Source organism: Sander vitreus, chromosome 13 (assembly GCF_031162955.1).
Source record: "Sander vitreus isolate 19-12246 chromosome 13, sanVit1, whole genome shotgun sequence".
Lineage (NCBI taxonomy): Eukaryota > Metazoa > Chordata > Actinopteri > Perciformes > Percidae > Sander > Sander vitreus.
In genome coordinates this window covers 26,485,642-26,729,942 of record NC_135867.1, presented here as the reverse complement: position 1 = coordinate 26,729,942, position 244,301 = coordinate 26,485,642, and the positions used below count along the sequence as shown (strand labels likewise).

The window sequence follows — 244,301 nt, the reverse complement described above, 5'->3', positions numbered from 1 at the left end:
CCAACCTACCAACTGACATAACCATCCTTAGAGCCACACCGCTAATATCTCATATTTGCACTCTGCACTGCAAGGTAATATTACTTTCTACCTATGTTTTATCACATGATTAAAATTATATTATTTTGCATTTCAGAACAGTTTTTAAGTCCATATTAACAACGGAAAGCTAATTATTACCAGTGTATCTTGATTGGGAATCAAATTAATGCAAAGAAAGTGACTTTATGAACTTGATTTTAAGATTTGTAATTGTTTATTATATATTTAATCTAGTCACACATTTGAATTTAACAACAACTTTTAATGCACCACAAGGCTGTAAATTACCAGTTTCATTGAATGCACCGTCTGTGTTTTTCAGCAACAGCAGCTGCAGATTGTTACATCCTGGTGTTGAATCTTCTACAGTAAAACACAGTCACACTTTACACCATTTAGCGTTAGCTGTCAGCATTTTAACCGTGTTTAATCCAGCTACTAGCTAGCGGTAGGCTAACGTTAGCTGCTGTTGAGTATAGTGTTAACTAGCTAGCGGTAAGCTAACGTTAGCTGCTGTTGAGTATAGTGTTAACTAGCTAGCGGTAAGCTAACGTTAGCTGCTGTTGAGTATAGTGTTAACTAGCTAGCGGTAAGCTAACGTTAGCTGCTGTTGAGTATAGTGTTAACTATCTAGCGGTAGGCTAACGTTAGCTGCTGTTGAGTATAGTGTTAACTAGCGTCACGTTGCCTGTAACGTCTGTTTCAGAGCATCAGAGAGAAGTGCAGGAATATCAGTGGCACCAGAATGAGGCACCGAAATCCACGTTGCTATTCCTACAGCAGCAGGATGTGTTACGAGGAAGTACGGCAAAATAGTAGCCTGTTATGCACGACGCAAAGCCGAGTGAAGTGAAAATAAATTAATAAATGGCGGCATGCGATTAATACGATTAAAAAAATTTACGCATTATGCTCGACCCTTAATCGCATTGCGATTAACGAGTTAATGCTGACAGCCCTAGAAAAACGTTTACTTCCGTTATGTGAACATGCGCAGTAGTGTTTCCCCTGCTGGCCCAGAGGCTTTACGTTGTAGTAACGTCACAGGTTTTTAAATCGCTTTTCTCAGCTACCTACCCAGTAAAGTCTACTCCAAGGTGCTGGAAAGGAGGGTTCGGTCGATAGTCGAACTTCAGGTTGAAGAGGAACAATGCGGATTCCGTCCTGGTCGTGGAACAACGGACCAGAACTTTAAATCTGAGGCCATGGTTCTCAGCAGGAAACCGATGGAGTGCCTTCTCCAGGTAGGGAATGAGTCCTTACCCCAAGTGAAGGAGTTCAAGTACCTTGGGGTCTTGTTTGCAATTGAGGGGACAATGGAGCGGGAGATTGGTCGGAGAATCGACGCAGCGGTGCGGTATTACATTCAATTTATTACACCATTGTGATGAAAAGAGAGCTGAGCCAGAAGGCAAAGCTCTCAATCTACCGGTCAGTTTTTGTTCCTACCCTCACCTATGGTCATGAAGGCTGGGTCATGACTGAAAGAACAAGATCCAGGGTACAAGCAGCCAAAATGGGTTTCCTCAGGAGGGTGGCTGGCGTCTCCCTTAGAGATAGGGTGAGAAGCTCAGTCATCCGTGAGGAGCTCGGAGTAGAGACGCTGCTCCTTCGCGTCGAAAGGAGCCAGTTGAGGTGGTTCAGACATCTGGTAAGGATGCCCCCTGGGCGCCTCCCTAGGGAGGTGTTCCAGGCACGTCCAGCTGGGAGGAGGCCTCAGGGAAGACCCAGGACTAGGTGGAGGGATTATATCTCCAACCTGGACTGGGAACGCCTCGGGATCCCCCAGTCGGAGCTGGTTAATGTGGCTCGGGAAAGGGAAGTTTGGGGTCCCCTGCTGGAGTTGCTGCCCCCGCGAACCGATACCAGATAAGCGGACGAAGATGGATTTTCTCAGCTAGAGGGATGGCTAGATGATTTTTTTCAAATATAAAAACTCCAGAGATTTATATTCCAGGTAATAACCAACCTTGTTTGCCGTTTAAGGTGTCCTGACAGCATCTCGTCTCCCGTCTCTTTTACAGTGGTGGCCTATGCTATGGGAAAAATCCTTTCTGAACCGCAGGAGGATTTTTCGTTGCAATACCGCGAGTGGCCACTGAACAAAATCAGTGGAAAGGCTGTGCACTTTCGTTGGGGGGCTGTACCAGCCCCTGTAACACAACGTATTTTTACCGTATGTTTGTTGAAGAGATCCAAGAGGGGATCCTCAAATATCCTCATTGTTGTTTTATTAAATCCGGGGTTAATGCATTGCTCGACATCTCTTGCTTCCCCTGTTCGTCCGATTCTCAAAGAGTGCGGTAAAAGACTAAACTCGGATAAGCAAGCGAGAAACAAGATTGGCATATACAATGTGGGCTTAGTGCCAGCAGCAAGAGTTTTGAGTGAATGGAGAAAGGTGGAGTGTTGTTCTAAGTGCTGGAAGTAAATCAGAGAATTCAATAAGTCTCCAGCCACTTCTATTATTCAAAAGACACAAGGAACGCAATGAAAACAAAAGGTGTGTGTGCGTGTGTGTGTGTGTGTGTGTGTGTGTGTGTGTGTGTGTGTATGTGTGTTCGTTCTTCTTCTTCCCATCAACTTCACACTGGAAAGCTTTATGCATCTGGTACATAATTTAGCTGTGTTGTATCCGTCTACACTCTGTGGGGCATGACATCATTGTTCTATGGAGATAACTGAACTGTAAGAAGTACATGTGCCGTTATGTTACTCGTTCATGGTCTACCTGTTCCCACAACTACAAAGAAAGTATAGTTCTCCCTCAGCTTTGTCTAGCTATAAAATGAGCTCAATGCTTGTTTGGAAATTATTTAGTAGACTGTGTTATGTTAAGGTAAATAACCGATTATTTAAATAATGACTTTAATGTTGTTTTGACCTATAACATGTTCATAAAAGTTTTTACTTTGAGTTTTTAGTCACCCAAAGCAGCTATATTATTTATTGGTATTTCAGTCTGGAGATATGTTCCGACTAGAGCTGGGTGTCAATCGATACAAATATTTAATCCAGATTAAACGCATAATTGTCCATAGTTAACTTGCACTTAATCGCACATTTTTTTTATCTGTTAAATGTCTAAATGTTCTTTTAAAGGAGATATTGTTCAAGTTTGGTATTTGAGCCGGTCTCAATACATAGGCCTATTCCGGTGGTAACTCCGTTGACATTGACAGTACATGTAAATAACTTTAGTCTTGTGGAGAGAACCATCTGGAAGGGCTTTGAAACTCAACTTGCCATTCAAAAGACTTCTTTGTCCATTTCTCCTCAAGGAGGGGGAGTATTGAGCTTATTTTTAAATATCATTGATTTAGCCTGTTACTCAGAACGGGAAGTCTCTCTTTCAGATGAAGAGTGTGGCTCTTAAAAGAGCCTTTTATTGGTGATTAGGTTTTATCCTCCGAAGCCGTACAGGGTGGGGCCCTGCCTCTCCAGAGCGTGCGCCATATCCAGGACACTCACTGTCTTCCTCTTGGCGTGCTCAGTGTTAGGTGACGGCATCACAGATCAGGTTCTCCAGGAACACCTTCAGCACACCGCGGGTCTCCTCGTAGATCAGACCGGAGATGTGCAGCGAGCCAGACAGCTGATGGTGGGTTTGGTGAACCCCTGGTTATTATCAAGAAGCACTTTAAAAAAAAAAATGAGTGGCATTAAAAGGAATTTGCGTCAAGTCGTTATCACGTTAATTTTGACAGCCCTAGTCCAGACTGAAAGATGAAATTTGAAGAGCCTTCTGTATGTGCCCTCTTGACTTTAGTCATTTGCTTGCTTAACTCACTCCTGTTCTTCCTCTCGTTTACTAATTTGCTTAATCTGAACAGCCAATCAGTGATTCCTCTCACCGACAGCTCCAACGCCGATACATGTCGAATCAGCCGGAAATGGTGCAGGACACACCACAAAAACTAGGGTGACGGACCAGCGCCTTATGATGTATTAAAGAGGGTTTTGGGAAGCAGAACAGTGTTAAAAAGACAACCTAGGAGAGAATGATGTATACTGATATGTGAAGAATTACTGTTTTATTTCACAGGAATCGGGAAAATGTTAAGCACTGGATAGTGAAGCCTATTTGTGTAATGTTTTGAATCTCTTAAATATTTGAATGGGCAAGCTGTTTATGAGCATAACCTACTGTATATTATCATCACCTTATTGTCACCTTATTTTATGAAGCGTATGTTTTAATTACTATCTAACTCCTGATGCATGTATAAAACAATATATCTTTACTAAAACTGTTTGGGTCGTTATTCATTGAAAGAGAAATATTGTACGAGGGCATGTTCAGCCCTGTAACTGCCTGACCTGATGGATGTGTGCATCTGGCAGCGGTGATAGCAGCCATTCTGAATAGCAGCAAATCTCTTGACTTTTAGCCATCTTTCATTTGAACAACAATAACCTGGGGATTTCATGCTCGAGCTGTTCTTTTTATTTTTATATGCAGGAGAAAAAAACATTTACATTTATTTGATTTGGCCTGCACATTGCAACTGTGTAAAGACAAACTGTGCATTTATTGTACACTGAATTGTAATTTGGTCAAACTAAAGGTACTGCCATTTCTTGTTCGTGGTGCAGGATTAACTTGGTATGACGGCAATAAAAGACCAGGGCTAGAATATCAGGTCCAATGGGATGCCATTAGATATTACCATGGATAACGGTCTTTTTACAGAGAAATACACCAACCATGTGGGAGATTGGGCGGGAGATGAATGGATGGATAGATAGATAGATAGATAGATAGATAGATAGATAGATAGATAGATAGATAGATAGATAGATAGATAGACAGACAGACAGACAGACAGACAGACAGACAGATAGATAGCACGTTATTGTCTGTACACACGGAAATTTGTCTTGCAATACAAGCTCCAACAATTACAACACAACAACCTAAAGGCAACAAGCTAAAAGCATATAGGCATCATAAAGGCCCGTCTTACAGCCTATCCACAAAGCACCCAAGGCAGGACATTTGATGACATATATTCAATTTAGATGTTAGTTTTTGTGTCATTGAAATACAAATGGATTTTTCTGTTTTATTTAACCAAGTAGTAAATATCCATGAGCAAAAACATAATTCAAGAGACATACAGGTCAATTCTGAGTCAAAAGTCATTATGCGAGCAGTAGTGCAGCACATCAGCAGGAACAGGAAACAAAAAATAAAATAGACTGAAGCTAAAGAAAGAATAATCAGTTTCTTATTGAATCTGGCTTGAAATCCTTCATAATCATTTTAAACTCACACAGTGAGACCAGCGCTTTCAGTTTTACATCATTTCCCCATGGGCTGTGGAAGCAGAGTACATGAAAGCCCGTTGGTCTAATTCTGTTAGACCAAGAGAAAAAACACTTCCATGGTCACAGTTCTATACCACCAGGTTTTTCAGACAAGAGCAGCTAAAGTAAACAGGCAGACCTAGCCTTGCAGAGAAAAGGCTTCCAATGAACACAGTTATGAGGTACAATGACAGTTAAGATATCCAGTGTCAGTAATAAACCTCAGTGTTCCATGATACACAGCACCAATGCCACGCACACTGGAAGGAAGCATGTGTATGTTAAACAATGTTTTACTTAGGGCTGCTAACGATTACATTTTCTTAATCGCGATTAATTGTTGAATTTCTATAGTTAATCGCGATTAATTGCATGTTTTATCACATGATTCAAATTCTATTATTTTGCATTTCAGAACTGTTTTTAAGTACATATCAACAATGGAAAGCAATTCGTACCAGTGTATCTTGATTGGGAATCAAATGAATGCAAAGAAAGTGACTTTATGAAGTTGACTTTAATATTTGTATTTGTTTATTATATATTTAATCTAGTCACACATTTGAATCTAGAGTCAATATTAGCGTTGGGTATTGTTTGGTTTGGATAACGGTGCTAAAGCGGTACTTTTAAAACATACTGGTACCTTAACGGTGCCTGAACCGATACTTTTTAAGAAAGTAAAATAAAAGAAGGGTACTAAACAGTTGGCGACATTAAAGAATGGCTTGTTTATTGCTAAGGCCATATCGTCAAAATTAAATGTTTAATAATAATGTAATCACTATAACAATAATTTATTTCACTAGTAAATAGCTGTTGAATGACAAAAACAACCACCAGATGGGAAAAGGGCATTTAACAATAACTTTGAATGCACCACGAGGTTGTAAATTAACAGTTTCATTGAACGCACCGTCTGTGTTTTTCCGACAGGCAGCTGCAGATTGTTACATCTCTTAATACATCCATGGTTACAGCCCGGTGTCGGAATCCTCTACAGTGAAATCACAGTCACACTTTACACCATTTAGCGTTAGCTGTCAGCATTTTAACCGTGTTTAATCCAGCTACTAGCTAGCGGTAGGCTAACGTTAGCTGCTGTCGAGTATAGTGTTAACTAAGTAGCGGTAGGCTAACGTTAGCTGCTGTCGAGTATAGTGTTACCAAAGTAGCGGTAGTCTAATGTTAGCTGCTGTCGAGTATTGACCCTTTGCACGTGACGTTACACTCCACTCGCGCGAATTATAAACGCCGTGACGGACGGCGGAAGAGCTATGTTGTAGATGGACGGCAAGCTAAACTCGAACGTGTTTGTGTTCTCACATTCACAATCTGCAGAGTAATCTAAGAAAGCTGTTCCCTTGATCATTTAACTTAACACACATACAAAAAATATCGGTTAAATTAAAGATGACATGGCACGGAAACTAGCTTCAAAAACGAGTTAAATGCGGGTCTAACCCTAGCACAGCTAGCGAGCAGTCCAAAGCTAGCTGCAGCTAGCTTTGGACTGCTCGCTAGCTGCTGCCCATCGCGTCATAATATCCACCGGTCAAATCTAAACATAGGCTACACAGCGAATATAATCACAGATAAGAAGATGGCTAGATGTTACAATTATGTGTGGTTACTACTGATCATAGACACTCTGTGATTTACTGCATGGATTAACGTGTGATAGATAATTAATGACTGCACTTCCCAGAGCTGGGATGTGTTCAGGCATCCATTAGCTAGGAAGTTGCATTGGCACACCCAGTGAACAACGGTATGTGGGTAGCCACAACCGACCATGTCCTCTAAAACCATGGGCTACGTGTTATATAAATCTGTATTTAAGTAAAGAATAGATGTTAATACAAAATAAACCCTAGATTGATATCTTATCTTTGCCATTATGAAGTACCTCCCCCGCCATTAGCGTAGCATCGCGTACCTGTAACCCAGCCAGCTACAAAGAACTGGTAAGCATCCAGACTTTTAAAAGCTTTGAGCTCAGCACCAGTATATGGGGATACCCCGTTTACCACATAGTGGTACAGATCGTGTGGACTGAAGTCGGGCAGAGTCGGTGATTTAATGAGGTCCGTGAAAACGGAGGGAGAATGAATTAAGGGTCGGTATGCATCTCCAACTTCTCCAAATATTGCTCTTTGTGAGCACCTACCAGATGCCCTACCTCGACCGATAACGGCACGATAACTTGTTGTTCAATAGAATAAGCCATCTAAAGCCATAAATACAGTTTATTTAGTGTTATGTATTTCAAACTGATTGAAACTATGAAACTTTCCGCTCATCTACTACCGTTTAGCCTGTGCTTCCGCCGTCTGCTTTTTGTTTGCAAAGGGTCAATAGTGTTAACTATCTAGCGGTAGGCTAACGTTAGCTGCTGTTGAGTATAGTGTTAACTATCTAGCGGTAGGCTAACGTTAGCTGCTGTTGAGTATAGTGTTAACTAGCGTCACGTGCAGCAATGTTTCTGTTGCCTGTAACGTCTGTTTCAGAGCATCAGAGAGAAGTGCAGGAATATCAGTGGCACCAGAATGAGGCACCGAAATCCACGTTGCTATTCCTACAGCAGCAGGATGTGTTACGAGGAAGTACGGCAAAATAGTAGCCTGTTATGCACGACGCAAAGCCGAGTGAAGTGAAAATAAATTAATAAATGGCGGCATGCGATTAATACGATTCAAAAATCATTAACACGTTATGCTCGGCCCTTAATCGCATCGCGATTAACGCGATAAAACTGACAGCCCTAGTTTTAATAAAGAACAGACAAAAAGGTCTCTTTTTTTTTTTCAGTGTTTGTGTTTTGTTTTAATAAATTTAGTTTTAACCACATTGCTTTTGATATTAATACACCTTTTTCACAATAGATATTTAACCATGTCATAGCAGGAAAAGCATAGGTGTAATGTGTAATTAAAAACATTAATCACCTTGTATTCTGCCTCTACTTGGCCACCACACTGCACAGAATAATCATTAATGTTAAGTGTAGTCACTTGTGCTTTTCCTGCCATGACAAGTCAGAGTGTGTGCCATAATAAAGGACCATGCACCTTATAGACATGGATAGATTACTGGACAGGCCTACCGGGCACAGGTCATGTCATGGGTCACAGATGCAAATGACCACAAACAGACACCAAACAACTACAAAGAGACACAAAACAACTACAAAGACACACAAAATGACAAAATAAAGAGAGACAAAACGACAACAAAGACACAGAACGACCATAAAGACACCAGACAACTACAAAGAGACATAAAAATGACCTTTTGCATGTCTGTGTCCAAGGGACTATTGTCTCATAATCCATCCATGCTTATAGAAAACATAGTTATTATAGTAAGAAATTCATCATACTAGAACACCATATTACCATAGGTGGATTTTGAATTCAACTTTTGTTAACATTAAAGCAACAGCGTGTGGAGCCATGTTGCATTATGTTAAGAGTAGTTAACATAACAACTGTATAATAACTGTATGACCAAAAGTAATATTGAGGTAACATCCATCCATCCATCCATCCATCTTCATCCGCTTATCCGGGGTCGGGTCGCGGGGGTAGCAGCTCCAGCAGGGGACCCCAAACTTCCCTTTCCCGGGCCACATTAACCAGCTCCGACTGGGGGATCCTCGAGGCGCTCCCAGGCCAGGTTAGAGATATAATCCCTCCACCTAGTCCTGGGTCTCCCCGAGGCCTCCTCCCAGCTGGACGTGCCTGGAACACCTCCCTAGGGAGGCGCCCAGGGGGCATCCTTACCAGATGCCCGAACCACCTCAACTGGCTCCTTTCGACGCAAAGGAGCAGCGGCTCTACTCCGAGCTCCTCACGGATAACTGAGCTTCTCACCCCTATCTCTAAGGGAGACGCCAGCTACCCTCCTGAGGAAACCCATTTCGGCCGCTTGTACCCTGGATCTTGTTCTTTCGGTCATGACCCAGCCTTCATGACCATAGGTGAGGGTAGGAACAAAACTGACCGGTAGATTGAGAGCTTTGCCTTCTGGCTCAGCTCTCTTTTCGTCACAACGGTGCGATAAATTGAATGTAATACCGCACCTGCTGTGCCGATTCTCCGACCAATCTCCCGCTCCATTGTCCCCTCACTCGCGAACAAGACCCCAAGGTACTTGAACTCCTTCACTTGGGGTAAGGACTCATTCCCTACCTGGAGAAGGCACTCCATCGGTTTCCTGCTGAGAACCATGGCCTCCGATTTAGAGGTGCTGATCCTCATCCCAGCCGCTTCACACTCGGCTGCGAACCGATCCAGTGAGTGCTGAAGGTCACAGGCCGATGATGCCATCAGGACCACATCATCTGCAAAAAGCAGCGATGAGATCCCCAGCCCACCGAACTGCAACCCCTCTCCACCCCCGACTACGCCGATATCCTGTCCATAAATACTACAAACAGGATTGGTGACAAAGCGCAGCCCTGGCGGAGGCCAACTCTCACCTGAAACGAGTCCGACTTACTGCCGAGAACCCGGACACAGCTCTCGCTTGGTCGTACAGAGATTGGATGGCCCTGAGAAGGGACCCCTCACCCCGTACTCCCGCAGCACCTCCCACAGTATCTCCCGGGGCACCCGGTCATACGCCTTCTCCAGATCCACAAAACACATGTAGACTGGTTGGGCATACTCCCAGGCTCCCTCCAGGATCCTTGCGAGAGTAAAGATCTGGTCCGTTGTTCCACGACCAGGACGGAATCCGCATTGTTCCTCTTCAACCTGAGATTCGACTCATCGACCGAACCCCTCCTTTCCAGCACCTTGGAGTAGACTTTACCGGGAGGCTGAGAAGTGTGATACCCCTGTAATTGGCACACACCCTCTGGTCCCCCTTTTTTAAAAAAGGGGAACCACCACCCCGGTCTGCCACTCCTTAGGCACCGTCCCCAGACTTCCACGCAATGTTGAAGAGGCGTGTCAACCAAGACAACCCCTCCACACCCAGAGCTTTAAGCATTTCTGGACGGATCTCATCAATTCCTGGGGCTTTGCCACTGTGGAGTTGTTTAACTACCTCAGCAACCTCCACCAGGGAAATTGATGCCAATCCCCCTCATCCTCCAGCTCTGCCTCTACCATAGAGGGCGATAGTCGGATTTAGGAGTTCCTCAAAGTGCTCCTTCCACCGCCTCTATTACCTCCTCAGTTGAGGTCAACAGCGTCCCCATCCTTACTGTACACAGCTTGGATGGTTCCCCGCTTCCCCCTCCTGAGGTGGCGAACGGTTTTCCAGAAGTACCTTGGTGCCGACCGAAAGTCCTTCTCCATGTCTTCTCCGAACTTCTCCCACACACGCTGCTTTGCCTCTTTCACGGCAGAGGCTGCAGCCCTTCGGCCCTTCGGTACCTTGCAACTGCCTCCGGAGTCGCCTGGGATAACATATCCCGGAAAGACTCTTCTTCAGTCGGACGGCTTCCCTGACCACCGGTGTCCACCACGGTGTTCGTGGGTTACCGCCCCTTTGAGGCACCTAAGACCCTAAGACCACAGCTCCTCACCGCAGCTTCAGCAATGGAAACTTTGAACATTGTCCACTCGGGTTCAATGCCCCCAGCCTCCACAGGGATGCACGAAAAGCTCTGCCGGAGGTGTGCGTTGAAAGTCTGTCGGACAGGGGCCTCCTCCAGACGTTCCCAATTTACCCGCACTACCCGTTTGGGCTTACCAGGTCTGTCCAGAGTCTTCCCCCACCCCCTGACCCAACTCACCACCAGATGGTGATCGGTTGACAGCTCCGCCCCTCTCTTCACCCGAGTGTCCAAAACATATGGCCTCAGATCAGATGAAATGATTATAAAATCGATCATTGACCTTTGGCCTAGGGTGCTCTGGTACCAAGTACACTTATGAGCATCCCTATGTTCGAACATGGTGTTCATTATAGACAATCCATGACTAGCACAGAAGTCCGACAACAAACAACCACTCTGGTTTAGATCAGGGAGGCCGTTCCTCCCAATCAGGCCGAATACTCTGAACTCTTGTTTGGTGCATATGCACAAACAACAGTCAGAGTTTTCCCCCCCACAACCCGCAGGCGTAGGGAGGCGACCCTCTCGTCCACCGGGTTAAACTCCAACGTAGCGGCGCTCAGCCGGGGGCTTGTGAGTATCCCCACACCTGCCCGGCGCCTCACACCCTGGGCAACTCCGGAGAAGAAAAGAGTCCAACCCCTATCCAGGAGTATGGTTCCAGAACCAAGACTGTGCGTAGAGGTAAGCCCCACCAGATCTAACCGGTAGCGCTCCACCTCCCGCACAAGTTCCGGCTCCTTCCCCCACAGAGAGGTGACATTCCAAGTCCCCAGAGCCAGCCTCTGCTGCCCGGGTCTGGTCCGTCGTGGCCCCTGACCTTCACTGCCACCCATGTGGCAGCACACCCGACCCCAGCGGTTCCTCCCACAGGTGGTGGGCCCATGGGATGGAAGGATATTGAGGTAACAACAGATATTAATTCTTTGTTAAGGTATCTTATGGTTATTTCAAATGTTGTTGCAAGTGAGAGTATTACACTTTCAAATAAATAAAGATATAAGTGGAATAGCCCAGGCTAAACCCTCCTGGAAAATGGAGATGGCCTGAATATCAATTATAAAAAAAAACTAAAAAAACCTGGTTGTAATTTAATTACGGCACCTAACGTTGCTTAAATAATATCCCCAAAAAGACACTTTCAACATTGTAACATATGAGACTGCCACATACTGACTTACTGTATAATACAAACCTAGAGAGCAGAGCCTCAAGGCAACAGTGTGGTTAAAATAACTACACCTGATTCATAATAGAATCTCGCTTGAATTTACATGCGTTATGTAATACAATTCATACGCATGCTAGCATAATTAGACATAGTTCTATATTTAGACATAATTACCACATTAATGAAGTATGCAGTGAGTAGCAATCATCTCAGATTTTACTTTTATAAATACAGTGATGATCCAGTATCTACTGATCATGTGCAGGTATTATCTCTGCACAGATGCTGGTAGATAACCTTATTTAGCCTGTTATGGAACTGTTTGAAGAGGTTGAATAGTGTGTCATAGGCATGGTTTGAGTAGCATTTATATTCTAGGCTGTCATCAGCTTTCATCACAGAGTTATAAGCGGGCTCATGGGAGAAAACATCTTGTCTTGATGTAAGCATTGCATGTCACTGGAACTGGAGGCCTGCAGAGCAGACCGTACCCACTATGACAAAAACAGGACTTTACAGGATTCATGCGAATAGGGTAAGAGAGCTCTGGGCTGACATGGCTCTAGTGCCTGTCACTGGGTTCCGACATATGAGCAGGCCTACAGTCCCTGACAGGGCTATGATTTACAGTCAGGGAAAAATGGTAAGTGAATATTTTATTGAAATCCTGCCTTATGCAATTGGTCACAGCAGTGACAGGCTGCCAGACTCAACTCGTACGGAAGTTCAACACGCATGACAAGAGTTATAATTACACTTTAGTGCTTCTTACTTTCTGTGCAAGAACCCAAAACAATTCCTGCAATTAACTTAAGGAACTTACAATGTGTCAGTCATACTCAACAGTGGATTTATAATGGAACAAATACCTATAGCTTTTTTGTATCTATGCCTATGGTTTTCACTACAATACAGCTTATTATAACTGTGATATTGTTTGTTGACACTTTTAATTTTTAATTTTAATAAGGAAGTGTGAATGTGGTCATTCAAATACTTTTGCTATTCTCATCTCTTATCCCTCTAACAACACATAAAAGACTGGAAGCTGGTAGTTTCCTATCTAAAGCTCCCAGCTGCCGCCTACCTACAGTATAAGGCCACAGTAGTAAAAGCCTCCCACATTGTGTCAACTATAAATTCTTGTCTGCGTGAGTGATGCTTTCGGTAGCTATGGAAACCTAATATAATACATAGGCCTACCTCCTCCCTCCCTCCCTCTCTCTCCCTCCTCCTCTCCCACTCTCCCTCTATGTCTCTCTCCCCTCTCTCCATCCACACCAAAGCTCTTTAGGCTACTTTGCGCATGTACGGCCAGTCAAAGCGAGCATTGCATCGACTCCAAGATGGCGAAGACACGTCTGGCTTGCCTCCTGACTCTCCTCTCAACTCACTGTAAGTACAAAAATCTCGCTAACTGCCTGTTATTTTCCCATGTTGTCTTCGAGGAAAGTGGCCGTCATATGCCATTTATTTCTGCATGTGTTTGGTCGCGATTTCACACCAGCGTCCGAAACTACAGTAGCTTCTGCCTCAGAAGTAACCCTATCTGGACTCAACTAACGTTAAACTCAAGCCAGACTGACAGAAGAGCAGTCTCTCCGACGTGAAGTAGCCTAAATATAGTTAATAATTCTGTTAACGAAATAAAAAATATAGTCGCCATTTTTGATACAATTTACTGTCAAACTGACTGGCAAATGTAACGGCTCGAGCGATGGTTTTAAAGCAGATATTGTTTCACAAATCCATATTTTTTACTCGGGGGTGGTGTGGCTGTGTGTGAAATAATATGTCTGAATGTAGCCACATAATAAAGCATAGCGGGACTAACTGAGCGAAATGTTCAGCTCTCGCATCGGTTCAATTAGCGGCGTGTTCGGAGTCTGGTTAAGGCACCACGTTTGTCCTCACTCTGAAAAAGTTTCAACCTATCAAGTTTCGAGAAAGACTTTGTTTTTGTCTATTAAATATGAATTAAGCCAGTTTCGTAGCCCGTGCCGTTAACTATTTAACGTGGGTTTGGAGTCGCGGTGATGGCAGGGATGTCGAAAGTAGTGATGCGAGATAACGGTTTTTCCTGCGGCGGAATAAAGCAGGCTGTCCGCGGGAGGAGCCAGCCAGCCAGGCCAGTGAGTGTCCTCTACCCCCTCCTCCTCCTCCCGCTGCTGCTGGACCCTTTCAAACCGCACCAGAGCTGAGCTGGTAAACACAAACAGCCGTCGGAAAATCAATTCGTTTCAGTAGCCCACTATCAAAGACCCGATAACCTCTGTCTATCAGATAGTTGGTATGGGATACGATGGATCGGAGCAGTTCATTTTCATTTTAACACACGAGCCAAAAACAAATTCCGGATTTTAACATTAAGTTGCGTAACGTTACGTATTTGGACGATATTTGGTGGAGTAACACACTGAAATCATTAGCATACTTAGGCCTACCTATGCAATATAATATGTAAGAATCAAATATTTTTACTGCGCAGGTTTTATTCACACTCGTCATATTGGTTATAGAAAAGCAATGAGCCACTTGTTGCTGTGCTATGTAGCCTACTGTAGCGATTTGTTTTGTTTTTTTTAAATCAAGATGGTTTTACTTCTCTCTGCTCTTTCCTCCGAGCCTTTCAAAGACTCTCAGCTGTAGTTTATTTAAAAAATGGGGAGCATGTAAAGCTCTAGATTAAATACCCTACTGTTAATTTATTTAGATAGATTTGCTTCAGGTTGAAAATAATGAAATGGTTCATGAAATAGAGCCAATCACCCTTCATTACATCCCTGATAATGACAACCCTACATGCCTGGCCATATATTTAATGGTCTGAAGCCCTGCTTTAATTTAGGGAAACGTTTTTAAAAACTACCATAATTAGGGCAGGGGATATTGTTGGTCTTGGATATTTTGTTTTATTTTAAGTGTAACAAATGTTTTTTGAAAAAAAACATTTGATGTAAATAAAACTAAATGTTACAAATGCATATACAAAACGTGTACTCTTTTCCTGTTTGTGCATGTAATAGCTGTGCTTTGGTAATCATTTTTGCCACAACCTTTTAGCCTGAAATGTGTTGATTTTCTCTTGTTTCCACTTGGTAGATTAAGCAAGGTGTGAGAGCACAGACATACTGATCAAAGAGAATTACGAGCGTAGGAACCTCCTGTGATCTCTCACGTGTGTCAATTGGCTTATTCTCTGCTTTAATCAGGAAAAGCAGCGGAGCTTGTTTGAAATCTGTTGCTGTAGGCCTACTCTCTGGCTCTCTTGACACACCTCGAGGCTGTGTGCTTATTATTTTTATCAAGCGATACATTTCAAAGTCAGTACTCTTAATGATGTCCCCCTGAGTAAATTTGTGACATGGCATGGTTGCAGCACAATTTACATTTTTTTGGGGGGGGGTTGGAGGGCAGTGAGCTGGTGAAGATTTAAGAATTTCTTTTGTCTTGCTGGACAGGGCTTATCCATGTGGCCAACTGGCTCCCAGCCAGCATCGCCACTGTCTCTAGAAACGGGACAAATCAGGCTAACTAAAGCTGGTCACAAGCTGTGTTATGAATTACTACTTAGTGCTGAAACTAATAGGCACTGACTGTAATTAGAATTTGTCTTGTATTTAGGTAAAGCTACGCTCCAAATTCAGTTATTTGATGTTCCACAAAGACAGTAAGAAATTCAGAGGAGGCAGTGTTTCATTTGCTTTGCTTCTTGTTCTGTGGGTCACACTCTGTGTTGTTTTCTGTGAGATGTGCTTGTTATTTTTAATTCACGGCATTTTTTTTTTTGTTGGTAGCTATCATTTTAATGGCCACGCAATCCCAGCCATTCCAAGTAAAGGCTGAACCCAGCACGGCTGAACACAGAGTGCAAATATCAGCCCAGTCTTCTGTCAGCAGAGCCAAAGACGAGGGCCATTGTTATTTTAAGTACACATGCTTACAGCAGACTTTCCAATCTGATCTAATGGAATGCATTGACATTTTCCATTGTTGGCTTCACCTGAGCCATTACACTAAAAATATTCCAAAGAAAGTGGTACGCACTTAAAAAGGACATCTGCTAGAACCCTCCTGCCAAGCGTGTGGCCAAGATATGTGGGAGCTTGGACGATGCTCCGAGTGGATTAGTTCCGAGCAAATATAAACTTTGAGATCACTGCTCTCTCAAAAGAAACACCTGTACACATATATACATTTCAGACCCCATTGCTGCATTTGTGTAAGTATGTGGCTCAACAACAGAAAACTTTATCATTAACTTAACAAAAGTGTTATTGTGAAAACCTGGTAATTCACAATTGATACCTGAAAAAAATATCAGCTTTCACACTTGCTCAAGTGTTGAAATTGATTTCTCTGCCTGGACAATTGGTATTTGTATGACTTGACCTTATCTTGGTGTTCACTCATGGCTGTCAGCCTAATCCAATTATGTATCTGAATGGATAAGATAAGGCAGAAAGCTGTCAGCTGGATTGTTGTTGAGCCTCCCCCCTGTGTTCTCTGCTGATAAGTTATGCATCACTCAGAGAGCTTTGAACATCCGCTAACCCCAACATAACTGGGGTGCTCACCGTGTGATGTTACCCTGCACACTCTTCAAACATTTGTGTATATTAGAGCCAAGTGTCTGCACTTCTCTCATTGTTTTGCATGTGTGGCGTAGCCGTTTGGCATGGCGGGCCCCAAGATAACTGTGGATAGTGCCTCCCCTAGGAGGTGCATGTTGTCAGATGTTTCCCTACCCACCCAAAGCTTGTGAGCAAATGTTTGGAGCACTTTCTGAATGGCATGTACGGCCCCTGTGGGCAAGCCACATACAGTCTGACATTTTACTGCAGAGACCGAAAATGGCAGAGTAAAACAGGGACAGACAAACCGAAAGGAGTCCCTTGCTGCTGAGCATTTGTTTGTTACAAGTCAGAGTTGTTCTCTCCAGACGCCCCCTAAAGTGAGAGGTGTCTGTGGCGCAACACATTTATCATAGTTGTCATGTTGCTCTCAGCCCAGCAGGAAGGAATTCTACAGTTACCGTGGCCTTGTTTGTGCTTATTGCCTAACTGAGAGTTGTCTTATTATTTTCTACAAAATCACACCCTTTTGTAATCTTTTATGTGCATATCTTTTATGTGGATATCTGTGTAACAACCAGTCCCTCCATGGGATAAAGTCATAGAGGCACATGGCCCTTACTGTGGAATGACCTGAAACAGCTGAGCAGGAGTGGGTGGTGGTGTTTTGAACAGCGTTGCAGGCGTAACCCTGAAATATCTGCTGCCAAACCTGCAAATGCAGCATTCCAAATAGAAAACACATGGAAGCAGAAACCTCCTCATCGTATGTGCACTGACTAACAATCATAACCACCTGTTTTCCTAAGAGATAAAAGGGAGCCCTGTTGATGACTTGGCTGAGGTCAGAGCAGAAAGGGGGAGTTGTGAAGAAAGCTCAGCACTGTTGCTAGTTGAAGGCGTTCAGAAAACAAGCTGGGTGTGACGATAGATACATCTCCTGAGACAGAAATCCATTTTAACAAGACACAGAGAAGCATTCGGCACCTTCTCGTGCTTTTATGATTTCTTTTTTTTTTTCTCCCTCGCAGTAAGCTACAGCAGATGCCGAGGTTGAAAGGCAAACACTGACATGCTCACGTTCCAGAAATGGCATTGGCATGTGCGTGCTTCAAATGTCAATAAGACTACCATGTGAAAGAACCATTGGTCATAGCCTCCGGGCGGTACACACTGTCCAAAAACTCTGTGTGAAAATATTACACAGGTCTCGGTGTGGAACAGGAATGTTTCTTATAAGGGTTTGTCGATAAACTGATTCACAATCTAGGTTTCGGACAAGAGAGGGATCCATGAGAAAAATAAGCGAGCCATCGTCCTATCTAGGATAATGAGCTTTTGGAAATGATTCTCCTCCTAAAGGACTAAAGTGGTTGTTTGTTTTGACAAGACATTACGTTCGATGTTTAGGCTACTTTAGATCAGCACGATAATCTCCCAAGATGCCTCTGTACTGGCTGCCCGAGCTTCGGGCAGCACAACAGAGCTTTCCTGTTTAATGATCTCTATCTGTGGTCACATAGTGCCCTGCAGTGAGGAAGCGCCATAGCAGTTCTCTGGATACTGACCGACCACATCAATAGGTCAAAAGCAACCGCCATCGATCAAACATTGGGATGCTGTCAGCTTAGTGAAATAATTAGGGGTTTCATTAATTGACATGGTGGAGGCAATGAACTACATGCGGCTGAGCCGCTGTCGCTCTGAGAGGAACAAGCTGGAGGCTGTGCTCCTGCTGAGAGTCATAACCAGATAATCGCTCCGGATTCATCTTTTGTTTACCAGGCTGTAACAAAAGGGCAATTACTGATCTAAAAATAGCCACAAGGCAGAGTCATCTCACAACCTCAGGTATTTGATCACAGTTGATTCCAAAGCATTGGACCCAGCATTAAAATGCAGATACAGTAGCTGTACAATATCTCAATCAACGCCCTCAGTAGGGCTGGGCAATATGGAGAAAATCAAATATCACAATATTTTTGACCAAATACCTCGATATCGATACCGCAACAATATTGTAGTGTTGACTATTGGTGCTTTTACAAAATATTTACACAATGAGATTTTTGATAAATAATCATCAATAATGTGGATATAATGACTAAGTGGGTAAAGGCAAATATCAGAACAGCTAGAACAGTCTGGTAATGACATCACTTTACTGTAATGCAGCCTTTAAAATCAGGAAAAGACAACACTTATGCCATATTGCGATATTACGATATCCAAAATCTAAGACAATATCTAGTCTCATATCACAATATCGATATAATATCGATATATTGCCCAGCTCTAGCCCTCAGTTTGTTCCATTTCTTTTCAGTTCCAGGACTTTTTATTTAAATGTGAACGATAACAACAACTACAATGGAAATCAAATAGCATTACAGCTCATCCTCATGATGTCAAGCCACATAGGGATTTTAAAGGACTAATGATGGCAGGAACCAGACCCAGGTGAGCCCTAATGTCAAACTAAAATATTAAAATCAACTCTAAAGGTAGCCGATGCCTGGCTAAAAGCTTTGCTGCTGCATTTTGAAACAGGAGGCAGGCATTTAACTTTCCTTGGAGTTGACAGAACTTCAGTAATGAAAAGAAATAAAACAGGGAGACTTCGGAATGTGAGGATTTAAAACGACTTTAAAGGCATTTCTCGGTAAGAGGAAATATGACTGCACAATCTTTTTGACCCGTTTGTCAGAAATTAGATCTGGCGTCTTTTTCTTTTTTTTTCTTTTTTTTAAATCCGCTTTTTGTAAATCTCATTGTCTGGATTATATTGAAGAACCAGTGAAATGGAATTGGTCTGATGACCCTTGGCCCTGATAATAAGAAGATATTGGGCGGGGGAGCTTTGGGGTGATCACAAACACAACTGTGTGTTACCTTGGAGACCCCAGCCATCCACCTCCACCTACATAAGGTCCGGCCTCTCAGTATAGACGCAGAATCAAAACAATATTTACTGCTAGGTAAGTAGCACTTGGAATTTGCCTTGCTTGATAGTGCATACATAAAACATATTTAAACATGAATATGAAATAAACAAAAAATAAATACAAATATATATATATATATATATATATATATATATATATATATATATATATATATATATATATAGGTTGAGGAAGCTGAAGAATGACTTTTGGCTGTTGTGAGTGCAGAGTTTTCTGCCCTGTGTCATCACCTTGGAACATGATAGTTTGGTTTTTGGTTTCCAATTTCAGAAATGTCCACTTCATCTTTTTGTAGGGCGATAACAGAAAAGCTGCAGCGTGTGGACATCTCATCTGAGGAGCTGTACCTGTGATCGATAGCAGTGTTGCAAAAATCAATGGTATACCACTAGTTATTATTACCACAAATCCTCCCTCGGTTACAGTAATTAGCAGTTGAGCTTGAAGCTCTTTTCCTTTTCTTAAATACGACAGCCTGTAATTAGGAGGTTACCACACCTCCATCCACCTCCAGGTTCATGTCAGGCCTGCAACATGCTGATGTGGAGGTGGTGGGGGGGGGGGGGGGGGTGGGTTGCTGCACCTGTCTGACATAGCTATAAAAATAATAAGCATGTAACATCTACTTTCTTAAATAATTTTAGGCACATGCAAGTGGTGTCCGTGTTTGAACGCAGGCTGTTTGACAGGAGGTCATGCAAATGGTTTGTAGTAAATCCAGCCGGAGACACTAAATGTCAGATAGAGGACTTGTGTGAGTTACTGGCATCCTCTGGGAGGCAGAGCAAAATGGGTTCAAAACAGCACAGCAATGATAGATGAGGCTTGGTCAGTGAGCGAGACCTAGACCTTGATGCTCTCAACTTAAAAATAAATAAAATGAGGAAATTATTTATTTTGAGCGTGGCATTTTCAGACTCGGCAAGCAGCGAATGTAGCTCAGGGAGGACCATCAAGTCTAATCTATCGCTTCTAATTGAAAAGGACAAAGTAAACATTGTCTTAGTCAAAGATTGATCTCAGTCTCCAGCTCTTAAAAGAGGGGCTCAGTAGCTCCATACTTGGCAGGACAGTCTGCAGAGAGTGCTTAGGCTCAGACATGACACAGAACTCTTGGTGCTCATCCAAATTAGTTATTAGTGATGATTAGGGTGTGTGTGTGTGTGTGTGTGTGTGTGTGTGTGTGTGTGTGTGTGTGTGTGTGTGTGTGTGTTTTAGGGCTGCACAATGTATCTTTTCTTATCGTCATCGCGATATCAACTGCTGATAAACAGCCAGAGATCTTTTGTGTTAGTTAAAAGAAAATATCAGTACAAAAACGGCACTTAAAAATGTCACTGTCATTCTTTTTTTAGTGGTGCCTTTTATATACAATTCAATGTTCAAGTTAAATAAAAGAACGTTGGAAATCATTTCCTTTTTATTTGTTTTTAATTCAGCAAGCAATGTGTTGTACGTTAGCAGAATACTGAAAGCAGCAGAACTGCAGAAATAACTACACTTTAAGATCTGTTAATTAATCGCAAGTAATATCGTTATCGTGATATTGAACATTATCACATATCGCATATTTTCCTCATATGTGTGTGTGTGTGTGTGTGTGTGTGTGTGTTAGTGCTTGTGCGTGCGTGTGCGTGCATGCGTGTGTGTGCGTGTGTGTGTGTGATAATGGTGATGAAGTGGAATTCTCTGTCAAATGTTGTTTCCTATGTTGGCTTTTTGCTTCATCAGTTCAGTGAGGCATTCTCTATTGACGTACAATGACGTAGAAGCTCAGCATCATCTGCATAAATGAATGTCTAGGTAAAGACGGACTGGGAGGATCTCTTTAGTTTTACTACTATTAAATGATTTACTTCTTTTTTTTTTGTACCTTGTTGACCTGACCTTGCTGTGTTGTTTGTTCAGTAACATCATGTCTGTATATGTATGTTTGTTTGTAATGGTAATGGCAGCAGCATGGGGGTCGGCCCAAGCAATATTTTTTAACATTGTGGAACAATAGCATTTATCTTATCTTATTCTTAACACCATCTCAGGTTCAGCTTAAAATAATATAGGACACCGCTGACTTTGAAAAGAAATCACAGGTTAGATTTTGGTTTGAATGAGTTTGCTGCAACGGCCTCAGCCTGCTCTGGAGTCTGATACTTGAGTATTTCCAACCCTAATGGAATTCAAATGTCACTTTGACTAGCTGTGACAAGTCACAATACATTACTCTCAAGAGCTCAGGAAGCTTTTTCTATTTGACCAAAAGATATACTGTCTAGTTTAACATTTTAGGGAAATAAAGAGTAGGGCTGGGCATTATGGCAAAAAATGTGATCATGATATATTTTTCCATTTTGATCCATATCGATATTTCGATTTTTATTTATCGAAGTGCATACTGACTGAAGCCGGAAGAAACCATGTCTTCAGCTTGAGAGGATAACGCGGTTCATGTCCATGTCGACCATCACTTTTGTTGCCCTCGGTGCCGCTTTCGCCGTCGAACACTTTCCCCCCGTCGATATGTGTTTCCCCCTACCTAAACCTGAACCAACCTTATCTCTAACCATAACTATGGATGGGTGCGCTACGCATTTTAACAGGAGGGAAACACTATTCGACAGGGGAACACACTTCCACACAACACCGGCAACTCAAACGCTCACAATAGGAAGTGGGTGTGCCCAGCATCCAAGCCGAAAAGCCAGACTCTGGCAGTTGTGTTATCGGGTAAATATGTCCAAAGCTTATCATCATTATCGACCTGAATTTTCTCCAATCCCGTTTCAAAGTTGTTTTATCGCCCAGTCCAGTTATAAATGAAGCCAGCAACTGGTTAGCTTAGCTTAGCACAACGACTGGAAACCGAAGGACACAGCTACAACAACTGGCTCAGTTGAAGGCAACAAAATAGCACTTCTAAACTCACTTAATTAACATGTTATGTCTTGTTTGTTTAATCCGTGCAAAAATTCTCCATTTTACTTTTTCATGGACTATTTCTCGACTGGGAGCTTTAATGTTCTGAAGCCTCCCAAAATATCAAACTATTCCTTTAAACTAGTAACTGAGAGTAGACAGACATACAAGTAATATTTTTTTGTGCTAATTCCAAAAGCTGTATTGTAGCTATGATCAAAAGCTGAGCTGTAGAAAGCCCACCAGCACCACAGAAGTACATTGTGCATTCAGCTGACTGGACAGAAAGAGTTGGCAGATTGTAACCAGACCATCTGGCCATATGGTGTCAGGGCTACCCCTTCCGGGCTACTTAGTGGTAAATATGTTGAGATTGAACTGGAATTGATAGCACTGTTATACAGTTTTAGAGCTTGCCAAAATATCTTTTGGTAGAGGGTAATCCATTGATCTGAATGGTATTGACCTCCAGCTGAGTGCTCTTCCTCTGCGTCTACTAAAACACTCCCCCGTGAGCTGTGTGAAGAACTGTGCTCGTTCAAAGGGTTGTCGGATGGCACAGGAATAAATACTTAAAGAGAGTTGAAATGGTTGATATCTAGGGGCATTAATGGAATTTCTTGATTCTGTCAGAAAAGATCGCAAGTGCCCTGATCATATATGCTTTTTAGGCTTTGCTGTGAGTCATGCTAGAGGAGAAGCTCAGCGTGCTCAGCACTGTTGCCACATGTGTGTGAGGGCATACTTGGGGTAAGTAAGTGCCTCAGATATTTGTCAGGATGCCAGACATAGGTGACGAGTTTGTAACGTGGTTGCTGGCCCCTGTCTGAGCTCCAATAGAGGGGGCTTTGCATGACATGTGGCTCTGCTTGGTTTCTGTGTCATGGAACGCAACAGAGGCGAAAGAGGAGAAAGCGATTTGGGTGGATTTTATCATGACTCAGTGGTTTGTCAGGCATTTGTCATGATTGTGACAGGTCACTCAAAATGGCCAAGCCGAAGCCTTAAAGCTGATCAGAGACTTAAGTATTAAGTTGTGACTGTCCTATAATTTTTAGCTACAAAACCTTCATGGAGTGAACCAATGACATCAACAAGACTGTCTACCAAACAGCAGCGCTTAGAGGAGCATAGTATTTTAAATGTACTTTCAAATACTGTACTCTGTGTTGACCTGAATAATGGAAATCAAGAAAGGCGAAGAAATGACATAGAAACAGAGGATGAGCCAGTGAATATTCCACAGCCCATCTGTGTTCAGGGATTTCCTGAATCGTTTGCCATTAAGATTGTAATTAAACTAAATTGTCAGTTTCTCATCATATCCTGTCAGAGAGCACAGTCATTCCCAAAATGACCATGTTATTTACTCTGCCATTTCCTTTCACAAGACTGCTCCACTTCCAAAGTCAGATTAATGTACTGTATTTATACAATGGTAATTATCAGAGCTTGAAAGGTAACGTGGAGATTCTTCACAGAGCCATAATAATCACAGAGCATTATTACTGTATATGGGATTTTCCAAGACGTAAAACTATCCTTGCTGTGTTGAAAGTTGCGAAGAGAAATGGGAAAAACTTAAGCCACTAATGGCAGTTAAAGATATTTCAACGGATTTTAGATCAATTCTAGCTCAAACAACAACAAATACATGCTGTAAATTGACAGTAAAATGGCCACATTCTTTAGCATTGTTGTTCCCTGTAAATATTCATATGGAAGCTATGTAAAAATAAAAACAAAGCAGGACTATTTACACAATTGAACTCCCTCTCATGTACCCTAATGTAAAGCTCCATTCTGTGTCTGATTATTGAAGTGCTCCACTGATTTAGCATTGCACTCCCACAATAACACTGTTGGACTCATTGTAGACAGTTTTATAAAAAGATCGAAATGAATGCAGCATAACCAGAGATATCACCTAGATTTTTTCCCTTTTCAAAACCTGGCACTTACATTGCCCACAATGCAACTTGATTACTGACTGACATTGCTGGAAGCAATTTATCAGATTCCCTCTGGAGCCACAAAAGGCTTTTTTCACATATGCAGTATCAGTGACCAACACCTGCTATAAACATACTTTAATGTTTAAATATGTTTTAAATATACTGATATATCAAATAAAATATCAGCGGATAAGCCGGTTGCACCTACGTGCTTGACAGAAAATCAGAACTGTATGGAATCTTGATTGAAACTTAAAAACAACTTGGAATGATCGCGGTGGAGCCGTCTTGCCAGGGAGCACCAACATGACAGAAGGGGAACTATGCAGTTTTTTTTAGCTTAATTTACCTTAACTGAACAGCTTGGGAGTCATTGGAATGGTTATATGACTTCTTTGGAGTTGAATGGTGGTCGTCTCGCTCCCCCCTAGCGCCTGTGAGCTGAAAAACCACCCTCGCAACTTTGGGTCGGCGAGCCAGCGGACTCAGCGTCAGGATGTATGCCGTGATATCAGGTCTGGCCATGTAACGAATTGCTTCACGGCACTGCACACATACGCCCATTCAGGAACCAGCTAACAAGGTAGCGATGGAGGTTTTCACACTATCGTCATGACTGAGCCGGTTAAAAAGAAGCAGAAAGCTAGGAAAGCATTGTCGGAGGAACAGAGAAAGAGGAAACGGCAGACTGACCGAGAGAGGAGTCAGACACGAGTAAACATAGGAGCTGCCAAATATCTATTCTGAAGCTGTAGGGGGGGCTCTATAGAGAAACCTGCCAGCAAAAAGCCAGAAAACAGCGAAGAAATGGCCAAAACTGCATAGCAGCCCCTTTAAGACACAATTGTACCTTGTTCTTCAGGGGCTTGACTAGGTTCTTGATTAGTTGCAGTCTACGCCTTGTCTTGCTCACATATAGAAAACAAGGCCACATCTCAAAGTTATACTCTTGAGCCAAAGAATACAAAGAGCACAGATGTGCGGTTCCTAAAATATTCAGCATACAAAAGCATAGAGCCAACAAATAATTTATTGAGAAAATAAAAAAACAACAGCAGAAAACACTCAAACAAAAGCCATTTAGTCGGCAGGGGTAAAGTTTACGGTGCGCACAGGGGGCCTCAGAATATGTGTGTGCCTTTCGTGGGTGGAGAGCATGAGGGGAAACATACAAACAGACTTGCAAGCCCTGCACTCACCGCACTCCATCCCAAAGTTGAACTCGGAGCTCCCTCACAGCCATTTATTAAATATTCTGGCCCGATCTGGTTTGAGCGAGAACAATGATCTTATGGTTTCATGAGCTTTCCAACACACATTCTGAGGGAATTTGTATGTATACGTGCTGACGAGTGTTTCTGAACGGCCTCCGTCCAGCCAGAGCTCGGTGTAATGAATCCCCCACTTCCACCCCCACCCCTCTGCCTTCCCCTCCCCTCGTCTAGGATCGCTCATGCAGAACTGAGCGACTGTACAGTTTTATCTCAGATCATCAACACTCAACATCATCAGTGTTCACATCTGTGGGCGGCTTTCCTTTGGGGCGATTGTTAGCGTGGTAGCGTTGTTCAGAGAGAAGCTCAGCTCTGCAGTGAGCGATGAGCTCTGAAGGACTGCAGCGATGTGCTGGTACCAAGCTAAAGGTTCCAGTCAGAGCTGAGTACAACAATCCTTAGGACTGAACCACTTATGCCTGCTCTTTTCATACGGTTTTCCTCTCATTGTTTAGAAGGATGCATTTAAGCAGATTGAGCCTGGCGTTTTGCCAATCAGTGGTAGTCATGGCTTATCAGGGCTGGGCCCGCTGAGCACACTTCCACAGAATCCAGTGCAGGCTGGAGATTCCTTACTGGGGGCAACAGGCTGACTTTCTAATTGATGGAATATTCTGCTCACTGTGACCCACTTGTAATTAGTTAACAGGCACACAGCTAAATCATTCTACATCCATGCTGCATGTAAAGCAGAAGTCTGTATGAGAGATACTTACTGGACCAAGCGCCAGATGTGTGCAGGTTTTTGTGCGTGTAAACACCAGAAAGTGCTTTATGGTGTGCTTTGTAAATGATCCCCGCATTTGTAGTGTGTGTGTGTGTGTGTGTGTGTGTGTGTGTGTGTGTGTGTGTGTGTGTGTGTGTGTGTGTGTGTGTGTGTGTGTGTGTGTGTGTGTGTGTTCTTGTTTAACTATATTCGTAGGGTCCAAAAACCGTGAAAATAGTATACTTGTGGGGTCTGGACAGCTTTGTAGTTATGGTGAGGGTAAGAGTTAAGGTTAGGCATTTAGTTGCGATGGTTAAGGTTGGGGTAAGGGGCTAGGGAATGCATTATGTCAATGACGGGTCCCCACAAAGATAGTGAAACACACTGTGTGTGTGTGTGTGTGTGTGTGTGTGTGTGTGGCATTAAACTTTCTTTTGATTGTCACATGCGATACACTTTTCTGTGTAATCAACAAAATATTGAACAGGGCAGCGCATGTACTGTGTGCCTACTCAGCCACAGAGCAGTCATGTTCTACGCAAGCAGAGACAGCAGGTGACGAGGTCGCCAGCTGTCCTCTATTCTTACCATGAAAGCACTTTGGTACTTAGCCATTGTTTCCCGGACCAGTAGGACACACTGTCACTGTGTACAGCACACCTTTACTTCCTGTGTGACTGTACACATAGTGGTATAGTTCACATCCGAGCCTGGTAACAGAATGGGAGGTATGAAATGTTCGGTCGTTTGGCTGTCTGATGCCTGTCTGGTATTTCCCACGGAAACCCATCACGGATTCCTCCCTGAGCAGGTGATGGAAGTGGGGGGGGTCAGCAGCATGAGCCTCAGATGGTTTCTCTCCCCAGCTGTTGTTTAAGCAACATTCCCTGTCCCACAGCTCAGCCAGCCTGTGCAAACTATTTGAGTCTAGAGTATGCCTTTATGCCCATTTGTTGTTGGAGGGGGGCTGCTTGTTGGCAAATTCTTCCTTGGAAATTGCACACTTTGATGTCTCAATATTTATTTTAGTTTTTGGATGTCATGGAAGGCACATAACGTTAAAAAGCAACTGCCTCTTTAAATGAGTAACAGTCATGATTTATTTCCAGTCATGTGTCTTGCGAAATGGAATTTGAAAGTCTGTTTTCAGTATGCAGCCTATGAGCTGGCGTCTCCACCCTTTTTAATTGGGACTTATTTCAGAGATTGGAATAAACACATACAAAATGCAAACTTTTATGTTGATATTGTTTGAATTCTGTGTACAGCCATGTCATTTCAGCAAATGTTAAATCTCTCTCAAATTTAAACTTCCTCATGGTTGAAATACCTGACAATAAATAATTGCTTGTTGTGTAAAGCAGTGTTTCCCGAAGTGGGGTCCAGGGAACCCCAAGGGTCTTTTAGGGGGTTCCAAGGGGTCCCCAGCAAAAAGGGGAATCATTTGTTCCACTACAATTCCATCCATAAGTAACAGAATGACAGAATGTATGACTATTCTGGCTCTGGGTTTCATACAATTTCTGTAATAAAACATCTAAAAGCAAAAGTCCTATTGAATGGGGGACCCTGGGAAGAAATCTTATCAAATGTCTAATTTGTGTCAGTTTAGGTGTCCTTCACATGAAAAGGTTTGGGAACCACTGTTCGCACATCAACCAGAAAGAGCTTTCCAAAGGAGCTCCAAAACAGAGAGAAAGTTGTGTGTCTTTTTTCAAAAAGATCACACAGTCCTTGTGCCATTACTTTCTCTATTGAAAGTCTTGTGGGCACACTGAGTGACCCCAGTCCCATCAACCACGCCTGCCTGTCAAAGCTGATTTCACCTGTGACCAGTCATCCCCACACAATCACACACTTTTGGCGACCTCACATTCTGCACTCCTCTTCGTGTACTCCACATTAGTGCCTACTAAGGAACAATGAAAACAGTCAGAATTGCTTCCCACAGCATTAGACAACATGCAGGCCAGTTGCCGTAGTTTGCGAGGGGCTGCTTTAAAGGAAATCTTTGTTAAAGACAGAGTAGCCTAAATCTTTGCCGCAGTGACGTGTTTGGCCCTTGACTCTTTGCTTGACCATGCTGATTACCTTGAGCTTAGTTTTGTTCCCACAAAGTCAGCAGGCACTCCCTTCCGTCAGGTACTGAACATATTAAAATGCAAGCAATAATCAGATGGTACACTTCTCTAAAACTCTTGTTTACATTGTATTCCCTTAAACAGCTTCTGGAGTTTGACTGATGATGTTCTGCAGTTATACAGTACATCATCTTTTGATGCTGGAGACCATGACTGGCCTTGTGCAGCCTATGGTTTGTGGAAAACTGCTAATACAAATGGCATGTGTGTGGTTCATAGGTGGAAGAGTTATGAGTCACCACTTGCGAAGATCATGCGTTGCGAAACAAACAAGAACCCTAAGAACACATTTTTTGTGATTGTAAACCTGAGAGAGAGGCTTTTTTCTGAACTGATCAGACATGCATCATGTGAGTCTAACTGCCATGCTTTTCCAGTGTTCAGACTTCCACTACACAACATGGCTTTTGTTCCAGAGTGAAAACAAAAGCCAGTTAATAGGCTGGGCTGTGGGACGCCTCTGTTGTAAGAGTAGACTTTAGAAATACTGTGATTTGTCCTGGGCCTGCTGTTTCAGAGCTGATAGCATCTTGATGATTGAGCTGAATGCTGCTGGGAGGCCCTATTATAAAGACTTTATAAGCTTCCTGCTGCCATCTCACACATTATGCTCCTGAGTGCCACAAATATGCAACTACACAGCTCCAGACATGAGTGCATTTGGCTACACTCTTGTTGTTTAATGCACTGTTATACTTGTCTGTTGGCATTCATCCTTAGTTGGTTAGTGTCATTTAGTTAAAATGAGCCTGGATGAGATGACTCCCAGCGCAGAGGCAACACTCAACTCCTGCCCATGCTGTAGAGATGTGTTGGGGAGATATATAACTCATGAAAACAGTTCAAAATAAAAGTCAGCACCGTTGTATAAAAAGTTGGTGTATCCCCAAAGGCTGCATCGCAAAAAGCACCCTTTGAGTTCAGCTCTTTTCAGCCTACAGCGGGCATCCTTGGAGCATGCAGGAAGTGAGGCAGATTAAACCTTTTGGACCTGCTAAGTCAACACGTCTCTGCTGTGTGCTGGTGTATTATTGTTCAGATGTCAGTTGAGCCTTAGCTCATCATGGTCAGCTACGCTCACTGTCCACACACACAACAATGAGCGCTTATCTCGGCAGGCTGTGGCAGAGTGGCTTCGCTGCCCCCCATCTCTCTGTCAGTGTGCCGGCCAAATGAGCATTAATAGGTAAAGGAACTGCTGGATGGTAAAAAAAAAAAGACCCATGTTAATATCCCAGTATCCAGATTAGCCTGATATCTGCAGATGTGAGTGTTTCCAGACTTTCATTTTTTGTTGAGGAATTATTGGTTAATCCTTTGTGCCGTACTGATGGAACGCTTTAGAAAAGGGTGACTATTTCTATTGAGGATTGTGTGTGTGTGTGTGTGTGTGTGTGTGTGTGTGTGTGTGTGTGTGTGTGTGTGTGTGTGTGTGTGTGTGTGTGTGTGTGTGTGTGGTGTGTGTTTAAGTATAGCGGGTGGGGGAGGTTTTGGTGTCTGGCTGAAAGGACAGGCAGCAGAATGTTATCCAGGGATTTACCACCATGTATTATTATCTGACCAGTTCATTGTTGACTGGCAGGGAGGATATAGGTTAGTGCACAGTAGCAATAGTCACTTATAAAACCCTGCTCTAGTGATCGGTTTAAAATGGCGTCACAATGAGTGGACTCGTGTATCATTAAAATAACACTACCCATAAGCCACTGCAGTAGCCATACAAACATTTCTTTCCATCATGCTTGAAAAAGGCCTGTGTGGAAATTGCATTCCTAATTAGGATTAAGGAAGGGGTCAGGCAGCCTGGACTAGAATGTGAAGCATTTGCAATGAGTGCCGCTGATGCCATCTGTGCAGAGTGTGGTGAGGAGCTAATTCTGGCACTGAGTGTGGCGCGATTTCACACAGAATTTTTGTGGTAGCAGCTCCAAATCAAGCATGGGATTGGACTCTGACTGCAGCCCAAAAAACGGTTGTAGTCCTGTTAAGGACTCCTCTAAGCTGACGCCATGGAGCTCCCCACTTCATTTGGACATCCAACATGTGTGGCATGTCAGATTGCTCACATAACAGAGATGCTGCACCAGGGGAGGCCCTGCTCACCCTCTTGGCCTTATGCTTCGATCTGTTTTGACATGGCATTCTCACTGTCTCCCTCAAGAGGCTGACCTGGGCTAGAGAAATGAGCGCCAATTATTTGATCACGAAGTATGGTCAAGACTTCCTGGTTGCCTGTGAAATGCAGGGAGAGCTACCGCTGCTTACACTTCTTACCTGGGAGGGATCCCAATTAGCAAACTGCGGGGACTCTGACTGGTGCTGACAGTCACTATTAATAGTGCCTGGGCATTTGAATGCCGACCTGTTCTCACTATAGTGAGGAGCAGCTCGTGATGGTAGGATATCACCTGCAATCGTGCACGTCATCATTGAACTACACTAACATCAATTTAAGTTTCAGGAGTGATAGAAATCTGTTACCAATTATAGGCTTGTTATCTCCCTTCTAGTTCTTCTTGTAGCTTTTTTATTGACATTATCACTGATACAGTGAGCACATGGTATTTAGTCTTTTACAAGTGAATATTGAAAACACCACATAATTACACAGCAGACGCGTAAACAAAAGGGTTGTGAAGGTGTTACATTTTCTAATTGTGTATAAATTCTTACATTTTGGCTTTCATGAAACATAATTCATATCATTGCAGAGGTAGTCTGGATCAACAACACTTCACCTTAGGCTCTATTTGTGTTGCCCTTACTTAAACTGCCTTCGCTTCGGGAAACAACAACCAGAACCCCCGAGCTAGCGAGCTACACGCTGAAAATGGGAAGTTTTGAAGAAAATTTGGATCGATCGAGTAACAAGGCAGGTCTGCTTGGTTCTTTCAGGGAATGATTGTAAAGATTTACAAAGAATATGTTTAGGGCATTTCCTCTCTAACTGGGACCTTTTGGGGCCGAGTGGTGGGGATTTGTTATGGACAAAGTACACACAGCGATACACTGGTAAGAGCTAATGAGGTTTAACCATGTATCAGCTGATTTAAATAGCTCACGTTACTGTATTGTGTCAACAGTTAACTTCATTTAATATTGTATATGGCGTTTTCTTTTGCGGGGTGCAACTTGTTCCACCAAAACAAGTTCCTTCCCGAGACTATTTAGCAGATCCACCGTCATTGTGTCCAGAGCTTAGCACTGCTCAAGACGATTGTGATTGGTTTAAAGAAATGCAAACAACCCAGAACATTTTTTTCCTCCTATCCCAGAATGTATGTGTGGTGTAGCCAGACCTTACTCCACAGCGCTGTGGAGATAGGTCTGGCAATGTGAGACTATTGCAAACAGACACAGTCATGTTGCTAATAATTCATGCTCAGACAGCTAGAGGAGGGGTCACAGTGTTTCAGCAGAGAGTGCAATACTGCAATTACTCAAATATAACTCTGTGGAGTATCATGTTTTCCATGAGGTACACACGTCAATAGATTAAGGTCTGCATTTCCACAATGTATGTTGTCGATGGTTATTGTGTACTCAGTCACAATACCCATCGACCATTGTTCTGTTTAATTAAGCATTCATTCACTCCTACTGCCTGAAACTGTGTCACAAAACAAAGGTCTCCATTGGCATGCATGGCTGCCGGGACCACGTGAAGAGGCAGTGTGACACCAAACAACAGTACTATTTTTATACAGCAACGAGGGTCTGATTATCTCAGGGCCAAGATGTTTCACATGACCTAATGAATAAGCAATATTATCAATGAAGATCATTCAGTGAATATCAGTTCCTTCTAAATGCTAAAACAGCTTTGGCAGCATGAGAGAATACATGGCTAAAGAACAGGAGCCTCGTGTTTTAAAGGGTGCTTGCACAGCAATTGTCTACGTGACACTTTTTGAGGATATTTCTTCCTAATGTGCATCAGCAGTCAGATTGTGTGCTCACTTTGTGAGTCATGTTGCAGCATGCGATGTAATAATAAAGGGATTCAAATAATTCTAATTACATAATTAATCAATATAAATAGTGAGATAACGCACACTTGTCAGACAATGATCACAGTGTCTATTATATAGCCCCACAACTCTGATCCATCTGTTTTATGACTGATGTGAATTAGTGTGCTTGCAGGGTTTATATAGAAAGTGACCAACGCACATTAATGCTGTCAATTCATGGATTTTATGATATATTTTCTGGTAATAAATATGCCCAATATTCAATGAAAAATAATGAATCATGTGTGACAGTGGTGTGTGTCAGGCTCTCAGGAGATGGCGGCAACCCACACTGTCACAGCCACACACACACACACACACACACACAACATGCACGTTGCAGCCCACACATTAGCTAGTGGGCGGTGGAGAGAGAAAGAAAAAAAATGTGTATGTCGGTGAGCATGAAGTTAGCAGTAACGTTATAGCTGTGATCGTAGCAGCGCAGTCTGTGTACAGTTTATCTGTCGGTGAAGACCCAGGCCGAGTTCCCGTGTCTTGCTTGCCAGCTTTAGTGATCGCTCCCTTGCTGCAACCGACAACCGCTAAGTTTTATGCAAATAATTGCGCAATGATGTCACCAATATGCAAATGAGCATATGCCGTGATTTGCACCTGAGCGCTCGAAAAACCCCAAAGGAAAACCCTGAAATAATAATCGATTCTTGGAGTCCACCTTTCTGCTCTGAACAAATCACTAACATTTTGATAATAGTGTTTATGCCAGTAGTTACCAAACATTCTCTGCAGGGCCCCCCTTTTTGTAGATAAAATATTTCAAGCCCCTCGCCTTGTATTGAAGAGAGAGAGAGAGAGAGAGAGAGACACACACAATCAGCTGTTTTTTGGAAAGTCAACGAGATGACACTGCCACGATCCGACTGGGTGATTGCCTGTCCACTCAGGCTCCTTAGATCTCATTGTGGTCACCACTTTATTTTTAGTTGTCTTTGTTTTGGTAGTTGTGGCGTTGGTGTGGCTTCATCGTCTGCTTTACGTTCACCTGGCAGTCCTTTCACTAACTTGTCCATGCTTTGCTAGCAGTGCAGCAGAACCTTGCATCATTAATTTATATTTAGCCTCGCCGCGCCCCCGCTGTTATAACTCGGGCCCCCAAGTTTGGAAACCACTGGTTTATGCCAACTGCAATTTCCTGTAATTGTATGAGAATTAAAAGGCCTTACGGGAAATAGATAAACATATTTATTCAGGAGATAAAGAAGTGAGACGAGAGTCTTGTGAGAACAGTTTAAAGTGGATAAATATATAAGCTTTTCGGTAACACTTTACTTGAAGGTATCTACATAAGAGTGACATGACACTGTCATGAACACATGACACTGTCATGACACATGAACCCTAACCATAACTTGTCATGACAAAACCGAATGACACAAAGAAGCGTTATGTCATAAACGTTTATGACTTGTTTGTAATGCTATTATAAAGTGTAACCAGCATTTCCAGACATGCATATTTCCCAAACAGCCATTTAGCGAGTGTATAATCTGTGAGTCCCCTGATGTGAAGTAATGGCTCAACGCAGTGACTAGCATTGTGGCAAGCGAAAGGCACTGCGTGTGAGGTGGAAGAGCAAAAGTTGCTTTTCCTACTCGGTGGTCCAGTCCTGTGAGCTAGTCATATTTAGCTTGAGGTCAAAGTGAGAGCAGGCCAGATTTAATCGTTAACACTGACACAAAGTGACAGGTTCCCAGGCATTCAGTGACACCATCAGCTTCTCCCTTACCCCCCCTCCATCCTGTCATTGGCTCAGGCCGAGTCTTTGACCCTGCCTAGATCAGAGGGCTCACCAGCAGTAAGGCACATGGGTAGCCCCGGCCTTAGCGGACTCACAGATCAGGGCCTGCAGCGGCCTCATATGTAAATCATGAATAAATGAATACACAAGGATACCTTGTGGGGAAAGCTGAACCGTGTTTGAGTACACCTGGAAAAGATAGGATGCATCTGAATGAACTCCTGATACCAGGATACAACTTTTAGTTAGACAGAATGAGTTTACCTGCCAGGGGTTGAGTGGTTGGTGGGGGAATCAAAACCTGTCTGGGACATCACATGAGTCTTCCTAGCTTCATTTAATTCCAATGCAACCTTGATACAAATTAGCTTTTTTGTATTCAGATGACTTTTCATCCATACTAGGTAGTGCCATTATGTCCATAGACATGTCTACGTCTCTCCTTTACCTCCACCTGCTCTTCTTCAGGGCTTTACTTGGCTCCTGTGCCTATTAATAAAGCTGATTGTATGCAGACCACTTAGCATTCTGAACACAATGTTAGTCTGACCACTTTCATCTCTGAACATTATAATTCTGCAGGCTGTTGCCACAGGATGAGGCACTTTGACTCTAATGTCTGTACTGTAAATATGAAGCTACCGTGAGCAGCTTAGCATAAAGACTGGAAACACCGCTAGCCTGGTGCGTTCCAAAAGGTAACAAAATCCGCCTACCAGCACCTCTAAAGCTCACTAATTAGCACTTTTATCTGGTTTGTTCAATCTGTGTAAAAACCGAGGTGTGAAAGCAACCATTTGTCACAAAGAATACGGTAACTGTCGGCCTTAACAGGAAACCTATATAACCTATGACCCAAATACAGACATGCTACCATGAATTTAGTGGACCACTTCACCCCTGTTCAGCATGTGATACATTCATATGTGGGTTTTATATAGCTGCATATTTAACATGCACTTGACAAGCTGCTCCGGGTCCATCCATTTATGCCCTCAAACGCTGTGACATTTGCTCAGCAGCTGAAGGAGCATCTGATGCATTTATATGGTAGTACGGTGTTTGTTGTAACCGCTCTACATGTGCATTTCCCTAGACTTTCCTTTTGACACAATTTTGGACGTTTTCACGCTGATTGACAGTTCTCCCAGAGGCTCTTTAAGTCATGTAACAAAAAAAGTGAATGCATGTCTTAGATCATTTTGCAGTTCCACTCAAGCTCAGAGGAACCAAAGTCTGTAGTTAAGGTAGGTATGTAATGAAAAACAAAATAACCAAATTGTTTTTCTTTCACAAATAGAAGGGGATTTCCCCAGGCGTTCAAACAAAGAGATTACTCCGCCTGAAATCATACTGTGTTTTATTTTATCTCATGAATAGCTCGTCTGTGGTAATCTGAAATATGTGTGAGTTTCGACAGCACTGTCACAGCATACCGACACCAGAGAGGTAAAAGTAGGTGCGAGTGGGGAGAAGAAAGTTGAGCATACATTTGGGGATGGGAAGAGTGCGACACTGGTCGATGACCACAGCTGTGACAATACAGCCCGGGGTCATTCTCCCTGCCAGCTCAGCCCTAAAAGCTCTCCCTCACTGCCATCATGTCACAAGCCTACTGTTTTCATGGAAGAAGACCTCTGAGGTCTGTTTAGTCACTTTCTCCCACAGCTACCGAAACAGGTGGGATCCTGTCTAGCGCTGGTCACCATTGGGGGGACGTGAAACGTCAAGTATGACAGAAAAAGCATCCAGTTACTATGGTAATATCACCAATATTGCTATGGGAACTGGAGCACCAGGGCACGCTTTGTCTAGGATCTAGCTGTAATCGTCTCTCAGAAAGAAGCTTATGGTAATATGTGATGCTCTTATGAATTAATTTGTCAGGCTTTGTGTCCCAGCTGACATCATAGACTTTTATCAAATGGAAATTAGCATCTCCTCAGGGTAAAGCATGCAAGACATGAGAGGGCTTCGGCAATGTGCTGTTTAACTTTTTGCTTGCCTCCAGTCCTCGCCCCCAGTGTCACAGTGCGTGGTTTAAATGCCTATAATTAAAGGGCCTTTTCAATCACAATCATATCATTTTGTTTATAACTTGGCATAACATCATATTACACCTAAATATTCCACTATGTGATTGGAATACATTTGTTTTACAGTGAATAGCCATTTTAAAACAATTACCAGTGACTCTGGGCTGTAGTTATTTTGAACTTTTAATTCAGCTGGCACATCATTGTGACATAAATCTTACAGCACAATTGGCACAATTTTATTTTTTCTTCCTTTCAACACTTCCCCTTAGAACACACACTAGAAATGAGCCTGTTCATGTCTTGGCTACACTGTGCTTGGGGCTCACATTGAACTTTCGAAAAACTGTGACCAGAAATGTAGTGCTCATGTGTGCGGTGCCAAAATCTGTAACCTACTTTGTAAAAGAACGTTTAACATCTACACCCCTTAAAATATGTTCTGTGTGCTTTCAGCAGAGAAATTCCAACAGAGACTTCTTGAAGGGATGCACAAGTGAAAGCCCACAGGAGGCCTGGCAACCTCTTAACACATCATGAATTATAAAGGGCAGTCCTTTATCCATCTATCTGGGGTGCCTAGAGGACCGAGTCATTGAGCAGTCCCTCCAGGATTTCGCGGCCTTTTTTTTTAGATTGTTGTGGCCCAAAATGCCTGATTTCCTGGGAGCTTTTGTAAAAAAAATTGCGCTAAAAGTTGCGATGTCTTTTGTATGTTTATTGCAATGAAGTTGCGATTTTTTTATATTTTTTTTTGTATAGTTCTTTGAAAATAAAAGGAAACTTGTTTCGGGGAGAATAAAACTACTCTGGGCTGAGATTTCCTAGTAACCTTTCCAAAAAGGCTCAGGATGCTGCAAATGTTGGTATAATATGAAAATGGCTGGTGGATTTAAGACAAAAAATAATTTATTGAATGAATCAAATGTGAACATATGTGTCAGTGGCTTGTTGATCTTTCCATTGTTAGTTATTTTACTATCCATTCATACGGTTTGATAAAGTACTTTTTGGACTTTAACTCATCATTGCACTTACAATAACGAGAGTAGCTGTCCTCAATTTAGGTCATCGTGTCGTCTCATCTGCGGTTTTTCCTGCATCCACCGTGTGTGTTTGTGTGTGCGTGTCAGTAGCGGGGGGAACTGTATGAGCAGCAGCCCCGCCCCCGCCCGCTGCAGAGAGCCGACAGGATTGAAACAGCAGCCGCTGACTTTAGAGTGAAAAAACGTCACAGCGTACATTAATGTTAAACTATATACAGGTTGGCAGGACGGTCTGAAATGTTTTGCACGGTCTTTAGCTGTACGTCTTGTTGGTAAATGTGAGATGTTCGAGTCTCGTCTTCATATCGGAAACAAGCTCTCTCTCACTCCCGCTTGGTCAGTGGCTCTCAGAGTCACATTATACTGACGTAAAGTCTGGCACGTGGGAATGCTGGGATTGGTTGAAGTCGCAGGAAACTCGCGGTGATTAGTCCTAATTGTGAGTCGCACCAAAGTCACGGTGATTGGTTGAATTTGTGTGAATTGGCGCGATTGTGACATCATGAAACCCTGGAGGGACTGACTGAGGCCTTCCTAGGGAATTCAATCACAGCAGTGATCTAATAATCTAAGCTCATTGAATAGGATCGATAGATCATTTATTGTCCTCCATTAGAGGAAATGTGTTTCCACCGCCTGTACACACACACAGGTGTGTCAATTCCAATTTTAGGATTGAAACATTTTGCTGAATTATTCAGATCAATTAATTGTAGTTAATTGCCTCCCTAACTAGTGCACAATGCATTCAAAGTCATGTAGACATTACCGTTGACATTTACAGTAATGTTTTTACAATAGATAAATACAAAATTCAAAGGAGTCTATGAGTAGACCGTTTTTATGATAACCTGTATTTGAAAACATTTACAGGTTCACAATTTGACATTGATGTGGACCTTGTTACGGACTTGCCGTTGTGTGAATTCTTTTGATAAGTTTGGTAACTTACTATACAGATTTGCATTGCTAATGGCCTGTTTGTTTGCATGCATGTGTTTTCTGGTTGACTTTGGTTAGCTTTTGATGTGGTGATGAACATGTTTCTTGCCCTTTTTCTTTTCTTTTTTTTTGTGCCGTTGTAGTCCGGTTCCTTTATTCAGAGGTTGTGGAGAAGACCAGCAGCATGGGTGATGTGTTATTGAATGATGAACCAGTGTGCTCAGTTGAGTCTCCCTCTGCATTTCCATTCTTTATTTCTCCACCACACTCCTCACCAGCCATATCGAAGTTTGCTTCCTTGGTTTGTTTGTTCACCTGCGTGTGTTCTGTATTGGAAACATGGTGCTGAATATGTATCAGGCTTATCCAGGCCATGTTATTCATGTACAATTAGCTACACACAGTGAATATATAGCATGGATGTTCTCATATCCATGCACCTGGCGCTACATGTGTGTGTTTGGATGCACATGCTCATTCTGCTAAAGGTGTGATGTCCTTAATGCAGCACAGAAAATGTGTGACACGTACAGTATCTCTCTCGTGTTATCATTTTTATAAACTGGTAAAAAAAAAAAAGAAATCCATCATTTGAAGGACACAGCCTTGGAGATGTCAGTGGTTGATGTGACTGGCTGGCTGGTCAGGGAGCAGCAGAGCGTTTTATTGAGATGACCAGTGATTTGTGTTGGAGGAGGGAAATGAATTGCTCAATCTGCTCTTATTGAACAGGCAGTACTCCTCCTTGGCGAATCAATTGAATCCAGCAATTCCAAATGAATTGAAACATGAATAAAAATTGGCAAATTGGCAAAAATTGGAAATCATGTAATGTAATCAGGAAGCTGCAGCAGTAACGTGGACAGTCTTGCCAACGTGGCGACTTTCTCGCTAGATTTAGTGACTTTCCAGACCCTCTTAGCGACTTATAAATATGTTCAAATATATTTCTATTGTAATTCACACATCCATGAGCTAGCAGAAACAACGCTCCTTGAACAGAAATGGATTAAGTAAAGGGTCTTTTGAATGGCAAGTTGAGTTTCAAAGCCCTTCCAGATGGTTCTCTCCACAAGACTAAAGTTATCTGCATGTACTGTGGATGTGAACGGAGTTACCACCGGAATAGGCCTATGTCCAGTCTCAATTACCACTTGAGCATTAAAAACTTACAAAAAGTACATTTAGAAATGTTCAATAATGTTACTCAATTGACAGCCCTAATAAAAATTGAATAAAAGAATATTAACAGCTCGATGGTTGGTCATATTAACAACACATTTATAAACAGAAAGCCAGTTTTGGTTGAGAGGCTCCGTGCAACTCAAGTAGCACTGAAATACATGAAGAGTTTCCAAACAGCAACTGGTTGATAGTCAGTGAAACTGTGTGTGTGTGTACTTTGATGTCTGAGCTTTCAAAGGGGCGTGGGAATATCCTCCACAGGCACGAGGCTGAGATGTTCCACAGGGAACATCACTAGGTTGCTTAATTGAACCTTTTCTATTTATGGTAGCGGCCTCACCTCTCTGGATTCAGCGAGCAGCGGTACAGGAAACAAGTGTGGTTTCCCAGGGGGAATAACAGAAAAAAGGAGGGATTCATTACGCCGTGCAGGCATCAGGAAATACCAAGCTCCTCTGTGCTTATTGTATTATTCACTGATGTAAAACCTGCGGGGTTTATGAGGGAATTACAACTAAGATTACAAGAGAAAACCCTGCGCCCTTCGTGAGGACGAAAGGAAGATTAAAAAAAAGACTAATATAGATTTGCAGATTGCCAGATCGCACGCAGCTGTGCCCAACCAAGAAGGAAAACATAGAGAAGGGAAACTTTATATGAAAATTCATATGTCATGATAAATGTATGGCATATGTAGGTCACCGAGCACCTGCATGGTTTAAAAGCTAATAATCTACACCACACACTCACAGTGCATTTACATGCAGTTTAAAAAGCCGATTAGATTCGGGTTAAGGCGATACCCCGGTTTCTCAAACACCATGTAAACACCTTACCCTGGTTAAAATTGGAGTTCTCATACCCTGGTTTAACAGAGCTGACACCTGGACACCGGGAGAAGGCTACACAGATTGTCCATCTCCGGGGCTGTCAACGCTGTGTCTCAGCAAAGAAGTGGAGGGACCGAGCAGCTCTCCCGCTGCGGCCGCTGGCTAACACTAACCTAAGTTAGCTAACGTTAGCTTCTTAATTCCACCTAACATGCCTTCATGCAACACTAGGGCTGTGTATTAGCAAGAATCTGGCGATACGATACGTATCACGATATATGGGTCACGATTCAATATATTGCAATATATTTCGATACTGTGCGTAAGGCGATATATTGGGATTTTATATTGGGAGTATAATTTTAGAAAAACTAATATTTAAAAAGAGACATGATTCATAAAAGTCAAAGAAGTTTACTTTAGGTAAACAATTCAGTACACAGAAACTCAAACTGCCAGTTTGGGATTGTGGTTCCCAGGTTCTTAGTGAGCTAATGTTTATATGCTAAAGTAGGCCAAAGTTCAGCCATAGCTACATTGTTAGCTTCTAGCAAAAAGTCAGGCACTGCTAGGCACTGTTAGGCACGGACCCTAGTGGTGTGTCTCAGCATAGCCATCTAGCTGTAGGGGGTTTAAACACAACATTAACGTCAACCACTGTCTTACATGAATATTTTTGAAAGTTATAAAAAAGAAAATTGATATTGCCTTTTTGAAAATCGATACAGTATTGCAAAATAAAATATCGCGATACTCAAGTGTAACGATTTTTTTTACAAGTTGTCACTCATCTGGCGAGAGTACTGTGTTTTCCTACGCTGTGATGAGCGTGTGGATGAAAATGTTATATTTTACTAATTTAGTGGCCAGTCAGCCAGCCGGTTTAGACAATAGTTAACCGGAAGAAAAAATGTATTCTGACCAGTTGGAAGAGAGCCACCTACTGTACCAGAGGTAGAGTTACTCCGTCATTCTCCCCATTCTTCCCCGCTCATGTATACAGGGAAAACTGGCATAACCCGGTTATTCACACATTATTGCTGTGCATGTAAACGCACTGACTGAGCCGGTCAAGTACTGCTTGGCTCTAGTGTGTCAGCGAGTAAGAGCTGTCCCATTTTTTATAATGACCCCTTACTTATATGTAGTTATCATTGGTTCCATTGACAGAAGAGATGAGGGCATTACCTTAGAGGCTATTCAAGGAGACACATACAGGATGAGTAAGACATGATCAGGATTGGATATGTGTCAGACAGACTGGAGGAGAGATGGGAATCACCGCTCTCATAACACTCAGTCAGCCCTTCCTGAGCTTCCATCCAGCTCAGATACTACTCTGGACAGTCCAGCTGTTTATTGCGGTTGCCCAGTTAGGAAAAAGATGCAGCCTTTGCTGAAAGGATACCCAGAAGGAAGCAATTGTTTAATTGATTGCTGAAATATTTAGGAGGGGAGTCAAAATATCCCTATCACTGCTATCAGTATCATGAGCAACCACTTAGTTTGCAGGACTTACACATTCCAAAATTTCTTTTGATACACCGTCAATTCATTTGTTCATTCGTGCTTTACTTTCTGCCAGTAAATGATCAGACATTCAGTTTTCGTGCCTGAGAGACTTTGCAAAATACTCGGGTTGCAATAAACTATTATTTTCATCCATTTTCTTGGATAATCGATTGAACGTTGTGTTTATAAAATGATAGAAGATTGTGAAAAACGCCTAGCACAATTTCAAAAAGTCTTCGGTTTTGTCCGACCAACAGTCCAAATCCCAAAGAGAATAATTTTTATTATCAGAGAATACTGTCACAAATAGCAAATATTCACATGTGAGAGGCTGGGACAAGCACATGTTGGCATATTTGCTTGAAAAAGTACTCAAACAATGCATTGAATGCTTCTTCCCTAACGATTGGGTCTCTTGGTTTTATCAATAATTGTCATGCTTTTTTTTTATCTCAGTCAGTTCAATCAGAAGAGGCTTTATTTAGAGTGAAATATCAATTTTTATTCAAGTGCACGATAAAAAGAATTTGAGAAGAGTCGATTAGACATCGTGGTAATTTAGGGGAGTAGTGATGCTGTGATTAGTTCAGGATATTTACCCCCGGGAGTCTAGCAGCTAACCAATATTTTCGTAGTCGATTGATCTGTCGATTATTTTCTCAATTAGTTGTTTGGTCTATAAAATGTCAGAAAATGGTGAAAAATGTGGATCAGTGTTTCCCAAAGCCCAAGATGACGTCCTCACATGTCTTGTTTTGTCCACTAACTCAAAGATATTCAGTTTACTGTCACAGAGGAGAGAAGAATCTAGAACATATTCACATTCAACAAGCTGACAGGGTTTTTCCTGCATAGAGAATTAGCCCATTCTGAGCCAGGAAAAACCCTGGCTGCGATCAGAGCATTTTTACATTTTTCAAACCGATAAATCGATTATCAAAATAGTTGGCAATTAATTTAATAGTTGACAACTCATCACTTCATTGATTGATATTTGCAGCTCTATAGAAGCTGGAGAGAGATGAGAATGAATGAGTGAGTAAAGGGAGTCTGCCTGATTGAACTTTCGTCATAACTGGTTATTTTCTCGTTAACAAGGCCCCGGACTCCCACTGACACTGACCCCCCCCCCATCCCTCGGTCACTACACTTTGCACTAACCTTCATCCTGGACTTTACATCTGCCCATTGCACACAGTGCTTAAACTACTTAAACAGCTATTTTGTATATATCTGTTTCTGTATTTATTGTGTATTTCTATTAATTATGTTTGTGAATGTATGCACCAATCACCAACGCAAATTCCACATAGGGAAACTTCTGTGGCAATAAATTCCTTTCTGATTCAGATTTCTTCCTGTTTACTAGCTTGGTTTATAATGTAGATGAACCTCAGTGGCAGTCTTTTTAAATGTGTTTTCCTGCACAGCTGTTTCCACGGCAGACCTCTCAAGCTTTTCATGTCTACGTCAAGCTCACTTAGGCACCTAATCTGCACTAATACTTTCCGAATTAAGGAGGAGCACAGGGGCAGGGGGTAAACTCCATTAGCTCTGTCGGAGCAGAAAAACTGAGCGCTGCCTTTAAAGGAAAGTCATAATACTAAATTAATCACCTGGAATAATTTATCGTCAGCTTCGGCTTCTATTTCAATTTCTATTCTGATATTTTGGACTCATGGCATATTTGGCCTAGTTAGATTTGCTATTAGGTTACAAAGTGCATGCTGTATATTTAAAACTCAAACCCAGATGTAAGCACTGACATGCCTCACAAACCACAAGCTTTTGTCAGAAACAGTAAACAGCACATTTCTACAAGTACATGGATGATTTAAGTTAACCGAAGAGCAGATTTCTGCACCATTGTGTGGCTTCAGTCATATTTCTAGGAATTACCCTATCAGCCCCTTTTTATCAGAAGATGGTTTGCATGTGTACAATGTAGCTACAGTACAAGGAGCTCTCAGAAACACTGGGAGTCTCCTCTGCTAACAGCTTTGAACTGTGTGTGCTGCTCTGCATGTAGCAATGTGGAGAGAAAGTTCAATAATGGCGCTTACCCACTGCTAGTACCAGCTCTGCTCGGCTCGGCCGCGGTGCCCCGTCCTCCATTTTCCATTGCAGATTTAGTACCAAAAGAAGCTGGAGGCAGCAAAAAGTTGGCTAAACTACTTAAAAATGGCGGGTTTGTTCAGGACACTCGTCTGTCACTAGCAATGATGACGCAGTGATTAGTGACGATTCTCTCCGACCAATCAGGAGTCTGCAGGTTTTCACGTCACCTTTTGGTATCGGCTCAGCTCGCTTGGAACCACCACGGAGGTGATACTAAAAAAAGTACCTGTTAGCAGGTACCAGGGACCGTTTATCAGAATGGAAAACCAGTAGAGTCGAGGCGAGTCAAGCAGGTACCATGTAATGGAAAAACGCCATAAGAGACAGGCTTCAACTGGATCAGTGTTTTGACTGTCACACTTCTAAAAATGGAGTGCAGATTCTCGTCTGTGCTCCTTTACACTTCTTTGTTAAAGTTCTTAGTTAGAAAAGACTACTTTTTCAGGTTGTCAAGAACTTTTTCATTTAGTGCTGCCGTGGAGCTTATTCCCCCTGGGACCAAACTGTGTTGTCTTTGCTGCTGTAGCACAGTACAGAATAAATGACGTCTTGAGATGCAAAGCCAACTGTCAAATATTTCTTGAAATTAGTGCTAGCAATCAAAATCGAACAAATGAAAGCTCACTGTTGTCCTCAACTGTCGTACTGTTGAGCTTTATTTCACTACAAGTTTCGTAGGGCTGCCCTCTGAGTCGATTAGTCGACTAATCCGTTGTTTTGGCCTTCTAAGATTTCTTTAGTCAATTAGTCATGTTTTATGCTTTTTGTCTGCTGAATGGCTTTTTTCCAAGAAACTCATGAGCACATCTCTGGTAAACACAAGATTGAAAGTGGTGCTTTTGCATGATTCTTTGTGGAGCAACTCAGTTTTACAGATCTAATTAAATCCACTAATCGATTAGTCGACAAAATCATATGAGTGTTAGTCGACTAAGAGTTCCTTTGATAGAGGACAGCCCTAAAGTTTCAAATGAAACTAAATAAAGATGGAATGGAATAGTATAGAAGGTCAGGGTGGGTCAGAGCTGTATCTGCTCACCATACAGTTTGACCCTGGATGTCTGTGGAGGGCTGCTTGAAACGTAGTCTTCTGGTTGAAGACTTATCTTCATAGTGATTTTTTGTCACATCCACATACTTGATGTTGTCAGGAAGAATTGCATTTCTGCATTCATGTAGAATTGATCACAATGGGCACATTAATGATTTTACAAATACATTGTATCTGGTACAGGAATATTAATAAAGTCCGAGCATGAGCTTCACACTTTAACTTTCTCAAGCAGCTTCCTGAGGGTAGATCTTTTATTGTCCGGCTGGGTGTGACCTACATGTGCCCTCCATGCATTGTTGTTACTGTCAGCAGCGGCTAAAAACAAGCTGTCGTCTTGTCATGATCTCCAGGAAGACCGTGGGCTAATCAGCTTACCCCGTCTGCTACAGCAGGTGACCCCACACACTGCTGTGTGTCCACAGGACAGTTGGTGGAGGTCAGGTTATCCTGCTTTGAATGAGAGGCCCATGACCATTTCCAGCACTAATTAGTAGCAGACTACACGTACACTGTATGCACCATTTAGGGTCCCTTTGTGGTTGTTTGGCTTTTTTTTTTCTAGTCGCTTTGTGTCTCTGTGGTCAATTTTGTCTCTTTGTGGTCATTTTGCGTCTCTTTAAAGTAATGTTGCATCTTTCTATGGTCATTTTACGTCTCTCTGACATTACCATAAGTAATGTTAAAAGTCACTTCATGCAGAGGTTGTGGTCCAGGGGGCCTAGGCCTGTACCCAGTTGGCCCACACAGTAATCCATCCATAATACAGAATCAACCAATATGTGTTACACCTATCATAACCCAGGTCACCTTGATGTTATAATCCATTTCTATATTTCCATGATGCACTATTACTTCATTTTAAGCTTCAGCAGGAGAGGTTGCACAAATGTAGATTTGGCAGCACAAATGTAGATCAGGCATCCCATAGATTTTCAGTGACAGCACAGTCTGTGCAAGTGGCCCTGCCTGCATCCACGAGCCAGACCATCATTTAAGGTCTCTTAAAGTGTTCATGAGCATACTCGGTTAACATTCATGTGGAAGTGACTTTGTGTGGATCTGTTTGTGGACCACAGGCTGCCAGGATGACTCAGCAGTGCCCCCTCCCAAGGCCTCAGCACTCCACCACATACCAACACAGATCTTTCCGGGGTGCTTTTGCACCATTAGTCCCACATGGGCAACAGCATCAGACTCAGAGAGAGACAGACAGAGGGGCGGGGGAGGTGGTGGAGGGGGGTGGAGGCAGGCGGTTGAACTACTGGCATGGTCAGCTTGCCCTGAAAAGGCCACATGCCTCCCTGCACAATTATCCACTGTGCATAGAAACAGCTCCCCCACCCTCAACACACATACACACACACAATGGTTTGACCAACACAACTAAAAATGGAAGATGGTCAGTAACAAAACATGGCCGAAGAGCACCAGGATGTTAAGATGATCACACTGATGTGGGATTGAGATGTATCTTCATTTTAATTTGTGAAATTTAAGATGAGGGAACGTGTATCGAACATCCTCAAGGAGAGTGTTAAAATAAGCCCGGCACATCCGTGGATGTCAGCTGGTATTGTGCATATCGCATGAGATCATCAGCGTATCATGAAAATTCATGCTCTGGAGAGTCTCATGTTGCATTGCCTCTCCTCTTTTGTGTTGCAGGCTACTTCAGCGTGTTAGCAGTGGTCCTGAAAACCAACAACGAATCACCGTGGACCGATGAGTTTGACAGTAAGACCAAATGAACAAATATCCCCACAAAAAAACTGAAAAAAACTACTTTCACTTGAATTTATGACTCCCCTTTTCTCTACGCTGCAGAAATTGAGTTATCGTGTTTGATCGAGTCCATCTCTACAACCAACCCCAGGATTGAATGGAAGAAGATAACGAATGAGGGGCCAAGTTATGTGTACTTTGACAGGAAGATCTCAGGTAATGTATAGAATGCACCAACAGGCCTCTTCTGTTTTCTGCAGTTTTCTACACACTCGTCGCTGAACATGTTTTTTCCTCGGACAGGCGACCTGGAGAACCGAGCGATGATCAGAGAACCAGCCACATTGCTGATAACCAACGCCACAAGATTGGACACAGCCAAATATCGCTGTGAGGTCACCGCCGCTGACGACCAGAAGTCCTTTGATGAGATCGTGATTGACCTTGTTGTAAGAGGTACTCCCACTTACCCACATCGTCCGCCTATACTGCGTGTAAAGTCAAAGATATGAGACAGATATATATATATATATATATATATATATATATATATATTTATGATGATATGATGAAGATTTCGCTAAATGCGGTAAAACGAGCCATTATAGTGCCCTTAAAGAGTGCCCTTGCTAAGTGATTCACACTTGGATGATGTAAGATGAAACCGTGTTATAGGTCGCACCGACCCTCTGACCAGACCTGCCCAGCTGCAAAGGCGTGTTCTGGGCTATAAGAGGAAACCTCTGAAACTGCATCTGTCTGAATTGCAGTGCTAAAGAAAGCAAGCGCTGCGTGTTTTGGTGGCGTTTTTTGGCACGGACCAAAAATCATGTACCCGTCCGGTGAACCGTAAAGGGTCAGGGTGACATTGTTTTTTTGTTTTTGTTTTTGAAGCCGCAAAGTCAATCAGACCTGGCAGCATCACGAAAGAATGTGTGGGTTTGTTTTATCGCTGTGATGCATGCAGAGTCTAACTCCTCTGAAGTGTAAAGCTCCCCATGAAGACTAAGTGATTGTGTTTTTATGTCACCGCAGTAAAGCCGGTGGTGCCAAAATGCAGTGTCCCAAAATCAGTGCCTTTTGGGAAGTCAGCCGAGCTGAGCTGCGTGGAGGACGAGGGCTTCCCCAAGTCTCAGTACCAGTGGTTCAAGAACAGGGAGGAGATTCCCGACGACCCAAAGACCAGCCTCAAGTTCTTCAACTCCACATACACGCTCAACGCAGAAGCCGGAACTCTGGTTAGTACGTGTGGGCATGTGTTTGGACAGGGACAGGCATGACAGAGAGGCGAGGGCGGGGCAGCCAGGGGACGCAGTGGCCTGACGCCCAGGGGTGGGGCCAGATATTTTGGGGAGACAGTTGATGGTGCGAGAGGGCTTGAGCCACGAGGGGAATCCACTGTCCTCGTTTGCACATTCCTCAGTTCTCGCCCTGCTTCCCAGTGCAGCTCGATCTGCTCAGTGTTGGCCTCCAACACTCTCCTGTCAACCTTCATCAGCGGTGGAAGAAGTATTCAGATCCTCTACTTCAGTAAAATTACTAATACCACACTGTAACAAATACTCTGTTACAAGTAAAAGTCCTGCATTGAAAATCTTACTTAGGTAAAAGTATGTAAGTAAGTATTAAAAGTAAAAGTAGTCAATGCAGAACTCTCCTCCCATTGTAGAAAGTGTAAAGGATCCAAACAGTTGTGTTTAATGGTCTAATCATCTCAGCTGGACTTGTAGGCCATTATATTGTTGGATAGTTTCCTTTATTTTATTTTATTTTATAAACTACGTGTTTTGTGTGCAAAAATCTTAATGTGTAAAGTAACTAGTAACTAAAGCTGTAACAGATGAATGTAGTGGAGTAAAAAGTACAATATTTCTCTCTGAAATGTAGCGGAGTAGAAGGAGAAAGTGGCATGAAAAGAAAAGACTCAAGTAAAGTACAGGTACCTCAACATTTGTAAATGTACTTAGTTCCATTCCACCCCTGACCTTCATGCCGGCCTCTAAGGTGTGACGCACCAAAGCATACTACAGTGTTTGTCTCTATGTGGAACTCTAGTGTTGCAAACAAACTGCCGTAGCTGTAAACTAAGGAGGTTTGGAGGAGGTTTTTCTTCTGCTGTACTTATCTCCTTTTGACTTTATTTTTAGAGCGTTCACAGAACCAGAGTTATCACTCCTCTGCTACTCCCATATGAGGAAGTCATGCCCACCAACCAATTTAGAAATCTATTATTGTTTTGTATTAGATTAGATTACATTATTTGTCCGGGAAAGCTTCATTATTTATGGAAGCCCACAAGTAACCCAGAGAATTACTTGTTAATTGTGAAGTTTTTTTCTTCTTTTTCTTGTAATTATTTAATGGAAATTGTTTTATTGCCAGACACCACACATTTCTGATTTGCGTTATTCTACATTGAATTATTTCTGCTATAATAACAATACTTGTACAATATGTATCTAGAATTTTGCTTGAACGTTAAAACATAAAGCAAAACTTTAAAATCAGAACAAAATAGGAGGGAGAAAAGAAAACGTACTACACAACACATTTTCGAAACATTTCTGATTAAACCTAATAGTGAGTGCAGTGCATTTGAATGTCATGGCACAGAGTTTTATGTCGTTTTTAAAAGGCTAACACTTAGGAGCAATTCTCAAAGGTTTTCACCACCCCACTAGCCTGGTTGACACCAGACCCTTCTCAGCTGTAACTGAGAGTGGGTCTGGGCAAGCTTCATTCACAGCCCATTTCCAAAGGGGCGTCACCAACGGACGCCGCTCAAATGCCTCTGGGTGCAATTGCATAGTCCTTCAACCAATCAGACCAACGATCCGGGTGACATAGCAGCGACAGCGGCATCAACAGGTTGCTGTACTTTGGTGGCCGTCATGTTGAATGTAAACAAAAAGCTGCTCGCCGTCGCTGCGCTATCGTCATCGTGTAAAGCCCGCCTCAACGGTTGTGATTGGTGCCTCGATTTGGAAAAAGTGGAAAAGGGCTTGAACCAGACTGGGCCAGACTGACTTACAGAGCAAATCTCAAATTTGCCGGAAGATCGTCAGGGTTTTCCCAGGCTAGCACCCTACTCAACACGATTGAAAGTTCGGTACATCTATATAAGAGTGACATGACACTGTCATGAACGTGTCATAAACATTATAAACAAGTCATAAACGTTTATGACATAACTCTTGTTTTAGTAAGGGTCATTAGTTTTTTGTGATGACAAGTTAGGGTTGGGGTTAGGGTTAGGGTAGTACGGGTTAGGGTTAAAACGCAACTAGGGGCACGGGCACAAGGGGACCGCTGGTGTTAATAAAGCTCTTAAAAATCTCCTTAAAAAGCCGGGTTCAGTTATAAAAAAGCTGTTTAAAAGACGGCCAGATATTAAAAGAACCGCAGGACGGATCAGGACATCAGAAGATTAAAACTTTAAATAAAAGGTCACCTCCACACCTGCCCTGGTCTCTCTCCTAGAGACATTACAAAATAAATAATTCAAATAAATTATATATATATATATAGAGAGAGAGAGAGAGAGAGAGAGAGAGAGAGAGAGAGAGAGAGATATATATAGAGTTATGTAAATAAATAGCCTGGCGTCACAATACAAAATAAATTCTATCCCAATATTATAGACATATTAGTTAACCTCAAAAATTAAAATAAAAACATTTAAAGAGTCTAAAATACTGTCTGAATTACTTGCCTTTGAGGTTGAAAAATATATACACATACCATTAAAACTTAGTCATAAGTGCTGTGTTTAAAAGTGCTTTAAAAAGTAAAAAGTGCTACACAATAAATAACCATAAATAATTTAAAATACATCCTAGAATAAAACCACACTGTTAGTAAAATGCATACAACCAATGGCCTGAGTATCATCATGTTCAAATCTTGAGGCAAGTAATTCAATTTGTAATAATAATAATAAATATTAGCAATAAAGACAGAAGCACAATCAAATTATTAAAATATAGATAAGGCAGAATAAAAGTTATAAAGGACAACCAAGGCATCGTTAAAATATGTATTAAACAAAACATAAACACATTAACATATTAGGTAGGACCCCCCTCTGCAGGTAGAAATTAACCCCCAAAAAGAAAAGAATAGAATAGCATTAGGGAAATAGGGTTAGGGTTCCTATGTCATGACTGTGTCATGACAGTATCATGTGTTCATGACACTGTCATGTCACTCTTATGTAGATACCTTCAAGTAAAGTATTACCAAAAGTTCCTTCTGATCGGGCTGGATCAATTCTGTCTCTTCCAATCGAGGTGGTTACATGAGGCTGTTTTATTCTGATCGGGCTATTATTCTGATCACTGGTGGACTATTAGGGCCCATGTTAACACGGCTACAGTATGAGCATTAATCCAACTTACGTTAATGTTCCCCGATGCAGAACTTCATCGCAGTCAGAAAAGAAGACGCGGGCGAATACTTCTGCCGAGCGAAGAACGACGCAGGATACTCCGAGTGTCCGCCCCAGAAGATGGAAGTCTGTGAGTGTGTCACACACGCAGACATTGTTCACTGTCAGGTTGACCCATTGTCAGTGTCTAATTTCTACATTCTTACATGAATTCCACAGATGATATTGACGTTGTGGGGATCGTACTGGGAGTGCTGGTGGTGGCCGTAGTGCTCTTGTGTATAACAGCGGGGATCTGCTGTGCATACAAGCGAGGCTACTTCTCCAGCCAAAAACAGACGGGGAACAAGTAAGACATGAAGACATCCAACCATTCACAAGATCAACTAATGCATGTGTTCCTCTCTAGCCAGCACTTATCCAACCGTGTCATCCATGAAACCATAACGTGCTCTGTGTCTCTTTAGTTACAAAGTTCCAGCTAAAGGAGATGGAGTGGACTACGTCAGGACGGAGGATGAGGTTTGTAGATAGCAGTGAGATTCCGATGCCTGTCGAATTTGCAAAGTATGCTATTAAAGGGGAACAGAGTTTATTTGACCGACAGTCTAATCAGAGTTTAGAGTGAAGGGGGGGAATCAATCTACGTTTGTGGTCAGTAATGCAAAGTATTCAAATGATGGGCGCCTGGGTAGCTCACCTGGTAGAGCCCGGGTCCGGTCCAGACAGACAGACACACATACATACTTTATTCATCCCCGGAGGGAAATTTGACTATCCGGCAGCTCACACATAAACACACATTTCCATACATACCGTAACACAGTCCCCTATAATAAATACAATGCAAATACATACACAAGAGTTAAAAACAGGATATGAGCCACATAGTTACACCTGTTGAACACAGCCCAGTTCTGAATGAATAAAAGACCAGCTCACACACACACACACACACACACACACACACACACACACTTGCTGATATGATAAAGTGACAGATATAAAAAAAAAAAATACGTACAGTAAAGACAAAGAGTCTGTGGTTCCTTATAGTCTATGCATTTACCTGTTCTTTCTGATAATTTGATAAACCAGAATGTATACTATGCTTGAGTTAATGAAACCCCAATTAACTAAAGTGGTTAAAAAGATGATATTAATATTGAAATAAAGGAGAGTCCAGGAGAGTCTGGTACAGGCTGACTCTGGAGATAAAACTGAGATCAGCTCTCACGTTCAAGTTGATGTTCTGCTTGTTTGGTAAATTGCTCTTAAACACACTTAGAGAGGATTTGAATTGTTATTTCTAATTCTAAATTCCCATCATTTTGGTGCTGGTGATTTTCCTTCGGGGCTGGCTAAAACCTCCAAAAATTCCTCTATGCAGGGAAACCCCTGGTGCAGGGGGCAAATGAAAGGAAGAGTGTCTGCATTACTGTTGAACCCCTTCTGCAATACAATGAATACCTAAACATGGCTCCTGTTTGCCTGTGTCTTCTCTGCAGGGGGATTTCCGACACAAGTCGTCATTTGTGATCTGAAAAGAGAGGGGGGGGATGACGAGGGGGCCCTGTGCTGAGTGAAGGACATGACACGTGGGACTGCGCTCCACGCTGTCTGACCACGGAGCTGCCACGGCTCATGCTCGGAGCTCTCAGCATGGGCTGAAATCCAACTACTCAAGTTTGCCAAAGGTGACAAGATTTCACAGGACAGCTACGTCAAACTACTACACACGTAGGGACTGCGATCCTTTTCGTCAACTTTTATCACCACCAACTGATTTCTTTTGCTTAATTATGGAGTTCTTACTTTACAGTTAATTGCATGGTTTTTAAACACCACCCGAGGTGGAGGAGAGGAAACACTTCCTTAGTCTGCCAGGTAGAAAAGGAGGAGTCTCTTTCCTCCAAAGTCAGTCAATCATGACACCTTTCTACTTTTGCTTCGAACCTTTTTGCCATTTGTATAACATTTCTTTTCTACTGTTGAAATTTGTCAGACTATTTTTGATGGAATATATTTTAAAATGCCTATAGATAAAGGTTTACTTTTTTAAATATTTGTAAAATACTAACATGTGTTTTTTTTTGTTTTTTTTGTTTTTATTTGGTTGTGGATAACAATATGTAACACTTTAACCACTTTGCGTCAAGCTGCAAGTATTTACACCTGTGTAAATCAGAAGAAAGAAAAAGACAAATGAAAAATGACTTGTATCAGCATCTCAAGATGTGGTTTTTGATCGGCGGTCTTACATATTTAATTTCTCTGCTGGGAATGCCCCCCCCCACCCCTTTCTGTTGTGAGAGACTTCCATGTTCATGTTTGTAGATAGTCTTAGTAAGAGGCTTTGAAGAGTGCCAGTCAAATGCTGTGAAACACTGCGCACAATCAGTGCTGCATTTTCTTGATTTTAAGTGTCCTTCTATGCTTGCTGTTAATCTTGTATATATTGAATTTACTGTCCAGGATAGAGTTTTGCTGTCATATATACGTTCAGTATTACACTATAATTATAATTATGATAATAATAGTAATACAGGGTTTGTTAGTTAACCTTCCAGACCCAAAGAAAACTAAGTTTTAACACTAGACATGGTACTCTGACTCTGATTGGACTGTGTAAAAGCCTCGATTTCAATTCTCAATGAAACCAATTGGATGACCTGATACAGAGAGCAAAGAGCTTTCTGGAAATGTGAGCGACAGACTGTTATTTTAAAGGGTAATTTCGGGTTTTTTTCCAACCTGTAACCTTTCTTTTTTTCCATGCGTGTCTAAGTGACTAATGTGAACAACAATCTTTGAAATTGGTCCAGTATTGAGCGAGAACGCTGTAACTGTAACCCTATGGGGCAAATGTGCATTGTCAATTTCTGTCCACTAAAGTGCTGTTTTTGCTATTGACAGACTCAGATTATTATTCTAAGTGTCTGACAACATTATGGAAAGGATCCCTTCAGAGATAGACCTTTTTGTTAAAGAATAAGATTTTTGTTTCACATGAAACAGAATTGCCAATGCCAAACCCACCAGACTCCATGTAAATAATCAGTATTTTTAGCGTGTATAGCAATAGCATATTCCCACATGTAAATGGGTGAATTAAGGGTTTATTTCAACCAAACCACAGGTGATTGTTGGAACAGTGGAAAGATGAACCAAGATGGCTTTCAATAGTTTTGTTTTGTTTCTGTCAACTTTGAATGAAGTGTGTTTTACGATGATAGAAACACTGTTTATTTACATGGAGTCTGGTGGGTTTATATATAGTAGTAGCGATTTCGGGGCTGTTAAACAAAAAGGATCTGACTCTTCAACAAAAAGGTCTATCTCTGTAGGGATCCTTTCCATAATGTTGTCAGACACTTATAATAATAATCTGAGCCTGTCAGTGGCAAAAAACAGAACTTTTAGTGGACGTGCATTGAAGGTGCACAATTGCCCATTAACGTTACATTGCAGGCCAATGGACCATTTTCAAAGATTGTGATCCCATCACTCACTTAGACACAAAAACACAGGAAAATATGGGTTGAAAAAAAACTATTTTCAAGCTACAATTACTAAAGGTACCAAGAACACCAGTGACTCTACAGTACACACACAGACTATTACAGTCAGGTAAAGCACATTGAACACAATCTTTGGCATGAATCCTGGTTGATATTTGCTGATGTCCAATCTGTTTACAAACGATTTTTGCTTATATTTGTGCTAATTAGAGAGTAGACCTCATCTAACATTTCTAACCTTTAGCTGTGACTAGGTCGTTGTAATGAAAGCTCCTCTTAGGTTTGACTGAGACTCCTATTGTACTCATTCCTCTCAGCAAAGCTGAAGGCAAACAGCCCTGACCCGACATACAGTTACAGTGACATACAGCTGGGGTCTGGAGGGTTAACAGTTGTATTGATTGTATATAGATATTTGTAATTTCTCTCTCTCTCTCTCTCTCTCTCTCTCTCTCTCTCTCTCTCTCTCTGAAGATTATGTAAAGTGGTGAAAAATGTCCTATTTGAGGCGATATGAAACTCTTTCCATTTGTAAGACTTGAGAAAAGTTAACATTTTATCACATCATGATTCATAGTGAGCACGAGCTTCTTAGCGACAGCATGGCAGATGCAGTCGTGATCCGAGCCTTGGGTCAGTATTCATAACAAACAGCTCCCTGTTTCAAAGTTCTGCTGCGTTTGGCTCCCCCAGATGAAAACAATCACACACCTGATATGTATCAGTGTTCACGTAACTTCCACGAAAGCTCGTATGAATCTCTTGTTCGGCTTGTTTTAAAAATCTGCAAGTGTGGTAAAATGTTAACTGAATATCAGTAATGGTAGAGCCGATCTGCCCAACATTTGCACATAGGAAGAAGAAACACTGCTCGGTCTTTTTCCAAGTTGCATTAAGGAACCAAGAGGAAACGTTTCGTAGTGTACTATATCCCCAATAGAGACGATGAATCCTGTTACACAGGCACAAGTCACGCAGCACACAGATGCATACAGTTCCCCCTCCTCATTTCTACAAACGTCATTCCTCTTAAGTGCCTTCTGTCTTTACATTAGTCCGGTTTCTCTACAGCCATGCCCTGTTCCACGTACACTGCTATGATACTCGGAGGCGTCAGGTTTTCTGCATCCATTTAACCACAAGCCCGGCGTTTGAGAGGAATGATGTCACCGCAAATTTCCACGTCCCTTCTTTACATACGTATCTGCAAATTTGTAAATAGCTTTGTTTTTCATAGATTTGAAGGTGTAGCTATGTTGAAGTAGAACTAGAAATATATTAGTGCCTAAATATAGTGTGAATTATTTTTGGTAAAGACGCATAGCACTATTAGGCAAAAGAAAAAGGTGGAAGCCCAAAGCAGGGACGTTTATATCTGAGCTCTGGTTTAATAACACGTTTAAAAAAAAAAACGAAAAAGAAAAAAAAACACTTGGGCAACCGAGGTACGTTTTTCATTTATAACACCGACAGGCGGGGGGGAATTTGATTTAAAAACCCACCACTGCTCCGCTGCTTTCAGCGTGAACACAGTGTTCAAAACCCAGAGTTGACTCAGTATTCATAAAAGTGCCATGCAGCTGTAATGGTGCTCTAATTATTCAGGCATTGTGAGCGTTTTATAAAGCAGAGTTCGTGCAAAGGTTCAGCCACAACAAACAACAGGAATTGATGTGCAGCAACTACTGTGCATGTACCCCACAGAAAGGAAGTCCTCAACACGTCTGTGTGTAATCTGGTTGGATGTTGTAAGGCAGCAGTGATAGAGATTATATTTACATGACAGTGAGAGATGGTTTTCCAGTGTGTGTTCTGTTTTAGGGGGAAAGTTAAACCAGGCCAACTCACCATTGTCTTTCAACTCAAGGATGGCAGTGCTTCACTGCTCCAGCACTGTTAGACTGTGCTAGACTGAGGACTGGTACAACATGTAAGAAAACCAAACTCACATCCAATAGAATGTCCATTTGGGGCCTGCTCGGGTTGTTTTTGTTCATTTTAGAACCACCCTATTTGTGATTAATAAAACTCACTTCTAATATTACTGGAGACATTTGTGTTTGCTTTTCTTCTGGTGTGTGTGTGTGTGTGTGTGTGTGTGTGTGTGTGTGTGTGTGTGTGTGTGTGTGTGTGTGTACTATATACTGTGTATACTTGTGGGATCCGGACAGCTTTGTGGGGCCAAAATGCTGGACCCCACAACTTCAAAGGTCTGTTTGAGGGTTAAGACCTGGTTTTAGGATTAGGGATATAATTAGGTTATAGTTATGGTGAGGGTAAGGGTTAAGGTTAGGCATTTAGTTGTGATGGTTAAGGTTAGGGTAAGGGGCTAGGGAATGTATTATGTCAAGGACGGGTCCCCACAAAGATAGTGCCAAAAACCTCTGTGTGTGTGTGTGTGTGTGTGTGTGTGTGTGTGTGTGTGTGTGTGTGTGTGTGTGTGTAGGGGCTTCTGCATCTGTGCTGCCGGTCATTGCATCATAATTTCTCTGCTGCTTCAAATCCTCCTCAACCACTCCAGAGTCTCCCGCTGTTCACAGAAATCCTATTCAGTATGAAAGTCCATCACATATCCCACTGACAGCATCTTTGTTGATCTAAAGCTGTAATCTATTAGTGGGAGTTAAGCCATTTACACTTTTTACACTGCAAACAGCTTTCTTGTTCCTCTCTGGTAACTGTGCCAACTGGCAGCAAGTTCCCGGATAAAGAGCATTATAATCAATGAGCTCAGCACGGGTAATATATATATCGTAGTTTGCCGCAGAGCCAATGGACACTTTGATTTAATTCACAGAAAAATCCATTAAAGCTTGGGTCACCCATTTGGTTCACCGTGGGATGAAAAAAACATTTTCTGACTGTGAATCTGATAAAAGATAGTTACAGTTTTGTTGAACACAACATCCAATTCTAGAGGCTGACTCATTGTATCTGCACACTCCTCTGAAAGTTATGCCGTATTTGTGTCCTATGTTAGGAGGTCCTGTTTAGTTAATGAGATAAAACGAGGGAGTTTCTCACTATGCTGATCCACAGATCTGTGGTTAGTTGTGCTGGTATGTACTGCCCGCCACTTCCTATTCAGCCCTGCATCCTCTTACTGCCATACAATCCGGCTCATCTGTTCAGTAAATTCCAGATGAATTCCTTTCTATTTATATACCATATTCTCAGCATTAAAGTTTTGGAAGGGATTTCTATCACCAAAAGCCTTTATATGTTTTTAAGAGTGGGTTCACGTTGTGTTTGTATTGTGCACGAGGACATGCCTGCTGCTCGACAGTGGGTGGCAGGAACATGTAACAAAAAGCCTAGCCAGTGTGCTAAACACTGAATTTAAAGCTTTAGTGTGTAACTTTTTCATATTAATGAACGTCCGTTACATTCAAGCCACTGATGGACTAAATGTCTTGGGACCACTTAGGAAGAGTTAGGGTAGTTAGGGTTTCTTCTTTTGTAAATTATATTGTAGAACACACCTTTCCTTTTTTATCCAATCAGCATGATAGTATTTATAATGTGTAATATTTGCTAGTGTCTCCCTATACACAAGCTTCAGATAGCTTACCGGGGTGTCCCATTCCACATATCTGCAGTATGTCTTATGGTTGTACTTGTCTTTTGAACTTAGCTTTGTTTCATTTGATGTTTGGAGTTCTGTTACCCCGTTACCTGGCCGCCTGTCTTTGGACTCTCTTGCCTTCAGGCCTTTTTTTTCTAAATAAATGATTGCACTGTACCAGTCTTCCTGTCCTCGTCTGCGTTTGGGTCCTTCCCCCTGCTGCCTGCTCTCCAACCCTGACACTCTTTGAATTTCCACCAGATGAATTCAAGTTGATTTTAAGTGGTTTAAGGTGCCGACCATAAACCGGTATTTATAAAAGTATTACAACAACTATGTTGAAGTTGCTCAAACTGCGTTGGTTATTTTCAGATCTAAAAATTCCATTGAGGTTATAATATAATAATGTAATAATAATAATGTATACTTTATTAATCCCGCAAGGATTTTTACATCAAAATGTCAGCAACAGAATTCAAGCAGTTTTTTTTTCTTTTTTTTTAACAATGGACACTTTTTCTTTGTACATTATGCCTTATTGTCTTCCTGTCGACCATGCAACCCTTTTTTTTTGATGATTTTATCGTTTTGTTTTGGCACTTTTCCTGACATTTTGTGTCACTTTTTCCGATGTCTTTGTCAATTTTTTCTTAAGCTTTATCTGACATTTTTGTCACTTTTTTAAATTATTCTTCAAATGCTATAAAATGTAATAATACACCCCAATTCAATGAAAGTAACCACGATATTTTTTGGACTATTTGGTTGAGAGAAAACTCAAAATTCTGATATAGAAAAATGGGTCAAATGTGACCCGAGGACAACAGGAGGGTTAATTACTTTTTTTTTTCGAGGCGACAGGAAATGTCCAGGGAGAGAGATGAGAACCAAAGGTCCCCGGTTCAGTTTTGGTGTTGCCACTGGCACCTTCCCATGTGTTCAAAGTTGGTCTAATTAGTAAGGTTTCGTTTCTATTTAGCTCTTATTTTAAAGAGTTCTCTTTCAGTTAGGCCTGTTCGTTTCTTTGTTTTAAGCAGCACCCACGTGCCCTTTTATTCTTTTGTTGTTGTTTGTGTACCTGATTTTGTTTAAACTTTAAACTCTCAGACCAATAAGTAACTTTTACCAACACGTTGAAAAATATTTCAATATACATTCAGTGGTATTTATCCTTACATGAAATCGAATGAAAGCAAATGAATATGTTACAGATCACTGAGACTTTAGTCTTAGCTCTCACACCGTCACCATGTCCTATAGAAACTTGACTGATAAAAGGGTTGATCTATTCTGACACGGAGTTGCTGAGTTCTGATATTTCCTGGCAATTTGCAAGACACACTGGACTGTTTCCTACTCAGCAACTTGTGGGATAGAGTTGCGCTTACACTTATAATATTGTCACGTTTGAAAAGCCAGTAAAGCAGCAGTTAGATTGCGTCACATGTGACTTCCTTTAGGACTAGCTGGTGCCCTTTTGAGTGGTAGGAAACCTAAGTGTTGCTGCAACATCAGCTGATGTATCCCTCTAATTCTAATATCAATAGACAGCATAGATACATGCCAGTTTGTCTGTTGATGGCTGCAGTGAACAAAGAGACAGTGAGGAGGAAAAGAGACGGGAGAAAATCGTTCTAAGGATGTAGCCTATTTAGAAAATATCTCAGCATGATGTGATGAACTGACATATTGACAAGATATTTGTCTGTATCAGATGGGGCCACAGCTGTACCTATACTGCTCTCCATTGGTTCCAGCTAGAAGGGCTCTGCTTGTTAAAAGTTTGAAGTCATGTGCCCAAACATGAGAATGAGTTATGTGACACTCAGATGTTCCAGCAGGCTGTTGAGGGACAATTTTAGACTTCTTTTACTGTCTCAAACGTGAGTCATTGTTATGAAAGAACATTACAACTCGGTTCCTACAAAATAAAAGCTCCAGGGCAGCCATTCAACTGTTGTCAAGTTTGATTATAAAACTAGTCATCAAGGAAGGATCATTATCTATTTTTTTCACAAGTCACCAGAACTAATTACACAGTTACGAGAATCGGTTCCCAGAGGGGCCTAGTAATGAGCTAAAGTGACAAACACACAACACACACACACACACACACACACACACACACACACACACACACACTTTCTCTGTACACAATATTTCAAATTGTTGCAGATGTGTAAGTAGTATACTTGACACGTGTGTGTGTGTGTGTTTGTGTGTGTGTGTGTGTGTGTGTGTGTGTGTGTGTGTGTGTGTAACGTGGCTGAACGGTGTTGACTTGTTTGACTGATGTATGGGCTAACTGGCATATTTGGCTGATATTTGCTTTTTGTTAAACATGTGTTATTGACCAGTCACCACTGTTTCTCAGTGGAAACATTTTAAGCTTTTCCATATCAAGAATTTAAAAATACTGTTAAAAATAATATAATATGGGGAGGATTTATCATGGACATGTTAAATACTGAATAACGGCATGAAATATTAGGAATGAAAACCCCCCCAACTGAAGTGGAACTAAGGAGGGCCTTCAGGTTGCTCTGTCTCCTGATGTGTACCTCTGCCCTCTAGTGGTGCAGCACTGCCATCACAGGACTGTTTCTCTTCCACTTGTTGGGCAGACTGAGTGAATGCAAGGCAAACAATAATAACTTGAAAGTAAATGTTAATATTGGTACTCAGATGCATTTGTTGTTGCTGTGACAATTCCAGACACCCAAATGAGTTTAATGGAGCATGTTTGACTGCATTCAAACTCTTGACCTCCTAACCTCTTGTGATTAGAAGTAGTACAACATGCTTTTAATCAGCAGTAGGTATGTTGAGATGGAAATAGACCAACAAAAACAAAGAAATAGAAGATGTTGGAAATGTTGGAAGATGTTTCGACATGTCCTTAAGCCATACATAGTAACAACTAAACAGTTAGCCTACAACTGAATATTACAAAAAGAGCATCGTGATCCATTTCCCAGTGTGATCATTGCATTAGGAGGAGTTTGCTATCTGTGGCTGTCAGTAGCTGGCAGAGGCAAAGTTCCTTAAGTCAGTAAACACAATTTATCAAACGAAAGTATTATTTATATTGTATACTACTGACATTGTGTTATTTATTATTTATTGCATAATTATACATCACAATATAGGCTAATGTGCCTTGACAACATACACCCAATGTTACCCCAAAGCTTGTTGTCGAAATGTCTATATCAGAAATATGGGTTACTTTTTAATGACCTAATTTGGATTACCAAAAACAATAACACAGATGATTCCATGCAACGCGCTTCACAAGTACACCAAAAGATAGGATCTCTACTTTCATTGAATTTTGGGTGTTTGGTAAAATTTTGCTGATTTTGAAATGTTTTGAAACAGTATCCCGACTGAACGTTGACCCTTCTGTGATTAACCTCCCTTTAATATGAGTCGAAATAATTCATAATTTCTGCTTTTTTAACTCAAGAAGTAGGTATAATTTCCTATAAATGAGGTTTTTTTATTGACCATGAATTCCAAAAATAAGTAATAAGTGTAAAACGAGTTATGAGTTGGTGTTGGCTGTGTTTATACATGGTAGTGAAAAGAAGCGTTAAACGTCAAAAAAAGCGGCCAAAAAACATTGAATAAAGCGTCAAAGGTGTCGAAATAAAAGAGACAAAAACGTCAGAAAAAGTGTTGATTTTCAGTTTTGACCGGGAGGACGATGCATGGTCGAATGGAAGACAACACAAGGGTTACAACACACGAGAAACTGGTCATTTTCATTTCTAAAAAAGAAATAAAACAAAAAGAAAAGAAAAGAATGGTCTAAAATGGCAGCTTGGGGCCCCCTGGTGGCTCTAGGGTCCCTATGATTAATGCACTCACATGGTCTGTGTATAGAAACAGCTGTGCATACTTGATCCTCCACTAGAAGCCAGTGAAGTTCTAGAACTGACACTTTCCAACAGACAGATGACTCCCACCAGTTTTGTTCTGTGCTACTTGCAGTTTCCGCTTCAAATCTTTTGTAAGGGCCCAGTACCATCAACCAGCAGCATAGTCAACATTGGATCAGTCAGGAGGCAAATAGTTTTAGACTGCCTGAAAAACTGATGACAACTATTTGGATGGAGCTTTAAGATTGATGTTTTGGATGGAGTAGCCTATGCACTTGTTTGCACCTGTGTTAGGACTTGAGATGTGCATGTTTGACTAGCCAAACTTCAATTGTTTTTCTTTTGGACAAAGGCATTTCTTTATGTGGAACCATTTAAGCCCAACATTTTGAATTGCTCATAACTCACATGAATGCCATAACCTGTGATGAGGGGGTCACAGGTAGACATTGCTTCATTTAAGGGTTTGCAAGCCAAAAATGTTGGGAACCACTACGCGAGGTAATGAAGAGTACCTGAAAGTCTGTACTCAGGGTGGTAAAGAGTCATCAAAGGCCGAGTTTCTTCCGCCTGTTGATACTGCGCCAAAAAAGTGCAGACACATTCATTGTAATGAGAAAAGATAGCATTATTTTAAATAGCACCATTCAACCTTATATTGCTAGTATATCATTGCCCGTGTAGTTTTTATCACGAGTTAAAAAAATAAATTAAAAAAAAGCAAAGAAAAAGAAAATAAATCGGTTACATACAGCCTTCTTTCACGACTATCCGCGCATGCGCACTTAACCGGTTGTAACTCGAAATAGTCAATAATCTAGGAAGCATTGCGCTGGAGTCTGGACATTTTACAGCAAAACGAGAAAGAAAGTCCAGTGTATTTGTTTTATAGAAAAGGAGGATCCAGTGACCGCTTGACTGACCAGCAGCATGAGCTTCTTTGGTTTTGGTCAGAGTGCGGACATCGATATAGTTCTGAATGACGCCGAAACGAGAAAGAAAGCGGAGCATAAAAGCGAAGACGGCAGGAAGGACAAATATTTTCTCTTCTACGACGGTGAAACGGTGTCGGGGAAAGTCAACGTGACGCTCAAGTACCCGGGAAAGAGACTGGAGCACAACGGCATCAAGATTGAGTTTGTTGGCCAGATAGGTGAGCGGCTGGCAGGCCTGCGTTTCACACTGAGCCCGATGAGAGAAGTAGCCAAAGTATTAAAGGAGATGTTAGGGAGCTAGCTACAGGCGCTGACTTCACTATTAAACACTCACACGGTGTAGTTTATTAAATGTACCATCATGAGTAACGTGTGTAGCACTTGAAAGCTACACTGGCCCACTGTTGTAACCGTAGACGTACAGTCTATGGTTGTAACAAGTGTCAGGTTGAAGTGTCAGGTCTCGTGACAGATGTGAGTGCATGCTAACCTCAGCTGACACATCAGCCATTGGCTAGCTGTCGCATTGACCTTTGACCCTGTTTCTTTTGAAAACTGTTCTGTCGGGTTACAACTGTGACTTGTTAGCCATAGCTTGTTGCTAGTTTGCTAATATAAATCCACGGCTGACGTTACCCATAATGCAATTAGTAGTAGCTTGCAAATAAAGGTTGTTGTGCTATTAGCAAAACTGATCTTGAACACTCAACATGATGATGCAAACTTACTAGCCTACTGAACAAAAACAAACTGGAACTGAAGTTGAACTCCGCATTGAGAGAATGTAACTAAGGAAATGTATCTCATTGCTGTACTTACTACTCGATACTTCTATCACAATTACCTAAACAATTCAGATTGAAATATTTAACTTTTTACTAACTCCACTACATTAATCTGACAGTTAAATTACAGCGATTAGTAGGAGTTTAACAGAAAACGTACTATGAGTTTATAAAATGGAATTTGTTACAGATTACACTGCCCAGTAGTATATTGAGTAGTTGAGTAGGCATCTAGCATTCAGCTGCATAATGAGTACTATTACTTTTGATACTTAAAGTGCAATTTGTTGATATGTCTGTACCTTTTTACGTACTATTGCATTGCCTGTTCAAAACCGTTTGGAACGGTAGTATTGCAGCTTAGGGCTGGGCGATATGGAGAAAATCAAATATCCAGATATTTTTTGACCAAATACCTCAATATCGATACCTCAGTATCGATACCGCAACGATATTGTAGTGTTGACTATTGGTGCTTTCACAAAATATTTACACAATGAGAGTTTTGATAAATTATCATCAGTAATGTGGATATAATGACTAAGTGGGTAAAGGCAAATATCAGAACAGTTACAACAGTCTGGTAAGTTCAGACAATGACATCACTTTACTGTAATGCAGCCTGTAAAACCAGGACCAACACTTATGTCATATCATGATATCACGATATCCAAAATCTAAAACGATATCTAGTCTCATATCACGATATCGATATAATATCGATATATTGCCCAGCCCTATTGCAGCTTTTTCGAGAACTGTATACAAACAACTTCACACTTGTCATGGCGTATCCTTGGGACCTGAGCAACACATGTCAGGACATATTGTCCTGTAGCTATGCTAGAACCTAAAGGCCGTTTTATGGTTGTGCGTAGAATCGACGGCGTACCCCCACAGACCCCTCTGCGTCTACGCCGGACCCTACCCTGTAGCCTGACGTCACCTCTCGAAAAATGTAACTACACGTCGCAGCGACGCACGTCACTCGGCCGTGGCTTGGTAGCGTTGCATTCCCCCCCCGACTCATTTCCTGGTTCTCCTTCTCCATAAACAACATGAAATCAAGGAGAGGGTTAACTTCTCCTGTGTATGAATTTTACTTAAGTTTGAAATGACATGAGCCGACAGCCTGAGCCGAGAGGCACACTGCCTCTGGAGTGTGTGGAGTATTACCAAGACAGGAGATGGGTACCGTAATGCCCTGTATATGGGCGCAATGCTCCTGTTGCTCTGCTCTTAGGAATTGTCAGTCACACAAACTCACAGAGGTTCCTTGATATATAGCTAGATAGATGTAAGATTTTGAATGCAGGACCTTAACTGATAATTGAGTTTTTTTTTTTTTTTTTTTACATTGTTGTATTCCTGTCACGGATCTAAATACTCCACCATCAAAAATCACGCAACTTATCTTTTTTTAGTCAAGTTAGAGTGCATTTATTAATGCACACCCTGATGTTGTGTCAGAACTCTATAACAAAATCAGGATGTGTCCCAAAAGCATCAAGTCAGTTTTACATGGTGAACTTTTAGTTGTGGTGAAGTAAAACAGTAACGAATTAATTTGAAATCTGCAGCCTCAACAAAGGTCGCACTGTGTCAAGCCAGCCTCAGGACCCACTTGATTAAGAAAAGATAGTCCCTCATTCATTTTGCATCCTTTCAAAGGTACATTCGGTTGTATTTTCATTTCTTTTGTAATTGATTCAAATGCAGTCTGTCTAGTTTAGCTGAGTTTGCAGCAACAGTAGGGATTTCCTCTGACTTTGTCCTTTCCAGACCCTTAGAGCATGCATAAATGCATCTTGACATTTTTCACCACTGATGAGCCCCTTCCTTTTCCCCCTTTTCTGTTCCCCACCATTTGTCTCCAAATAAAGAACAAGTACTTTAGATCAGTGTAGAATGGCAAAATGGCAGCCTTTTAAGGTGGCCTTTTAAAAAAAGAAGAAAAAAAACAGAGGTTGTTTATATGGTGGACATAAAACCTGCCTCACACCCGATTGTTTAGAGCTGCAGTGAATGAACTGTGATGGCCCAGTCAATTAGTTTATTATTATTCATTAGCCTGGTGGTACTTCAGGTAAAACAGATTTGACTTAAACAATAATCAAGACAAACCTATTACAGTTTTCTACATCCATCAGATCAAATCTTGGCTGTTTCCAGCTGTCAGCGCTGAAGGAAAGGCTTGTACCAACTCTTTATTAGAATGTATAAAACTGCCCGCTGTAGCTGTCTGATGTTTGTCATGTGTCTTTTTCAGAGCTGTACTATGACAGAGGAAACCACCACGAGTTTGTGTCTCTTGTGAAAGACTTGGCTCGGCCCGGGGAGCTCACACAGTCACAGACGTTTGACTTTGAGTTCACACATGTGGAGAAGCCGTACGAGTCTTACACCGGTCAGAATGTCAAATTGCGGTAAGCTTTGTTGTGTGCACTGCGCGTGGTGTGCATGGATTATTTGCAATCTGTATTATGTAAGAATTTCTCACATGCACCATACACTTCTATTTAAATAGCACCGCTTATAATAGTTCAAAGCCACATTCATGTTGGCAGGCAAAGGGTTTTTCAGTTTCACTAGCTTGAATCTTAATGAAGTCTACATTAGATCCTGAATTATTAGTTTTGAAGTATTCATACAGTCAGCTGATGGCATGTACCATGTCACTGATACAATGCCTTAAGGGGAGGAAACCACAGCAGATGTATCCTTTTTGCTTGTTTCCGCATTTGTGTAAGTCCAGTATCACAAACATTAGCAGATATTTCTTTGTCTTCTACTTGTCCAACACTTCAGATCATGACATGATCATAACAGCATCAACACAGTGATACCTCAATACTTGTTATCAAGGTAACTCTAGCTAGCTTGGTATCAATCTAACTTTAAGCATGGAAGTGAATAAGCTTATTTGGCAAAAAGTTGAAGTATTTCTCTAATATGATTGGTAACTGCACAGCTGATTGTATGTATTCCTGACCAAGTCCAGCTCAGACTGACACGCTGGGTGTGACGTGTCCTAATGTGGCCACTGTAAAGGGAGTACACCTTTTTTAGAACAGCATGGCCTTTCTTCTGGCAAAACTTTAGGACTGCTTGATTGTGAAAAAAAATAAATCATCATCATGATTGTTTTGGTCAGTATTAAAAAACAATTATTTAACACGATTACTCTTTTGAAAAGATGTTGCATTTATTGAACTTAAAGAAACCATTAACCAAATCAACAGTGAAAACACGTTGAACTGTGAAATTTCCCTTCATTTTCTTGTTTGAATTTTTTTTTCTCATTCAGAACACAAGACAAAATAAGAGTTTACTTGCAAAATGTAATGTGGAAAATAATAGTTTTTCTCGATTACATTGTTTTTTTTGAGCAGCTTCTGCTAGTTGGTCATTGAGCAGCACAGCTTCTCACCGGTTATAGTGCTACAGTCTGGTAGTCTGCTTTCATAGCCATGGGATCTTTTTTGTTTTCTTCCAGCTACTTTCTGAGGGCGACAGTAGGCCGGAGACTGAATGACATCAGCAAAGAGCTGGACATTGTGGTGCACACACTCAGCACCTACCCTGAGCTCAACTCCTCCATCAAGATGGAAGTGGGGATCGAGGACTGTCTACACATAGAGTTTGAGTACAATAAATCCAAGTATGAGTTCTTTCTTTTGGATCAGAAGTATACCTGTTAATCGTACCTGTTTGTACCTGTACACGCTTAGTGTCAAAACTGGTCTCACAGTACGTATCTCCACATTACATCTCAATATTCTTGGACAATTATGTACAATAATTACTTGCTGCAATAATGGATCAGCTACATGTGTAAAATGTGTTATTTATTCACTGCTGCTACTTATTATTCACACTGTACTTATTTATGTTCGTATTGTATTTATGTTGACACTGCACTACAATAGAATTTTTTTCAATCCATTTGAAACAATCTTTTTAACCTAATCTTACTTCTACTTAAAGGGGAACTATGCAAGGCAGCTTTATTTGTATAGCACATTTCAGCAACAGGGCAATTCAAAGTGCTTTACATGAAAATTAAAAACAATAATTTTAAATATGAGAAAAAAAGTTACAGTGCAGTATAAGAAATTAAACATTGAAGAGCAGTTAAATATATAAAAGCAGATAAAAATAGGAATTTCTCTTTATATGGTTATATAGATTGTTATACAGTGTCAACAATGCAGCTTCAGTATAAGAAATGAACTGTTATTTAAAGAAAGGCAACATCAAAAAGAGAGGTCTTCAGCCTTGATTTAAAAGAACAGAGTTGCAGCAGACCTGCTTTTCTGGGAGTTTGTTCCAGATACGTGGAGCATAAAAACTAAACGCTGCTTCCCCCTGTTTAGTTCTGACTCTGGGGACAACAAGTAGAACGGTCCCAGACGACCTGAGAGGTCTGGGTGGTTCATAGTGTAGTAGCAGATCAGAAATGTATTTTGGCCCTAAACCGTTTTGTGATTTGAGTGATGAATTTTTTGAGGCAATGGAAGCCAGTGTAGAGACTTCAGAACTGGAGTGATGTGATCCACTCTCTTGGTCTTAGTGAGGACTCGAGCAGCAGCGTTCTGAATCAGCTGCAGCTGTCTGATTGATTTTTTTTTAGGGAGACCTGTAAAGACACCGTTACAGTAGTCAAGTCTACTAAAGATAAAAGCATGGACAAGTTTTTCCAAATCCTGCTGAGACATAAGTCCTTTAACCCTTGATATATATTTTAAGGTGGTAATAGGCTGACTTTGTAATTGTCTTAATGTGGCTGTTAAAATTCACGTCTGAGTCCATGACTACACCAAGATTTCTGGCTTTGTCTGTTGTTTTTAACATTGTTTGAAGCTGAGTGCTGACTTTTAATCATTCCTCCTTTGCTCCAAAAACAACCACCTCAGTTTTTTCATCATTTAATTTAAGAAAGTTTGTTCAATGCACTTAGCCAGTTGTTGTATTGGACTATAGTCCCCTGGCGATAAGGTTATATAAATTTGTGTGTCATCCGCATAACTATGGTAACTTATTTTATTGTTTTCCATAATTTGAGCCAGTGGAAACATGTAAATGTTAAACAGGAGAGGCCCCAGAACAGAGCCTTGGGGAACTCCGCACGTCATATTTGTATGCTCAGATGTATAATTCCCTATAGACACAAAGTAGTCCCTATTCTTTAAATGAGACTCAAACCACTTTAGTACTGAGCCAGAAATGCCAACCCAGTTTTCCAATCGGTCTAGTAAAATGTCATGGTCGACCGTATCAAATGCAGCACTGAGATCAAGTAATACCAAGACTGAAATTTTGCCACTATCTGTGTTTAAGTGGATGTCATTAAAGACTTTAACAAGAGCTGTCTCAGTGCTGTGGTGTGGTCGAAAACCCGACTGGAAGGCATCAAAACTGTTGTTTAGTGACAAGAAAAGGTTGAGTTGTTGAGAAACCGTTTTTTCAATGATTTCACTAAAAAATGGAAGGTTTGATATCGGCCTATAGTTGCTCATTAGTGACGTGTCTAGATTGTTCTTTTTTAAGAGTGGCTTAATGACTGCAGTTTTCAGGGCCTGTGGGAAGACACCTGAGAGAAGAGACGTGTTTACAATCTGTAGAAGATCTGTAGCCAAAAAATTCTAAACATTTTTGAAAAGGCCCATTGGTAGAATATCAAGGCAGCAGGAGGAGGTTTTCAGATGTTGTATAATGTCCTCCAGGTTTTTACGGTTAATTGTATGAAATTGGGTCAGATTGGAATTTGTTTTGCATGGACACTGTGACAACACATACCCTGTACTCGATATGGAAGCACTGATTGTTTGTCTAATTTTCTGAATTTTGTCTTTGAAGAAGGTGGCAAAGTCATTGCAGGCCTCGTGGATAAAAGTTCAGATGGTACTGGAGGGTTTGTTAACCTATCGACAGTAGCAAACAAAGCACGTGAGTTATTATTGTTTTTGGCAATAATGTCCGAGAAGAAGGACCGCCTTGCATTCCTCAGTTCCAAATTATAAATGTGAAGTCTCTCTTTATAGGTGTTGTAGTGGACCTGGAGATTAGTTTTTCGAAACCTGCGTTCTGTTTTTCGACACACTCTTTTTTTTTCTGTTCTTACCAGTATAACATTTCTCCATGGAGATCTTTTCTTATCAGAGACAGTTTTTACCTTTTAATGGGAGCAATGGCATCAATAACATTTGTAATTTTACAATTGAAATTGTCTACAAGCTCAGTGACTGAGACCCCTGAGAGGGTGGGTGTGGATGAAAAAAGCTGAATGAATGTTTCACTGGTGTTGTCAGTGATATACCGTTTTCTTATTAACTTTGTTTGGACACTTTTGTGCACAGAGATAGTGCCATTAAAGAAAACACAGGAATGATCAGAGAGAGCAGCATCAGTCACCACAACCTTGGAAATGTTCAAACCCTTCGAGATAATCAAGTCCAGAGTGTGCCCCTTGTTGTGTGTGGGCTCCGTCACATGCTGAGTCAGTCCATAGTTCTCAAAAATACAACACAGTTCTTTGGTCCCTCTATCCTGGGGGTTGTCAACATGAATGTTGAAATCACCAGCAATAACTACACAGTCAAAGTTAATACAGATTATAGACAGCGGTTCACTAAAGTCGTCAAAGAAGGATGCACAGTATTTAAGTGGCCTGTAGATAATTAGAAATATAGGTCGAGACGGGGGACCTTAGCTGAAGAGCCACATATTCAAAAGAAGCAAAGTTTCCATAAGATATTTGAGTACATTAGAACAAGTCATTAAACAAAATGGCGACTCCACCTCCTTTCTTATTCGCTCTATTCTCACTCATAAAATTGAAGTTAGGGGGAGCTGACTCTATAAGAACAGCATCACTGTTATTATGGTCTAACCAGGTTTCAGTTAAAAACATGAGGTCAAGATTGTGCTTAATAATAAAATCATTGATTAAAAATGATTTACCTGACAAAGACCTGACGTTTAGTAAGGCTAATGTTAGTGTGTTAAAATAATTATCTGTCTCGTTTTTTGGGACAGGATGTGGCTGACGAGGAATGGATGCTAAATTTGCTAAGTTGGCAGTTAAGTGCTTCTTTTTCTTCCTTAGCGGATTCACCATTCTTTTTCTATTACCTATCACAACATTGATTGACGAAGAATTGAATACACAAGGCCCAGGCTTGTCCTGGAAAGAGTCATGAGTGCCACTAGGCATGCAGCCTGGGCCCAGCACATATCAGTTAAAGCTTGTTTCATTTTGTACACAAGCATACTTATCAGTCTGGTGAGAAGGAGTTCGCTGCCGTCCTTGAGGGGGGCAGAGGTGCCCTGGCGTTTTACTTTCAGCGGTTCAGTCAAAACAGGGTCAGTTTGATGCTGGGGGGCGAATGATGGGAGAAGGTAGTGGGGCAAACTTGATTCCAGCATCTACCAGCTGCTCCATCCGGTCAGTGAACCCCAACATGTGGCAGGGGGAAACAGGGGAAAAGGCGGATGGGGAGAGCGATGGATCCTCAAAGGCGTCGGGGTTGGTAAGGGGGGTTTGAGGAGTGTTGGATGGGTGAAAAGGGGGGGGTTGAGATTTCTCGTCTCCGTTCTGTGGTCCTCCATGGTCAAATCTTTGCTCAGGTGGGGGGGGGGCTGTGGTGGATCACTGCCGCACTTTGTTGTGTCTTCCTCTTGTTTTGTTTGTTTATCTTGTCTCGTGTCCTTGGCCGAGGGAGTAGATGTGTGGTGCAGAAAGTAAAGTAGGCTAGAGGTGAACAGCTTTACTCCTGGCTTGTTAAGGAAAAAGTCCATCTGCTTTAAAAAAGATGTCTGCGGTCCCAGAAAATGTTAAAATTGTCAATGAACCGCAGAGAGTGGACGGTACATGCAGTTGAAAGCCATCTGTTCAGTGCCAACAGTCTGCTGAATCTCTCAGCTCCTCTTCTGACTGGCGGTATAGGGCCACTGATAAACACCTCCGCGTTTAGGGAGCTGACTGTGTTCAGCAGATTCATAAAGTCACGATTCAGCACTTCAGACTCTTGCTTTACAACATCATGTGACCCTATATGCAGTATAATGTTCTTCACAGTTGGGTGTGCTGCCACGATATCCGGGATTCTTTGGGCCAAGTCAGACACCATGTCTTTGGGAAAACAGAGTATTTTGGTGTTTTTTACTGCTTTTTATGTCTTTTACAGCAGAGTCACCCACAATCAGAGTTTGGTGCCCAGTCGTTAGCTTTCCCTGTAGCTTTTTACTTTTTGAATTGCTCTCAGTCCTTACCCTGCTGTGTGACGATGAGACGCAATCCAGGTCATGTCCAGGGTCCTGCAGCAGAGGAGCAAATCTGTTCTCCACCTGCACACTCAGGTGTTGGGGAGGCATTTTGTTGCTAATTCTCCCTTTTGCAGCTGTCCGAGGCTGTGTCCTACTGAGTACAGGGGTTGAAGAGGCGCTCTGCCTGGATGATAGTGCAGGCCAGCCGGTCGTATCACAAATCTCAGGGCGCTGTGCCCTGCCCGTTAGTCGTCCTCCCATTTCCATCCAGGAAAATGATTTACTCTTAGGCTTTGCACCAAAAGAGTTCCAGGGAGGACTACCACTTGTTGATTTATTACCCATTCCACAGCCCTGCTGTTTGTTTGTAGTCTTGCTGGTGCTAGTTAGCCGTGTGTTGGCATGTTTTTGTCCATTGTTTTGGGTCAATGGTAAAGTGGTTTTACCATTGACATGGTAAAACCACTCAGTCATTTCCACATGATCCGCTCACTTCCACGTTTACTTCTAACCGGTAAATTTTGGTTTCCAGAACTGCAATCTTCTGAAGGAGTTTGTAGTAGTCCTCCATGGAGAAGGGAGGCATCTTGCTGCTAATTAGCTTTAGCTACAGTCACTTTAGGACAGGCTTGAGCTATTGGTAGGCCACGCTCACGCAGAAAAATGTTGAAATATGGCAATAGCCTACTATGTCTACAAAAAATGTATACTCCATACTTTATAAGTATCCAAGAGCTGCTGCTCATAGTTTCTCTCAGAGGAAAAGCAAGATTATCAGTAGAAATATGCAAGCAGAGGCAGGAGCAAGCAGCAAAGCGTCTGCACTGTAAGAAGCAGGAAGTATTAGCTTAGGTTTTTTTTAGCTTAATTTACCTTAACTGAACAGTTTTGGAGTCATTGGAATGGTTATATGACTTTTTTTCAAGTTGAATGGTGATCGTCTCGCTCCCCCCCCCCAGCGCCTGTGAGCTGAAAAACCACCCTTGCAACTTTTGCAACTCAGCGTCAGGAATTATGGCGTGATATCAGGTCTCACGATGTAACAAATTGCTTCCCGGCACTGCACACATACACGCCGCTACACGCCCCCATTCAGGAACCGGCTGGTAGAGATGGAGTTTTTCACACTATCTTCATGACTGAGCCGGTTAAAAAGAAGCAGAAAGCTAGGAAAGCATTGTCGGAGGAACAGAGAAAGAGGAAACAGCAGACTGACCGAGAGAGGAGTCAGACACGAGTAAACATAGGAGCTGCCAAATATCTATTCTGAAGCTGTAGGGGGGGCTCTATAGAGAAACCTGCCAGCAAAAAGCCAGAAAACAGCGAAGAAATGGCCAAAATTGCATAGTGCCTCTTTTAATGTTTTTATTTATTTCTTACTGTAGCTATATTACTTCATACACTTATTGACTTGCTCTTTTCCAACTCTTATTTTACCTTGAATGTGACTGTGAGCAACTGCAACTAAATAATTTCCCTGAGGGGATCAATAAAGTATTCTGATTCTGATTTCTTCAGAACAGCGAGAGAGTGGGAAAACGAGTGTTGAGATCTTGCCGTTTGCTTTCAGGTATCACCTTAAAGACGTGATTGTTGGGAAGATTTACTTTCTGCTGGTGAGGATTAAGATCAAACACATGGAGATCGACATCATCAAGCGGGAGACGACCGGCACCGGGCCAAACGTCTACCACGAGAACGACACCATGGCGAAGTATGAAATCATGGACGGTGCACCGGTCCGAGGTAACAATGAGGCTTTTAACCGTCTCCGGTGGGTGATGAACTGTGTTTCTGTTGTGCGTTCATTTGTCACACTCTACTGATCTGCTTCTGACTTGTTGTGCTGCAGGGGAGTCCATCCCCATCAGGCTGTTTCTGGCAGGCTATGAGATGACGCCCACAATGAGGGACATTAACAAGAAGTTCTCGGTGCGGTACTACCTCAACCTGGTCCTCATAGACGAGGAGGAACGGCGCTATTTCAAGCAGCAGGTACTTCAACTGCAACTTTATTTGTGTCCCCGAAGGGCGATTGGGTGTGCAGCAGGTATAAACGCATAAAAGACACACAAATACATATGAGGTATACAGACAGTCACGAGTTGGGTGGGGTGGGGTGGGCCTAGAGTAAAGCGTGATTTATGGTCCTGTGGAGGCTCCATGCAGAGCTTTCGCCGTGGCCTACGTCAGTTGTGTGAAGTTTATACTTGTGCGTGGATCTCTTTAAGAGAATAGCAGGGCCGGCATGTGTGTGTGCGTGGGGAGTGTGTGGTAGAGCGAGTGAGAGAGTGATGGTGATCATCTTCAGAGTGAGTGGGGGGGAATGCAACGCTACCAAGCCACGGCCGAGCGATGTGTAGTTACATCTTTCGAGAGGTGACGTCAGCGTAGCGTCCGTATCACCACGTACCTACGTACGTATCTACGGCGTAGATTTAACGCAGAAGCTTAAATCACACTTATGCCTGAATAACGGTAAACACTGGAACATAACCGTTACAGTATGAGAATGAATAAATACAGGTACAAGGTGCATGGGTAGCAGCGTCAAAGTAGCCGTCACAGGGTAGGGAAAGTGCATATCAGCCTTACAAAGTTGACACAATATATTCAACAGCAACCATCGTCAACATCAGCAGCCATTACATTACATCACCAACCCCATTTTTGTCGACGTGGCTGACGTCCTCTACACATAGTAAACAGCCTTTTTAAAACCTCTTTAAGACTTTTCAAACAAGAAACAGCTCTGAGGTCGCTAGCGCTAAACCCACCAGACTTCATTTAAAGAAACAATACTTTTAGCGTGTATAGAGCCAACATGTTTTCACATGTAAATCGGTAAATTATGTGTTTATTTCAACCAAAAGTAGAGTTGTGATTGTTGGAAAAGTGGAAAGACGACCCGGATTTTCATAGTTTTATGTTTCTGTCGACTTTGAATGAAGTGTATTTTACGATGCTTAAATGACTCTTTATTTACATGGAAAGAGAATTTCGCGGCTGTTTTAATAAAAGGATCTTACTCTTTAACAGAAAGGTCGACCTCCTTAGAAATCCTTTCCATAATGTTGTCAGACACTTAGAATAATAATCTGAGCCTGTCAGCGGCAAAACGAGCACTTTTATGAACGTAAATACAAGCTGGACAATTGACGTCCTGTTAACTTACATTGTAGCTTGTTTCGCTGCTGCCGACTGCAGCGATCTCTCTTAATACTGGACCAATGTCAATTATTGTTGTTCCCATCAGTCACTTAGACACAGAAACGTAGGAAAATAGGGTCCAGGTTGGAAATAATTAAAGTTACTCTTTAAGGTTTCGTTGCTCTCTTCTCACTCAACTTTTAACTGCACAGGGTTTCAGTGGGGTCTCAAAAAGTCTAAAATTATAAAATCATAATTGTAGGCCTTAAAAAGTATTAAAGTAATTAAAAGTATTGTGTTCTACGCCTTATCATTTTAAATAGGTCATGTAATGCTCTTTGAAATGCTCCCGCAGCGCTTTAGAATGTTTTTGAATGAATTTCATGGTTTTTAATCTTTCTTTTGCTAGTCGAAATATAATTCGCTGTATTACGACTACAAATAAGACCAACATACAACTTATATTGCAGCCAATCAGCTTTCGTGTTATTGGTGCGAGTCTCTTTCGGATTGTACCACAGACGGATTTTGTTCTTTAGCTATGGAGAAGTGCAAATTTAGCGATACTTGGCTTGAAAAAACTCGGTAAAGCCAGTTGCTAACAACGTACTGCTTCTTATGCAAGAAATATTTGAATAAAATTATAATAGAGGCCTTCAGCTAGTTGAGCAAGCAGACGACTGAAAGGATAAACCTTATTATTAGCCGTGCATACTGTATGGCCAATAAGGTAAATCATTCATTCAAGCGAACATGATTGAAGTAGGAGCCTTCAAAGAGACACTAGACACTGGACATTCAGGCATTACAAAGTTTGATATGTGTTCATTTCTAGATCAACATTTTGACCCTTAGTCACAATACCCAGCAGGGTAGCTGTGAGAAATCACCACTGGCATAGTCCCCTGTAGCATCTTGTTCATCATTAGTTCTGTGTTGTATGGTTGCAGGAGATCACCCTGTGGAGGAAAGGGGACATAGTGAGGAAGAGTATGTCTCACCAAGCGATCATCGCTTCCCAGCGCTTCGAAGGCTCCTCCAACCCAGAGAAGAGCCAGACCCCGAGCAATGCAGAAGAGGACAGCTAAAGCCCAGCATGCACTTCACCCCCCCGTGTAGTGAGTGTCTGAGCCAAACACAGTGCAGACATTCTGAATGTGAATATCATGTTTTTGCATTGAGATTGTGTGTGTGTGTGTGTGTGTGTGTGTGTGTGTGTGTGTGTGTGTGTGTGTGTGTGTGTGTGTGTGTGTGTGTGTGTGTGTGTGTGTGTGTGTGACAAACAGTCCGACTCAGTCTGTAGTTGCAAGTTTGTTTCAACCACCTTAAAGCAGAGATCTTCAACAGGGGGTCCGGGACCCCTAGGGGGTCCTCCGAGTTACTGCGGGGGGGGGGGGGGGCTACCAAATTATTTTTAATATTTTGAAAGTTTCCAAGAAAATTAAAATATCCTAATATGAATCCAACATTTTATTTGCAACATTATTAGCAAAGATAAATGAACTTCACAATTTGTGAAAACCCCCCACTGATGATCGGCTTACTGGCCCATAGGTCACTAAGATCTACATATATAGTTCACCCTGCCACATGCATGTTTAACATTAAAACATGATTTATAAAATCATGCCAACAATTATTATTTTAATAGCTTAGTGTTTTATGCACTAAAAAGGTATGTTTAAAGGTTTTAGGCTGTCCTACACGTTATTATAAGCCCAGTTTAATATGCAACTTCATTTTATACAATATATGTAGTAGGGGGTCCCTGCTCCGTCTCTCTTTTAGTTGAGGGGTCCTTGGCTTAAAAAAAGGTTGAAGACCCCTGCCTTAAAGTACCAGCTGGGTGAAATTTAACCACATGAAAACATCATGATCAGACAGTGTCAGTGTCAGTTTGTGATCCAGTTCAGTGGGCAAACTTCACCCGTTAGATACACTTAGATGTAATTTGCAAATACTATTTGATCAATATCTTGAATTCAGGTGAGAGTATGAGAGCCACTGCGGGTGTATTTCTAACACAACCTTTCCTAAAAACTACTTCCTTGGCTGTGCAGAAACGGTAGTCATACAGTAGCTTTCTACAAAGTGGCTAAACAACAGATCATACAGTACATTTCTGTGCGTTTACTCAAAGGAATGTGAGATTCATTCATTCACCGAAGATTATTTCGCTGCCATGCCCTCTGCTGAGAAACCGCTCCTCTCATTTGGTTTGAATTCCAAAATGTGTTGAATTTTTTTTTTTTTTTTTCTTCTTCATTTAAAAAAACAAAACAAACGAGCAATGACTCCTCCACAGAAAGAAGGAAAAACAAGTATAAGACTTTAAAGATGCTCTAAAAGAAAGGAAATACATTTACATATTTGTATAAGACGATGTTTCATATTTTCATACATTCCAAGGCTCTCATCAGAAATAGGCATGGCTGTGGAGTATTTATTTTTTAACAAAGATTCCATTTGTATCCAGCATTTGACATGTTTGATGTATCAGTGGGTTGTGGCTCGGTGTCGGGTGTTAGCCACTGCTGCTAAAACAAACGCGTGAGCGCTGTGGGATTGTTCTTCCATCACGGTAACCGTCTCTGATGGTTTGAAGCCCTGCTTTCTTATTTGCACTATGATCTCATTCTGCTTTTTGTTTCTGCTCTCAGTGCTGTTTATAAACTGGACTCATGGCAGGGTTCAGGAGCGGAGTGAAAATCCGACCCCACTATCCCCGGGGATCACTTCAAATCTAATATGGACAGTGTTACACCCGTGTTTAGTGACAAAGTGAGTCCTGCCGGGACTGACTGCCCTGTGTGGTTAGTTAGCGTTGTGCCTAAGGGTTTATTGCCAAAATGTTTCAGTGCAATACTATAGGACTACTGCCACAGTGACATGCTCCGCCCTTTCTCCCCATTTAGACTGTGCTCCTCTCTTAATCCTCTACAGTCACCTATCATGAAATAAAAAAAAAAATAAAAAAAATGGGTTCCCTGCCAAGAAGGTTTTAAATGATGGTGTTGCAAAGAACATGAATGTATGAGAAATGCAACTCTGTCATATTGAGTGCTTAAATTCAAATTCAGAAACTTAAAAGTCCCAAACTCTGTGTATTTTCCAAATCAATAGGTTTTGATGCTGCTTCTGGTCAGGGAGAGTAGATCATTGAGTTGCTGTGCCATGACTCCTTTTTTTTTTTTTTCCCTTTTTCTAAAAAAAAAAAAAAAATCTATGTTCTCCATCCTGAACAAGAGCCCCCTAGTGAGTACAAAGTGTGAACTTAAGCACTGAAACTGAACCCAGCACCTACATCACCCTGGCCTGCAACTGTTTGTTTGACAAGCTTGTGCTGTGCAGCTTCACAAAAGCTATCCCTGTGTGTCATATTAAAGTGTTAGACTTTTTTTTTTTTCATACTCTTACTGGCAGTGAGGTATATTGTTTAGGATGCTGCTGTTGTGCTACAGCAACATGTCCACTGTCGCCAGACTGCTGTTCAGGTAACTGCTAAAATAAAGGATACCCCCCCGCCTAACGTGTTGATATGAGCCAACAATCTTGACTTAAGGGCTGACAGAGTTGTCCTTCTTTAAAGATTCTTCCTTTGGCATGCTTGATGGTGGCAGAAATCCCTGTCAGCCTCGCCACAGTCTCTTCTAAACTCCGATCGCATTAAGGGATCGGGCCAAAATGATCTCGGTGAGGACGTTTGACTATAAAAATATTAAAAATGAAAAATAAATTATGACATTATAAATAATTGTTTTGGACCCTCCCTTCCCCTTGCAAAAAAAGAGAAATACTCTAATAGTTTCTCTAATTTCTCAACTCACCCCTGATTTCAAGCTTAAACCCTCTGAGGACGAAAGGTGCACATATTGCTTCACATTTATGAACCAACAGCTGTTAAATGAACAGTTTTTACCACTGTCACTGAATTAGTGAATGGGAGGCAGCTCTGTGGCTGCTGAAGGGCCTGAGCATTGTCATTTTTTACGCTTGGGTTGTGCTGAACATGCATGATATTATAGGCTAACTATAGCCTCGGTCGGAGGCTGAGCTAAACAGCAGACACGCACGTGGTCGGTGCGTCTGTGTCTAACTAGCTTACAGCTAGCATGCAGATGGTACGCTGGCTGTTTGAGTATTAATAACTACAGACCCACATCTACTGTTTTAAAAAAAGAAATGTTTTAACCTGGCACCTTGACCACCGTATCACAGCTGCTCCGGCTTCTAAATAGCAACAGCAGACATTGCGACGAATGTCTGTAATAGTATTCTACATATTCATGAATTAGGGTACATTTTATGAAACCATAAATAAGGTAATTGTCTTGCAGCGGTCCCTGGACACCACTGTTCCACCGACATGGATGCCTTTTCCAGGCAACCATGGGGCACAGAGCTCCAGAGATACCGGGGATAAGAGCAGGCAGGAGGGGGTCAACAGAAACACACACTAGAGGATGGATACCCGAACCGAGCCCGTCGGGACCCGCTGGGCCGGGTTCAGACAGATATTTAGAAATGGCGTTCGGGTTCGGGTCGGACTCGGTCATATCAGCGCGATAAAAGAGCTTATGTAGGTGCGCGCCTGTGATAACGTGCGCGCCTGTGTTAACGTGCGCTTGTTGCCCCGTGTGCGCTGATGCCTCATCTGCTGACATTTCCGAATGCCTTCCTACAGTTGCTTAATAAAAGCTTTCCACACAAACAAACGTACATTGTCATTAGTATGAGAAAAAAACGAGATTTTAACTGTGTCGGGCTCGGACATAAATATCTTAATGCCTGTCGGGCTCAGTTACTGCTCTGTCGGACGCGGGCCGGGCTCGGACAGAAAAATGCGGCCTGATCCGCACTCTAACACACACATATCACCGAGAGCATGATACCAACATCCAAAACATAAGATTCACTCTCAGTGGTTTGTGGGACCTGAGAAATACTTTCCACACACTAATGTTTAAAAATATTAAAACTGCAAAAATACACAGAGCTACCTTTAGCTCAGACGTGGACAAAGCCAGTGAGTGAGTACGTACTTCTGCTCCCAGCAGGCGGTCCGTCAGTGTGGCCCAGGACACACACCCGTATCCTATAAGAATGTGGCTATATGTGGCCCAGACCACCTCCGAATGTGGTCTGAGTGATTGCGTCCCTGGGTGCATTCACATCTGTACTCAGAGCTGTCCACTTGTGATCAGATCACACGGGACGGATTTTAAAACCAGGTCTGAGCGGGGCCTTGGGCTCTCCATTGATTTTGTATTGCGTGAAGGTTTCCTCCTCACAATTCCATCTGCTAGTAAACAACAGAAAAATGCTTAAAAGCTGCTGTGTGGTGATATGAACTACCAACAATGTAAAGAATCCAGAACTTAAGTTTTTACGAGCTGCCGACCCGAAAAACTGAGCTGGTGTGAAGACAAAAGTGGATACAGACGTGAGGAATCGGCAGGACGAATGGGGAGACTGTGGGATCCTGACACTAAGCTAATGCAATTCCCAACGTTGCTTGTGTTAGCTTAGCAAAAAGTTAGCCTAAAACTGACATTTGGATATTTGACTTGGTAACAAAATGCTTGCTTCAAACGTGGCCAAACTCACCTCTATGATCCATGGCGCACACAAAAGGCAGCTCTTTAACCATAACTAACTGATGTAACTATTCAGTCTTTTTTTTTTTTCAGAGTAAACTTCACAAGAAAAAGATAAAGTAAAATATAGATCTTGGGCATGGAAACAGTCTAATACTTTTCTTCCAGTCTCTAAGCAGAGAATATATTCTGCATTATTTCCCTGCCCAACTCGGCGGCCTTTATTTTGGCTGATACCTTCAATGACACAATAACACTTCACTGGAATCTGTTGAAGGAAAGAAAAGTTCCATTCTGGGAACCCTAAAGCAGCTTTGGAGTATATACAGCGTGTTTTTTCTTTAGTTTTTTTTGTTCTTTTTATGTGTCATTTTAATTGTTGCCTGTACTGGTACAGACACAGTAGCTAAACTAACCCAGTTTGTAATAGAGAGTTAACGGAGAATTATGAGAATTATGAAATGTACAGTATAAATGCACAATGTAAAATGCAATCCTCCCCTTTTGATTATTTTCATGTCATATTTTATCTCCCTGTCTATGAATGTTGATTTAAATCGTTTTATATTCCTGTTTTATTCTAAATTAAAAGGGAGTAACTGGAAAAAAAACACATCATCTTTGTGTTGATTGACATTTTCTTCCTGTGTCTGTGACTGTTGAGACTTCTATACCTGATGAATACCATTATAGATATGGTTTCAGGCACCAGTTAAAGAAATTCACACCTACTGTAACTGAGACACAAGCTCATCTCTCTCACTAACATGACACAGATGCAGTCACATTGTGGTTATGTTTTTTGCATATTCTTCCTGAAAACCTCAAAATGACAAATATTAGACGACCTTACATTTTTTACTTGAATGAATCCGACTTGTACATGAGCTGAGGCTTCAAATGCATTCATAGAGAGTTTGATCCCTGCATGTTTAGTCCTTCTGCCAGTCACGGTCACTTTCTCCAATTCTGTTCATATTTTTGGAATTATTTATCTTTGATATGGGATTGGGGATTTTAATGCATCATGATTGTCCTCAGTAAATGCCACGTTGATGGCCATAATTCCTACCGTGTGGAACAAATGTTGTCACTAGAGGGCAGGTTTGGATCAAATGACTTTATGAACTAGATTTTCTGGGGAAAAGAAGGAAATGATTTGTGTAAGCATATGCCATTTTTAATCTGCATTAGTTATAGAGGGGCTGTTTAGACATTTGTACCAAGACATAATCTCCACTACATCTGTTAAATGTGTATGAGGAGAGCGTAAGCAAAGTCATTTTGCCTTCAAAATAAAGCAGAAACTTGTCCCTCCTGAGGAAGTCCTTTTTGCTTTTATGCAGTGTGCAGACAGCTTAAACGTTCCAATGAGTCATCCATCATGTGAAACAGGGAGTGAAACTAGCAGTCGAAGAGATTCCACAGGAATGATCTCGTGGCCTGATATTATGTGATGACAGTGTGCCTTCTTGATATCTAGTTAGAATGTCTTCTATGTCAAAGAAAGCCTCACTGCTAAGAAAGAATGTCCCTGGGTTTAAGTTTCTATTATCTGGTGCCACATCTGCCACATAAGCTTCTTTACGTTGGTGATTTACAGTTATTGCATAGTGGCACACAAAAAGGCAGACATCGAAGTGCTCACTAGACAGGGGCGCCTGGGTAGCTCACCTGGTAGAGCGTGCGCCCCATGTACACAGGCTCAGTCCTCGAGGCAGCGGCCACAGGTTTAATTCCGACCTGCAGCCCTTTGCTGCATGTCATTCTCTCTCTCTCTCTCTCTCTCTCTCTCTCTCTCTCTCTCTCCCCTTTCATGTCTATGCTGTCCTGTCAAATAAAGGCCTAAAATGCCACCAAAAAGAAGCAACAACTGCCAATTTGATGTCAGTTGAAATAGATTAGACTCCGTATGAAGAGCAGTTAAATGGAGCTCTTTTTCCAGTAAAAAAAAAAAAAAAAACTACTTTCAACTTTTCTTGCACCTGTCCAAATTTGCACACGCAGCCTGAGGGCAGCAGCTGTGGCCTCTTTGCTTGTCTGTTGAAAATGAGCACATGTAATGACAACATGCCTTTGAGCTAAGGTGCAGCATAGGATCCAGTCTGTGGGAGAAAGATGGAAATTTGGTGCAGGACTTTTTCTCTAACTCACTAATATACTGCATTCAGCATCAATATTCTGTAAAAAGTGTGACAGCAGGGGCAGGTCTAGAGAAATGTGATATGTATTCTGATAAAACCTCTGGGCCCCCCCCCCCCGACTGATTATTGTATAGATTATTGGTCTCCCCTTTATGCAAATTGATGTGTACTGTGTTTGTGGTGTAGTTAATGTAAGCCTTTAAATAGCCCCTATTATTCTCCTTTTCTGCATCATATTTGTACTCTCGGGGTCTACTAGAATAGGTTTACATGCTTTGATGTTCAAAAAACATTATGTTTCTCATACTGCCCATAGCTGCAGCTCCTCTGCCTGAAACACTCTGTCTGAGCTCTTGACCCATCTGCTCTGATTGGTCAGCTGCGGTTGTGATTGGTCAACCAAATTCCAACAAGCCACTGGGCCGGCTGTGCTTGTTCAGGCAGCATCAATGGGCAGCACCCATAGACAGTATATATAATGGACCAACAGATCCCGTGTCTCTGGACGGAGACCAGTGAAGGATATTAGAAGCACTTTTCCGGTGATGGCTGAGCGTTACTGAGCAGCCTCCAACTGAGAGAGACGACGTAAATGTGACGTGAGAAACCTGTCTGAAGGTTGTAAGTCTTCTGGTAGCTGTGCCAAGAGAAATCTCAATCATTCCCAATATTGCAGAGACGGAGAGCGTAGGTATATAAGGAGATAACATAGACACAGGCTAATTATTGCTCACTAAAATGCTAGTTAACATTAGTAATTAAACTTAAACAGCTAATGTAAGTCCAAACTGTCTGCGAGCTTCTCCTGTACTATACGGTAATTCCTCTACTATGCGACAGTAAGTCGCGTGGTTATGACCCAATCGTTAGCCTATTTTTATAAAAACGTCTGCTACGGAGCCATAACGTGAGCTACAAGGTAATGGAGCCTTTTATACATTGTCATGTTTCTTTAGAAATAAACAACGGACAAATAGAGTCTTTAAACGCTTCAGATGTAAAGTTATTCACTGTCAAAATGAATGGGAGTCAATGGGATGCTAACGGGGGGTGATGGCTTGTTAGCATCAAAATGGCGCCATAGCAGGATCTGGTTGTGAGGAGATGCTTACCCCCTTGGCGGCACCTATGAACAACTGGGCTGGCGTTCTCAATCAGTGACATCACTAATGGAAGAATTTCAAACAGGAATGTGGGCGAGGCGTTTTTAGGCAGTAGAGGAAAAGTGCAGTCTGTGGTAAGGAAAGCTGCATTTGGAGTGTCAGTCCTTCCAGAAAAGGTTTCTTTGTGATTGTTGTGGGTAAAAGTCCTTGATTATGCGTCACGTTTTCTTACAAAATGCGATGGAATATGCGGGATATTTATGAATTTTATGCGATGAAATTGCAGGAACTTGCAAAAACTGCGGTTCCATCGTGGCTTCATCACGGGGTTCGCAGCTTTTAGATGATGTTCATGTCGCGTAATTACGTCACTTCATAACGTTCCCATGGCAACAGGGGACAATGTCTGCTCTTGTGTGAAGTAAACGCAACATTTTTCAACTTTCTGCTAAGATATATATGTGACATATATGAAATCATGCAAACCCCACATATTTTGCGCGGAAATCGGCAATTTATGCGGTGAAAGTGCGGCGTATTTGAAAAAAAACGCGCCCCCCCGTATAAATATACGGACTTTGGCTGATTATGCATTGAGTTATGCGATCGCATAATCGCGTTTTTCTGGAGGGACTGATACATCTATTACATACACAAAAAAATTATATAACACTAAAGGATAGGAAAAATCCCCAAAAGCATAATAGGAGCATTTTACAAAGTAACTGAATGTATGTAATGATAGTGTGGAAGGATAACTTGAAGAGAGTACCATGTACATGTACACCATGTATGAGTCATACCTGCAGAGGTGTTTAGTGATTCAAGGTGCTTTCTAAATGTGCGAGAGACTGATGTCAAGCATACAGATGCATGAATCCTTTACCAGCCGCAGGTCATTTCACTGCCTGACAGAATTGACAGTACGCTTCTTCACTTTTATCACCAGGATCTGTCACTGAAGCCTGCATGGTGGAAAGAGAGCTAAAAGAGGCCTGCGGTCATCTGTCTGAGAATATGATCAGCAGGAGCGAGGAGATGAGATCAAGTGACCAGGTTTTAATTTCCTCCTCGCTTCCTTAGATATTCTCTTTTAGTTCCTCCCTGGAACTATGAGGGAGTTTTATGATCCTCCACCATCCACTTGAAATATTTCTCCAAATATATTACCTGGTCAACCTATCTGACTCATTTCACAAGTACATCACTGACAGCAATTGGTCCTAAAATGAGGCTGTAATCTTTAAAGGGCATACCTAAAAATGACAATTAACATGCAAGTACCTGATGACCAGACCTGCATAAAAGTTCAGGTGTGTTTTAGCCCATTCCTCTGTACAGCACTGTTCAGATCATTGATAACTGGAACGTCTTGCATGAATGGCTTGATTCAGGTCATTGGACATTCCAAAATATGAATTTTAATCATTTCAAGCCCCACTGTTGTAGATTTGCTTCTGTGCCTCAGGACACTGTCTGTGTGTGACACAGTCCCTGTGTATATATATATTTCTGCTTTTAAAAAAAAAAAAAAACAGTATGATCCAGGATCAGATTCTTTTTTTTTTTTTTAGTGCTGCTGGCTGAAAAAAAGTGACATCCTAGTGGACACAGGGGCTAAACTGTAATAACGACAATGGAGGTGAGGTTTGTAGCACTGACACGACAAGAACAGAGACATGTGTGAGGTGAATACAGGACCAAAAATGTACTTACCCCAACCTGTGTAACAACCTGGTGTCAAAATAATAATTAAATTGTTCATTTGACCGTCTACAGCAACTGCTTTTGCATCATGGCTGAAGTTACACAGCATTAAGCTGTTGGGGGGGGAACTATACGTTAAAGCAGTTACACACCGGGCCGATGATCGGCCGTTGGACAGTCTGGCGAGGTTGGACTCGAGTCTGTTCGGTGTGTTCCGTGCCGTCGTCTGTTGGAGGAGCTGTCGGCCTTCATTTGGGCCGACCTGACATGCTCAGTCAGAGACAGGGCAGTCGGGACTCACCTGGAAATGGCGAGCAGGATGAGCGTGGCTAGAGTCTCTCAAAATCTGATGAAAATCTTTTAAACTGACCTTTGTTGATCTGAAATGAAGACAGATTCAGCAACTGCACGGCCTATTTCTCTCTTAAAATGTTTTCAGAAACACGTTTCGGTGAACTACTTTAGTCCAATATGAGATCGTATTCTGAATGAGTCGCCATTAATGGCCGGTTGAAAAATCCAAAATCTGGAAGCAGCAGTCAGACCCACATGACGCGTTCATCCAATCAGCTGCCGATTTTCATTTTTGGGCGACAATACAGATTAGCGCCGCCTGCTGTTATGGAGACGTATTACGTCTCGTCTCTTTGGCGTGTTCAGAGGCACTTTTTTGACCAACTCGGGGAGACTGATCAGTCCAACTGCCTTTTCTGCTGAGGGTAGGCCGTCTGGTTGGTGTGTAACTGCCTTTAATGTGGCCATGCTGCCAGTCCATATACTAGGATAGGAATTGTGGAATGTAGTTCAATGGTCCTGGGCTGGAATACCTGTTCACAGGTGCCAGAAGTTGGTCGACTCCATGCAACACAGATGTGAAGCAGTTCTGTTAATGTGGCCATGCTGCCAGTCCATATAAGCATTGAAAAAAAGTGTTATCTTTCATACATCCAGGTTGCTCCATAGGTACAGAAGAGGATTTGGGCCACATGTGAAGTTCTGAATTTAAAGTCAGAACTCAAATACAAGTTTCACATGTGGCCCAAATCCTCTTCTGCATGTAGGACCTGTATACTGTCATACTAAATAACTGTTGCATCCAGTTAATCTTTGCTCTATGCCACTATATGCTAACACTACTGGCTAATTTTAAAGAAAGACTGCTTTTATTCTTATGTTTGTCAAGAAAACCAAGAGTCTTCCTTGAGCGGGAAAGTTCATTCTTAGGCCGGCTGCACAGTGGCTGCGTGGCGTGAGCGTGTCAGCTGCGTAGGGTGTCGGTTTTATTTTGGCTCCCATGGTAACAGGTTAGAGCTTGCGCACTGCCTGCGTGACATGCGATTTTCAAATATTGCATCTGTTAATATAGAACAACATATTCTGTAGCCTATTTTGCCGTCAATACTGCCGAAGTTGTCTTTGCTGTAATCAGGTCAGTATATATTTACAGTTGAGTTCAAAATAATAGCAGTCCAACATCACTAACCTCATAAATCAAATATTTTGGTAGAAGTGATATTTGTACATGGCAAATAATTTACTAGTAAGTGTTGTAGAGTCATAGAAAACCAACAGACCCAACAGTCATGACATGCATGCTGCTCATTCTGTGTAATTGAATCTGTAATTGAAAGGGGCATGTTCAAAATAATAGCAGTGTTGTGTTCAATTAGTGAGGTGATTGATTCTGTGAAGAAACAGGTGTCAATTATGGCCCATATTTAAGGAAGGAAGGAAGCAAATGTTGTGCATGTTGAAATGGGTCGTTCCAGACATTGCTCTGAGGAACAGCAGACTTTGATTAAAAAGTTGACTGGAGAGGGGAAAACATATAAAGAAGTGCAGAAAATGATAGGCTGCTCAGCCAAAATGATTTCAAATGCCTCGAAATGGCATCCAAAGCCTGAACAATGTGGGAAAAAACGGTCAACTACCATTCGAATGGATCGAAGAATAGTCAAAATGGCAAAGGCTCAACCAATGATCAGCTCCAGGAAAATCAAAGAAGACTTAAAGTTACCTGTGAGTACTGTTACGATCAGAAGAAGGCTATGTGAAGCTAAGCTATCAGCTAGAAGCCCCCGCAAAGTCCCATTGCTGAAAAAAAGACATGTACTGAATAGGTTGAAATTTGCCAAAGGACACATTGACTGGCCAAAGGAGAAATGGGGCAGCATTCAGTGGACTGATGAGAGCAAAATTGTTCTTTTTGGGTCTAGGGGCCGCAGACAGTTTGTCCGACGACCCCCATGCACTGAATTCAAGCCACAGTGCACTGTGAAGACAGTAAGCATGGTGGTGCAAAAATCATGTTATGGGGATGTTTCTCATACTGTGGTGTTGGGCCTATTTATCACATACCAGGGATCATGGATCAGTTTCAATACATCAAAATACTTGAAGAGGTCATGTTGCCTTATGCTGAAGAGGAAATGCCTTTGAAATGGGTCTTTCAACAAGACAATGACCCAAAACACACCAGAAAGCGAGCAAAGTCTTGGTTCCAGATGAACAAGATTGATGTTATGGAGTGGCCAGTCTAATCCCCAGACCTCAATCCCATAGAAAACTTGTGGGGTGACATCAACAATGCTGTTTCTGAGGTAAAACCCAGTAATGCAGAGGGATTGTGGAATGTAGTTCAATGGTCCTGGGCTGGACAGTCACAGGTGCCAGAAGTTGGTCGACTCCATGCAACACAGATGTGAAGCAGTTCTCAGAAATAATGCTTATGCAACTAAATATTAGTGCAGTGATTCAAAGTAAAGAACAGCCTAATATTCCTTTTTCTTCACTTTCTGTAAAGGTATAACACAAACTTGATCAATGTTGGTCATGTTTTGATTTGGAATTTAATGTGCAGTGTTCCCAATGCATTGATATTATGGAATTAAAAGGATTTTGAGCATTATTCACTTTTTTAAACACACTGCTATTATTCTGGACACAACTGTATGTTTAACATGGTATTTCATTTTATCAATGGGAAACATCCATGTGTACAGACAAGGCTAGCAGCAGCGCCGCGTCAGACACATTTCTGGTGTGTAAAGACATAGAAAACGCCACGCAGCTGACACGCAACAGAAATGTCACGCTCACGCCACGCAGGCAGTGTGCAGGAGCCCTTAAAAAGAATCTTAACACAAAGGCCACTTCCTAGCTTTTTAGGGAAACAATGCCCCTGCCAATCCCTGACAGTTTAGTGTCCCTCAGTGGTTGCAGATGGAAGTCTTTTAGTGGATTAGCCTCCTTAACTGACCGACCGACAGCTAGCTAGACTATCTGTCCAATCAGAGTTTGACTATTTTGCAGCGGCTCTGTGCGGAGTTTAGCACCGCCCATGACGATTCTGATTGGTTTCAAGAAATGCCATTAAACCAGAGCACGTTTTCCCCCCATCCCTTCATTCAGCACGCTTTGGAGGAGGGTCTGGCAAAGCTACACTAGTTGAACCATAACTTAACCCTGGTTTAAAAATATATATAATGTGATTGTCGGTTTAAATTAATAATTCAATTCTTGTAAGATGTTTTATGTTAATGTTACAGCAGCATGATTTGGAGAAAAGGCTCTTCAGCTGGGCTATCTAATCACTCCGTTTAAATCAACTCCTTGTGCGGTTTTCATTGTCTCAACCATTTTAATTCACAGCCAGACAGGTCCCTAAACCCACACGTTTTGACAACTGGAATATGATAGCACATTACCAAATTGTCTTTTTTTCCATCTGTCTTTGGAATTGCTCGTGCTCAACTTTTCCGACAGCACGTGAAGGCAGCACATGGATAGCGCTGCTCCTGCTCCTCTGCTCCAGACACTCAGTATCTACTCCGAGGTGTGCTCTCCATTGAGTTGCACACAGAGGAAAGCCTCTTGACAAGTTTTAACCTGGAAATAACGTCCTGTGGCTCCAGCGACCGGCGAACTGAGTCGGACTTTTATTCGAAAGGGAAGAGTTGTTTTGGCGGGCGATAGTAGTCTTTATTTATTCCCAGAAGAGAACAGCAACTGACTGAACGGTTGCCGTCGGGGAGCATTTTTTGTTTGGGTCAAACTGTGAATACAACCACTGGCGCGGTTTCTGCGGGTTCTGCTTGGAGAGAAATTGAAAAATGTTTCCAATTCTTTCTGCCTGACGTATTTGAGGCTGCTGCTTTGTTAACGTGAAGCTGTAATGAGGAGCGCATTGAACAGCGGTGAAGCGCCAGACGGAGACAGCGAAAGCTAAGCTCATCTCACCAACCAACGGTGGTCAACGACCACAGCCTCGACCACAAAATACAGGTACTTTTACTTAGCTAGCACACTAATGCTACATGCTCGTGGTGTATGCCTTGCCTTCTTTCGCATTACTTTGCTAGATAACATTAGTGTTGTAGTTGGTGTGTAGTGGCCAGACAGTGAAATCGGCTACCGTTAACGGCGCGCATGTGTGTATTGTGAGTGTGTTAAGAGAGTGGAGGAGGTGTGTGTGTGTGTGTGTGTGTGTGTGTGTGTGTGTGTGTGTGTGTGTGTAAGTAAAGGGCTATTGGCCACAGCGAGAGTAACGTTACGTCTCTCCAGCTAGTCATGGCTTGCAGTTGGCTAATCCTCCACTAGTGAGGCAATTGCATACAAAAGCCCGTTCAAAAATAGGGCAATTTAACGCTGCATTGAATTCAGCGCTCGTCGTACAACATACACACATAGCAACCGCACATCCGTTATGTTTAATCCTTTGTTCATTTTCGGCTGTAAAGTTACTACCAGGCTTGATAACTTTTACCGTGAACTAATATTGGAAGTTTTATATTATAGGCTAACGTTATAACTTTACTCTGTTCACATGCTGCTTGGTGGATCAGACGATGCCATAGTCACTTGGAGACAGTACCATCAAACAAAGAAAACATTAAACTGCTATATATTTAACGTAGTCTGGCTTATGGTGTTCTCCACATACGAGAAGTGCATGTGTGAGAGTCTATGATAAAGTCTGCCTAGTTGTGTATCAGTCTGGTTGAAACCATTCATTTGTTGTATTACCTTTTTAACTAACAAGTCCCCCCAGTTTTAGTAAAGTAAAATAAGGGCTCCACTGCCAAGTAGTTGGTCTAGTTTTTCTATTTGGCCTTCTCTTTTAAAATAATTTCATCCATGTTGAATCCTACATTAGTGTGATCCACGAGGGACTGTCTTAAAAGCTACCCACTCCCTCTCATGTTATTTTATCCACAGATCTAATGGGTTTCTGACGCATCACTCCCTGTATTAGATAGCTGTTTAATCAGATATGCATGGAGGCCTTTAATCCCTATTTAACTAGGCAAATCAACTACAAACTGGGACAGCTTTCATATCCACGGTGCTCAGCCATACAGTCTATTTGCTCCGCACAGTCACAGCACTGTTATGCCATCTTGTGTCATTGTATGTCATCTTGAGTGGAACGTTTGGGTAGTGAATGCCTTGCTCAAGGGCACTTTGAGCATAGTTTTCTATGGATGTTTTCCAATCATCTCCCTTGTGCAACATTTCCCGGTCAGCATGACTAAGTGGGTCTATAGCAACACGCCTCTAAAACCCATTACATTTCTGCCTCCAGCATGATTAGGGTGGAACAGTTTACAAGCCATGGTTCGTTATGTATTTTGCCATCGAGGGTCACGGTTCAGTGTTTTTCAAATATACCCAACTGTGTGTGTGTGTGTGTGTGTGTGTGTGTGTGTATAAACAAACACTAACCTTATCTGCATTTGTACAACTGTACTAGTATACCTAGCATGTTGGTACTTGATGTTATCTTGATCCAGCCCTAAGCTCTAGTTTATCATTTCCATATGATGAAATAACCCTGTTTGTAATATTCTACTATACCGACTTTAATTTGTTAAAAATATACAGCCGCAGTCTAAAGTAGTGAATTTCCCTTTTTTTTCCCTCTCTGAATGAGTCTTTAACAAAGTGGACTAACCTAATCTTTTGCAGGAGCAATTGAATTCTTGTGATATTTTCTGATGGTATAAAAGTCTGACTTTACACGGGAGATCAACTTTAATCAAATGGGACATCAGTATCAGATATGATCAATATACATCTTACACCAGCTTGTGTTGATCTTATAACGTTCAGGCAATGTGTCACTGGGTTGCTCATCACACTATCGCAATTATCATGACCATCCCTTTCCGTGTCAATCATAACTTCATTTCCTGCATGCTGAGTTTTATAAACATCAACAATAGATGTCATTTTGGGCCGGAGGCTTGCACCATTCAATCAATTTTTCTTTTGTTGCAGTTTTAGAATAATAGCTTTTATTTGGACATTTAGACCATGATTCACATACAATGATGTTTTCATTGCTATTGTGATGAGGATTCTGTCCTTAGCTGACAGGGCATTAAATCCAGATGATTAATTTCTTATTTTCTAGCCGAGGAGAAATGTTACAGCTAAATGAATATAACCGAGACGCTGTTAGGCATCCATTTCTCATCAGATAGGGCATTGTGAATTATTTTGACTGACTAAACATTGCTTTTTTTTTTTCATCTGATATATCCCACAGTAACATTTTCTATTCCAACCACGTGAAAAAATATATGAAGGTACTTTCAAGCTGCCACGTCGTGTAACTCTTAAAGGCCGTTGGGCCAGGTGATTACTGCCAGCAGCCCAGCTCCTCTTCTGTCTGTATTGGACTCGGCCGGTGCAGCAGATGAGTTTGACCTGTTTTACAGCTGAGAACTGAACATAGAACAATTCCAAATGTTGCTGTACAATTAATTGTCTGAGAAATAATTGCGATTAACAATATAATTGTCTCTTTCAGTCCAATTTAGAAAGATTTATTAAAGTGCTCATATTATGTTCATTTTCAGGTTCATAATTGTATTTAGAGGTTATATCAAAATAGGTTTACATGGTTTCATTTTCAACAAACACCATATAGGCCTACTTGTTGTACTGCACATTGCTGCAGCTCCTCTTTTCACCCTGTGTGTTGAGCTCTCTGTTTTAGCTACAGAGTGAGACATCTCACTTCTGTTACATCTTTGTTGGGAGTCGCACATGCGCAGTAGCTAGGTAAGGACTACTAGCCAGTCAGAAGCAGAGTATGAGGGCCCTGACAGTAGCTAGGTAAGGACTACTAGCCAGTCAGAAGCAGAGTATGAGGGCGTGCCCTGACAGTACCTAGGTAAGGACTACTAGCCAGTCAGAAGCAGAGTATGAGGGCGTGCCCTGACAGTACCTAGGTAAGGACTACTAGCCAATCAGAAGCAGAGTATGAGGGCGTGCCATGCTAGCAGCTAGGCGAGCATTATAACGTGTGTTCCAAAGTGACCACGTTTGTCTCTGAAGTAAAGGCTGGACTACAATAGAGCTGTTTGGAGCAGTTTGTGAACAGTGTTTTCTGTTGGAGATGGTAAGTCCCTTTGGGGGGGACTTTTTCACTTTGTAAACCTATAACGTGCACAAAAAAGATATATAACACAATAAAGGAAAGGGAAAAAGCATAATATGAGCACTTTAATGTATTACTTTTTTAAAGAAATTAAAGTTTAGAATGAATCGCAGGAAACATCTTTTGGTTATCTATCACTGTCATGTGACCCAGAAAATGTAATAACACAAAAACACAGCCTATGAAGTAAACCACGCCTCTTTATTATCATAAACCATTTTTTCTAACTGTATTTCCCCCCCTTTGATTTTTATTGTATTGTGTTTAGGGTCAAATACCATCAACTAACAATTTAAATAATAATTTAAAATATAAAGTCTGACAAATAATCACTTATGTAATTACAATTTGGCATATCTATTATGTAATAATTGTTACAAGCCTAATAGAAGTGACGGGAAGGAGCTGTTTGGCCTCTTGTCAGCAGCTCATTTAAATGGAACAGCTTGGTTAGTGAACACAGGCCTGAGTATAAATGCTGATTTATTTGAAGTCAAGATACTCTGTCTCTTTGCATAATACATGACAGGCAGCAGTTTGTTTATCAGTCTTTACTGTGGAGGTCAGTATTCCTTTGCTTTAAATCAGGTCTGTATGAGGCGGGGCAGATTAGTTCTTTGTAAAATAGGAAAATACCAGAATACTGAATTGTTTAATCTGGGGCCACTGCAATTCTGTCAAATGAAACCAATGTTCCCAACAAGGCCGTTGTTGCCAAGGTAAGGACTAGATGTGAGCATGTGAGCCAGACTAACATTACTGTTACAAGTTTGGACAGCCAGCCACAGCTGAAACAACAACACTCTGTGGGGCAGTAGATAAGACTCCAAACGATTTCAGATTCACTGCGCTGGCGACCTCAGGATTAGCCGTATCTTAACAGACAGACGGTACAAGTAGTTGTCTCCGCTTACGGCTGATGCAAATCTTGGAGGCTGCAGCACATTTGTCTCACGAGTTAAGCTGTTGCTGTTGGAGTCTGAGCCGAGGGGTTGTATCAGCGGACAAGTAAATTGTGATAGAGGAAGAGGCAGAGAAAATACAGCAATCCAGGTCCCAGTAGTGAAGAAGACCTACTAAGAGAAGCAGACAGTGTAAGTTGGTGCTTAAGTAAGCACATTCACTGGTCTGAGCTTGCCTTTCACTATTGGGCGGATTGCGATAACATTTAGTACACTCATGTTCCCCCTCATGGTGAATTATAATAACCAAAGCTAATGACATCTCACATCAGCCTCGTTTGTACTAATGGCAAATCTTAGCATGCTGCATGCTAAACTAGCACGGTGAACAGAGCGGCTAGCGTGGCTGTAGACTGTTAGTCTTGTTCCAGGTTCAATAAGAAGCACATGGGGATGCTAACTCTCTTAGCAATCATTTTTGAATGTGTTCGGCTTTTAGACTTCACACCAATGATCTTGTTTTGTTTTTTTGAGCCAAACCGTTGTCTCTCCTGGGTGAAGCTGGTGGCTTTGCTTGCAAAAACGGAACTGTTAATGTTTTGTTACAGTTTTTGTGATTAAAAAAACTGAAGAAGGGTGCCAGTTTTCTGTGTTGACTTGCTATTTTTCAGCCGTTGCATCAGCCGTGTCACGAGTTCTAGTCAGTAAATAGTCTGGCGTCATCTTTCCTCTGCAACAGGATGCTGCCTGTGCATCATTTTAAGGATCAGTCCTACCATCCACCTAGTTAAATAACGTGACTATCTTGAAGATAACATACTACCTTTTCCATAAACCTTCCTTTTACATAAAATGTATGTTTTGAAAAAGCCCTAAAAAAAAACACCCTTCTAATAAAGATAAACCTTTGTTAGATATGTTTTTCAGGTCTTGGTCATGTCATATGAGTAGCTTCTTGTTTTGCAGGCAATGATAAAAGGACTGCCAGGTTTTTATTCAAATAAATACACAGTAGTTAATTCAGCATAATGCTTTTTTATATCAAACAAAATGTAAAACTGTGTGCAGGCTGACTATCCTCTTTCTACTGTTACGCAACCAGCGGCTCTCCATTGTTGTCTTGCTATGTACATGAAACCTCCTGCCCTCTCAAAGCTCTCCTTGTTTGTCTTCATCCTTGGCGGCCACGCACAAAGCCAGACATGACCTCTGACCCCAGCATGAGATACTGACGCATTGTGCGTGGCTGAGCGGCCATTGTGATTCCTTGTTCATTAATTATGCATAATGCACATACGCTGCTCTCCTCAAGCCTTGTCCCACACATGCACATGCTCATTCTTGGTGTGAAAAAGCATCTCGCTCCGAGCTCTATGCACAGTCACCGGCCTCTGAGGATGCCGTGACATTCCCAAAGGAGATTCCATTCCCCCGTAAACAATCCTGGCATTGACACAGGCACTGATTAGTGAGTTGCCAGGGTATTCCCACAATGGCTCAGCGGAGGATAATGAGATTGGATCGACAAAATGGGTTCTCATTCAGAAGTTTGTTGGCAACAAGTTCTGCGAAACTGCTGCTTGGAAGTATTTTGGGAAGCCGTGTAGCTGAAAGATTAGCTTACGGTCCTACCAAAAGTGTTGACGTTCAACAGATTGTTCCGACAAGGTGCTGAAAGCATCCAGGAAGCAGCGCAGTCGACTGCTACCTGAGTTCAGAGATTTGTCTGTTATGCGGTCTGTCAGCATTTTAACTCCCTTCTTCCTGGAGTCGCAGGAGTAAGGTGGTGTCAAAAACTGTGGTGCAGCAAAAGTAAGTCTGGCCTCCGCTTCCAGTCTTACCCACATTATTTTGTGTGTGGATGAACCGGTAAAAAAAAAAAAGAATGTTATTGATCCTCGAGGGGAAAATTGGGTCATTGCAGCAAAGAACAGAGCCGGGGGGGGATTTCTAAAGCATATGACTAAAAAGCAAAAAGGCAGTAAAGGACATCACTAAAATATAAAGTGAAAATCTTAAAGTGCCCATATTATGAAAAAAACACCTTTTCTGGGATTTGGGGAGTTATTTTGTGTCTCTGGTGCTTCCACACGCATACAAACTTTTAAAAAAACATCCATGCTGTTCTGAGTGAGATACGGTTTCTGAATGTGTCCTGCCTTCAGTCTCTGGGTGAGCTGGTCACAATCTGCACGGCTTTCTACGTCATTAGCCGAAACGAGGGGCCTAAGGGACTAACCGTTAGCATTCTAGCGTTAGCATGCTAGCGCTAGCATGCTACCTCGTTCTCAATAGCAAAGCACTGCTACAACACACACAAGTTCACCATAATCTACAAAAGAACTACTTCCATGTGCGCCCTCATTTAGAAGTCTCCCAGCTAATCCTGCCTTGTAACTGACCGAAGTTGGAGAAACAGCCTTTCTTTTACTGTCTATGGTTGTCTATGGTTGTCTAGCTGACATGATCTACATCTGAGCTACTGCGCATGTGTGAGTGCAATCAAAGATAGTACAGAAGAAGAAGAAAAGAGGTCTCACTCTGTAGCTAAAACAGAGACCAGGTGAAAAGAGGATCTGCAGCAGTGAGAGAGAGCTGTGCAGTACAACAAAAATATGGTGTTTTTTGAAAATGAAACCATGTAAACATATTCTGGTACAACCTTAAAATACAGTTATGAACCTGAGACTGAGCATAATATGGGCACTTTAAAATACAATTATGAACCTGAAAATGAGCATAATATGGGCACTTTAAAATACAATTATGAACCTGAAAATGAGCATAATATGGGTGCTTTAAGATATAGCCCTACATTATATTAAGAGTTTCTTCAGGTTATGAATAGCTTATTGCTTTAGTGTCTAATGTATATGTTGTATATTGTTTTGTGCGTACTGACCATATTTTAAAGTGGTGTGTTTCTTCTTTTAAGGAGATGTGTAACCACCACATGAATTTCCCGGGATACTGAAGGTTACCGTAACTTTAAAGTGGCCACTCTTTGTAGTCCAACAAAGAATTAGAATTACGCCATTGTGTATATATAAGTGACCGTTTGCTAAACTCTCTTCCCCCGAACATTGATTGTCCAATAGCAGCTTAGCAACCGCGCAACCAGGCACAGCAGGTCTGTCAGGCATAGGATTTCTCCCCATGTTGAGTCGGTGCACATGTGGCTCTAGTAAGAGAGATATTGTGTATGGGAAGAGTTAAAATCGTATTGCCATAGAGCCTACATTGCTAACTACAATTTAATAACTAAATTTTTTTTTTTGTGGTTAGTTAATTTTCAAAAAGCCCCATTTATGACTGGAACAGCCACTGTGTGGGAGTGAGTCCTAGATAGGTATTTCAGGGGGTAAAGTTAGTTATGCTGTCCTGCTCTCCGTTGAATTTGAGGCAACCTTTTCTCCCATCCCCCCCAAAAACTCAATAACTGAGACAGTGTTAGTGCTAAACTCATCATAGTGCGTGGTTTCTGCCACCACATGAGGAATTCTAAGTAATGACAACACCACTGTTGTTGCTTCCAAATGACACAAGTCTTCCGTGATCGCGCACGCAGCTGCTAGTAGCCAAGGAGAACACAGAGGATTAAAAAAACATGATGGCCTCTTCAGAAGAGGTCATTATCTTTACTGGAGTTTCTGTGCGGGAAAGTCACCGGACGACATCAATTAATGAACATAGTCATACTGAGAAATCCAGAGAGAGTTGTGTGGAGCTGATAGTCTTAATTAGCTTTGTAGCAACTCATTTGGCAACGGCTTGAATGTAACGGAGACATTCATTAATATAAAAAAGTTACGCACCAAAGCTTTAACTAGTCCTCCTCCTCGAATCCTCTTTTGTGTAAGTGAAACATATTGTCTGGAAATACAAACAATCCAGTAAAACTCTATCCTCTGGGCTGCTTCCCAGAAAATCCCAGAAAAAGTGATTTCTTTCATAATGTGGGCACTTTAAGTATATTTATCTATAGTAAGCATCCATACAAGGTGATGTTGGAACAAGTAACATTTTAATACACACATTCATTTATAATGCTGTATATGTAGCTTTAGCCTCAGTCTATTATACAATGAATGCAGCTATTGTATATTTAAGACCTCACTACATGGTTTTTGTTTTAAAACAAGTCAAATGGAAACCGCTGAGAGGTTTAAGGTAAAGTTAGTTAGCTAGCTAGCTATAGCTGATAGAAGCCTTCTTTTGCTTACTCCTGGTGGAGTTTTGATGGTAAATCTGCCACAGTTATTGTATTGTGTTTCAGTTTTGGCTTCAGAGTTCATGTTGGGAAGTCATCAATGCTGTCAATTCTTATTGCACTTCCGGGAGGATCCGGGGGTCGGGTCCAGCCAGTGACCTGTGTCGCATCATGTCACACCTCCCCCTCTCTCCACCCTGAGCTATCTGATGATGGCAGAAAGGCTTAAAAAAAATGTATTTTTGAAGCCATGCCAAGATTTAAATCATGACATAACATGATCCCCATATGTGTCGCGCCCACTGCTACAGTACTAGATGCATTGTTTCCAATAAATGATGCCAGCAGTCTAATCCATAAATCTCTGCCAAGCTACTAGAAGCTCAATGAAGAGCTGACATTCAGCTGCAGCAAACCCATTCTGGACAGTGGTGGTTCTCAGTGTCAGTCAGTATGTTGTTGTTTGAAAAAGTAAGTCCGTCCATCTGCTCCACACCTTCTTTTAATAAATGTACTCGCTTAATTTAGTTGTCTATATTTTGTTCTGCTGGACGAATCGTGCACAACTTTTACCATCACATTGGTCTCTTTTTGTGGTTTTTCTTAGAGAATACATTCATATGTCAGAACATCATTCAACATTTTAAGTTAGTATATTCGTTTTTGGCGTAATCCGCGTCATGTCCTGTCTGCTACATTCTCTACCCAGCCCCACCCGTCCTCTAAATCAAACTGAGTATTTACAGGAAGTGAGAACGCATCTGACACAGCCAATTTCCTGTTGGATGCTACGTGTGTGAAAGGGAAACTCCGTACTATGTCGGGACCTGATCCCTCAGACATTGTCCAGAGTTCATGTGTGAAACGGCTTAAGTTAAAGGTGCGCGAAATAGCTCCTGGGATAAACTTGAAACCCTACGTGTTTGGTATAGTCCTTTACAGGGTAGCATGGTCACAAGAGTGGGAGAGATTTGTCCTGCATTGGAGTGAGTTGAAAAGCCCTTTCTTCGGTTTATTTCACAAAGGCTTTTGTCATTAAATCCAAAGTTATTTTTTTCTTCTTCTTAAGAATGAGATTGAGACCTACTTTTTTGTAGGAGATTTTGTAGACAGTTTTCATTGTATATAAACTAGTTGGCCATTACTTTCCTCCCAGTATCTTTGTCATGTCATATGTGCATATAGCTCTTCATGTTTGGTCCATACTGTAGCCTGGTTTTTCTCTTTCCAGTGCTCCAGGACGCTCTAAAGCCCTGGGGCTCCAGACACCAAAGGCCCAGTGATGCCAAACCTCCCCTAAAGCAGAGTTGTCTAGTGGGTCACTCTTGTGCATTCACTGAGACCGTTCATTGGACACCCGCTTCCCAGCGCCCCCCTAATTCCTCCTTCCCCATTTCGCTAATTAGGTTGACGGGTGTCACGTTGTCTGGCTGCATTAAGGTCGAATTCACAACAGGATGCATGTCAATACCTTCTTTGTACAAGCAAGCAATTTTCATGTATCAGCCTATTGGTTAGCTTCTCATAGTGAAACGTCTAGTTTGTCTTTTTTCCCTAATAATAATAATAATAATAATAATTACTGAGATGAGATGAAAACTCGTGTGATTCTCAGGTCATAACAGCAGCAGCAAGTATCTTGAGTTGTATTACTTCAAGGCCTGACAAAAAAACTCTTTGATGTATGTTTAAGGTTGACAAATCAGTTAGAAGCCACTAAAGTGGGCTGCTGAACACTCAGAGACTTTTAAAAAACGTCTTTCTCTCCTGCACAGGTCCCGGCGATCACCAGTAGACATCCTTCTGTTTAGGTTTATAAAATGTATGTTACACACATAACGCCGCTGCACACAGAAAAGCTACGTCCTTCAGCACAGAGACAAAGACTGCAGGCGGCGCGTTTTCATTAGTCATCGGTTTCTTATATGATTTATGTGAGAGTAACAACTGAAATGCGCACACACACACAACCAGCCTATAGGCAAACGGAAATTAGGTTGGGTTTATGAAAAAACGTGCTTAGAGCTGTCCACTTGTGATCTAATCACTCCTATCGGATTTTAAAACGAGGTGAAAACAGCCTGAGTGAGACACTGAGCCAGCCTGCACAATACCAGGACCCTGACACTAAAGCAGCTGATCTAAATTTTGTAATTTGTCTTCCTAGTGGTTTCTGTGAAAAGGGCCGGTTGCATGTGCTGCTGCATCTGCTAAAGCCTCTCTAAGCTAGCATTTCAAACAAGTCTGGCTCTGAGCTGTCTGTTGTTTTCTGAAACAGTCGGCGAACCACACCCTCTTTAGGCAGCAATTGGCCAGGTGGACGGCAGTGTGCAACTAGGCACGGTCTCAACGTCTCTCTAGCTCTCTTTAAAAACAATCACTTTCTGTGTATAACTGACTGTTACACAGTGAATACATTTTAAACTCTTTCCAAAAGTGTGCGTTGTTATCCTATTCCTTGTGTGATGGCAGGCCTTGGAGTGTGGCCTTTTGTACGACCGAATTCCTGTAAAGCATACTATTACCTTCAGTGTCCCATTGTCAAGGGACATAGCCTCTTTTCTTTCTTTTAGTAACATGAAAAGGCTTGCTAACCAAGGTACATTGAATTACGTTTACTTACAATACCACCTGAGTTTGGAACTTATTGAGCCCTAGACAGTGGTTGTATTGTGTCCTGTGCTTGGATCCGTGTCTGAAATGCCATGTGAGTAATGCTTATACTAGACTGTGCAGCTTTGGTAGAACAGCAGTTGATTTTATTGTAACAACAGAGTAATAGTCGTTGGCAGCAGTCAGAGCTATTCACTTGCTTATCGCATGGCAGACAGCATTAAACTGTCTGGTCGGTGAAGCACATTGTATTTCTCTCCCATTCTTTTTGTCTTCCCTATTGGAAGAACTGTGAGTCATCTGTTGTACTGCAGGCCTCAAACTCAGACAATTCTTATTTAATGATTTTTCAAGACAACGTGTTATAAATAGTCTGATTAACTTGTCTTTTCTTAGTGTTCATGCTGAGACTTGTTCAATTAACGTCCTCTGTTTTTGCATGCTTCTTCACTTCGTAACAAATGAATCCAGTGATGAGCCAAAGGCTTTTTTCCCAGGACGGAAGGGATTGTTCTCACCAATACAGGACTATTACTGTCCCCGGTCTTTGCTCCTTTTTTATTTAGAAGGCACAAGATTGTGTGTTGTCACATATTACCCTTAAAGAAAAGTATAACCAATGTTTTATTGGAGTTTAGTGGCTTTGGATTGGTAAATAAGTTCCCACGGTCCCATGGCATAAAAATGTCACTTTGAGGTTTTTTAATGAGTTCCCCCAGCCTGCCTATGGTCCCCCAGTAGCTAGAAATGGTGATAGGTGTAAACCGAGCCCTGGGTATCCTGCTCTGCCTTTGAGAAAATGAAAGCTCAGATGGGCTGATCTGGAATCTTCCCTTTATGACGTCATAAGGGGAAAGGTTACCTCCCCTTTCTCTGTTTTGCCCGCCCAGAGAATCTGGCCCACCCATGAGAAAGAGAGAGACATCATGGCTTTCAAACAAGTCTTTTTTTTTGGTTGACACTTCAGACATTTAGATTCCAAGCATTTTGGATTCCAAGCATGTCTGAATGCGCTTGTCCTTGATAGTGTACTGAGCTACTAAAAGAAAAGCTCTGCTTTTCTTCTCTGACAATGCGAGGCTTGATAAAGAGATGATTATTTTCGATGCAAGTTTGAGGTTTAGCCAGCGCAATTTCTGGACAAAAGGCAGACAATGGTGCCAGATATTTACAGGTCACTTTACATCTGAATGGGGAAAATTGTGTTCACTGTTATGGAGAGACTTGCCAATCATTATTGAAAATAGAAATAATGGGTGCTCCAAAGGTATTGTGTTGTTGGCCCCAGAATGAGTAATCTTTAGTGCACGACAACACTTCACCATATCAGCGTTTGTAAGCAGTACATTGTGTTTATAAAAAATACCTTTTAGTCCAGTCAACATAAAAAAAGATTGTAGATAAACAAGGTCAATCTATGTCGTGAATAAGAATATAACTGGACTAAAGGCTGTGTTTTTGGCCCTGAACACATTTCTGAATGATAAGAAAGATGAGCTTACATACTTTACCTACTACTTAAAGCTACATTAAGGGATTTTTGGCCACAAACGCAGCAACAGAGCCACAGTTAGTCGAGGAGTGGAATTGTTTAAGCCCTGGTTTTGTCTACCAACTCTAGTCGACTTTAAGATAACGGATTTGCTGCCCACGTCTCAGAGTTTCAGCAATTCAAGTACTGTAGGTCTGGTGGTGTTTTCCATTTCTTCCGGATGGAGGAACAATTGACCAATCAGAAGATTGTGTTTGGGATTAAGAATGGCGACGTCATCTTTCTGCATAGCTAGCTGCTTAGCTACATTAATAAAAAAAGAAATGACAGAAACAGTCAAAAACAATGGTCTGCGGACAGCTGCAGACATTTATTGGTCATGTGGACGCGCAATCTGCTCCTGGACAGTGGCTGCATGTGTCCACGACACGTGCACGGAATATTGTGGCTGCACGACCGGTACACGTCCGCAGCTGTCCACGTGTCCTGGATGAGTGAACTCGGACTCCGTTGCCTGCTTGTCAGTTAGCGGTTAATGAACAGTAAACGAGGGTCAGGTATCGGTTAGGGCTGCGCGATATTAGGAAAATATCTAATTGCGATTATTTTGACTGATATTGCGAAATGATTCACGATATTGGAGGGAATGATCATTATTCTCATTTTCATTGAAAAATATTAAAAGGATCTGTACCAAACAAAGATTTTTTTCTTTACTCTGTAGGATAGGATGTGTAGGCCGGGATGTCTCTGCAGCACCACAATACTTAATTTTTAGAATGGTTTGACACATATTTTGCCTTTTAACCAATATTGCGCCCCCCTGAGATATGGATATCGCACTAGTCCATATTGCAATTTCGATAAAATTGTGATTTAATTGTGCAGCCCTAGTATTGGTCAGAAAAATGATCATCCCTAGTGAGAGCTGTTGGGACCTAACCATATGGATGACGAACCAAAACGATGAGCAGAAATGGGCTGTAAGCTGAACAGTGCTGCATACTGAGGCTGAACTGGCCACCCTTTCACATTACATGGAGTCATTTCAAAGTGCATTCAATGACTCAATGTTAATAGAGAAGGGAGCTTTAATGACAGACTGACACATTAAAAAGAAATCCAGCTTATGTTTCACACTCAAACCCTAAAGTGTAGAGCTGTTAAGTTGTTTATGAAGTACCTGATACCCAACACCGTCCCTTGGCAGATAGACTTGGTATTCGTCTCACGAAGGTGAATTGAATCAACAAGGTCACTGTCCTGACATCCAGTTACCGGAGGCTGGAGACAGTAGACCGTAGAGAAGGCATCAGATGACAAGCAACAGAAGGCACAACACAGTTAAAAAAAAAAAAGAAAGCTGCGTCACACATTGATTTTTGTCTCGAGTTAGTCCTGGGACACCTAACCGCCGACTGGCCGACTCCAGTGGGGTGGGGTGGGTATCGATATGAGACCGTGGTCTAATGACCAGATCTAGATTGCCTTTCTACTATCATCCATGATGTTACAATCTGTATTCCAGGTAATGTCTAACAGTATCTACAGTTTCCTTTGCATTTGGCAGCATGTTAACACCTTACGCAGGGCGTGGCGCTCGCCTGCAGCTGCAGGGGAACAGCAAAAGGTGCTAATGTCACTCAAGGGTGCTGCGCAGACTGCCTCGTCATGGCCTAATTCCTGTAAAGCTCCAAATTACCTCATGAATATGCACTGACAGAATTAGGGTCAGGGCCTGTCAGTCCGGTTAATATCATACTGGTTTGGTTAGCATACTAGCAGAACAACAGGATAAAACCTTCAGGACAACACTGCAGGGTTTCTGTAATTTTCAGCGTCTTACCATGTGTACGTTGATTAAGATGACTAACCACCCGTTCTGACATCACCACAAGATGTGTCAGTACCATAGTCCCATAATCGTAAATGCAAAACCTAATTTAAAGTGGCACAAGTTTGACAAAATAACCTTGATGACGTCATACATCTTACCATAAGTGTTTTGTAGGACTGTGGATCAGGGTTATCTTAACTAGGACTTAAAACTGACATGTCTTGCAGGTGTGAAGTTTGAAATAAGTGGGTATTGAGGAGACCGGGAGGATCTAATTAAAGACACTATTGAATTGCATTATGGGAAATGTAGGATCCAGCCTCTCTGGAGCTTAACCCATACGAGTGATGTAAAGTCAGAATATGTCAGCCTCAAAAAAAAACAACCTGTGGGGACATAGACTAGAAGGTCTGAGTGGTGGTTGGCTTAGCACTTGGATAAATTATGTATGTAGAAAAAATGTAGAAAGAACTGTTCATAAGCCTGGTCTTCATGCCGACCAACGAGGCAATTTATTAGGAATCAGTTTTTACTCAATCACATTTGTTATTACGAGTCACTGAGTTAATAAAGTTTTAATTTGTCACTTTGAGGGATGCTGTCTGAAAAACAATTATTTCAACGGTTGCAGATTAAGAAAACAATAAAAATAAGATAAATGGAAAATTGCTTGGCCTATTGCTTAATAATGGAATGTTGTGAGGGATATATATAGATATATATTTATTTCTCCCAGTAAGCTTGAAAATGTTTAGAGCAGCTGGTTTGACTTAGGTCACGTTTTCACCAAGCAGTCCAGTTCGTTACACATTAGAACGGTTCTTTTCCTCATCGAGACCGCCATTTTTTTTTATTCACTTGACCCAGATTTAAGAAAATGACAACCCGCAAAACTGCACAGTACAATTAGCGGCGTGCACACACACACACACACACACACACACACACACACACACTCTGAGGGTGTACTATCTGCAGTGGAAAACGAAAAGAACTGATACCAAAAAGTGAGTTGAGCCGAGCCGTACCATTCAGTGGAAACACGGCATTAGTTCTTCCCTTCTCTTCCAGATAGGATTAGGATAGGATGGCAGAGAATTTAACTGGCTAGTCAATTCAAACAAAAGCATTGTCCTATTCAGTGTCGGTGGTAAATTGATGGGTCTGCTTTGCTTTAAAAGCCTCCAACTTATATAGCTTTTCAATATCTCACATCTCACAATCAACACATCAAGTGTTTGATGTGACAAGCACACAAAATATTCACCTCTGATAATGAATGTTTATATTCTCTTCTTAACACAGCTTTTCATGGCAGCAAATGGCCTACCTTCTTTATTTTACTGCCAGTGTAACTGGCTAGTGTTGAATATCAAAGGGAATGTATAACTTCACAGGTGTGTTGAAGAAATGATTAGCCGTGGAGAAGTAGCGTTGGTCTCTCCTCTCCAGCTGGTTAAATTAGGATAGAAGCATTACTGGGCTTTCACAAGCAAGGCAGAGGAAGGCTTTGTTTTCACCAGAGAAAACGGCTCAACAGCTGTGGAAGTGAAAGCAGCACGTACCACCTGCCAGGTTTTATACCCAGAGTTCAACTTTGACCTCAGTGAAGGCTGACCTGTGTGCGGCGTGTCCAATGGCATTCCGGCACACAGGAGGTGGACTTCTTGGTTTCAAATTTGACGACTTGTGTAATTGACTTCATTGGCAGGAAAAGTCACAAGTAAACATGCACCAGGATGTGGATACGAGGCTATGGTTTTTATTGTCTGTATGTACGCCATATAGACACATTTGGGGCTGATTTAAAGGCCCTGCTCACCTATATAGGTGTTTTCATTTATTCGAGCTAATGAGACCTCTGCTCAGGTTGAAGTTATGCTACGCTGAAGTGAGGTGTAATGCAAAAAATAAAAGGAGGGTCAGACAGCTGTCAATCAAACACATTCTGTAAACAGTCCTTCTCTAATCAGGCCAAATAAGTGAAACATTTACACCCCACTTTATTTGTCTTGGACAAATCGGTTGGCTATCCGATTTGCCCAAAGATGCAAAGTGAAGAAGCTTTCGAGATAAATTGAAATCCCTAGATTGTGCCCAAGTTGATCTGGTTCTGTGCAGACTGTCCACTTGTAGCCCCAAATGTGTCTATACGGCGTACATATACACCAACAGACAAAACAAACAGTAAAAGCAGTATGTTAGCACGGTGACAGCAGCAGCTTTAGTGCTCCGTCACGGGATGCATTCAGGCACATCAATTGAGAGTAGGTCATATGCGTTTTGGCAGCAGTCAGAGCCCATCACACCATCACTAGTGCAAGAGTGAAAATATGTTTTGAGTTGCGGTTATGCCTCTAACACAAGTACATGCAAGCTGTTATGCATATTCAAACGATTTGTGAAATAGCCACTTCCAGGTTCTGTCTCTGTGTCTTGTGATAATGGGATACCCTAAAATGAATCTGTCTCCCTGTGACATATAAAGTGACCGGTAGAAAGCTTTGTGGGTGAGGGAGTGGTATGAGCGAGAGCGTGAGGACGACCCAACTTTGTCTTGTACTAATGTGTAACGTTTGTGTTAGTTATGGATAGTTGATCGTTGTAACTGTTAGCTATACTAGTATGGTTGGTACTAAACTGATAAAGTGCACAACTTCTCACTCTGGTGTTTTTGTTGGCTACCTAACAGCTTCAGGTGCATTACCACCACCCTCTTAGTCTCGCGTAGCCAGACCTATCGACACACTTTGTTTTAGATGGAGATAGGTCTGGCAATGACTAGAGTAGTACCGACCCTGATTTTCATGTAGCCTGGTGAAACCGAGACGGATGTGATCAGGCTAGTGGCTAACGTGTCTTAAATTGCTTGTGGATTTTTATCTGGATGAGCCTTTTGAAATGACAAGTGTACACAGGGCCATACTGGAGATGGCAGCAGCCTTCAGATGATTGATTGAGCTACTTTGTATGATGTTCATGTCATTAGTAAATTTGTGCAAATAAACAGCCTGAGATTAATGGACTAGAGCAAGCACCAGGCACAAACTATGCATTTTATGGTTTTGTAGTGTGAAAACCTGGTTAGTGATGCACTTTTGCTGACGGAGAGTAACACTGGCAAGCCACCCTTGCCTCATTTATCAGAGCAGGAGGGAAGGTAATGAAGACAAGACATGCAGGGAAGCATCCAATCAGTGAGTCATGGGTTTGTGCTTGCTTGTCTTTCTGTTGTTGCAAACGCCGTCTTAAGATAATTGACAGGAGAGAGATGCCACACTTGGACAGAGGATTAGGTTCTGCTGAACGTGTCAGTATTTTCAGCACCGCTTTCCAGGAGTTTCATGTCGTCGGACCCCAGGTAAATCACTTATTTCTTAGTGTTTGTCACAGTGAGTCAGCATGCCATCCCTCCTCTGTCTACACAGTGGTAGTGACACGCCTCAGCAAAACACTTCTCACACAGGCAGAGTTATTCCCTGGCAAGCCATTGCACACATGCACTGCAGAGGCCATAAAGAAAGCAAATATAAAGCCCCAGGCTCAATTAAGTCAGCACTCTTCTCTCACTGTCTTATCTGCTTTATTTTTGGAGTGCCAAGTGATTAGCATACAGCTGCTGCCAAGTCAACATTGCAATTAAAATAATAGTTTCCAGTAAAGCAGAGTGGATGTCGAATGATAAGTCTGTCTGGATACAGTAATTCAAACTGCAGCTCTGGTATTTTTACTATTCTACTTGATTAGGCTTACAACCATTAACTGCCATTCTAAAGAACTGAATTATTTGTTAACATGGAGTTATTTGTAGACTTTGCTTTGCAGGTGCTGCTTTTCTGTATTTATTTGATGGAATGTTAGATTCATAGAGCTGCTTTTGATAAAACTTCCTCTTACTGTTTTAACCCAGTTTTTTTAATAGAGCTCTAAATGAACTCTATGCTGTGTTGACTACTTTCACCTCTTAACATTACTGGCTCTCTTTTAGTGAGCCAGTAATGTTTCCCATTAAACTTTCTTGACTTGACACCTGATGGTCAAACAGGGATGAATTCACTGTGTGTGTATTTGTGTGTGTGTGTGTGGGGGGGGGGGGGGATGCATTTAAATGATCCCTCAAGAGGATTGGCCAGAGTGTCCCAAAAGTGGAACAGCGCAGAGAAAATCCTCTCAGCTCTACTAATGGACATTCTGGCTCTTCTGCTGGCTTTTATTCACAATCAGTGCACAGCAGTAATCCCGGTTAATTGAATAACCTGGTTATGCCAGTTCTACCTGTATACATGAGCGGGGAAGAACGGGGAGAATGACAGGAGTAGATGGCGCTCTGCCAACGCACAACGTTTTTTCCCCCCGGTTGACCTATGTCAAAATTACACAGACCGATCACTAAATTAGTCACATTTAACAAATGAATGTTACATTTACACACTCTTGTCACAGCGTAGGACAGCACAGTGTTCCCGCCAGATGACTGCCAACTTTTATACTTACTTTCATAACGTTCTGTAACCAGTGTCGGGTGAAATGACTAACGTTAACATTAGCCAGGGGCCGCGGCGGGGGCTGCTCGGCCCCTCCACTTTTTAGCCGAGACACAGCGTTGACAGCCCCAGAAATGGACAGTCAGTTTAGCCATCTCCCGGTGTCCGCTGCTGCCTCGGCGGGGAGTGAAACGGACGGACCGCAGGCTCTGTGCTGCCGATGGCCCACTGCTTCGGGTAACGCTGTTTTGTTGTATGGTGTCATAGCAACAACTACGACTCACAGCGCGCTGACGGAGTATGTCCGATTCAAAAACAACTGCAGCAAAGTGGGGAGAGGCAGTTGAAGCATGCACAGCCGCTTAAACCGATCATAGCCCGGTAGGGTTGGGTGATGTCCCCTAAATTGGCAGTTGATGATGCTCACAGTAAAACATGGCGATGGACGATGATATCGTCGTCGGGGGGGCTGGTAGGGGCAGTTTTAGTACAACTAAACCTACTTTCACTTAGTTAACTACGGTGCAGTAAAGTCAATCAGATGTCCGTGACCTGCGTAACGACAGTACAGTGGGACGTTTGCCTTCAACAGAGCGACCGTAATAACCTATTATACCATCATTACTGAGATTAAACTACATTCTCGGTTATGTTTGAACTGAATAACGCATTCAGTAAACAGAAACATAACTCCTGCAGCGCACATGAACAGATGCGCAATATTAGCTCGCACATAAAATAGCACCCTCATGAATTAGCCAACTGTTGCTAATGTACATTCATAAATCCTGTATAACATCGTCCCGTACCTACAGGACATCAGACTTGCTTATTGATGCACGCACACAGTAGTGTCGACAAACTTAGTCCAATGAGGGGATAACAGACAGTGTGATAGCGTTCCACGTTAACCCTTTTTTTTCTCTCGCTCGAGACCGCTGTGTCCAACGTTACTAGCAGGTAGAGCAGGTAGAGGGGAAAAAGTAGCTCCACTTAAGGGGCCCCATCTTGCACTCTGCACAGCGCAAAGCCCAACGCACTTGTCAATTTCCCGTCCAGCAATATCAGAAGTACTACAACAGTGTATATGTGCATATTGATATATTGATGCAGTTATAATCTATAATAAACACAATTTACCTCTTGAAATGCTTCATTTTAGTTTTGAAGAACATTCCGCTTACGTCTGACCCATTATGTACTGATTCCCACCTGGATTTGATGGTCCAATGCTTCCAGGAGGTCTGTCTTCTGCTGCAAGGTGACACTGTTCACTACAGTTCACAGTAACTTGTGTTGGCTGATAAACACAGGCTGTCAGCATATTTTACATGCAGCGTTGCTCTTTGGTTTGTCACACGCGAGTTAGCCAATCCTGAAAGAGGTTATGTGACATTACTGTTCTTTTGTTCATGGTCATGGGTCACTTTAGTATCTTTTTTTAGTCCTCTTGCACACAAGCATAAAACCTGATTACTGTGAATACAGGGTCAAGGTAATGGCTCACAAAAGGCATTTCCATAGTTTTCAGTAATATTACATCCCCAGTGAGTGATTTAAAACAAGTTGTTTAATAGTTGCACAAGTTAAGGTGTGGACTAATATGTGACTTACAGGTAATGGGGATATAAGTACTGATGCATTCACAGACCACTGTCATTTATTTCTGGTTATTGTGGTATTTGTTTTGACATGGGCGTGTTATTGTTGCCTCAAAAAACAACTTTCATTTTTCCACTGCCACTTGCCAAGAAGTTTTTAAAAAAAAAATATTTTTTAGGGATTGGGGGGGGGGGGGAATCGATACAGCATAGTATCACGATATGTCACAATACTATATCGATACACGGACATAATTATTATTATTATTTTTTTTTAAGATATTCTTTTTTGTGGGCATTTTAGGCATTTATTTGTATAGGACAGCTGAAGACATGAAAGGGGAGAGCGAGGGGGAGTGACATGCAGCAAAGGGCCGCAGGGCGGAGTCGAACCCGCGGCCGCTGCGTCAAGGAGTGAACCTCTATATATGGGCGTGTGCTCTACCAGGACACAATTTGAAGTTGGAAAAAGGTAATAAATGGTGATATATTGCAGAATATAGCAATATGTTTAGATCCCAATAATATCATGATAAAATGGAATCGTGGGGCTTCTGGTGATTCCCACCCCTTCCGTGTGAAGAATTGAAGCAGTGGAAGCCAACATAGGAGTGTACGGGGCAAGAGTGATACAAAAGACTGACCAGTAACCCAGATCATGTCAGTTGAGTTATGCTTATTCTGATTAGATGAAAATGTTTACACAACGATAAAAACCCTTATTACCATGCTGCTATAGTTGCATCATTAGGGTACATATGAATGCACGTGCTGTCATTTTTGCCTCTACAGTCTGCTCATTTTTCAACTTGGTAACTTACATCCATATCTCACCTTCTGTTGCATTATCTTCTCTGGTAATTCACTAAGTGTGCTTCCCCCCCCATAGTGAGCTGCTGTGAGTTGGTACCTTATCAGATTTTGCCTGCTAATTATCAGGAGCAAGTTTTATTACCCAGAGCTTCCAAATCAGCTTCAAGGCCATTCATTTCTTAACTTGGATACATTTGAGGGTGAAAAAAAAGGCCAAGGGACTCGTATCTTACTTTTCTTTAGATGCTGTCTCTCATGCTGTCTCGTATTCACTCAGGCTAAGATAATCAATTAAAACTTAAATAAAGGGATACGGTGTGTTTTCAGGCTCCCGCTGCATAGCTTGTGAGAGTGATGGATAAATGATTTTCACCAGCAGACACATTGTATTTTAATGAACTCATCATCCCAGCCATGATTCACACATAGGTACCATGTGTGTCTTAAAGTAATCTCACTCAGATGAGGTCAGTCTCATTGGGAGCAAAACTCATGATGTCATTTTGAGATGAACAACATCTCCAGTTGGGTAACACAAATAGCTTTTCATCTGTTTATGACAACCAAGCAGACATTATTCACAGGTTGAATAAATCCCCCCCCCCAGTTTGCCCCATTAGTGTTTTGATAATCCAAAATATGTTTTTACAGTGGGCCATGTTTGCCAAAGTGATATATTTCACTGAATAGTGAGTGAGAATATCATTCCCCTGAAATTGGATGAATATATTCTAATACCCTATTGATTGATTTTAGTAGCTTTCAAAGCCCTGTTTTCTGCATCCTATTGGACTATGCAAAATGTACCAATAGTCGGAGCCAAATTAATTCAGGCTCCATCCTTTATGCCAGTGCTGACGTGTTAATGGTAGAGTGGGTTTGCTCCGTCTTTAGCTGGCAGCCCTCACATATTATGCTGCCTGTGAGATTAGCTTTCCTGATGCTAACCCAAATGTAGTCTAGTTCATCAAATCCTCTGCTTCATCTCCTGAGACCCAACCACATGGCAGTGTATTAAACAGGCTTCATATGATTAACAGGGCGTTTTAAAGCCAACACAAGCATGGCATTTTACAGAGGAGGACCATGGTTTTCAAAGCCACTTCAAAGATGAGCGTTTCCTAACATCTGCACAAGTGACGGCCTTGGTTTTGCACCTGGTTCTATGCACATCGTTAACTAAATTCAACTCTCTACCTCGTGCACACTATCTGCTCTGTTGTTTCTGGTGTAAAAGTTGGGTAAGAACACGACAGTGACTGGTAGAAGGAACGCGGTGAAGCATCCGCTTTCAGCTAAGGATCCTGTCTTAGCTTTAAATCTGAGGTACCTGGAAACTTCTTTAATCATTTATTTACACAGTTTTCTCAACTAATATGCCATATGTATGTAGTATGCCGCTTTTGACTATAAATAAAAAATGTTGACTGGTAAAGGGTGGGACATACTGATATGAAAGATGATTATTTGCTGCCTCGATGATTCAGATCCTCTGCTGAGAAGTTGAATCTCATTTTATCGGCTGCCTCATTGTTCACACAGCAATGCAGGATAACAGCATGACAGGCTGTACAAACCAAGTCTTGTCTCAAAATCACACAAAACTGTAACCGAAATAAATCTGTGTGCTCCCACCTCCGGTGCTGAGTGTTAGTGAAGTCGGCTTGTGAACCAGATGCTTGCATGGTACGCGCTCCTCCACTGCCGTCCCGTGTGACTCTTCAGCTGACGGTGCTGTCAGAAACCCAGGCAGGCGAGATGATGGGCAAAGGCATTCAAATGTGAGTCTTAAAGGTAAAACATGAAAGTCAAATATTGGGCCTCAACTGGCGACTCAGTGTCAACTTGGAAACTCCAGATTCAGTCACAGCCCTAATCATTTGTGGAGGCTTGAAAGTGTTTTTAGTGAGTAAGTCACGCGGTAACTGTCAGAATATGAGAGGAAATAAGCTACAACAGCTCTGCTTGATATTATAATGTAGCGATATGAAAATTAAATAACTGCTTATGAGTGCAGTTCCAGTTTCTTGCTCGAGGACACTTTGACAGAACAGATGGCTTCCCCCAAGCATCAAACCTGTAACCTTTTTAAGTTGTGTTGAGTAACCTTTAAGAACTTGATCTCTCTTATCAGCAGGCAACCCTGCTACTTGCTCTACTGCTGCACATAGACCACTGCCTAAACTCAGAATAAAGACTAGATGCAGCATGGGTAAGTCTGAACATTCATCAGCTAGTTGCAATATGCAGGCTGCTGAACCTCAATGGGATTGCTGCCAGCTGCTGGTCACATTCTACCTTTTTTTTTTTTTTTTTAAATGTTTCTATGAGGACCCTACTAACAGTAGCAAACAGACATTCGTCCACATACTCTACTGTAGCCTTACATTGTTGCTGGCAGGGTTCAAGGTCGTTGCAAACGTTGACGAGGCTACGCTGAATGGGGCTTGATACAGTTAGAGGAATGTTGAATGTAGGCTAGTTGGAGCCTCATTAAACAAAAACTACTGGGTGTCAAGAGTAAATGTCAGGGTCTGACAGAGGCATGGTCGAGTTACAATTTAAGAGTGGGATCTCAGAATAGGCACTAAGGATGGATTCCTTGCTGCTTTGATAGATAATTCAATCCAAAATGTGGAGGAAGGAGCTTGACATGACTGATACAATATGTAGGTGTTTCCAGGCTATTATGCCAATGTGCTGCATGCTAATACAGGAAGGATTTTCTCATTTTATGACGACGAAAGGTAGTTGTCAGATAAACCAACTAGTCTGACTGAATCATAGAGAGAACAGTGTGTGTGTGTGAGAGTGGGAACATGTTTTCTTATTTTATTTGAAAATGTTAAAAAATAACATGTCTACTCCAGAACAATAAACATCGACACAGATTAATCTGGTAGCACATTTTCTGAATCCTCTTTTTGAATTGAGAATTGATTTTGAACAATATGGTGATCTCAATTACAAGCGAGCTGCACTGAGTACTGTGCCTGAACACATTCAGTGTGACACTGACGGAGGCCTGAAGCTGCTGCTGCTCTGCTGATGTGCTGTTTCCACTGCACGGCATGTGAAATGAAGGCGTTAGCCTTCACCCAGCGTTAGCAGCACAAGTAACAGGAAATACAGGATATTTCTTGCTGAATTGCAACTTGGGAGTCACAGGTAAATTCTCCCCCAAAGTGTTTTTATGTGCACAGGCATGTATCTTTGATATATATTTTTTTTTTTATCAAAGAACTACATATGTTCATCTACTGTTCTGACGATTCAAGAGAGTTTATGCTGATTCAAGCATAATTTTTCGATGGGAAAAATGAGTGGTTGACCAGCAAACGTCAGCATTTTAACCAATTAGCCTTCATGTAAAAAAAATAATCACTGATATGATCATACAAACAGGAAATATACCCTGTTTGTGCCAGGTTGTTTGCAAATTTGTGGGCGTTCCAATCAGGGAAATACATTGAAATAGTTCTTAGCCGGGACAATGACGACTTTGCCAGATGTGACATGAAAGCAACAAAATAACCAACAGCTGTTTTAAAGATATGTGCAACTGCATTGTGTTACTGTGTTGAAAAGATGAGTTGTAATCACTGTTGACAATGTGAATGTGATGCCAGAGAAGGACACAGGAAAAATAAACCTCAAATAGAGTTTTGGCACTGTCACAGCTAGGGATGGGTATGGGGAACCGGTAGTAAACTGGTACCAGTTCTGGACGGGTCAGTACCAAAGTATCGATAAGCCCCTGGATAAACGATACTGCTATCAGTTTTTATGTAACGCCATGTCGAAGCATCTGGGTTAGGCTTTACAACAAGTAGCTAACTCCTTTGAGGAATAGCTCGGTTCATATGTGTGTGTATAATGTAGCCCGTAGGCTGTTTAATGCTTCCGCGGCAACTCCACGTCGTCGCTCCTACGGCGTCGTGACCCTGTGTCGAGGTTCAATGCGTTTCTTTGCATTGCGGTGCATTTCACCGCCGGAACGCTAGAGGGTGTGTGGTTTCCGGAGGGTCAATCCCGAAACTCTGCCATTTCCGACGAAAGAGAGCGAGACAGTTTGTTATGTTAGCAAGCTAACCTTAGCACAACTGCCCACAAAGTACTGCTTGCAGGCGAAGTGCTAATTTCCAAACGTTACTGACATATAGACGCTTTACAAACGGATAACCCCGTCACTGTAACCAAAATATGTCTGAGTTTATTTGCAAAGCTGATGTCAGTGAACTAGCATGTTGCTACTCCCAACAGTAGGCTGCTTGAAACACCCACTATCAACACACAGGACGAAGTTACACATTTTTGGAGGTGCGCGTCGAGCTACGGCGGGGGGCTCGGAGAGGGGTTCTCGTCGACGCAGAGGGGTCTGCGGGGGTACGCCGTCGATTCAACGCAGAAGCATAAATCAGCCTTAAACCAGTGAGCGGGGGAGAGAAAGAAAACGAGAGAGCGTGTGTGATGGTGAGTATGAAGTTAACAGTTAGCTGTGAAAGTAGCAGTGCTGTGCGTGTGTGAGAGACGCCGGTAAATATTAAGCAGTAAGGTTATAGCTGTGAATAAGGTTGGGAATCGTTATTTATTTATTTATTTTTTATACTAAAAAACAATACTTTTTTTTCGTGCCGGTGCCTGACACGAAAAAAAGAGCAACATCGTCGCTGACATCAAAGATTGGCAGCAACTCTTCCTGGGGTCCACTAACTTGTTTATTGCTAAGGTCATATGGTAAAATTTAACTGATTTATTTAAAATGTAAACTTATAAAAATAACTTATTTCACGAGTAACTCATTTGTATTGGTATTGTTTGTACTGTAGTTGTTAGACCAGCCATTTGTAGCAAATACTCCTCCCTCATTATATATACAGGAAACTCAAAAAAACTATTTAACTTATTTCTGCAAAAAAGATTTAAAAATAAAATAATTATTGAATATGTTCATGTCTTTATTTTTTTGCAAATTCAGATAGTAGTATCGATAAGCAGTATGGATATTGGTATAGATAAAATCCTAACGATACCCATCAATAGTCACAGCCACATTTTAGTGCATTATCAGAACGGCCCTCCGCCGTAGCTCGACGTGCACCTACAAAAATGTGTAACTTTGCGTCGAGGCGATGCAGACCGCAAGGACTGTGATTGGTCAACTGGTCCTGTGTGTTGATAGTGGGTGTTTCAAGCAGCCTACTGTTGGGAGTAGCAACATGCTAGTTCACTGACATCAGCTTTGCAAATAAACTCAGACATATTTTGTTTACAGTGACGGGGTTATCCGTTTGTGAAGCGTCTATGTCAGTAACGTTTGGAAATTAGCACTTCGCCAGCAAGCAGTACTTTGTGGGCAGTTGTGCTAAAGTTAGCTTGCTAACATAAACTGGCTGGCAGACACCTCGCAAATAACCTCAGACTTATCACCCCCTAGCGTTACGGCGGTGAAATGCACCGCGATGCAGAGCAACCCCTACGGGTCATGACGCCGTAGCTACGGCGTGGAGTTGACGCTGAAGCATAAAACAGCCTTTAGGCTTGCTGTGGAGAAGCGCTGTGGTGATTTAATGCCCTCTTGATATGTCAGCAGAACAAGCTTTACAAATTGCTACTCTGCTGTCCACATCAGAACCCATAAAATGGCCACATACTGCTGACATTCAGCTAGCCAGTCAGACACACTGCAGAAGAGTGTTGCAAAGTCCATGGAAAGTTGAATGCTGTTGCTGGGCACCCCAAGAACTGGCCCTGAAGTGCCCAGGAGACAGCATTGCCTAATTTGCATATCAATGTGTTTTAATAGTGTGTGGTTTCAATTGAGGGAGAGGGGCTGGGCTGTTGTCATCAGACATCCTTTGGAGGGTGGACAAATCTGTAGCTCCTGTGTTGTGTTTTTAGACACATGGAACAACTATCAGATGGATTGCCATGAAATGTTGTCCAGATATTAAGGGTCCCCAGAGGATGAAACCTACTGACTTTGGTGATCCCCTGACTTTTTATTTATTTTTTTACTTTTAACACCACCATTGACAGGTTGACATTTGATGTTTTGAGAGAAATGTCTCAACAACTATTGGATGGATTTACATGTTTTTGGTAGAAACATTCACGTTCCCCGTGATTTGTAATCATATTTGTGTTTAGTGCTAATAAGCTCATGTTAGCATGCTAACACACTGAACTAAGGGTGTGTTCCAATACCCATAATACCATACTAATTATTTAGTATGCCAAAAAAAGATTTAGTACATCCCAATACAGTACATAGTATGTCAAATGCAGCATGCCAAAAATACCAGGATGTCCTACTACATCTGGTCGCATTTTGCAGTATTCAAGCCAGAATGCTTTTCTGGCTATTCTGACCCACAAGCCTCTGTGCATCATATATGAGCAAGAGGCTCAAAGTTCAAGGTGCAATGTTATGATGAAGTAGTATGTCACAATTGTATCCATACTGCATGCAACAGTACACACTTTGTAAGGGCAGCTGCAGTACATACTGAAAGTAAAAGAAACATTGTTAAGGTCTGCTCCAAGATCACTGGAGTCCAGCAGTAAGACCTCAGCTCTGTGTGGAAGGAACGAGTGCTTCAGAAAGCTGAATAAACAACCTGAGCATGCACTTTCTAGTGAATTTTTAGTAATGGCGTCAGGCTGGTGCTGTGTGTCTGCACCAAAAACAAATTGTTATGCAAATTCTTTTATTCCTTCAGTTATCAGGCTACTAAACACAACCCGCTTGTTGCCACTGGCATCTTGATGCTGATGTTTTGATAGTTATGTATTTTTATTTTTTTTATTTACATGGATGGAATAGACTGTAAAAAATGAATTGCCTCTTGGGGATTAATAAATTATTCAGAATCTGAATTCTGAATCTGAAAAAGTCTGCGATTTAGAACTCAGCATAGGATTATGTTAGCGTTCAGCTCAAAGGACCATTGTGCTTGTAGACTCCAGTCACTTGACTCACTAAAGTTAATTGTCTTACATAAGATATAACGCCAGTTTTTCATTTGTCTGAGTTGTGATTACAGTGCTTTAAACCAACTGAACAAGAAGTACGGAAAATGTCGAAACATGTTTTTAGATCAACTTTTCTTTGGCTTTTGGTAATGTTAGCTTGTAGCTTCATAGGTGACCAAACACTATCCTTACATGACTGCTGGAATATAGTGCTAAACAAGACAGTATTTAGCACACAGGATTGCTGCTACACTGTGAATATAACTGGCTGAATATAGTGGACACACACACTGCTTTGTATTTGATGAGCAAGTAGTACAAATTGCTAATAGCTGTACAGTTTATAAACACATGAGTTTATAGGTTAGGTGATATTTTGCTGTTCCAATAAAGTGACAGTAAGCACATCACATTGCATTTGTTCTGTGACGTCCTGCATTACTGCACTGAACTAAATGAACGACAGATGAATTGCAAATTACAGCTTTGATAAATTTCATGCCACTGGCCGATAGGGGTGTGAATCTTTACCGGTCTTGCGGTTCGATTCAATATCACGATGCGTCACCTCCTCAACATTATGATATATTGCTACACATGTTTTTCATCAACAAATTTAAGCAGTCAGAGGTACATGAACCCCCCTTTTTATCGTATCTGCTCTTAAAAAAGACACTTCCTGAACGTAGCGGAGAACAATCAACAAGCAACATCTGTAGGCAATAATCAATTATGGTCTGTCACTGCATTGACGCAATGATTAATTTCAACACCCGTACTGGCCGATCCCCAAGAGGAATAATTGGTCCACTAGCAGTGAATGCCTTCATTTAGACTGCTGGTAATGATAGCAGGAATTAAGAAAGGTCACTGACCCTCGTCACAGACCATCGGTTATTTGGGTCTAGTGACGTGTCTCAATCTTAAACTGCTTGTGCCTCTGTCTATAGGGAATAACACCAAAGACGATGATGGAAATCCGTTGCATACATTAGGCCTTGTTATAGCATTTATGTCTGTGTTTTCTCTTTACATACATCGTAGCTGCAGTGTCGTAAACTGGAAGAGCTCATGTGAGTGAACTTCTCCTTCCCAGTATTGATTTCATGTAGAAGGATTTTTGTGCATTGACATGGCTCCCTCGTACTTCAGAGCTGCTCTGTTTCCCAGGGAGTTTAGCATGAGATTGAATCTGCTGGGAGAGAGAATGCAGCAAAACGCTATACAGAAACCTAAAGTAATACACAGACTGCATTAGGCGTAACTCATAGGGGTGTCATGATTTCGATTTCAAATGGAAAAACGACGGCATGAGCATTCAATTTCAACCAAACAAAATTGCAAGCAGTATCGACGATTCTCTTAGTACATCTTCTTCTCTCCACCCTACCTGCGCGTGTCGGAGGAAGAAGAAAAACACTGACGACACAGCGTAGCTACCGGCGGTAGCGTGCAGCTAAAGACACAGGGTAACGTTAGCTACACTATTTGAGACACCATGGCCACTGCCAGAGTCAGACATGATGGAGAAACTACAGAACTGGAAAATCCTCTGGCTTCCCTGAAGTCACCGGTGTGACAACATCTTGCCTTCCCCTCAGTTATGTCAACAAACAGCGAAGTTAAAGCCTGTGGGCTCCGACTGGACTCCATGGTCCATTCAGGTGCCTCTTGTTGTTGTGAGTGTCAGTGCTGGAAAAAAGAAGAAGTTTAAATTGAATGGAATCGTTAAATCAAATCTTAGAGAATCGGGACACACTTATAATCTCATCTTCTAACTCGGTACGTATGTGTTCATATTGGCACCTGATTTTGATTTAGTTTGAGTCTTCCGACCATAACTTAAATTAGTTTTATCGATTGTATATCTGCTGCAACTGCCGTCATAATTATCTATTGCGATGTTAGAGGAACAGGCTGTGTTTACTTGTTTATAGCAGACTGTCAGGTTCATACGTACACCGTGTCCTTGTGACTCTGCTCTGCAGTAATACAACACACTGACTCTTCTCATATAAACTGCTGTTTAAATGGACCCACTCCCTCCCTGTCATTCTTACTCATCTGGCATCTAATAGTAACTTTAAAGTTACACCCACATGCTGTATGGCTCTCGATTGTTATTTTATCATCATTGGCTTACCTGTTTTTCTTTTGTTTTTTTTCCCCCGTTTGTCGCCGTGCTGCCTGAATGTTCCTAGTTTGTCCCAGCTCTCTTTTTATGCTTCTCGTATAGTTTTTACTGGCAGAGATAATGTTACGTGAAATACAAGATGCTGCTTATTGGTCAGGGTTTTCCCTACCATTATACAAGTTAGGCGCAGCACCCAAGCCTTTTTGGCTAATTAAGATCTAATGATTGTAATTTTAATCTGCTCTAGCCAACATTTTAAACACAGATATGGTAATAACAGTCCAAATTATGTGAAATTGCATTTTTTATTTAGGCTATTTAAAAAAATGTTTACATTTTCTTGAGGGAGGACCTCTAAACCCCCCCTGATTGTGTGTATGAAGCTTAGCTTTTGGCTTTAATAAAAACTAATGGCATACACTGCGAAGTTGAACATTTCCTGACTCTAACCTGTGGGAAGATTGGATGGATTGTAATTAGAACAACTTTGTCACCAGTAACGCTGCCATCCTGATGATAATTAAGGATGTTTACTGCGTAGAAACGATCAAGTCTTGATTTTTAATCTCCTCGCAGCTCCGGCTCTGTCCTCTTCTCAAGGACGGCCATTTTCTGTGTTTTCTGCTGCATCAGGTATTTGTGGGAAGCTCAGCCTGCTTTGCCCTGGCGGCCTGCCTGGCACACACAAACTCACTTCCTCTTTTTAATTCATGCACACACTTCATTCCCTCTACACGCAATAACAAGAGAGAAGTGTGTTTTCACTCCCGCAGCATATGCATGCTGGGGCTACCACACAAAAACACTGTCTTAATGTCAGATGGCTTGAGCTCATGTCCTTCCTGTGTGAGCTGGGAGCTGTTTGTGGCTGATTTTAAGAGCAGGAGTGTACAGTAGCCCATGACATGAGATGAATTTTAACATTTATCCTGCTGTGTTCACTAGGGCTGCCCCCTCTTAGTTAGTCAATGACTTATTTTCAAAAAACGTATGAGCACATCTCGTGTTAACACAAGATTTAAATTGGTGTTTTTACATGGTTACTTTGTAAAGGCCCGGACACACCGGGCCGATAATCGGCCGTTGACAGTCTGGCGAGGTCGGTGACTCGAGTCTGTTCGGTGTGTTCCGTGCCGTCGTTTAATATTATTATATTATTATTATTATTATTATTATTATTATATATTAATATTTATATTTAATATTAAAAATGAGTCTGCGATAGTGGAATTGCTTGAAAAGTCTTTTGGTATAAGGTCGGCATTACTTGTTTTACTTTTATATTGGTACCTGTGTTTGACATTTATTTGTGCCCAGGGAGATATTTGCATGTCGCAGCAGTACACAAATGAACCAAACGGTACACAGCATAGTGTCAAAACAAAGTATCCATCTGTCTATCTAGTAATAGGATAGGTCCACTATCTTACTACTAGTCAAACTTAAATTTGCTAAGTTGAAGCTATTCTGGGAACATAATGCCTTATGTTTGTCAGAGCGTTCCAAAGTCTGTTGTGTTTGCAGAAATCCTATAGGGATTTTTCTATTGCATAACAAGCTTGTGTTTTTTTTCAGATGTGTGTGATGTGTTGCATTATTCGTTTCATACTTGGGTGGTGAATTGCTAAAAGTGTGATTGGACAGTTGATAATACTTAAAACCAGCACTGAGCGCGTCTTCTTTGTATGAAAGCTGTCAGTCAGTCAGCGAATGTCGAAACATAGTGCTGTTGTAGATGAGATGAGAAAAAATGGCATTTCAAATAAAACATGGATTGGCTGGGAAAAAAATGTATTTGGCCATTGATATTCTGGGTTGAAATAGAGACACAGTCACCACAGGATATCAGGGCAGCCAATGTTGGTGTGTGACTGTTAATTCACACAGGAATGTTGTGCGCCAGAATCTCCATGTGTTAACACCGAAGTGAAATCCTGCTTTGCGAAGTTCCATCACCATGACTAATTTGATCTACAGACTACACACAATTAATTATTTTTCTCTCTCCCTGTTCTCTCATCCTGCTCCCATGCCAATCTTCCTGTTCATTTTCCTCTTTTCCCTTTTCATCACACGTTTTTCACAGTCCTGTCTCCTCTCTCATTAACCCCCTTCCCCCCCTTCCCCCCCTCCCTCTTGCCTTTACATGTGATTTTCTTTAATCTCATTCGTATTTCTCCCTCCTGATTCTACCTCTTCACATCCTCATCCTCCTCCCTCCCCTCCCCTCTCTGCTTCTCTGGCAGGCTGCTCATTGCAGTGAGTCAGTATCATGGAGGCAGGCAGCGGGGCTGCCGCAGCGGTGGGGAGTGCAGCACTAGGACTGCTGGGAGCCACAGCCACGTCCAGCCATGACATCTTGGACAGGTAAGAGCACAGGACGAGGCTGGCGCACACCCTCGGGAACAGACTGCCCCGTTTCCCATCAGAGTCAAGAGAGGAGGAAGAGTGTGTGTTTGTGGAGAGAAGGACCACACCTCAGGTTGTAGTTTGGTGAGCATGCTAGTTTGTTTATAGTCTGTGTGTGTGTGTGTGTGTGTGTGTGTGTGTCCCTATGCTCTCTGTGCATGTGTGTGTCTTCCTCTGTATCATTACTCTCACTGTATGTGAGGCAAATGCTCAGATTCTGACAGTTGGAGAATCTGGTCAGTGCTTATAGCTGTGCCACTTAAGAGTGTGTGTGTGCATGTGTTGGAGTGTGTGTGTTGATGATAGAAGGGGGGGGTGTGTGTGTGTGTGTGTGGGGGGGGGGTACTTGGCTTTCTCTATGCCTCAAGGAGAAATGACACTAGGGTATGCGCATGCAGGGGAGGAGGGGGGAGGCATCAGTAGACATGCCTGAGCGCTATGGGTGAGTCGAGTTTGCACAGTCACTGCCCCCACCCCTATTTAACCCACACCCCATCCGATCATAGCAACTGGGCGACAGCCATCACTAACCATCATCGCTGGAAACCCCTCATTCAAATTTCCTTTGCTGACGGAGCCAGTCAACTCCCAGCTCCAAGAACCACTGAGGGGCCGAATGTATCCGCTTTCAGCTAGTTACGTCATCGCTACAGCTGCACACCCACACCCACACGCCCGTGTACTGTCATCACACACACACACACACACACACACACACACACACACACACATACACACACACCCTCAAGCAAGTACATTCACAAAAACACATATGGACTTGTACCCAAAACACTGCATGATTCACAGGGATGTTTTAGGACAAACATTGCTGTCACACTTTCAGGCGATAAAAACACACACACACACGCACACACTGAACCGCCATTAATCTTTGCTGTTAGGGGCTTTTCGGCATGTTTCCTCGTGCACGGCCAGCTCTCTCATCAGCTATCCGGTGCTGTTGGGATATCACTTATCTCCTCTACATTACAGTTGCTGCACTCTCTGCCCATGTGGTATAACTAACCTCCAACACATCCTGGGGATCTCCTTTGACACATTATACAATCAGAGATGGAAATTAAGGCTGTGACTCATTTAGTCATTGCCTACACTTGTTTACATCTGTCTGTGTTTTTGCAAATGTGTGCTGCTGTATGTTATCTTTTTTGGAGGTTGGGGGCGATTACAGTTAAGGCTGCTCAGCCCCTCCACCTGCCCCACGAAACACCACCACCACCACCACCCCCCAGTCCTGAACTGGGTCTAAATTCTGCACCGGGGTTACCATGGCAGCAGCAGCTTTGAATACATTAGACAGCGGTCCAACATACTACTGAGAGTGAGTGAGTAAAAAGAAGAGAAAAATAATAAGGGGAGAAGGGGAAAACTAAGTGGTAAAGGGGAAAGAGATGTTTCTCTTCTGCTAAATTGCTTTCAGATGATGTCACTATATAGTATATATACGTGTGTGTGTGTGTGTGTGTATATATATAATATACAAGGGTGTGTATACTCAGTCTGTTGCCCATTGCAGCAGATTATTCCTTTTATCAGAGACGGGGGCGTTTGGCCGCAGCTAGTGCATTATAAAAGTTGTCCGGTGAGTCCTGGTGGACAGGGGTGGATCAGAGGATCAGCCAGGGCTGAGAAGGGCAGATTGGGGACACGGCGTCCCAGGAGATGAAAGAGAATGAAAATGCTGTAAAACTGTATACTGTTGTAGTGATTCCCTCATTCAGTCAGGCAGATGAGCGTACAACAGAGCCATACTGTGCAGGAGGAGGCTCACGCCGGCAACCAGGCTCACATGAATCTCTAACTAAATAGATCACAAAGCTGCTCATTTAAGGTATGCCTAGGCTGCGAGGGCTGTAGCAGTCCATGTGCTTGTACATGCAGTCGATTCAACACAAGTCATGTTGTTTTTAGTAAATAAATTGGCAGTAGGCGAAGCAATGCATTTTTGTCACTTTACATTGGTCTTCTTATCACCTTAAGCCATTGTGATTTTTTTAAAATTTTAGTTTATTAAAGGAGTGTGCCACCAATTGTTTGTTTTTTACACATGAATATCAGTTTGCTTGTCATGTTTAGTCCTAGCCTGGCATAGCCAGACTAATTTGCAAAAGAGAGTTAGCATGGAACCTCTCAGTTCATTTTTCAATGTCCAAGGGGAGTAATCAACGGTGCAGACCATAATGCCTCTGTGCGCAATTGAATAGACCTACAACCAGCCAACGAAACGTGACCTACAACCAATCAGAGGGACGTATCGCTCAAATTACAGCTAAACAGTAGACTAAAGCCCTATTCACATGGGACTAATATTACCAGGGGACCTCATGTGATTTTGAATTTACTGACATCCCACGGATATGATGTCAAGGCTCTGTCAAAACGTTCATTATTGACAACGCTGCCAATATGACCCCAAATCACAGAGATGCAGATTCACACGGGACTAATATTATCACACAAAGTCTGCGTTTGGCGAACTATGGTAGGTGATTTAGGGTGGAATTTGTACTTGACAAATAACTGACGTGGCATATTCGCACAGGATTAAGGATCACAGACAACATCCAGTCCCCAGGTAGTACTTCTCCAGTGCGAATACGGTTAAAAATGTGTTTCTGTAAAACATTTTTGGTGAGAACTATGCAATAGAGTTAGAGAACCTTGATTTGATGTGATCAGCACTGCCTTGTTTGACAGGTTGATCTGAGTTTTGTGAGTCTGGTGCTTTGCTTTGGACGGAGAATGTTCAAGTTCAAGAGTGACACTCCTCAGAGAGAGAGAGAACTGTCCTCAGCCTTTAGTCACTATTCATTGGATGTCTCTTTCATCAGACCAGTGCCATGATATTCTCTGGAGGGTATTATTGGCAGTTCTAAAAGTGGCAAGTATCCATATGTGTCCAGTACAGAAAACATGCCATGCTCTTAAGAGTTGCTCTTATAAACATTGATCACATCCTCCCAAACTGGCAGCACTTGTTGCCTGGGTTTGGCTGGTTTTTATTAATTCCTTGCCTCCTTAATAGATTTGTGCTTTTTATCAGGTTTTAACTGTCAACTAACAGTTGCAAATAAAAGCTTCTAACGTGACCTGTCTATGATCATTTTCACTTTCAGCTGCCATTCTGGATTCATTCTTTGTGAGAGCCGTGTTCTTTTTTTTAAATTATATATCTTCATTTCAAGGACAAATGCTATTGTTTGTACAGAGATTGTATTTTTTACATTTTCAATCCCTCCCCGACCAATCCAGAACAGTCTGCCTTACATAATATTCATTAATAGTAATGAGAGCTGTGTTCTTATTCTCAGCACAAAGTTAAACACATTTTCTGTGGGTGTTGGGCTCCCCTAGGGTTGTCCCTTGTCACCAATTCAGTTTGTGATCTTCATGGATAGGATCTCAAGGTGCAGGTGAAGAACCGTGTCCGTTTTGACAGTCAGAACCTTAAAGTCTCGAGGCTGTGATTCTGAGTTGACTGAGTGACTCCGGGTTGGGAATGAGTTGCTTCCCCCAAGTGAAAGAGTCCAAGTATCTTGGGGTCTTGTTCATGAGTAAAATAGAGCGTGAGATTGACAGACGAATTGGTGCAGCAAAACGGGGACATCTGATCAGGATACCTCCTGGGAGCCTTCCTACACATGCTTTATGTTACACAAGCTTCCAAAGGACAAGAACTATTCCTTGGTGCCAAGCAGTCAACCATTTAAAAGAACATAGCAAGCAAATAGCTTGGAAGGGGCAGGGAGGAGAAACACTTTATAGTTTTATAAGGCACATTCAGGAGAACTTTTGATAACCTACCTAATGAGAATTTTAAAGTAATGGTTTGAGAGTTTGATAGAGGCAGGAGATCAATATCAACCCCATATCTATACATGACATATGAAGCTACAACCAGCAGCAGATTGTCTTAGCTTAGCGTAAAGACTGGATGCAGGGAGAAAGAGCTAGTCTGGCTGTGTCCAAAGGTAAAAATGCCCTGGTGTAGCGCTTTCCTTTGAGAGTGATCAAGTTGCTACTGGTGACTAGTGCTGGGTACCGAATTCAATACTTTTTAGGTATTGACCGAATTGCTTCTAAATTATTAAGTATAGAAAAATGCCTCCTCATTCGCTCGATGGTGTTTTAAGCCCCCAACGTCTCCTTCCATGCAGCGCTGCGACGGTTGAAAACGTCGTAATGGGCGGAGACTGGTTTTGTGGTTCTGTTTATATAAATTACATCCTGTTATATCGCACGATCATACGTGAATTCGCGAGATCCCGTGGGTCCTTGTGACTTCAGCTGTCAGTCATCGCAACAAATCCAGACCTGGTGGGTATTGAAGGACAGTTGGTGGAAATTGCGGGTAATCCTAGTGCCTTCCAGGCAGCGCTGCCTGGAAGGAGACATTGGGGGCTTAAAACACCGATAAACTCCTCAGGAGTAAATCTCATTAGCGTCAGTGAGCCAATAAGCACGCAGCATGCTTCTACCAAGATCTAATAATGTTTGTGATTGGCGGTCTAACGTTACATGTCGTAGAGACACGCAGGAAAAACATTCCACAGAGAGACGGGCTCACGTAGCAGGGGCTGAAAAATAAATACAGGAGATTTGTGCCGTAATGTTGTAATTTCTTTTTGTTTTATAACCTTGGTATCGAAAAAAGTTTAGGAACCGGTATCGAAGTCACGGTATTGGTATCGGATTTTTACATTTTTTTTAACTAAACCCAGCCCTACTGGTGACTCTGCTCCACAGCAGCAGAACAACAGAGGTTCTGTGACAGTGGTATAGCAGCTTTCTAGTGTATACCTTGTCCACCCTCAAACCTCTCGGTCTATGTGAGTGAAAAGTTTGTGCTTACTTGTAACTTGCTGCTAGCCTGGAAATCCAGACCCAAATCCGAAAGATTAAGGGTCTGGCATTGAGTAATGAAAATGGCCCACCTCGAGGGGCAGCAACAAGCATGCATTTGAAAATCTCACTGCACACAATTGGATAACACTACGACCAATCACAGCAATACACGGGGTGACGTATCCAGAACCCCATACGCTGAGCTACCAGCGGAGCTAACTGGTACATTAAACTGTCATCTGTTTAGCTCGCCTCTGTACACCTATCGGACCAGGGTTATCTGATCGTGTCCAACCCTTCTTTTGTCAATTCAAACCGAGCCAGTCAACATGGGTTGATCCCTGGTCGTGACAATACCATACAGATAAGATCTGTGTCACGTCCCGGGAGCAATGCATACCAATTACCTCAGCTGTTGGAAATGGGCGGGGGGTTTGGACGTCCTATTCATTGAACAGCGGACATCGTCGCATACTCCAGTCCAGCTGTACTACTGTTTTGTAGTTAACTTAAATTCCTCATTGTACAGTATATATTAGAACATCACAATTACAAACTCAGTTGACTTTGACATAAAGTGTGTGTGTGTGTGTGTGTGTGTGTGTGTGTGTGTGTGTGTATATTCGTGGGGTCCAAAAACCAGGAGTCCAGTATACCTGTGGGGTCAGGATAACTTTGTGGGGCCAAAATGCTGGACCCCAGAAGTTTAAAGGTCTGTTTGAGGGTTAAGACTTGGTTTTAGGATTAGGGTTAGAATGAGGTTATGGTTAGGGTGAGGGTAAGGGTTAAGGTTAGGCATTTAGTTTTGATGGTTAAGGTTAGGGTTAGGGGCTAGGGAATGCATTGTGTCAATGACGGGTCCCCACAAAGATAGTGCCACGCACTGTGTGTGTGTGTGTTCCAGAATGATGTTATGGTATTTACTAGGGGTGGCAAAAACCCTGTTCACTTTCTGAATTGAAAATGTTGGAATGTAAATAAAACAAAAGGAAACATTGGGGGAAAAGTGTTTATATGTTCAAGTCCTGCTTTTAAAATGTCTGGGTATATACGTACAGTCTTACAAACAATTGTTGAGCTGAGGAAAGTGGCATAATGTGACTGAATGAAGTCAGATCAGTGAGCAGTAGTGTGACAGAGAGAGAGTACAGAGAATTGCTAAACTCTACTTCCCTGGCTGTATCTTGACTCATAGTCCCCTGCCCTTAAGTCCAATTATGTCAGTGCAGCAACATTGTTTCAGCCTTTGCTAGACACTGTCACCATGCAGCTGCTACAGACGGTTCCATCCTCCCCAAAACGGAGATCTTCTACTCTTTTGATTCCCTCTGTCGTCCAAGTTGTCCAAGTTATAATGACCCTGACACACCAACCTGATAATCAGCCGTCGGACAGTCTGGCGAGGTCGGTGACTGGAGTCTGTTCGGTGTGTTCCGTGCCGTCGTCATTCGGAGGAGCTGTCGGCCTTCATTTTGGCCGACATGACCTGCTGGGTCGGAGGGCGGGCAGTCGGACTCACTCCACCAATCTGATTGATGGAGTGCTGACCTGGAAATAACGAGCGGGATGAGTGACGAACGCCTCTCAAAATCTGACACAAATCTTTTAAACTGACCTTTGTTGATCTGAAATGAAGACCGATTCAGCAACTGCACGGCCTATTTCTCTCTTCAAATTTTTTCAGAAACACGTTTCAGTGAACTATTTTCGTAAAATATGAGCCAAGGCGCCATTACTATCGGCTGGAGAAGCCAGACCCACGTGACGCATTGTCATTTCCGGTTTTCATTTTTTGTATTACGTCTCACGCACACGCAGAACGTAAGCTCAAGTCGGCATCGCTTCGGTGTGTTCCAAGGCACTTTTTGGACCTCGGGGAGCTGATTGATCAGTCCAACTGCCTTTTCTGGGGTTGGTGTGTCAGGGGCTTAAGACTCATGTAGATGTAGCGTCATTGCTGCATTCAGGATGGTGGTTAAATATCATCGTTGAGATATTGTGTGTGTGTGTGTGTGTGTCTGAGTGTAGAGTGTATGTACACTGTGTGCGCGTCACTAGTCAATTTGTGAAATGCTGCTTTGCAAATCTGTTTAGTTTCTGTCCCTGTCCTGTACTTCTCTCAGCCTCTCTGGAAACACTGGCAGTCTTTGAAGTTGATGAAGCCACCTCATCAACTTCAAGTTGTTCTATGAAGGCAATGCTAATTCAAATATACCATCATCAAATCTTCCAATGTCCTGTCTGGCTTCATTCCCTTTCTTACACACACTACACTTTTCCTTCACAGAATCTCGGTCATCTTTTTTCATTTCATGTTCATTTGAATAGGGACAGATGCTACGACAGACATTTGTGCAACAAATCTCCAATGTACAGCATCCCAGCATTTATAGATGTTGCTAAGTTCCTAATTGTGATTGTCACGTATCCCCATTTTTTTTATTAAACATTTTATAGACTAAACGATTAATTTATTCAGCAGCAAAATAATCACAGTGTGTGTGTGTGTGTGTGTGTGTGTGTGTGTGTGTGTGTGTGTGCGCGTGCGTGCGTGTTGTAGGGGCCTGAGGCCTGGACGTCACCCGGAGGACGACGACATTGTGCCTGAACTGGCTAACATCCATCCCAGAGAGAGACCTGACTGGGAGGAGACCATCAGTGCCATGGTGAGACAGACAGACAGACAGAGAGACACACACACACACACACACACACACACACACACACACACACACACACAGTGCGTTTCACTGTCTTTGTGGGGACCTGTTAGTGACACAATACATTCCCTAGCCCCTTACCCTAACCTTAACCATCACAACTAAATCCCTAACCTTAACCCTTACCCTCACCCTAACCAGAACCTCATTCTAACCCTAACCCTAACACCAAGTCTTAACCCTCTAACAGACCTTTAAACTTCTGGGGTCCAGCATTTTGGCCCCACAAAGCTGTCCGGACCCCACAGGTATACTGGACTCCTGGTTTTTGGACCCCACGAATACACACACACACACACACACACAGCACACACACTTTATGTCAAAGTCAACTGAGTTTGTAATTGTGATGTTCTAATATACCCTCTAACAGACCTTTAAACTTCTGGGGTCCAGCATTTTGGCCCCACAAAGCTGTCCGGACCCCACAAGTATACTGTATTCACGGTTTTTGGACCCCACAAATATAGTTAAATGAGAACACACACACACACACACACACACACACACACAGCTGACTGCCTAGTGAATTTTTAATTTCTTATTTATTCTTTCTGATTATATTTTGGGCATTTTAAGCCTTTATTTTTATAGGGCAGCTAAAGACATGAAAGGTGAGAGAGAGGGGGAACGACATGCAGCAATTGAAGCAAGTGAATATTAAAATTTTTACCAGCCACTCAATAGATTACAATTGTTTTTTGCCTGGTGAGTGAAGCAAATCTTCCAGCCACTTGCATATTTTACTAGCATTTGGCTAGTAGATGCTAATTCTGGACCCCACACACACACACACACACACACACACACACACACACACACACACACACACACACACACACGGCCATTGTGATGTTCCCCCTTTTGCATAAACACATTTGCAAGTGTGAGACGCCGACGGTCTCTGTTTTGTTACATACAGTGCATTCATCAATGTCCAGCTCTCATCCCGGGTCAGCTAAGGCTCATTGTGTGTCATTCCTGACGCGTCAGATGCAGTGATAACACCACGCCGCTCTTATCCACTCGTTTGCTACCTGTCACATTCTTATCAGCGTCTGTTTTCAGCCCAGTGGATTGATTAGCGGTGTCTTTCCCTCCCAGTGAAATTGTGTCTCCCCTGTTCCCTGAAACGCGATCACCCCATTCATGATTAATGCAGGTGGCTGTAGGTGTCCTAAAGCTACCCCACTCCAAACTCTGTGCGTGGATAGTCAACTGCCTATCTGTGTACTCATGTGTCATCTGTTTGCTTCAGCCTATCTCTCCACGCTGGATTCCATTCACCAGACAGCATCATTCATTATTTCCTTCCCTCTCATCTTTGGTTCGGGTCTTGCTTCTTGCATCAACAGCACAGTGAAAATGAGGCCGTCTCCATGGTAACATGCGAGCCACCCGTGGTCGGCGCGTGGTTGGAGCCCTATCGCAAGTGTGTACTTCGATTGGGCAACGGAGAGAAAGAGAAACAACAATCTCGCCAGGCTAATGAATATTGATCACAGAGGCAGAGCTTTTAATACTGCACGTCTGCTTTTCTTTGTTCAATATTTGATACGAGAGCGACTCTGTGCTGGAGTGGCATGCATTATGTATGTCTCCGGTGGTTCGAGGAGGTGATGAGAAGCGCTAAGCAACTTAGTGTAAGCTGTCACACCAACGCCCTGTTGCACTGTGTAGGATAGATGGTATTCTGGGTCGACTGCAGAGCGAGGCACAAAGGAACAAAACACACCCAAATCCCTGCAACGTATTGATAAAACAAACAGTATAATCTATTTCAATAGTTATAGATTTGCCATGACATAGAGCATTTAGATCACAGACTCAGAAAAGGCTTGAACAAGTTTAAAGCTTTGACATTAATTTGTTACATCTGAGTCACCCAGTCAAGACATCCATTTGGAATGTGCGTGTGGCTGTTTTTACACACACACACACACACACACACACACTCTCGCTCTCTCTCTCTCTCTCTGGCAGCAAGCATTAAAGAAGCTCAAGTTGAATGTTTCATATAAGTGTGAAGCCCTATATATATTCACTAATGATTTGAAGATAAAATCCAAAAAGGGTCTCTCACTCAAATAAGAAGCTGGAACCAGAGAATGTTTGTCATCTTGGTTATTGTTCTGTCAATCCACTAATCGTTGCAGCTCTTCTATATATATGAGCAGTTCAAGTGACTGCGAGTTTAAACAACTGCTGTCCCATGTCTGCCTCATCCAGTTAACACCTTGGATAGAGGTTGTGTAGACTGTTTCGGCTGCCTACCACCTGCTGACCACTGACTGTCTAGCTGTGGAGTCCTGAGCTGAATACAGAAAACTTTAACAGCTCGGCTCCACCCTGACTTAGGCTACATCTACACTACTACGTTTTCATTTTAAAGCCTTGTTTTTGAGACAAAAATGATCTCTCTCTACACAAGAGTTTAGGCTCCAGTAGCAGAACTAATCTCCGTCCACATTAACACGTCTGATAACTAGGGTTGGGTACCGAAACCTAGGTGCTAATATGGCACCGGTGCCAAAACAACCGGTATCTACTGGACCGAAAAGCAACGCGGATTTCTACGCCTCTTCGTCTTATTTACGACGAGGTGTAACTGTTACTGAAAGGTATGTAAGCCTACCTAACCGATGAGACTGACTGACGTGCGTCGTCGTTTCCAAAAGTCTCCGTTTGTGCCCGTCCGAACTACAAAACCACCCTGGAGTCTTCAAACCACAACGCGGGCAGCAGTGTTTCCAAATGTCTCCTTTTATGTAGCCAACATAGCAGAAGATGTCTGTTTTTTAACCAAGACGTAGTAGTGTAGATGTAGCCTTAAACATAACACCTCACTTGGCCAACACGTCTTTGGTGCATTTTTCTCACAGATCCACATTGCTTTTACTGTTAATAACTTTCCAATCATCTTTTTGTTTCTTAATCTTTTTACCTTCCCTTCATTTGAACTTGTATAGTCTCCCGAGTGTGCTCCAACAGCCCGCTCTCAGATAACTGAAATGAAAATTCCACAATGAATATATCCACTGATAAAATCGCCTTGCACCAACATAGATTGCCCAGGCTCTGTTAATGTTTTGTTGACCACAGCTGCTTTTGATTTTCACTCTAATTCAAGCTAAATGAAGCGAGTGAGTGGCTTTAAGGAATACTTGAACAACAAAGCAGAGCGGCTGGCTGGTCATGAGACCCTGTGTGGAGGGAGTGTTTGGCCAAACAATGTAACTTATGAGCAGTGTATATGATGTCTCAGCATAAACTTTAGGCAATTTGTCCTTTTCAAGAAACTGCAGCAAAACATTTCCTGTGACTAGTGGGTACCCATTCAACCTGCCAGTGCAACGTTAGAAAATGTCACTGAAAGCATAACTTGCGTCATTCTTGATTCAATTTTATTAACAGGAGTTATCTCGGGACACTTTACAGATAGAGTAGGGCTGCGTTTCATTAGTGTTTCAACATGCCCTCCTTCACTTCCCATCAGGCCTTGGTATGACGTCATAGCATACGTCGCATGGAGGCCGCTTGGACAGCAGAGGGAAAGTGGGGGGGCAGGAGCGGGGGTGTGAAATGGAACGCACCTGCCCTCGTTCACTTTCAGCCCAAGCTATACAGCTCGACCGCCAGTTGTAGGCTTAGCACTACTGCTTCAAGTGCGTTTTATTTCCGATCTTATTTTCTATTAATGATCGCATTCTATCCCCGTTTTTATGTTCATTCTACATCTGCTTATGTCATGCAATTTCCTTATTGTAAAGTATTACTTGTATGAAAGGCGCTATACAAATATATTTTTTCATAAAAAGTATTATGACTGCAGACTCATTTCAATGAGGCTTGGTAATCAGCTTAATGAGATTCAAATTTAGAAAGTTTGTGATCTGTATCATGTTTAATCGTATTAGGCTATATCTCGCAAAAACAGAATTTCTTTCATGCATTTACCGACAATGTTGGAAATAAAGAAATCACACATACAACTATCTAGTAATACAACGTAACCTATCAAGCTAACAATGAGGAAACTAAAAGGTTCAAATGTATATATTCATCTTCTCCTTATGTGGTGGTCAGCAGCAGGAGTTTTAGCGGTTGTACATGACTGCCACCTAACCATGGGTGTATTTTCTTGCCCCAAATCCATAGCTGCAATGCATTGTGGGTGATAGCCACCTCTGGAGTGACCATCGTTGTTGACTCGCTCCCGTAGCCCTCCGAGGGTCGATGTCACCAAGTTCATTTCAGTTTTTCAGACAAATGGAACGGCCGTTAGGATGGCGGCGCGGATTCCCCCGAGGGCAAGGGCTTAGGGGAAGGCCATGTTGAAACACTAGTAATGAAACGCAGCCTCGGCCTAGACCACACTCTATAATTTAGAGACCCAACAATTGGAGTGGAGTAGTAGCTAGGGCTGCACAATATATCGTTTTTTTGTATTGCCATTGCGATATCAACTAGCGCAATATACACACAATATACAATTGTACAATATCGCACAATGCTGTGACATACTGAAAGCAGCAGAACTGAGTACACTTTAATATCTTATTATTCGCGATATTCAACAACATTATTGCACATTGCATATTTTCCTCATATCGTGCAGCCCTACTTTTAACACCCCATCAATCTTCCCATTACCACTGCTTCTGGAGAGATTGACCTGTGCAGTATAGGCCTCATGAAGTGAGCCGTTACAGGGCTCAACTGAAGCAAAACCTAAACCGAAAACTGTCCCAACAATACAACAACACACAACACAGTGGCCCGAGATGTGTTTGTATGCACCAGCTGTATCGCTGACAATTGTGTGTGTGTGTGTGTGTGTGTGCGTTTGTGCATTTTAGGCGAGGAGTGCAGAGATCCCTGAGCTGAGGACTGAGCCCCTCATGCGCTCATGCAGCAGCAGCACGGCCAGCATGAAGGTCAAGAATGTTAAGAAGTGAGTAGAAACACACACACACACACACCCACCTACACCTGCCTCTGCCCATCTCCTCCACATCTCTCCTTCCCTCTGTTCACCTCTATTTAGCACTCCTAACTGGCTGTTTATCGCCTCTGTTTCCTGCTCGAGTTCCTTCCATTCCCCGAGTCTATTTCTATGTCTTCCTACTCCTTCCTCTCCCTCTGTTTGCACTGCACTCCTCCTTCCATACTAGTCATACACACTCCGAAGTGTTATCATAAGCAGAGGATGAAGTGCCAACCAAAATGTGTGTGTTCTGTTTTCAGACTTTGCTTCACCAAGGGCCACTTCCCGAAACTGGCAGAGTGCGCTCACTTCCACTACGAAAACGTGGACTTTGGCACAATTCAGGTAAAGGCCCTGAAGTTTCTCTCCTTAATTACCACATTAATAGAAAGTGTAATCACATACAGTATGTCTCAAATGATGAGGAATGCAACCTTGGGGCTGGACTGATCGCCCTCAGAGCAGTGCGTTTGCTTCACCAGCGTGGTTTTAACATTTCGGTGGAACTGGCTGTATAAAATGATAGCACCATGGACGTGGAATCATGCTGTGTAGACGAAGCTTTGAACTTCACTTTGGTTTTTTTTTCCAAAGACTTATGTTCTCTCTAGCAATTCCCCTGCAGTGTTGTGTAAGAAACGGAAAGACGATGATGTTCATGAAGACAGAAGTATGACTCACATGTCTCTTTCAATTGACGTCAAGCAGAGTTCATCCTTTTTGCCGTCATATCAGCGAGGATGGTTGATGATTTGCATGAGTTTGGTATCTTCTTCAATGCCCTTACAGCGCAACCTCATTCATTCCAGCTTCACACAGCTCAGCTGACTGATGGCTCTGTGTGTGTAAAACTGGTGAAGTTAATGTAGGTCTATTTGCTACGTGTCTTTCGATTCATATTGTTACAATTGCATTCTGACATCAAAATACCTCCCTGGCCCTTTACTGTCGGTGAACGTCTGGCTGTGGAGCCACAAGCTCAGAACTCTCTATTGAACTTTTACACTTTCATCTGTCTTGTCTCTTAATCTTTGTTTCTTACCATCAGAATACCGATATCAGCTGCTAGAAACTTGGATAAAAGCAATTTGAATGTCTTGAAAAGTTGATGGGTTGTGTTTCTAGTCTAGATTCTTGACTCTGTCGAGGCTGTTATATTATAGTCTGTGTGTGTTCTGAGTGAAGCGGTAAGTATAGTATTTAATAGTGGGATATTTTCGATCCAAGAGTTAAATGTGTGAGGTTTAGAACAATTAATGGGACACGCCACCGGTTTTACACAACCAGTTCAGTTTATGGAAACAGCTGTGTCATGTCTTCTGTGGCTCTGGGAGGAGCTCCTGAAAGTTTGAAAAAATTATCTCAGGGTTATCTCAGCTCGGGAGTAAGACTTCACTTAACTTTAACAGAAAGTAGAGTTGTTCCGATACTAGTAACAGGATACTGCCTAAAATGCTGGTATTGGTATCACCAAGTGTGCAAGTCCATTCACCGATCTGATACCAAGTAATTTAGCCCTGAAAAAAATCTAGTTTAAAGAAGTTCATTGATGTTCTTATTCCATTATGACTGTCCGTCAAACAAGATAATACAAGAAAGTTCAATGGCCTTCATTCTCTGTATGTATTCATTCATGTTTTTGGGCCAAACAACAATTTTATAGCAATCCTATCACGTCCATACAGTGTTAGTAGTCTACATTACAAACCGTAGGTGTGGGATATGAAAGAAGTGGGCATTTAGGTGGCTCCGATGAAATACACTACTGAGTTGTATTATAGGAAATGTAAGATCAGTTGTTTTTGGTGCTTGACCCATACTAGGGAGTAAAAGTCAGGATATCTTTGACTATTATTTATTGTCCCTTTTGATTCCCATAGCTTCCTACGTTTTAGAAGTGCAATACTAAGTTGCTGGAATACTCCTTAAAATGAGATTTTGAATCAGCAGTTCTTTAGCTTTCACTCCTCGCCACTAAGTGTAACATCATTTTGGCATTTCATCATAAAGATTTCTCACTCCGACAACTGTGTCATTATGTTAAGAAACCAGTAGGGGTCAGCAGTCGGCTAGAGTTATTACACGTTGGTGTCGGGAGGGCAGAGCGAGAGTTTGCTAAACAGCTGACTACCATCTACTTCACCTGCAGGGTATTTGTTGGTGTTACTCAGGTTACACCACAGAAACCATCTATTCATTCGCTGCATGCATAAAGGAAAGCCTTCAGCTAAAAGGAGCAGTCTGTAGTCAGTAGATTGGTTCTCCTTTTGTTATCCCAGCTGTGTGTGCTGGCAGCAGTCTTACCCTTTGTGCGTTTCATTTTGCTTTCAAGTAGTCGTTTTGTTCTGCTGCTCTATGGTTTTAGTATTCAGCAGTGTGAACAGAACCCCGCGAGGAAAACTCTTGTCTACCTTGTGATTAATTATTCTGTATTTATTCCCTATGTCAATCAGTACACGTTATGTTTAATCTTGCCTCAGACAAACATGTTTGCTTGTTTTAATGAATTGGTCACAAATGTATTCTGTGTGTTTGGCCCAAATGATTCTGACATATTATAAATACTTAATCATTTAGATGAATGAAAACACTGCTGCTTAGTTAAGCAGTCAGAGAGCGTTTCTGTACTCCCTCAACTTTTTATCTTCATCATGGTGGCTGTTTGACTGATGTGTCTGCATTGCCACATGCACATATTCACTGAATTATATTATGTGTAGTACTGTCAACTGTTATAGCTGTAGCAGTTCTCGTTAAAGTTGTGCCACCTAGGTTCACCTGGGGAAGTTAAGGAATGTGTTTGTGTTAAAACTCCAGCAGTAGTTTGTATTCTGCATGAAGCCTTGCAGACTGTGTGCAGTATACTGGGCTCTGGCAGGCTTAGGACTACTGCTGGAAGACATATTCTTTCATTTCCATAATAAAAAACCTTGCCAAAGGAGAATTTGAGTCAGGCAAGGTTTTGTTGTGGAAACATTAGGCTCTCATAGTCACAGAAGACCAAAGAGGAGGGCGCCTGCATTCAGAGCAGCACTTGCGTGGCAGTTTTTGTCTTATGATACTGGTATTTCAGATTATTATTGGCCAGTTTATTTTGGCGAAGGGGGATTGTTTTTGTTCAGGTGTTTAGTCATTGACATGAATGGGATTCATTTCACAATTTTTAGATTTTGGTATTCTCCAAGTGTGGCACATTTTCTGAATTGCTGGTTAAAAAAACGTGTTAGATTTTAATATTAATGTTTCATTAGTTCTGATACTGTATGTAGTAGAGCCCGACCGATATATCGGCGGGCCGATATATCGGCGGGCCGATATTATCGGCCGATATTAGGCGATTTCCAAACTATCGGCATTTATAATGGCCATTTAAATGAATATTTAAAAAATAAAATAAAAACGGACGAAACCCCCTTCAATCATGTTCTGAGAGTTGGCGTTGCATAGTTTGTCCACCAGACAGCGCTCTACAATGTCCCTGTTGGCAACACTCGTGTTTATCCCTTTAAGTTTAATATCTTACGTTTGTATTTTTATACACTTCATTTATCAGTTTCTGTGGGTGTGCAGGGTCACTTAAGGGGAATAGAGTAAAATGTTATTGCATGTAATTGTGCTGTATGCCTCAGTAAATCCCGATTCAGTCCTGGCTTTAATCTTGGGGCGTGGTGTCAGGCTCAGAATCTGATTATCAGCTTTTCCTGGTTTCTAATGGAACTCCCTTCAGCTCCAATAAAATCTCCTGATTTCATGAATAAGAGTTAGGGGTCCGGTGCCTTGTTCAAGGGCTCATCAGCAGTGCCCAAGAGGTGAACTCGCACCTCTCCAGCTACCACTCTTTACTGTGCTGGACTTGAACCGGCCACCCTCTGAGCTACTGCCTCTCCTGCTACGGATGGAAAAACGAATCCCCATCAGCCTCAGCTTTTACTTTATGTTTAGTGCCAATTAGTACACTTTAGCATGCCAACATGCTAAACTAAGAAGATGGTGACATTAGTTCGAAACCTATGCATTGTTTTAGACAGAACACTTTTTGCCAGTTTGGACAGTCCCATGGCATATTGGATTGATGAGATGAAGATGGAAAATGAGAAGAGCCCTCTGTGTGTGCCCTCTGGACTTTAGTCGTGTGCCTGCTATCCTCACTTCCGTTTTTCTTATCTTGCACTAATTTGCTAAAGCTGAATAGCCAATCAGCAGGGATTCTCTCACTGACGCCAATGAAACATGTTGAATCGGCCGAAAAAATTCAGACGAGTGGCTAGGGCTGGGCGATATGGAGAAAATCAAATATCACGATATTTTTGACCAAATACCTCTATCGATACCGCAACGATATTGTAGTGTTGACTATTGGTGCTTTCACAAAATATTTACACGATGAGATTTTTGATAAATAATCATCAGTAATGTGGATATAATGACTAAGTGGATAAAGGCAAATAATAGAACAGTTAGAACAGTCTGGTAGGTTCAGAAAATGACATACATTTACTGTAATGCAGCCTTTAAAACCAGGAAAAGACAACACTTATGCCATATTACGATATCCAAAATCTAAGACGATATCTAGTCTAATATCACGATATCGATATATTGCCCAGCTCTACGAGTGGCTATTGCGTCCGACGCTCACTTGTCGGCCCAACCTCAGCCGAGGCTCGCCCTGGCGTGTCAGAAACTTTACAGTACCTAGTGATTCCAAAATATAAAGCTGGAATATAACTTATGTACTTAACTTGCTTTGACATTAGAGATGCTCTCAGCCTAACCCTTATGCAACTGTGTATTTCCATATCAAGTTTATAATCAGTAAAGAGGATTTGGGGCCTCTTGCATGAACATGATATACTGTAATGACAATAGCAGATGGGCCTGTAGTTTCAATTCTCCACCTCCACCACTATGGACCACTAGCACCCTAACACAATAAAACAATGGACCTTTTTCACAGCAGACATGTTGACTTGTCATAGTAGGAAAAGCACAGCTGAAACTGATAACCTGAACGATGGCTCAGTTCCATCAAGTGTCCCAGTGAGCTATTTCAGTGAGTCAGCATGAACAATACCAGGGTCTCTGCTAAGTGGAATGCTGCCATCATTAATGGTTTTGATTACACCTGTGCTTTTCCTACTATGACATGTCAACATGTCTGCCATGAAAAAGGTCTATGCCATAAGAAAGTTGTGCTATCAGACACAATAGCTTAATCAGGCTGCCAGCACAGTCTAAGAATTATTGATATACTGATTCTCGGACCGTTTTTTGGCAGTCTGCAGATGATCTGTATCTGTGTTTTATTTACCTGATAACCGATAAAGTTATGAATTAACAAGTGGTCTACTTTGGCTCGGCTACAGCTCTGTGTCTGTCCCTCTGCTTCGGTTTGACTCCCCACTGAGTCTGACTTAATGTGTCTCTCTCTCTCTCTCTCTCTCTCCCCCCCCACAACACCATCTGACTACTGTTACTGGGTGTTATGTTGAAGGTTTCTAATTATATTAAATAATTGCTTAAAGCTTTTAAACAAAAGTTTTGTGTTGGAGTTTGTAACATTCCAAAATCTTAATTTTGACTTTCATTTTCATTTTTTATCCATATCGGTTCCAAATATCGATTATCGGTTTCATTAACTAATACTAATCTGTATCGTTCTTGAAAAACCAGTATCGGTCGATCCCTAGTGAGCACATGCTCACCTAAACCCAGAGAGTCCTATTTACACACACCTGTCTGCACGTCACTGTTGTATTGAGCTGTTATTTTTGGTGTTTCTTTGCTCATAGAACTGCTGTGGATCTGCCTGTTTTATTAATGTCTATTTTTTTGTTTACTGGATCATTCTCTGCATTATATAAAATTTGCCAGAAGGAAGGCATTTACCATATGATGGTACTGCTGGTAAAGTAGACATTTGAATGTGCAACTTAAGTAACTTTGAATGGAAGTGAACTCGTTGAACCTGTCCACATGCTGTTTATGTTGAGTTGCAGCCGCTCAGTTTGGTGTTGAGAGGAGATGGCTGTTTGCCTTTAACAAGCATGTGTATCTAATAAAGTAGTCACTTTCTTAAAAACCCCACTTATGCTTCCTTTTAACATGAGCATTTTTCAGTCCAGATACTATATCTACTGTTATTCTCCTGACAATCTGATATTTTACTGCCCATGGCCTCTGCTCCACTTGATGTCTCTGTTGAATGGCCTCCAACTCCCCTCTGTTCCCCTCTGTTCCCCTCGGCCCTGTCCCAGCCCTGCAGGCTGGTGACTGCGTGATAGCGTCTGCAGCCACATACCAGCAAAACAACTTTATTGACTTCAACACTACTATCCCACTGCGCCAGTCGGTCCTGCTCTCCCATATGGTTTATCTACAACCTAGCATTTGGTCCACGCTCACATTTTACTATTAATGGATAGTTCAAAACCACACACAAGCTGGGGCTGCACAGTTTTCAACCACTGTTTGGTGTACAATGATTAACAGTGTCTGACGTTATTCAAAGATTGTTGAAAATGTGTTTTGCTTAAAGTTCCTTCTCTGGTGATGTTTGAGCTTCGCTGTGCAGACTGATGAATGTGTTTGTTTTCACATTCATCTGCTGAGGGAGAAACGGTTCTCTGAGCTCAGCTCACCAGTTTAACACCTGCACATACCAGCAGACAAAATCATTTTTCCAAGGGATACTTTGGCAATTTTCCCACCAGCTTTTTATCATGTTAGTGTGGGTAGTATGTGGAAATTATGGTACATTTTCCTCCATCTTCCATCTCTATGCTCATCTCCTAGTTCAAATCATCATCAAAGTTTTTGGCTGGTTCGAGGGCTGTTGCTCAAACTAGAGTCTGTACTTCCACATATGGACACAAAGATTATAGAAGCAGGTGGAGGGGGGAGAGAGAGAGATATCGGGGGGGGGGTCTTTAACGACAGAATATGTTGGCCACATCACCTTCACCTCTTTGATTAATTAAAGAGCCATTTATGAATACAGTGGGGAGAACAAGTATTTGATACACTGCTGATTTTGCAGGTTTTCTCACTTACAAAGCATGTAGAAGTCAGTAATTTTTATCATAGGTACTCTTCAACTGAGTGACGGGATCTAAAACAAAAATCCAGAAAATCACATTGTATGATTTTTTTAAATAATTAATTTGCATTTTACTGCATGACATAAGTATTTGATACATCAGAAAAGCAGAACTTAATCAGGGCTCTACAGTGCGACCATTTTGGTCACACATGCGACCAAAATTTGTAAGGGTGCGACTAAGATTTTTCCCAGGTTGCACTGGTGCACCTAACGTCCTCGCATCTGCTGCCTCTCCACGAATGAAGCGATGTTGTTTATATCGATATGGTTTAATGTTGCGTTACATGACCCATTCCTTCTGTAAAGCCTTGCCTGTGTTTGGATCTCTCCTCCGCTTGAGACACAGCGCCGCCGGTCCAAACTGCTGACATTTGTCTACAGTTTTAATTGTTATTAACACAGCTATATATTGTTAAGTATGAGAGGGAAACCTGCATTGGTACCAGTGTTTCCGCTGGTAACTTTCTGTTATTGTGGCCGCAACGGTATATATATATATATATATATATATATATATATATATATATATATATATATATATATATATATATATATATATATATATATATATATATATATATATAATGTGTGTGTATGTATGTGTGTTTTAATGTATCCTAAGCTATTTATTTCAGATAACTTTCTGAATGTGTTGCAGCTGTATATTTTCAAACTGGTAAAGGAAACCCTGTATTTGCATTTTATTTTAATCACAATCTGTTTTAATAAAAGAGCTTGTGAAAAGTGGCTTTGACTTAAAACTGAACATTTAGCCCACTTGGTAAACAAATACAGAGCTATACATCGTGTATCCCCATTCAGCGTTAACGGCGACGCAAGGAAAAATTTGGGTGCACCTAAATTTTGTGCTGGTGCATCTAAATAAAAAAGTTAGGTGCACCAGTGCAACCAATGCAAAAAGTTAGTCTGGAGCCCTGTTAATATTTGGTACAGAAACCTTTGTTTGCAATTACAGAGATCATACGTTTCCTGTAGTTCTAGACCAGGTTTGCACACACTGCAGCAGGGATTTTGGCCCACTCCTCCATAGTGACCTTCTCCAGATCCTTCAGGTTTCGGGGCTGTCGCTGGGCAATATGGACTTTCAGCTCCCTCCAAAGATTTTCCATTGGGTTCAGGTCTGGAGACTGGCTAGGCCACTCCAGGACCTTGAGATGCTTCCTACGGAGCCACTCCTTAGTTGCCCTGGCTGTGTGTTTCGGGTCGTTGTCATGCTGGAAGACCCAGCCACGACCCATCTTCAATGCTCTTACTGAGGGAAGGAGGTTGTTGGCCAAGATCTCGCGATACGTGGCCCCATCCATCCTCCCCTCAATACAGTGCAGTCGTCCTGTCCCCTTTGCAGAAAAGCATCCCCAAAGAATGATGTTTCCACCTCCATGCTTCACGGTTGGGATGGTGTTCTTGGGGTTGTACTCATCCATCTTCTTCCTCCAAACGGCGAGTGGAGTTTAGACCAAAAAGCTCTATTTTTGTCTCATCAGACCACATGACCTTCTCCCATTCCTCCTCTGGATCATCCAGATGGTCATTGGCAAACTTCAGACGGGCCTGGACATGCGCTGGCTTGAGCAGGGGGACCTTGCGTGCGCTGCAGGATTTTAATCCATGATGGCGTAGTGTGTTACTAATGGTTTTCTTTGAGACTGTGGTCCAAGCTCTCTTCAGGTCATTGACCAGGTCCTGCCGTGTAGTTCTGGGTTGATCCCTCACCTTCCTCATGATCATTGATGCCCCACTACTGCATCAATGATCTACTGACATACATATGACATACTACACATACTTATGTCATGCAATAAAATGCTAATTAATTAATTAAAAATCATACAATGTGATTTTCTGGTTTTTTGTTTTAGATTCCGTCTCTCACAGTTGAAGAGTACCTATGATAAAAATTACAGACTTCTACATGCTTTGTAAGTGGGAAATCCTGCAAAATCGGCAGTGTATCAAATACTTGTTCTCCCCACTGAACATATTGTTGCAGATTGCAACCTTTTAAGTAGAGTTGCGTTAATCACACACATTGTATGTGTATTGAATATCTTTGGGTTTTGGACTGTTGGCCAGACAAAACAAGCAACTAAAAGGCATCACATTGAATATATGTAGCAGATTACTGTTAGATGCAGCCTTACTTTACATGTATAAGTTACTGAAAGGTTTCAGGCACAATCAGCATAGCAGAGCTAGGGTATCATCACGCTGATTTGTTTTCAGGGCTTCTACTGTGGTGCTAAGGTCACAGCCAGCCCTCCGACACAAAAGCTCTCTGTCCTCACACGCAGCCAGAGGCCAGCCATCTAATGGCTGTGTACACAGAAAATATGATGCACCAAAGAAATTGATGTGAATACAATCTTGAGACTGTTACTACCAGACAAACTGCTTTATGCAAATTGTGCAGATTCTCAGATATAGATTGATAAACATGAAGTGTGATAAGTGGCCTGAGACATCACACATCATTTCATTTTTGGCTATGAGACAACAACGTGTTCAATTAACAGCCTCTTGTATATTGCAAGTTATTCTGAAGTGTAGGTTAATAACAGATAATAGCTGTGTGTGTGGGTGGGCTTGTTTAACTATATTAGTGGGGTCCAAAAACCGGGAGTCCAGTATACTTGTGGGGTCCCGACAGCTTTGTGGGGCCAAAATGCTAGACCCCACAAGTTTAAAGGGCTGTTTGAGGGTTAAAACTTGGTATTAGGGTTAGAATTAGGTTATGGTTAGGGTAAGGGTTAAGGTTAGGTATTTAGTTGTGATGGTTAAGGGGCTATCAATGACAGGTCCCCACAAAGATAGTGCCACAAACCTGTGTGTGAGACAAAGACGGAGGATGGGCGGTGTATCCAGCCTCCAACAATAATGACGGCAATCAATCTGAGTTTAACAGCTGTGAAGGAGTGTCCCCTCTCTCATCTAAACAACATGCATGCACTTACAAAGGCCGTGATGTTGGTGTGCGGGAGAATGAGAGCAGCGGGCTGTATGCATGCGCTCATGTGTGTGATAAAGATTGACGCCCCTCTCAGCCTTTCTTTAGTCCAGCTCACTGTGTGTTGCTATACGGCTGATGTGTCTCAGCTGCATATACCTTCAGACTCTGACGTGACAGAAAACGGTGAAGTCTGGAGGGGGAGGGGATCTGCTCATCATTTTGTCTGCGCTCTTACCCATCCACCCTTCTATCCATCCATCCCTCCATCACTTGCCTGCCTGCATCCGCCCTGCTAGCTGAGCATCGTGACACAATATGCTCCCACTGCCCACTCACTCCCTTCCCTCACAAAGGACCAGGAGAGATGCATAGAGATGGATTCCCTCCCCCAGTGGGACCCAATCCATCAACCGCAGCACTACACTGAAGACCGCACCGGGCAGCACACAACCCAGACAGGCTGCCCTTTAAAGGCCCAGGGTTGACAAACCGCGGAATATTCACGACAATATTCAAGATCAACATTGGATTAGTTGTAGCTGTAGAATTGTTCAGGCACATATGTTTGTCTGGATGAAGCTAACTCAGAGCCATGGCCTGCAGACCCCCTCTATCACACTCTGTCCATTCAGAGTAGCTCGTTCCACTCCTTGTGAACAGAGGATGATGTAATGGTTGGACGTATTCTGCCCTTGTTAGAGGAAACAAAAGACCAGCCAGAGAGCGCGCACACACACACACACACACACACACACACACACACACACACACACACACACAACCTCTCTCTTTCATTGTTTCTCTCATGGTCATTATTGGAGGACAACAAGAAGGGTTGAAAATGTGATTGTCCTCGAGGCCAGAATGCACATTATAACGTGTTATAAAATCCACTTTGATAAGAATGAGATATGATGTAAAACTAGCTCAGTTAGTCATGACACCGTTGGTATATTTTATCAGTACTTCAAATTAAATTCTTGTATTTTTAAGTTATTTTAATGGTCGCACATTATTAGTTTACGATTATGCTGCTGCAGTTTGATATAAAGATTGACAAATGAAATCCAGTAGGCTGTTGAGGAATCAACTGGACTGACGGTTGTGCACCTTACAATCCCAAATGACATACAAACATTAAAAAGTAATGCCTACTGTATAAAGTAAGTGTTATGTTATGTAAAACTGTATGCTTAAAAACTTTTCAACAAATTTTGACAGCAATGACTCGCCCCTGTTATACAGTCAGGTCCATAAATATTGGGACATCGACACAATTCTAATCTTTTTGGCTCTATACACCACCACAATGGAGTTGAAATGAAACGAACAAGATGTGCTTTAACTGCAGACTTTCAGCTTTAATTTGAGGGTATTTACATCCAAATCAGGTGAACGGTGTAGGAATTACAACATTTTGTATATGTGCCTCCCACTTTTTAAGGGACCAAAAGTAATGGGACAATTGGCTGCTCAGCTGTTCCATGGCCAGGTGTGTGTTATTCACTCATTATCCCATTTACAAGGAGCAGATAAAAGGTCCAGAGTTCATTTCAAGTGTGCTATTTGCATTTGGAATCTGTTGCTGTCAACTCTCAATATGAGATCCAAAGAGCTGTCACTATCAGTGAAGCAAGCCATCATTAGGCGGAAAAATCTAAACAAACCCATCAGAGAGATAGCAGAAGCATTAAGTGTGGCCAAATCAACTGTTTGGAACATTCTTAAAAAGAAAGAACGCACCGGTGAGCTCAGCAACACCAAAAAGACCCGGAAGACCACGGAAAACAACTGTGGTGGATGACCGAAGAATACTTTCCTGGTGAAGAAAAACACCCTTCACAACAGTTGGCCAGATCAAGAACACTCTCCAGGAGGTAGGTGTGTGTGTGTCAAAGTCAACAATCAAGAGAAGACTTCACCAGAGTGAATACAGAGGGTTCACTACAAGATGTAAACCATTGGTGAGCCTCAAAAACAGGAAGGCCAGATTAGAGTTTGCCAAACAACATCTAAAAAAGCCTTCACATTTCTGGAACAACATCCTATGGACAGATGAGACAAAGATCAACTTGTACCAGAGTGATGGGAAGAGAAGAGTATGGAGAAGGAAAGGAACTGCTCATGATCCAAAGCATACCACCTCATCAGTGAAGTATGGTGGTGGTAGTGTCATGGCGTGGGCATGTATGGCTGCCAATGGAACTGGTTCTCTTGTATTTATTGATGATGTGACTGCTGACAAAAGCAGCAGGATGAATTCTGAAGTGTTTCGGGACATATTATCTGCTCATATTCAGCCAAATGCTTCAGAACTCATTGGACGGCGCTTCACAGTGCAGATGGACAATGACCCGAAGCATACTGCGAAAGCAACCAAAGAGTTTTTTAAGGGAAAGAAGTGGAATGTTATGCAATGGCCAAGTCAATCGCCTGACCTGAATCCGATTGAGCATGCATTTCACTTGCTGAAGACAAAACTGAAGGGAAAATGCCCCAAGAACAAGCAGGAACTGAAGACAGTTGCAGTAGAGGCCTGGCAGAGCATCACCAGAGATGAAACCCAGCGTCTGGTGATGTCTATGCGTTCCAGACTTCAGGCTGGAATTGAATGCAAAGGATTTGCAACCAAGTATTAAAAAGTGAAAGTTTGATTTATGATTGTTAATCTGTCCCATTACTTTTGGTCCCTTAGAAAGTGGGAGGCACATATACAAACTGTTGTAATTCCTACACCGTTCACCTGATTTGGATGTAAATACCCTCAAATTAAAGCTGAAAGTCTGCAGTTAAAGCACATCTTGTTCGTTTCATTTCAACTCCATTGTGGAGGTGTATAGAGCCAAAAAGATTAGAATTGTGTCGATGTCCCAATATTTATGGACCTGACTGTAGGTTGCATATGTTTCAACCAAAAAGTCTATTTCATTGGAATAGTTTTACAGGCCTGTTGGGTTAAAAATATTTTTTTTGCAAAGACAAAAGCCCCTGAGAAAACAATCAAGTTCAGGGAAAAGATCCTTAAGTATTATCACCTCCACCATGTTTTCGGTTTGGTTTGTCGGTTTGGTTGTCTGTCGGCAGGATCACGGAAAAACTACTGGTCTGATTTTCATTAACACTTGGTTCGAAAGCCGATTCAAAAGACAGCAGCCATAAGCCCCGCCCAGCGACTCTATACACAATGTGATTGGCCTGACTAGAGTTTGGTTTTTCCAGCTCCCAAGCCAACGGAGAGTTACTAGATGACCCTGGCTGCAAATTACATTTGCTGCTGCTAGGGTACGTCTAGATTTCTAGGCTAATTCAGCCAGTCAGCAAGAAACAAACTCAGTCCCATATACTCTCTCTTGTTATGGCATTTGCAGCTCGACTAGACTGATTTATTTCCCCTTCCACCTTCACACTTGACAACCCGTCCTCTCCTCTGCTACCTGCCCCGAGGGGCCTCCAGCGGGGAAATGCCTGGGACGTGGGAACATTAAACTGTTGAGCTGGCTGCCGGAGTAACCGCTTCACTCAAGGAGCTTGGAACGCCTTACCCCTTTCTGGCCTCCTGAAAATGAAGTTGGGATAGAAAAGGCAAAATTGCGGTATCTAACACAGTGGTTCCCAAACTTTTCCATGTCAAGGGCCCCTAAACTGACACAAATGAGACCACAGTCCCTGATTTTCATAAGATTTTGTCCCAGGGTCCCCCATCTGATGGGATTTTTGCTTTTTAGGTGTTTTATGACAGGTGTGTATGAAAGTGTATGAATCCCACGACCAAAACAGTCATGCATTCTGTCATTTTGTTACTTATGGATGGAATTATAGCGAGAGTTATTCCCCTTTTTGCTGTGGAACCCCTGAAACCCCCTCAAGGACCCCAGGGGGTCTACAGACCCTACTTTGGGAACCACTGATCCAACACATTAGTATGTGATGTAATGGGCCAACAGTGAGGTGAGATAACAGCAGTGTGCAGAGTGGCCTGAATTAGTAGGATGCACATATTGACAATATTCTCTCTACACTAATGTGGGGATATTTAGCCCCACTCTGTGCCCTTTCACCTGAGGCTTATTCTTTGTTAGGTCACTGCACTTGAAGTGTGTGTGTGTGTGTGTGTGTGTGTGTGTGTGTGTGTGCGCTCATAATGGGATTTGTTTTGTCAACCCGATCCAAGTCATGCTCACATCCCGTTAGAGCAATCTCTCTCTGTGTTTAAATCCCATTGCTCTCCTCTGTTCCTTACTAGATTCATTCTTATAGCTTTTAGTAATGATGTCAGATGTAGCTTCACACATCCTCCTTTAGCTCTGAAGTGCTAACAGAAAACCGCAGCGTGAAAATAGTGTCATGGGAGAGCAGCCATTATTTTCACTCACAGCATCTTTCTACTATTTTCTGCCAACGTAATGAGATGATGACAAGAAAATTAATGAGAGGCTTGAACCTATGTGTAGCGCCACTTCATAATTATCCTTAACCAAGTCCAAAGTCCTCACGTTCTTGTGTCTAACGGTTTGAGGTCTGTTTGACCGCCATAGGTTAAACTCAAAAGACAAATTTGCATCGCAACTCATTGAACACAGTTTTGCTTCCAGGTCCTGTTGTGTTTTTGTGTCACGATCATGGTAGCAGTCTTCTTTTGAGACCTCGGTTTTTTTTGTGTATTTCTTGTTTTGTTGTGGTAGACAAAGATGCAGACATCTCCTTCACCAACCCTGAAGTTGTTGCACACTATCAGCAAGCTGTTTACTGCTTAGCAGTTAGCATTTGGTTTGAAAAGTTGTCGCAGCTCAGAGTCTGTAGAGCTGAGCTAGCCTGACCAGATCTTTTACTCCGTCACAGTTGCAGCAGAGAAAGGGGAGACTCATGGGAAATGTATTGAAAGCACAGAGGAACGTTGTGGGCGCTGCTGCCTGGAACAGTACTAGGGTTATTTGTATTGGCTTTGCTAGCAGTGGCTAATCAAGTGATAGAAATGTCTGTCTGTCTGTTGGACCACCACTGGTCCAGACTGAAAGATTATTTGATTGTTTGGCACAACATTTTCTGCAGACATTCATGGTTCCCAGACAATGTATCGGACTGACTTTAGTGATCCCCTGACTTCTTCTCTCCGCCACCATGAGCTCAAATGTCTCAGTAACTGTTGGATGGATTGCCATCAAATTTGGTTCAGGCATTAAATGTGCAGTAGGTGAGCCTTATAAAACTAGCTTTCTGTCATATTTGCTGAAACTGACCCTATGTTCCAGTAGAACTACAGGAAGCAGGTCATTTATAATAAATCCAGCTCCTCTGGCTCCACCTACAGCCTGGAGTGAGATTTGCAAAAATCCCCCGCTCCCTGTTCAGATGCACCAATCAGGGCCGGGGGGGGGGTGTCTAACTGCGTGTCAATCACTGCTCATGCACACGCATTCATTCTCCCTTGTGGGGGGAGGGGCTTAGGAGACCGTTTTGGGCTTTAGCAGAAAGGGGGGAGGGACGGAGAAGTTGTTGATGTTGACATTTTTTGGCTGAGTCCTGGATCTTCACAATCCTACAGCACCTTTTAATGTTGCCCTCAGAATGAATTGTATTCACTTCAGTGATCCTCGAACTTCTCACCATCCTTCATCAGATCAAAGTTTGAATTTGTCCATCACTTTGGTTTATGAATCAATGACTGCAAAACCTATGGCATTCAGCTTCATTTAATAAATGGTGATGCTGTAGCAAGAGCAGAGTTTTTCTAAGTTTGTGACATTTCCCAACGCACCTGCACAGAAGAATTGTTGGATGTGTGAATTGTTTCTTCGAAAACTATAAACATGTTAGCATGCTGATGTTCACGTTCACTCAAAGCACTGCTGTGCCTAAGTATAGCAGGACATGATTGTAGACTCGTAGACTTGTTTTTTTTAGTTTTTTAAGTTTTAGACTCCCTGCATGTTAAGTGACGTACTCCTGGGTGACTATAGCTGCCATGTCTACAGATAAGTCAGTACAGTAAAAGTCATTCATCCTTCCTGGTGCATCTTGGTTTTTGTTATGAAACAATAATGTAATTCGATGAGAGTTTTGCATTTTGCGTTCGAGGCTGAAACTTGGGCTGCGGTTACATTTCCTGGAAAACATCTGCCCTCCCCGCATGTGATTGGCGATGAATCCGTCCGACCTGTCGGTGGCACAGCAGAGTAGGAGAGCTGAATGAACTGGGTCATCATTGGATTATCACTTGATATTCATAAAGCAGACTTGTAGTAGGGAATGATTTGATGCTCCGGCAGCCAGTCCAACCACACATCCCAGGCAGCTAACCGAGGAGCGGCTCACAGCTCATCTTGAACACGGCTTGTTCAGGAACGCAGGAACTACAATTTTAGCTCAGTGGTGACTGTTAACAAATGGACACATTGCTACACTTCCGCTGTAAATGTTTTGGAAGCAGGCGTGGTTAGAGGAACAGTTTTGAAGTTCTGATCAGAGTCATTTCAGGAATCATGGTTGCTGCAATACAAGTAAGTACATTAGTTTAAACCTTAGTTTAATTGAACTATGTGGATGTTTGATTTTTTCTTCTTTTTGGTGTTAGATCAACACACACACACACACACACACACACACACACACACACACACACACACACACAGATTGCACAGGGAGGGATTTAGTGAGCGCTGCAGGTCCCATGCAGCTCTGTATCCTTGTGGCCTCTCTTGGCTCCCACATGTCCTTGTCACAGAGGCTGGCTGTTTGCTTGGATTTCCCTCCTCCATTCCAGCAATAGGTCTTTTTAATTCACCTCATGTGTGGCTGGCACATATGAAGTCATCACAGCTGATGCAACCTTCACTTTTCTTTTTCCATTTTATTGTTTTTGAGGTATTTGGCTGCAACCTGAGAGCAGGTCGTTTAGCAGAGGGGAGGTTAAGGTTGTATTTTTGGTGACTCTATTTCTACTTTGCAAGTGTGGTAGACTGCGCGCTACCACGCTCTGTGGTTATTTATTGTCGGGCAAATTTTTAATTGGAGAGTTTGGTCGCCTAGAGTTGAAGTAGCTTCCCATTTTTCTTTGCTGCATCTGCAAAACACCAGTCATTGACATTCTTAATTGAATGTGCTTTGAGGTGTAATGCCTAGATGTCCTTTGACTCGCTGTTAATTGTCTACTGGCTAGAAATGCAGATTTCCTCACTTCCTCAGTTGAGCACTTCCAATAAAATTCCACTGTGCAAAGGTACGACAGAGAAAAGACTGCACATGTGGAAGGAAAGAAAACTGCTCTCCCGCAAGTGCACCCCCCCCACCCTCCTTTCCTTTCTGTTACCTCCTGCCCTCTCTCCTCTGCTGCTTTTTGCTCTCTCCCTCCATCCCTGCTCTTTGTCCTGGGAACGTACCAACCAGAGAGGGGGAAGAGGAGGAGAGAGGGGGGAGGGGTGAGCCAGCATGTCAGACAGGGGAGAGGAGGGAAAAGGGAGAGAATAGCATGTGGCGGAGGGACAGAGAAAGCAGACCGTGAGGTCGGCAGAAGAACGAGGCTGAAAGAAAATAGCTTTTTTTGTGGGAGGGGGGGGGCTGGTCGTTCCCTCCCATTATATCCTGTTGCTAATACAAAACAGGGTGTTAAAGTTCTGTTGGGTGCCAGCTATCAGAGAAAAGAAGCCAAGAGAAAGAAGATGAGAAAATCAGGATGGGAGCAAAATGGAGGAGGGGAAAGCGGTCCTGTTGAGGAATCCACCAAATAATCACCACCTCTCACCCACCACCACCACCACCACCACCGCCACCGCCGCTGCTGCTAATATTATTGCCTCCTACCCCCTCGGTCTTTGAATCCCACACTGGGAGAGCTTACACTGTATGTGAAAGAAAGTGGAGAGCTGACATTTACGTCCTGCTGAGGGGAACTTTGCTCCGGACCGGCGAAACAGGACTCTGCAAGAGGGGATGTACATTCTCACACACACTTGCACAGAGAAATAGAGACTGGGGACAGGTGTTGGAGAGGAAAGGAGGGGCAAACTCTGAGCGTGAAGCTGCACGCCAGGCACAAAGGGAAAGAAAGTGTAGAAACTAAAACAAGGAGAGAAAACCAGACTTAAAGTGCTGTGAGTACAAAGTGTCTGTCTGTCTTTGACTGCTATTTGGTTGGTTTCTTTCGTTTTCCTGCTGCTGCTCTGCAGCAATCAGAGCAGTGCTTCCCCCTTGTCCTTGTGTGCCTGCAGGACTCATCAATATTGCTTGTGTCCAAAATACGGCGGTTGGATTTAGTTTTTTTTTACCTCTACTGAAACCTTTGTTAGGACAGTGCAACTTCTCCTTTGTCTCTCTGTGGAAAATGACCACCGTGGATGGGATTTGTCTTGTGTTTGGAAATGAAATGAGCCTGCTCTTACAATGGAAACAAGAAGCAGCACAGACCACCCATGGATGTGTATTTTGTTCTCCAATCTGACCATACACAACCTGAGGACAGGGAGAAAGCTATAATTTTATAATTCCAGTGATTTCTCTAGTTGTCACAGTGATCTTTGTTGGGGTAGTTGTATTGCCTTTCCATTGTAACCACAATGTAACGTTTGAACCAGTACACCCAGAACAGCTAATTCTTTAGTATTATATTTTGTGAAAGACAACCTGTTCCTACTTTAATATTGTGGTGTGTGTGTGTGTGTGTGTATAGTTATAAAATTGCAGTGTGCCCAGGACTGGCAAGATTGCAGCCCTTCTTTGCTGTGGCCACAGGGACAATGTGTGCTAGTGCAGTGCAGGTTGGATGGAAATCAAATTATAATGTGTTGTGTTTCATGCCCTGTAGAAAACAGGCCTGGAATGCTTGACAACCTGTCTAGCAGGCCACTCGGTTTGGGTGCACAGGATCTGGCTCTGGATCTCATCATATGTCGTAAAAACGTCTGGCTAAAATCAGAAGCACTTGCAGGCACGAGTCTTTCTATCTAGTGTCTTATAGTCCTCTTAAAATAATGTCTCCGCAAGTACTTACTTTAGAATGGTTTTAAAAATGTTGGTACGGTTCTGTTATTATGCAGCTTGGAGCTGATAACAGTGTAGCTAACTAGCTTGCTTATTCAGTAAATGGCATCTTTAATTTCTCAAGGCTTTTTCAGCAGATGGCTACCTGCAAAATCCCTCAATAGAGTGGAGGTGTACATGTGGGTACTCAGGTCATACGTACACTGTGGGTTCCATCAAGTGTAGACGGCTGAGGTAAAACCATTTATCAATTTAGAGCCCTGCCGAGAACTTTAACGTGTAGGGACATTAAATGAATGTAAAGAGCATTGGTCTGAGAAATTCATAATGTGCACAACTGTTTAGATATTTGTTGTTCACTGGAAGGTGTGTCAGGTCTCAGTCTCTACGGATCAAATATCAGTCTGTGTAGACCGATATCTCAAATTCTGCTCCCAATTCAAAGGCTCTGACTTTGAATTCTTCCCACAGTTTTTCTCATCTTTTGGCTGATGTTAACACTTACTACCTACATACCTTAGCATAACTGTTTTACCAGCCTAATTTTGCTGTACATTTAGTTTTCTTTCATATTTCGAAAACATATGATTGCTTTATTAGCATCAAATAGGGGTGTGACGAGACACTCAGCTCACGATATTGGGTTCAAAAGACCAGACGAGATTTTAACACTATATTAAAGAAAACTTCAATGACTGAATGTCTTTTATTCAATCAAAAGTCACAAAATGAAAAATGAGCACTGTGAAAGGTTTTGTCACAAACTCAAATGGCTTCAATTCAATTTTAATTAAATTTTATTTATAGTATCAAATCATAACAGTAGTTATCTCAAGACACTTTACAGATAGACCCAGGTCTAGATCACACTCTATAATTTACATAGACCAAACAATTCCAGTAATTCCCCCAAGAGCAAGCATTTAGTACGAAAATGACGAGGGAAAAACTTCCTGGGACAGACCCAGGCTCTTGGTAGGCGGTGTCTGACGGTGCTGGTTGGGGGTGTGATGAACAGTGGCAATAATAGTCACAATAAATAGCTTCTCTCATGTATAACTAAACTCTTCAGACCAAAAATAACTGCTGCGTTTTCACTGGGAATCCAAAATGCTGCCAGACAGTACCAGTTCCAGTACTATTAAATCAGATAAGTATTTAGTTCTTACACTGCACTGTGACTTTGAATCCCTTTTTTAATGTAAAGCACTTTGAATTGCCTTGTTGCTGAAATGTGCTGTAGCAATAAAGTTGCCTTACCCTACAACCTCCAGCCTGTCAGTCTGTCACCAGGGACAGAAAGTCGAGCACAGAAACAAAATAAAAATCCGGTTAATTTTCAAAATAAAATACTCACGGCGCCTCATATTTCCCTGCACTACACCTTGAAAACACAGCACAGAGTTGTTTCCCCTCTACTCCTCTGGATGGAAACAAACTGTTGTTGGTTTTTTGGTTCTATTCTACGTGAATTCGCGAGATATTGTGGGTCCTCGTGACTACAGCGGACGGACGGCGGAGCACGGAGCCGTTCCGCAGACGTTCCACATCCAGTTGAAATCCGGAGTTACACAAACTGCCGAGGCGACGTAGTCTCGCTTTCATCTGCACCACAGCTGGATTGATTAAACGTGAATCGGTCCTCGGTAGTACCTGGCGTTATTCTGCACTTGTGTACTGATTATTGCGAGACAACTTTTCACCTCTAACGAGAAATGTCGTCACGTTTTAATATCGTCGATCTCGTTGGACGAGGTCTCGCCACACCAGTGTTTATCATCCAGGATGGTTCCCAAATATTTGTACTGCTGAACTGCAGTCACAGGATTAGGGTTAAGTACCGAATTCTGGACTTTTTTGGGTACCGACCGAATTCCGTCGGTAATACCGAGGAGTGTAAAATGTACTAAATGAATAACAAAATGTTATTAAATAGGATGAAAAGGTTTGGAATTATTTATACAACTGAAATGTATTTGTTGTTATTACATAGGGAAAGTACCGACAAAAGGTACCGTTGGGTACCGGGGGGAAAAAAAGTGAACGGTACCCAACCCTACTCAGGATCCTTTTTAATGATGGTAGGGATGCACTGATCGGATACTGATATTGATATTGGGCCGATACTGACTCAGATAGCTGGTTCGGGTATCGGTGACAACGTAGCTTATCTATTTAATTAAATTCTTTATTGTTGTTCATTATTTTAATAAATATGAATTAAGTACATCTATATGTATTTATGTGTTAATTTTTGTTACAAAGTTATGAAAGCAATGTTAAAATCAAGCCTGATGGTTCCTTAAGGCCCAGACACACTGACCAGACGGCCGACCCTCAGCAGAAAAGGCAGTGTGGACTGATCAGTCTCCCCGAGTTGGTCAAAAAAGTGCCTCAGAACACACCGAGACAAGACGTAATACGTCTCCATAACAGCAGGCGGCACTCATCTGTATTGTCGCCCAAAAATGAAAACCGGCAGCTGATTGGACGAACGCGTCACGTGGGTCTGGTTTCTCCGGAAATTCAAAGCCAGACTGTCATGGCGGCTTGTTCAGAATACGATCTCATATATAACTGAAATAGTTCACCAAAACGTGTTTCTGAAAACATTTAAAGAGAGAAATAGGCTGTGCAGTTGCTGAATCTGTCTTCATTTCAGATCAACAAAGGTCAGTTTAAAAGATTTTCATCAGATTTTGAGAGACTAGTCACGCTCATCCCGCTCCTCATTTCCGGGTTAGCGCTCTACCAATCAGATGGGTCATTTGAGTCCGACTGCCGGCAGTGCCCGCCTTCTGATTCAACATGTCAAATCGAATGAAGACCGACGGCCCCTCGGACGGGCAACAGCACGGAACACACCGAACAGACTCGAGTCACCGACCTCGCCAGACTGTCCAACGGCCGATCATCGGCCCGGTGTGTCTCGGGCTTTACACATAAAGAATCATCCCAGTCACTTCCACACAGTGAGGCATACATGATAGAATTTGGCATGGATACAAATCAGTTTATTAACAAACAATATTATAATGCTAAAATGCTAAAACTTGACGGCAGCCCATGTGCGTGGACGTGGGGCTGAATACATTCAGAAGCTGAAGAGGTGTAATAAGTCATTGCAAAAACATTTCAGATACAGACCATGTCAAACAGTTTTCTTATGCTGCTCTTAGCTCTTTTTTTTTTAACAGCACAGCTGTAAGGTTTGCTACATTTTGTAATAAAACGTAGTTTGTTGCAACATCAGTGATCCCAGTCATTCAAAACTATTACTATTGTCTCCTCAGTCACAGTTGATCATTGGGCAGCTGTGCTTTCCCCCTAAAATATAGGCTCAGACCCTTAAACCCTTCCAGTAAATGCTGAAATGTCTGCCTTTATGGGCTCACTTACAAAGTTTGTTTTTATTGCTTTTGCTGGCTGCTCTGTCAAGAGAATAGCTTCTGCTTGTGCATCGAGTGCAAAACATATCTGGGTTGCTCAGTGCTGGTACTGAACAACAGAGAGGTAATGAGGTAATTTGCTGTCATACTAGTTTGTGTCTCTGAATAGAGCCACAGCCACAGAAAAGGGCACTGTTGTTCTGTGAAAGCTCTATTTAACGGTCTTTAAATCAAGCCCTCTTTAATGGGAACAAAAACACTTCCATGTGTTTTTGTCTGCTCACTGGCACCATGACATTGCTTCGACAATATCTGTTTAGTAGACCTTGGGAGCACATAAACACCTCCAGTCTCAGTCTGTATGCTTGCTGTTGTGAAAGCAGAAAAAAGTTCCTTTTGTCTGAACAAACTAGGGCTGAGCAATATATCGATATAATGTCGATATATGAGACTAGATATCGTCTTAAATGTTGGATATCGTAATATGACGCCGTATGAAGCGTTGTCTTTTCCTGGTTTTAAAGGCTGCATTACAGGAGTGAGTAATGTCATTTTCTGAACTTACCAGTGTTCTAGCTGTTCTATTTGCCTTTACCCACTTAGTCATTATTACTGACTACTGATGATTAGTTATCGAAAATCTCATTGTGTGAATATTTTATGAAAGCACCAATAGTCAACCCTACATTATCGCTGTAATATCGACATTGAGGTATTTTTTTTCCATATCGCCCAGTTCTAGAACAAACAGATGCAGATTTAACATGAAAAACCGAAGCAGTAGAAAAACAAAAACGTTATTGATGCAGTTGTGAGAGAGAGCTGACTGAGATGTACCAAACATGTACAAACCTAAGGAGCACTGAAACCGAGAGCAGCACGGTCAGAGATAGACGCGGAGAAAGCCAATCCTGACTGCCAGGCCTAGCTTCAGTGCCATTGAACAATATCACCATTGTTTTCTTATGCAGACTCCCGACAACCTAGACCTACTTGCTTATGTGCACAGACCTCACTCCACCTGGCTAGGTGATGTGCTACATAATGTCTTCTGGTGTTGGAGCTCAATAGATAACACTCTGCCAAAAGGAGGGTTCCTCTCATTATGAAATTCTCAAAACTATGTATGCATACTGTTTTATTATGCATATTTTTATGAGAGCGGAATGAAACTTAATGACCCGTAACCTGGAGCCTCCCATAACCGGAGCTTTTAAGATCCTGTAGGGCATTGCTTCTATCTGCCTTGCCCTTCCACTGTGTTTTACAGACCAGAACATTTTGGATATACTGTATGTCATTGAAATAGCCACACCACTTCACATATCAGGACAACCATCATGTCCATCATTTTGGTGGCTGAGTGCAGCTCACTGTGCGACTGACAACAATATAAAATAGATTTTTCTTTTACGTTTACACGTTAGCTCTTATGACTCTTAAAGTATCGTTAAATTAATAGAGTTGCCCCGCCTGCAATAGGAAGTCAGCAGAATGGAGCGAAGAGAGATGACAGGGCAGGCATTGCTGGGAAATGTAATGTATGTTGAAACACACTTCCTTGCAGTGCTCAGATGTTGAGTCAGGAACTCGACAAAATCAGAATCGGTGACAATGGATGCACGATAAATTACGGTTCATATGTTTGTGATTAAGAGTTGCTGAGAAAAAGATGCTTCATTCTGGCTAAAAAAAACAACTTCATGCCTGAATCAAATAACACTCTGTCACCAAAACAAACCACAATGAACACTGCTGTTCTTAGGGACTAGGTCTACCAGATAGTAGTTTTGCATTGCCACAGCACTGTGTCAGCGCTGGAGTATGCTCTTGCTACAGCAGCTTATCATTCTGCTATAGAGCGACAAAACGCTCCGGATTGTTTGTATTTCTTTAAACTAGCCTGTTAGCCTGAGTAGCCATATATATATAAAAATGCATAATATGCCATTTGAAAATGCCAAGTTAGCAACACTTATGGTTGGATTAAACTGGAGAGCCAGCTGTCAGCCCCATTCAGACCAGTCTGAGAAAAGTAAAGCAGTTCATAGGTTAATTAAATACACTGTATTAAGCAAAAGTATGTGGCATAATACAGGGAACCAGAAATTGATGAAGCACAGAGTTTTTTTTATACTGGGAAATCAGCACAAAGATGATGTGTATTTATCTTTTAAGCCCATTAAATTGAGTACCACCTGGGGCCCAATGATATTAGGATATGAGGAATATTTAGCATTACCTGATTGTATGCAGTCTACTATTTAAAATGTAAAAGAATGGCATTAACTGATGACAGTTGGTGTTAGTGGTATAAGAGAACACAAGGGACTGCTTTGTGGGAAAGGTCTTTATAGGAAAATGTGCTGATCACATGGAAGGGGGACTGGGGATGTATATCTTGAAGGTTCATGCAGTGTTTTCTCTAGCTTTGTGGAAGACTTAGGTGCACGTATTTTGGTGGCGGGTTTAGGTGCCATTCCTCAAGATGTGACATTTTTCAATTAAAAAAAAAAGACATACATACAGTTTGTATCTCTTTGTAGTCGTGTTGTGTCTCTTTTTGGTTATTTCTGTTTTCTTTGGGGTTGTTTTGGGTCTCTGTGGTCATTTGGCGTCTTTGTAGTCGGTTTGGGGTCGTTTTTCTCCCATCCCAGAATGCTGTGTGGACTAGCCAGACCCTCCTCCGCTCGGCAGCGTGTGGATGGTCTGGCAAAGCGAGACTAAGTTTTATGTAACTGTGATATGTGGTGTTGTTTGTACTTCATAAATAATTATGATAATACACAGGAAACTGAGATCTGCTTCTTGGAAAAAACAAAATGGAGAGGTTGTAAAGATGAAGCTGTCTTCCTGAACACCGCTGGACATATAATTGTGTTTAGTGCGCTCTACTAAGCAGATGCTAGCTGTCAGCACTGGTCCACTTTGAACTCATGGGTATAATCATCTTTTACAATATCCATTTGTTTTCAGAGGCACCATGTCAGTGGACCATGTATGAATGTGTCTCCCCCCCCCCCCCTTTTCTTTTATTTATTTTCCATGTGGTATAGGTCAGTCCCGTGATTAAAAGCTGCCTTTCACCTCGCTTTGTGTGTATGAAGGTGATGTCAGAAAGGTTTTTTTGGAGTGATATTATCTTGGACATCCAAAGTAAAGGTGATGGTGAAACCTAATAAAATTGCCTTGAAATTAATTAAATACTTTTCCTTCACTGTTTGACAGCAGCTCATATTTATTTTAAATCTTGTGCCAGCACGTCATTAAAGCTGCACCATGTTACACTGAAACAGTCATAGCTGTATCTTTAAAGGAAATGAAATAAGTCTCGTTTTCTCTTGTTTTAGGCACTTTTCCCGTCCTGACATGTTTGGCAAACCTAACGATCATGAATAGAATTTAATTTGAGGTTTTGTAAGTTTTTGTAGCATCCTGTAGTGCTGTCCACCCATGAGTTTATACTAATGCAGAAGAAATGTGAGAAGTTGTAGATGAAGTTTTCTCAATCACCACTATCTGATTCTACCTCTTTTCATAAAATGACCAATGCTCTCTTTCTCTGTGTCTTTCAGTTGTCCCTGGGGGACGAACAGTGTGAAGTGACGCGGAACGGCTATGAGTCCAAGGAGCTGGTGTACTTAGTTCATATTTACTGCCAGGTAAGACTCCACTGCGTTTGATGGTGCGGTAATACAGAAGTACAGATACTGTACATACCTAACCTCCCACAGCATGCATACACTTAAATATAGTCACACAATCTCCCACACAGACTGCACTACACACACACACACACACACACACACACACACACACACACACACACACACACTGACATTTGTCAAAATGTATTCATACCTTTCTCTAAAAACTTGTCAGAAGTGATTTCCAACCCACAAATGATGGTTCAGTGCAACCCGGTCAGATATCCAGCGCAGTCCTCCCTGTGTGCTGGCTCAAATTCAGACATTTCTGAAATACATAACTTATTCTATTCAGAAGTCATGTGGGAATTTGGAACTGTATTGAAAAGAGCTGTGGATGAATGCCATGATGGGTGAGAGATTCTGAATAATGTCAGATAGAAAGGGCTTTAGAGTGTGAATTCGTCAAACCCTAAGCTTTTACAAAGTAACGTACAAATGTTTCTGCATATTACTGTTGCTGAGTTTTTTGGGATTTAATTGCATATTTGAGCTCCTGGACCATAGGTTGCAATGTTCAGACGTGTCCGCGTCCTTATTGGAAAAAAAAAACATTCATTGCAACAGTTATTGGTGGCGGCATCCACCAGGTATCATTTTCTGCTGTATCCATGCTGAGCTTCTACTTAGTGCTAGCTTAGCATTCATTGCTTAATGTCATTGCCAACATTGATAGTGTAGGTTGGAAGAAGTTGGCTTTGAAGTTGGTCTAAATAAAAAGGAATTAAGGAGGGATGTCATAGTAAAGTAACAGCCAAATTATTTATGATTACATCATACAGTTTTGCAAGAAATTTGATTAGCCCAAAATTGGACTTAAAGTAATACACACATGCACACCAGCTGCTCAGAAGCTTTTCCTAAGCCGCCTCCAGTGGCATTTCTGATTCTGGTTTCATGCATTTTCCTCTACAGATCATATTCCATTTGCACAACCTTGGCAATGCCCCACAAGTCTGTGGCTGTTTACTTGGAAATTCTGTCGGAAAACTGCTAAATCTACACTAGTTATATTTGAAAAGGGGGAAAACTGGCAATGAATTGGCCTCAGAGCTATACACAGAGAAAGAAGCACAGTGAGATTGGTTCACAGACCCAGAAGGAGGGGGGTGGGATAGAAGCAACATCTTAAAGTGGGGCAGGACAGCATAAAGAGTTCCCCGAGCCCCCCCAGCATGTCTCTACAAGCCAGCACTTTTAAAACAGCACTAGAATCAGTGGGCTGAGTGGTGCACTGCAGTCCCAATCGCAGAAACCCTGGCCTCGGTACAGACAGATTTTCTAGGCCAAATTAAAGCGAAAGACTTTTTCCACCACTAGTCTCTCTGTGGGTTTTGAGGTTTGAAGCCCCGTCAGACTAGATGAAAAAGAAACAACAAATCCATGGAAGAACTCTTAGATTTAAAAAGGAAAAGTTACATTTAATGTGGTGGATTGAGGGCAAAATTCTCTAGGTTTGCACTTGCACTGTTGGCATTTAATCACTGCATTTTACTAGGAAGGGCTGAGACAGTGGCATTGCCATTGTAGAGGCATGAAAAGAAGAGTGTCTGTGGGGACAGAAGAGACCATCCCAGAGCAAAAAGGGAAAACAGAAGAGTCACAGCAGTGTCGATTGATAAAGGTTTTAGTTTGCTTGTCTCTAAGCCTCTGGGCTGCTGGCTCTTCTTGTAATGTTATCCACAAAGTCACTTGTAGATACATGCTGCATAACATCAGAAGGATACGTCCCCTTCTAACGCAGAAGGCAGCTCAGGTTCTGGTTCAGGCTCTAGTCATCTCACGTCTAGACTACTGCAACTCCCTCCTGATTGGCCTGCCTTCATGTGCCATCCGGCCCCTGCAGCTCATTCAGAATGCAGCAGCTCGACTTGTCTTGAACCTCCCCAAGTTCTCTCACACTACACCGCTCCTCCGCTCTCTTCACTGGTTACCAGTTGCTGCCCGCATCCGCTTCAAGACACTAGTACTCTCATACAGGGCCACGAACGGATCCCAGCATACATCCAGGACATGGTCAAACCCTATGCTCTCCATCAGCCAACCTGCTTGCTGCCCACTCACAGCGAGGGACAACTAATCACTCAACGAAATCCCGACTGTTTGGTGTCCTGGCTCCTAAATGGTGGAATGAGCTCCCTGTTGACATCAGGATGGCCGAAAACCTGTGCATCTTCCACCGAAGGCTAAAAACACATCTCTTCCGACTACACCTCAGATAAAGAAGAAGAAAAGAAAATATATATATATATATTTCTTGATGCTGCACTTTCATATGGCTCTTTGTAGCATTACCTATTTAGAGATAATGTACTTGCACTTACTACTTGTTGTCTGGAGTTTGCACCTTCAAGGTTGAATGCACTTAATTGTAAGTCGCTTTGGATAAAAACGTCAGCTAAATGACATGTAATGTAATTATCAACTACTGGCAACTAGGTTTGGGTACCAACACCTGGTGCCAATATGGACGATTGGTATCTACCTGGCTGATGAGGCAGATTTCAGTGCCATAATTGCTACTTAAATGCCTTTGCTGCTCTCTGGTGCTCTGAAATGGACGTTAGAGGCAACAGAAGCATCACTGCATGTGACGCTAGGTAACACTACGCTTGTCGGCAGGTAACGTTAGCCTACCGTTAGCTAGTAGCTGGCTTAAACACTTAAAATGCAGAAAGCTAAACGGTGTAACGTGGCTGAATTGCACTGGAAAGAATTCCAACAGCGGGACGTCCACTGCCGCTGTCGGAGTTGTCACAGAAAAAAATAACCCCTTTATGGTGCGTTCAATTGCACCTTGTAAGCTCATGGTACATTCAGTGTTGTTGTAAAATACCCTTCTGCCATCTAGTGTTTTTGTTTTTTTGTTTTTTAATGCGTAAAAGTACACAGTATTTTTTATTTATAATGATAATATCAACTTTATTTGTATGGCACTTTTCCTAAGAGTTATTCGGTGCTTTCTAAGGAAAAGAAAAAAAATGAAGAATAAAAAGAAAATTGCTGGTTTCGGAGTTGCTGGTGTGTGTAGCCTGCCCTAAGATACTCAAACGTTGGATGCTCCTCACCAGCACCTGAATGCACCAACCCCAGAAGAGTCTTCAACACGATCCCACACAGAATCAGCTAGTTAATTATCATATTGTACAGAAATGAATGGAAACCAATTACTGCCTGGAAGTAAGGAAAATGCATTCATTAAGCTTCAACGTGAATCTTTTCTTTCAAAACACTTGGCAGCAATGTAAAGGACTTAATAATGTATTTCTCTCCCCCAACTGGTATACCTTTCTATTGTTTTAGACACCTGGAGTGCCCTCAACTATTGTGTGTGCTGTCACTGATAATTGTGAGGTGTCTGTTGCGGTTAAACCGTGATTGTGTATTACTACTTTTTAAGTGCCTCTCCAATCATCCTTTCCTATTTGTTTAGGTTGTTGCAGTAGCTGACCCAAACGTTGCATTTTCAATAAACGCACAGCGTGTAGCAATTCAGACGTTATTTTCTGTGATTTCATTTTTCCATCTTAATTAGTGGAAAACTATCAACTTCAACCTTGCTGCAGTGGAATGGAAACCTTTCTCACACGTAGCTCTTCAATGAAGAGATAATCAATGAGTGTGTTCCTTTCTGTCGTTCTGAAGGGTCGAAGTTGGATTGTAAAGCGCAGCTATGAAGATTTCCGTGTCCTGGACAAGCACCTGCACCTCTGCATCTACGACCGACGCTTCTCACAGCTGCCTGAGCTGCCTCGATTGGACATTCTGACTGACCAGTCAGAGGTAAGTGCTCAAAGTACACATCTACCCACTCTTTGCTTACAAGCAAAATAATCCAATATGGAGCTCTATCAGATTTGGATCCGATTTTCAACGTGAAATAAATCTTATCCCCAGGTAAGACCTTTTTACACACACCGTATGCAGTATTAAATCTCACAGAATGGGTTTTTTTTTTTTTTTTTTTTTATGCTCTCACTAAACCATCCGGTACTTGGCCAGACCCTAAATTAAATGAATGGTAGCATTTGCTGCCCATATGCTTTTAAAATACAGGAAAGCAAGGTTTCAGTTCTCTAGCTGAAACCTGTTACTGTGCTTAGATATCCTAATGATCCACATGGCCTTTGTCTTTGGAATGCACCATTTGATAGTTTGCCAGTTGTTCCCTCTTCAGACCCTCTGTGAAATGTATTCTGAGCCAGACGAAACCTTTATGGTCAAACCAAACTGGTAAAACCACTTTATCACAGGTGTGTGCGTGTTTGTGTGTGTGCGCGTGCGTGTGCTGTGTTTATAGGATTCATTGTTCCTTGAATGTTATTTGCCAGCAGTTTGAATAATGCAGGCTGAGGCTGGCCTACGGGTCCCAATAGTGAACAGTGATGTAAGGTGTGCAGGTTCACACAAAAAGAAGAGTCCAGCTACTAAAGCCTAAACTTGCAGTCGACCCATTCTTCTCAGTTAACTTGCAGCAAGTGCCATCTTTAACTCAAATGTGCAGATGCTGGGCAGCAGAAACTATAAAACTCTATAAAATTCCTCTTGTGATTTGAAGTCATAGCTGCATTTCAAGTGGTATACTACCATGCAACACTCTTCGGCTGTGTAATTAGCTGCCTTCGTCACTAAGGGAACACATAACGGGCGGCTGTGGCTCAGGTGGTAGAACCACCTACCATTCGGAAGGTTGGTGGTTCGATCCCTGGCAGTCCCATGTTGAAGCGTCCCTGGGCAAGACACTGAACACCGAACTGCGCCATCGGTGTTTGAATGTTTATCTGATGGGAATGTCTATCTTATGTGTGTGAATGTTTATCTGATGAGCAGGACTGCTTTTTCGTTTGCTGCTCCACATTCCTGGAATGCGGCACCAAGCACTTTAAAATGGGTCTCTCCCCCATCTGTCAGTCAGTTTAAGGATTTGATAAATGAACTGTATGTATCTTCCTGTGTCTGTCTTACCTGATTTAAACTTTTTATCTGTTGTAATTTAAATGTTGTAATTATTATTATAATGTCATTCGCTGAAATGCATGCTGTGCACTCGGCCCCAATGAAAATAAGGGTCTCTCTCAATGGGCCCCAAGTTTTAAATAAAGGTTTGAAATTAAATTAAATGGGGGGGAAAAAAAGGCTGTCTCGGCCACCAGTGTATGAATGTGTGTGTGTGTGTGTGAATGGTGCCTATAATATGTTAAAGTGTTTTGAGTAGTCGTTAAGACTAGAAAAGCACAATAATACTGTACATGCAGTCCATTTGCATTTCCATAACACAAGGACCTGATGACTTTTAATGGTCTTTATTACCACCCATTATAAGAGCTAAGTATTCAGTGTGTTAGTAGTAGTGGATCATTGCAGTAGTGAGTGGTACTATCTGAAGTAAATGTGCTGTCTCTAACTGGCCGGTGTGTTTTTTTTTTTTTTGCCATGTTAGTCAGTTTCCCAGATGTTGTTGGCTTACCTCTCCCGGCTCTCAGCCATCGCTGACAACAAGATCAACTGTGGGCCCGCCCTCACGTGGATGGAGGTGAGACTGCACTGCCCTGTGTCTTTTAAGGAGCACACCGAGTCCAAAGAACTAGTGTTCATTTTGTCACCTATTTTTAATTTAGTCTTAGGCTGAATCTCATTTCTCTGTCTTACCCCTTCCCCCTAGCCCTTGTCCCTCAAAACCGAGTGGTAAGGGGTAGGGGTGAAAACATACCCCTATGAAATGAGACACCACTTGGTTACATCATCATACATACTTAGGTCTGTTTGCAATACATATTTTTATACACATGACATGGTGTGTTTTGAATGTCATTGATGTTCAGAAACACTTTCTTTGTTAACAAAAATCCGTCTTTATTGCCTAATAAAGTAAACATAACGTTATTACAACTATTAGAACCATAACTTGCATGTCACACACATAAAAAAGGCACTCAAATGTATAAAACTTTTAAAAAAAGACACACAAGACCACAAATACCATACCATTAATTCCATACCCCATTTCTTTCATTAGTGTCCTGTATCATAACCAACAACAATGTACAGGTGCATGAACAGGAATGAATTACACATCTTTACAATAATACAGTACCAATACAATAATGAATGGCTACAACATGAACGCAGAAACCTCTGCTCGTTTTCAGCCCGAAAGTGGATCAGCTGCTGGGTTTCCTCCGGCGTCCCTGTGCGATACAGGACGGTAAATGTAAAGCACGTATCGATGTCTCCAAAGCAAAGAGATTTAGCAGAGATTAAAGAACGGCTTGTTTATTGCTAAGGCCATATGCTCAAAGTTAAATGATTTATTTATAATGTAATAAATAACTTATAACAATAACTTCTTTCACCAGTGAATTGCTGAACAACCACTAGATAGGACGGCAGGTGGTGACTGTAGGACGTCCCGCTGTTGGAATCCTTTACAGTTAAATACAGTCACGCTTTACACCGTTTAGCTGTCTGCATTTCTACCCTGTTTAATCCAGCTGCTAGCTAACACTAGGCTAACATTACCTGCTGTCAAGTTTAGTGTTAACTAGCGGCACATGCAGCGATGCTTCGGTTGTCCGTAACGTCCGTTTCGGAGCATCAGAAAGAAGCGCAGGCATTTTAGTGCCTGCGCACCGAAATGAGGCAACAAAATCCGCGTTGCTATTCGGCCCGGTAGATACCGGAATTTTCATCTCATGATGAAAAAGTAGAGACGATTGTAGACGAAAAATGAAGAGAGATTTTGTCTTAGTGTTTATTTTATGCAAAACATTTTAGTCTCGTCTTTTTTTTCATCAACAATAATGCATGTTAATTTAGTCTTAGTCAGCGTTTTTGGACATTGGTGCAGTCTCGTCATCGTCTCATCTTAGTCATGGAAAAAGTTTGTTGACGAACATATTTAGTCTCGTCTCTGTTTTCAGTGGATCTGAGAGCCTTTTTACCAAAAGGTGTAGGCTTTGCTTTAGATTAGTTAATGTCTTATTATTCCTGCCTTTGAATGATCTTACCTACACATGAAATAGTCCTTCAGGAAATTCAGGGATACTGTTGCACATTGGGAATAAGGAAAAGCATTGTAGTATTGTTTTCCAGTTACAAAGCTGCAAGATATCATCCTTTACCACAGTATAATAGCCATGCAGAGGTTTCTGTCTGAGTTGCTGGGACTTTAGTCTCAGACTTTTGTAATGCAACAAAAAGAAATATCTAAAAGAAATCACAATGACGTGTTGCAAACAAAGACTGTAAAAATAATGGACAAAGCATCAGTGACGTCATCCATTGGTTTGTGGACTGCCGTTTTGGAGCCTAGATTTTCAACCCTTTGGTTGGCAAGGTGCTGCCGAACGCTGAACAAGACATTTTTAGGCGAGCAAAATGTTCCAATTAACTTTGATGAAGTGAAAACACACAGTGAGACGCTCAGAATTTAAGATGAAAACATGGACAACACCGAAAAACAAGTTCAGGTCTATTTTATTGTACACAGTGCCATGGTTAGCATCAGTTAAGCGTAGCCACGCCCCAAAAGCATCCTCCACTTTATCATCTATCCTAAAATAAATGGGACCATAATTTACAAAATGAACATCATGCTATATTGAAGAAGACTTGAAACTAGTGATTGAGGCCATAAACTCATGAAAATGTTTACTGAGGTAATAAATCAAGTGAGAAGTCAAATTGTCCCTGAGCAAGACAATGAACCCTAAGTTTCTCCCCCCGATGCTGTATGTATCGCTGTCCACTGCTCCTAATACTTAGGATGGGTTAAATGCAGTAATAGAATTTCACTACATTGTACTGTCTGTATGTGACGATTAAGAAATACAGTTTTTGTTTTTTGTAGATATAGTACTACAGTATTGCTGTAGGATTACTACAAACTTGCACACGGCAGCATTTTCTAGCCATCCCAGCTATGAAGTCCTGATTGTCAACAGCAGCAATACTTGAATACGCTGGTAGAAAAGGAGTCGCTGCTTTTTATGGCAGGACTATTATATTGTCATGTTGCTGTATCTTTTCCCATAGTCATCGGTTAGCCAATGGCTGCCACTGTTTGGAAAAAAAGTGTTAAGTCGTGTGTGTGTGTGTGTGTGTGTTAGGTTGACAATAAGGGAAATCATCTGCTGGTTCATGAAGAGTCGTCCATCAACGTGCCAGCTATCGCTGCCGCCCACGTCATCAAGCGCTACATCGCCCAGGCCTCAGACGAGCTGTCCTTCGAGGTGAAACGCACACACACACACACACACACACACACACACACACACACACACACACACACACACACACACAAACAAACACACTGTCTCTAGATGTACTGAGATTCTATCTGAATTCCTGGCAGATATTTCCTCATCTGTTGCTGACAGACAGAGATAAAGGAAAAAGAACTGCAGCGGCAATAAAGCGGTCTTTCAAATACGAATGTTAAAGCTGTCAAAACTGTTCATTTTCATTTTTAAAACCGATATATTTTACATATATTTTAAAAGATTCTCTTATTTGTTTATTTATGTTTCTTGATGGTTTGCAGTACTTGCTTCTATCTTTTTATCTTCTCTGCTCTGTTTATTGTTTACACCAAACACCAAGGTAAATTCCTTGTATGTGAAAACCTTACTTGCAATCAACCGGTTTCTTACAACTGATGCCACTGTGAACAAACTCAGTTGCTGAATAGATACATTTTTTGACATCAACTCTGGACAGATCACTTTTAACAGAAGTATGCTCTTCGTATTGAAAGTTATTGTAGTCATCTATCGATAAGAGGTAAAGGGACAATCGGACTCTTTCTATCATTCCTCCCTCTGCAGGTTGGCGACATCGTGTCCGTGATCGACATGCCCCCTAAAGAAGACACCACATGGTGGAGGGGCAAGCATGGCTTTCAGGTACGCAGCTCACAAAGCACTTTGCAGACTGTAAGCAAAACAAAACACACACATTTTCTCATTCTCTGTCTTTTCCTCAGCTGTAAACTTTTGAGTAGATTTGAGGTATTTCAAGGACAAGTTGAACGTTGCTTTGTAAAGCCGATTCCATATGCTCAGAGTTTGTTAAAAGACAAAGTAAAATACAAATCCTCTCTTTCTTGTTAGGCTTTTGAGCAGATTACAGGGTGTGTGCCGCCCCCTGTAACGCGGAACTGATTCATATTCCTACACAGTCTTTACTCCAATCCTATAACACATTGAAACGTGTGTAGCTTAGGGCTTCTCTTACCATCTTAGTTCTCCCAGTTTCAGCTCTGAGCATCATGAGATATAATTTTTGAGGATATAAAAAACAAACTGTTAAATTAACAGCCTCTTGCATATTACAAGTTACTCTGAAGTGTAGGATAATAATAGTGTGTGTGTGTGTGTGTGTGTGTGTGTGTGAGACATGGAATATAATTCAAGAAGTTCAGTTTAAAGCCTTATCAAAACACTGCACAGTGGTTTGTAATACTCGGGAAAGTTATCAAGGCAGCAATTATGTTATGTATTGTATGTTTTGATGATTGATGAATCAATGATTGCGAGGTTAACTGTAGACATATGAAGTTAATGTGCAAAGGAAGCTTGCATAAATGTGCAACCCCCCCCCCCACACACACACACACACACACACACACACACACACACACACAATGCATCAGCAGAAACTAGAGCGCACATTTGCATCATTCTTTGAGTAAATGTAGCCCTGTGTGTATTGAGGCATGAAGCATCTTAGAAATAATTCAAGTGACATAAAAGCACAAATCTCTAAATTGTGGTTAAAAAATAATGAGTGAAGACAGAGTAACCTGTGTCTTGTAAGTTTCTGTATCAAGTAAAGTTATTATTATTAAATGCATGATGTAAACAATATTTTCGATGTCAAACTCTCCTGAAGAGATTACTTTAGGACCAATCAGAATCTTCTCAGTGCAGCAACAAAGCCTGCCTTTGAGGCTCAAGCGTGGCTGAACCTCCTCTGACCTGCAGCCCCCCCTCCCCCCACGCTGCCCTCTCTGCTCTCGTGTGTTTTGGCCCGCTGCCTACCAGAAGTGGTGCTGCCAGTCGGGCTCAGTGGCAGGATGGCAGCCAGCAGCCACTTACCCATCACTTCAGCTCCATTTCAGATGAGTTGTCAGTGGCTGGACACCCCTGCCGTCCTCTGGGTTACAGAGCGGAGCAGAGACATGTCTGATTTTCTGCAGCCACTTTTATATACGAACTACAAGTTCCAGACTCATACTAATGGCTGACTGGAACTCACACAGGACATGTGTTGGGGAAACTAATAGTGCGTTCCATTTAACTCGGAAGCCGAAGCTGGGAATGACGTAATAACCGAGTTGAATGCATTCCATTTACAAGTCAGATTTTTCATTGTGGGGTTAGCTCTAGCCAACGCTGTACGCTGGTTTTTTTGTGTGCATACAAGCACTATAGCAACATGTCCACAGATAGAAGTTGGACCGGACTGTGTGTGCAATGTGTAGACAAATAAGACAGAAGTGCTAATAACTGTATGTTGCTACAGCTTTTACAACTGTTGCACGGGGCAGCCATGCTGGATTTTGAGCTCGGTGTACCCAGAGGTTGTCTGAGTTCTGAGCTCGGAAATCCGAGGTAAGGGGGAGTGTTTCCGACTTTGACCTCGGAAAATCCAACTACTGAGTACAAGTGGAACGCACTATAACTGAGCAGCAAATGCACAGAGTGAAGTGACACAAGCACACCTGCAGTACCACCTGTATCCATTAGGAGGTAGTCAGTCAGTGCCACTGTAGTCTTGCTTTACCAGACCTTCCTTCACGGCGCTGCGGAGGAGGGTCTAGCTAGTCCACACAGCATTCTGGGATGGGAGAAAATCGTGCTCTGGTTTATTGGCATTTCTTTAAACCAATCACATTCGTCTTGGCGGACGGAGCCACGGTGCCTCTGCTAAATAGCCTCGGGGAGGAACTTGATTTGGTGGAACGTGTACGTTCAAAAGTTGTTCAACAGAAGACTCAGATTGGACAGATAGTCTAGCTAGCTGTCTGGATTTACCCTGCAGAGATCTGAGGAGCAGGTAACCATAGTCCTCACAAATCCACCGGCGTTTAGAACGGCAACACAAAGAAAGAGGAAGGGGACGGACATCTGGCTGAAAAAGAGTGAAATCCGGCAGAATTTCCGACAGCAACTGAGCAATCCCGGAAGTGGAACGTGGTGGATATATCCTAGTGACACTGGGCTACATCTGGCTGTATACAACGTAGGGTTTAAATTTCAGTTGTGTTTATATATATATATATATATATATATATCTATCTCTTTTATACCTCAAAACACAGCTGTACCAAACTGCCATCCACTGGAGCAGCAGGTACACAGATACACTTAATGTGTGATGTGGTCATTTCCCCCGCTACCTAAACAGCAAACCAAGCCATAGATACTGTGTCGATTCTCTCTTAGTCTTTGTTTTATCATCTAAATCTGATTGTACTTCCTGCCTGTGCTCTCCCCAGGTTGGCTTCTTTCCCAGCGAGTGTGTGGAGCTCATAAATGATAAAGTGCCGCAGTCCATGACCAACACGGTGCCAAAACCAGGTACTCCTCCTCTTCCTCCTCCTCTTAAACTATTCACAGGAAATGTGTTGGACGGAGCTTATCGCTGATGGCAGTTCATGTCTCATTGATATGTCTGCTATTTCAGGTAGCGGTTAGATATGTGTGTGTGTGTGTCTGTCTGTCTGATTGATTTTAGGTTAAAAACATTATTATAGTGAATTTCTGGTTTTACCTTTCTTATTAAGGCTGTCAAAATGAATGTGTTAATGACGAGTTCAAAGCCCTTCCAGATGGTTCTCTCCACAAGACTAAAGTTATCTGCATGTACTGTGGATGTGAGTGTGTGCTGAGTACCGGAGTATGTCCGGTCTTAAGTACCACTTGAGCATTAAAAACTTGAAAAATATCCCCTTTTAAGAACATTTAGAACAGATAAGAGTTTTTGCAAGTTAGATTAGATTAATCGCAAGTTAACTAGGACAGTCGTGTCATGAAAAATATCGATTGACAGCCCTAATTTTTACACCATGATTTCATCACTTTGAATGAGTGGAATGCGGTGGCGGTATAGATATTGCCCATCCTGAAAATGAAATTGAATATACAGAGCCCTGTTAGAGTTCTTTGCCTGTTTTCATAAAACGGAATCACAATACATAATCATCAGTATAAAGATAATAGAACTTGAATGTAAGAGCATGTTACAGTAAAAGGAAAACCCCTGACACATCACCCGTTGAAATAGCCACCTTATCGTGGTATATTGACTCAGCGCTATGCAAATCCACTGCAAACAAATGTGCTAATCGACTGCGCTCCAGAACAAACAGATAAGCTCTCTAGCATGCTCCTGAGAGTGTCAAACACAAATATATATGTGGCGTCCGAGAGAACACTCAACAACATTTGGCGTCTGCGCTAAAGACTTGGGATGAACTTTCCCCTCACTTCTTCATGTCACGTTGCTCTAACGAAGCCTTTTGATCAAACCTCAATGTCTTGTTTGAATGCGCGCCACATCTTCCAAACCCAAAGACTGATCCAACCAAAATGACTCACTGTCACAACCACCCGGCTGGCTTTAGGGTGGGCGAGTGGAGCCGGTGTTCCTTACCAGCGAAAAGCCCCTGAGTCTGCATTGAGTGATGACACAGTAAAAAAAAAAACGACACACCAACCCCACGATATCCACAACTATGAGGGAAGGGATAGCATTATAGGCGCAGGGTTTCAGTTGCTGTTGGACGCCCATGTTATGTGAACGTGCCAATCAAGTTTCAAACGTTTCTGAGCCTTTTTTTACATTGTGTGGCTGATCAGAAATATGTCTTGCGCTAAAAAGTTAACTCTTACAGTGCACGCACAGCACACAACTTAATCTGCCTGCCCACTCCCCTGCTTTGAGCAATGATTCAATGCTTGTTGCTGTTGTTTTGTGTGTTTTTTTTTTTTTGCATGTGTCCTTATATGCCAATCATGCATTTTTTTCTTAACGGAGTATCCGCAGGTCAAATAGATTATTTAGATATCCTGAATACATTTAACAGATTTTCTTTTTGTTCTCTTAAATTGCTCATTTTGCTATTTCTTTGTTGATTAGTTATGTTCTTTAGCTACAGTGTGTTCCATCAGAAATATGTTTGTGGTTTTTTTTTAATAATCTACATCGCAACAACCAAAGTCTAATATTTGGTTGTCTATGACCTGCAGATGCCCTGTGGTCAGTAATATTAACATGACTGTGAATGATCCCGGATCAGGTTTATTATCAGCAACGGGACAAATAACTACACGTGATGATGTTTAAGATGCGTGCTTGTTCTCCACTGTAATGCATTATTAATACTGTTGTTGGATGTGCAGTAGTATTAGCGTGTGTCTTGATTGGTTGCATTTGACTGTGCCTCCTCTGCCTCAGCCTCCCCCTGCTCTGGCCTGCAGCCTGCTTCTTGGAATCTCTTCCCCCCCTGTGCGTGTTGGTATACACTCTTCATCCAGCTGTCCACTCACTCCATCTTCACACACACACACACACACACACACACACACACACACACACACACACACACACACACACACAAAATGCATTTGCACAACTTTGACTCGTATGACATATTGTTCATCCGAGTTTGGATGTAATTACAGTTCTAATCCTTAAGATTTCCTGGTTGATGTGACGATACCTGTGGTTGGGCTGCTCGATTATGGAAAAAATCCTAATCTTGATTATTTTGGTCAATATTGAAATTCACGATTATTTAAAGGTCCCATGGCATGAAAATGTCACTTTTATAAGTTTTTTTAACATTAATATGAGTTCCCCCAGCCTGCCTATGGTCCCCCAGTAGCTAGAAATGGCGATAGGTGTAAACCGAGCCCTGGGTATCCTGCTCTGCCTTTGAGAAAATGAAAGCTCAGATGGGCCGATCTGGAATCTTCCCTTTATGACGTCATAAGGAGAAAGGTTACCTCCCCTTTCTCTGCTTTGCCCGCCCAGAGAATGTGGCCCGCCCATGAGAGAGAGAGAGACATCATGGCTTGAAATGAGCAAAGTGGCATTTGGTCAAGGCCACACCCCCACCCTCCACCTTGCCCCCCCTCTCTCCTCTATAGCTACAGCTATTAGCTACAGACAGAAATGCCACATACTAAGGAAAGCTCAGTGTGGGTCTGGTTCTAGTGGCTGTAATTCTGCACCAAGGCTGAATTTCGGGAAAGAGACTTCAGATACAGTATTAGGGGACCACTAAGGTCTATATAAAAGAGACTTCAGATACAGTATTAGGGGACCACTAAGGTCTATATAAAAGAGACTTCAGATACAGTATTAGGGGACCACTAAGGTTTATATAAAAGAGACTTCAGATACAGTATTAGGGGGCCACTAAGGCCTATATAAGAGACTTCAGATACAGTATTAGGGGACCACTAAGGTCTATATAAGAGACTTCAGATACAGTATTAGGGGACCACTAAGGCCTATATAAAAGAGACTTCAGATACAGTATTAGGGGACCACTAAGGCCTATATAAAAGAGACTTCAGATACAGTATTAGGGGACCACTAAGGCTTATATAAAAGAGACTTCAGATACAGCATTAGGGGACCACTAAGGTCTATATAAAAGAGACTTCAGATACAGTATTAGGGGACCACTAAGGCCTATATAAAAGAGACTTCAGATACAGTATTAGGGGACCACTAAGGTCTATATAAAAGAGACTTCAGATACAGTATTAGGGGACCACTAAGGCCTATATAAAAGAGACTTCAGATACAGTATTAGGGGACCACTAAGGCTTATATAAAAGAGACTTCAGATACAGTATTAGGGGACCACTAAGGCCTATATAAAAGAGACTTCAGATACAGTATTAGGGGACCACTAAGGTCTATATAAAAGAGACTTCAGATACAGTATTAGGGGACCACTAAGGCCTATATAAAGAGACTTCAGATACAGTATGAGGGGACCACTAAGGTCTATATAAAAGAGACTTCAGATACAGTATTAGGGGACCACTAAGGTCTATATAAAAGAGACTTCAGATACAGTATTAGGGGACCACTAAGGTCTATATAAAAGAGACTTCAGATACAGTATTAGGGGACCACTAAGGTCTAAATAAAAGAGACTTCAGATACAGTATTAGGGGACCACTAAGGCCTATATAAAAGCATCCAAAGAGCACCATGTCATGGGACCTTTAACACGATTTGGAAAGATGTTGCATTTATTTAAGTAAAATAAACTAATCAACAGTGAAAACACCTTGGACTGTGACATTTCCCTTCATAATTTCCTGTTGAACTTTTTGAATTCCCCTTTCAATCAATCTATCAACATCTATTTATTTAGCCCTTCACAGCAACCAGCAGGTATACTGAGTGCTTTACATCAAGTAACAAGAATAAAGTAAAATCAGAAATTAAAACGCACAGTAATATCAGAAAAAGAATACATCAAAGCAGGAAGAAAGGAAAATGTCACAGTGCTACTATGTATTCAAAGCCATTCTAAATAGATATGTTTTTGAGGTTATATTTACAAAGAGCTATGTCTGTTATAGTGTGAATGTCAGGGGGTAATTTGTTCCAGAGTCTCGGGCAGCAACTGCAAAAGCGCGATGAGCCCACAGTTTGTTCCTCCACCTTGGGACTTCTAAAACCAACTGATTGGAACCAGCACGAAGGGTTAAAATCTCGGCCAGATACACGTATTGAACTAATACAGGTGTCAATTTCCTCCTCTAGATCACGCCTATTTAGGAAGGGCTTAAAAATAAATAATATAAAAAATATATTCAAATGTTTAAGTGGTAAACAGTGGTCAGCTTGCTGAGGAGTTGGAGGTGTGCAGCCAGATCCCCAAAAAAATGCCAATGATGACCGTTGTCTTGTTTTGTTGACACATTTTTGAGGAACAATCGCAGTCAGCACTGACCCTGGTAAAAACCAGATTAAATTACATAGAGTAGTGCTGGATTATATGATGCTGTTTCCCTCGCGCTGGTAGGTAGGCCCTTTGAATCTCATGCAGGAATGGCGGACCCTGCCACCAATAATGGACTACTATATAGAGAGGTAGTTGGAGGATGTAAATTAGGGATCGACCGATACTGATTTTTCAAGGCCAATACTGACTATTAGCAGTTAATGAAACCAATGACCGATATTTGGAACGGATATGCATTTACAGTGAAAATGGAAATCTTTAAATCAGAATTAGGATTTTGGGATGTTATAAACTCTAACGCAAAACTTTGTTTAGATGCTTTAAGCCATTATTTAATATAATTAGAAACTTTCAACATAATCCCCAGTATGGGGGGGGACATTAAGTCAGACTCAGTGGGGAGTCAAACCGAAGCAGAGGGACAGACACAGAGCTGTAGCCGAGCCCAAGTAGACCACTTGTTAATTCATAACTTTATCGGTTATCAGGTAAATAAAACACAGATACAGATCATCTGCAGACTGCCAAAAAACGGTCCGAGAATCAGTATATCAATAATTCTTAGACTGTGCTGGCAGCCTGATTAAGCTATTGTGTCTGATAGCACAACTTTCTTATGGCATAGACCTTTTTCACGGCAGACATGTTGAAAATAACGGCCCGAGAATCAGCCAGGACCGATAATCATTTCTTCCCAAATGTAAATACACTGAATGGCTATTGGTGAAAAAATGCAGACCATAAATAGTATTAAAACAAACTGGGTTTGATTTCATTAAAATCTTAAGGATTATAACTTTAAAGTTAAATTGAAGTTATCTCATGTAGGAAGACTTGTTTTTATTGATGAATGCAACGTTTCTTGAATTGATTATACTTGATTACTAAACATTTTCATTTATCTGTTTAACAAAACTGTTTATTGCCTCCAGCGTTAAAGTGTCATTTCTATGCAAAGCTGCTGACCTCACAGTCCCAAAGTTCACAGTTGCTCTGTTCTCTAACTTGAAGTGCTTCTCTCCCTCTGCCGATTCTCTCCTGTCTCCATCATCCATCCATCCATCCATCCATCTGTCTGTGGGTCCATCTGTCCATCGGGCTGCATGCAGACTTGGAGATGGAGAGTGTAATACAGGACAGTGCATGGGTGGCCGACCCGCTAAACCACTACAGCCTAAGTTCAGGTAGACAAAAAAATTCCCCCCCCCAATAACCAAAAACTAACTCCACAACCCGACTGATGTGTTTGCACTGTGTGAATCTAATACGACTAGTCTAAAACCTGTGACAGGAGCTTACAATTTGGGATATATTCACTCTTCACACAGGAAAATGTTGTTTTGCTTTTTCGTGTTACATTACAAGAGGACCTTCCACAACATACCAGATTGCCCTGTCCATGACTTTTAACACACTTATCCACATTATCTCTACACTCTGTTAGTGGACCAATAAGACTTGATCCACATCTGAGCATGTATGACACAGTACTCTGAAAATAGGTCTTTCTTGGTGTGTGTGTGTGTGTGTGTGTGTGTGTGTGTGTGTGTGTGTGTGTGTGTGTGTGTGTGTTTTAAATAGCTATAATCTCGTTGCCATCAATGACCATATTTCCCTGTTAAAGTGATGGTTTAGAGTATTTTCACCCTAGGCTGCTTTGCACCTTGACCTCGAGCCAAACAACCCCCCATAAGCTTTTTTCCCTTGGTTATAACGTTGGTCGAGTTAGTGTTATCAGCTGGTTAGCTTAGTGCAGGCGCTAATGGATCCACGTTTGTATCTCGTAAATTACCCCACTAATAATGCCTGGAATGATACCAAACTTCTACAGTAGTACAAATAGTTTCTGTACTTAAAAAACAAGGCATTAGAAAGTTTGTAACTACACCAGAAGTATGCAGTAGTAGTAGTATGTAAGTAGTGCACGATAGAGCAGTAACAGCCGAGAGGAGTATCCATCAGGCAAGTGTTATTTAAATATACTTCTGGTGTAGTTACAAACTTTCTAATGCCTCGTTTTATTAGTACAGAAACTATTTGTACTACTGTAGAAGTTTGATATCATTCCAGGCATTATTAGTGGGGTAATTTACGAGATACAAACGTGGATCCATTAGCGCCTGCACTAAGCTAACCAGCTGATAACACTAACTCGACCAACGTTATAACCAGGGAAAAAAGCTTATGGGGGGGGGGTTGTTTGGCTCGAGGTCAAGGTGCAAAGCAGCCTAGGGTGAAATTACTCCGACCATCACTTTAAGTTTGTTACTTAAAGTCCTGCAGATTCCTTCTGCATTGTAAGATTCTATTAATCATACTGCTGTATTTTGGATATGCGCGGGGTTTTGTAAGAATTAATGTTTTGCATGGCATCAGCAACAACAAAAAATACTGTATATAAAGGTTTTGGGATTAGTTGGTGGTGGTGTAAAAATGAAACCCTGCTTTTCAAATGTTGCCCTCAAAAGAGAACAATCTTATCCCTCCGGTCCCCCCCTGTATTTTTTTCAGTTTTTTTAGCCCCCAAGGTGTATGTAAATGACTTCAGGGGTGAGCCAGGTTACTACAGCATTTCTCGGAGCTGCTGAATGTACCCTATGTCTGGACAGGGGCCAGCTGTGTTTGTGTGTGTCTGTTTGGTCGAAGCTGAAAGGCCACGGCAACCCCTGCCGCGGCGCTAGGTCTCGACCGGCCTTGATTTATTTAATCCTTTTACAATGAAGGGGGCCTGTAAACCCATCCATTGAGCGTTAAGCTTTGTCGTGCAACAGTAAGAATCTCTGTCTCCCTCTCCATGGCGACTGAAAGAGCACATTCCTGCAGGGAGCCACACAGCATTGGAAAAATGTGTTTTCTCTGCCTTGATCCACTCTGCTCACCGCACTAACCTTTGCTGTTTTTTCAGCCAAACGATGGAAATTGTTAAGACACTGCACTGCTCCAGTTCAACCGGAGATGATAGAAGCTCTGAGTCATTGGCCCTTCGCTCCATGTGCTTGGGTTGCGTTGCAGTGGATTCTAGGATTGGTAATCAAGAACCGGTTCCAACTTGGAATCGTTTAAAAAATTACGATTCCAATGGAATCGTAATTTTTTATTGGAATCGTTCGGAAGAATTTGGTTTTGAATCTGATCATCGGTTCCAAATCTAACATGTGCAAGTTTGGTTTCCGTGGCGACCACCACCGTACTTCCAGGCGCTTGTTGTGTTAATCAAAATCATTTTTTTATCTGGGAAATAAGCGTGTGACCCGTTTCGACTCCATCCCTCAATGAATCGGGATCGATATGGACCGAAATCGAAGAGGAAAGCTGTGTCCCAATTCAGGTGCTGCAGCCTTCAGCGGCCACAGCCTTGGAAGTCTACCTCGGGCCGCAGCCTTCGAAGCCCACGAAGGCTGAACCGAGCGGTCTCCGAAATGAGACCAGTCTGGTTTGCAGAGCGTTTCCTGTTTGCGTCCTGTTGCCTAGCAACCTTGACAGCTGTAGCTGATAAGTGATCAAAACGTTAACTACAGCACTGAAACTGAGCCAGAAGTTGTTCTTTGTATTTTATCATTTTGGTCAAGTGTCTCAAAGAGAGAGGAAAAAGAATACTAAACCCTCATGTAGCCTACATGTGAACACCTGTTGTATCTGAGACCCAGAGCTCCAGTCAGCTCTCAGCGGGGTCTTTGAGCAGGACTGGCCGGCCACATATCTAGCTACTCCCGCAGAGCTTGCTGGCGTCGGGCAGTTTTTTGGAGTTCGTACGCCGAAGCAAATTTGGAGCAAATTTTTTATTTGCCATACATTTTCATAACGCTGTCTATATTCGACATCTACACAGTTAACTTCTGATCTAAAACATTCTCAGAAGTGAATGTAATAATAAAATAGCAGACGGAAATTGTAAGAAAAAGAAAAGAAATATTTGTTGTTAGCGTTTGTGTTTGCCTGTGCTTCTGATTGAATCCTGGGGCTGCGAAGGATACAACAGTTGGGTCCTCCGAATTCGATAAAAGGAGGCCACATTTGTTGACCGCATTTGAAGGAGCCTTCGAAAATTAAATTAAATGGGCCAGCCTTAGTCGGTGTGACGCAATCGGTCTACGAATGCAGCCTTCGAATTGGGACATAACTGAAGAATCGGAATTGGAATCAGCATTGTTCAAATCAAAACGATCCCTAACCCTAGTGGATCTGAGAACAGAGACTACTCTCTTCACAGTCAAAATAGACTCTTTTGTTGGCACCCATGTGAAAATAAAGAGTTGTGAGCTTTGGTTAAAAAAGGACAGGCAGTCAGCCTTCTTTCCTCCTGGGACGGCCCAACAGACCTACGAGTCACTGACCCAGATGAGGAGCCCCCTCTGCTCCCCTCCTCAGTGCAGGCCTCCGTCACGTCTGGGGACCAGTGATTTGGGCAGCTGTGAGCGTATATGAGCCAAGACAGCTGGTTATGTGAGGGAGAGAGGACGGGAAATGGAGAGAAAATGTGTGAGACAGAGTGAGATTTGTCCTCCTGTTCCTGAGGAGCTCGGATCATTTCCTGGTGCTCTGGTTCTGGGCTGTGAAACTATGCAAGGTCCCTTGTGTAACGTTTTCCTCTGTAGCTTCAATAAGAAACTCTTGTTGTAGGCCACACCTTTGTTTTTTTTTGGGGGGGGGGGGGGGGTTGCTGCTTTTGATTACATAGTAACAACTCAGGCTGTGTTGTAAACTGAGTGAGTGCGTTAAGCACAAATCATTTCTTTTACTCCTTTTAGTGGACTTCCTGAGAAAAGATTTACTATCAATGTCTGTAGTTTCATTACACAGAGTTGTATTGTATCATTGTTGTGATCTGTCGCATTGGTGTGTCATTACTAAAAAGCTTCCAGGCATTTAAATGGCAGGTAGGAATTCACATTTACAGCCATGTTTCCGTTTCAAACAGCCTGCTTGTACAATGAAGTGGGCATTCAGCTGCAAAATCCACTTCCTCTTTCTTTCCACATCCCAAGAGATTATTCAGACCCATGCAAAATAGCAGCTGTATGATACTTGATCCAACACAAAGCTCTCCTCTTGTTATATGATATATGACATCAGGGCAGGAGCTCACTACTTCCTGTATAGGTGACTGGTGTTTTTCAGCACGTTGCTAATAGTCTTGGGTCCTAAAGGCGGACTCCACCTGCTGCTGTAGGCTGCGTTCAGACAGGGAAACAGTGATCCGGTGGTGTGGGAGTGTCACAAATGGCCCATTTGTGTGACGTCCTGTTGTGTTCTTTAACCCGCAACTAGACTGTTTATTTCACAGTTGCTGTTTTCCGTCAGATCGTTTATAGATCTCGACGTTTACGAGCGCACTTGAAGGCAGCTTTATTTCATAGGAGAGAGAGAAAGAAAAGAGAGGAGCGAGACATAGAGAGTGCTTTGTTGTTGCAGGAAACATTCAGCTGTTACACACACTCCCGGGCAGTTCAGAGCTCGTGTTTGGTGTATTAAAATACTTAAAAGTTATTTCATGGATCCAGGATACTATGCATCCTGATAAAGTTCCCTTGGCCTTTGGAATTAAAATAGCCCCCCCACATCATCACATACCCTTCACCATACCTAGAGATTGGCATGGGGTACTTTCCATAAGATCATCTCTCAATGCAAATCAAACCAGCTATTAGGCTAACTGAAATAAAACCATGCCAACCTCTAGGTATGGTGAAGGGGATGTGATGATGTGGGGGGCTATTTTAATTCCAAAGGCCAAGGGAACTTTATCAGGATCATAGTATCCTGGATCCATGAAATAACTGGCCTTTAAAAATAAACATCTGCCTGCCTCTATGGGAATCTAACATAGGGGTGTACTGACTTATGCCACCTGTATTTTAAGGAAGAACATTTATTTATTTACGATACATTATTCATTCACAAACAAAAGATGATTTTTTTTATTCCTCTTTTTAGTCAACTTTAGCATGGGTGTCCTAATTTGTTCACATGACTGTATACACAGAATTTCTCAACAAAAACATTTATTGAACACTTCACCAATCTACACTTGTATACTTCAATTACAAATGTATAATGTAAAAACATACTGTACTATATTGTATAAATAATGTATGAAAAATATATTAAATAAACGTAACAGGTAAGAAGAAAATAAACTTTGTCAAATAAACTTTTCAATGAAAAAATAAAGTTTAGTGCACTTAGCAGCATTTATTAAACTTCTGAGAATACAAATCTGCAAGCTTCACAGAAAGTGACATGTTATTTATTAATCTCAACACTTTCCTCCTAACTCCTGTTGAATCACATCAGACTAGGGCTCTCTGAAGTCAGTTCTTGTTCACCTTGTTTGTTAGATCATTGTTCATTTGTTGAAGTGTTCTATCTGTGTTTTGGGGATCCTACTGTTACATGTCCTGTCCTCATTAGGATCTCATCTGAGCAGATTTCTGTCATTCAAACAACTCTTAGTTGGAATTTAAAACTCGTCCAGCCAATTTAATAAAATTAAGGGTTTTATTCGTGCTCGAGTCCATAGATGCAGTTAATGGATACAGGCACGGAGAACTGAAGGCTCTGTTAGCAACAATTAGCTCCGTCAGCGGTTAGCTCCAGTTAGCTCCGTTATAGGAGTGGATGAGACTGCCACAGACAGGGGTAACAACCAGACTGATAAATGACATTCGGGGAGCTTCCACAGCGGTGTGGCCGCGGTGTTTTGTACGGTTTATTAGTACAGTTAACCCCAAGGCAAGAACACAGCAACATGCTACTGCTAACGGTAGCGTCTGAGCCTGAAGTGACTGCGCGAGACACACGGCAAGACTTCACGAGGGGAGGGGCTGGAGGCAGCTGGTCTGGATGCGCTGTAAAAAATGTCGCCTATTCATGTTTTTAACACTAGGCTGCCCGCAGATGCGCCTGCCTATTAATCGGCTTGATATACTGGGATATTGGCCGATGCCGATTATGTAAAAAAGAAAATGCCAAAAATCGGCCGATTAATCAGTCGGCCTCAACTTTTCGCCACAGACACGCTACGTTTTTTTGGAGTCTCCCCCCTGCGGCAACCCTCGCCGCAGCCTAAACACACTACCCCTATTCAAAATGAATGGGAAGACCTGCGTTTTCGCAAGACCGTCGGCGGCCGAAGCAGGCTGTGTGAATGAGGCCTTACTCTCTCTGCCATGTCTCTGACTACTAAAGTGCCTCCCGCTGTTCTAACAATGCCTCACATATTGAATTCATATGATTTCATTTTCAAGGTATCGTGTCAAACAGTGAAAAAGCACAATTAGAGGAGAGAAAAAGTCTTGTTTATTCAGACCTGCCCATGACCAGTTCAGGGAGACAAAAGTTAGCTTTTCACCTTGTTTCTTGGTCTGTCACTGATAGCGTAGGACACGGAGTATAACTATGATCCCTGCTGCACAGAACAAACATGTTGTTGTTCGTTTTAAGTAACAGAAAATAGCTAGGGGGCGCTAGCGAGACATTTCTGTGCGCCTATTCCCAAAACCTTTAAAATATGTAGATTTTCACCAGACTTGATGCGCCTGCCAATTTTGGTGAGTTTTTGAATATGTTAAGCCCCTCAAAAAGCCAATTCATTTGCAGAAAATAATTCCTTCAGTTCCATAGGGCCTTCACTGCTGTCGGCGCTCGGAGCCTAATTAAATGTATGTAAAGTGTATGTATCCAGAACGCTTCCCTGCATAGAAGTTTATTAATGATATCACCACCCATTCCCCAAAAACCTCAGTGATGCAGGGGAGCCATGATTGGCCTGCTTGTAATGCCTCGCCATGGCATATCTTAAATTCTGGGTACGGTTAGCTGTCTTATGTTCAGATATTCTTAGTTTGAGTTGACGTTTTGTTTGGCCTATATACGCCAGTCCACAGGGACACTTTAGAAGGTACGCTACATGTGTACTGTTACAATTAATAAATGAAGAGATGGAGTATTTCTTGCCAGTGCGAGGATGTGAAAATTCCTTCGCATTGGTCGAGTTGGAGCATTGCGCACAGTTACCACATTTATAGAAACCCAAAGGTGGATTCGGGAGCCAAGTGGTCAGAGGTGGATTAGACATATCTGAATGGACCAATCAGTCACGAATGCTGCTGCACGCCTAAATATAAACCTAGGCGGATTGGCGCATATGTTTTTGAGTGTCGAGTCACATTCAGAACATGCCAATGCTTGCGAATAACATTTTTCATTCTTCCTGCTTCTGGAGTGTAGCCGGTCGAAAAGAATACTCTAGGTGTTGTATGTGACTTAAGTTTGTTCTTCAACAGTGAGGCGCGATCTGCCCTATCCCATGCTTTTGTAATATCAGATTTGTCATATCCTCGTTGTTCAAAACGGTGCGCTAAATGGGCTGCTTTTGACATAAAATCAGTTGTGGTGCTACAATTTCTTCTGACTCGCAAAAACTGTCCCACTGGTATGTTGCGGACTAGATGAGATGAGTGATTGCTGTCGGCTCTTAACAGGGTATTCCTACTAAGGGGTTTGATCTTCGTTTGATTTTGTCAGTAATTTCCCTCAGATTGTGGAATTAGTCCTGCGGGGGGAGGCAATGTTATAGACCACGACATTACATACACATTGAAGATGCACAGTGTTAGAAGAAGTATTCAGATCTTTTACTGTAGTAAGAGTACCTATAAAACAATGTCAAATTTAAAATATTCCATTACCAGTAAAAGTCCTGCATTCAAAATCCTACTTAAGTAAAAGTACAGAAGTATTATCAGCTAAATTTACTTAAAGTATAGAGAGTACTGGTTCTGCAAAAATGAAGAAGTGGTGACTGATGTATAATATATGACATTATTAGATTAATACTGATGCATCAGCAGCATTATTTTTTTTGTTTCTAACTGCTTGAGGTGGGGCTAGTTTGACCTACTTTATATACTGTTGTGTAGTTTAGTCGAGTGGTTAGATGAGAGAAAGCTGTTTGTTATTTGGACTGAATCTTTGCTTTTTTTGGTGAAATACAATAATTTTACCTCTTTGGGCCTCAGTACAAGTACTTTTAAAATTGTACCCAAGTACAGTACTTAATTAAATGTACTGACTTACTTTCCACCATTGAAGATGGAATATATCAGAACCAACGTGCATCGGCCAAAAAGAAATGTTTGTCTTTGTGTAACCTGGTAAAAGCCTGTCAGGTTGAAGCGATCACATGCTTTGGAAACGTCTGACTCCAGTCTTGTGATCCTGGACCAACAAATTTAGTTTGACTTTTATTTGACTCAACATGTCTGCTTAGGGACTAAGCTAGTTAAGGAATTAATAAGACAATGCTTTCAGGGGGGGGCCCTCAGAGGGAGAGCTGATTTAAAGTCAAGGCAAGGCCATCCTATATGTTGTTTAGACAGAGAAGAAAAGCAGTGATGCTGCTTGGTAGTATCGTGTGTTTGTGTGTAGTGTGTGTAGTGTGTGTAGTGTGTGTGTGTGTGTATGTGTAGTGTGTGTGTGCAGTGTGAGGGGTGTTTTCCACTGTTTAAACCACCAGCTTGCCTCTTGGCTGCCTGACTCCCGTGCTGCATTCAAATGCTGTCGGGAAGAGTAGAATCGAGCACGTGCAAGTCAGCAAATAAATAAATACGGAGGAGTGTAGTGCGCTTTAAGGGAGGAGGACATGAACTCTATGTGAGCAACTGATGACCAATAGGAATGTGTACATACAAACATCAGTAACATTGTTAATGCACATTGTTAGTGGTGGAATGTAACTAAGTAAATTTACTCAATTACTGTACTTAAATGTTGAGGTACCTGTACTTTACTTGAGTCTTTTCTTTTCATGTCACTTTCTCCTACTCCGCTACATTTCAGAGAGAAATATTGTACTTTTTACTTCACTACATTCATCTGACAGCTTTAGTTACTAGTTACTTTACACATTAAGATGTTTTCACACAAAACACATGTAGTTTATAAATCTGATGTTTTATTATAAATCAAACTATCCAACAATATAACGGCTACAAGTCCAGCTGAGATGATTAGACCATTAAACACAACTGGTTGGATCCTTTACACTTTCTACAATGGGAGGAGAGTTCTGCATTGACTACTTTTACTTTTAATACTTACTTACATACTTTTACTGTTGTAACATTTCCAATGCAGGACTTTTACTTGTAACAGATTATTTCTACAGTGTGGTATTAGTACTTTTACTGAAGTAAAGGATCTGAATACTTAGGGGAGTGTTTTCCCTGAAACCGAAAAAGCACAGACTGCAGGCACGGACGTCACGTATTTTCGCTTTGTATATCAACTAAAAGTAGTTTTTTGGGACCACCCACGCCGTGATATTGATCAAGTATAAGATTTGCTTTAATAACCCTCAATTGTGTTACACTGGTATTTACAACCGGTAATTACTATATTTGCGAGAGCACCTGAAGGCACCATATGCGGGTTTGTAAACCAATCCGTTGAAGCGGAGTTCTGTGTGGATAAGCCGACAGAGCAGAGCCGATGCTGTGCTCGTTGTGTCTAGCTAAACTTTTACTCGTCTGTCTCACTTGGTCAAGGGGACCTCGCTGTTTTTGCGACATTTATCTGAGGTTTTAGCGCTATATCGCTCAGGCGCACGGTTAGAAAGAAAACGAGAATTAACGTTTAAAAACTGCGTTGTACTTTGGACCCGTTTTGAAATCCTGTCATAAAGCGTCAAAGCAAGTATAGTGTTATGGAGCAAAGGTAAGAAAATGTGCTTGACTTTGGAGTATAATTCTATATATTCGCTACAGTATCCCCTCGTGGATATGGTAGGCTACACCCTTTTTCCTAAAATATGCTTATGCTGCACGTGTCGTGTTTTAGTTGCAATAAATAATGCGAAAAGACTGCCCTTTGAATGATAGAAAGGGTTTCCTAGGTCTTAAAGTAGTGTGTGGAAAATATCACTTCCTTAACTCCTTCTTCATATGACTCCACCTTTTTCACTTAGAGGAAAAATATAACTAACTCAAAAAAAAACTTGAATGTGAATAATAACTGCCCCTGAAGTGTTAAAGTAGTTCTAATTGACCACTAATGTCAGAACATCGTAGGCTGTTGTTGAAAACTTGAGAAGGTACAAAACGCAGTTTTAGAAAAGCATTGCCGTTTTTTGAAATGCAGTTTTGGAATATTGAGTTTGTTTAGCAAAGAAAGAGGTTAGACATGTGCAATATATAACGTTAAGTTAACAGGATGTATAGTTGTTAAGCATCTGAATAAACAGTAATCCCTGTATAATAAAGCAGCCCTCACACCAGAGTCATAGTTGAGATGCTGAGGAAAGTCAAACCTGCTCTGACAGCACCAGACAGTCAAATGACCTCAGTTCTCCATCACTGACATTTGTGTAAAAAAAAAAAATATATATATATATATTTAAATATATATTATTATTATTATTATTATTATATATATATATATATATATAAATTTTTTTTAATCAGCTGTATACTACTAACCCTGTATGAATGTGATATGATTGCTATCATTGTTGTATGGCTCAGTTAAAAGTTAAACTCAATAATTACTTAATATGAACTGTTGATTTAAAGAAGGCCTGAGGGCTGAAAACGTCAGAATAAATAGAGATATGCATATGGAGCCAGACACCCTTTGTAAAACATTAACAAATACAATGAATACCATAGAGCTTTATTTTATTATCTAGTATGACAGTCAGTCATAACTGTAAAAGAACAGTATAACAGTATATATAGTAACAGTATAAGTGGTATTGGATCATACATGGACTCAGGTATTCGCCGATACCAGAATTTTAGACAGTATTGAAGGCATTTCCGATACAGGTAACAGTATAACTCTATTACAGTTACACCATCTGGTACAATTACTGGGTGAGACCACACAGGGCCCAGCTGACGTGGCCTTCTGTCCTCTCTTCCCTCAGTGCATTGAGAGATTGAACAATAAGGCATTTTGCTCCTGCTATCAGCGCACACTTAGGCTCTCGTGTCCAAACAGAGGTCAGAGTCTGCCTTTTAATAGGCAGACACTGCTCTGTTGTTTACACACTAAACGGCCATCCAGAAACAACAACGGGAGAGGGTTAGGATTTGTTAATGGGTGTTAACACAGTGTGTCCCAGTGTTCCATTCTGTTTTTCAGTTTGATAAGTAATGCAAACATATCTGTGGTAGTCAGCTCTCAATGGACAACTGTGACAGCGAAAGGGAAGCGGGATTAATAATAGCCATTCAAGCTTTAGTACGTAACTTTTTGATATTAATGAACGTCTGTTACATTCAAGCCATTGCCAAATGAGTTGCTACAAAGCTAATTAAGACTATCAGCTCCACACAACTCTCTCTGGATTTCTCAGTATGGCTATGTTCAGAAGATTGTGACTTTCCCGCGCAGAAACCCGAGTGAAGAGTCCATCATGTTTTTTTAATCCTCTGTGTCCTCCTTGGCTACTAGCAACTCTGTGTGTGTGTGGGGGGGGTGATCATGGCAGGCTTGTATCATTTGGATGCGCCGACAGTTTTGTTGTCATTACTTAGAATTCCTCATGGCGGGGACAGAAACTACGCACTATAGCTTTAAGTTGGCTTTATGAGTTTTTTAAGTGGCTGTAAAGATGCACCACTCTAGAAAAGCAACCTCAGACCTTCTCAGACTCACAATATCTACTTACATGATTGTCCAACTTCTCCTTTTTCGGCATTTCTGGGTCCCAGAGAGACCTAACTTTACTTGGACCCACCACAGTAAAAACACATTTGGTCCATTTGGAAAAGCATCAACAGATTCCATTCCAGCCAAAACCCTTGTTCCTACAGCATGTAGATTTCTGAGATGGATGATGTAATCCTATCCAACCCATTCACATTATGATTTTTAACTACATCAGTGACGAAGAGGGCAGTTTGAATTTCCCGCTCTGCTGCCTACATGGGTGTGGGTGGCTGTTGAGTGTGGAGGGAGTGCTGGCTGAAGTGAAAAGGCTGAGCTGTGATGAGAGCATTGTGAAGCCCCAAGGAGCCGTGGTCACCCCTGCTGGTGGTTGTGTATTCAGGGAACACTGGCACGCACAGTAGTTGTATCAAATATCTCAGCCTAGAGTCTGCTGCTGATTGGCTCTGTAATGTTTAAACACTTTAGGAAGCAAAGACACTCTGTTTGTGTTGCTATGAAGTCAGGATTTTCCTCCAATCTGCGTCCTTTGGAAAGCCCATAGTTAACTGAAGTGAATGAGGCGGTCGGTTTTGGATTGGAGCGGGGAAACGGAGCATAATGTTTGCCATTACGTCTGTAATTGTTCCTGCTGTAATGCTTGGCCTCTTTGCTGGTCGTATCCCAGCCTCTCACTGAGCTCTCCTGGGGAAAAGCCTCATCGAACTGTAGTCACACAGTCAGCTAAGGGCTGCAACTGAAAGCTGTCAGTGTTCCTCAGGCCTTCATACGTCTTTAGCTTCATCCTATCTGGATTGTATCTTCTGTTGATGCAAATGCCAGGCATGGGCTATTGGCTCTCATTTCCCTAGCTGTGAACATCTGGGTCCCCACCCCCTTTCTAGTGTGTCACATGTCAAAACTATAGGGCACAAAGGAGGTCTGCGTACTGTTAGCCTCCAAATAAATCATTTTTATTTCTCATTTACAAGATCTTTGGCAAATGTGAAAGAGAAAAAAGCTATACCATCAGATTTTGTGATGTTTGCAAATATCCATTTAATGTTAGTCTTTTTCCGTTTACCAGGCATGGTATTCAGCCAGTGAAAACGGTCATATAATATTTCCTGTGACATACTAGGGACAATCTCACCCTCTGCTGCACACATTATTTTCTAAATGTGTCCCCTGCAAGAATTCCAAACCCTGGAATACCCCTTTAAGCGCCCGCAAGCTATAAATACTGTAATAATGTTAAAGAACTTTTCAGGCTTTATCAGTCCCACAGTCCTAAATTGAATCCCTTTGACCCAGCTGGATTCCAGCAGTGAGTGTGTCAGAGACAGTTTGAATGCTGAGCGGGCTAGCATGCAAGAGCTGCTGGCCCTCCAACTCCCACCTTCCCTGACAGTAAGCAGACGGGAGTCTCTGTCTGTCCTCTGGAGAGTCCTGCTTTTCGTTGCACTCCTCTTCCTAACGTGTTCCAGTCAGTCTGGTTTCCTTTATAAAAGTGACGTGTCAGTGTAAGCCAACACAGTTGCACAGTCAGCCCTCCTCCTCTACATGACACTTAAGGGCCTTTCTGATGCCTAACAGTGAGTAAACAAAGCTGCCTCAGCGCTTTTGTCTGTGCTACAGCAGCACAGAGGGAATTTCTCCCTGAGGGCTGAATTGTAGCTCCTCTTTTCCCCGAAATGGAACGGTGGCGGCTCTTGTTTGCGGATGCTGGCGCAGAGGCCGGCTGTTGCTTCTGAATTGATTGTGCTGCTTCATTAAAAACAGCACACAATAGAGACCCAGGACTCCCAAGTTTATTTCAAACAGGATTTATTTACTTGGAGCAGGGAGGTAGTTAGAAATCTGTGTTGGCGATGGTTTGCTTATTTTGAGATACTTCTCATAGAGTTTATCAGATGTCCCTCTTGGATGCAATGCATGCTGGATGTCTGGACATATCTGCAGAAGATATAGAGATTCTTTCCCAGGTGTATTAGAGTACAAGAGAGGACAGACGCTGAAGTGAAATAATACTGAATACTAGAAGACATACCAAACCACTTCTCTCTCTCAGTAAGAATGTACAAAAACGTGTGTGTAAAACATCAATGTTTCAGCATTGCAATAGTAACTCTGATACTTTCTCACACCTGCTTGCCGATACAGATGTTGTGATCAATGAGGAGTCCAGTGAAGTGTTTGTTTTGGGGGTTGCATGCACCTTTGATCCTAGCATGGAGGAAGCTTTTTTTGACCGAGGTCATTAAATACCAACCACTCCTAAACACCATCCCAGAGCTAGGCTATAGGTGCTGACTATAGGGATGCCCAAAATGAGGGCTAAACAGCTAGCAAGTACTGTGCTCTTGTCTGCTATCGTAGGCAGCCGCCATATATGGCGAAGACACTGTTACTTATGAGAACAGAGGGATATGCTTAATGTCATGAAGACCTGCTGTATGCCAGTGGCCCATGATTTTGTTTATGTATTCAACTGCATCTATAATATGTATGGCCCTGTAAATTGTTCCCTTCAAGTGGACTTAAAATGTGTGTGTTGAGCATCAGCCAAAAATAATTCAACTTTAGAAAACGGTGATTGGCAGAATAGATTTGATTATCATCTACAAAAAAGAAAATCTGTCACAGTGTGCGTAATCTTGCGGAGTGGGTAGATGGGTAGACGTAAAGACTGGATACCAAGTCTAAACCTCATTTATTAATCATGTGCTTAACAGCGAATTAGTGTTAACCGGAACAGTGTTTTCTTTTACCCAGTAACTCATTCCCTGACACGTCAAACAGCACTGCACCAATATAACATCACTTTTAGGAGTTTAAAAAAAAGGGATAAAAATCAATCCACACATTCTTCTTTTTTTTGTCAAAACCAGGTGCCACAAACATTACTAGCAATGCAAAAGTAAGGCATGCCACTGCACATAGTTCCGAATTCTGAGACATTTCTTCATGCACTGTTACTGTGTGCATAGGTATATTTCTGTTCTACAATTCAGCTCCAAAGTTAGTTTCCCTTCCCATCAGCTCATTTGTTTTTCTCTGGTCTTGATGTTTGCATTCTAAATGCACTCAATGGACTGTCAATTAAATCTGCTGCACGCAGTTTACTCCATAATGTTCATTTAGCATGCGAAAGGCAGCCTCATTAATTTTTTACCTAATGGTCTCTGGGCAAGAGAGCCAAGTCTCAAACAGTGGCTGGCTCTTAATGATATTCATAACAGACTTACACAGCATCATGAAGCACATATGTGTGCTTCATGATGCTGTGCAAGTCTGAGTCATAGTATCATGCTGACACCATGCATAGTATCAGGCTGAGTAATGAGTAAATGACACTTTTATTGTCTTGTTATCTTCCAAACGCACAGTTCAGTCTGAGTCTTTAACTCAGCTTGTTTTGTTCCTGGAGATAGTTTGGTAAGCACTGGCCTACTTTCAGTTGTATTGCAATCAAAGCGGAGCTCAGCTTGGCACAGCACATTTAAACTGTCTCTCTAAAGACTAGTTATTTATTTGATTGAATTATAAATAATGCTTTAAAGTGTGTGTGTGTGTGTTGGACTGAATTTTGAAGCAGGTTAAGTAAATATGATGTCAAGTCTGTGAAAAAAATCCACAGAGAAGTGGAAGGATCGTGACTGTGTTTATAAAAGTATATATAGGAATGTGGCCTGAAATATATAAACTAAAAAAACTGATGCAACACAGCAGTTATTCCACTGGAGCGCGTCAGTCAGAAGATGTTGGTGTGATCACTTTGTTTTCAAAGATTTCGTGTTTCTTTCCAGATGTGGTGTGGCTGAAGGAACACAATTCACAATGATCCTAGATCATAGGTAATGGGTAATGTTTTTAATAAGGCAAGCGTTTCTGGGTGGTTGTTGTTTTTTCCCCTGAGTGAGACAGTTTAAATGTGTCAGAGCGTGGACTGGGTGCCTGCTGACTGCTCCACATTCTTTTATTGGTCCCCGGGGGATTGAGAAAGGATAGTTGGGCTGTGAACTGCAAGAGTATCAGACTGCAGCGTAAAGTTATAATAGGTCAAGTTGTCGGTCAAAGGCAGTGTGAAATGCAGCATGATGCAAGTGTCCACAGAGGATCAAAGAGAGACAACTAGTGACAGGAACTGGCAAGAGAACAGAGAGACAAAAATGACGAGTGGATTGGAGGGGTCGCGTTGTATTTTTCTTTGAGGTCTAAATGGAAAGCTTTACAGTGGGAAACAACAGAGAAAAGGGCAACTGATGCTGTTTTAAGAGTTTTTCTAGGGTCCTGTTCTTCACAGTATAAGAATATACTTGAATATTCAAATGAGTAAGTATAGTGTAATGATGGTGACGTAGTTTGTTGTTAACCCTGCAGTCAAACTGTTTTGATCAATAATCTCCAGAGAGTTGCAGATCTACCGGGACATTTGATTGATTGGCATCTTCGGTCAGTCAGTGGAAAACGTATTTTATTTTATTGCTGATTATGATAAAAACATTTTTTTTTTAAATCCGATTTTTGAATGATAGACGGCTTAAAGGGGAACTATGCCATATTTTTTTTAGCTTAATTTACCTTAACTGAACAGCTTGGGAGTCATTGGAATGGTTATATGACTTCTTTGGAGTTGAATGGTGGTCATCTCGCTCCCCCCTAGCGCCTGTGAGCTGAAAAACCACCCTCGCAACTTTGGGCCGGCGAGCTGCCGGCCTCAGCATCAGGAAGTACCGCGTGATATCAGGTCTGGCCATGTAACGAATTGCTTCACGGTAAGCCTGCACGGTATTGGAAAAAACTTACACTGCGGTATTATTTTCCCCTGCGATATGAAAAAAAGAAATTTTTACAAGAGGACATAAATAGCCCTATTTAGAAATACTAAATAATTCTCAACTACTGGGGTGATTTTGTAGGGGAGGGCATCTACAAAGAAAATAAAAATGAAAAAGGAAATGTTCTAATGTGAACCAGTCTTTGTTGAACTTTACAAAAACCAAAGCAAGTAAGGCTGTGATTACTCTTCTGAAGTGATTTTGGAGAGGGAAATTAGGAAGAAATGCACTGGTTGACTGACACCATTGTATTCATATAATATCAATCCAGGCTAAAGTGAATATTAATAATGCATGTTGCTTCCTCTAAATGTCAGGTTGTGGTCGACTAGCGGGGCCTGCTTTGGTTGTTTGATAAACTGATTAAAATTGATCATGATTGTTGGTTTGCTGTGCATGCAGAGCCTGCATGTCACACTCTTCAACAAACTGTGTGACCAAGAGCACTTAAATCAGTGTAAATGACGTTCTATCAGAAACAGACTGCTGTTGTAGATTAGTGTTATGTTTCCAGCTCCGAACCATAACGTTAGTTGGGACAGACGCCTTGTTTCTTTAGGCTAACTATGTTAGCTTTTTCCTGGCTGGTAGCAGCTTTCTGCGGTGAAAAATGGCCGGGAGACGTCGTGATTACGTTGCATTAATCAGGTGATTTAGTTTGTCTTTGCAGCGAACATAAAACACTGACTACTGTAGCTTCACTACCCATGGAAAAGCATGTGCATCACTGTGTCAGCGGCAGCTGCCGCTTACGGTACTTTTCTACACACGGGAGAGCCTCACTTCCCATAACAACCCCCCCCCCCCCGGACTAACGTTAAGTCACATGACCACCTGTCTTAAAGGGGAAGGGTCGGCCGTTAACAATCATGGAAAAGGAGAACAGTGAAAGTTTACTTTTTTATCAAGCAACAAAGAAGTCAACATCGCAACATCCTGTGATGTGACTATCGCACATGCGCACATCGCAATATAGACGACGAAACGTCACAGCACTGCACACATACGCCCATTCAGGAACCAGCTAACAAGGTAGCGATGGAGGTTTTCACACTATCGTCATGACTGAGCCGGTTAAAAAGAAGCAGAAAGCTAGGAAAGCATTGTCGGAGGAACAGAGAAAGAGGAAACAGCAGACTGACCGAGAGAGGAGTCAGACACGAGTAAACATAGGAGCTGCCAAATATCTATTCTGAAGCTGTAGGGGGGGCTCTATAGAGAAACCTGCCAGCAAAAAGAAATGGTCAAAACTGCATAGCGTCGCTTTAAACTGAACTCATTTCTCAGTTAAAGGAAAATGCTCTCGTCAGACATCAGAAGTTAATTTCATATAGCCGAGTCAAGTAAACTGACCCAAGAGTGGGAAAACACTCTGCTCCTTTCATCTCCCCAGTGAACAAATGTCTCCTCCTCCTCCCCCCACTAAATGCAGATTGTTTGATTCACTTGATAGCCTTCCGGTATCGGCCCCAAATCTTTATATTAGTGCATCCCTTCTTTCGACATCTCTCTAAAGCAGAGAAAAACAACTGGTGCGTAGTTTAAGAAGCTTACAAACGTTTTCCCAGACATAGTATCTGATGAAAGCGCTTTGGGTTTTTAAGTAGGTCTGCTCCTTGTTTTGTCTCGTTCTGAAGGGCAGCGGAGGATACTGGTATTGGATGTGGAGGATTCCTTTGTAGTTGCCTGGGAGGTGGTATTTAAGAACGAGGCCTCCGCCTCAAGGAAACATGCATAAAGGAAGGGTTTGCATTAGAAAGAAGCTGAAATGCACAATGGGACAAGCCCGAGCAGCTTGTATGGGGTTTCGCTCTAGTCCGTGGGTAGACCTTGTGTGAAAGCTGAGCCGGTGTCAAACCCACACTTACTGTAGATTAGTAAACCTTTGTGCAAGATATCTAAGATGTGTCCTTTCTTTCTTTCCCTCCTTCCTCAGTGTCTAAGAAGCACGGGAAGCTGATCACATTCTTGCGTACCTTCATGAAGTCCCGGCCCACCAAGCAGAAGCTGAAGCAGCGGGGCATCCTCCGGGAGAGGGTGTTCGGCTGCGACCTGGGAGAACACCTCCTCAACTCAGGACATGATGGTGAGAAACATGCAGACACACCTGAGAGCAGAAGTATTCCCTGGATCCATTAAGGCTGGTTTTCTTAACACCATAAAGTCTCAGTGGCCAGGGCCTGAAATTAGCAGGACCTTGATTTACGGCAGAGAGAACAGGCCTTTATTTGCCAATACCGTGACTTCGATACCTGTTTCCGATACAAATTTTATAAAACAAAAAGATATTACAACATTACTAGGGCTGTCAAAATAACGCATTCATTTCGATTAATTAATCTGAGAAAAAAATAACACGTTAAAAGAAATAACGCAGATTAATCCATTCCATATTGACGTTTGAACCGGAGACGAGAATGTTCTGCCTGGATCATTGATTGGAACATTTACTTGTAAAAATCTTCTTCCTGCCAACCCTGGCTACCGAAATCTGGTGCCACTGATATGTCTGCACTTCTCTCTGATGCTCTGAAACAAACGATACAGGCAACACAAACCCCGCTGCACGTGACGCTAGTTAACACTATACTCGACAGCAGCTAACGTTAGCCTACCGCTAGCTAGTAGCTGGATTAAACACGGTTAAAATGCTGACAGCTAACGCTAAATGGTGTAAAGTGTGACTGTGTTTTACTGTAGAAGATTCAACACCAGGATGTAACAATCTGCACCTACCGTTGGAGAAACAACACAGACGCTGCGTTCAATGAAACTGGTAAACTACAGCCTCGTGGTGCATTTGAAGTTATTGTAAATGTCCATTTCCCATCTGATGGTTGTTTTTGTCGTTCAACAGCAATTTACTAGTGAAATAAGTTATTGTTATACATTATTATTAAATTATTTCATTTTGACCATATGGCCTTAGCAATAAACAAGCCGTTCTTTAATGTTACCGACTGTTGTTTAGTACCCTTCTTTTTTCTTTTCTTTTTTTTACTTTCTTAAAATGTATCGGTTCAGGCACCGTTAATTATGTATGCGATTAATTTCGATTAATTAATCACAGAGTATGTAATTAATTAGATTACATTTTTTAATCGATTGACAGCCCTAAACATTACACATTACGGCACAAATCTTTTTATTTATTTTTCAGCTCTTACTACGTGAGCCCGTCTCTCTGTGTAACAGAGTTTTTCCTGCGTGCCTCTGTAAATGAGTAACGTTAGACAGCCAATCACAGACGTTATTAGATCTTGGTAGAAGCTATTGGCTTACTGACGCTGATGAGATTTACTCCCTAAGGCCGTTACAGACCAACCAGATGGCCGACTGTCGGCAGAAAAGGCAGTTGGACTGATCAGTCTCCCCGAGTTGGTCAAAAAAGTGCCTCAGAACACACCGAAGAGACAAGACGTAATACGTCTCCATAACAGCAGGCGGCGCTAATCTGTATTGTCGCCCAAAAATGAAAATCGGCAGCTGATTGGATGAACGCGTCATGTGGGTCTGACTGCTGCTTCCAGATTTTGGATTTTTCAACCGGCCATTAATGGCGACTCATTCAGAATACGATCTCATATTGGACTAAAGTTCACCGAAACGTGTTTCTGAAAACATTTTAAGAGAGAAACAGGCCGTGCAGTTGCTGAATCTGTCTTCATTTCAGATCAACAAAGGTCAGTTTAAAAGATTTTCATCAGATTTTGAGAGACTCTAGTCACGCTCATCCTGCTCGCCATTTCCAGGTGAGTCCCGACTGCCCTGTCTCTGACTGAGCATGTCAGGTCGGCCAAAATGAAGGAGGACAGCTCCTCCAACAGACGACGGCATGAACACACCGAACAGACTCGAGTCACCGACCTCGCCAGACTGTCCAACGGCCGATCATCGGCCCGGTGTGTAGCTGCCTTTAGGTATTGAATGACAAAGGAATTTTCGACACTTGATAGTTTAGAGGCAATTTGGTCGGTGCCTTCAGGGCTACTATGGCAGAAGGGAAAAAACCCGAGCACCTTTTAAAGTCCTGTATCTCCGTCCGGATGGTGGTTATGTTATGAACATATACCAGTGACATCATGGCTGCCAGAGCTCAGTGCTTATTTTCATGCTTTTGTTGCTGCTTCCTTGATTCCAATTAATGAGCTAATGGAGTTTAGATGAAAGTCATCATGCACCATCTTCTAAAATACACACCACACATTATCTGTAAATAGCAGCTCTGCCAGCCTTTCTGGTTGTAATTAAGGTAATAGCCGCCGGGCTAAAGTCCATACCTACATCTAACTGCTGGAGCTCCATTGATTTACAGGGCTCTCAGCAGCGCTGTGTCTGGTAGGTGATATGACGTGATGGTCTCATTGACAGAGTGGGAGGATAATGGTGTCCTGATTACAGTGTTACATCAGCTAGAACCAGTGTTACCATTCTGCTCTGCTGTTGCTTGATCAATAACTTCATTATAGCTGATGTTGACACCCACTTGAAAATCCATTTATTTGTATTAATGGATCATATTCTGTGTCTGGACATAAATGGTTTTAATCGTACCAGCACATGAGCTCACAGGGATCACACCGAGTCCTGTCTGTTTTAACAAGCGTCTGGTCACAGGTCACACCGAAACACCAGAGGCCGTACAAACGAACAAAACTGCGAAACATTACAATGATCTACTCTAATCATTAATGTGACTTTTATCTCCAAATCGAAATGACATGTCTGTAACATTGTTAAGACCACTCTTTCCATGAAGCCGTTTTTTAGCTTTGACAAAACGATCTCTCATGTTCTATACTCTCCAGCAAAATGCTTCTTCTATTCCCAGTGGTGTCTCTATCTGACCATGGTCTGTACATGAAGAATCATACAGATGTTTTTAGAGGCAAACCTGTTCTTCCCAGCCGACCGTGTTGAATTGAAAGCGCAAGCACGCACAGTGGACGCGTAGTTACAAAGTTTCTGAGGGCCACGCGCCGCGGCAGCTTGCAGAGCCTTTGCGCTGGAAACAACAGTCGTAATTTCATGGCTCGCACCGGGAACACCGCGGCTACCATAAACTGAGCTTAACTGTGAGAGAAACACAGTTGATGATTTTGTAATTTATAAGTAAAGCACTGAAACTCTGCTACTATATAGACAGATCCGGGTTGTATGTTGAAGGTGCCCTTGAGCAAGGCCCTTAACCTCCAACCGCTCCAGTGGCGATGATCAGTGGCCAGCAGATCAGGCTGTGGTTGGACTGGGCAGCTTCCAGGTTTGAATGTGGAACTGAATGTGATCAGGGTGTTACTGCAAAAAGAGAGGCTTCCTCTCAGTGAACCGTCCCTGAATAAATAATGGTTAAAAAAAAATGTTTTTAAGTTTACTTGACCATTACAGCGGTGGCACTTAACTAGTAAACCTGCATTTCAAGCTGTAATTACGTAAAGGATTTCACATTTTTCACCACTTATGCCAAGAAACCTGTAAACATCCTGTGCATCCTGTACGGTTGGTTAGATGTTGACAATATAGTTTTTATATGTCATTAAACTTGAAGTTCAGATCTACAAAACTTAAAACTAGTCATTAACAAAATGTTGTCCTGTTTGATCAGACAGCTAGATGCCTTGCTGTGCTGTTATCAGCTGCTTCAACAAAAAACTGAGACTTGGGGGTAAAGTGATATCCAAAAACCTATGAACCGTGAAATAAATGTTTCTTTTCATAAATCTCCCATTAAATCCTCATGTTTGGAGTGGCATGCCAACAAAGGAGCGATCAAAGGGATGTGCCTACATTTCTAGCTCGGTCTTACAGTATCACGTTTTTTTTTTTTTTTTTTTAAATTCCAAAATTTCTTCGGATTCCTCCACAAAGCACTTTCACATCCAGACTGTGGAGGTCAAACAGAAGTGGTATGTTGTTATTTTTCACAAAGCCTGCGTCCTAACCAACTTCAGACCAGCTTTGAAGCTGAGTAACTTGCACATTCTCACAGACTACCTTCGTCTGTCAGAGACTGCCGGCTGTGATTAACATTCTGCTTCCTTTTTCTGTGTAAATGGGTTATTTCTTTCTTTCTCTATATGTGCATATAAAATAAAATGAAAATGAGAAATATAATAACATAACAAAATGCACAGGTAGAATAAAAACAAAACCCTGAGGGCTTGTAAAAAGAACCCACCTAACATTGAAATTAAAGACCGTTGTGCATCCTTGACACAACTTTAAAGGGATAGTGCTAATATTTTAAAGTGGGGTTGATAAAGGTACTTATCCATAGTAGGGCTTTGACTCCAAACTTCGATATTCGAATATAATTCGAATATTAAAAAACATATTGATATTCGAACGACTATTAGGCAGCCCCTAATATTCAAATTTTGAACCTGTTATGGGCATTATTTTTTTGTAAAAGTGTTTGCTTGTAAACGTTTTCAATTCAGATTCCAAGGCTTTTTCACGCATTACATCAAAATGTAACTCTAGCTCGGCCGTAGCGTGGTAGCGTTGCATTTCCCCCTGACTCATTTCCTGGTTCTCCTTCTCCATTAACAACATTAATTAACTTCTCCTGCTCCAGATTTCCCACCGTGGTCAGAAAGAACAGGGGAGACACTTTGTTTCTCTCACTATGACTCTAGAGTCACTACTCGCTCTGAAGCTACCGGTAATCACCGTCACTCTCTCACTCTAACACACACTCCCCACACACACACATCCACACACACACACGCGGCTCGACGCACACACCAGCGAAAAAGTATAAATATCAGACCACTTACGTAGGCTACGGTGAAATATCCGACCTTCCTGTTGAAAGCATACTGTTTGTATTTAATCCAGGGTCTGACTTTTAATAAAAAAATAGTTGTGGCAGTGTGTTTTTCTTCTGAAAACATCATTGCATGCCTACTGACTGATACACTGCCCTCTGGTGGACAGAACATATACGAAGTTTGATACCAATATAAGCCTTACTGAAGACATTTAATGGTCAAAATATTATTAATAAATATTTGAATATATTCGAATATTAATAAACAAACAAACGAATATGATTTTTGGGCAAAAGTCAAAGCCCTAATCCATAGTCACTAGTCAGTGTATTAGCTACAGTAGATGGCGGTCGGCGCGCCCCCAGTTTGGAGATGCAGGCAGGAGTACAGACACAGAAGCTTAGCTAATGTCCTGCTGTGGACGGAGACAGCAACTAAACATATTCTAACCACCTAAAGGGTCTGTTCTGACCTGGTATTAAAATCCGATCACAAGTGGACAGTTCTAGGTGCATGTGTTTTGTTCTGTAGAATGTGTCTCCAAACAGAGTGACCACTTATGATCAGATCTTGCGTCCCCACTCTATATGCAAATAAACACGTACATCATTGTCATTTGCATATAGGCTGGTTGTGTGTTTATAATGTCAGTTGTTTCACATAAATCAAGTGAAAAATGAAAAAGCACTGCCCACAGTCTATCTGTGTGCCGGCCATAGACTGAAGCCTATATAAAAGGGTGCCGACATAGAGATGGAGATCTACTGACAGGCGAAAGAAAGGCCCAACTAAAACAAAATCAATATCAGTTTAAAATGATGTAGTGCTTTCCTCAAAAAACAATGTATAGACTAATACCAAAGTGATCCCTCTCAGTCATCACTTATGACCCCCCAGAAGTGTGTGGTGGTTCATAATCAATTGTGCATTGTGCAAATCAATCAAATCAAATATCACAATATTTTTGACCAAATACATCAATATCGATATTGCGGTGATATTGTAGTGTTGACTATTGGTGCTTTTAACACAATGAGATTTTAAATAATTCTCATTTTAAATAATTTTCAGTAATGTAATGTGGATATAATGACTAAGTGGGTAAAGGCAAATAACAGCTTGAACAGTCTGGTAAGTTCAGACAATGACATCGCTCACTACTGTAATGCAGCCTTTAAAACCAGGAAAAGACAACACTTGTGTCATGTTACGATATCCAAAATTGAACACGATATCCAGCCTCATATATCAATATAAAATCGATATATTACCCAGCTCTAGTTTGTGGGCTTGAGGCAAGGAGCATTTGGACATGGTACTCCAGAGTGTTTCTCCAAACTGGGGACTCTACTGGAGCTAATACAGCGACTATGAAGAAGTAGATCAGACAACCGCACTTCAAAAGATCTGAGCTATCTCTTTTGAGCTTTCAAAAGTGACGTTTAATGGAACAAAACCATCACTTAAATCAGTTGAAAGCACTAAGAGGATTCATTCCTGTTGTGAGTCCAACACTGAGTCCACATTCAAACACATGTTGTGTATTTTTGTGATAAGAGGACCTCATAACAAAATCTTCCCACGTGAGGAACTTGGGAGAGGATTTATCCACCCTCGTTGTCCTCTCCTCTGGTGCAGAATGTAGTTTCCTCAAATCTCGCCTTGTTTTCTCTTTCACTATGTGTGGAATTCGTCTGAACAGCTGCTTTGGCGAGTGCCCCACTCTCTGTCATCCTCTGAATGATGTGTGAGCTGTGGGACGCCTGGGAGCCTCCTTATACACATACACAACACCATCCTTATCTAACACACACACACACACAGAAATAGCATGTCTGTATGATTCATGGTTGCTGAAGGAGAATTAAGAAGCTCTGTGTTTTTCTGAGGTTATTCTTTTTTTGTGACACATCACTGGCATTGTGCTTTGAAGCCGAGCGTATGTGATTGGCTGCCTCATTCACTGACAACATGTTTTTCTAACTATTTGCTTCATCAGAGAAACTGCATCGATGTAGAAAATGGGTTAAAGGGCAACAAAAGCACCACATAAAGAAATGTTCTCAAAGGTCTCCAGGATATGGTTTCTACTTTACATGGTTCAAATGTTTTCACCCACACTCCATAGTCATTCTGATCCTACAGCTCTTGTCCAAAAAGCCCCTGAGCACTAGCCTTGACCACTCTGCACTCACGTCTCAAAAAGGAACTCATCGTATTCTTGACCTGGAAGCTCTCAGTAAAGACTGGACAAATATTGACTGATGTATGATGTGATGACACACTGTTTTTCTCTTCACAGTGCCCCAGGTCCTCAAGAGCTGCACAGAGTTCATCGAGAAGCATGGTGTGGTGGACGGCATGTACCGCCTCTCTGGAATTGCCTCAAATATCCAGAAATTGCGGTAGGAGACATGCTGCCTGTTTATCACAGCATTTTGATTCAAGTGTTTATCATCTCCACTCTGTGCATATGCCCCTTCCACAGAAATGTCCTTTGTCATAGGAGTTCACAAATGTAATCCTACCACAGCCCACATCTAAAGGCTGATAACATATGAATTCCCTCTAGGGTTATTGCATCTGTAAAGGAAAAAAACAGGATGACGTGCAGTTTTCAACATCAGTTTTTACCATGTGATGTTGTGATACCAGGATAAGAACTTGTGCTTTGGTAATTGGAGCTTTTACAGTTGTGGCTTGTAAAAGGCAGCATACGTGTTGTGGCCATTTTATAAGTTCATCTATTTGTTCTGCTGTGCTGTGAGGCTGTAAGGATAATGCTGTGTTTACATGTCAATATATAGGATAGGATGTGGGGATGACCATATGCAACAGTTTGAGTTTGATTTCCTCTCTAAACTCTGAGTAAACAGTGTCCCCTGATTGTCAAGCTGCCTAAATCCAGATGAGACGAGATGAGTTCATAGAAATATTGATACACTCTAGGTCACCTTCAATTATTAGTGTACGCTAAGCAAGATTAGCTTTGTGGGCAGCAGCAAGAACATTTGTTTTCACCCTGGGTTTGGCATCTCAGCCCACATACAGTGCCCTGAGACACACTTAAGTAACTGGGTAATGCAGGTAATTCAAGAACACGTTTGCATGCATTGTAGTAACCTGGTTACTGTAAATAAGGGTTCCCACGCATACTGGAAAAACTGGAAATTCAGAGACTAGTTTTCCAGTCCTAGAAACACCTGAAAATTTATTAAAATGACCAAATACATGCAATAGGTCAGTAATCAGATGTATCCTTTAGTTTGGAAGCACGGCTTTCTTGAGGTACACAGATGGCTGTGATGAAAAACTGTGTTGTCTAACTGTCTGTGTGTCTGTCTAACTGTCTGTGTGTCTGTCTAACTGTCTGTCTAACTGTCCGTCAGTCCTCTCAAGAAAGCCGTGCTTCCAAAATTTAACAAATGCTTAAATGCTCAGCAGTTTAGACTTGTAGAGCCTACTTGATGTTTGTTTCAGTTTTAGTCTCCAGTTGGATGAATTTAAGTGCTTACTTAAATGCAGTGATAGAAGCTGTCCTAACTGTCTGATTGGTCGAGCTTGTTGGGGATGCACTGTATGCAGACAGAAGACCACTCACCCTCCGCTGCATGATTTATTCTAATGAAAGTATCTAAGCAAAGGCAGTAAAGGACATTGTTCCTGAGACAAGAATTGATTTCAATGACTAAAACAATATTCTTGCATGCTTTGCTTTTTATTTCATGTGTGTATTTATTTCTGTGGTTTGAGATGTGAACGATATATCACACAGTTCATGTAAATACATTGAATTCACATATTGGTATTCCTCAACTTCATTGTGTCCCCACACTTCTGAAACCAAACATAACATGAAACATACTGTACACCCTCGGCCACATGCCACACTGTTCATGTGCAGCCGAAGATTACATCATTACCACAAACACAATTTAAATTATTTAGGCACATATCTTAAATGTTCTCTTCTAAAACACTACTGAAGTGCAGCTTGCTTTTTTTTTTTTCATTTATTGATGCATTTTCTTCAGAAGAAGTTCATTAGTTGAATCTGCGCCCTTTCTCTTTCATCAGGCACGAGTTTGACTCTGAGCAGATCCCCGACCTGACCAAAGATGTCTACATCCAGGACATCCACTGTGTCGGCTCGCTGTGCAAGCTCTACTTCAGAGAGCTGCCCAACCCCCTGCTCACCTACCAGCTCTACGAGAAATTCTCTGTAAGCAAAGCCTTAGCAGGTCGAAACACTTCTCACGCACCAATTTCTTGCAGTAGTGGAAGAAGTATTCAGATCCTTTACTTAAAGCGTAACTCTTGCCAAAATGCAACCTAGGGTGTTTTTGTGAATGTACCCGAGTCAAACTTTCGTTTAAAAACATATTTAGGACGGAAACGCCACTTTCAAGATTTACCGTATTCTCGTTTTTTCGGTCAAATGGCTTTTTGAATGGGAGTGCTAGGGGCACTACTATGATAGCATCAAAATCAACATTTTTACTCAACTCATCAACTCACTGTAGCTGTTGTTCTTCCGGTCGCCGTCCATCGAGCCAGTCAAAAATTATCGAGGGAGGAGAGTAAAGATGGAAAGCTCCTAAAGCTTAGTTCCATATAAATGCACGGATAATTTGTTTTGTCGTTAGTGAAACACAATATTGACCTTGTAGTTGAAAAAGGAGCCTCATATAAGAATGACATTTCCTCCTATGGAGTCTGTTCATTCACATTCGGAGATCGACTATTTTTGACCAAGAAAATGGCGGATAGCGTAAACAACAACTAAAGTAAGTCATTCAAAACCGTTTTTAGTAAACTCTGTGTACACAAACAATGTTCTCAATGCTTTCGTTAAGGTGTAGAGCCCCTGGTGATACTTGGAGCAAAGTTTCATGTTGTGTCGAGCCTTCTTAGTGTTTTAAAAATGTTGATTTTGATGCTATCATAGTAGTGCCCCTAGCACTCCCATTCAAAAAGCCATTTGACCGACAAACGGAAATACAGTAAATCTTAAAAGTGGCGCTTCTGTCCTAAATATGCTTTTAAACGAAAGTTTGACTCGGGTACATTCACAAAAACATCCTAGGTTGCACTTAAGTAAAAGTGCTAATACCACACTGTAGAAATACTCTGTTACAAGTAAAAGTCCTGCATTATAAATGTTACTTAAGTAAAAGTATGTAATTATAATCTGTAAAATGTATTTGACGTAAAAGTACTCAATGCCCTCCCATTGTAGAAAGTGTAAAGGATCCAACCAGTTGTGTGTTTAATGGTCTAATCATTTCAGCTGGACTTGTAGGCCGTTATATTGTTGGCTAGTTTCATTTATAATCAAACATCAGATTTATAAACTACATGTGTGTAGTGTGCAAAACTGTTAATGTGTAAAGTAACTAGTAACACTAAAGCTGTCAGATGAATGTAGTGGAGTAACTAAAGTACAATATTTCTCTCTGAAATGTAGCAGAGTAGAAGGAGAAAGTGGCATGAAAAGAAAAGACTAAGGAAAAGTACAAGTGCCTTAAATTTGTACTTAAGTACAGTATTTGAGTAAATGTACTTAGTTACATGCCACCACTGGATACAAGTCTGCTAAGTATTGCAGCAGAGATTCTGTGCTTACCGATGCCCCAAAAGGACACTGATTGGGTGTGACTGGCAGTACTGATTTCACATTACTTCTTGATCTCTATAGTAAAGAAAGGAAATTCCTCCGATTTATCTTACAGGAATCCTGCAAATGTCTCTTGCAGTTATGAGTCACGGACACCTCTGAAATAATAGCATTGTACTTGACACACCCTATCATTACAGATGTAGCAAACCGCTCTCAGGATGACTTGGAATAAAAATCTTCTCCAAGCACAGCAGAGGCGTCCCTGAAGATAAAGTAAATGTTTGCTGGTTGTTATGGGAGCTGAGGCTGCAGACTGCTGTCCCCTCTGTGCTCCATGTAGCAGTGTGAACCTGGGATGACAAGTGAATGGGCTTAATGTTGATACCCTGATTCATCCAACCCTGCCTACCTCCCCATCTCTCCCTTTGCTTTCACTCTGAAGGATGCTGTGTCAGCGGCAACGGACGAAGAACGACTCATCAAAATCCATGATGTCATCCAGCAGCTTCCTCCACCGCATTACAGGTCAGTGTAGAGGCACACTGCCCCCCTTTGGCAGGCTCAGAAACTGCCAGGTTACAGATGCACACTTTGTGTTGAGTCTTCACATCGGCCGTGTGTCTGTTAATGTTACGTTCATGGCTTTTTCATTGAGTGGAATCATTTAACGGCTCCCAGCGGGTCTTTGCGTTGAAGATGAGAAATTGAATTCTCCGTCCTTTGTGAAAGCATACAAATGCAAATTTTTTAAAGTAACGTTCCTCTGGGATTTGAGCACATGGTGAAATATTGATGCACTGAAGAAGGAGCTTTATCATTGCCATTAGTCTGCACATCACTAGTGGGAGCCAATTAATTTTGAATAAATGAATATTTGATTCCTAGGACCCTGGAGTTCCTGATGAGACACCTTTCGCACCTGGCAGCGTTCAGCTACATCACCAACATGCACAGCAAGAACCTGGCCATCGTCTGGGCACCCAACCTGCTCAGGTGAGACGTCAACCTGCTCCATAGACTGGTTTTTAGGCCTTTTGTTTGTTTATTTTACATTCAAAGCTTCTATTGAAGCAGGTCACCAAAACTCAATTTATGATAAAAACAGAGCACAAACTGGAACTCAATTTGGTGAAAACATTATGTAGGTTCTTTATACTACTCACATGAACCATTTCTCAGACTTGAATCCGCTGTGATAATGGGCTCCGTGCAGCAGAACTTAGCGTGCCTCGTGCATTCTGCCTGAATGGAAGGATTTAAGCAGCTGTTTGTGGGAGGGTGCTGATCAACACAACATCAAATGCTAGAAATGCATTTTCTCAATCATTTTACACAAATTATGTAATTTAAAATGTAACCACTTGTGTTTTATTCACTACCTTAAAGCTTTAGTGCGTAACTTTTTGATATTAATGAACATCTGTTACATTCACGCCATTGCCAAATGAGTTGCTACAAAGCTAATTAAGACACTTGGCTATGTCCGGCGACTTTCATGCCCAGAAAATTGAGTAAAGATAATTACCTCCTCTGAAGAGTCCATGTTTTTTAATCCTCTGTGTCCTCCTTGGCTACTAGCAACTGTGTGGAGGAGGGGTGGGAGCTGTGCGCAATCACAGAAGGCTTGTATCATGTGGACGCGCCAACAGTGTTGTTGTCATTACTTAGAATTCCTCATGGGGGAGACAGAAACTGCGCACTATAGCTTTAAAAGTCACACACCTTCACGCTTTAAAGTGGAGCACTTTAATAAACAAACACAATTCTTCCCTTTTCACTGTTTTCAGGTCCAAACAGATTGAATCTGCGTGCTTCAGCGGCACAGCAGCCTTCATGGAAGTCCGAATCCAGTCAGTGGTGGTGGAGTTCATCCTCAACCATGTGGACGTTCTCTTCAGCACTAAACTTAGCTCACTCATACGAGAGGGAGCAGGTACGTAGACGCATCACTTAGTTACAACCTCATTGGCATCCCATGACCCACTGCTGCTTCTACCTGAGCAATAAACACCATTCCACATCACCAGGTCACAACTCACTGTCACGGCCCAAATCCCTGCTGGTTTCATCGCCCTCCACTAAACTCCTGAGTCTGGAGGAGGCCCAGGCCAGGACCCAGGCTCAGATCAACTCTCCAGTCACTGAAGACAGCAAATACATCGAGGTGGGCGAAGGTCCGGCAGCCTTGCAGGGAAAGTTCCACACTGTCATCGAGTTTCCCACCGAGAGGTTTGTTAACTCCTCTGACCGATATGCCATTTGGTGACTTTGTCTTCAAAAGACCAATTAATATAAAATCACACACTCAGAGACATACTTATTAATTTTATAGTGCACATCTACTGTAGATTTTGTTGCAAAAGATGTACATTTTAATGTAATTTGGGCTAAGATAATAATGCTGGAATGTGGCTCTATCTGCTGGTTGCTGGTGAGACTGCAGGCAGTCATTTTCCTCTTGCACTAGCTTGCCAGTATCTCACAGCACTTAATAACAATAATAATAATAATAATAAGACTTGTCACACTTATCAAAGTCCTCAAAGATGCTTTACAAACAAATAAAGCTAAAACGAGCAGTAGTCATTTAGTAAAGACAATAGAAATAAAATAGCAAGATTTGAGTCTTAAATGAAAACATAAAAACATTGGGGGGAAGGCAAGTCTGAAAAAGGGCTTTTTTTTAATGATGATAGTGTGGGGGCATTTTTGATGTGGTTTGGTAATAAGTCCCTTGGCTGTGTCCAGTTTCCGACTTGGGCAGATGTCCTAAAAGTGGAGATGCTGTTTAAAAAGCAGCTTAAAACTTAACTTTTTCTTTGCCTACTTTTCCACCACCATTTTCTAATCACAGGAAGAGGCCTCCTATTAAATCCAAGAAGTCTCCTGTGGGTAGTTGGCGTTCTTTCTTTAACCTGGGCAAGTCTTCCTCCATGTCCAAGCGCAAGCTGCCCCGCAACCCCAGTGAGCCCAATGAACTAAAGGCCATGGCTCTCGCCGGTGAGTCCTTCCTCCCCACGTGGAATGAAAATAGTCCAATTTTCACCTTACCATTGTGCAATGAGAAGAGCTTATTTGCAGAAACAAGGCTGAATGCTGAAGCATTTTAATGGCTATGTTTCAGGAGGCCGAGGAGACACGGCAACATTAAGATCAGCCAAAAGTGAAGAGTCACTGAGTTCCCTGCACAATGTTGAAGGTAATCATTTGTGTCTTCCAGTTCCCTTTTACACAGCATAACGAATTTAATCAGTCAGTGTTGCTAATAACATATACATACATGTAATGTATTTCAAATGCTCTTTCTACAGTGTAGCCTACTGTTGTGCTTAGGGCCTGTTAAAAGAAATAGTTTCTAAATATATTAGTTTCCTCCTTCAGGAGAGTCCAAGCTGTACCGTCCTCGGCGGCCGCGCTCCAGCAGCGATGCCCTGTCAGCTTCCTTTAATGGCGAGCTGCTGGACAGCCGACAGCACTGCAACTCTTACGACAACCTGGGCGCTACGGAGGACAGCGACGGAGACGACGGGCCCATCTGTGTGCCGGCCCTCATCTCTCCTCCCCGCTCGGCAGGTGAAGATGTGGACCTCAGCCCACCAGACATTGGCATGGCCTCCTTGGACTTTGACCCCATGTCTTTCCAGTGCAGTCTCCCCGATACCTCTTACGCCTTCCCCTTGGATGACTCACCGGCTGGGGCTGAGGGTTCCACATTAAAGAGGAGCCCCGGAAGCATCTGTGGCAAGACCAATGGCTCTGACCTCATCTCTGCTACCTTCCTGGGTAGCTTGATTTCCCCCTTGTTGTCCACAGACTTCTGCCTGGCTGCAGGAGAGAAGGTGGAAAGCAAGAAACTGCCCACTTCCTATTCTTACACCGATAAACCAACACAGGCCGTGACGCCTATTAAATGTGGAAAGACCACTAGTTTAACACCGTTTGCCACTTCAGAGCTTTTCTCTACAGAGATGCCTGACAAGAATACAGCCGGAAAGGCCGTCTCTTCACAATCGTTATCTCCTCTTCCAGTAGCCAAGGACTCTCCTCCCCTGATGGGCAGTGTGCTGCTGAGAGCAGCTGAGCCGTCGCTAAGTGAAGCTTTCCAAATGGAGCTGCACTCTAAGCTGACAGGCTGTGACAGCGTGGACAGTCGAGAGCTTAAGGGAGAGGACAGCATACAGCAGGCGCCAGCTGCCAGCAGCCAAGAGGACCAAGGTAGGGAGCAGAGAATGACCTTTTTACCCTATTTTCCCATGCATTGGTGTCTGAGTGACTAATGTGAACGAAGTTGGTTCAGTTGCACTGTAACCCTATGGGGCAAATGTGCATCGTCAGTTAGATCCACTAAAAGTTCTGTTGTTGCCGATGACAGACTCAGATTATTATTCCAAGTGTCTGACAACATAATGGAAAGGATCCCTACAGAGATAGACCTTTTTGTTAAATAGTAAAATCCTTTTTGTTTAAATACAAACGGCTCCGAAATTGCCAACGCCAAACTCACCAGACTCCATTTAAATAAACAATACTTTAAGCGTGTATAGAGCCAGCATATTCCCACATGTAAATCTGTGAATTAAGGATTTATTTCAACCAAACCAGAGATTGTTGGAACAGTGGAAAGATGAACCAAGACGGCTTTTGATAGATTTATTTAGTTTCTGTCAACTTTGAATGAAGTGTGTTTTACGATGATAGAATTACGGTTTAATTAAATGGAGTCCGGTGGGTTTGGCGACAGCCATTTCAGTGACGTTTTTATGTTTTAAAAAGGGATCTTACTCTTTAAAAAAAGGTCTATCTCTGAAGGGATCCTTTTCATAATGTCACACACTTAGAATATGGACAGGAATTGAAGGTGCACAATTGCCCATTAATGTTACATTGCAGTGGTCTTGCTTAATACTGGACCAATTTTAAAGATTGTTGTTCCCATCAGTTATATAGACACAAATAGGGTCCAGGTTAAAAAGAAAGAAACAAAGTTACCCTTTAAGTGTATTTTTTGGCATGTTCACAACTTAACTGTTTTGTTTACACTATGTAGATAAATGTAGGTGATAAGTCATGCTGTTAATTATGTAACTGCTTTTTTTTTTCTAGGTTTAGTTTGCATGGATTTCATCTTAAATAAATCTTTTCATATAATGCCTGAGCACCACGCTTAACTTTTCCCCTCTTTCCCACTCTTGAAGCACCTTAAAATCAGCCTGCCTGCTGTCATTTCTTTTCTTCACCTACTGCTCTCTTGCTTATTTGTTCTTCAACCATAGATCCCTTGTATTTTTGTGTCCCTGCTAGGAGTCGTAGCTCCGGACTCTTCAAAGGACCTCACCCCTCGTTCCCTCAGCTCTACAGCTCCCACTATTGCCCCTCTTCCTCCTCCTCCCCCTCCTAAAAATGCTGCCCGCATGTTGGCCCTGGCCCTGGCAGAGTCTGCCCAGCAGGTCTCCAGTCAGTCTCAGTCCCGCTCCTCTGAGCCCTCCACACCGCTGTCCCCTCTGCTGCAACAGGAGGCCTCTGATTTCCAGGACTCGCCACATCCTCGGGTCACACATTTCCACACTTCCTCCTCCGAGGGAACAGGAACAGGAAGTTCCCCGCCACCACACAGCACTGCTCCGACTGTCACTCCAGCCTCATCTTGTCCCTCCACTTCCAATCCTACAATCAAACCGCAGCCTCTAGAGTTTAACAGCGCGATTACCAAGCCGTCAGCCAGTACCGAGTCCTCTACAACTCCACCTGAAACACAGCCAGAAACAGACTCCACCCCACCAGACAGTCCTTGTTACAAGTGTGCCCCAGTCCCCAGTTCAACCAGCCTGACTTCTCCAATCAGGAAAAGTCCAGAAAGGCAGCAGACTGCCCCAGGACAGGCCCCAGGACAGGCCCCAGGACAGGCCCCAGGACAGGCCCCAGGACAGGCCCAAGGACAGGCCCCAGGACAGGCCCAAGGACAGGCCCCAGGACAGGCCCCAGTCCGTCCCAGCTCATCTAATACCACTCCAGCCACCTTCCCCAGTGGCAACTGCAAAGATACTAGAGTCTTACCACAGCTTGTTCCTGAGGTACGTGTCATATAACTTTCATATGTAGGCTAGTACTTAGAAAGTATTAAGGGTCATCATATTGTGATATTGAGCTGCAGTAAGCATGATCGAAATAGATCAATAATTGCTACGCAGCATAACACGAGCAAGAACCCTTAAAGGAAGAGTTATATTTTGAGAGGTACGCTTATTTGCTTTCTTGCCGAGAGTTAGCTAAAAGGCCGATACCACTCTCATCTCTATCCATGCATTTGAGGCTACAGCCAGCAGACGGTTAGCTTAGCAAAAAGACTGGATCCGGGGGAAAAGTGAAGAAGAGTTGGATCTGGCGGTCCTCCCCCACGAAATGTTGAGAGTCAAAGACTTCATTTCCTGCATTCTGATAAATTTTTAGGCACAAATTTATGGTTAAAACGTCTTCCTTCATGTCAAGAAAAACTTTTTTCCCAAGGAGCACATTTTGCCTTTACCTTGAAAGATTTAGGAGTGACTTACATAAGCTAACTGCTATTCCTGTTTTTAACAGCTAATTTGTACAGTAATACAAAAGTGTAATGAATACAAAACATTATGAAGTGTAATGTTTTTTGTTATTTTGAAATCCATTCTATTGATCATTAAATGAATATGCAGTAGTGTAACAGACGCCCCTACAGTTCGGCACGCATGTGAACGGCGGATTAATTGCAAATTTAACAATCATGGTGTGAAATACAGTTTAACTGCCGCTGTTAAGTGAACGGGGCTCAGCAGAGAGATGGAGTGGGGAAAAATGTTTGTGGCATACAGAAAAAAATACATTTGCCATGGGGGTTGTCATATGTATGTATATATATTTCTTTGATGTTCACCAGATATGAAAACCTCTTGTCCCACTGCAGCAATGCTCAGCTTGTTTTTTGTAGACTTTCCTCAGTAAACAAGGGTCTGTGTTGTTGTTTGTTCACAGGTCAGACCAGAGGAGACTGCACCACCCCCAGTCCTTCCAAAACCATCAGAGCAGCCACCTCCAACAATTCAAAAGCCCAAGAGGCATGCAGTCTCACTGCCCAAGCGTCAAACACAAAAAACTGAGCAACAGAGCCCAGCTCAGATACAGCCTCTTCCAACACAGCCTCAGACACAGGTCCAACCCCAAACACAGCCTCAGTTCCCCTCGAAGGCCAGCGCAAGAGTGGCCCCCACCTCTGCTGAGCCTGTTGAGAAGCCTTGGGAGGCCATAAAGCCGGTACAGCCCTGTACAGAGTCTGCAAAGTACCACAACGTGTACGGACCCATGCCTCCAGCCCCTCCTGTCCGCACCATAGAGAGCAAACTGGCCACAGCCGCACTCAGCCAAAGTGAAGCCTCCTATATTCTGGGTGAAGGCCCGGTGCCTAGCCATCTGGAGGATGCCCTGCCTCACCATCCCCCTTCTCCTCGTAAATCTTCCACGCACCAGCCAGCCTACCTGTACCACGCTAAAGGAGAACCGGTCTTAATTGAGCCTCCAGGAGCTGCATACTACCACCAGAGGCCAGTTCCGCTGGGCCCGCAGTCCATGCCACACCACTTCCGGCCCGACAGCGTCCCCCCACACCTCTCCTATGTGTCCAAATCAGAGCCTCAGATACCTTACAGTGCCAGACTAGACAACAGATACAGCACTTTAGGCCCCGGGTCCCACCACCACTCTATGAAGTCCAGAGGAAACCCCCGCAGTGTGTACGTATCTCCGGGGCCAGGGCATCAGGGTTATAGCCATGACAGAAACCAAGGCTATCCCACCATTCGCAGAGTGCACTCACTCCATGTTCCTTCCACCATCCGCTCAGTGCCCATCCAAAGGACTGAAGTTCCTCCAGATGACGAGATGTTCTTCTATCATCGACCCATGTATCAGTGCAAAGCCTACCAGCAGCCCCCGCAGCAGTCCTCACAGGCCGACTACCACGTCACCCAGCTGCAGCCTTACTTTGAGAATGGACGGGTTCAGTATCGCTACAGTCCATACTCTGGTTCAAGCCCTTTGGAGGCCCCTTACTATGACATTGACCCTTACGGCACCATCCGAGTCCGACACCTCCACTCCCATGGCAGCCGAGATCCGGGAGCCGCTGCTGGTCGACAGGGTGGAAAGGCGACTGGGTACCACTACCTTGCTCGCCATGTCATCCCACCTGGTAAGGAGCACAGCTTTGTGAGCAGGGACATGCCCCCCAGTCATGGGACCAAGGAAGCTGCTGCTTACCTCGTTTGGGACCCCGAGGAGTCCGAAAGGCTCCGCATGCACTCCATCCGCAGGGAGAGTAGGGCCAGACAGAAGATTAAAGGCCCTGTCCTCTCTCAGTATGACAATGTCAGCTTGTTTGCACCAGCAGATATACCAAGCTATGAAACCCTGCACCTGCGCAGCAAATCTGACCCGGGTAAAGCTGTGCTGGTTGCAGCCGAGAGCAAAGACGGCCGCTACCTGCCCAGACACATGGTGTCAGACGCTGACGTCCTCATGTACATGGAGACCGACAAGCATGTCCAGGGCAGCGCAGTAGGCGAAAAGTCAGACGGCCTCGCCAAGCATAGCAGTACCAAGAAATGCCAATCCTCCCACTCCCTTCCAGCTACTCTGAGCCACAGTCTGTCCCATCAGCAGGACAGCGGCCGGCACGAGGCCAAGTACGAGACCGGAGACGACAAGCTGGGTGGGGATGGCAGCAGGTCTAAACACTGGCAGCAGGAGTATCCCAACAAGTGGAACTTCCAGCCACGTTACGAGTGCCCGGATTCTGACCACCACCAGAGTAAAGTGAAACCGTCAAGCGGCTACCACAGCACAGAGGACCAGGCATCAGCGCCCAGGGAACAACAGGCCCGTTCCAAACTGGAGCGGTCACACAGCGTCCGGGAGCAGCAGCGCTACAGCCAGGGCAACCCCGACCTGGACAGAGACTTCTCATATCAGAAACACGGCACAAAGACAGTGCTGTCCCACTATGATAACTTGGACGATTACCACCCAGTACCTCAGCCTCAGGCCCCTGTTCAAAAACGTGGAGGCTCCAGCTCCTATCCCGCCCCAGGGTTCACAGTGAGCCACAGCAACAGAGCATACTCCACAGCACTGGGCCAGGGAGCCTTTATCCAGACTGACATGGCCATGCAGAGGCCAGAGACAGAGATACGTACAGAATGAAGCATTTAGGAGAGATGACATGACGTGTGAAATTATCTTTAGCTGTGTAGAAGAAAGACTCTATTGCGCTACGGTCACAGCCTCTGCAGGACAGTGGACTGTCGTATCACCAATATTTTTGCTCCTCTGTATTTTTAATGAATTGTAAAGAAAATTGTAAGACTTTTTACAGAAAGTCCTGAATGTACCTGAAATTATTGTCCAAGAGGTCATATTATTGTGATTGATTGAGACAGTAGCCAGTCATAAATGTATATGATATGAAAGATGTAAGGTACTTTTAACAGGGACACAAAAATGTTATATATATATATATATATATATATATATATATATATATATATATATATATATATATATATATATATATATGTATATGTATATATATATATATATATATGTATATATACATATATATATATATATATATATATGTATATATATATATATATATATATATATATGAATAGAATTGCTAGTAAAAAGGGATTTTAGTTGTATTTTTTTTTTTTAGGTGTGGCGCTGGGTATGAGCATCAACTGGGATTAAGGTTTGCATTTTAGAAATGCATGCACACTATCTCTTACAGAACAGTTCTGTGTAGTACACTATCCATTGCGTTCTTTCTGGATGTTACAGCACAAGTTATTGGAGGAAGATATATTTAGGTCATCGCTAACTCCCTCTGCTAATCTGTACACAAGTAGGCGGTGCGGTGTGTCCCTGTTGGTCTTGAAGAATCCAACTGGGTGTGAGGTTTGACAAGGAGCTGCAATGGGTTACTTTCAAATAATATAGTGGTTATCAATGTCTTATTTTCTGTGTGACTGTGCCATTTTTATGTAACTTTGCTATAAACAGATTTCAATCACTTCTAATGGAATGTTTTGGTACTTGTTTTGTTAGTTTCTTTTGGAAGAGGGACCAAACGACTTGGCGCTGTTGTTGCACATAACCGGATGAAGAGGGGAAGATGGATGAATGCCTGTTGTTCCTTTTAAGATGTGTAAGAGGTTGTTGTTGTTGTTTTTTTTTTTTTATTATTTCATGTTTTTTTTCATCGCATTCTCGGTACTTTCATGAACTGGACTGACTGAATAAAGCTGAAAACAATGTCCTCTCAAACAACGTGGTGAAAAACATGTTGCCGCTGCCTTGTGGGGAAAACAACTTGGTGATGAGCCTTAAATTTAGTTCCAACAGACCATATTTTGTTTACGTCACCATTGTCATAATGCACACACGTTGGGATATCTAGTTTTAAGATCACCTTTGATGATTTTTGATTGTTCAGGGTTGACAGGTGAGGTGACCCACTGGGGTTATTTAGGTTTTTTTGGTATCACCTCACTGGCTCTGAATTTAAAACAATGGGGGAGGGAGATCTTTTTTTAAGATATCTGGGGCCATTTATTTTCAGGCTGGAAATTGATGTACATTCATCTGGTATTATACTACATGCCCTTTTGGTTCATCATACTGTATGGATTACAATATGTTTCAAATATGTCTAAATCCAGGTTGTACTCTGTAATTGTTTGACTTCTATCGCTTGCAGGTTTTGCTCCTCTTGCCTTATCTAAAGCCTCTACCTTTTCAGATGGGGAACTGAAGTACGGCACTGTGTAATTGAATGTGAAAACACTCCTCTCTCAAACTAGAGGTATCTGCAGTTAGATATGAAATGAATAAAACTGTTCAGGAATAGCTATAATCTGTCCTAATATGTGCGTGAAGTTACATGTGTTAATACACCGCTGCTTGGCCCAGTCTTACAATCATATGGAGGACAACATTGACACATTTAGTTCAGGAGACAGGAGCATAAATTATGAGTAGTTGTCATTAATTATACATTGAAGGTATAACACAATGGCATGTATGTTCGCTCAGTTATAGGGTTCTTATGTCACAATTTTCTTTGTCGTTCTTGGTCAAAGATATTTCAGAATTTATCCCAAATCCTTACTGACTAGTCACAGTAGAATGACATGCTTTTAGAAAATGAAAAGTGCTTAAACCCTAACCCTTATCGTGCGTTCCATTTACCTCGGGACTGGGAAGCCGGAGCTGGGAATGACGTCACACCCGAGTTGAACGCATTCCATTTACAAGTCGGATTTTCATTGTTTTCATTAGCTCTAGCCAGGTTAGCCATTGTTAGCAATGCATACAAACAGCGTAACATGTCTACAGGTAGAATATGGACAGCGCCGCGTGTACGATATAGCGAGACACAAATAACACAGAAGTGCTTATATATTATGTATGTTACTACAGCTTTCACAACTGTTGATGCACGGAGCAGCCATGTTGGATTTTTAGCTCGGGGTACTCGGTGGTGCGGAAATCCGAGGTCAGGGGGCGTGTTTCCGACTTTGACCTCGGAAAATCTGAGTTCCGAGTACAAATGGAACGCACTATTACTTAAAGGTTCCCTCTGAAATGTTGGACCTTCAGTAGCACTATGGAGCTGTTTTTCTGAGTGGTCCCTGTTTGTTTGCCTCATGCATGTGGGTGGCGCGATACATAGCTAGACCTCTTCTCAGAGACCCCTGTCTGTTACCACCTGCTCAACACGCACCATCTGCCCCACAGATGTTAAAAACTGGCTGCATAAAACTCCACTGCAATAAATCTGAAATCATAATTATTGGACCGAACTCCCCTGTAACCCCTAACCAGGTCCTCCTCTAAACTGTCATTTTCTGCTGCAAAAACTCATTCATACCTTCATCACATCCAGGCTCAATTACTGCTACAGAATCCTCTATGGCAACACTACCAAAGTCCTCAATAAACTTCAGTATGGACAAAACCCCAGCCGCTCCAGAGACGACCTTGACCGCCACGGGCTCCCAGTCAAACGCCAAAACATCTGTATACCTACATGGCCCTAAATAACTTAACTTTTTTCTACCTTGCTGAGCTCCAAAAGTCACCTGTGCTGACTTGCTTTCCCTACCTGACCCCTAAATCATTCACTCTTTCTTATGGTGCAGAAAAACATCTGTTAGGCTATTAAAGTGTGGATACAGCATTTAGGAGTATTTTTTAGCAGGATGGCCCTAAATGATGCCTCAGTTTCAGTAAACATCCACCCTGCTGAGGTGTCCTTGAGCAAGACACTGAATTCTTACCTGCACCAGGGCTGCTGATTCTGACCTTCCTGTGAGGAACGTGGGAGAAACAAAATCTCAGAGATCAAAAAAAATGCATTTTTGGTGGAATTTTCCTTTAAGCCAGTAAATGATTCATGACACATTGGCTAATCCTGTTGAGCTGAAGCAGAATGAAAAAAAACTCTCAAACCAAGACGATAAAATGAAAACTTTCATCTCTCGTACCCTCTCTGTCTGTCTCTCTCTCTCGCCTTTTTGTTTTGTTGCGATGTTGAGAAGCAAGACACGGGAACTTTCTGCATCTTTATTCAGACAAACTGATCCTGCGCTGTACATTTACTACCACTTAACAAGTAAACTGCTGATGTATTCTCAGCTCTGATAGCCAACAGCTGTGTGCTCGGAGCGCTGACGCCGTCACACACTCTGACGTACACACTGAGCACTAAGCTATTCCTTAAAAGGTGCTCTAAGTCATGTTGGGTGACGTCACTTCTTGTTGACGTTCGAAGTATTGTCAAAGAAAACGGAGGCTAGCTCACCCCTCCCTCCTCCTCATCCCGTCCCCTCCCCCTCCCTTCCGTGCACTAACCCCCCAACCCCCACCCCAAAATCCTTCTTGTCAGTTATTGGCTGGAACGCTGGAAGACTGTTTGTTATGTTTGGTGGTGCAGGTTGGCGCAGTTTGTTTTTGTTGCTGTTTGTGGAGCCTGGGCTGTCTACAGAGACCGCGTCTTTTTTACAGTGTGTTCAGGGGACAGGCAGCTAGCAGATAGTGAGGAGATGTTTTTACAGTGTGTTCAGGGGACAGGCAGCTAGCAGATAGTGAGGAGATGTTTTACAGTGTGTTCAGGGGACAGGCAGCTAGCAGATAGTGAGGAGATGTTTGCTCTATGTGACAAAAAATGTTGTAGCCTAAAAAAACATGTCACATCGCTCAGAGCACCTTTAAGAAGCTTCCCCAGTCTGTTAACACGATGATAGCCTGCCAGAGCTTCCTGTATTTGGTCCAAAAGTCTGAAAACATCCAAAATAATGCTTTCACACTATAAACAAACCAACTTTTGTCTGTTTGGTCCTGGCGAAGTTTCACACCTGTAATTTTGGTTCGGATCAAACTGAAAAGTCCGAAATGACTAGTATACTGATTTGACTGCTAAGGTTACTTATCAATCAGCATGTTTCAGCATCAGCACTGAGCTTGGCTTAACCTTTATGTCAGAACGACTGATTATGGCATGTATGCTTACATCCACATGAGCTGGAATATGTGTACAAGTTATGACTCCATCAGGCCTGAACTCGTGTTGCAACTACTGTAAAGTAGCCTACTTCTCCTTACTGTCCTTCCTGTTTTAAATGAATGATGAAGCCATGATGAAACCGCAGTTTTTGCAAATTCCCGCAATTTCATCACATAAAATTGCATAAATATCCCGCATATTCCATCGCATTTTTTAAGAAAATGTGACGCATAAGTTTAACTTAAGTTCCTATTTCCTCGTGCAAACACGGACCTGACAAAGACAGGTGGCTGTTAACTTAGTAACGTTAACTTGCTAAGTAACGTAGCTAATGTTAGTAGTAGCTAGACCGTTTCGCGGGTTAGCTTGATTAGGTACTAATACTAATAATTAAAGAAACGTTCTAACACTCCGTTGCTCCTAACGCTAGGTAGTTAACATTACTGTTAAATACAGTAACCCGCCGTTTAACGTTACCACCTAGCTGCTAATTTAGTTAGACATTAAGTTATGCCTCAATTTCACATAAGCTATCTCAGCTGACTAACGTTAAGTTGGTTCTACTTTATGAACGCTGAACCACACGTTGTAAGTCACATTTTACCCCTGCTTCATTTAAGATTTACAAGTGTAGCTACATCAAATGGCTGAGAACAGTATAGCCCAGAGCAAGAGGCACAGGCTAAGAAGGAGGCAGCAAAGGAGTTCACAAACCCACATACAGCTGAAGGAGGTACCCAATGACATCTGCACTGTTAACGGTTGCTTTACCTGGTCTGTGCTTGTAAACAAAAACAAACAAAAAACAAACCGAGGTCTGAACCGAATGTGGATTTGTAACATTGTTACACCCCTATTTGTTGGTACAGCCTTACTTGAGTCTAAACACTTGGGACTTGTTCAAGACGGTGAAGGTTAAAGCGTAACTCTCGCCAAAATGCAACCTAGGGTGTTTTTGTGAATATACCCGAGTCAAACTTTAGTTTAAAAGCATATTTAGGACGGAAGCACCAATTTACACAGTTTACTAAAACAGGTTGTGAACGACTTACTTTAGCAGTTGTTTCCTGGCGCTACCATCTCCGAATGCATCGTAACAGGGAGGAGAGTGAGAGTAAAGGCCTTTGCACACCAGAGATGTTTTTCCCATGCATTTATTTCGCATCTCAATATATTTTTTCAAACTGTTGTTTTTGTCACAAGTAGTGTTTACTCATGAGGATCACCACACAACAACACGGAGGCTGCTGTCCGAACTACAGACTGTACAGTCTGCAAACTTTATTACTCCTTTTAACCTTTACAAAGGCAGCGTATGCCAGAAACATTCTTTCCGTTTTTACCTTCCAGAATAAGCCCTAGACATATGCTACACTGGTTTGCAGCATTTATTTGTGCTCAAACTGCAGAATGTAGCTGCTGTACAATCACTTCATATCTTCCCCACGTTTCCGTCCTAAATATGTTTTTAAACTAAAGTTTGACTCGGGTACATTCACAAACACACCCAAGGTTGCATTTTGGCGAGAGTTATGCTTTAAGACTTGTGACTTGCACACGTGTGACTTAAAGCGGACAGCAGCCTCCGTGTTGTTGTGTGGTGATCCTCATGAGTAAACACTACTTGTGACAAAAACAACAGTTTGAAAAAATATATTGAGATGCGAAATAATCGCATGGGAAAAACATCTCTGGTGTGCAAAGGCCTTTACTCTCACCTCTGATATTTGTGAGTAAGAGCTACTCTCTCACAATGCCATAAACCAGAGATGTAAGACTCAAACTACGATGTCATCAGGTTACTAAGCCGCTTCATAGACCATGACTGTGAAACTAAGTTTGGAGAATAAAAAAACAAACAAATGAGGTTTGTTCTATGTTAGTTTCATTTCTGAAACACAAAATCAACCTGTTACTTCCTAACACCCGCCTGGGTGTTCTCAGTGTCATCTTTAAATTCGTTCTCAGTTCATTGTTTTTGAAAAAGACATATCAGATGACATCACCAATTTGAGTATTTGGATTTTGGAGAGAGTTGTTCATGTTAACTAACATTTTGAACACCAAATTTCCCATGTAGTTAGGGAAAGTTAGGCTTTTTTTTTTTTTGCCAATCTGTTAAAAAAATGTTTTACCAATAGCTTTTTTTTTTTACCATGTGTTCCTATAGGTGTCTAGTAACGCCTCCCAATTTATCCACGGCCAAATCCTCGGGGAAACGCCTGGAGAGCCAATCAAAGTTGGGGTGCCCAGAGAGCCTGGGTAAAAATAGTGAAAATATATATACAGTGGGGAGAACAAGTATTTGATTACAAAAGCATGTAGAGGTCTGTCATGTTTATCATAGGTACACTTCAACTGTGAGTGACGGAATCTAAAACAAAAATCCAGAAAATCACATTGTATGATTTTTGTATAATTAATTAGCATTTTATTGCATGACATAAGTATTTGATCACCTACCAACCAGTAAGAATTCCAGCTCTCACAGACCTGTTAGTTTTTCTTTAAGAAGCCCTCCTGTTCTCCACTCATTACCTGTATTAACTGCGCCGTTTGAACTTGTTACCTGTATAAAAGACACCTGTCCACACACTCAAACAGACTCCAACCTCTCCACAATGGCCAAGACCAGAGAGCTGTGTAAGGACATCAGGGATACAATTGTAGACCTGCACAAGGCTGGGATGGGCTACAGGACAATAGGCAAGCAGCTGGGTGAGAAGGCAACAACTGTTGGCGCAATTATTAGAAAATGGAAGAAGTTCAAGATGACGGTCAATCTCCCTCGGTCTGGGGCTCCATGCAAAATCTCACCTTGTGGGGCATCAATGATCATGAGGAAGGTGAGGGATCAACCCAGAACTACACGGCAGGACCTGGATAATGACCTGAAGAGAGCTGGGACCACAGTCTCAAAGAAAACCATTAGTAACACACTACGCCATCATGGATTAAAATCCTGCAGCGCACGCAAGGTCCCCCTGCTCAAGCCAGCGCATGTCCAGGCCCGTCTGAAGTTTGCCAATGACCATCTGGATGATCCAGAGGAGGAATGGGAGAAGGTCATGTGGTCTGATGAGACAAAAATAGAGCTTTTTGGTCTAAACTCCACTCACCGTTTGGAGGAAGAAGATGGATGAGTACAACCCCAAGAACACCATCCCAACCGTGAAGCATGGAGGTGGAAACATCATTCTTTGGGGATGCTTTTCTGCAAAGGGGACAGGACGACTGCACGGTATTGAGGGGAGGATGGATGGGGCCACGTATCGCGAGATCTTGGCCAACAACCTCCTTCCCTCAGTAAGAGCATTGAAGATGGGTCGTGGCTGGGTCTTCCAGCATGACAACGACCCGAAACACACAGCCAGGGCAACTAAGGAGTGGCTCCGTAGGAAGCATCTCAAGGTCCTGGAGTGGCCTAGCCAGTCTCCAGACCTGAACCCAATGGAAAATCTTTGGAGGGAGCTGAAAGTCCATATTGCCCAGCGACAGCCCCGAAACCTGAAGGATCTGGAGAAGGTCTGTATGGAGGAGTGGGCCAAAATCCCTGCTGCAGTGTGTGCAAACCTGGTCTAGAACTACAGGAAACGTATGATCTCTGTAATTGCAAACAAAGGTTTCTGTACCAAATATTAAGTTGTGCTTTTCTGATGTATCAAATACTTATGTTATGCAATAAAATGCAAATCAATTACTTAAAAATCATACAATGTGATTTTCTGGATTTTTGTTTTAGATCCCGTCACTCAGTTGAAGAGTACCTATGATAAAAATTACAGACTTCTACATGCTTTTTAAGTGGGAAATCCTGCAAAATCAGCAGTGTAGCAAATACTTGTTCTCCCCACTGTATATGTATAAAAAAAATTTTTTACCAATATTAGCTTTTGAGATGTCTAACTAGGGGTGTTAAGTAGGGATGGTACGGTTCATGAAAAAATATCCGAACCGCTCGGTTTGCTTGTCTCGGTTCGGAGCGTGTTCGTCGGTCCACTGTTATGTATAACGGTCACTAACCACTTCCTGCCGTAGCGCCCACTTTCGACACCCATGTTAAAACACTTAACTGGAAACGACGAGGGGGATGAGCATGACGAAGGCAACACATGGCAGCTGATTGGACGAACGCGTCACGTGGTTCTTGCTGCTCCCGAATTTCAAAACAGACTAATGGCGTCTCGTTCTGAACACGATCTCGTATTTTACGAAAATAGTTCACCGAAAAGTGTTTCTGAAAACATTTTAAGCGAGAAATAGGCCGTACAGTGGCTGAATCTGTCTGTTTTTTTGATCGACAAAGGTCAGTTTAAAAGATTTTCGTCAGATTTTGAGAGGCGGCGAGCCGACCGCTCCTCAGGTGGAGTGTGGAGTGCTGCTGCTGCTGCAGGTCACGTCACATGCAGAAATGTCAAGTGGGAGAGATGAGGAAGGCTGCCCGGAGTTGGAGGATGCGCCAGCGTCGTATAAATCTGGTGTGTGTGGAACATTTTGGATTTCATGTTACCTATGATGACAGCGGAAATAAAACAATAGATAGAACTGCCACTGTGTGCATGTATTGTGCAACATGCATTCAATATGCTAATTTTAGCTATATATCATATGCTGAAGTATATTTCTGTAGTGTTAAAGATTAAAATGAAAAATAACAAGAACGTACAGAACTGAAAACCGTGACCCTAAAACCGTGATACGAACCGACCCGTGGGTTTTGTGAACCGTACCACCCCTAGTGTTAAGGGGTGCTGAATCCATTCAAGCCATTAGTTTTGAATAAAAATGACTCCTTAATCCATTCTTCACCCAAAATCCATAGTTTAAATATGACAGGTCATATTTAAACTGGCTCTCTGGGCACCCCAACTTTGATTGGCTCTCCAGGCGTTTCCCCGAGGATTTGGCTGTGGATAAATTGGGAGGCGTTACTAGACACCTATAGGAACACATGGTAAAAAAAAGCTATTGGTAAAACATTTTTTTTGCAGATTGGCAAAAAAAAAAAAAAAAGCCTAACTTTCCCTAACTAATAGTTCCCCTATTGCTATAATGTAATGTACCAGATAGTTTTTGCTCCCATAAGTTTATTCATATGTGGACTTTAAGGATCGCACTGTTTAAATGCATTTCTTTGTAAAGCAAGCAGTAAATGGTCATTTTATGATACTTTCTGGTTATGATACATCTGAAAATGTCATACATCTCAAATAGCAGTGAATGGATTGGACAAGGCTGTAAAATGTCAGCAGAAAAAATTATGTATTTATTGAGTGTAAAAGTAGCTGATGCAAATGCACTTTTACATAGCCCTTTTGGTTTTTGTACAAAACCCCATTTACTAACGAGGAAGTTGTGAACATACAGTCCCCTCCAAAAGTATTGGAACGGCAAAACAAATTCCTATGTTTTTGTTGTTCACATTTGGGTTTAAGCTCAAAAGATGAGTATGAGACAAGAGTTCAGAATTTCAGCTTTTATTTCCTGGTATTTACATCTAGATGTGTTAAACAACTTAGGACATATCACCGTTTGTATTAGACCACAGCATTTTTAGGTGAGCAAAAGTATTGGAACAAATAATCTTAAAATAAATAACGTTTAATATTTGGTGGCATAACCCTTGCTTGCAATAACTGCCTCAAGCCTGCGACCCATCGTCATCACCAAACTGTTGCATTCTTCATTTGTGATGCTATTGCAGGCATTTACTGCAGCTTCTTTCAGTTGTTGTTTGTTTCAGGGGGTTTCTCCCTTCAGTCTCCTCTTCAGGAGGTGAAATGCATGCTCTATTGGGTTAAGGTCAGGTGATTGACTTAGCCAGTCTAAAACCTTCCACTTTTTCCCCCTGATGAAGGCCTTTTATTTTGTTGGCAGTGTGCTTTGGGTCATTGTCCTGCTGCATGACAAACTTCCTCCAGATCAATTTAAATGCATTTCTCTGTAAATTGGCAGACAAAGTGTTTCTGTACACTTTTGAATTCATTCTGCTGCTACCATGATCACTTACATCATCAATAAATATGAATGAGCCTGTTCCAGAAGCAGCCATGCACGCCTAAGCCATGACATTACCTCCACCATGCTTCACAGATGAGCTTGTATGCTTCGGATCATAAGCAGTTCCTTTCTTTCTCCACACTTTGGTAGAGATTCATCTTGGTCTCATCAGTCCATAACATTGTGTTCCAGAACTCTTGCGGCTCATCTCTGCACTTCTTTGCAAATTCCAATCTGGCCTTCCGATTCCTACTGCTGATGAGTGGTTTGCATCTTGTGGTACAGCCTCTATATTTCTGCTCTCGGAGTCTTCTTCGAACAGTGGATTGTGATACCGTCACCCCTGCACTGTGGAGGTCGTTGGTGATGTCTCTTACTGATGTTTTGGGGGTTTTCTTCACAGCTCTCACAATATTTCTTTCATCAACTACTGTTGTTTTCCTTGGCCTACCTGTTTGACAGTAGATTTTCTTTTTCAGGACATTCCAAATTGTTGTGCTTGCTATGCCCAATGTTTGTCCAATGGGTCGATTTTCCTTCTTTTCTCAGCTTGAAAATGGCTTGCTTTTCTCCCATAGACAGCGCTCTGGTCTTCATGTTGGTTTATCCTCTTTAACAAGAAATGCAGTCTTTATAGGTTTAAACCAAGGATACAAACTTAGACTAGTCATGCAGAGCTATTTAATGTTTGAACAATCAACCTCAAAGGCAACACCTGGGCAACAAGAAACATCTATCAGTCACATGTTCCAATAGTGTTGCTCACTTGAAAAATGCTGTGGTCTAATACAAACGGTGATATGTCCTAAGCTGTTTAACACATCTAGATGTAAATACCAGGAAATAAAAGCTGAAGTTCTGAACTCTTGTCTCATACTCATCTTTTGATCTTAAACCCAAATGTGAACAACAAAAACATAGGAATTTGCCTTGCCGTTCCAATACTTTTGGAGGGGACTGTATATTGGATAGTAATAGTAATTACTGTCAAATAATGTTTATGAAGTTAATCCCATGCACTTATAAGAAAAGTCTGTAGATATATTGGTGTTGCTTGTTATTACTGTCAAATAAAGTTTATATAAAATAAACATGTATGTTCATATAATGGAGAGTTGCTTGTTATTACTGTCAAATAATGTTTATATAAAGTAAACCCCCTACTTCAGAGGTAAAGTCTGTAGATATAACAGATAGTTGCTTTTAAATTACTATAAAACAATGTTTATATGAAGTAACCTCATATTAATAATAAAGGTATGTGTATATATTGGATAGTTGCTTTTAATTACTATAAAGAACAGTTTATATAAAGTAAATCCCCATACAATAATGATGTAAAGTCTGTATTGGAGAGTTGCTTGTTATTACTATCAAATAATGTTTATATAAAGTAAATACCCATACAATAATGGTAAAACTATGTGTATATATTGGATAGTTGCATTTTATAACTATAAAAGAATGTTTATATAAAGTAAACCTTGTATATTAATGGTAAAGGTTGTAAATGTATTGGATATTTGCTTCTAAATTACTATGAAACAATGTTTATTTAAAGTAAACAACATACATTTATGGTAAAGGTATGTAGATATAGTGAAGAATATTCTCAATTATTGTTAATATAAAGTAATGACTATTATTATAATGCTTCTGCAAGGTATTATCCCATTATCTTTTTTTGTATAGTAAAAAAACAGTATTAAACAGGAATTTACCGTAAATAGATTGGATAATCATAAAATAAACACCTAAAGAAGGGTATTGGAAAGTAATTTCACATAATTTTTGTGTTTTACATCCAGAAATCTGTACTTTGACAGGGAGTTCTTGCGGATGGATTGGATAATCTTGTGAATTTACCAAAGAAAACCATATGAAAACAGCAGTTTTCATTTAAATTATGTAATTTTAAGGTATTTCTGTAATATCTCTTAGTTTCGATAAAGATTTATACATTTGTTTAACATTCTAGAAATGTTTTATAACAAGATTTATTTTTATCTTTAACTTTGCTGCCAGACTTTTTACCGTTTTTTTATGATTTTTTTTCCCAGTGTAGGCTATAGGCTATACAGTGAAGTGAAATGTTACCTTTCAGTAACTGACTATATTCTGGATTCATGTTAGCCTGCTGTTACATTAATGTTTATGTTGCACACACTCTAACTCGGTTTCTGTGTGCCACTGCCAAGATTCAATGTTACCTTATACCTGTAATGTTAGTCTGATTTTAGTGAGGTAAGATGTTTGACTTCTTATTTTAAAGCAGGCTGCAGCAAGAAAACGTGTCTTTGTTTACATTGTATAATGTGCTGTTGGATTGCTTTTTATTTTGCAATTCTGTCTGTGGACACAATTCTGGGAAAAGGATAGCTCGCTAACGTTAGCTCTGCTAAGCTCTAGCTCTCAGCAGTCAGAAACGAACATCTATGATCCAATGTCTTTTTGATAATCTACATGTTTTTCTTGCGGTGCTCTTTAAACGGTGGTAAAAGTTACTGTAATCCGTTCACTGAGTTGATAAGCAGACAGATTAGCTAGCTAGTTGGCAGAGCAGAGGGAAGTGTCAGGGAGAAGAGACAAAGTATTTAGATGAAGTTTGACCATGGAGATGGGCTATGGTTAGCTTGACCGCAGTCGTGTCAGTGGCCAGTTAACGTGAGTGCACTAGTTGGTGCGGGGTAAGAGGTTGAAGGCTAGAGCTCGAGGGTCTTGGGGATGACATCATCGATACGCAAGTATGCGGCTTCGCCGTCCAGACGAAGTCACAAGGGCGCCGTTTCCAAATGTTTTTACCCTGGGACCAGGTTTCAAAAAGTGCGTTTTCAGGCAGTGCGTTTACAAGATTCGTTTGTGCGTTTACACCAAAAAGTGTTTCCGTGTGGATGGCCCCTAACACAATAAACTAAAAATCACAAAGCTACAGCACCTAATGCCGCGTTCTATTTACCTCGGGACTCGGAAGCCGGAGCTGGGAATGACGTCGGATTTTCATTGTTTTCATTAGCTCTAGTCCGGTTAGCTATTGTTAGCAATACAAGTTGATAACAACGCATTATGCCGTTTTTTGTGCATGCAAACAGCGTAACATGTCCACAGATCGAAGTTGAACATGCCTGTGTGAACGTGACACAAATAAGACAGAAGTGCTTATAACTTTATGTTACTGCAACTGTTGATACAGGGGGCAGCCATGTTGGATTTTGAACTCGGGCTACTACGAGGTTGTACGAGTTCCGAGCTCGTAAATCCGAGGTCAGGGGGCGTGTTTACGACTTTGACCTCGTTAAAACCGAGTTGCGAGGTAAATAGAACGGGGCATAAGTGTGCATGGAGGTTGGGAAACACAAACCTGCTTGTGGAGAAACACGGCGATAGTGTGCTGCTGATATACTCTCCATGTGCATCTGTCCCTTCACTCTCTGCCTTCTTATCACCTCGGCCACTCTACCTGAGCACTAATTACGCTCAGGTGTGCAACCGGGAGAGAGAGAGAGAGAGAGAGAGAGAGAGAGAGAGAGTGTGTGTGAGAGAGAGAGAGAGAGAGAGAGTGTGTATGTGTGAGAGAGAGAGAGAGACAGAGAGAGAGAGTGTATGTGTGAGAGAGAGAGAGAGAGAGAGACAGAGAGAGAGAGTGTATGTGTGAGAGAGAGAGAGAGATATAAAACAAGACATATCTCTGGTCGATCTGGTTTTATCGTAATACTTAACACAATTCACAAAACCACACACCCAAACTGCTAAATACCTCATATATCCTGCAACCAGAACTACATATAGCATTATCAAAATCAAACTTTTGCACCAAATGGCACACACTTCATTCATATTATCAGATTTTTGTCTAACCAACTACACACTGTTGAGCATAATGAAAAGCACTCTCATTTTTAGTATGCTTTGCCATAATACTAAAATAGTTCAAACTGTAGAAAATTCTTCAGATTGTTCACATGGACAGAAATATTTGCAGATACACACACATGCTGTTGAAACATTTATTTATTTTATTTTTCACCAAACAAGTCAGTGCAACATATGCACAGCAGATATATTTACATTGGACTGAACAAAAATATGCTCACAAAAAACAGTAAACTGAAAAAGAAAACTTTGCAGAAAAAAATGTGCAGAAGAAAGAAGAAAAAAAAGAGGCATCGTAGTGTTTGGCTAGGTGACACATATATTAGCCAATGAGCTCATGTAGTGTCATTTTGAATGGCAGTGTTTTGAAATGGCAACGTGACTTTATGTCTTATGCAGAGAACCGTGTTCAGTGCATTTAAAAAGTGCCATTTTGAATTGCAAAATGTGTGTAAAGCAGAAAATGTGTATAGATTTTTGGAGACTTGAGAAGAGTTTTTGCTCTCTGTGTGGCTGTCAGTTAAAATAATTGTGGTATGCAGGTCATTTTAGTGTGTTAACAATTGGAAAAAACTAACATATTAACCTCAAAACCTGGCGCCACATTTACATAAAAAAAACACTAACACTTGAAGGTATTGACATAATCGTGACATGACACTGTCATAACTATGATGTGACACTGTCATGAACGTGTCATAAACGTTATAAACAAGTCACAAACGTTTAGGACTTCTGTCATTAAGTGTCATTAGGTTTTTGTCATGACAAGTTGACATAGTTTGGGATGTCTTTGTCATGACAACTTGACATAATGTCATCCTGTTTAATGTCAAGTATCTGTGAAAAATATGAGAAACAATCTTTTATACTTTCTAACAGTTTCAGTGGACAAAGTACGTGGGTACGTTTGGGTGACTGCACAGATAACAAGAATATAATGACTAACAAAGAGATACACATTGTCACAAACCGGCTCAAGGCATGCGACAAAGGAGACACCATGATAAAGTTTAACCAAAAAATGGTCTCAATTATCTCAAATCAAACCGATTTAGACCAAATAAAAAGGGTTATCAAGGTGTGGAGTGTGGTTGTCAGTATTGTCAGTGGTGTAAGTGTGCATGAGGGATCATGTGTGTGTGCGTGAGTGAACCGTGCAAGCAAAGCATGTAGATAAACCAAACTCTATAAACAAACCAATGAAACTAGGGAGAAGAGTAGTGATGGGCAAATGAAGCTTTGGTGAAGCACTGAACCACTTAGAAGAATTCTTTTGAAAATGGGTTCATTACTCGAAGCTTCAGTAACAGCGACCTTGACTGGTGAAGTGCTGAGGCTGCATCTAAATTATCCCGGCAAGATAGTGGACAGGAGGCTTTTAGACTAGTGACACACACACACACACACACACACACACACACACTAAGAATGGGCTATCATTCTTTTGACAAATAAAGATTAATGAATTTGTGTATTGTGTTATTGGGGAGAAAGTGCTTGGGAAACAGAGGATTTGCTGGGAACATATGGCACAAGTTGGGTGTGCTTGTGTAACTATGGGAGGGGGGTAATGTGGGATAGGGAACACTCAAAGATTTTTATTAAGGAACATTTATTTTTTCCACACTTTTTGGACTGAGCCTGTTTCTTTTTCTGCTCACAACCTCTCCACATTTAGAGACAACTCGTTCAGAGGGAACGGATGACGCCGGCTGACGATTTTATCCATAGCATTACATACCTTATCAGGAGCGATCAGAATAAAGTTTTCCCACGTCAGAACGACCTCTCTTCCTAGATGCTTCCATAGTAGGTTAAGGAAAATAAATCGATACAAACAAACTAATGCTTGTCACTGTAGAGGCTACTACGAACCAAACGCAATGTCGTGCGTTAAAGTTATTATACTTTGAGTGTGCTACAATTCAGACTCGGAACGAGGCGGTGCCAGAGTGATAGAGAAAGACATGGCTCTGGGCGGTGCCAGTTGCAAAGCAACCTTCGGAGCAGTAGTTCAAATGGTACCGAAGCTTCAGTGTCAGACTGCCATCACTACCGGCTGCCCATTTAAAGTGTGTCCCCTCCTATGAAAGTCATGCCTACTGACAAACAGTATGGACATCTGCAACATTATGCTTATTTGAGAAATTATCTGTGATTTCATTTCAAAACTGAAGGAGTAGGCCTTTAATAAAAGGCTGTTAATCCACTTTAAAAACGTTGGAGTCATCCAATACAAGCTCCAAACTGTTTTAGGCGAGGCTCAGTGAATGTTATGAAAATTAGCAATTCAGAAATTTGGGGAAGTTTTTACTGTTTTTCCCAATTCCCCGCAGTCTATTCCACCCGACTGAACACACTTTATTGGCTTAGAATTACGGCAACAATTGCTAAACACACTGCAAACTCACGGTCCTCTCTTCCCGATTCACAGCTTCCCTCTCTTGGCTTAAAATAACTCATCATTGTACATGTTGTAAACAGCCATGGATTGCTTGCCTGGTCCTCCGGTAACGTTAACAGTTAGCAGGGTTAGCATGGCGGCGTTAGCCAGGACCAGTCGGGATCACTTTACTGGCTGTGTCTCAATTGTTTTTGCGAGTAACCAACTCAGGTACTCTAGCTATATAATTCAATGTGAGTACACTAATGTTTAAATTACATAAAATGCCCGTCCCTCAGCTGTGATAAATTAGCCTGAAGCTAATGCTTACCTGTTCAGGAGGAAATTAGCCAACTCTGCGTCCTTTTGGGCTCTAAGCTGTCTCCATCTTTCAAATACATCTCCAATATTTACCCGGGGTTTGTTACTTCTCTGGTCACGCAACTGTTAGAATCATGCCGTTTTTTTTTTAATGTCATGTAGAATCTATCTCCGTTGATCCTGTTCGTTTGTGTGCTGCTTTCATGGCTGTATTAACGTTACAGCTGTAGCGTGCTGGGTTTATGTTTTTACAAGTATATCTGGCAACCTGGCCTGGCTGTCAAACTGGGCAGTTGATAACAACAAACAGGCCAAAACACAAACAGACATTCCGTCACGGAACGGAAATTTCAAAAGGAGAAAATACTGACATTAGCAATGATATCTGAAAAGATAGTATTTCAACTTAGCATGTTTCCTTGATATCTGATGACATTTGGGTCATTTTTGGATTTATTACAGTAGATATATTACATATTAGACCTTTAAGGTAAAGTAATAATTTTGTTTTTATTTACATGCAGTTTCCTCACGAGATATCAACTGGACACGAGTTAAGATAACACTTGCATACGTTTCACAATTTTAAAATGTCAGCAGGGATAACGTTAGCATTTGCCGTTTATGTGCCTTATCAAAGTGTGTCTGGCGTTAGCTAACGTTACATTAAGCCTTTCCTTAGGTAACGTTAGCCTTGAATGTGAACCATGCACCAGTCGTAATTTTAGCTAGCTAAACTTAGTTACATTCCACCACTGATCAGAACTTGTGATACTGAGGAATACAACCATTAACTCAAGTAATGATGTTGATACAGAGATCCAGTTTTCATCTCTACAAAGGATAGCCTTAGATTTTGTGGATAGTTTTCTACACTAACTTGTTCATTTTATCTTAACCCTTGTGTTTTGACAACACAATGGTTAACTATACGTTTATTTGACGTTTTGTATTGGCCTGGCGTTGAGCTTCTGGGTCCCCTCCTCCCTCCTCCCACGTCAAATAAACTGGACGGTCCCGGTGACCCGAAGGACAACACAAGGGTTAATCAGTTGGTAATTCTGATATATTTGCATGACAGCAGACCCTGAACAATACTTCCAAGCAACAAATTGGGATCCGTAGATCATGAAAATAGATTTTAGCACATATGTATTAATGAATCCTACTGTACTAGATTCCTTCTTTTTTTTTTAAAGCAAATAAATACATTTTTATTTAAACTAAATTTAATTAAAAAAAAATCTAATAAGGCAAGTAACAATGTAGTAAGTAATTTAGTTCAATAAGCAACCCTTGTGTTGACTTCGGGTCAAATTGACCCGTTTTCAATTTTTGTTTAATATCAGAAAATATGGGACGTAGAAATAAGCGCTGAAAATGTGTAAAAGAAAAATTGAACAATTTAAAACGTTGGAAAAAGCGAAAACAAACTGTGAAAAAAAGGCGTCAAAAACGTTGAAAAAAGGTTTGACGTTTCAAGGTTGACGGGAAGATAACACAAGGGTTTAAAAGGAAAGTAGACCCGTTCTCCTTTTATTACAACCCCGTACAGAAAAATGAGGCAAGTAAAAAATAGGTAACTATCAATTCAAAATAGAGCATATGCCCATATCTTGTGACTGATTTCTCAACATTAATTTGTGTTCCCCTTTTTGTTATTTATTTTGTATTGTACAATAAATCGGTGAACAAATTATGTTATGCCTAACATAAAATAATTACATAATAATATCTGTTATGTTCCATTATTACGGCGTTGTCGCATTGTATTCAAAACTAACAATGTTTGGAACAAAAAGTTTCAGTTGAGGAAATAAAGTTACAATGTTTACAAATGTTGGCAGTTGCATTGTGGGAGACAGATGATTGACACGGCCGCCATTTTGCTCCTGCTCTCTGTGCTTCCATTGTGTGAGTGATAGTAAATATCTGACACTGCCAGACAACCACAACTCACTTGTATCCTTGCGGAGAAAAAGCGCTGAATTCACCCTTGGTAAGTTAAATTTCTGTCATACTTTTTAAATCATAGAATACTATTCATCGTTTTGTTAATAAAATGAGACAGATAAAGTTGTTTTTGTACTGAAATAGCGTGTTATTTCGCCGCTGTAGAGAGGAGAAAAAGCAGCCGCCGCGATGCTCAGGCAGAGAGAAAAACGGCTCAGTACTTCCACTGCCGAAAGAGCTGCTCCACTTTCATATCCGATTTCTACTTCGCGGTTTCGCTTTAATATACCGTCGCTTCACGCGGCTTGCCGCTTATTTGATAGCTACACTTGTCTCCTACGTTTTGTTGGTAGTCTTTTGTGCACATGTTGTTTGTTTTTTGAGGAAAAATATCAAAGTTTACGTCTCGCTCATTGCCTGTATTTTGGTAGGTTCATAAATTGGGTCTGCGGCCATAATCTTGCGGAATGAGGCGGAGTTAAGGCTGCTCGTCCCGCCCTAAAGCGCAGCAGAGTGAATCATCATTGGCCCTAAAATGCGACACAGACACGGCGGATTGGTGAATTTCAGAATGATGAGTGTGTCTGGATTGGCTCAGGACGTTGTGTCTGTGCAGCTGCCAGGGGGAAAAGTTTTCCCAAGCGGCCCAATATGACTGACTTTGAACTAGATGTGGGAAAATAAAAGTATTGTCATGTTGAGTGCAGAAAAAACTTAAAAATGAGATTATGCTTGACCGACCCTTATGCATATGCTTGTGTGAAATAGTGACAATAAATAAACCGCAAACACAATTCTCTAAATCTACATTCAGTATCATGCATCACTAAAACGTTGCTGTATTATGATTGAGTCAGTATTCCGTTATATTTTTGACTTCACTGATAATCTTTTACTGCTTTTGTCAGTTTCAGGGCTCAGAACATATGTGTTCAGGCTAAATAGTTAGCACAGTTATTATTGTGTTATACATTTTCACTGTCGACTTCGAAGGAACATTTGTCCAGAGGGCCCATGATAACACTGATATTTAAACCCCACAATGAACTGAGTAGAAATGTATGAATAAACCACCAGTGTATTTAACATTAACATTATTATTGTCAACAGCATGTACAAAACAGCAGCTCTTAAACACGGCAAGGCATGCTGTTTTATTTTTGATATTCCCTTCAGGTGACTCTTCATCGTAATGGCTCGTACCAAGCAGACTGCTCGTAAGTCCACTGGAGGAAAGGCTCCTCGTAAGCAGCTGGCCACCAAGGCTGCTCGCAAGAGTGCCCCCTCTACTGGAGGCGTCAAGAAGCCCCATCGTTACAGGTAACACCCGGATTTCCTTACAAACAGCCATTTCTTTGACAAATCATAACATCATTGAAACCATCTGTATTAGGGATGCACAGATTGCAAATTTCTCAACCGATACCAATGTGTGGAATTTTCATTTGGCCAATGTCGATACCGATGCTAATGTTTGTCATCACTAACTGAATGAGCAGACATTCAATCAAACAAATTTATCAACAGTTTCTTAGAGTTTTTCTTTTTTAAGTGGCGCAATTGAATGCACCATTAGTTGAACAAGTGTACCTGAAGGCACCGAAGAGTCCTGTTGCAGCCCACAAGCTTCACCTTCGTTGTTTGCTCACAACTCACCCACGGGGAACTGTAAATGTTGGAGTTGAAAAAATCGTATGTGTGAATATGTTTTGTCACTTTTATTTACTAAAGCCTCTTGGTTGCACAAAGTGACACGCTTGTACATTGGCAGCATTAAAACTTAATGATCCAATCACATCCTTCAGTAGGTTGTTAAGGTGTGTAGGTTGAGTTAAAAGCTATGGGGGCATTTTTTTTTAAAAGTGACAGAACTAAGCGTCACAGAGAGGCATTATTTGTTCAGAGGATCCCTTTGAGCATGTTGCAGGTAAGAGCTTTGTCGTGTGTTTCAGGCCTGGCACCGTGGCTCTGAGAGAGATCCGTCGGTACCAGAAGTCCACTGAGCTGCTGATCCGTAAGCTGCCCTTCCAGCGCCTGGTGAGGGAGATCGCTCAGGACTTCAAGACCGACCTGCGCTTCCAGAGTGCCGCCATTGGAGCCCTGCAGGTGTGTGTGTGTGTGTGTGTGTCTCTCTGTGTGTCTCTGTGTGTGTCTGTGTGTGTGATATATTGATAAAGCTACATCAGTATGAATTCCAAATGGTAAAACTGGTCTACTTCTCCTGCTAATATGTGCTGTCCCTCCCTCTGCCTGCAGGAGGCCAGTGAGGCGTACCTGGTGGGTCTATTCGAGGACACCAACCTGTGTGCCATCCATGCCAAGCGTGTCACCATCATGCCCAAAGACATCCAGCTGGCACGCCGCATCCGTGGAGAACGCGCTTAGACGGCCTCCCGAATGTTTCACCTCTGTCCTGTTTTTCTTGACCTGTCCCGGCCCTCACTCCCTTATTCTATCCCACCCACCCACCGACCTCCACCCTTACCCTGTCACTCTCCCTCCCCTGCCTGCCCAGCTTCTCAGTAGACTTTAGAGTAATCCTGATTATGAAGAGATAGAAATGTTAAAGGCTGGTCTCTCATAGTTTTTTTTTTTTTTGTCTTCACCAAATGTTTTTAGGGTACCGTTTTTTTTGTGCATGTAAAAGGTTTTGCAGATCAGACGCACATGTGCACACATACTCCCAACAAGCGTCACTGTGGTTAGTGTGGCAAACAGAGCTGAAGCAGAGGGACGTGGCCGAGGGGCTAGTCTGCTTAAGGGGAGCTGCAACTTCCACAGCAGGGTGCTATTAAAGCTAGTCCTGAGGCCTCGGCCCCATCTGAACCCCCTCCTCCCCTCCAGCCCAGTCCGTCACTCAACAGTCCAGCTCCCTGCTCGCTCTGCAGCCAGACGGCTCGCTCTACCTTTTCACACCACCTCTTCACCTCTGTAACCTGCACTGGGAGTGGATGGCGGTCTGTGTTGGTCTGTCTGCGTGGATGTGTGAGCTCTGATCTTTCAAAACACTTGTACTCAACAAACGAGAATTTTTTTGGTTGCTTAAGAATATTGATTATCGTTGTGGATATGGTGTCTATTTTTTTTTACGCATTTAATCATGGGTGAGCATCTCTTCTCTTTACCACTTACAGAATGATCAAATTCAGAGTAAAAAAAAGCAATTAATATTGTCAACATGGTTATCAGTTGTTTCTATTTTACAGGGATCTGATTTGCAATAGAAAATCAGGAAGGGCTTCTCTGTTTTCCAAGGCAACTTCTATTCTAATGGCAGCCACACGGGGGCGATGGTTTACCATCTCCTCCTCTATTCAATTGTTCACTGTATCCTTGTATCAGTCATCACACCTCTCTCTCTCTGTCTCTCTCTCTCTCTCTTTCTCTCTCTCTCCACAGATAGGCTTTAGACTTGTCACAACAGTAGGAATTGGCATTATAGTGAAGGTTAGACTCTGCATGTTAAGGGTCTGTGTGTCTCCTGCTCTCTGTAGATCTGAACGTGTAATCTGTCCCTTTCTCAATATTTGTGATACACAATATAACCTCATATTTGTTTTATTTTATATTTTTCTTATTCCTCGAGATTTTCAGACGTATAAATAAACTGATCTTTGTATTTTCCAAATTTCTCATATTATGGTGGTAATAAATAGGTGTTAAAACAAACTGATGCTAGTTGGGGTTTATTTTGCGAGTCACTGATAATGTGTTAGTGGCTATCCAAAAGAGGTTGGACACATGAATGCATCACTAATTATAATCCAGTGATATAAAATATATATATATATATATATATATACACAGTATCTCACAAAAGTGAGTACACCCCTCACATTTTAGTAAATATTTCATTATATCTTTTAATGGGACAACACTGAAGAAATTACACTTTGCTACAGTGTAAAGTATTAAGTGTACAGCTTGTATAACAGTGTAAATGTGCTGTCCCCTCAAAATAACTCAACACACAGCCATTAATGTCTAAACCACTGGCAACTAAAGTGAGTACACCGCTATGTTAAATTCCCATAGAGGCAGGTAGATCTTTATTTTTTTAAAGGCCAGTTATTTCATGGATCCAGGATACTATGATCCTGATAAAGTTCCCTTGGCCTTTGGAATTAAAATAGCCCCCCACATCATCACATACCCTTCACCATACCTAGAGATTGGCATGGGGTACTTTCCATAAGATCATCTCTCAATGTAAATCAAACCAGCTATTAGGATAACTGAAATAAAACCATGCCAATCTCTAGGTATGGTGAAGGGGATGTGATGATGTGGGGGGGCTATTTTAATAGGACAGCACATTTACACTGTTATACAAGCTGTACACTTAATACTTTACATTGTAGCAAAGTGTAATTTCTTCAGTGTTGTCCCATTAAAAGAGATAATGAAATATTTACTAAAATGTGAGGGGTGTACTCACTTTTGTGAGATACTGTATATTATTCTGCATAGTCAGCACTTTTACTTTTACTGTTTTGATGATAAAACGTTGGTACTTTTCTTTAGGGTATGGTTTTGAATGCACGACTTTTACTTGTACCTGAGTATCTTATACTGGTATTGCTACTCTACTTTTACTTAAGTAAAAGCTCTGAGTACTTCCACAACTGGTGGAGGGAAAGAGGGCCTGAAGGCTTCTTCCTCCCTTGTGGTGTTTTTGTTTTGTGGCATTAACCTTCCTCAAGGTCTGCCTCGTGCTGCCATCCCCCATCACATCTGCTCCTCTCTGGGATTACAGCACAAATGTCTGTCTGAAACTCTCCGTGCTGAGGGGGAAGATTACAAGTGCACTGCACCCTTCAAGAGAGGTTAACCAATCAGGGTGTGCAGACGCAGGGATTAACCAATCACGCCACGGAGGGGGAGGGCAGAGGGATTAAACCAGCGCGGAGTGGGATTAGGTCAGTGTTGAGTGCAGAAAAAAGCTTTGGAATGTTTCTCGCTAACCGTTAACATCTCTCAGCGCAGCAGATATCAGTTGATAATGAAAATGTATTTTACATGGTTGGAGACAGGGATCAGATATGATTTACACAGTCACAAAAATGAGAATTGATCATTTCTATCAGAATTACATTAAAAATATCTCAGGAGTGATACATAGAGCCCTTTATGTTGCTTTAGCTGACGTGAAGCATTTATCATATCACTTGCACAAATGAAATCTGATTCTAAACAACACCTTTAGACAGTTTAGATGTGTTGGTCAAATGACAAACCAAAGCTTTAAAAAGATGGCAAATGATGTCATGGAATTCAATGGGAGGGCGGTCAATGCTTTGGAACATTAACAGAGAATCAGTCCTTTCTTACTTCCCTTCTTCCTTCACATTACACAAACAACACGCACCTCTATAAAACATGTTCACATATTTGATGTCATGGTTAAGTTTGCGTGGCAGTAATCGGGTCATGTGGAGATTACCAAATTTTCCGAAGAGTTAGGGAGACTGATGGGGGTGGAGGAGGAGTTGAAAGAAGGGGAACCACTGATCTGATAGAGAGCTAGCTCAGAGTTGGGACAATTACTGAAAACAACTGAAGTAAAAATGCTTTATTAAACTGCATTGTTTCATTGATTCGGGAACATGGGTTGTTTTCGGGGGACGCACAGGATGAGTGGGATACACGTGAACTGAAACAAAAGGCAGACAACCTGAGAGAAAACAGGCAGAGGTACAGAAAAGAGAGACTGCAGAGTTGAAGAGGGAGTGGGGAAAGATGGATAAAGATAGAAAAGATGGCGGAAAGAAGCCAGGAAAGGAAGGGGAGGATGAGAAGGCCAATGTGGGCGAGATAGATGAGAGACACAGAGAGACAGAGGGGGACAGGACAATAATCCTAACTAATTCACTTAGGGCATTGCTGAAGGTAGGCTAAGAGGATTGGGACACTCCCAGAATCAGATAAGCTAAAATAAGCAAGATGGAGCGGCGAGGGCCACGCAGGCCATATGACAAACGTGACGGGTCCAGACCTGAGCACAACATGGCCACTTTACCTCTGCCGTGTCCAGTCTTCATCCTGGCCTCTAACTGTGGATCAATAACTCGAAATGCATCCGAATCAGCCAAACTCCTATCAAGCTACAACTCTGCAAACACAAACTAGAACTGATTTCAAAGAATCTCAATGATTGTCAGTGCACAGCGTGTAAAGAATAGATCACTTTAATGTCACACAACTAAAAACAGAAGATCTAATGTTTCCATTAAACAGATTGGGAATGATAACACTAAAGGCTAACACTGTAATACGCAACACAAATGCTCAAAAATATCTAAACGCAACCAAACTACATATTTAAATGTAGCGTAAAATAATAAGAATAAATAGCTCAAAAGAATTAAACCCTGACGGGGGGAGGTGACCTACAGGACTCCAGAGCTCCTTCCTGTCAAAGCAGCACTCCTTTCACTCTATGACAATGCACGTTTAAAACAAAATGAAACACGTGTGTGTGTGTGTGTGTGTGTGTGTGTGTGTGTGTGTGTGTGTGTGTGTCATGTTAAAAGAAAAGATGGCTCAGTGTGTTTCCATACGTACAACTCCAGTATGACATGGACATGTTTTCCTACAAACTCTTTAAAGGCTTTTGCTCCCTTATTTAACTTAACATGAAGAAGACAACAGATATGATTTGCAGTCAGGCAGCATTGATGACAGTCACTGGTCCCTTCATCTCCAAAGTCATTCAGATAAAATGCATTTCTACAGAGGTCCCCTTTAGAAAATAAAACAAAATCTTACAAACAAGAAAGTGAAAACCAAAGAGAACAAGTCCTCTGGCAGAACTGCTTCACACTATCTCACATCTGACTCGTTGACACACACATGAACACCACCCTGTCTTGCTTTCTTAGAGGACCTGGAACTTCCAGGAGTTTTGGTCCTTGTGGTCCAGGCAGTCCATTGTGGTGAAGCCCAGTTTCCAGGCCTGCTGGTCCTTGTAGTCCAGGCAGTCAACAGAGGTGAAGCCCAGAGAGGAGGCCGTGCTGTAGCCCTGTGAGGACAGCGAGGCCGGGGACTGGCTTAGGGAGCCGCCCATCGAGGGCACAGTGATGGGGCTGAGGGCGCCCACGGTGCCTGACAGCTGCGAGTGCATGGGGGACAGGTAGGCGCTGCAGTCCAGGCCCGTGAAGTAGGAGGTGGTGCTGGCGTAGCCTTGGGTGTAGGCCGACGGCTGGCCGTAGCTCATAGGGTAAGGGGAGGGCCGCTGCATGCAGGGGGCCGAGGAGGAGGCCAGGGGGTCGGGCAGGGGCGAGATGGCCGGGCTCCAGATGGACACGGCTGTGTTTCCAGTGCTGGAGCTCGGGACCAGGCTGGGGCCTGACTGGACAGAGGACGGGCTGTAGGAGCCCGATGGGTTAGGAACCGGATCAGGGGCGCTGGGTTCCTGCACTGGAGAGGCCTTCTTTTTGGGAGGGCGGGGCTTGGACTGCCCACTGCTCTGTTGCTGCTGCTGACGACACTTGGCACGGCGGTTTTTAAACCAAACCTGGAGGCGCAGAGAAAAAGACACAACATGGTATTACAGAAAACAACTTTTAGACATGCAAATATCTTTGAGTTGTAAATAAATTATAAAAAATAAAAATAAAGTGTGGGGTACAGAGGTGAGAATGGACCAGTGTGACCTATAAATGCATATGCAGAAGATGGCATAAATACGCTGCTGTACTCTTTCTGTAGAAGAGGTTTGTTGCCCTTAAGGCTTTTAAGATGCCTGGTCTCACTGTTATAGCAACGCACAAACACTGAGCAGTATGGCCTCCATCTTGGCTGGCCTACTTCTCCAGTACCTGCACACGTGACTCAGGCAGGTTGATCTTGAGGGCCACCTCCTCCCTCATGAAGATGTCTGGGTAGCGGGTCTTGGAGAACAACGCCTCTAGGATGTCCAGTTGTGTCCGGGTGAAGGTGGTGCGCTCTCGGCGCTGCTTCCGGGGAGTGGCTGCAAAGCCAAGGGACACAGAGGGGATTATTATTCTGGCAGCAAAAGAGGGCTGACCTGAATTATGAGCTGGTATTTTACAGACAACATGACATGTCATTTAATGATTATTTTAGGTTATTTTATTTATTTATTTTTTTTACCAGCTCTGTAAATGGGGGACGACAACACATGCAAATATGAATTGGAACTCCACAGTACATTATGGTACTGTTTATAACCCGGACATGTTTTCTACAGTCTGCCTGTGACCAGTATAAGACTAAGTGTATTTGATCATTCAATCAATAGTCGCTGGTTCTTTCAAGTGTCAGTTTTCCCAGAGAAGGAGACACATTGTATTCATTTAACTATAGTTTGAACAGTCAAAGTCATATCTATGTGGCACACGGCCAAATGCCTGGGCATATTTGTTTCAGAGCAAGTACAGTGAGTCCCGTGCCGTGCGTATCACATAGTGTTCCCATCTACACTCAGTCTATGTTTATTTGAGCGTCAGCGACGTGAGAACATTTTTGGGGAAAAGTGAGAAAAAAAAATACAAATCGTGTCTGATTCCTGACAGACACTGAACTCTCTATCTGCGTTTCAAAAGGTTTCATTGTATCTGCGTATTAACTATCTGTACCAACACATTCTATCTCCGACAGCAGTGTAACCTAACGTAGAGACGAACTTTTCTTCAAATCATCAATCTCTCATAACGACACTTACTTATTCTATTTTTTCCCCTTGGTTAAATCAGTGTAGTCATGATACTTTTATATTTTACTATCTCATTATTATTATACAAACTTTGTGTCAATGCAT

General features: G+C 42.0%; 5 protein-coding genes across 11 annotated transcripts in view; 4 read left to right on the top strand and 1 right to left on the bottom strand.

The window, feature by feature from the left end:
* The first annotated feature begins 13,380 nt into the window (after nucleotides 1-13,380).
* Nucleotides 13,381-56,793, top strand: jam3b (junctional adhesion molecule 3b). The gene is made up of 9 exons (XM_078265361.1): nucleotides 13,381-13,490; nucleotides 46,785-46,853; nucleotides 46,944-47,057; nucleotides 47,145-47,297; nucleotides 47,877-48,079; nucleotides 51,259-51,358; nucleotides 51,448-51,577; nucleotides 51,696-51,750; nucleotides 52,737-56,793. Exons 1-9 carry the CDS (start codon nucleotides 13,442-13,444, stop codon nucleotides 52,770-52,772), a joined length of 909 nt encoding a protein of 302 aa, XP_078121487.1. The 5' UTR covers nucleotides 13,381-13,441; the 3' UTR covers nucleotides 52,773-56,793.
* A 6,189-nt stretch (nucleotides 56,794-62,982) lies between these two features.
* On the top strand, nucleotides 62,983-79,519 carry vps26bl (vacuolar protein sorting 26 homolog B, like). The gene is made up of 6 exons (XM_078266821.1): nucleotides 62,983-63,351; nucleotides 66,188-66,344; nucleotides 67,415-67,579; nucleotides 73,757-73,932; nucleotides 74,039-74,181; nucleotides 76,287-79,519. The coding sequence occupies exons 1-6, from the start codon at nucleotides 63,129-63,131 to the stop codon at nucleotides 76,422-76,424; spliced, it is 1,002 nt and encodes a 333-aa protein (XP_078122947.1). The 5' UTR covers nucleotides 62,983-63,128; the 3' UTR covers nucleotides 76,425-79,519.
* A 10,171-nt stretch (nucleotides 79,520-89,690) lies between these two features.
* arhgap32b (Rho GTPase activating protein 32b) lies at nucleotides 89,691-216,951 on the top strand. Of its 7 annotated transcripts, none has more exons than XM_078265402.1 (25): nucleotides 89,691-90,171; nucleotides 122,642-122,762; nucleotides 130,231-130,336; nucleotides 135,250-135,344; nucleotides 135,638-135,722; nucleotides 161,385-161,471; nucleotides 165,162-165,299; nucleotides 166,957-167,049; nucleotides 169,625-169,747; nucleotides 170,342-170,419; nucleotides 173,017-173,098; nucleotides 174,978-175,028; nucleotides 178,626-178,700; nucleotides 196,945-197,094; nucleotides 204,081-204,183; nucleotides 205,856-206,000; nucleotides 207,841-207,923; nucleotides 208,284-208,391; nucleotides 209,186-209,331; nucleotides 209,426-209,627; nucleotides 210,253-210,398; nucleotides 210,523-210,597; nucleotides 210,780-211,613; nucleotides 212,700-213,469; nucleotides 214,401-216,951. In XM_078265402.1, exons 2-25 carry the CDS (start codon nucleotides 122,668-122,670, stop codon nucleotides 216,621-216,623), a joined length of 6,093 nt encoding a protein of 2,030 aa, XP_078121528.1. In that variant the 5' UTR covers nucleotides 89,691-90,171; nucleotides 122,642-122,667; the 3' UTR covers nucleotides 216,624-216,951. The 7 variants fall into 7 exon arrangements, with proteins under 7 accessions (XP_078121528.1, XP_078121527.1, XP_078121531.1 ...); XM_078265401.1 differs by having other exon boundaries at nucleotides 122,482-122,762; XM_078265403.1 differs by lacking the exon at nucleotides 89,691-90,171 and adding an exon at nucleotides 119,972-120,043.
* An 18,486-nt stretch (nucleotides 216,952-235,437) lies between these two features.
* On the top strand, nucleotides 235,438-239,188 carry h3f3c (H3 histone, family 3C). Its single transcript, XM_078265925.1, has 4 exons — nucleotides 235,438-235,565; nucleotides 236,696-236,839; nucleotides 237,472-237,625; nucleotides 237,776-239,188. The coding sequence occupies exons 2-4, from the start codon at nucleotides 236,712-236,714 to the stop codon at nucleotides 237,902-237,904; spliced, it is 411 nt and encodes a 136-aa protein (XP_078122051.1). The 5' UTR covers nucleotides 235,438-235,565; nucleotides 236,696-236,711; the 3' UTR covers nucleotides 237,905-239,188.
* A 3,208-nt stretch (nucleotides 239,189-242,396) lies between these two features.
* The window catches only part of crx (cone-rod homeobox), a 2,238-nt gene continuing 333 nt past the window's right edge, over nucleotides 242,397-244,301 (bottom strand). The window contains exons 2-3 of the mRNA XM_078266048.1: nucleotides 243,340-243,491; nucleotides 242,397-243,035 (exon numbers count right to left, since the gene is read on the bottom strand). Coding sequence (XP_078122174.1) covers nucleotides 242,397-243,035; nucleotides 243,340-243,491 — 791 coding nt within the window. The remainder of the gene's footprint in view (nucleotides 243,036-243,339; nucleotides 243,492-244,301) is intronic.

Bases quoted from the DNA above. Each gene is read 5' to 3' on its own strand.
- jam3b (XM_078265361.1), top strand. From the start codon at position 13,442: ATGGCGAAGACACGTCTGGCTTGCCTCCTGACTCTCCTCTCAACTCAC. The intron at 51,359-51,447 runs GTGAGTGTGTCA...TGAATTCCACAG, and splicing joins GCCCCAGAAGATGGAAGTCT to ATGATATTGACGTTGTGGGG. The intron at 51,751-52,736 runs GTTTGTAGATAG...TCTTCTCTGCAG, and splicing joins ACGTCAGGACGGAGGATGAG to GGGGATTTCCGACACAAGTC.
- vps26bl (XM_078266821.1), top strand. From the start codon at position 63,129: ATGAGCTTCTTTGGTTTTGGTCAGAGTGCGGACATCGATATAGTTCTG. The intron at 63,352-66,187 runs GTGAGCGGCTGG...TGTCTTTTTCAG, and splicing joins TGAGTTTGTTGGCCAGATAG to AGCTGTACTATGACAGAGGA. The intron at 74,182-76,286 runs GTACTTCAACTG...GTATGGTTGCAG, and splicing joins GGCGCTATTTCAAGCAGCAG to GAGATCACCCTGTGGAGGAA.
- arhgap32b (XM_078265402.1), top strand. From the start codon at position 122,668: ATGGAGGCAGGCAGCGGGGCTGCCGCAGCGGTGGGGAGTGCAGCACTA. The intron at 178,701-196,944 runs GTAGACAAAAAA...CTCCTTCCTCAG, and splicing joins CCACTACAGCCTAAGTTCAG to TGTCTAAGAAGCACGGGAAG. The intron at 208,392-209,185 runs GTGAGACGTCAA...CACTGTTTTCAG, and splicing joins TGGGCACCCAACCTGCTCAG to GTCCAAACAGATTGAATCTG.
- h3f3c (XM_078265925.1), top strand. From the start codon at position 236,712: ATGGCTCGTACCAAGCAGACTGCTCGTAAGTCCACTGGAGGAAAGGCT. The intron at 236,840-237,471 runs GTAACACCCGGA...CGTGTGTTTCAG, and splicing joins AAGAAGCCCCATCGTTACAG to GCCTGGCACCGTGGCTCTGA. The intron at 237,626-237,775 runs GTGTGTGTGTGT...CTCTGCCTGCAG, and splicing joins CCGCCATTGGAGCCCTGCAG to GAGGCCAGTGAGGCGTACCT.